The sequence below is a fragment of the Dendrobates tinctorius genome, unplaced genomic scaffold, assembly GCF_039654945.1.
Source record: "Dendrobates tinctorius isolate UK_male_01 unplaced genomic scaffold, ASM3965494v1 ptg000104l, whole genome shotgun sequence".
In the NCBI taxonomy this organism is placed as follows: domain Eukaryota; kingdom Metazoa; phylum Chordata; class Amphibia; order Anura; family Dendrobatidae; genus Dendrobates; species Dendrobates tinctorius.
The window spans coordinates 332,909-621,266 of NW_027361772.1; the positions used below are offsets into that span (position 1 = coordinate 332,909).

General features: G+C 45.8%; 3 protein-coding genes and 1 long non-coding RNA gene across 5 annotated transcripts; 2 read left to right on the top strand and 2 right to left on the bottom strand.

Annotated features, from left to right (window-relative positions):
* Window positions 1-34,223: 34,223 nt before the first annotated feature.
* On the top strand, window positions 34,224-39,933 carry MAT2A (methionine adenosyltransferase 2A). Its single transcript, XM_073588568.1, has 9 exons — window positions 34,224-34,401; window positions 36,254-36,331; window positions 36,409-36,531; window positions 36,609-36,721; window positions 36,798-36,941; window positions 37,023-37,241; window positions 37,474-37,656; window positions 37,775-37,908; window positions 38,224-39,933. Exons 1-9 carry the CDS (start codon window positions 34,308-34,310, stop codon window positions 38,324-38,326), a joined length of 1,191 nt encoding a protein of 396 aa, XP_073444669.1. The 5' UTR covers window positions 34,224-34,307; the 3' UTR covers window positions 38,327-39,933.
* Window positions 39,934-40,478: 545 nt separating this feature from the next.
* On the bottom strand, window positions 40,479-103,247 carry GGCX (gamma-glutamyl carboxylase). The gene is made up of 15 exons (XM_073588567.1): window positions 103,112-103,247; window positions 99,743-99,967; window positions 84,004-84,162; window positions 83,164-83,329; window positions 80,167-80,245; window positions 78,356-78,462; window positions 75,842-76,005; window positions 74,441-74,700; window positions 71,705-71,836; window positions 71,466-71,617; window positions 71,213-71,382; window positions 69,202-69,332; window positions 64,550-64,697; window positions 62,288-62,483; window positions 40,479-41,849 (listed from the first exon to the last, which is right to left on the bottom strand). Exons 1-15 carry the CDS (start codon window positions 103,131-103,133, stop codon window positions 41,687-41,689), a joined length of 2,274 nt encoding a protein of 757 aa, XP_073444668.1. The 5' UTR covers window positions 103,134-103,247; the 3' UTR covers window positions 40,479-41,686.
* LOC141100245 (uncharacterized) lies at window positions 58,497-61,608 on the bottom strand. The gene is made up of 2 exons (XR_012234659.1): window positions 59,248-61,608; window positions 58,497-59,205 (listed from the first exon to the last, which is right to left on the bottom strand). It is a non-coding gene; the product is annotated as an uncharacterized lncRNA (long non-coding RNA).
* A 28,975-nt stretch (window positions 103,248-132,222) lies between the features above and the next one.
* On the top strand, window positions 132,223-168,386 carry VAMP8 (vesicle associated membrane protein 8). Of its 2 annotated transcripts, none has more exons than XM_073588570.1 (3): window positions 132,223-132,418; window positions 159,951-160,115; window positions 166,161-168,386. In XM_073588570.1, the coding sequence occupies exons 1-3, from the start codon at window positions 132,404-132,406 to the stop codon at window positions 166,302-166,304; spliced, it is 324 nt and encodes a 107-aa protein (XP_073444671.1). In that variant the 5' UTR covers window positions 132,223-132,403; the 3' UTR covers window positions 166,305-168,386. The 2 variants fall into 2 exon arrangements, with proteins under 2 accessions (XP_073444671.1, XP_073444670.1); XM_073588569.1 differs by lacking the exon at window positions 132,223-132,418 and adding an exon at window positions 132,445-132,577.
* The last annotated feature ends 119,972 nt before the right edge of the window (window positions 168,387-288,358 follow it).

Genomic DNA, 288,358 nt, shown 5'->3' on the forward strand with positions numbered 1-288,358 from the left:
TCACCCAACCACTAACCATGTGTGGAGAAAAAGTTTTGGTGTTATCACTCATATTCTCTGAAAAAAGGTCAAGAAAGCAAAAATTCTGTCGGGGTATGTAAACTTTTGAGCACAACTGTATATGACTCCCATTCTTGGCCCCTTCCTGGTATATATGTCCCCCATCCTGGTATATATGTCCTAATCCTGGGCCCCTTCCTGGTACATACACTGCTCAAAAAAATAAAGGGCACACTTAAACAACAGAATATAACTCCAAGTAAATCAAACCTGTGAAATCAAACTGTTTACTTTGGAAGCAACACTGATTGAGAATCAATTTCACATGCTGTTGTGCATGGAATAGACAACAGATGGAAATTATTGGCAATTATCAAGACACCCTCAATAAAGGAGTGGTTCTGCAGGTGGGGACCACAAACCACATCTCAGTACCAATGCTTTCTGGCTGATATTTTGGTCACTTTTCAATGTTGGTTGTGCTTTCACACTCGTGGTAGCATGAGACGGACTCTACAACCCACACAAGTGGCTCAGGTAGTGCAGCTCATCCAGGATGGCACATCAATGCGAGCTGTGGCAAGGTTTGTTGTCTGTCAGCGTAGTGTCCATAGGCTGTAGGTGCTACCAGGAGACAGGACAGTACACCAGGTGACGTGGAGGCGGCCATAGGAGGGCAACAACCCAGCAGCAGAATCGCTTCCTCCACCTTTGTGCAAGGAGGAAAAGGAGGAGCACTGCCAGAGCCCTGCAAAATGACCTCCAGCAGGCCACAGATGTGCATGTGTCTGCATAAACGGTTAGAAACAGACTCCACGAGGATGATCTGAGGGCCCGACGTCCATAGATGGAGGTTATGCTCACAGTCCAACACCATGCATGATGCTTGGCATTTGCCACAGAACACCAGGATTGACAAATTCCCCACTGGCACCCTGTGCTCTTCACAGATGAAAGTAGGTTCACACTCATCACATGTGAGAGTCTGGAGACACCATGGTGAGCGATCTGCTGCCTGCAACATCCTTCAGCATGACTGGTTTGACAGTGGGTCAGTAATGGTGTAGGGTGGCATTTCTTTGGAGGGCCGCACAGCCCTCCATGTGCTCACTAGTGGTAGCCTGACTGCCATTAGGTACCAAGATGAAATCCTCAGACCCCTTATGAGACCATATGCTAGTACGGTTGGCCCTAAGGTTCCACCTAATGCAGGACATTGCCAAACCTCATGTGGTTGTTGTGTGTCAGCAGTTCCTGCAAGATGAGGGCATTGAAGCTATGGACTGGCCTGCCCATTCCCCAGACCTGAATCCGATGGAGCACATCTGGGACATCATGTCTTGCTCCATACACCGTCATGTTGCACCACAGACTGTCCAAGAGTTGGCGGATGCTTTAGTCTAGGTCTGGGAGGAGATCCTTCAGGAGACGATCCGCCGCCTCATCAGAAGCATGCCCAGATGTTGTACAGTAGGGAGGTCATACAGGCATGTGGAGGCCACACACAATACTGAGCCTCATTTTGACTTGTGTTAAGGACATTACATTCCACTTTAATTTTGTGTGTGACGCCAAATCCAGGCCTCCATTGGTTAATAACTTTGATTTCCATTGATGATTTTTGTGTGATTTTTGTTGTCAGCACATTCAACTTTGTACAGAACAAGATATTCAATGAGAACATTTCATTCATTCAGATCAAGGATGTGTTATTTGAGTGTTCCCTTTATTTTTTTGAGCAGTGTATATCCTCCTTCCTGGTTTACATGTCTACCTTCCTAGTATATACATTATGTTCCCCATACTAGTATGTATTTCCCCCATGCTGTTATATATGTCCCCATCCTGGTATACATACCCCCTTGTTGCTATATATGTCCCCCATCCGGGCACTGTGAAGTACAGTATTTAGATGTACAGGACATCTTTTAGTCAAAGACTCCATTTTTGTGCTTGCGACGCCATTTTGTTGTTCACGAGTTAAATTTTGTAACTAGGGGAAAATTCACGGCTGTAATGAAACCAGACTGTCCCAGTCCGAACAAGATATAAGATATGAGACCCTGATGAATGTGCTATTGTTCTATACTCTACGTCATGTAGCTGGGGACATATTCCGATTTTCTTGCACTACTATTGGCTTATAAAGTAAATGTGTCACGACGATGCTATTGGTAGCTGAGTACTTTGCATAATTAAGCAAAATACTATAAAAATTGTGACATAATAAACAGGGTTAGCGATCTGTCTTGATCCTCCCATACAGAGACACACATCTCCGTCTAGTCATTTTCAGTTGCTAGCAATGCCCTGTGGATTTATTTGGAAATCACTTGGTCAACCGTGAAGGGTCACTTGATCCTCCCTCAATAGCTACCTCAACAGCTGGCTGCCCAACGTGGGACCCAAATAGGGATGCCTATGCCCCCAGAGGACAACAAGACAAAGGACCCTCGGACCGGACACAGGCACTGGAAAATTGAGACTGATCATCCCCTACGACAACTACGGTAAGTTGGCAGTTATACTGTTCAGACTGACCGTTGGTGTGGTTTTCCTGTGTTTGTTGCTGCAAAGAGGATCTGAGGTTTGTCCTTGATGGTGGGGTGATTCTTGGGTGGAATCATATAGAGGTGCAGTCCCGTTGGGGGCCCAGTGTTCGAACCGTACCTCATAAGGGACGGACACCCCGGATTGACCAGTGATTGTGACTCTCTTTATAGTCAAAATATCCTGAAATCCTGATCACTGTTAGTATCAGGCGTGGTGAAGTGATCGAAGATTGGGTAGGATACGTAACGCAGATATATAATAATAATAATAATAATATTAATAAATTTTATTTCCATAGCGCCGACCTATTCCGCAGCACTTTACATTTCAGAGGGGATTTGTACAGACAATAGACATTACAGCATAACAATAATCACATAGATTATAACAAATACCAAGAGGAATGAGGGCTCTGCTCGCAAGCTTACAGTGTGAGGAAAAAGGTAGACACGAAAGGTGGGTGGTAACAATTGCCCTGATTGTTTGGACCAGCCATAATGTTAAGTGTGTAACAGTACAGACACAGATGGCTAATGGATGCATAAAGCATGTGGGAACATGATGCGGGGAACCTGGTTATGGTAAAACTTTTGACTGTGCCACCCAAAGATAGATTAGGTTAATGTGTTGAGGCGGTAGGCCAGTCTGAATAAATGCGTTTTCAGGGAACGCTTAAAATTGTGGGGATTGGGGACTAATCATATTGACCTGGGAAGTGCATTCCAAAGAATTGGTGCAGCACATGTAAAGTCTTGGAGACGGGAGTGGGAGGTTCTGATTATTGAGGATGCTAACCTCAGGTCATCAGCAGAACGGAGGGCACGGGTAGGGTGGTATACTGAAACGAGGGAGGAGATGTAGGGTGGTGCTGAGCCGTGGAGGGCTTTGTGGATGAGGGTAATAAGTTTGTACTGGATTCTGGAGTGGATGGGTAGCCAGTGTAATGACTGGCACAAGGTAGAGGCATCGGTGTGTGTGTATATCTAATATATAAAGCTCAAAGTGTGCATGTATGTATGTGTATGTCCTGGATAGGCATCCGCACCGTCACAGCTACAGCCACAAAATTTGGCACAGTCACATGTCTGGACCCCGAGAGCGTCCTGTTGTGAGGTGAAATTTTAACCCCACGCGTTCCAATTCACCAAACAATTTTGCCCCTATCTACGTAATGGGGAAAAAGTGTGTGCGCGTCAAGCCCCGCCCCTCATTATGATGTCATAATGGTTTCCATGGCGACGCTGATGTCATCATAGGTTGCAAGCCCTGCCGCTCGTTATGATGTCATAATGGTTGACTATGGGATGGAGGATGTGTGATGGGTATATGGGCACTGGATTATGGGATGGAGGATATGTATGACGGGTATATGGGCACAGGACTATGGGATGGAGGATATGTATGATGGGTATATGGGCATGGGACTATGAGATGAAGGATGTGTGATGGGTATATGGGCACTCGACTTTGGGATGGCGAATATGTATGATGGGTATATGGGCATGGGACTATGGGATGGAGGATGTGTGATGGGTATATGGGCACTCGACTATGGGATGGAGGATATGTATGATGGGTATATGGGCACGGGCCTATGGGATCGTGGATATGTATGATGGGTATATGGGCATGGGACTATGGGATGGAGGATATGTATGATGGGTATGTGGGCATGGGACTATGGGATGGAGGATGTGTGATGGGTATATGGGCACTCGACTATGGGATGGAGGATATGTATGATGGGTATATGAGCACGGGCCTATGGGATCATGGATATGTATGATGGGTATATGGGCACAGGACTATGGGATGGAGGATAATTATAATTTGCTATAACTAACCACAGTTAGTTACTATGCCCGGGCAGCGCCGGGCTCTTCAGCTAGTCTAATATATAAAGCTCAATGTGTCTATGTGTGTGTGTGTATGTCCAGGATTGGCATCCGCACCGTCGCAGCTACAGCCACAAAATTTGGCACAGTCACACGTCTGGACCCCGAGAGCGTCATAGGCTATGTTGTGAGGCGAAATTTTAACCCCGCGCGTTCCAATTCACCAAACAATTTTGCCCCTATCTACATAATGGGGAAAAAGTGTGTGCGCATCAAGCCCTGCCCCTCATTATGATGTCATATTGCCCCTATCTACATAATGGGGGAAAAAGTGTGTGCGTATCAAGCCCCGCCCCTCGTTATGATGTCATAATGGTTTCCATGATGACGCTGATTCATCATAGGTTGCAAGCCCCGCTGCTCATTATGATGTCATAATGGTTGACTATGGGATGGAGGATGTGTGATGGGTATATGGGCAATCTACTATGGGATGGAGGATGTGTGATGGGTATATATGGGCACTCTACTATGGGATGGAGGATGTGTGATGGTATATGGGCACTCTACTATGGGATGGAGGATATGTATGATGGGTATATATGGGCACAGGCCTATGGGATGGAGGATGTGTGATGGGTATATGGGCATTCTACTATGGGATGGAGGATATGTATGATGGGTATATATGGGCACTCTACTATGGGATGGAGGATGTGTGATGGGTATATGGGCACTCTACTATGGGATGGAGGATATGTATGATGGGTATATATGGGCACAGGCCTATGGGATGGAGGATGTGTGATGGGTATATGGGCACTCGACTATGGGATGGTGGCTATGTATGATGGGTATATGGGCAAGAGCCTATGGGATGGTGGATATGTATGATGGGTATATGGGCACGGGACTATGGGATGGCGGATATGTATGATGGGTATATATGGGCACTCTACTATGGGATGGAGGATGTGTGATGGGTATATGGGCACTCTACTATGGGATGGAGGATATGTATGATGGGTATATATGGGCACAGGCCTATGGGATGGAGGATGTGTGATGGGTATAAGGGCACTCGACTATGGGATGGTGGCTATGTATGATGGGTATATGGGCAAGAGCCTATGGGATGGTGGATATGTATGATGGGTATATTATAGGCACGGGACTATGGGATGGCGGATATGTATGATGGGTATGTGGGCACGGAACTATGGGATGGAGGATATGTATGATGGATATGTGGGCATGGGACTATGAGATGAAGGATGTGTGATGGGTATATGGGCACTCGACTATGGGATGGCGAATATGTATGATGGGTATATGGGCATGGGACTATGGGATGGAGAATATGTATGATGGGTATATGGGCACTCGACTATGGGATGGAGGATATGTATGATGGGTAGATGGGCACAGGCCTATGGGATGGAGGATGTGTGATGGGTATATGGGCACTCGACTATGGGATGGTGGCTATGTATGATGGGTATATGGGCAAGAGCCTATGGGATGGTGGATATGTATGATGGGTATATGGGCACGGGACTATGGGATGGCGGATATGTATGATGGGTATGTGGGCATGGGACTATGGGATGGAGAATATGTATGATGGGTATATGGGCATGGGACTATGGGATGGAGGATGTGTGATGGGTATATGGGCACTCGACTATGGGATGGTGGATATGTATGATGGGTATATGGGCACGAGCCTATGGGATGGTGGATATGGGTATATGGGCACGGGACTATGGGATGGCGGATATGTATGATGGGTATGTGGGCACGGAACTATGGGATGGAGAATATGTATGATGGGTATATGGGCATGGGACTATGGGATGGAGAATATGTATGATGGGTAGATGGGCATGGGACTATGGGATGGAGGATGTGTGATGGGTATATGGGCTCTCGACTATGGGATGGAGGATATGTATGATGGGTATATGGGCACGAGCCTATGGGATTGTGGATATGTATGATGGGTATATGGTCATGGGACTATGGGATGGAGGATTATTATAATTTGCTATAACTAACCACAGTTAGTTACTATGCCCGGGCAGCGCCGGGCTCTTCAGCTAGTGTGTGTGTGTGTATGTATGTGTGTGTGTGTATATATATATATATATATATATATATATATATATATATATATATATATATATTACACACACAGTGGGGAAAAAAAGTATTTAGTCAGTCAGCAATAGTGCAAGTTCCACCACTTAAAAAGATGAGAGGCGTCTGTAATTTATATCATAGGTAGACCTCAACTATGGGAGACAAACTGAGAAAAAAAAATCCAGAAAATCACATTGTCTGTTTTTTTTTCATTTTATTTGCATATTATGGTGGAAAATAAGTATTTGGTCAGAAACAAGCAATCAAGATTTCTGGCTCTCACAGACCTGTAACTTCTTCTTTAAGAGTCTCCTCTTTCCTCCACTCATTACCTGTAGTAATGGCACCTGTTTAAACTTGTTATCAGTATAAAAAGACACCTGTGCACACCCTCAAACAGTCTGACTCCAAACTCCACTATGGTGAAGACCAAAGAGCTGTCAAAGGACACCAGAAACAAAATTGTAGCCCTGCACCAGGCTGGGAAGACTGAATCTGCAATAGCCAACCAGCTTGGAGTGAAGAAATCAACTGTGGGAGCAATAATTAGAAAATGGAAGACATACAAGACCACTGATAATCTCCCTCGATCTGGTGCTCCACGCAAAATCCCACCCCGTGGGGTCAGAATGATCACAAGAACGGTGAGCAAAAATCCCAGAACCACGCGGGGGGACCTAGTGAATGAACTGCAGAGAGCTGGGATCAATGTAACAAGGCCTACCATAAGTAACACACTACGCCACCAGGACTCAGATCCTGCAGTGCCAGACGTGTCCCACTGCTTAAGCCTGTACATGTCCGGGCCCGTCTGAAGTTTGCTAGAGAGCATTTGGATGATCCAGAGGAGTTTTGGGAGAATGTCCTATGGTCTGATGAAACCAAACTGGAACTGTTTGGTAGAAACACAACTTGTCGTGTTTGGAGGAAAAAGAATACTGAGTTGCATCCATCAAACACCATACCTACTGTAAAGCATGGTGGTGGAAACATCATGCTTTGGGGCTGTTTCTCTGCAAAGGGGCCAGGACGACTGATCCGGGTACATGAAAGAGTGAATGGGGCCATGTATCGTGAGATTTTGAGTGCAAACCTCCTTCCATCAGCAAGGGCATTGAAGATGAAACGTGGCTGGGTCTTTCAACATGACAATGATCCAAAGCACACCGCCAGGGCAACGAAGGAGTGGCTTCGTAAGAAGCATTTCAAGGTCCTGGAGTGGCCTAGCCAGTCTCCAGATCTCAGCCCTATAGAAAACCTTTGGAAGGAGTTGAAAGTCCGTGTTGCCAAGCGAAAAGCCAAAAACATCACTGCTCTAGAGGAGATCTGCATGGAGGAATGGGCCAACATACCAACAACTGTGTGGCAACCTTGTGAAGACTTACAGAAAACGTTTGACCTCTGTCATTGCCAACAAAGGATATATCACAAAGTATTGAGATGAAATTTTGTTTCTGACCAAATACTTATTTTCCACCATAATATGCAAATAAAATGAAAAAAAAAACAGTCAATGTGATTTTCTGGATTTTTTTTTTCTCAGTTTGTCTCCCATAGTTGAGGTCTACCTATGATGTAAATTACAGACGCCTCTCATCTTTTTAAGTGGTGGAACTTGCACTATTGCTGACTGACTAAATACTTTTTTTCCCCACTGTATATATTATATATATAACCAGAGGTGTCCGGAGGGATAGTCTGAGACGTCTTCCTCCTTTCACTGAGTGCTGCGTTGGAATTTTGGGCATCCCAGAGGGGATAGACCGAGTGGAACAGACTGATCTGCCGCTCCGGTACTGTGCACAACTGAAGTAAGGATATTTAGCTCTAAAGGAGAGAATCCTGTTTCCGTGGAAGAAAAAGAAGCATTTCATGGCTGGGTACATGAATTGTGTGACGAAGGTGTTAGGAAGAACAAAGGATGTGAATTCTGATTGTTTCTGTTACTGCTATGTTGAAGAAGGAAAATTGTCTATTATTATGACAAGGACTGGATGTTTTGTGGTGCAAGAAAGTGACAGAGTAATGTGCCAGAAAGACTCCGGATGATGCATTAAAAGTATAAAAACGTTTTCAGAAGAATTAGCCGCCCGCTCTGCATTAGCAGGAAAAAAAAAATGTAAACCAGCAGCTGCTCCAGTTCCCCCTCCAATCTCAGCCCCCACCACAGCTGCAAACACAGCTTGTTCCTTATCAGTGGCACATACAGCAAACTCCAGCTCCCGCGCTCCAACCATACACAACTTCAGCTCCCTACTCCAATATCTCTCCCAATCCTATGACTGGGAATCTTACTCCCCTGATCCGCCGTGCCAATTCTTGTCTGCAATGCTGGCACTGTAGCCGACCCGGTCACTTTCAGAGAGATTGTTATACCCCCGTTGTTTTAATTGGAGTAGATGGCAGACCCAATAAACATACTCTTACAAAACCCAACCCTGTCGGACCCTTCCCAGAGGTTACTGCTCAGTTCGTAATCTCTCCCATATGTCCAGTAAATTTACTGGGGGCAGATTTATTATCACAGTTCCACTCCAGAATACAATTTCAAAATGATGGTCAGATGGTTCTTACGTTGCATAACCCCTATGCAGATGAAGACAGTGAGGAAATTTGTATTTTGCATGCCCTTCCTACGGTTATGATGGCCCTGATAGGCTCAGATCCACCCCCAATATAGCCTGAGGATCAACGACTCACCCCATACCTCTCAGAGATACCATCTAAACTTTGGTCAAAAGGGCCAAATGATATAGGGAAAATGCCTGTAGAACCAGTAAAAGTGTTTCTCAAACCTGGTGCCCCTTTTCCCAAAGTCCATCAATATCCTTTGAAACATGATCAGGAGCGGGGCCTCCAGGGACCAATATAAACGCTACTTGAGAACGGTGCTCTGGTACCCTGTGTTTCTCCATGTAATACGCCCTTGTTTCCCATTACGAAAAAGACCCCGCCTGGCCAACCCTCTGTGTACTGGCTGGTACAAGATCTACGGGCAGTTAGAGCAGCTACTGTTCTGGAAACTCCAGTGGTGCCTAATCCACATACTCTTTTGTTCCAAATACCCCAGGATGTTGCTTAGTTTACAGTCATCGACTTTGCCAATGCCTTCTTTAGCATTCCGTTACACCCAGATTGCCAGTTTCTGTTTGCATTCACTTATTAGGAACGACAGTTAAACATGGATAGTTATGCCACAAGGGGCCCAAAACAGTCCCAACCAGTTTGCAAAAAAATATGTGCGAGTGTCTCTTGCCCTGGCAGTTAAATCACCTCCAGGTCACGCTGCTTCAGTATGTGGATGATCTTTTGTTGTGTGCATGGACAGAGCAGGAAGCCATTGCTGCCACTGTTAGCCTCCTCAAGCATCTGGCAGCACTGAACTGTCGGGTTTCGGCCTCCTAACTTCAGTTCTGCCTTGGCCAAGTGATATTCTTGGGTCACTGTCTCCTTCAGGGTGTCAGACACCTCACAGAAGAAAGGAAAAATAGCTGTCAGCTCCCTTCCTTCCTGCCGGAACCCCAGTGAAAAATGCTGAAGCAGTTAAAAACTTCATGGATTCAATCAAATTACCTACTCAGGTGGCTATTATCAAAGTTAAGGCGCACGGTCCTAGGAACAGTCCACAGACTGTTGGCACCGCCTTTGCGGATATGCAAGCAAAAGCCGCTGCTCTTTTACCCGTTGAACCAACCATACCAACTATGGTGACCACACGCTCTCAGCGTAAACAGTTGCAAGAGATGCTGATTCTGCAAGAACCTGATGATCTACGACAAACTGAGATTTTCTGTCGGACCCTGCGAGACCACTTAATGACGATGCAGAGAATGTCTCCAAAGGAAGAGGTGAAGCAATGGAAGACTGATGGGGCACGTATGGATAATGGTCTCTGGAAAAAGGACCAACTCGTGTGTCTCCCTAAGTGGATGTACCCTGCTATTGCCACATGGGCCTACACATCGAAGAAAGAATCAGGCCCTCGCACTGGTGCAAAAATTCTACTGGGCCCCGGGAATTTCCACAGTTTTGACAGCGCTCAACCGTGCCTGTAATATCCGTCAGACCTGCAATCCCGGTCAACTGCAACGTGTACCCCCGAAGCATCTTGCTAAGCCCGACTATCCTTTCCAAAGGCTTCAGGTGGACCATATCACATTACCCGAGTCTGGAAGGTATGAATACTGTTTGGTTGTTGTTGACATGTTCTCCATTTGGCCGGAAGCATTCCCTGTTACCAATATGACTGCAAAAACCACAGCGAAGAAACTGGTGATGGAAGTCATATGCAGAAATGGGGTTCCAGAAGTTGTTGAAAGTGATCAAGGTCCAGCCTTTTCTTCTCATGTGTACCAAGAAGTTGTGACAATGCTTGGATCCACTGTAGCCCTCCATACTCCGTACCACCCACAATCCAGTGGGAAAGTTGAGAGGCTGAACGGCATACTGAGGGGACAATTGACCAAAATGATGCAGGAGACTACGGCTCCATGGCCAGAGCTCCTACCCATTGTACTATACCACATTCGTACTACCCCTATTGCAAAACATGGCCTGTCCCCATATGAGATATTGTTTGGTGCTAGGCCCCCCAGTTGCAAATTTCCAACCTCAGCAGTTATCAGAAGAAACTGACCGTGCTGTTCAATATGTTATTCAGCTTAGTAAAAATCTTGCTAACACCCATGCTCTAGTTTCCTCTTCTTTTCCAGATTCAGCAGAAACCAACACCTTTCATAACCTGAAGCCTGGTGATTTTGTAGTCATGAAAAGGCATGTCAGAAAGCACGGACTAGAATCCTTGTTTGACGGTCCCTATCAAGTTCTCCTCATCACCCAACAAGCCAATAGCAAATAAAGGGGGCATAATGTTTTGGTTTTTCGCATTTTCCATATTATTATTGGTAGAAGTTAAAGTTAGAAAACATTCAAAGACTCAGAGATCAATATGATAAAGACAATGATCGTAATAAGGACAGTTGGTGGTCAGACACTTTCTCCTTTCTTAATCCAGCCAATTGATTTAAGGGAATTGGGGGTTGGATAGCTGGGATCTTACAAAGCTTGTTGCATATTGCTGCCTGTATCCTTGTTGCATATGTGATACTAAAACTTGTTCTTTGGTGTATTTCTGTATGTATTAGGAAATTCTGCACTAGCACAGCTAATGATGATACCAAAGACGTAATCACCCCTGCTCTTGTCTACACCGATCTCAAAAGGTTACTTGATGAAGGTGTTGAAGCCAAGCGCATGGCTACCTTCAAAAGATCTCCACCACTGTCATCAAAAATTGTTATTCGTAAATTGTAGCATACAGGGGGATGGGTGTGCCGCAACAGCCATGACTGATAACACGGCATCAGCTATGTGAAGACCAGTACCCCTTAAGCTTATGGCTTGGGATAGCACCTCTGATGCTGCATATTAGTTAACAAAATTTATCTAGGGGGGATTGTGAAGTACAGTATTTAGATGTACGGGACATCTTGTTCTCAAAGACTCCATTTTTGTGCTTGCGACGCCATTTTGTTGTTCACGAGTTAAATTTTATTACTAGGGGAAAATTCACGGCTGTAATGAAACCAGACTGTCCCAGTCCGAACAAGATATAAGATATGAGACCCTGATGAATGTGCTATTGTTCTATACTCTACGTCACATAGCTGGGGACATATTCCGATTTTCTTGCAATACTATTGGCTTATAAAGTAAATGTGTCACGATGATGCTATTGGTAGCTGAGTACATTGCATAATTAAGCAAAATACTACAAAAATGGTGACATAATAAACAGGGTTAGCGATCTGTCTTGATCCTCCCATACAGAGACACACATCTCCGTCTAGTCATTTTCAGTTGCTAGCAACGCCATGTGGATTTATTTGGAAATCACTTGGTCAACCGTGAAGGGTCACTTGATCATCCCTCAATAGCTACCTCAACAGCACCTTTCTGGTATATATACCTCTGCATTAAAAAACAAACAAACAAAAAACATTCTACTTTCTGTTTATCTCACAAAGTGCGGCATCCTGTTTTTTTAGCCGGCCAAGAGGCAGGCACCTGACATTGTAGTGCCTGCTGTGGCAACGCATGACGTCACTGCCATGCGACGCCAATATCTATCACACTGACATCAGCTGGCGGCCTCTGATTGGCCAGCAATGTGTATTTCACTGCATTTAGCTGGAGTGTCTCTGCACTGCACTTCACTTCAGCTGAATGTGTGTCCTTGGATGCACATCCAGCTGAAGTAGGTGCACCCTCTGCGACCGTGATTGTTACCACCCTGAAGGTTTCCATTAACCCCTTTCTGACATCAGACATACTATCCCATCCATGGGACCCAGGCCCCTATGCCCATGGACGGGATAGTACGTCTAGCGCGATCAGCGGCGCTCATGTGGTGAGCGCCGCTGATCGCGGCCGGGTGTCAGCTGATTATCACAACTGACACCCGGCACAATGTGTTTGCACACCACGATCAAACACGATTGCGGTGTACCGGGGGTTAAAGGGAAGCATCGGCAGGGAGGGGGCTCCCTTCATGCTTCCCTGAGCCCCCCACAGCAGCGCAATGTGCAGCGCTGCTGCGGGGGGACTCCATCCCTGCAGGTCCCCGAATCCAAGATGGCGACGGGGGCCTGCAGGGAGCTGGCTTCCTCAGTGCCTGCAAAGCGCAGGCACGAGGAAGTCAAGTGCAGTGCCTGTGACAGATCGCTGGTCTGTTACAGTGATCTGTGATGTGACAGATCAGCGATCTGTCACAAGACAGTTATGTCCCCCCTGGGACAATGTAATAAAGTTAAAAAAAAAAAAAAAGTGTAAAAATAATTTTAAAAAAATCGCTAAATAAATTAAAAAAAAAAATAAAAAAAATCCCTAAAATTCATTTTTTGGAAATAAAAAAAAAACAATAAAAGTACACATATTTGGCATTGCCGCGTCCGTAATGACCCGCCCTATAAAACTGTCCCATTAGTTAACCCCTTTAGCGAACCCCTTAAAAAATAAAAATAAAAAACGAAGCAAAAAATGATATATTATCATACCGCCGGACAAAAAGTGCAATAACGCGCGATCAAAAAGACGCATATAAATATCCATGGTACCGCTGAAAACGACATCTTGTCCTGCAAAAAAAACAAACTGCCATACAGCAACATCAGCAAAAAAATAAAAAAGTTATAGCTCGCAGAATAAAGCGATGCAAAAATAATTATTTTTTATATAAAATTGTTTTCATTGCATAAAAGCGCCAAAACATAAAAAAAGACCTAAATGAGGTATCGCTGTAACCGTACCGACCCAAAGAATAAAACCGTCTTATGAATTTCACCGCACGCAGAACGGTGTAAACGCACCCCCCAAAAGAAATTCATGAAACGCTGGTTTTCGTTCATTCTGCGTCCCAAAAATCGGAATAAAAAGCGATCAAAAGATGTCACGTGCCCGAAAATGATACCAATAAAAACATCAACTCGTCGCGCAAAAAATAAGACCTCACATGACTCTGTGGGTCAAAATATGGAAAAATTATAGCTCTCAATATGTGGTGATGCAAAAACTATTTTTACAATCAAAAGCGTCTTTTAGCGTATGACAGCTGCCAAATATAAAAACCACCATAAATAGTAAATCACCCCCTTAGTTAGGGAAAAATAATAAAATTAAAAGAAAATGTACTTATTTCCATTTTCCCATTAGGGCTAGGGTTAGGGCTAGAGTTAGGGCTTCCTTGAGGGGTCTAGTTTCCAAAATGCGGTCACTTGTGGGGAGTTTCAATAGTTTAGGTACATCAGGGGCTCTCCAAACGCACATGACACCCACAGACCATTCCATCAAAGTCTGCTTTCCAAAACGTCACTACTTCCCTTCCGAGCCCCGACGTGTGCCCATACAGTAGTTTTCTCCCACACATGAGGTATCAGCGTACTCAGGACAAATTGGACAACAACTTTTGGAGTCCAATTTCTCCTTGTACCCTTGGGAAAATAAAAAAATGGGGACTAAAAGATCATGTTTGTTGAAAAAATGCGATTTTTTTTTTTTTAATTTTCACGCCCAGTCGTTATAAACTTCTGTGAAGCACTGGGGGGTTCAAAGTGCTCACCACACATCTAGATAAGTTCCTTGGGGGGTCTAGTTTCCAAAATGGTGTCAATTGTGGGGGGTTTTCACTGTTTTGGTACATCAGGGGCTTTCCAAACGTGACATGGTGTCCGATCTCAATTCCAGCCAAAAACGTCAAATGGCGCTGCTTTCCTTCCGAGCTCTGCCATGCGCCCAAATAGTGGTTTACCCCCACATGTAGAGTATCAGCGTACTCAGGACAAATTGCACAATAACTTTTGGGGTCCTGTTACCCTTGGAAAAATAAGAATTGAGGATGAAAAGATCATTTTTGTGGAAAAAATATGATTTTTTAATTGTACGGCTGTACGTTATAAACTTCTGTGAAGCCCTTGGGGGTTCAAAGTGCTCACCACACATCTAGATAAGTTCCTTGTGGGGTCTAGTTTCCAAAATGGGGTCACTTGTGAGGGGTTTCCACTGTTTAGGTACATCAGGGGCTCTCCAAACGTGACATGGTGTCCGATCTGAATTCCAGGCAATTTTGCATTGAAAAAGTCAAACGGCGCTCCTTCCCTTCTGAGCTCTGCCATGCGCCGAAACAGTGGTTCCCCCCCACATATCAGGTATCAGCATACTCAGGACAAATTGCACAATAATTTTTGCAGTCCAATTTCTCCTGCTACCCTTGGTAAAATAAAAAAATTGAACCTGAAGTATTTTTTTTGTGAAAAAAAGTTAAATGTTCATTTTTTTTTAAATATTCAAAAAATTCCTGTGACGCACCTGAAGGGTTAATAAACTTCTTGAATGTGGTTTTGAGCACCGTAAGGAGTGCAGTTTTTAGAATGGTGTCACTTTTGGGTATTTTCTATCATATAGACCCCTCAAAGTGGCTTCAAATGTGATGTGGTCCGTAAAAATAAAATGGTGTTGCAAAAATGAGAAATCGCTGGTCAACTTTTAACCCTTATAACTTCCTAACAAAAAAAAATTTTGGTTCCAAAATTGTGCTGACGTAAAGTAAACATGTGGGAAATGTTAGTTATCAAGTTTTTTGTGTGCCGTATCTCTGTGATTTAAGGGCATAAAAATTCAAAGTTGGAAAATGTCGAAATCTTCAAAATTTTCGCCAAATTTCCGTTTTTTTCACAAATAAACGCAAGTTATTTGAATGAAATTTTACCACTAACATGAAGTACAATATGTCACAAGAAAACAATGTCAGAATCACCAGGATCCATGGAAGCGTTCCAGATTTATTACCTCATAAAGGGAAAGTGGTCAGAATTGTAAAAATTGGCCCGGTCATGAACGTGCAAACCACCCTTGGGGGTGAAGAGGTTAAGATATACTCACAAAGAAATTAAACATGAAGTGTATGTTTGTTAGCTGGCGATATATATCAATACCGTTTTCCTCGTTAAAATGCCATAACAGGTGATAGACCAACTTGTCAAGTCCTTTCGATTCCCAGCTTTTTCATATTAGTAGTATGACCTACATGTCAGATGACCTGTTCCCACAGACCCAGAGCTCCGTGTATCTCTCACTTGGATTAAACTTGCTTAGAAAAGCTTAAAAAAAAAAAATCATAGTTTTTTTGTTTTCTAAAAATGAACTTGCGTGTCCTTGATAGATACAGGATGTAAATATACATATCCCCGTGCAGGATCATCAACCGCTGGAGATTGATTTTTCCGTGACTTTTAATAACTTTCCAATTCTGTTATCAGGACACAAGGACGGATATAAGTAGAGCAACCTTCTCGCTTCCCTGGAGAGCAATACTTTTTTTCTTTTGGGAAGGAAAGTTTTGTGATGCAATAAGAAACATAAGAGCATGAAATCCCAAGAAATATATAATCCAGTTCTCAACCTTTAATTACATTTTCGGTAGACTATCAGGATAAGTGGATAGATAGAGGCTACTTATTTCCAGGACTGATCCTGAGCAGAACTTTACCATAGCATGTGAATAAGGTTGCAGAAACACATGCATGGATATTATTGTTTTCGCACATTTCATTGCGGAATTCTCACCCTAAATCCTTGTTAAATCTGACGACACTCGTCTAAGGACCCCGCACCGAACTCTATAAATAAGATTTGGTAAAGAAGCTGATAATCTTGGCTCTAACCTCACCATTACGGGCTAATTTCTGACAATTGTCATGCACCACCACCACAGACTAAACACAGAATGTAAAAAACTAACAGCAAATATTACACACCATAAGACCCTCCTGCCACCAGTCCCTACCACTTACAACTGAACAAATACAACTCTGTGCCCCATTTTTCTTTAATGGCCTTCGGCTCGATCTCGAACCATGACGACTTTATAGATAAACAATCTCTAGGAAGATCGATCTTATGCAAGCCTAGACAGGGTCTAGGACCAGGGTGTTCTCCATTTTTATCTTGATAGTATCAAGCCGTTGGGTAGCTGGTGTTCTTCGCCTTATTCCTTCTATTTTTCTGACCATGATGTCCTTCTCCAGTGATTGCTATTTTCATATAATGTGTCCAAAGTAGGCAAGTCGTAGCTTGGTGATCCTTGCTTTGAGTGATGTCTGGCTCGATTTGTTTGTTCTTTTTGCCATCCATGGTATTGATAACATCCTTCTCCAACACCACATTTCAAAGGCGATGATTTTTCTTCTGTCATGTTTCTATCTTCCAGGTTTTGCATCTGTATGTTACCCAGAAAAGACCAAAGTTTGAAGGAGCCGTGTCTTTGACACCAGTTAAATGTTCCTTGATTTGAAGACCTTGTCAAGTGACTTAATTGTTGATTTGCCCATAGCTGTTCTAAAATACAAAGAGCATTTTTGGTTTTGATATATTATAACCAGGGGTGGGATTCAAATTTTTAACAACAGGTTCTGTGTTTATGTGTAAGAAAACCACACCCATTTTAAGCCACACCCATTTAAGCCACACCCATTTACACACACCTTTTCCTCAAACATATACAAGTAGGGGCGCAGTCAAACAGTTGAAAAAAAAATAAATAGGAATGAGATCAGAACAGTGCAGATTCTGGCCAGCGGCTCTCCTGACCCGAGTGTGACAGCTGCATATATTTCTATGCAGCTGTCTCACTTCACTGACCAGCTGGCCAGGCTGTGCACTACATTCTGATATTAACAGTTACCATCAAACACCAGATCACTCATATAACCAGCAGCTTTTGTTCTGGCCAAAATAATTTTTAAGCTGATGCCACAACACGGGAGACTCTTTCGGCCGGGCCCTACTCTGCTCTAAACTTTTAAAAATAAATATATATTTATGTATTTTTCTTTAAGGGAATGAGTCACATACATTTAAATTTTTTTTAAACCACATACAAGGGACAAATATCGTCACACCATGACCAGACCACATATTACCCCCACATAGTCACCGAATAATACCACATACAAGGCACAAATAACGCCGCACCATGACAAGACCACATATTACCACCACATAGTCACTGAATAATACCACATACAAGGAACAAATACCGCCGCACCATGACCAGACCACATATTACCACCACATAGTCACCGAATAAAACCACATACATGGAACAAATACCGCACCACCATGGCCAGACCACATATTACCACCACATAGTGACTGAATACTACAATACTGATCATTAATTAAAAACTCAATACTAAGTGCAATTGTATACAGAAACTCTGTATTTACTGTCAGTGTACAGGTAACACACTGACTCAATAGTGACGTCTCTAGCTGAAGTCCTTCATCTTTACTTTTCTTTTTCATCCAGCACCGACCGCCATCACTTCTTCCAGCCAGGACTAGTCTCTGCATGAAATAACACAGTTACCTAGAGTATGGCTTCCAGAGCACATTACCCACTTTTTCCCTTTCTTCTACACTACACATCTGAATACAGATGTGCACCCACCATTAATACATAATTGGTTATTATGCAACCGACCATTCCAAATATAAATTATAATCTACCACTGTGCACCCACTAACTATAAATGCCACTTTCCCCATTTAATATATAAATTGCACCTGTACTCTTTCCCCCAATTCATTACCAGGCACTTCAACCTCAACGCCCCCCACTATGTACTTTCCGCTCTAACACTAACCCTGATTCATTATATTTACATGCCCCTCCCGCCTCAATTCATTGTCTTGTCTTTCGCGCCCACCCTCTATTCATTATCAACTGCTCTACCCCACATTCAATACATCACTTACTCCGCCTCACTCAAAATTCTTTATTTGTTCTCCAGATACATCATTTGCTCTCCTCACCCCCACCTTCAATTCATCATTTGCTCTCCTCACCTCCACCTTCAATTCATCATTTGCTCTCCTCACCCCCTCACCTTGAATTAAATTGATGTGCCGCACGGTGGCTCAGTGGTTAGCGCTGCGGGTCCTGGGTTCGAATCCCACCAAGGACAACATCTGCAAGGAGTTTGTATGTTCTCCCCGTGTTTGCGTGGGTTTCCTCCGGGTACTCCGGTTTCCTCCCACACTCTAAAGACATACTGATAGGGAATTTAGATTGTGAGTCTCATCGGGGACAGTGATGATAATGTGTGCAAACTGTAAAGCGCTGCGGAATATGTTAGCGCTATATAAAAATAAAGATTATTTATGTGCCCCGTCACTCACACTGAATTCATCATTTGCAGTCCCCTGTCCTCTCCCCCACATCATCATTTGCAGTTCCCCCACTTTAATTTGAAGTTCCCTTACTTCATCTCATTCAGTCCCCTATCACCCCTACTTCATCTGCTGTGCCCCTTCATCATTTGCAACCCCCTAACCCCCTTCCATTTCATCATGTGCAGTCCCCCTTACCCCCCACTTCATCATGTGCAGTCTCCCTTACCCCCCACTTCATCATGTGCAGCCCCACTCCCCCATCATCATTTGCATCACTCTTACCCCCACATCATGTGCAATCCTTTACCCAATTCATGTGCAGTCCCCCTTACCCCCCAATTCATCCTGTGCAGTCCCCCATACCCCCACTTCTTCATCCTGTGCAGTCCCCCTTACCCCCCCCACTTCATCATGTGCAGTCCCCCTTCATCAGGTGCAATCCCCCTTACCCCCCATCATCAAGTGCAGCCGCACTCCATCATGTACAGCCCCACTCCCCCTTCATCATGTGCAGCCCCACTAACCCAACTCCATCATGTACAGCCCCACTCCCCCCACTGCATCATGTACAGCCCCACTCCATCATGTACAGCCCTACTCCTCCCACTCCATCATGTGCAGCCCCACTGCCCCTTCATCATGTGCAGCCCCGCTCCCCCTACTCCATCATGTACAGCCCCACTCCATCATGTACAGCCCCATTACATGTACAACCCCACTACATGTACAGCCTCACTCCCCCCACTCCATCATGTGCAGCCCCACTCACCCCCTCCATCATGTACAGACCCCCGCACCCCCTTCCATCTTGTACAGCACCATTCACCCCCTCCATCATATGCAGCCCCATTCACCCCCCTCCATCATATGCAGCCCCATTCACCCCCTCCATGTACAGCCCCATTCACCCCCCTCCATCATGTACAGCCCCATTCACCCCCTCCATCATGTGCAGCCATATTCACCCCCTCCATCATGTACAACCCCATTCACCCCCCTCCATCATGTGCAGACCCATTCACCCCCTCCATCATGTGCAGCCCCATTCACCCCCCTCCATCATGTACAGCCCCATTCACCCCCTCCATCATGTGCAGCCCCATTCACCCCCTCCATCATGTGCAGCCATATTCACCCCCTCCATCATGTGCAGCTCCATTCACCCCCCTCCATCATGTACAGCACCATTCACCCCCCTCCATCATGTGCAGCCCCATTCACCCCCCTCCATGTACAGCCCCATTCACCCCCCTCCATCATGTGCAGCCCCATTCACCCCCTCCATCATGTGCAGCCATATTCACCCCCTCCATCATGTGCAGCTCCATTCACCCCCCTCCATCATGTACAGCACCATTCACCCCCCTCCATCATGTGCAGCCCCATTCACCCCCCTCCATGTACAGCCCCATTCACCCCCTCCATCATGTACAGCCCCATTCACCCCTCCATCATGTGTAGCCATATTCACCCCCCTCCATCATGTACAACCCCATTCACCCCCCTCCATCATGTGCAGACCCATTCACCCCCCTCCATCATGTGCAGCCCCATTCACCCCCTCCATCATGTGCAGCCCCATTCACCCACCTCCATCATGTACAGCCCCATTTACCCCCCTCCATCATGTGCAGCCCCATTCACCCCCTCCATCATGTGCAGCCATATTCACCCCCCTCCATTATGTACAACACCATTCACCCCCCTCCATCATGTGCAGCCCCATTCACCCCCTCCATCATGTGCAGCCCCATTCACCCCCCTCCATCATGTGCAGCCCCATTCACCCTCTCCATCATGTACAGCCCCATTCACCCTACTCCATCATGTACATCCCCCGCACCCCCTCCATCATGTGCAGCTCCATTCACCCCCCTCCATCATGTGCAGCCCCATTCACTCCCCTCCATTATGTACATCCCCCGCACCCCCATCCATCATGTGCAGCCCCAATCACCCTCCTCCATCATGTACATCCCCCGCACTCCCCTCCAGCATATGCAGCCCCATTCACCCCCCCTCCATCATGTGCAGCCATATTCACCCCCCCTCCATCATGTACAGCCCCCGGACCCCCTCCATCATATGCAGCCCCATTCACCCCCCTCCATCATGTACAGCCCCCGGACCCCCCTCCATCATATGCAGCCCCATTCACCCCCCCATCATGTACAGCTGCCCCCTCACCCACTATATTCAGTTAAAAAAAAAAGTTTCCTATACTTACCTCACAACCGTTCCCCAGCAGCTCCTCTCTGCAGCCAGCGTCTAGGTACATGTCGGCGTCTGCGCGATGACGTCATCGCGCAGGCCCGACACCTGACCCGGAAGTAGAGGCAGCGGGAGCTGTGCAGTTGTCAGCTGTGTGACAGCCGTGCACAGCTCCCTGCCCGATACACTGTGACGCCGGCAGCTGTATTTGCTGCCGGCCGCGTCACAGAAAAGAGGGCACGGCCGCACACAGTTCCAGATCACGGTTGTGAATGTCCCCGGTTCGGAGAACCGGCTGCTTTTTTAACAACCGGTTCCACCGAACTGGGGAGAACCGGCTGAATCCCACCCCTGGTGAGGATCCCTCCTGATGGTGAAGTCAAGGTATCTGGTGAAGAGGGCATGATTCCCATCATTGTGGTTGGCTCCATGGAAAGCCTTGGGAACTTTTGGATGCTCCTGGAATATCGAGTGACATACCTGCAGGAGATGGAGCAGTTGAGACTGGACCGACTGCAGATTAATAAAGAGGTGCGGAACATCAGGTGGCGGACGCCTTCATCCCAAGATATAAAAACCTGAAGGGTTCCTCCGAATAGTGAAATGGCAGGTAGCCGAAGACTGTCAGAAAGGCAAGAAAATGAAAAATCTGCAAGTGGCTGTTCGACTGGCAGTACGAAACTGAGAGACCTTAGCTCCGGTGACAAACTAAATGGGTCAGACTCAGGCCTGACAGTTGACGCGACTGGAAGTGAGACTTCTGACTGTACCCACCGGGAAAGCCGGCCAGTGAAAGGTCGGATGACGGAGTGCACTGCAGAAATGTGGACAAAGCCGGGTCTAGTGACACAGTTGGATGGTGACTTAAGGCCCAAAGAACCGCTGGGGGCGGGGGAGGCCTACTAGTTTAACCCTGAAACAGGAAAAGACCAGGTCCGATAATGTATTGCTCGCAGAGAGGGACTACGTCTTGGGAGCTGATGCTCACAGACGACTGGTAGAGCAAGCTGACATGGGTGCCCGGTCTCGAGATCCCTGGGTGATGTCATGTGTTCAACCCCACAAGTTTGAACAGAGGGGGAGGTATGTGGTGCAGTGACCACTGTGATAGCTAGGGGGTGCTGTATGGGTCATGCACACAGGCATATCCACTGTGGTAATGGAGATAGGATGAATGGCAGGATGCTAAATGACCATTATGTATCCCGGGGGGGTGGTTCTGGGATGGAAGCTTGAACGAGTGTTGATCAGCAGAGGTACTGCTGTGGTTTTTGTTACAATGTATCAGGGAGAGCTTTCAGGTGGCTGATGAGACGGGTGGGACCAGTCACCTACAAACCCACCCAGTGGCATGTGTCTAAAAACGCCCATAGTAAGCCTGTATATGTGTGTATGCATGGGTGTCTGATATAGGACCTGCAATGAGGTCATAGCCATGTGATCCGGTGGGCGTGGGTACGGACCATATAAGGTGACCAGGGTAGGTCACATGAGGGAGTGCCTGGATCTGATTGGTCCGTGTGGAAAGGTCCCAGAAGGCTGTCATGCTAGAAGGTGTGCTGCCTTCCTGAAGTGCACATGTGGACGCCGCTGATCGTGTGTGGCCTGTGTGTAATAGCCTGTGAGTACTGGACAGTCCCCAGGAGGGAAGGGACGTCAGGACTGAGAAGCAGCTAAGAGGTAACCCGGTCAGGGGGAATTAACTGAGACTGTAAAGCCTGGTTGCTGGACAAAGCACAGCCTGTGTGACCACAGGGCTAAGGGAGGGGTGCTCCACTATGAATCTTCATTTTGTCTGATGTAAGACTGTTTCTGCTATATGGTTTATGCTGCACAATAAACGAGATGGACTGATCTATGTGAACAAGCCATGCCTGATGTGATTAATCTGCTGCGGAATGTCTCCCAACATGAACAATAGGCACTACCTTACAACAGATATGAAACATTCTAAAGAAGGAACAAAAAACATTTTTTCATTTAGGCTGGCAGGTGCCAATGTGCCTATTGTTACGATCCAGCATCATTCAAGTTGTGTATCCCCCCTCTAGAACCACATTGCAGTCTATAAATGCCACGAATCTTCAAATCATTGGGATTATAGTCATGACAAACCATAAAGTGCCTAGGAATAGTCTTAAGCATAGATAGATCATCCACCCCACATGCTGCCAAATAATCATCACACCTCACATGCTGCCTGTCGCATTCACAAGTAGGTGTATGTAGTTCCCAGAACGTGAGACCCACATAGATCATCTTACACTTACATGTGACATAGTAAATGACAAAAGTGGTGCTACAAGAGATACAATCAGTCATTATAAATTCCTTCAAACCATCAGCTGACGTAAATGATGTGACACGTAGGATATTTTTTGCAGGCCAAACAATCTCCACACGGGTATCAACCTCACTTGTGTCTACCACCATTAAACAAACTAGGGGGTTTAGCCACATAGTGGTTTCTAACCAGAACGTCCTTCAAGTGCTTGCTTCTCCTAGCAGTGACCAATGGGATATCAGGGAGCATTTTAGATAGTGTGGGTTCAGTCTTTAAAATATACCAATGTTTTTAAAGGGAATCTGTCACCTCATTTTTGGCCTATGAGATGCGGCCACCGCCATCAGGGGCTTATCTACAACATTATGTAATGCTGTAGATAAGCCCCCGATGTAACCTGAAAGAGAAGAAAAAAGAGTTAGATTATACTTACCCGGGGAACCGGTCCGGTCCGATGGGTGTCGCGGTCCGGTCCGGTGTCTCCCATCTTCTAGAGATGACGTCCTCCTCCTTGCTTCTGCCACGGCTCCTGCACAGGCGTACTTTATCTGCCCTGTTGAGGGCAGAGTAAAGTACTGCAGTGCGCAGGCGCCGGGAAAGGCGCCTGCGCACTGCAGTACTTTACTCTGCCCTCAACAGGGCAGATAAAGGAAGCCTGTGCAGGAGCCGTAGCAGAAGCGAGGAGGAAATCATTGCTAGAAGATGGGAAGCGCCGGACCGCGACACCCACCTCACCAGACCGCAGACCCTCCGGTGAGTATAATCTAACTTGTTTTTCTTATCTTTCAGGTTACATCGGGGGGGGCTTATCTACAGCATTACAGAATGCTGTAGATAAGCCCCTGATGGCTGTGGCCGCATCTCATAGGTCAAAAATGAGGTGACAGATTCCCTTTAAGGATGCACCACATGGTTTCCCATTAGTGATTATACATAGAGATGAAGCATATTGCTGGATTTCTATACCATTTGTTATGAGTGGTGATCAGTAATTGAGTGGTGGTCAGTAGATCACTAGGACGATGGTAGCCATTCTTAATACTTCTATTGCTATACCCTCTTACAATGAATCTCTCTTTAACCCCTTAACCCCCTGAGCTTTTTTCAGTTTTGCGTTTTTGTTTCTCGCTTCCCATTTTCCCAGAGCCATCATTTTTATAATTTTCCGTCAATATGGCCATGTGAAGGCTTGTTTTTTGTGGGACGAGTTGTACTTTTGAAAGACACCTTTGGTTTTACCATGTCATGTACTATAAAACAGGAAGCAAAATTCCAAGTGCAGTGAATTTGCAAAAAAAGTGCAATCCCACACTTGTTTTTTGTTCGGCTTTTTTACTAGGTTCACTAAATGCTAAAACTGACCTGCCATTATGATTCTCTAGGTCATTACGAGTTCAAACTCCAAACATGTGTAGGTTGTTTTTTATCTAAGAGATAAAAAAAATTCCAAACTTTGTTAAAAAAAGAACATTTGCATCATTTTCCGATACCCATAGCGTTTCAATTCTTCGTGATCTGGGTTTGGGTGAGGGCTTATTTTTTGTGTGCTGAGCTGACATTTTTAATGATATCATTTTGCTGCAGATACAATCTTTTGATCGCTCGTTATTGCATTTTATTGCAATGTTGCGGAGACCAAAAAACGTAATTCTGGCGTTTTGACTTTCTTGCCACGCCGTTTGGCGATCAGGTTAATCCTTTTTTTATTGAGAGATCGGGCGATTCTGAATGTGGCGATACCAAATATGTGTATGTTTGATTTTATTTTTATTGTTTTATTTTCGAATGGAGCGAAAGGGGGGTGATTTGAACTTTTATATTTTTTTATTTTGCAATATTTTTAAAAACCTTTTCTTTTTACTTTTGGCATGTTTCAATAGTCTCCATGGGAGACTAATAGCTGCCACAACCCGATCGGCTCAGCTACATACAGACGTTGATCAGTTCGCCTCTATGTAGCTGAATTACTCACTTGCTATGAGCGCTGACCACTGGATGACGCTCACAGCAAGACGGCACTGACAACTATAGAGGTCTCCAGGAAGAAGACCTTGGATTGTCATGCCAACACACCGATGAGCTGCGATCACGTGACGGGGGTCACTGGTCTGCGTATTTCCGGTGCAATTGCCGGAAGCGCTTGTTAAATGCCGCTGTCAGCGTTTGACGGCGGAATTTGACTGGTTAATAGCCGCGGGTGGATCGCAATTCCACCCATGGCTATCGCGAGCACATGTCAGCTGTTCAAATCAGCTGACATGTCCCGGGGAAGATGTGGGCTCACCGCCGGAGCCCACATCAAAGGGAGGGTGTCCGACATCAGCGTAAATATACGCCCGATGATGGAAAGAGGTTAAGGTCTGATACCTGTTTGTCAAAATATGCATCATAGGAACAAATGTGCCTCATCCATACAAGGTGGCCCACTGGGACGGCTCACATAGTGGATCCCATGTGAGCTGAAGTGGCATGCAGTAAAGCATTTACAAAGATTTCTTTACGGAACACATCTGTTTAGATTAGACCATCACGCCGAACCAATAATTTAATGTCCAGAAATTCAATTTATTGTTGATGAGTCTGATGTTTAAGTCTTATGATTCAATCCCGACATGAAGGCATGTATCGTCTTTGCCCTGCCATATAATCAAGCGGTCATCAATATATCGGTACCAACCTTGCACATGGAACATAGCATTGGAGCCACTGTGGAATATGATCCTCTCTCAGAATCCCAGGAAGAGGTAAGCATAAGAGCCTCCACACAGTCCATGACAACCCCTGAGAAAGACCATGTGAAACTCATGTCAGGGTTGCAGGCATAAGATCTGGCACACGAGGCAATAGGTATGCACTGACACTGGGGAAATTGATGTTGCAATGGAATTTCTATACTTGACATCTTACTATACTATTGAATTACCACTGATCTCCATATTTGTGCTTGACATATGCCTATTTATATAGTCCCTTATATACTTACATACTGTGGGTTTCAGGTATATCACTCACAGTCACTACGAATGTTAAATATGTATTCCCAGCTGTGCAGCCCCTCCATGTATAATGTGTCAAGACTTTGCCCATGTTAAATCTTGAGTCTTCTCCCTTGGCCTTTGTTTTTATCATAATTTGTAACATACTGTTATTTTTTATATTTAATAAACTGAATCGTTTGTACTGATGGATTTGTGACTCCATATTTTTAGGATTTATATAGTTTGAAAAGATGTCCTCGGACTAAAGGGAGAGACCTGACTAGTACGATACAGTTCCCAGCCAGGTTTTCCCTGCCCTGCTTCAGTTGCTTGACAGGTTTCTCTCTATGTACACACCTAGGAGCCTGTCAATCAACTGGAGTGGTATCGATGAAGCTGGCAGGAGATCACATTGGACTAGTCCTCAGCTGGCTTTTCAAGCTATGTTTTTCATTGCTTCATGGCTCAAATCCGGGGCTCGATCTGTTGACCTCTGGCTGTGGGTCAGTTTCCCTCTTTGACCGCACCATGTTGCATCTGTCCCACTGTTGATAACGCTCTTGTCTTTGCTGTGTTGCTTCTATGCAGGTGTTTTCCCTTCCTAGTTTTGGTTAGTCCTATCACATCTTGGGAGGGTCTGTTTATACTTTCCAGACTCATGCAGTCTTTGCTAAGTTAGATGGATTTTTGGAGTCCCGGCTCCCCAGTGAAGGATTATCTTGCTGAGGCTTTCTCTACTGCTTCTCCTGCGGTTTGTTTTTTTTCTGTTTCCCTTCTCAGCACTTTTCCAAATTTTATTACATTCAGGGTCTGGGGTTTTTCTCGTATACAGAAGGTCTTTTTGGGTTCCTTTCTTTTTCTTCTGTCCTTCATGTATGACAAATTTGTGAACATAGGCCTGTATCTCACCCTCTGTCTGTGTGCACTAGGTTCTGTTGTTATTTTGGGCTACACTCTGTGTATAGTTGAGGGTGCAGCTGAGTGGTGAGCCAACGAGTGGGGGCGCCATTGTGTAACTCAGGCAGAGGCAAATCAGGGTTAGGTTATGGATTTTCCTAGTCTGTATATTAACCTTTTGTGTGCAAATATCCCCGTTTGAGTGTTAGGGTTCAGTCCTAACACTCTAAAACACCGCAGCTGCAGAGTAAAACTTACTTAACTGCAATCGCGCGGCCCAGCTCTGATTCATTCTGCTGGTGGTTTGGGCAGCCTGAATCTAATGAAAGGTTTCATTTAGGTTGTCATACACATTCGACTCCAGACTTTCCCCAACCGCAGATGCTGTTGGGAAATAAGGAATGGGCATGTTGGGGGGGGGAGAATAAGGAATTGGCATGTTGGGGGGATAAGGAATGGGCATGTTGGGGGGCGGATAAGGAATGGGCATGTTGGGGGGGGATAAGGAATGGGCATGTTGGGGGGGGATAAGGAATGGGCATGTTGGGGGGGATAAGGAATGGGCATGTTGGGGGGGATAAGGAATGGGAATGCTGGATTTCAACATGTTTGATCTTTTGTTCCCGTAGGCGTTCTACCACTGCCAGAGGATGTATTGAGAACACCTGTACAATTGGCTGAGCATGCAAGTGTATGGCGGGGTCGGGAATAATAGCTGTAGGCAAAATCAATATTTTCCCGTCGGCTCTAGAAAATGTACAGTCAGCTTTACTTGGCTCCTCTGATCTTTCTTGATAGTTTGCTGCTGACCTTTCACTCCCTAACATAACTGGCCAGGCTTGTTCTCCATCTCATAAACTGCACTTTTAAATTGTTTTAACCTTTACCACTGTGGTGATGGTCACTTCTGCAAGATGAGCTAGCTTGTTATCTTTTAGCCCATCTTTATGTTCCTATGCACGTGTCCAAACTTAACTTTCTGCAAAAATGTCACATTGTGGACACATGTAGCATAAATAACGCCCAACAGAGTCAATTTTTGTAATCAAAGTTGATCATCTCTGGATAGCTTGAGGGAAGAGGAATGTTAAGAAGGACATATAGGATCACTTGAGCAGGTATAAAGTATTGTTGCTCTATGGAGTAATAATAATAAAAAAATTATTTTTATAGATCCAACATATTCCACAGCCCTTTACAATTAAGAGTATACAATGAATAAAAAAGCAGAAATGCTAACAAAGTACACTGACTAATGATATCACAGTTGTGTATGACACATTTAAGAGGGTTTTCAAAATCTTTATGAAAAGAGTTAATGGTGTAAAGTAACACAAATGCACATTAAACACCTTTCCAATTTCCTGTTGTTCCAATGCAGACCACTCTGTTTCCTAACAGGTCCTTACTGACATAGCTGAAGCAATGATGTGCCATACTGTCACATGACTGGAGCACCTAATCGATTGCAGTATCTATGGCTTATCACATATACAATCAGAGATTGGCTACGGTGGCCAAATATTGGGCTTGGACTGGCCCACAGGAAAACAGGAGAATCCTCCGGTGGGCCACCATCCTCTTATATGAGCAGTACTTGGCACAATATACTTTAATCACTATGTACAGACAAAGGCGGCATCTTATTCATGTAGCAATCTACCCAGTTCATTGTTATATAAATTTGTGATTGAGGATAATGTCACATTTACATTGTAGTTGGAAAGTGGGGCCCTGGAGTTGGGTACTGGTGAGCCCTTGGCACTCCAGTCACACTCTGTATGGTATGGCAAAGCACTTCTTCAGAAATGTAAATCCACCAGACTGGCTATGTAGGGGGGATGAAGAGACAGCAGGGGCGCCGGGTCCGGAACGTGAGAGGCTGCATCCACTGTTCCCGGGGGGAAGCTTGAAGGAGGCAGGCCTTCCCCTGCATCCTGGGGGAAGCCTGTGTGAGCCGGACCTTTCTCCTGACCCAGAGGGGAGAGGAGAGCCAGAAAAGCACATGCAGCAGCGGAGGAATAAAAGGAAAAAGCGCGCAAAACAGGTGAGTGTTGCACCAGCGCAGAGCAGTGAGCAGCGCGCTCCGCTTCCCCCTCCAAAGAGTGCCGGGGCTGTGACAGGCCATGCTGCAGCAGACCTGAAGAATGGGGACTGCTGCGTTGAGGGAAGTAGTGTGCCCAGTAGCAATCCGTGAGTACCGCACATGTGCTGCCCAAGAGGGACCGCATATGAGACTTACACTTGCGCCCTGAAATCGGCAGTGAGTTGCCCTGACACTTGTGACCTGACTTCACCAGTGAAGAATAGCTGTGGAGCCACGTTGGGCTCAGACAGTACCGTCACCCACGCTCTTCCGGCCACAGTAGTATATGGACTAGGGGCAGCGGAAGGTGCTGGAGACCGACAGCTGTCACCAGAAGACGGGGTTTGTTGCACACAGGACCTTCTTGGAAGATACACAGCTCCAGCCGTTGCCGGCGCTATTGAGTTTGCTGCAGGAGCTGCAGTTTAAGGACTTTCTGACACACGTGCTAACGAACCGCCATTATCTGAAACGTAGTTCTCTACTTCACCATATCTTTTGCCTTTTATTCTGTTTAATCCCGTTTAACCCTTTACCTCCCTCCATGGAGTATTCCCCTGTAAGTAAACCTGTCAGCTCTTGCTCTGCCTCCCGTCCGTCACTGCATCCCGCGTTCCTGCTTAACCTTACAGCTACGCCAAGGGAGCAGGCATTTACAAGGTGTGCATGTGCTGAGAAATATCAGCATTTCTAGATTTAAATGAGGAAAAGCCCATTAAAGCCAAGAAAAGGAAGAAAGGTCCAGCTCCAGAAATTTAAAATCCAGGATTTTTATTGTATCATATTTAAAATACATTCATGGCTGCTTCTGATCAAGTAACGGCAACAAAGTTCACCGCATGGGGATATTCTCCAGGTCTCTGTACGCGTTTCGAGCACAAGTGCTCTTAGACTCAGAATACTTTCTTGGAGTCATTATACGTCCTGGCAGAGACGTGTCCGCGCTCAGAGCTTTTCAATAGTTCTTACGAACCTACAAGAGGTGAGCTGAAATTTATCTTTTTCAGTAAAGCCCATTAAAGGTATTGGGAAGTGCAGCAGGAAAATATTCTCCTCCTGTTTTGGGTCAATTATCCAAATATTACTTTTATATTATATTTCTATGGTTTTATATAGTTTACGGTACATTATACATACACAGATACATAGAACGTGATTGTAGAAGGATCAAGTATATTGATATTACAGACTAACGGACACATTATTGTGAACAGCATCGAAATCTGGTGCAGCGTTAGAGACATACACTTATATAGCCATAGATCAGTGCAGACTGCAAAAACAGGAAAATGGCAACAAAAAATAATTTTGTTGTTCCTTATGTAATTATTTTTATGGTAGAATTTTGGGAAACCATAATGACTGATGTGTGAACGAGCCCTTACATACCCACCATTATAACACACAGTACTGTTAGCGTGCAGCCATGCGGAGCTGTACAATATGTGCAGTGTCATGGCTCTCATCTCCCTCGGTAGCTCAGGTTCCACGTGCCAGCTCTTTGTTTCATCAGCAATGATTCTGCGGAAGGAAAAATCTGCAGAGAAGGGAGGAGGGAGCAATCGTACATCTTTTACGACACAGGCCTACTGCAAAGCATGGTGTAACCCACTGCGAGATCTGCAGTGCACAGCCAGGCCGTGTAAGGATCTACACGCCATCCGTGTAGCAGAATGAAAATGTACTACATGAAGCATAATTAGTAAGGATAGCCTTAGTGTCTGCAAATCTTTCACCCCGCCATCATAAACCTGCAGCGCACAGTGTTATTCTCCCAGGACAATGACAATTCCCTACATAATCCGGAGTAATCCTCCTAGGCTGATCATGTTCCTAGACTCTTGGAAACACACAGTAATCTTACCAGAATCTTTGTAAGTACAGGACATGTCTGTGATCTTGCAGGACAAATCTAGAACTTAGATGAGCCACAAAGTATGCTAATTAAATCCCACTCTGCATTGCCGATACGACGTCATACGCCACGGTCTCCTCAAGGCTGGATCAACAAGGTGACTGAGGGTACTGAGCCAAGCAAATTGCAAAAAAATCCAACAAGGCCATTTACTTGTATCGAAAGCTGTCAAGACCAAAGTCACCGTGCAGCCGTATAAGAGCCAGTACTCAGCTCCCACAAACTATATCAGGGGACTGAATACAGACTGACGGAACAAAAGCCGCACAACCATGCTAAACAGATAACAAATTGATGAAAGTATGAAGCGGACATATTTTTCAATGTGCGGTGTCAGGATTTAGCTTTAAGATGCCCAAGAGATCTTGCACTAAATATAACTAAACTGAAATTATATCATCTGCATGGTGGGCACATGGATCACTTTTGGCAACTCCGATGCTCCCTAGCATAAGCTGAGCTATTAGCCAAAACAGAGACCACCAAGTGAAATATATACACATATATAAGTGTGGGCCTATCTTCACGGACTGATAGGATGGAGAAATTTTTTATTAGTTAATTTTCCATATCCAAGTAAATTCTGATCATACCCTGATCTTTATCTATTTACCTTAGCTTTATCAGACCAATTTTCTCCGATGGAGAACATGCGGTCATGTTACCTAGCCTTACGCTGGAAGAGGCTATAGCTGTCAATAGATACCTGATTATTAGTTGATTTTTGCTAGTTATGTAAAGTCTATACCCAAAGGATGCCGTTTTTTTTTTTCTGAGAGGATTGGACTTTAGACCATTTATGTATTTATTTTCATCCAAAGCTAACTTTCCCTTTACATGAGCAGATTTTCAGCAGCAGCTCTCCTCCTCCTTCCATTAATATAACATGCACACTCTGAGTGAAATGTGCATGTTAATAGATATGATCTGGGAGGATAACAGCCGGATAAATCATCTTTGATTAAAGTAGTCAACACTTTACAGCACATTTCTATACAACTGTTTGAATGTAACATATATCCTTTTTTTGAGGTGGGGGAATAGGGAATGCAGACTAAAGGCCCCTGTATTTTTTAACAGCCTTAGGCTGGATCTCCAGCCATGACGCCTCTGTAGGAAGATTGATCTTGTGCAAGCCTAGATAATTCCACCAGGGTCTTCTCTTCCACTATCTTGATTATATCAAGTCATCGGGTTGCTGGTCTTCCTCTTCGCCTTGTTCCTTCTACTCTTCCGACAATGACGTCCTTCACCAGTGATTGCTCTCTTCGTATGATGTGTCCAAAGTAGGCAAGTCGTAGCTTGGTGATCCTTGCTTCAAGTGACATGTCTGGCTTCATTTGTCCCAAAATTGATTTGTTTGGCTCCTATATACATATGATTAAAGTCAGCAAATACACCTATTATGTGAGGAATCGTCTGATCTACTAATATGTATGCGAGCCTCCTGAATCTGCCCTCCACAGATGATGTAGGGGGGAAAGAAGGATCAGGCTGTTGTAATTCCAACCCAGGATCTTTTGTTTTCAGGAAGGGGTAAAGTGTCGGCCGGTGGATTTCTCCTCTTGCTCTTTGAAAACACGAGCTGACCGTTCCTGTGTAGAGAGGGGGAGAGCGATAGCTGTCGGCTGAAAGAACGTAGGAAGTAGGTCGATTTCCAATTTAAGGCAGCAGAAGACGGATAAAAATGTTATAAAATATATATATATCTTAAAAAAATTATATAAATACAAAACTTCACATCAACCCCACCCCCCAATCTAAAATATACAAACGTTTGGCATCGCAGCATTCGTGATCGTCCGAAGTAGCATTTATCTTACACGATGAGAAAAGGCATCAAAACGGCAGAATCGCTGTTTTTGTGGTTATTTCGCCCCCCCCCCCCAAAAAAAAAAGTGGAATAAGATTAGAAAGTCGTACGGACGGCAACGAGAAAAACTACAGCTCGTACCGCAAAAAAAAAACCAGCCCCGATACAACTCTACGGGTCAAAAAAAGTCTCGCTCTTTGAAATCGAGATAAAATCGAAAAGCGACTGTGGAAACGTGGCGCCGGACCCCACACGAGGGCTGCACAATGCAGCATTTCCTCACTCAGTGGCCTCCTGTAATGCTAACTCGTTATCTGTCTGGCTGCGGTGCAGTGGGGTTGACATTGGTTAAATTATGACTTATCAGTACACTTGGCTCATGGTGAGGGTCACCACATGACACCACGCGGTCACACCGACCGTCCCCTCTCACGACCAAGACACAATAACTCGGCTCCTCCCACTAGCTGTAAACACTATGAATCTTGGACTGTACCAAAATGCCAGCTAATACGTTTACCGGTCCAATCTAATAAATCATGCTACATGATAAACTGCCTCCGCCTATACAGAGCCCTGACACGATTCAATATCATTTCCAAGCTTTCTTTTAGTTGCGAGGCTCCTCTCTCTACCACCGCCTCACCCCCCCCGTATGTTTGGTACATCCCACTTGCTCGCCAGTAAGACGTCAGTCTAGGCGGGGGCTGAGGACTGGCCGAGAGGCCTCGCGCGGGTTCTTTGACGTCACCACTGGAAAGCTATAAAAGCTCCATACCTGGCGCCATTCCTGCATTCCAGCCGACGAGGACCAAGCGTGAGCATCTTCTATATCGCTACGAAACGGCCTATACTGCCGCCATTATGAACGGACAGATGCTGAACGGTTTCCATGACTCCCTCATCGATGAAGGCAGCTTTCTATTTACCTCAGAGTCCGTTGGGGAGGGGCACCCCGGTGAGTATTGGCGGCAGCCGTGTGTTGTACCGTTGGTCGGGGGGGGTGACGTCGTCACGTGTTCGGCAGCGATTTTTGTTTATAAAGTTGTTTTGAAGCCGTAAGGTACGTCGGAAGGGTCTAAATTACGCCGTTGGCGTTTTGTGTAATTCTCAGAGGTTCTCGGTGTTCGAGGCGCCGCAATGCAGTCAGAGCACGTGGTCCGTCCTGGGCGGCCCCTCCTGTACTCACTGCCTGGGTGACTGATCTCCCTGCTGCATTGTCTGCCTGTGCCCCTGTACTGCAGGGCGCAGTGTACTAGGTGGGCACATGTCTACTGCAGGGTACCAGGTGGGCACATGCCTGTACTGCAGCAGGGCACAGTGTACCAGATGGGCGCATGTCCTGATCCCTGACCTATACTAACACATAAGGGTGCAGTATGTAGATTCTTGCCACTAACATGTAAATTACATACACAGTGCTAGTCCACCCTTTCCTGGCAGGATCCATTACTCTTAATCTGGTGTACCTACCAGCTAATTCATTATGTTGTGTAACCAAGAGTAAAAAATGGCTCCAGATCAGCATATAATTGGCAAGGTGCCAGCTCCATGTGACCGCACCGGAAGTCTGATGGCGGTAAGAATATTACAAGGGCTGTGGTATTAGACCGATCTCTAGCTCTGCTTTAAGTGATGGATTAGTCTGCTGCATTAATATTGCCTGCAGGTACTATGTAGACCGGCCATGATGGTATCACGAGGCAGTCAGTATTCCTGCGCCTGCCTCCCTCCTGCTCGGGTGGGTGTGGGAGGGGATGGCCCAATGGCTGCGCACTGCATCAGGTTTCAGGTCGACAGCTGCACGCTGGGGACTGCTGCATTGCACTCTTGCCTACGTGATCTATAATTGTCAATGGCGCTGGATTGCTTCCAGGTTCTGTCTAGGCTTTCAGAATGGGCAGTACTAGAGTGTGGCGTTACCGCTACAGTACTTGGATCTGTTCCTGGCTTTGTTTGGCGGCAGTAGTTTCCTGGGATAGTAAATAGAGGTGGCATATGGGATCTCTCGGGGGTCTTGCACAATATTTATCAGGGTAGATGACTCCTTCAGTGATATGCTCTCACTTCCAGGAATAAAGGGATGGGTTCTTGATGGTAAGTGGAGTTTCTAAGTGCTCAATGCCTAAATCCTTATCTATAATCTCAATAAGGATTATTGGTCAGTTGCTCTGGCTGATAACAGGGAACAATGGACTATTTCACTTCAAAGTAGGTATTTTGCTCTTGTCTATTGCCATGTCCCAAAGCCCTCTTGCTGTCCCCAAAGGGGATTTAGAATGTGCTGTAGTCAGTAGGTCTCAGCTGTCCAGGAGTGAACCAGAGCACCTGGAGGAAAGCATGGGCAGAACATGCATACTTCTGTTAGGTGGATTTTTGGTTTAGTGTCTCATTAATGGACTGACTAGAACAGATCATGTAGGGTTTGCATGTTGGTGTAACATTAGACTGGTAACATGACTCCCACCCCTGTTCGAGGGCAGCAGGTGTTGTGTGAAGCAGCCTTATATGGGAGAGACCTTTGCTCATCTTGTTCAGAATTATACAATGCTGCGCTGACCGGCTCAAGTTCTGTAAAGCTTAAAGGGGAATCCACTTAAATTAAGAGGAATAAGCTGCTGCCAAACATGGCTGTGGGAACTGTTCTGCCCTGGGAACAAAAGGGTTGGTCATGTTGAAATCAAACGGCCCATTCCTCTCCGTGATGTCTGTTGGAGAATTGGCCTGGGTAACTCTCGAATGTGAATGACTAGGTTAGTTCTGTTAATCTGCGATATCATGATTTTTCATGGCTTGTCTTGTCATTACAGACAAAATCTGTGATCAAATCAGTGATGCAGTCCTGGATGCCCATCTCAAGCAGGACCCTGATGCTAAAATTGCTTGTGGTAAGTTTTGGTGCCCTACACTTGTTACTCTTGGGTACATTTTGAGGATGGGATTTGACTGTTCCATATGCCTGCAGAAACTGTTGCAAAGACTGGCATGATTCTCCTCGCTGGTGAGATCACCTCAAGGGCAACCGTAGACTACCAGAAGGTTGTGCGGGACACAATCAAACATATCGGCTATGATGATTCCTCCAAAGGTGAGTAATGCTTGGCTTGAGTGGATTTGATCTTTACAAGGCTAGATCGGGCAATGAAATGTTATGCTCTTCATTAGGTTTTGACTACAAGACCTGCAATGTGTTGGTTGCTCTTGAACAGCAGTCTCCTGACATTGCCCAGGGTGTGCACTTGGATAGGAATGAAGAGGATGTTGGTGCTGGGGACCAGGTGAGAACTAGACTGAAGGTAACTAGAGCTGCTCATGCTTGTTAAATATAGCATACTAAACTACCCCTGTTTTCAGGGCCTCATGTTTGGCTACGCTACAGATGAGACAGAAGAGTGCATGCCTCTGACTATTGTCCTGGCACACAGACTGAATGCTAGGATGTCAGAGCTGCGTCGCAACGGCACCTTGCCCTGGCTTCGTCCTGACTCTAAGACCCAGGTGAGTAAGACTTTCTGCACATGCAGATTTTCTTCTAGGATCCCATGAAGGGGCACACTTTAATGGCCCATGCAATTTCAGGTCACCGTCCAGTACATGCAGGACCGTGGAGCAGTGATCCCTGTTAGAGTGCACACTGTTGTAGTCTCTGTACAGCATGATGAGGGAATCTGCCTGGATGAGATGCGTGATGCATTGAAGGAGAAAGTTGTTAAGGTTGTGGTTCCTGCCAACTACCTGGACGACGATACCATCTACCACCTGCAGCCCAGCGGTCGATTTGTAATCGGTGGCCCACAGGTCAGCAGATATGTTGGGATGGGTATTGGTTCTGTAGTGTTACTTGCACTGAATTTATGAACTTCTTAAACCTCAAGACCTCTGCTGATTTCTGAAAGAAGACAGTCTGAGGGAGGATTGGTAAAGGACTTGGGTCTAGACTGCTGGTCTACCAGAGAGCAGTGCTTGGCTGAGCATCCTTGGTGGGGTTCTTGGCACTTGACCATCATTCAGTCTTTAAATGTGTTTCTAGGGAGACGCTGGCTTGACTGGACGCAAGATTATTGTAGATACTTACGGTGGATGGGGTGCCCATGGTGGTGGTGCCTTCTCTGGCAAGGACTATACTAAGGTGGACAGATCTGCTGCTTATGCTGCCCGCTGGGTAGCTAAATCCCTAATTAAGGCTGGCCTTTGCCGCCGTGTGCTTGTTCAGGTAGGTAAAGCTTCTGGTAAGGGTCTTTAGTTTTCTTACACCTGTGGCTGGCCAGTAGGGGTCTTTATGCCCTTTGCCTGTGGTGATCACACACTGTAGATCTCAATCTCTTAACCAGGTCTCCTATGCAATTGGTGTTGCCCATCCTCTGTCTATTTCGATCTTCCACTATGGGACATCACAAAAGAGTGAGCGGGAACTGCTGGATATAGTGAAGAAGAACTTTGACCTTCGTCCCGGTGTTGTCGTCAGGTAAAGTCAGCAACAAACATTGCTTTGTTAACCAAGGAGGTGGGTGGGAGATGTCCTTGATAGATAGTAAAAAATCTGGTAAGGGGTATGCCCTACAATGTGCTAAGCACCATAGGCCCGATGAGAAGATTGCAAGGGGTTTCAGGCCACTGGTGATCCCTGCTGTAGGCAGTCTGTGGTGAGTTGTGTCCATGATGTCCCCCAGGGTAAGTGCCCTGTATAGGAGCAATGAGGCAGGATTCTGCCATAGCTGATGATTGCTACACATGTCTTCTCTTTACACTGTACATTAACAAGCAAACTTGTATATTCCAGGGATCTGGATCTGAAGAAGCCAATTTATCAGAGGACTGCAACCTATGGTCACTTTGGTAGGGAGTGCTTCCCCTGGGAAGTGCCTAAAAAGCTGGAGTATTGATTGTTAGGCTTTTCCCCCTCTGACCTGCTGGCGTTGTATACAGAGAAGCCTGCAGACTCCTAGGGAGGAAAAGGCCCCATATTAACCTTTCCTGTTCTGTGGGTTCACTGTGGTCTCCAATGCCATGTCCTGCTTGTGGAGACAGTACCATGTATGAGCTAGTTACTACCCCTGCATCTTTGCTGTTAATCTATTGGTGCTTCTAGCAGAAGGCTTCTTATTTTTTTTCCCAGTAGCCTTAAAGAGGTTGACCATTTTCCTCAAATATATTGGAAACCTCTCCAATGTTCAAAGACCGGCACAATGTCTTTAATTTGTAGAACACTGGTCTCTTGTCACTGACTGTACAGAGCCCACATCCCAGTATGGCTACTGGTAGAGGGGCCTACACTATTCACAGCTCTTAACATGCACAAGTTTCCCTTGCTGTGAGCAATGATCAGGATGCTGACCAGATGTGATCAGTCATGGTGCTGGGATCAGTCAGTCCATGAAGATTGCTGTAAACAAGCAAATAAAGATGCTGCTGCTGATCTAATAGGAGTGTGGGTTCCAGTACAAATGAGAATGAAATGGCTGACCTCTTAGATGGTCTCATGACCAAGTATATTGTCCCCAGGCTTCTTGGACTGCCATAGATGCCACTGTCTATATTCTCATGTCTTGTTGGGTCCTACATTGTTCCCTTACTATATGACTCTTTAGGTGACCCATCCCCCCTCATGTCCAAGCGTGCATTTAATTCCCTGTGCATACAATGCAGCACTTTGCCAAAACCATACTCATGATTCTCAATGGCTCTTAAGCAGTGCACAACTTGTCCCCCTCCAAAAAAATTGACATGGCCTTTTAGGCTGTTATTTCTTGGTGCCTGTACTCCTTTATTTCAAGAAACCTCTTTCACTAAGCCACACTGCACAAAGCTTTCCCTGTTCAGTGTCATCTTCTGTGAGCCTGTGCCATGGGTAGTATACCTTCCTCTCTGCAGCTGGCCGGTGTGGCTACAGAGAAACCAGCCCAGTGCAGAGTTGAGGCACAGGATTAGCAGCTGGCAGGGAGAGTAAAGGATCTTACTTGAAATTTTGATGTGTGTAAAACCAGTATTTCAATCTCAAGACACTTATAGCATAGGCACATATGCCATAAATGTCTGAGATGGGAATGCTCCTGAACTGCTTTATTTATTGTTGCCAGGCATGGGTGTAAGTACAGAGTAGCCCATGCTGCAGGTGACATCTTATTTTAAATTTTTTTTTTTTTACACTTTATGCTGTTAATCGGTCTTGATACACCACCTCTCCAGGACCTCTGGCATGCTATGGTGTAGTACAGAAAAACCATGGCTGTGCAATGCAGAGGGTCCTGGCTTGTGTCCATGTGTATCTCATTCAGATGGAGTGTCCCCTGCAGGAATAGGCACTCATACCAGTGTTTTACAGAGAAGCTGGTTGTTTACATGCCCATCCTGTAGGGGATTCTCTGACTGCTATAGGGTACACTAACTTTCAGCCTTTTTATTTTTTACTATTCCATGTGTCTGGTTCTGGTAAAAGCAAATAAATCACAGCAAGATTTCATGAATAAAGTATTAGGTGCTCCCTTTACAACCTGTGTTGTGTGATTTGTCTCTAGCGAAGGTTCTCTAACAGTGGTGAGCATGGAGGATCTCAACACTATGGTGGCTAGGTTCCCTGTACAGAAAGGCCTGGTGTTAGCTTCTTTCCACCACTGCCCTACCTACTGCAGGGCATGGTCCTGCACATCATCTCAGACCCAAACAAGGCTCTTAGGCCCAGTCCTCTGATACTATAGTACTTGTTCTCCATGTGGGCAATATGCACTGAAAGGGTTTTCCTAGAGTTAATTTTAGTTACTAGATTTTGGAATTATAAGCACAGGGAACATGTAATGGCTGTATCTAACTGCAAAAAACATGGTCTGATCATGGCTATTAAACTACAGCTGCACAGACTTGGCTGTGAAATACCAGTTGGATTTAGATGGTGTAAAGGAGGTACAACCTAATTCTTAATGTGAAGTGCGGAGTCCCTCTTATCTGAACCACCAGTAATATAAAGTGTAGACAGTTGCCCACTGTGGAGTAGGTTGTGTGTTGGGGGGAAGAAACAATCCAGCTTGAGATGGAGGCGGCTGCAATTTTACAAAACTTTTATTGGACAACTTAAAAATGTTTCTTTAAAAATCTCCCATAGCAAACACCAAGCACAGCAGTGAGGAGGATCAACGTGTTTCAACTAAAAAAAGTCTTAGTCATGATCTACCTGCCAATACATTGAGAAACTATATAGAGTGCACATGACATTGATTGGACAGACAATTAAAAATGCAAGAAAGCATATACAAATTGAGAAAAGAAAAACTTAGTTGAGAATCATCATGGACAACAGTGAATTAGGATAATACATTGCCTTATAAGATATTGCATAAAGAGTATTCAGTATAATTTTATTAAATCTTGTCTGGCATTGACACCACGGGGAGTACAGGTGTTGTAATATCACAGTACGGTGGGTGCTTGAGTAGAGGCCCTGATCCACACTCCTAGTCAATTCCTATATGTATAAGAGCCACAATCACAAGTCATGCAGCCATGGGGACTCAAGCATATTTGAGCATTTGCTCATCACAAATGGCTGTATTCTCGTGAGATCACACTACACAACCTGGTCTGGCATGACTTCTGACCCGAGCATGATGGCTAGCCTAACGGCACTCGCGTGTGTTGCAGCTGTCAAATGGCACTGTAAGACATGGCAGCCACAGCAACTTGTAGTAGTATTCAAGCACAATGAAGATACTGTTTCAATAAGGAGTTTACTAATTAACACCTATGGCCTCATGCTCAGAGTACAGATGGGCTGCAGATCAACCGACCTGACCACCAGTCTCGTGCCCCTGAAGCTCATGTCTAGGATGCTCATGTGCTGTCTGTATTCAGCCTGGATCCCTGTATCTGAACTTCTAATCCGGTCAATCAGATGTGCAGACTGAGGCCAGCACCATAGCTGTGTAATAAAAGCCTGTATCAGCTCCATGTTCCTGCTAAGGCCAAACAATGCAGTAATCTTCAGTGACCGGCCAGGAATAGCAGCACTGACATTCCTAGAATGGCACTGGAGGGGAATATTTACAGTCTCTATTATCTGAGGCCCCTAGTGGACAATCCCTCGAAGGAAATGTGAAAAAAGTCCATTCTGGTAAGAGGTTTGTTAAAGACTTTTTTTTTTTTTTCAAAAAACTCATGTAGCGTGAGATCACTTGTAGAAAAGTATACTGGTTGTTTGCTCTGTACAAAAACTATATAAAATAGTTCATCAACTAATAACAGGTTATGTAGGGTCACACATCTGTATGCTCTGGCTCAGGGTGGTCTTGCTGCTTGGCTTCCTGTTGTCTTGGATCTTCATACTTAATATTGGCAAACGCCACTTCTGCTGCCAGCTGCTCCAGGGGCGGTTTACCAATGAGAATATTCCGCAGAGAAATGGCCGTCATAAGGAAACTACACCAGAAAACAAAATGTAAGGCGACTTTCTATCATTTACAACTGTGGTCGTACAATATATATATAAAAGTGTGTATCACCAACCAATCACGAAGCATCTTTCATTTTACCAGCGCTGTTCAAAAGAAGCTGAGCTGTGATTGGTTTCTATGAACAAGTTTTCCCACTTGACAACACCTCAGCAGACACTGACATGGTGGGAGAAACAAGCTCCCAGCCATCGTCTGCCCCACTCCCCCCCCCCCCCCCCCCCCCCGAGAGGAGCAGAGAGCACATGACAAAAATCTCCCCCCCCCCCGCCCATATCCCCATCACATCCATCCCGTAGGCACATCTTAACTCTTAAAGGGATTGTTGGTATTGAAGTTAGGGCAAATCCATCCAGGGCTTTGGTTTTGACCCCAGACCTCTCTCAAAGAATCTGTCGCCCATTGTTCGTGATATGTAAGGATATCCTTTGATGCATAAATACCTTTTTTTATCTTGGTGGATGTATGGAAATCGCCACAGTCCGGTCCGATGGGCAGGGCTTATTCATCACCTCCGGCTTGCTGAACGTAATCTTCATCTGTGAATATCACAGATGCCGTAGCTTTCTGCGCTTGCACAGTATGCTTTGCCCAACTGTTGGCAAAGCATATAACAGGTATTTCTCAGTGAGATCTATGCCCAGAAGTGTGTCCTACATGTGAAGTCTGAAAAATCCTAGCGCATGCGCAGTACCGATTATATGCTTTGCCCACAGTTGGGCAAAGCATACTGCGCAAGCGCCAGAGGTCTTTTCAATGCGCAAGCGCGGAAAACTACAGCATCTGTGATATTCACAGATGAAGATTACGTTCAGCAAGCTGAAAGGGGGGGCGGGGGAGCCAAATAAGCCCCGCCCATTGGACCAGACCATGGCGATTTCCATATATCTCCACCAAGATAAAAAAAGGTATTTATGCATCAAAGGTATGGGGTCGGGGGGAATCAAAAGTCCTAATAGAATCCTTATGGGACGCATAATCTTTACATGATATTACTAAAAATGGGTGACAGATTCCCTTTAAAGGGATCCCTGGTATGGAAGTTAGGACCGTCCCACTCAGCTCTGTGGTTCTGACCCCAGGGTCCCTTAAAGGGATCATTGGTATTGAAGTTAGGGCAATTCCACTCCGCTTTGGTACTGACCCCAGGCCTTTCTTATAGGGATCTCCGGTATAAAAGTCAGGGCAAATCCATCCAGCGCTTTGGTTCTGAGCCCAGGCTCTCTTAAAGGGTTCTCCTGTATGGAAGTCAGGGCAAATCCCTCAATGCTCCGATTCTGACCCCAGAGTTCTATTAAAGGGATCATTGGTATGCAAGTTACGGCAAATTCACTCAGCGCTCTGGTTCTGATCCCAGTCTCTCGTAAAGGGATCCCCGGTATGGAAGTTAGTACCTTTCCACTCAGTACTCTGGTTCTGACCCCAGGCTGACGGGACGATGTGGGATATTAGGTGTAGTAGTCCAGTGGCTTTGGCTGACGGGACGATGTGGGATATTAGGTGTAGTAGTCCTGTAGCTTTGGCTGACGGGACGATGTGGGATATTAGTGGTAGTAGTCCGGTGGCTCTGGCTAGATATTGACACATAGAATACTATATATATATATATATATTCATGCAGTTCTTCATAGCAGTATAGCCACTGTAACATTTGCCGGCTTCTGTAAAATCATTCCCCTACCCGACATGAAATGACACATGGTTTACATACAGTTAAAAAAAAAAACATGAAATGGTTAACTGTATGTAAACCATGTGTCATTTCATGTCGGGTAGGGGAATGATTTTACAGAAGCCGGCAAATGTTTCAGTGGCTATTCTGCTATGAAGAACTGCATGAATTATAAATATATATATATGTATTCTATGTGTCTATATCTATTCTTTCCTTTGTGTTTGAAAACCTGTCATAGGGCTCCATTAGATGTCCATTTTGCAAGTCTGCGAGAAAATCTCGGCTTATGGATGTCAAACGGATGCTTACATGCGAATAAAATCGGTTCTACGCTGGAAAATCGGATCACAGACGGAGCCATGGTGAAGAAACCTTTGTGCGATTTCGGACTGTTAAAATTGGACCGATTTTTTAATCGTGTGTGACTCCAGCCTTATAGTGAATGTGGCGGGGTTCTACACTCAGCTATATATATATATATATATCATTATAATTTGTTATAACTAACCGTAGTTAGTTACTATGCCCGGGCAATGGCAAGCTCTTCAGCTAGTACATAATAAAGTGGAAAACATGAGTGATCGCACATGTAAAGAAATCCAGAGGCGGTGATGTGTGCAATGCTCATCCCACATCCATGAGACCTTGCAGTGCTATTGGGGTAACTCAACTTCAGCCATAAGTGTGTACAGAACCCAAAAAGTTTCATCGTATACAACCTTGCCCTATAAAACCATTCTAGCCTCCATATGAGATGCCAGAGAGGTCAGGTGCAGATGGGACCCACAGGTTCCTCCCCAATTCTTGGTGGGATAGCCGTAGGGGTGCTGTAATCAATGACACAGTTGCCTGTCCTGAAATAGGCAAAATCCTGTTTGAGACAAGTCTATTTTTTTTATTATTTAGTCCTGAGTAGTGATCAGCAAACCCCTGGCTGTTTGGGTCCAACCAAACATTTAAAAAAAAAGTACCAGAACCCCACATTCAGATAAATAGGAGCCCAAAAATCCGTTGCTTGCCACGCTGTCTTCTGCATGACAGCACAGCAAATATTGCCTCTGATTGACGGTAAGATGAGTACTGCCGGTCAGAGAGCTGTGGTTCCCACGCTGGCAGATGACTGCATGAGTCAGCAGCTGTAACTAGTGATAAAAAGTTTACCTCCGGTCACAGACGTCAGGCTGATGGGAGTATTACTCCCATTACCTACACCTGCTCACTCTGCCATCTGACAGCATGGAAACCACAGCTCTCTGACCGGCGGTAATGATCTTACCGTCAATCAGAGCTGATGGCATTTCTCACGCTGTCATGTAGATGACAGCATGGGAAACACCCGATGTTAGGCACCCCAAACACAAACAGCAGCACAGACTTCCTGCAGAAGATCATGTTTGGGGTCAGTGCCCAAACAGTAGGTGTTCGGTACAGACCCAAAACTTTACTGTTCGGGTTCGCCCAACACTAGTCCTAAGGCTATGTGCACACGCTGCGGATTCTGCTGCGGTTTTGGCTGCTGCGGATCCGCAGCAGTTCTGCAGACAATGTACGTCTATGTGATTTACAGTCCACAGTGCACATGCTGCAGATTTTCAACCACGGAAAAGCTGCGGTTTTGAATCCGCAGAAAGAATTGACATGTCAATTCTTTCTGCGGATTCTGCTGCCGTTTGTCACCTATTCCATTGTCCAGGTGTCAAACCGCAGGCCAATCCGCAGGTCATTTTAGCTGCGGTTTTACCTGCGGATCCGGAGATACAAACCCGTGGGTGAATCCGCAGCGTGTGCACATAGCCTTAGGATTGCCATTTTAATGGGTCATCATATACAGCTGGTATATTGCAGTTTTAGATTTAGTGTTATATGGCTCAGTGGATAGCACTGCAGTCTTACAGCGCTGGGATACTGGGTTCAAATCCCACCAAGGACAACAGCTGCAAGGAGTTTGCGTGGGTTTCCGCCGGGTTCTCCGGTTTCCTTCCACATTTCAAAGACAATACTGATGGGGCTCACAATCTAAATTCGCTATCGGGGACAGTGAAGATAATGTCTGTAAAGCGTTATGGAATTAATGGCGCTATATAAATGAGTAAAATAATAAAACAAAATATATATGCTTAGTACTGCTTGTATGTGCACAAAAGTAACCCATATGGACATAAGTAAAAATAGTCCCATGATATGACTGCAGATATAATTCAGAACAGGTTCTCCTTGCTCAGCCTTTATGGCTCTATAGCCAGGAATCGTTCTCTGCAGCCATGCTGAATATGACCGGTCTTATCACTCACCCCATAGTAGATGTTCTATAAGAAGTGTATTTCTTCCTTAAGTCACCCCCTAGTGGTTGTTATTGGAAACTACTGTCACTTCAAAAAGGTTTGGTAGGAAATTAACCCCTTCACCCCCAAGGGTGGTTTGCACGTTCATGACCGGGCCAATTTTTACAATTCTGACCACTGTACCTTTATGAGGTCATAACTCTCGAACGCTTCCATGGATCCCGGTGATTCTGACATTGTTTTCTCGTGACATATTGTACTTCATGTTAGTGGTAAAATTTCATTCAAATAACTTGCGTTTATTTGTGAGAAAAACGGAAATTTGGCGAAAATTTTGAAAATTTCGCAATTTTCCAACTTTGAATTTTTATGCCCTTAAATCACAGAGATACGGCACACAAAAAACTTGATAACTAACATTTCCCACATGTTTACTTTACATCAGCACAATTTTGGAACCAAAATTTTTTTTTGTTAGGAAGTTATAAGGGTTAAAAGTTGACCAGCGATTTCTCATTTTTACAACACCATTTTATTTTTAGGACCACATCACATTTGAAGCCACTTTGAGGGGTGTATATGATAGAAAATACACAAAAGTGACACCATTCTAAAAACTGCACCCCTTAAGGTGCTCAAAACCACATTCAAGAAGTTTATTAACCCTTTAGGTGCGTCACAGGAATTTTTTTGAATATTTAAAAAAAAATGAACATTTAACTTTTTTTCATAAAAAAAATACTTCAGGTTCAATTTTTTTTTATTTTACCAAGGGTAACAGGAGAAATTGAACTGCAAAAGTTATTGTGCAATTTGTCCTGAGTACGCAGATACCTGATATGTGGGGGGGAACGACTGTTTCGGCGCATGGCAGAGCTCAGAATGGAAGGAGCGCCGTTTGACTTTTTCAATGCAAAATTGGCTGGAATTCAGATTGGACGCCATGTCACGTTTGGAGAGTCCCTGATGTACCTAAACAGTGGAAACCCCCTACAAGTGACCCCATTTTGGAAACTAGACCCCCCCAAGGAACTTATCTAGATATGTGGTGAGAACTTTGAACCCACAAGGGCTTTACAGAAGTTTATAACGTACAGCAGTACAATTAAAAAATCATATTTTTTCCACAAAAATGATCTTTTCACCCTCAATTCTTATTTTTCCAAGGGTAACAGGACCCTAAAAGTTATTGTGCAATTTGTCCTGAGTACGCTGATACCCCACATGTGGGGGTAAACCACTATTTGGGCGCATGGCAGAGCTCGGAAGGGAAGCAGCGCCATTTGACGTTTTTGGCTGGAATTGAGATCGGACACCATGTCGCGTTTGGAAAACCCCTGATGTACCAAAACAGTGGAAACCCCCCACAAATGACACCATTTTGGAAACTAGACACCCTAAGGAACTTATCTAGATGTGTGGTGAGAACTTTGAACCCCCATGGGCTTCACAGAAGTTTATAACATAAAGCCATACAATTAAAAAATCATATTTTTTCCACAAAAATGATCTTTTCACCCTCAATTCTTATTTTTCCAAGGGTAACAGGACCCTAAAAGGACCCCCCCAGTGCTTCACAGAAGTTTACAACGCCCGGGCGTGAAAATAAAAAATTCGTATTTTTTCCACAAACATGATCTTTTAGTCACCATTTTTTTATTTTCCCAAGGGTACCAGGAGAAATTGGACCCCAAAAGTTGTTGTCCAATTTGTCCTGAGTATGCTGATACCCCATATGTGGGAGAAAACTACTGTATGGGCACACGTCGGGGCTCGGAAGGGAAGTAGTGACGTTTTGGAATGCAGACTTTGATGGAATGGTCTGCGGGTGTCATGTTGCCTTTGGAGAGCCCCTAATGTACCTAAACAGTGGAAACCCCCCACAAATGACACCATTTTGTAAACTAGACCCCCCAAGGAACTTATCTAGATGTGTGGTGAGCACTTTGACCCCCCCAGTGCTTCACAGAAGTTTACAACGCCCGGGCGTGAAAATAAAAAATTTGTATTTTTTCCACAAACATGATCTTTTAGTCACCATTTTTTTATTTTCCCAAGGGTACCAGGAGAAATTGGACCCCAAAAGTTGTTGTCCAATTTGTCCTGAGTATGCTGATACCCCATATGTGGGAGAAAACTACTGTATGGGCACACGTCGGGGCTCGGAAGGGAAGTAGTGACGTTTTGGAATGCAGACTTTGATGGAATGGTCTGCGGGTGTCATATTGCCTTTGGAGAGCCCCTAATGTACCTAAACAGTGGAACCCCCCCACAAATGACACCATTTTGTAAACTAGACCCCCCAAGGAACTTATCTAGATGTGTGGTGAGCACTTTGACCCCCCCAGTGCTTCACAGAAGTTTACAACGCCCGGGCGTGAAAATAAAAAATTCGTATTTTTTCCACAAACATGATCTTTTAGTCACCATTTTTTTATTTTCCCAAGGGTACCAGGATAAATTGGACCCCAAAAGTTGTTTTCCAATTTGTCCTGAGTACGCTGCTACCCCATATGTGGGAGAAAACTACTGTATGGGCACACGTCGGTGCTCGGAAGGGAAGTAGTGACGTTTTGGAATGCAGACTTTGATGGAATGGTCTGCGGGTGTCATGTTGCCTTTGGAGAGCCCCTAATGTACCTAAACAGTGGAAACCCCCCACAAATGACACCATTTTGTAAACTAGACCCCCAAAGGAACTTATCTAGATGTGTGGTGAGCACTTTGACCCCCCCAGTGCTTCACAGAAGTTTACAACGCCCGGGCGTGAAAATAAAAAATTCGTATTTTTTCCACAAACATGATCTTTTAGTCACCATTTTTTTATTTTCCCAAGGGTACCAGGAGAAATTGGACCCCAAAAGTTGTTGTCCAATTTGTCCCGAGTACGCTGACACCCCATATGTGGGAGAAAACTACTGTATGGACACACGTCGGGGCTCGGAAGGGAAGCAGTGACGTTTTGGAATGCAGACTTTGATGGAATGGTCTGCGGGTGTCATGTGCGTTTGGAGAGCCCCTGATGTACCTAAACTATTGAAACTCCCCACAAGTGACCCCATTTTGGACACTAGACCCCCCACGGAACTTATCTAGATGTGTGGTGAGCACTTTGAACCCCCAAGTGCTTCACAGAAGTTTATAACACTCGGACGTGAAAATAAAAAAATCATTTTTTTCCACAAAAATGATATTTTTGCCCCCAATTTTTTATTTTCCTAAGGGTAACAGGAGAAATTGGACCCCAAAAATTGTTTTGCAATTTGTCCTGAGTAGGCTGATACCCTACATGAGGGGGTAAAACACTGTTTGGGCGCATAGCAAAGCTTGGAAGGGAAGGAGCACCATTTGACTTTTTCAACTCAGAATTGGCTGGAATTGAGATCAGACGCCATGTTGCATTTGGAGAGCCCCTGATGTGCCCAAACAGTGGAAACCCCCAATTCTAACTCCAACCCGAACCCCAACACGCCCCTAACCCTAACCCTAGCCCTAACCCTAACCTAACCCTACCCCAACACACCCCTAGCCCTAACCCTAGCCCTAACCCTAATGGAAAAATGGAAATAAATACATTTTTTTTATTTTATTATTTTTCCCTAACTAAGGGGGTGATAACGGGGGGTTTGATTTACTATTTATGGCGGTTTTTATGTTTGGCGGCTGTCGCACGCTAAAAGACGCTTTTTATTGTAAAAATAGTTTTTGCATCACCACATATTGAGAGCTATAATTTTTGCGTATTTTGACCCACCGAGTCATGTGAGGTCTTATTTTTTGCGGGACGAGTTGACGTTTTTATTGGTACCATTTTCGGGCACGTGAAATTTTTTGATCGCTTTTTATTCCGATTTTTGGGACGCAGAATGAACAAAAACCAGCGTTTCATGAATTTCTTTTGGGGGGGTGTGTTTACACCGTTCCGCGTGCGGTAAAATTGATAAAGCGGTTTTATTCTTCGGGTCAGTACGGTTACAGCGATACCTCATTTAGGTCGTTTTTTTATGTTTTTGTCGGTTTTATGCAATGAAAACTATTTTATATAAAAAATAATTATTTTTGCATCGCTTTATTCTGCGAGTTATAACTTTTTTATTTTTTCGCTGATGATGCTGTGTGGCGGCTTGTTTTTTGCGGGACAAGATGACGTTTTCAGCGGTACCATGGATATTTATATGCGTCTTTTTGATCGCGCGTTATTGCACTTTTTGTTTGGCGGTATGATAATAAATCATTATTTTTTGCTTCGTTTTTTATTTTTATTTTTTAAGGGGTTCGCTAAAGGGGTTAACTAATGGGACAGTTTTATAGGGCAGGTCGTTACGGACGCGGCGATACCTAATATGTGTACATTTATTGTTTTTTTTTTTTATTATTTAAAAAAAATGAATTTATTGGGGAATATTTTTTTTTTTTTTACTAATTTATTTGGCGATTTTTTTAAATTTATTTTTACACTTTTTTTTTTAATTTTTTTTTACTTTATTACATAGTCCCAGGTGGGACATCACTGTCCTGTGACAGATCGCTGATCTGTCACATCACAGATCACTGTGACAGATCAGCAATCTGTCACAGGCAGTGCACAAGGCTTCCTCATGCCTGCGCTTTGCAGGCACTGAGGAAGCCAGCTTCCCCAGGCCCCCGAAGGCCCCCGTCGCCATCTTGGATTCGGGGGCCTGGAGGAAAGGAGCCCCCCGCAGCAGCGCTGCACATTGCGCTGCCGTGGGGGGCTCAGGGAAGCACGGAGGGAGCCCCCTCCCTGCCGATGATTCCCTTTAACTCCCGGTACACCGCGATCGCGTTTGATCGCGGTGTGCAAGGGGTTAACGTGTCGGGGGCGGTCCGTGACCGCCCCTGACACATTGTGCCGGGTGTCAGCTGTGATAATCAGCTGACACCCGGCCGCGATCAGCGGCGCTCACCACGTGGGCGCCGCTGATCGCGGTAGACGTACTATCCCGTCCCCGGTCATACGGGCCCGGGTACCGTGGACGGGATAGTACGTCTCATGTCAGGAAGGGGTTAAACTTCATTAAGTTACAGCATTGTCACATAAAGCTACAGTGGGTACAGAAAGTATTCAGACCCCTTTAAATTTTTCACTCTGTTTCATTGCAGCCGTTTGGTAAATTCAAAAAAGTTAAAAAAAAATTTCTCATTAATGTACACTCTGCACCCCATCTTGACTGAAAAAAAACAGATGTAGAAATTCTTGCAAATTTATTAAAAAAGAAAATCTAAAATATCACATGGTCATAAGTATTCAGAGCCTTTGCTCAGACACTCAAATTTAAGTCACATAGAATCATAGAATCGTAGAGTTGGAAGGGACCTCCTGGGCCATCTGGTCCAACCCCCTGCTCAAAGCAGGATTCGCTAAATCATCCCAGTCAGATGTCTGTCCAGCCTCTGTTTGAAGACTTCCATTGAAGGAGAACTCACCACTTCTCGTGGCAGCCTGTTCCACTCATTGATCACTCTGTCAAAAAGTTTTTCTAATATCTAATCTGTGTCTCCTCCCATTCAGTTTCATCCCATTGCTTCTAGTCTTTCCTTGTGCAAATGAGAATAAAGTTGATCCTTCTACAATGTGACAGCCCTTTAGATATTTGTAGACAGCTATTAAGTCTCCTCTCAGTCTTCTCTTTTGCAAACTAAATATTCCCAAATCCTGCAACCTTTCCTCATAAGACAGGGTTTGCAGACCGGTCACTATTCTGGTCACTCTTTTCTGAACTTGCTCCAGTTTGTTGATGTCTTTTTTAAAATGTGGTGCCCAAAACTGGACACAATATTCCAGATGAGGTCTGACCAAAGAGGAGTAGAGGGAAATAATGACTTCACGTGATCTAGACTGTATGCTTCTGTTAATACATCCTAGAATTGCATTTGCCTTTTTTGCTGCTGCATCACACTGTTGACTCATATTCAGTCTGTGATCTATTAGTATACCCAAGTCTTTTTCACATGTGCTGTCACTTAGCCCTATTCCTCCCATTCTATATATGCTTTTTTCATTTTTATTGCCCAGATGTGGTACTTTGCATTTCTCCCTGTTAAAAACCATTCTGTTAGTTGCTGCCCACTTCTCCAGTTTATTTAAATCTTTTTGAATCCTCTCTCTCTCTCTTCTCTAGTATTAGCTATCCCTCCTAGCTTTGTGTCATCAGCAAATTTAATCAGTTTACCCTCAATTCCTTCATCTAAATCGTTGATAAAGATGTTGAACAATACAGGGCCCAGGACAGAGCCCTGTGGTACCCCACTTGAGACATTCTTCCAACTGGATGTGCAGCCATTTACGACCACTCTTTGGGTCCGATCACTAAGCCAGTTATGGATCCACCTAACAGTTGCCTTGTCCATTCCATACTTAGTCATTTTTTCAATAAGGATTGTATGAGAGACTTTGTCAAATGCTTTGCTGAAGTCAAGATATACTATATCTACAGCATTTCCTTGATCCACCCAATCAGTGATACCGTCATCGAAGGAAATTAAGTTAGTCTGACATGACTTATTAGTTACAAACCCATGCTGACTCTGTTTAATCACTCCATTCTTATCCAGGTATTGACATACATGTTGTTTAATAATTTGTTCAAAGATCTTTCCTGGTATAGAAGTCAGACTCACCGGCCTATAGTTGCCTGGGTCCACCTTCTTCCCCTTTTTGAAGATAGGAACAACATTTGCTCTTCTCCAGTCTTCTGGCACTTCTCCTGTTCTCCAAGAATTTTCAAAGATTATGGAGAGGGGTTCAAAAATTTCTTCTGCTATCTCCTTCAGTACTCTGGGGTGTAATTTATCTGGACCTGGAGACTTGAATTCATTTAGGTTAGCTAAGTGTTTCCTCACTATCTTTCTGTTTATAGATATCCTGGATTCTTCTATTCCCTTAATAGGACAGTGAAGAACAGTTGATGTTACATTTCCTTTCTGAGAGAAAACAGATGCAAAATAGGAATTTAAAAGTTCAGCCTTCTCAACATCCTGTCTTACCATTTCATCATTTTCATCCTGTAAAAATCCTATAGCATCTTTGACTTTTCTTTTACTTTTGACATATCCCCAAAATCCTTTATTATTTCTTTTGACATCTCTTGCAAGCCTCAATTCATTTTCAGCTTTAGATAATCTGATTTGTGCCCTGCAAGTTCTGCAGACAGCATTATATTCTTCTTTAGATATGCCTCCCTCTTTCCATTTTATAAACATTTTTTTCTTCCTTTTTAGCATGTGCTTAAGTTCTGTGTTCATCCATCCTGGTTTCCTTAAATACTTCCTATTCTTCCCTCTTTTCGGAATTGTTAACAACTGTGCTTTGAGAATTTCATTTTTCAAGATTTCCCATCCTTCCTGGACATTTTTGTCCTTAAGGATATCCAGCCATTGGATCCCTCCAATTCTCTTTCTGAATCCCTTAAAATCTGCCTTTCTGAAATCTAACCTTGACGTCTGAGTCTTCACAGGTCTTCCTCCTCTAGTTATCCAAAATTCTAAAATAGCATGGTCGCTACCTCCTAGGGTCCCAGCCACTGTTACCTCCTCAACCATTTCCTCCCTGTTTATAAGGATCAGATCCAAGGTAGCAGTTCCCCTTGTTTTCTCCCTTACCTTTTGGAAGATAAAGTTGTCAGCAAGAGAGGATAAGAATTTCCTTGACCTGTTAGTTTTGCCTGAGAGAGATTCCCAACAAATGTCTGGATAGCTGAAATCTCCCATGACAACTATGTCATATTTTTTGGAGAACTTGGCCATTTGATGCATAAAGAGTTCATCCATATCTTCAGCTTGCACAGGCGGCCTGTAGTAAATGCCTACAATGGTGTCCTTTCCATTGTTCTGTCCTTGTATTCTTACCCAAACAGTTTCCACAGAACTCCCAGTCTCTGAAGCTTCAATCTCTGTGCAGATATACGCGTTTCTAACATACAATGCGACACCCCCTCCTCGTTTATCAAGTCTGTTTCTTGCAAATAAGTTGTATCCTTCTAGTCTTGTATTCCAATCATGTGTATTGTCCCACCAAGTTTCAGTGATTCCAATGACATCATATTTCTTTTCCTGTGTTTGTAGTTCCAATTCTCCTTGTTTGTTGCCCATGCTTTGTGCATTAGTATAGAAACATTTTAGTTTGTGATTGGTTTCTCTTTCTCCAATATTTTTATTAATTAGATTCTTTCGTCTTTGTTCTTCCTTTCCACTTCTAATAGCAGAGTTCTCAATAGCATTTGTCAGGTGTATGGCTCTTTCTGGTCTTTTGCTTCCCTTCCCATGTTGTTCTAGTTTAAAGCTCTCCTTACAAGTGTAGCAAGGCGACTTCCAAATACATGCTTTCCAGTCTTCGTAAGGTGCACCCCATCTCTAGCAAGTAGTCCAGCGTATAAGTAGTTCACTCCGTGATCCAGAAATCCAAATCGTTCCTGACGGCACCATCGACGTAGCCAGTTGTTCACCTGCAGAAACTTATTCCACCTCCTTGTTCCATGGCCATCCACTGGGAGGATGGAAGAGAAGACCACCTGCGCTCCCAGTTCTTTCACTTTCTTGCCCAAGTCTTCAAAGTCTCTGCAGATGGTTTCCAGGTCGTTTCTTGCGGTATCATTTGTCCCCACATGTAGTAGCAGGAATGGGTAGTCATCTGTAGGTCTGAAGAGTCCTGATATCCTGTCAGATACATCTTTAATTTTTGCACCTGGAAGACAGCACATTTCTCTTGAAGTTATATCCGGTCTGCAGATAGCGGCCTCTGTTCCTCTCAACAGGGAATCCCCCATGACCACCACTCTCCGTTTCTTCTTCACAACATTTTTCTTTCTCCATCCAGGAGGACTCTGAAGGCGTACAATTTGCTGTTTGTTGGCAAAGTCTTATCCTGATGTATTTCTTCATCGTTTTCCTGCGTGAGAGCCTGGTACTGGTACTGGTACTGGTTTTACATGCTGTCCATTTCCTTGTGATCCTCCTTGAGATGGTTCTACTCCTTCATTGAAGTCCAGCTATGTTCAATTAAACTGATAGGACTTGATTTGTAAAGGCACACACCTGTCTATATAAGACCTCACAGCTCACAGACCAAATGAGAATCATGAGGTCAAAGGAACTGGCCAAGGAGCTCAGAGACAGAATTGTGGCAAGGCACACATCTGGCCAAGGTTAAGAAAATTCCTGCAGTACTCAAGGTTCCTAAGAGCACAGTGGCCTCCATAATCCTTAAATGGGAGAAGTTTGGGACCACCAGAAGTCTTCCTAGACCTGGCCGTCCAGCCAAACTGAGCAATCGTGGGAGAAGAGCCTTGGAGATAGAGGTAAAGAAGAACCTGAAGATCACAGTGGCTGCAGCCCTCCACCAGTCAGGCCTTTATGGCAGAGTGGCCCGACGGAAGCCTCTCCTCAGTGCCAGACATATGAAATCCTGCATAGCGTTTGCTAAAAAAAAAAAAAACACATGAAGGACTCCCAGACTATGAGAAATAAGATTCTCTGGTCTGATGAGATGTAGATACAATTTTACTTATAATTCTAAGCGGTATGTGTAGAGAAAACAAGGCACTTGACCCCAAGTACACAGCTAAGATAACAATGGAGTGGCTTCAGAACAACTCTGTGACCATTCTTGACTGGCCCAGCCAGAGCCCTGACCTAAACCCAATTGAGCATCTCTGGAGATACCTGAAAATGGCTGTCCACCAACATTCACCATCCAACCTGACAGAACTGGAGAGGATCTGCAAGGACGAATTTATTAATTTTACTCATTTTATATAGCGCCATTAATTCCACAGCGCTTTACAGACATTATAGGCACTGTCCCTGATGTCCCCATCAGTATGTCTTTGTAATGTGGGAGGAAACCGGAGTACCCGGAGGAAACCCACACAAACACGTCCTTGGTGGGATTTGAACCCAAGAGCTACAAGGCTGCAGTGCTAACCACTGAGCCACCGTGCCGCCCAGTATGGCAGAGGATCCCCAAAAATCCAGGTGTGAAAAACTTGTTGCATCAGTCCCAAGAAGACTCATGGCTGTACTAGCTCAAAAGGGTGCTTCTACTCAATACTGAGCAAAGGGTCTGAATACTTATGACCATGTGATATTTCAGTTTTTCTTTTTTAATAAATTTGCAAAAATTTCTACATTTCTTTTTTTTTTTTTTTTTCAGTCACGATTGGGGGCAGAGTGTACATTAATGCGAAAAAAATGAACTTTTTGGAATTTACCAAATGGCTGCAATGAAACAAAGTGAAAAATTTAAAGGGGTCGGAATACTTTCCGTACCCACAGAACAAGACAAGGATGCATTTGCACATGGCACCAAGCGGGACACCAATTCTGTAATCCAAAGAGTCTGAAAATAAAGTCCATCATACACATTAAACCAAACCCGCCGAACTGAAAGTGTTCATCTATCAGTCTAATGTGTATGGAAGGCCGTTCAACTTGACAAGTGGGGGGTAAACAAACAAAAAAAAAATTGATCCGTTATGTCTGGCTTCAGACTGTCACTGGCAGTGCCTCCTAGATAAGCTGCCACCAAGCATGTCCAGAGATGGCGCTATCATAGAGAACACAGGCATGTGCCGGTATATGAGAGAGCCAGTCGGTGATGCTTGGCCACTGGAAGATGAGCCAAATTCATTAAGAGGATCTTCTTCCATCGCAGTCATTATCAGGACTCACAAAACGCCGGATGTCAAGAATTGGGGCATTGGTTTATACCAAACAAGCCTCTCATTTTTGGACATACTTGGAAAAAAATATTGCTAAAATTGGCAGCATCTCCATTTGCCATCACAATCTCTCCCAGGAATGAACGGTTTCTGGAGGCAATTGTTCTCATTTTCCTTTGCACTACGGCCGACTTACCTGCGGTTCATCCCTACATCGCTGTGCTCAGACAGGTACCTCTGCATGTCGCTGCACACCAACACTGCAGCGCCCGCTGGTTTGGGCTTTCTCCCACATGAGCCAGAGACTACAGGTAGTTTCCACACAGTAGGTGGTGGTGACACCCATTATGTACTTGTTACAGAACCACTCAGCACCCAGAATATGTTGTGCAGTTATATGTATATATAATAGGTTCCATGTGAGATGCATGTCCCTAATGTATCAGCAGTGTCCGCCCTCCCGCCACCTTTGTAATTCCCACAGTAAACATCCGCAGGCTCCGGCCACCTGCGGCTTTTGTAATGCATGCCTGGCCTGACGCTCGTCTATTGGCCGGCCCTCTGTATCTGTGTGATATATTCTGTGTCCTGTGAGTAAAGTGTTGTCAGACTGGAAATACATGAGAAGCAGTGATCTTTTATATGCGCCCATGCACTCAGAGGAATTCCAGCCAGCGTCATTCATTCAGACTCCAGCCAACGCAGAGCGGACCTCCGAAAACACGGGGTGGTAATGAAAGAGGTACCCCAGCTTGGAAGACCCCATTACACTTATATGTATATATAATAGGTTCCATGTGAGATGCATGTCCCTAATGTATATACATATAACTGCACAACATATTCTGGGTGCTGAGTGGTTCTGTAACAGTACTTTTTTCTAAAAATGCCTAAATAGACCTTTACAATTCTAGCAATGTATTCCAAGGCCGTGCAATCACAAGGATCACCCTGCAGGAGTCGTTGAGTAAGACAGGTAGGAACTAGTGATAAGCAAAGGTGCTCAGATGAGATGTCTTCCGACCATGCTCGTGTGCTAAACGGGTGTCTTTGGCGTGCTCCAATATTATGTTTGATTACCGGCAGCTGCATATCTCGTGGCTGTTTGACAGCTGCATCACATGCAGGGATTGCCTAACAGACAGACAATGGCTGTATGCGTTCCAGCCGTCTAATAGCAACAAATCATGCAGCCGCAAGGATTAGAACATACTATCCAAGCACGCCCAACATACTCCGATAACACCCGAGCACAGTGGCTCATCACTAGTAGGAATGTCTTCTAATGACATGTCCACAGTCCTGACAGTGGCCCCAGGTTATGTAGTCTGCCAGTAACCTAGAACTTCAGGGAAGCAGCACACGACGGTCTCATGATCTGAACTAACAGCGTCTTATACGCCAATGACATGCTGTGTGCTTTGGAAATAAAACACGACGATAAGTCTGGTAAACGGTCGTGTGAATCAGCGATTAAAGGGGTATTCTCGTCTCCAAGATCCTATCCCAATGTGCAACAGGTGTAATAATATTAACAAATGGCTCCAGTTAGAAACGTAGTATAGCTTTTCATATTCGCTGTGTCACTTACCCCATGTGCAGGGCATTGCAGCAGCTTATTTATCCACAGTCACAATATGAGTGATCCTAACCATGGATACCTAAGCTACCGCAATGCCCTGCACATGGGGTGAGTGACACAGCGAATCTGAAGAACTATGCTACATTTCTAACTGGAGGCATTTACTAATATAATATTATTACACCTACTACATATTGGGATAGGAGCTTGGAGATGGAAATACTCCTTTAAGACCCCTTTACATGGACTAAAGTTACCCGAACCTACCGGGTTGGTTGTTCAATGTGTATTGGAGGCCTCCCAACTTTTCCATAACAGATAATGATGGAGTAGAAAAGGATTTTAGTGGCTGACCCTTTTGTTTCATAGGAGATGTGCCAGAGGAATTTGGGTGCGGCCCTTTTGTAAAGAGCACAGGAGCGTTCGTCCGAACCAAATGGTCCAGAGTACGGGAGAGTGGGGAGAATATAGTTCCTCTGACAGCCATCTCATGTGCATATGGGGGGGGGGTCTTTAAATATTGCTCGCTGAAGAGTGCAAAGCGCCCCCTATTGGTATGTAGAAGTATTTAGTAGTTAATAGCAGCATGCTGAGCTCATCTAGCCTTTCAGTGGTCGTGTAGAGATCACCGATTCCCACCACGAGCCCACCGAAGCGCCCCTATAGGCATTAGGCTATGCTCACATATCGGGCAGTCATGTCTCTTCCAGGATCTTTTTTGGGATTACAAAAAATAATTTAAAAAATGCGTTCATTTGAATGCGGACGGAATTATCCAAAAATATCTTCCATTTTGCTGCAGTTTGTTTTCTTAGCTGGATCGATGAACACAGTCTGCACCACTTCTCTGTAAAACAGCATCTGGATCCATTTTTTTTCCCAACATTGACGTCCATAGGGAAACTAGTTATAACAGAAGTTATCCATGAACAGAGACATCGCTAATACCAACGGATCCATTACATACGGAAAAAAATGCAACCAACTTATAGATCCGATTTTGCTCCTCTTGTAACGGATGGCAACTAGACATGTGAATGGAGCCTTAAAGGGAATCTGTCACCCTATTTTTCGCCTATCAGCTGCCGGCACCGCCATCAGGGGCTTATCTACAGCATTCTGTAATGCTGTAGATAAGCCCCCGATGTAACCTGAAAGATGACAAAAAAGAGTTAGATTATACTCACCCTGGCATTCCGTCCGGTCCAATGGGTGTCGCCGTCCCGTCCAGACAAGCGCTTCCGGTCATCAGGCCGGAAATACATGCACCGCTGACCCCCGTCATGTGATCGGGGGCCATCGGTGCGTCCGCATAACAACCAGAGGTCTCCTTGAGACCTATATGATTGTTAATGCCGGATTGCTATGAGCGCCACCCGATGGTCGGCGCTCATAGCAGTGCAGTAGTTCAGCTACATAGAGGCGATCTGAGCATCGCCTGTATGTAGCAAAGCCGATCAAGCTATATCAGCTTCTAGCCTCCCATAGAGACTATTGAAGCATGCCAAAAGTAAAAAAAAAAAATACAACAGTTCAAATTACCCTTTCGCCCCATTCAAAATAAATTAAAATAAAATCACACATACTTGGTATCGCCCGATCAATAAAAAAAAAAAAAAAAAAAAAAAGGATTAACCCAATCGCTAAACGGCGTAGCAAGTAGAAAATTCAAAGCGCCAGAATTACGTTTTTTTGGTCGCCTCAACATTGCATTAAAATGCAATAACGGGCGATCAAAATAATGTATCTGCACAAAAGTCATATCAATAAAAATGTCAGCTTGGCACGCAAAAAATAAGCTCTCACCCAACCCGAGATCACGAAAAATGAAGACGCTGCGGGTATCGGAAAATGGCGCAAATTTTTTTTCCTAGAGAATCAGAATGGCAGGTCAGTTTTAGCATTTAGTGAACATGGTGAAGAAAAAAATAAAAGTGTGGGATTGCACTTTTTTTTTTGCAATTTCACCGCACTTGGAATTTTTTTTCCGGTTTTTGAGTACACGATACGGTAAAACCAATGATGTTGTTCAAAAGTACAACTTGTCCTGCAAAAAAAACAAGCCCTGACACAGCCATATTGACTGAAAATAAAAAGTTATGGCTCTGGGAAGAAGGTGAGCGAAAAACAAACGCAAAAACGAAAATGGGCTCCGGCGCGAAAGAGTTAATGATTTAGAGATGATCTGCAAAGAGGAGTGGACCAAAATTCCTCCTGACATGTGCGCAAACCTCATCATCAACTACAAAAACGCCTGACTGCTGTGCTTGCCAACAAGGGTTTTGCCACCAAGTATTAAAGCGTCCCTTTAAAGAGGTTGTGTCATCACACTATGGTGGGAAACGGCTTGTATACACCACCGATGTCCGACTGCTGTGGTCGCTGCTAGTAATCAGGAGCAGAGGCATAAGGCAATCCTCCGCGCCCCCTGCCTGCTGCACTTATTCTGAATAGTTCAGTTTTTGGTTCGGACATTGGGGCTGTACCCTAGAGCGATGCCACCAATGTCTTACCACCACTCTCTCATTTTGTGGCTGCTGCCCGTCTACTACTGGGCGCGGTTTTACTGCACAATGAGTGACGGCAGACGTGAAAACAGAACTTGCAGTTGCATTAATAGGATTCTCCGCACATGTGCTGCTGAATGAGGAAGCATTCCGCTTCCCTTTTGTCCGATACTTTGATAAGAAGTGTCCTGTCTGCTCGGTCAGCAGTGAGCACAGTTCTCCTCTATATTCCAGAGGTGGGAACCTGCCAGGAAAGACTAAACTACGTCCTATTCCCAGGCCCGGAGGAATGTTATTTACAGAGCCAGAACCGGCAGCGATAAGAGCGCTCTCCGCGTCCGGTGTTCACACCCGTCTGTTCTACATACATCATATACTCAACGCAGGACGCTGAACATGTCAGTGTTAGCACCATCCTGCATTCTGGTGTTCTCTGTTATCAGCCACCCTGTACAGGTTTATTGGAGCTGTCATCCATACTGATATAAGTTTGCCCAACTAGGGTATATGAATGTCATACAGGGGATCCGCGCTCAGCGTCAGTGCAGAGTGGCACGATATCAAAAAGTGGTTCTCTCCCAGGTGGACCGCTGCTCATCTGAACGGCCACCATGTAACACATAGAGCAGAGGTATAATGGAAACGGTCAGAGGGAACTGTAAAGCCACTCTCCTGTTAAAGCCGTTGTTCAAGACTTTTTCAGGGACAGGTCATCAATTGTAACTGGTGGGGGTCTGACGCCCGGCAGCACCGCCAACAATCAGCAGCAGCTGGATATAAGTGATGCACAGAAGATACGTCCCGGACCACCATCTTAAATAGCTTTGCTTGTTTGACAAAACAATGTGCTGTAGTTTTAGGCTGAGTCTACACTTGCAGTTTTCTTCCCATAACGAGCACAAAGGGCCCTTTACCCAGGCCCATGCAAATCACATGGGAACTCGGTGACTTTAAATACTATGGCTAGGTCCTCATACAGTTTGCATAATGTTGGCAACACGCCCCTGACCCCCCCCCCCCCCCCTCCCCTGCTGCTAACAAAAACCTTTAGGCGCATAAGACCACCTATAACATAGAGAGCCTAAGGCCGGATTCACATGTCAGAACGGCAGCCGGATTTTATGGACCGCACTACGGTTGCAACTCGCAGCCAGACCCCAAGTCTCCTGATAAGAGGCAAGCATAAGGCCGGAAGGTCGGGTAAGGACGCCCACAGTCTCCAGGAACTGGCCGCTTTATATTTTTGGGGTAAATCGAGCCTGGACTTACACATCGTGTGTCACGGTCCGGGCATGGATTGGGATGCACAGACAGGGAACGGGTCTCCAGACACAGTCGTCAGCCTCACATATATCTATGCGGCTGTCGAGTTCTGGTCGGGAGACCTGTCCTGTGGCCGGATCCGTGTGTCACGGTCTGTGACACACGGATGTGCGAGTCTAGCCTAAAGCTGTGTTAGAAACACGCAAAACAACCCGGCAAAACGGTAGTTCTTGAGGTTTCCGCTAAACATTGGCTATTACGTCGTCAATGCAGATCTGGCCTTGGTGACGTGGCTGGTCAGGACCACACTAATCAGAAGAAAATCCACAGGTGACAGCTCCAGGCCAGGCACTGGTCCGTGTTATTAGGAGTTTTCTTCTATACAGTGAGTGGGCCGAATTCATGAAGCACGGACACTTACCTTCGTCGCAGGAGATAATACTTCTTATTGAAAAACCTCTGAAATCGTTCTGTTACTGTAGCGTTTCGCCTACGTTCTGCCGCCTCTATCCTCCTCTGTCGGCGGAGGTAGGCAAGCACCAGGGGATCTGACACATTGGGGTCTTCTACTTCTCCGGAGATGAGGGGCTGTAACTCGGGTGGCAGAGGTGAAGTTTCTAAGAAACAAAAGCAAGACAGCAATGCTGCGGGCATGCTCAGAGGAGGCCGACTGACCGTACAAGTGGCTGGGAACCTGGGCACACTCCGCAGCATGCACATGGTCATGCGGAAAAGCTGCAGATTTTCACCACAGATTATAACCTTGTACAGCATGTAATCGCAGGGAATAATAATCCATCTACCTGAACTTACCCTACCAAGTATTTGCCGGTCGGTGGCGTTTATACAGTGGGGAAAAAAAGTATTTAGTCAGTCAGCAATAGTGCAAGTTCCACCACTTAAAAAGATGAGAGGCGTCTGTAATTTACATCATAGGTAGACCTCAACTATCGGAGACAAACTGAGAAAAAAAAATCCAGAAAATCACATTGTGTGTTTTTTTTTCATTTTATTTGCATATTATGGTGGAAAATAAGTATTTGGTCAGAAACAAAATTTAATCTCAATACTTTGTGATATATCCTTTGTTGGCAATGACAGAGGTCAAACGTTTTCTGTAAGTCTTCACAAGGTTGCCACACACTGTTGTTGGTATGTTGGCCCATTCCTCCATGCAGATCTCCTCTAGAGCAGTGATGTTTTTGGCTTTTCGCTTGGCAACACGGACTTTCAACTCCCTCCAAAAGTTTTCTATAGGGTTGAGATCTGGAGACTGGCTAGGCCACTCCAGGACCTTGAAATGCTTCTTACGAAGCCACTCCTTCGTTGCCCTGGCGGTGTGCTTTGGATCATTGTCATGTTGAAAGACCCAGCCACGTTTCATCTTCAATGCCCTTGCTGATGGAAGGAGGTTTGCACTCAAAATCTCACGATACATGGCCCCATTCATTCTTTCATGTACCCGGATCAGTCGTCCTGGCCCCTTTGCAGAGAAACAGCCCCAAAGCATGATGTTTCCACCACCATGCTTTACAGTAGGTATGGTGTTTGATGGATGCAACTCAGTATTCTTTTTCCTCCAAACACGACAAGTTGTGTTTCTACCAAACAGTTCCAGTTTGGTTTCATCAGACCATAGGACATTCTCCCAAAACTCCTCTGGATCATCCAAATGCTCTCTAGCAAACTTCAGACGGGCCCGGACATGTACAGGCTTAAGCAGTGGGACACGTCTGGCACTGCAGGATCTGAGTCCATGGTGGCGTAGTGTGTTACTTATGGTAGGCCTTGTTACCTTGGTCCCAGCTCTCTGCAGTTCATTCACTAGGTCCCCCCGCGTGGTTCTGGGATTTTTGCTCACCGTTCTTGTGATCATTCTGACCCCACGGGGTGGGATTTTGCGTGGAGCACCAGATCGAGGGAGATTATCAGCGGTCTTGTATGTCTTCCATTTTCTAATTATTGCTCCCACAGTTGATTTCTTCACTCCAAGCTGGTTGGCTATTGCAGATTCAGTCTTCCCAGCCTGGTGCAGGGCTACAATTTTGTTTCTGGTGTCCTTTGACAGCTCTTTGGTCTTCACCATAGTGGAGTTTGGAGTCAGACTGTTTGAGGGTGTGCACAGGTGTCTTTTTATACTGATAACAAGTTTAAACAGGTGCCATTACTACAGGTAATGAGTGGAGGAAAGAGGAGACTCTTAAAGAAGAAGTTACAGGTCTGTGAGAGCCAGAAATCTTGATTGCTTGTTTCTGAACAAATACTTATTTTCCACCATGATATGCAAATAAAATGGAAAAAAAACAGACAATGTGATTTTCTGGATTTTTTTTTCTCAGTTTGTCTCCCATAGTTGAGGTCTACCAATGATGTAAATTACAGACGCCTCTCATCTTTTTAAGTGGTGGAACTTGCACTATTGCTGACTGACTAAATACTTTTTTTCCCCCACTGTACGGCCGGAACCCACTTCATGTTCGCACTAATAGTAATATCGTTCATTGTTCTCAGCAACGCAAATCCAGTTTACACAGGATGATGTGCTGCCGAGAACAAGGTTTTTTTTGTGCCGTGAAAAAAGATTATTTTAGCTGATGAACGAGCGTTTTGCTTCTTTGGTATGATAATCAGGAGGTCCTCGGACGGCTCGCTCTCGATCACCGTAACATTCGGCATCACTCACCGCTCCCATTCTCCACCTTCTCCTTCAGCTCCTGGAGGCGGGTCAGGTTCTGTTCCAGGGTCACTGCTGTGGTATTCACATACAGGTACATGTAACATGAGGGTCCTGGGGACACGGTGAACACTTTGTGGTATTCCCCCGCTGGCAACTGGGAAAATAAATGAACAGAAATGGACAGCGGCACGTGATATTGATACTACTGCTGGTAATACAGTAGGGGCCCTTGATAAATGATTATGGGCAAAAGCCCTGAAACATAGGCGCCAAAATTTTGCTTTTTTTTTTTTAATCTATGCCAATTTTAGAAGAAAAGACAAACAGGCCGATAAATGCCTGAACACATAAGAACGCACTTTCCTGATCATTGGCTCGGCGTTAGCGGCAGGTAGACAAGGCAGCTGCCTAGGGCACCGCTTCCCCAGGGGCCCCCAGTCAGTGGCGTGCCGCTAATAGCGGCACACCACACGGCCAATATGGGGCCCGTGAATCAGGAGGGCCCGCTCAACGCACCGCATTAAGCTGTATCGGCATCACAGACGCAGATACAGGTGAAAGCAAAGATAAAGGAGAGAGCGTCATGTGACTCTCCCTCTCCCATCATTCCCCTCTGCCACTGCGGGTGCGCGATGATGTAATTTCATCGCATACCTGCTGTGTGAAGGGCAGTGCTGCTACCCAGACCGGAGCAGAGCCTGGAGCAGCGCAGGGAACAATGAGGAGGTAAGGATTTTGCTTTTTTTTTTTTTTTTTTTAAATATATCAGTGAGTGAGCACTGGACTGTGGGGCTGCATCATACTCTATGAGGGGGGCGGAATTATATTCTATGGGGGGCTGCATTATAACTTATGAGGGGGCTATATTATATTCTATTATGGGGCTGCATCATACTCTATGAGGGGGCGGAATTATATTCTATATGAAGGGGCTGCATTATATTCTATGGGGGTCTGCATTAAACGATATGAGGGGGTTACATTATATTTTATCGGGGGGCTGCATTATAGGTTATGAGAGGGCTACATTATATTTTATTATGGGGCTGCATCATACTCTGAGGGGGCTACATTATATTGTATGGGGGGCTACATTATATTCTGTGGGGTGGCTACATTATACTTGATTGGACTATGGGCAGTGCATTATACTATATGAGACCTACTTTATACTGTATCGAGGACTATGGGGAATACATTAAACTATATGAAGAACTGTGGGGTGCAGAAGTGAACTGTACAACATGAAGGACTATGGGGTGATTTATACTGTATGGTGAACTATGAGGAGTGTTTATACTATATGGAGGACTGAGGAGTGTATTTTAATATATGGAGGGCTATGAGGCGTGTATTATACTATATGGAGGACTATGGCGAGAGAATTTATTATACTATATGGAGAAGAATGGAGCACCTTATATTATATGAAGGACTATGGAGTGTGGATTATATGGAAGACTTTGGGGTGTATTATACTAAACAAGCAAAATGCTGCATATTCATCAAGTGGCTTGTTTATGCCAGAAAAAAAAATCATTGATCTCGGCAGCACATCACCTAGTGAAACTTGAGATATGCTGCTGATAACATGATACTGTATGGGGACAGATTGATCTAATAGTGATTGTTCTGTCCCCATCATTCTTTCTCAGACGGTGGAAAGAGGCCGGGAAACAAGCGCTGAACGACAATATTGTCGATCGCGCTCGTTTAGCGGCCTGAACTCAGCGCATGTAAGTACAACCAAAATGCTTCTGTGTGATGTGCAATATATGAGCATTGGGGGTCCAATTTTAAATTTTTGCCCAGGGCCCCACTTTGCCTAAAACCGACCCTGGGCCCAAGGAAACATCGCAGTGATGTTGGCAGGAAATCTCTAAGGGTAAACAGGGGATGTGCTGCCGACAATATGCAAACCATATGGGAACGGAATAATCAAGTGTACCCATAATTTGCATCGCACTATGCAGAAAGATTCTTTAAACAAGGAGCATTCGACTTGTTACACAATTGCTCGTCATGTGCAGACATCTTCGCCTTAAATGTCGATTTACCTTACAAGGAAGAGCAACTCATGGCTCGGCCTGTACAGCGTGCAGCGTCACGGTGCTCGTGGATCGGCCTGTACAGCGTGCAGCGTCACGGTGCTCGTGGATCGGCCTGTACAGCGTGCAGCGTCACGGTGCTCGTGGATCGGCCTGTACAGCGTGCAGCGTCACGGTGCTCGTGGAGCGGCCTGTACAGCGTGCAGCGTCACGGTGCTCGTGGAGCGGCCTGTACAGCGTGCAGCGTCACGGTGCTCGTGGAGCGGCCTGTACAGCGTGCAGCGTCACGGTGCTCGTGGATCGGCCTGTGCAGCGTCACGGTGCTCGTGGATCGGCCTGTGCAGCGTCACGGTGCTCGTGGATCGGCCTGTGCAGCGTCACGGTGCTCGTGGATCGGCCTGTGCAGCGTCACGGTGCTCGTGGATCGGCCTGTACAGCGTGCAGCGTCACGGTGCTCGTGGATCGGCCTATACAGCGTGCAGCGTCACGGTGCTCGTGGATCGGCCTGTACAGCGTGCAGCGTCACGGTGCTCGTGGATCGGCCTGTACAGCGTGCAGCGTCACGGTGCTCGTGGATCGGCCTGTACAGCGTCACGGTGCTCGTGGATCGGCCTGTACAGCGTGCAGCGTCACGGTGCTCGTGGATCGGCCTGTACAGCGTGCAGCGTCACGGTGCTCGTGGATCGGCCTGTACAGCGTGCAGCGTCACGGTGCTCGTGGATCGGCCTGTACAGCGTGCAGCGTCACGGTGCTCGTGGATCGGCCTGTACAGCGTCACGGTGCTCGTGGATCGGCCTGTACAGCGTGCAGCGTCACGGTGCTCGTGGATCGGCCTGTACAGCGTGCAGCGTCACGGTGCTCGTGGATCGGCCTGTACAGCGTGCAGCGTCACGGTGCTCGTGGATCGGCCTGTACAGCGTGCAGCGTCACGGTGCTCGTGGATCGGACTGTACAGCGTGCAGCGTCACGGTGCTCGTGGATCGGACTGTACAGCGTGCAGCGTCACGGTGCTCGTGGATCGGACTGTACAGCGTGCAGCGTCACGGTGCTCGTGGATCGGCCTGTACAGCGTGCAGCGTCACGGTGCTCGTGGATCGGCCTGTACAGCGTGCAGCGTCACGGTGCTCGTGGATCGGCCTGTACAGCGTGCAGCGTCACGGTGCTCGTGGATCGGCCTGTACAGCGTGCAGCGTCACGGTGCTCGTGGATCGGCCTGTACAGCGTGCAGCGTCACGGTGCTCGTGGATCGGCCTGTACAGCGTGCAGCGTCACGGTGCTCGTGGATCGGCCTGTACAGCGTGCAGCGTCACGGTGCTCGTGGATCGGCCTGTACAGCGTGCAGCGTCACGGTGCTCGAGGATCGGCCTGTACAGCGTGCAGCGTCACGGTGCTCGTGGATCGGCCTGTACAGCGTGCAGCGTCACGGTGCTCGTGGATCGGCCTGTACAGCGTGCAGCGTCACGGTGCTCGTGGATCGGCCTGTACAGCGTGCAGCGTCACGGTGCTCGTGGATCGGCCTGTACAGCGTGCAGCGTCACGGTGCTCGTGGATCGGCCTGTACAGCGTGCAGCGTCACGGTGCTCGTGGATCGGCCTGTACAGCGTGCAGCGTCACGGTGCTCGTGGATCGGCCTGTACAGCGTGCAGCGTCACGGTGCTCGTGGATCGGCCTGTACAGCGTGCAGCGTCACGGTGCTCGTGGATCGGCCTGTACAGCGTGCAGCGTCACGGTGCTCGTGGATCGGCCTGTACAGCGTGCAGCGTCACGGTGCTCGTGGATCGGCCTGTACAGCGTGCAGCGTCACGGTGCTCGTGGATCGGCCTGTACAGCGTGCAGCGTCACGGTGCTCGTGGATCGGCCTGTACAGCGTGCAGCGTCACGGTGCTCGTGGATCGGCCTGTACAGCGTGCAGCGTCACGGTGCTCGTGGATCGGCCTGTACAGCGTGCAGCGTCACGGTGCTCGTGGATCGGCCTGTACAGCGTGCAGCGTCACGGTGCTCGTGGATCGGCCTGTACAGCGTGCAGCGTCACGGTGCTCGAGGATCGGCCTGTACAGCGTGCAGCGTCACGGTGCTCGTGGATCGGCCTGTACAGCGTGCAGCGTCACGGTGCTCGAGGATCGGCCTGTACAGCGTGCAGCGTCACGGTGCTCGTGGATCGGCCTGTACAGCGTGCAGCGTCACGGTGCTCGTGGATCGGCCTGTACAGCGTGCAGCGTCACGGTGCTCGTGGATCGGCCTGTACAGCGTGCAGCGTCACGGTGCTCGTGGATCGGCCTGTACAGCATGCAGCGTCACGGTGCTCGTGGATCGGCCAGTACAGGGTGCAGCGTCACGGTGCTCGTGGATCGGCCTGTACAGCGTGCAGCGTCACGGTGCTCGTGGATCGGCCTGTACAGCGTGCAGCGTCACGGTGCTCGTGGATCGGCCTGTACAGCGTGCAGAGTCACGGTGCTCGTGGATCGGCCTGTACAGCGTGCAGCGTCACGGTGCTCATGGCTCGGCCTGTGCAGATTGCAGTGTCACGGTGCTCATGGCTTGGCCTGTACAGTGTCATGGGGCTCATGTCCCATAAAACCCTACAATCCAGGAAGCAGACTCTACCCTCACCTGCATGCGGTCGCCTTGTCTCAGGGTGAAGTTCTTTGTGTCCTTCACAATCTCCACACTGACTTCTCCTTGCAGCACTTGTATACTGGTGTTACCCAGATCATCACTCACAAAATTCTCCAAGTGAAGACCTATCATCCAGGGTAAAAAGAAAAACGATAAAATAATACACGGCAGTTAATAAACTACGGGGAAGAAAAATCCAAGTGGGGAAAAATGGTGGAAAAAATGCAATCTACTTTTATTTTTCGGGTTTCACATTTACGCAGTTTATTGTGTGGTAGAAATGACCAGGAAACAGGATTCTTCTAGTCAGTAGGATTAAGGCGATATCAAACTTGTAGTTTTTTAAATGGGTATTCCCATCAGCAAGATCCTATCCCAATATATAGTAGGTGTAATAATAATATTTGCAAATACCTACAATTAGAAATGTAGTACAGTTCTTCTAATTCGCTTACCCCATGTGCAGGGCATTGCAGTAGCTTAGGTATCCATGGCTACGGCCACTCATAGAATGACAGTTAGCTGTTAGTGGTTGTAACCATGGAAACCTAATCTACTGCAATGCCCTGCATATGGGGTAAGCAACATCGCATATCAGAAGAACTACACAAATTGTTAATTGGAGGTAATTACTAATACGCCTACTACATATTGGGATAGCATCTTTGATATGGGAAGACCCCCATAAGAGGTTTCGATTGAGGTACGCAAAAAAGCTGCTGTCAGAGGTGGACTCTGGTGTTTAAGTAGCTGAACGGCAGTGATCGGAGCAGGCTCTGATCTCTGCTGTTGGAGGCAGGTGCTGGCTGTACAACACAGGTGGCAACTTCTGTGTAAAGAGGAAGCAGCTGGTGACCATACTCCATATACCTGAGCCCATCCCAGACGTAACATCACGCCATGGATTGGGAAGAGGTTAATATAAGTTTGGTAGGGGTCTGACATTCGGCACCGCAGCTGTTTGGAAGTACTAGCTGCACACTGCTTAATTACTAGCCATGGTGCAGAGTATTGCCACCTTACTTTTCAGTGCCCCGGCCCTTTCAAGCAGCTGATCAGTGAGCCATGATCAATCCTAAGCCTAAACTGTTTTAGTAAATCCCCCAATTTCTCATTAAGTAACGCTGCAGCTTTTATCATAACTCCTCATTGTCCTAGTCCTCCTGGAAATGTCTACATAAAGTGACTATAGGGAAGTGCCCTTGGCCAAGGTCAGGCTAATTGGGGGACAAGCGCAATCGAGAAGGGGAATAGTAATGCCCAGCTGTCACTTTGTCCAGGAGGAACAACAGAGGAATGGAAGAATTAGGGTCCAGTTACACATAGCGACGTTCCAGTGATCCTGACAACGATACGACCTGGTAAGGATCGCTGATACATCGCTACATGGTCGCTAGTGAGCTGTCAAACATGCAGATCTACTCAACGACACAGCAACGATACGGTGATCCGTATAACGACCTCGGCGGTCGTTGGGACCTTGTCACACAGCAGCTATTCTGACGACTCAGACCTCGATAAGCGTGAATTCTGAGTCGCCAACGAGGTCACGCGTCCGCGTCAAACACAGCGATGCATGCTGGCCAGCAGGACGCCAACGATCAAAAAGTGGCCTAGGACAGTCGAGCACGATCAGCGATTGCCGCTATGTGTCACACGTAGCGAGATCGCTGGCGAGGTCACTGTTGCATCACAAAATCTGTGACATTTCAGCGATCTCGCTAACAATCTCGCTATGTGTGAAGTACCCCTTAGATGACGTTATGAGAAGGTGCTCCAGAATTATCTAATCAGGAATACAAACATTTAGGACATCAATGTGAATCCATACAAGCTAATTTAGTAATGTTCCTGTGGATTGTCGTCTTGGGAGACCTCCATATGCAAGAATTATGGAGAACAACTAAAAAAAAAAAAACGTTGTTTTACGATCAGATGCCCATATCATGCCAGGACGCAATCTCCTGGATGGACCATACCAATGTGCCAGTCTCTGCAACATTACCTGGGAAATCTGCAATGAAGACCACATCAGTCTGATTATCCAAACTGTCCTCCACTTCATGGAATTTCGCTCGCCAGGGTGAGAGATCTACCAACAACGGCTGAACCCAGGTCGTTTTATGGAAGGGAGACCATTCGGCTTTTACGATGTCCACTGTAGGGTCGTATAACCTGACAGAGAATACAGTCAGGGTGCATGTTCCCCGCGATCGAGTGGGACAGTCGTACGCCCGCGGCATACGCGATGCACATACCTCTGCTGGAAGCGGTCATTGATTGACACCCATACATCAAAGTAGATTTCTGGCTCGGAGATATTGTAAGCTCCCAGGAGGCCTTGTAGGCAGGTGGAATATTGCTTCAGCATGTCGGCATGATCTTTCCAGCGCCGGGTCTGTGTGAAAACCTAAGAAAGAGAAGTTTATAGCATTCTAACCAATTTTCCCCCAAAACATTTTAGATGTGGACAACCGTTTTAAAATCTGACACTTACCCCTGGGTTCAGATATCCAACATCACCAGTGACCCCATCTCTGTAGGTAATCTTCACATGCTGGTGAGAGCGCGAATGCACCATCATATCCCATGAGTAGCCATAAAGGCCGTTCGTCCAGTTATTGTAGCCCTTCAGACAGAAAGAAGACATTGGTTAGGACACAATTTCCATTTATCAAATCTCTTGAGATCACAGTTAGGCCTCAGGCAGACGTCTGTTTATTAGTGTTTCTTTTTTTTCACTGAGAGAACAAAAACCCATTATAATCCATGGACCTGTTCATGTCCAGTCATGGTCCAATTTGTGGATCAGACTTATCCATTCAAGTGAATGAGACCATATATATAAAAAAAAAACAAAATAAAAAAAAAGTGAAGAATGAACAAGCACACCCATGCCATCAAATCGCCTGTATGTAGCAAAAAATGCTCACTTGTTAGGAGCGCCAACCACCGGGTGGCGCTCATAGCATTCTGGCTATGACAACCATAGCGGTCTGTTGGAGACCTCTGGTTGTCATGCCAACCCTTCGGTGACAGGGGTCACCGATGGGCGGATTTCCATCGCCATTGCCAGAAGCGCATGTTAAATGCCGCTGTCAGCGTTTGACAGTGGTATTTAACGGGTTTCTAGCCGCAGGTGGATCGCGATTCCACCCCCGGCTGTTACGGGCACATGTCAGCTGTTCAAAACAGCTGACATGTGCTGGGAAAGATGTGGGCTCAGCGCCGGAGCCCTCATCAAAGGGAGGGAAGTCCGACATCGGCGTAAATATAAGCTGGATGTCGGAAAGGGGTTAATATTTAAAGGTTACAAATTTTTTCTTATAAAAGAAAAAAAAGAGACAACAAACAAAATTGGATCTAGCAAACTGATGAAAGACAATCCGTTTTTATTGTAAATAAAAAGAAATTACAAAAAAAATTCCAAGTGAAGCCTTGTGGTTTTACAATTATAAATCACATACTTATTAAGGCTCTGTTCACATGCAGTGGTTTTATTGCAGCTTTTTCTGCAGCGAAAACCTTCTCTCTTGGAAGTAAAAAAAAAAACCCACTGCGCTCAAAACACATTTTGCAGTATTTTCGCCACTTTTTTGTGTAGCGTTTTTTTGGTGCGGATTACAGCACATGTTTAATAAAGTTAGTTTGATTCACTTTCTCATTGCTCCTACAGGTGAAAAAAAAAATGCTGAAAGAATGGACGTACGGCGGATTTTAACAATGCTGCAGTGCTCAAAATAAAGAAAAAAAAAAGGAAAAATAATCCCAATCACGTGCATGAGATTTCTGAGATCGGAGTTTGCTGCTACTGGAAAATGCAGCTTTAAATTCACATTAAAAAAAGCAGGAAAAGAAATGCTGCATGTGAACATAGCCTAAAAGAACTGATCACCTCTCCCGACATCTGAAACAACAATCATGGAACAGCTTTTCTTACAACGCTACATAATGCTGTTCCTCCAAGAAATTTATGAACAAATTTATTTTTTATTCACATTATGGGTGCATCAATTTTTATTGTTACTTGGGAATGTGCCTGTCACTGATGGTGATGAGAGGACACGTCTGACAAGGAGATTCCTTAACTTCCAACCACCACTACAGTTCTAGTCCCCTAGAATTTGCATATTTAAACTTCCCAAATGAGCATTGCAAGGCCTTAAAGTCTCCTCACCTTGGCAGGTCAGTCTTCGCAAAGAGAAACGTTACCCCTTGGATTCCATTTGTAACTACAAACCCCAACGTTATTTCCTAATCTTTAGGCAGCATCGCCCCCATCCACCTCATGAACAAATGTCCTGCTGTAATACCTCTTGGGTTGGGCTCATCTTATTCATTTGTAAATCTGCCTGAAGGAGTCCCTGTGCCAGAAAGTTTGCAAATATATTTTTTTTTCTGGTTAGCCAATAAAGGTATCACTCTGAGAATAATTTTGTCATTTTTGAGTATTGATTTTTCTGGGTACTACAATAAAAAAAATTGTGTGGGGTGTGGGGAACGGTATGTAGACACTGTCCGATCAGAGCTGGTGGGGTAAGTACGCACCCCCTTGATAACAGAGAAGGATAACATCCAGTTGTTAAACTATTCTAATATATCTCCAGGAGGAGTAACCAATGGAAGGGAACAGCAGACTTCTGAACAAACAAGATCCAGAACGATCACATTCTGGGAGTAACTTCCGGGGGGGGGCGGCAGCTCCTCCTTGAAGAGGTTTTCCCACTATAGTAAGTGATGATGTATCACTAGCATGTGCTATCCCTTCCTGATGGTTGGGGGTAAGGTTGCCTTCACCCCCCACAATTGCAATGACACCCCCTTGTAGGGCACTGCAACGCCGCTCCAGTCACTTACAGCTGTGTTGCTGTTTCCTGCACTGTGGGGGTCTCAGAGGCCGGACCCCCAGTGATAACCATAACATTGACAGGAAGACTCTTCCATGACCTACAGTCACATTAGAATTAAGTCGGCTGGACCCGCTGATAGCAACAGATTAGGCTGACGGTCTAACGTGTATGGGGGCGCCGGCTGACACGTGGTCGGGGGAGATGTTGATCGGATGGGTTTGATTTCAGACATTGTTCTCCCAGAGATAAGCCGCCGGCCGATGTGTCAGGTTTCTTATACAGAGCACAGAAGCGCTCGGCTGAACGAGTGCGCCTGTGTATGAGAGACAGCAGGGATGGCTGCCGGCCACAGGAGACACAGGAACACGTCTGTGAGCTCTCACCTGGGTAATAAAATGTGAGTAGGGCAGGAACAGCTGCTCCACTATGTAGATAACTGTAAAGATGGCTCCCAGCTTGTGGCGTAGTCCGGTAGAGGCCTTGCCCTTCTGTCCTGGGTACACACATTCTGAGCTCTTTTGAGGGGGCTTGGTGTGAGGAAGACCCCAGTGTAAACAGCGGGGAAACTTAGACACCAGCCGACGGGGCCAATCAGGATAACAGAACAGCGGGCTGGTGGCCAGCATAGTGTAGGAGAACATGCCTGGCAGAAGGACACAAAGTCATTAACTTTTTAGGAGACAACATCAAGTTAAATAATGGACAGAAGTTCTAGAAGACGGGGGAGCGGGTAACAAGACCAAGTGCACATTTATGTTTTTTCAAAATAATTTTGTCCAGCATAGAAAGTTATAAAACTTTGCAAACAATTTTATTAGAGGATTTGTCATCATTCCTGAAAAAAAAATTGCATGTAAGTGGCTTTCTATTCCCTGCTTTTCCCAGTCTCTTTTCCTGCGTTTAGCTATATTGATATTAGAACGTAATCATTTGGCGTACAGATGATGGCAGTGATGGGTCTCATCAGCTCCTATGTCACTAACTATAGTGATCAGCTGCTGCAGAGACCATTCTGATTAGTTGAACACTCAGAAATGGAGACGTGAGCTGACTTATTACTGCCATCATATGTACTCCAAATGAGTATGTTCTGATATCTATACAGCTAAACCGATTCCTTTGGAGTACAGATGATGGCAGTGATAAGTCAGCTCATGTCTCCTCCCCTGAGTGTTCAGCTTATCAGAACAATCTGCTGCAGCAGCTGATCCCCATAGTTAGTGACACAGGGCCTGAGCTGACCCATCACTGCCATCATCTGTACTCCAGATAAGTAACATTCTGATATCATTACAGCTAAAGGCAGCGGTGTGGAAGCCACTTACATTTTATTTTTTTATTTTACAGGAGTGAAGACAAATCTAATAAAAGTGATCATAACATTTCATAACTTTCCATGCAGGACAAATTTATTTTTTAAAAAGTTTAGACATCTTTGTATTTTGGGAATCAAACCAAGTTTGCAATAAGATTTCATTAAACTTTTTTTGCACCATTTTTCTCTTTTACAGTCTGTGTCTCTGCTCACTACTGAATGAGTTAACTAATAATCGGCCAGTAGACAGTTTCCAATGATGAATTTATGACTCTTGCATTTTTCTGAGCTCCTCTCAGCTGATTTATGATCACAAAGTTCAGCTCAACTCATGTGGTCAGAGATCAGCGCAAAAAGGATAAAAGGAGTTACACACTCCCCATTGGAAAAAGCTCGCTGATGGATGCTCAGTTACCTCATTCAATAGCCAGCAATGTGCGGGGAAGCCACAATTTATACCCATTTGTACCTATGCTAAAAAGCTGAGAGTTCATGCAATGGAAGTAAGAGACGAAAAACATAGCGATGGGTCGTGTGACATCAAAGAAGAGAATGTATCCAGCCGTCAGGTCTAGGATCAGTCCTCCCCAGTGCACGACGATCAGACTCGTCATGTCCTCCGACAGAAAGAGCCTGAAAGAAAAACAGAACATAAGCAGCGACTTTCTGCTGTGGGAGAGAGGATTACATGCAGCAGCCATGGCTGCGGGGGATGGAGAGGGGGACTTTCATATATTAAAGGGGTTGTCCACTACTGCACCTTCTACTTCCTTCCTGCACTGGGGTCGTGTCCCGGGGAGTTATGTGTTGTGACCGCTGCAGCCGGTGTTGTTACAGTGGATGTCCACTCTGACGGAATTGTGAAGGCTGCAGCGGTCACGTGACACAATGGTGTGCGAGCGTCGAAGGACACAGCCCCAACATCAGAACATCAGTGCCTGTCCGATAGGAAAGTATTGCACTGGTGGACAAACCCTTTAAAATGGGGTTAGCACAAGTAAAAGGCAACTAAATAGCGCCAACTAGTGACAAACAAGTGCATGACAGGAAATGGTAACTAGAGTATTGGGTTCCTTGCCCCTTTCATGCCCAGGCCAAAAGGGGCCTTAAAGGGCTTGTCAGGTCTCAGAAGAAAAATCTGACTGCCAAATCTTAACAGCGTATGATAGGCACACTGTCACGATTTTCAGGTGTTCCCTCATAAAGGTGGGTGGTCAAGTGACCATATGTATGTGACTTGCAGACTAGTCTCACCTGACTTATCTCAATATGAGAGAGTTGCTGAAGCCTAGTCTGCATGTGACCATAACTATACGAATAGAATACATGTTATCACGTGAAAACACACCTCATGGGGGAACACCGTAAAGTAAGAGTGTGTGTGTGTGTGTGTGTGTGTGTGTGTGTGTGTGTGTGTGTATTCCCTTTCTATAGAAACTTATATAAATTGTTCTTGGTTTAAATTTTTTTTTTACTATTCATGTTTTAGCTTAACAAAGAAAAAAAAAAAGTTGAATGAATTCTTCAGGTTATAATTTGTGTTGATACCTACTATTACTACCATGTAATAAGATATATTCAAGGTTAAATAAAAACAATCTTTTGGAAGTGTTCATTTTTTCTTTGTGCTATTTTTAATTTTTTTTTTTTTTTTTTTTTTTTTAATATGCTCTCTGGAGAACATACACTACTCAAAAAAAAAAATAAAGGGAGCACTAAAATACCACATTCTAGATCACAATGAAATATTCTGGTTTCAAATCTTTATTCATTACATAGTGGAATGCGTTGAGAACAAGAAAACATAAAAATGATTAATGTAAATCACAATTAATATCCCATGGAGGTCTGCATTTGGAAGGATACTCAAATTTAAAGTGGAAAATCAAATTACAGGCTGATCCAACTTCAGTGGAAACACCTCAAGACAAGGAAATGATGCTCAGTATTGTGTGTAGCCTCCACGTGCCTATATGGCCGGCCTACAATGCCTGAGCATGCTCCTAGTGAGACCTTAATCAGCCTGTTAGGGTTGTGGCCTGTTCACTATCATCGTTAGAAAAGGCCAAGTGATGCAAATTTCCCAGCTTTATAAAAACCCAGCCTCCTCTAATCTTGTGCCAAAAAACAGCAACCATGGGTTCTTCTAAGCAGCTGCCTAGCACTCTGAAAATGGGGGAGGCTCATAAAGCAGGAGAAGACTATAAGAAGATAGCAAAGAGTTTTCAAGTTGCCCTTTCCTCAGTTTGTAATGTAATTAAGAAATGGCAGGAACAGTGGAGGTCAAGATAAGGTCTCAAAGACCAAGTAAAATTTTAGCGAGCTTCTAGTAGGATTGCTAGAGAGGCAAATCAGAACCCCCCTGCAAAAGACCTACAGAAAGATTTAGCAGGCTCTGGAGATGCTGTATATTGCTCTCCTGGTCAGAGGTACCTGCACAAATATTACCTTCATGGAAGAGTCATCAGAAGAAAACCTCTCCTGCGTCCTCACCATAAAGTTCAGCATCAGAAGTATGCAATGTTGGGCAGACACCTGGCGATCATGCGGTCACCTATGCTGCCATTCAGTACACATTGAGCGCTTTGGTGCCAGCAAATGAGAAGACAGATGTGGTAATAAATCAATTCTGTCTTCGCAAGGTCCTTGACTGTGTCTGATGGCCGGATACCCAATTTGCTCCTTCTAGATTGCTGGAGCAGAAGATTTGATCTTGTCTCATTAATTTACAAGACCCAACAACTAAGTGGCGGAAATTTAACACAAGCCAGAGACTGTACACAATATATGATGAGGTCAGACTCACAACTCCGCGTTTTGCATACGGACCAGAAACAGGTCTCCTGACCCAAACTTGACAACCTATAGGCATATAGGAGGTGGTGGATCTCAGGTCAGGAGACCGGTGGCAGTCCGTGTATCGCAGTCCATATACAAAACGCGGCAGTGTGAATCCGGCAATAGCCATACAGCATATTCTTACTTGAATGGATCAAACAGCCAATGCCGAGACAGCGAGCCCATGGAGTACCCCTCCACCCAGTCCGCGTCCAGCTTCTTGATACCAGCGATGAAATACACAATGAAGATCTGGGAGATTGATGACAAGTCTGAATGTTAGATTAGCATTGGATTATTTTTCATCATGTTCGGGTTACTGGTCGATAAAGGAGTACACACTACAAGATATCGGCCGGAAATCTTCATAGAGAACGTCCTTCCCTAGCTTGGAGATCGACGTCCAGGTTGGGCGGCCCCCGTGGGAGACCGCTGTCTTTCGGAGTCATTCTGCATACTATTTAAATCACCTATGAGTAACACATACCTGCAGGTTTAATCGGTGGGGCTAAAGGTTCTGCCACCGAGGATGATTTTTTTTCCCCTCCAATCAATCGTTGGGGGTCTCAGCACCTGAGCCCCCCCCAAATAAAACCTCCGATATCTCTCTATATACACATAAAAGTTTTGTTTGTTTTTTTGTTTTTTAAAGGTGCAGTTAAACTTTAATTTCTAACTTCCCTGGGCCAGCCGCCTTCTAACAAGAACTTAGAGGGGCTGTCTCAACATGATAAATGGTTAAAATTGTAAAGTGTCTGTAAATACAAGCAGCTTCTCATTGACTTGTCACAAAAACAAAGTAAAAAATATTCCTCCATTATTAAGAAAAGAGCGATTTTTAAAATTCTACAGTTTACTGCTCTTTGCCTACGTTAGCGGCCACCTCTGCAGTCTATCAGGGGTGGTCGGTTTCCTAGGCAAGGAGTGCAGCAGTGGAGCTGGCAGGATCCATACAGCTTCTGTCTCCCTTTGCTTCTCTGATGTTGCAGTAAAACTGTCTTTGCCTGCAGCACTGGAGAGCACGCAGGTTGGGCCAGCAGCGTGGCCAGACCGCCGGCCCGAACTATCAATCTCCGGGAGAACACTGAAGGGAAGGAATTGAATTCTGAAGACCGATCTTAGGAAGAAAAAAAAAAAAAAAAAAACCTTAAAAGGGACACTGTCCCAGTGATCGAGCTCTCAGTGTAACAAGCAGTGCACCAGCATTAGGGTCACGATTCACAATGAAGTCTCCTATTGAATGGCAGCAAGCAGAGATCTTGTAGTTTGGTAATAAAAACATATTTTATAGGGGGTTCTGCCCTCTGTTAGCCGCATGAATAAGCACAGGGTTTTTATATCAAAACAGACTAAAGCTGATTATTCATAAACTTCACAGCTCCAAAACGAAAACAGTCCTTTCTTCAGCACAAAAAAAAATAAAAAAACAGTCCTTTTCTCTGGGTAAGGCACAACTAATCAAACTCTCTCCCAAACTTGGTGTTACAGGAACCTCGTCTATAAACACAGTATTCGCCAACACCGTCTTTCTCCAGCCGCAGCACACGCCGCTCTGCTAAGTTAACCCCGCTGCCTGTTATTATATTTTTAACACCTAGACTTGAGTATGGGAGCGACCTTTCCCTACCCAGACTTTTTGGTCGTTCCTAAATCCTGGACTCAAAATGTAGTAAAAAAAATAGTTGTTAATGGTTCACTTCCTCCCAGGATTTACATCACTAAGGCAAACCATGTCGGTGACACATATCTGCCATGCTGGACCTTCCCTCCTGTTTTCTTACAATATATTGTTGGTCAAATCGCTGTGTGTGTGTGTGTGTGTGTGTGTGTATTACAAAAACAATCAAATGTATGCATGCATGCATCTTTTCCCCCTATCAGCAATTTGTCCAATCCAATGCCGAATTGCAAGCCCTCGTAACACGAGCAATGTAATTCATCTATACAAAAACTTACCTGAAAACGAAGAAGAGTATAATTCCAAAGCGGGACATGTGCATTGCGCTGGCGAGGGCTAAATAGCCCATCAATAGACCTGAGATTGGGATGAATAGTAGACAAAAAACAGATATTTAATTAAGAATATTTGCTATCAAATTTTTTTCATTTAAAGGGTGTTTTGAATTAAAAAAAATTGATGATGTATCAGTAAGAGAATGGTGGGAGTCCGACACCCCGCACCTCCACTGATCAGCAGATATCTGCTACAGTAGTCAATTTATAGAGAAGTACACAGCAGCCTCATACACTGCCTAGTGGCCGCTGCTGGTACTGCAGTTTAGCTCCCATTTACATGAGTAGGAGCCGATCTGCACTAATTGGCAGCAGCCACAAAGCATTGCATACAGTTATCATATTTTCCTCCACAAAATCATGCAGATTTCAGCCGATTGGTGGGGATACCGGGTGTCGTGCCCCCATAGGTTATCAATCGTTTAGTCCCGGCCAACCCCTTTAACAAATATATATCACAATCCTGCTACTAAACCATCTACTATATAATTGTCTAATTCTGTCTGTCTGTCTCTTTCTGTCTGTCTGTAATGGAAATCCCGCCTCGCTGATTGGTCGCGGCTTAATGTGCGGATGGTAGCCAGGGTCCGGAGGAGAGGAGACTCCTCCGGACCCTGGGTACCATTAATCTGTAAAAAATAGAATTAAAATAAAAAAAATAGTCAGATACTCACCTTCGGACGGTCCCCGGACTTCCCTTCTCTAACCACACACCCGGTATCGCGGTCCCAGTAAGGCTTTGCGCCAAAGACCGCTGATGACGTCGCGCTCTTGCGAGAGTGACGTCATCTTCGGTCCTTCGCGCTAAGCCTTATTGGGACAGGAAGATGCCGGGGCAGGAGTGCGCGTGAGAATCGTGCATGCGCATAGCGCTGTCCGGCGCCATTCTCCTGAAGACACACTGCAGATGTGTCTTCAGGAAAATGGCGCCGGACAGCGCGGTATGAGCATGCGCGTACTCCGGCGCCAGTGCCACACTCCTCCTGGCTCCCCCAGCCTCCGGCAGAACGGGACAGTGCTGGACCACAGGAAAGATGGGTGAGTATATTTGTTTTTGTCTGTGTGCAGTTTCCTAGGGGTGAGGGGGACCATGCATACCAGGAAAGGGGGGTGAGGGAGACCACGCATACCAGGAAAGGGGGGTGAGGGAGACCACGCATACCAGGAAAGGGGGGTGAGGGAGACCACGCATACCAGGAAAGGGGGGTGAGGGAGACCACGCATACCAGGAAAGGGGGGTGAGGGGGACCACGCATACCAGGAAAGGGGGGTGAGGGAGACCACGCATACCAGGAAAGGGGGGTGAGGGGGACCACGCATACCAGGAAAGGGGGGTGAGGGAGACCACGCATACCAGGAAAGGGGGGTGAGGGACCACGCATACCAGGAAAGGGGGGTGAGGGAGACCACGCATACCAGGAAAGGGGGGTGAGGGGGACCACGCATACCAGGAAAGGGGGGTGAGGGAGACCACGCATACCAGGAAAGGGGGGTGAGGGGGACCACGCATACCAGGAAAGGGGGGTGAGGGGGACCACGCATACCAGGAAAGGGGGGTGAGGGGGACCACGCATACCAGGAAAGGGGGGTGAGGGGGACCACGCATACCAGGAAAGGGGGGTGAGGGGGACCACGCATACCAGGAAAGGGGGGTGAGGGGGACCACGCATACCAGGAAAGGGGGGTGAGGGGGACCACGCATACCAGGAAAGGGGGGTGAGGGAGACCACGCATACCAGGAAAGGGGGGTGAGGGAGACCACGCATATCAGGAAAGGGGGGTGAGGGGGACCACGCATACCAGGAAAGGGGGGTGAGGGAGACCACGCATACCAGGAAAGGGGGGTGAGGGGGACCACGCATACCAGGAAAGGGGGGTGAGGGGGACCACGCATACCAGGAAAGGGGGGTGAGGGGGACCACGCATACCAGGAAAGGGGGGTGAGGGGGACCACGCATACCAGGAAAGGGGGCGAGGGTGACCATACATACCAGCAAAGGGGGGTGAGGGGGTCCATGCATACCAGCAAAGGGGGGGGGAGGGGGACTATGCATACCAGGAAGGGGGTGAGGGTGACCATACATACCAGCAAACGGGGGGGGGGGGGGGGGGGGGGCAACGCATACCAGGAAAGGGGGGTGGGGGTGACCATACATACCAGCAAAGGGGGGGGGGACAACGCATACCAGGAAAGGGGGGTGAGGGTGACCATACATACCAGCAAAGGGGGGGGGGGACAACGCATACCAGGAAAGGGGGGTGAGGGGGACCATGCTTACCAGGAAAGATTGGTGAGGGGACCATGCATTCCAGGATTGGGGGGTGAGGGGACCATGCTTACCAGGATAGGGGGGTGTAGGGTACCATGCATATCAGGATTGGGGGTGAGAGGACCATGCACATCAGGATTGGGGGGGTGCATTATTATTAAATCTTCATAAATAAACTACATACATATTCTAGAATACCCGATGCATTAGAATCGGGCCACCATCTAGTAAGTAATAATCAGGTAGAAGTACAAGATACAGCACAGAGCATGGCCAAACCAAAAGTCTAAGGGTACCGTCACATTTAGCGATGCACCAACGATCCACTCAATGATATGACCCGGTCAGGATCGCTGGTGCATCGCTCAATGGTCTCTAGTGAGCTGCCACACAGGCAGATCTCACCAGCGATGCAGCAGCGGTTGTTACTTACCTGTCAGACGCAGCGATAAAGACGTCCTCCCGCCCGCGTCCACACGTCGCTCGTCGGTGCCAGCAGGAAGCGGTCGACGAGAAACGGCCCAGGACGTTATCGTGTGATCAGCGATAACCAGCGGGGGAGCCGGTCGGCGGTAAGTATCACACTTAGCGATATCGCTAGCAAAATCGGTGACGCTTAAGCGTTATCGCTAGCAATCTCGCTTAGTGTGACGGGGCCTTTAGTGCTTACCAGTAACGATTGGCATTCATCAAGGTGAGCTGGAAGCCGATCAGTCCGTACAGATAAGAGTGGTTATTCCAAGTGGTCTTATCCAGGAAGAAGACGTACCAATATGGCAGGAGGAAGCACAGACAGCTGAGGCGGTAAAAGAGCCCAAGAGTAATACCCAGAGCACCTGGAGGAAAGATGGCAGCAGTAAGAGGGGGGCAGAATGCAAAAAGTGTTACCACCGGCCAGGCCAGGTCCACGCAGCGACTTTGGTGGTGAGAGCTTGTAATATCCCAACTAATGATTGCCAATGTGGGGCACACAACAGCCACGGCTATCAGAGCCGGCTCCAGGTTTATGGGCCCCTCTTTATTTTGGATTTTTTTCTTTTTCACCTACCACCAAGGGTTATAATTATTTCTATTTTTTGGTCGCTATGAGCTGTAGTTTATATCACTACCGCACTGGGGTCCACACTTCTTTCTGATCTTAATTACCCTGTTTTGGGAGTGACCAAAAGAAAAACGATTCTGGCATATTTTTTTATATAGTTTTGGAAATTACCATATGAGATACATATTATGATAGCTCATAGTTTGGCAAGTTATGCACATGGTGATGTCAAATATAATATACCAGGGTGAGTAAAATAAAAAAATAAAAAAAATAAAATTACCAGTCAATAGCAACCCTAAAATAGATAAGTGACTAGAGTGGTCCTAGACCCCCAGCCTTAAACTCTTGTCTCATAGCACTGGGGTCGCAAGTATGACTGACATAGGAATACTCGAAACTCTAAATCGCAGTGGAGGATGGGGAATTTATGAATCGACGGCTTCAATTCTAGGTTCGGACACTCACCCAGTAACATAATCACATAGGTCAGATACATCCAGTCCAGAGGAAGAGGTTTTAAGGAGTTGAAGAGGGGGAATCTGCAAACATCCAGTCCATCCAGATACTTGTGATCCAGGTAGCTGAGGCCACGCTCCTGGGGGATGTCCAAAACCATGAGAAGCCCTAGGAGAGACATGGGGAGGTACAGCAGCCAAAACTGGAAACAAGCAGTAGATTTAAGACCCCCCATATATTGGCCGTCCGTGAGTGAAGGTCCGGCTGACACCTATCTCTCCTGACTCTCTAATAGACAGGAACGCTCCTGCGTCCTCTACAAGACACGCCGAAATGAATGGGGGGGGGGGGGGGGGGGGGGAGGAGACAATCGTAGTCAGTATAGACAACATTGGGTTACTTCTTTCCATAGGTGGCCTCATTCAGACGTCCCTGTTGTATTTAGTTTACAAGTTCGGCACACATTCATTTTCATTATAATCTAAGGCTCCGTTCACATGTCAGTAATTTTTTTTTTCTGCAAAAAAAAAAAAAAAAAATCACTTTGACAAGTCCGTTTTTTATTGGCGTCACAGGTGAAGAATCACTTGTGCAAGTCTATAGGTCTTTGAAAGTCAAAGATGGTGTCAGTGTATTGTTGGCGTAACATCCGTAATTAAGATTGTAAAGGACAGTAATTTATTTATTGTATGTGAAAATCACTGATGAAACAGCGATGGTGAAAACGGACATACGGACCAAGCACTGATCACACTCGTGAAAAAAATCACCATCAGATCCTCATAAGTTGTGAGTGACTGGGGATGTGCACAGGAAGGGAGGAGAAGCAACAGTAAGGCTATGTGGCCACATTGCAGAAATGCTGCGGAATTGTCCACAGCATTTTCACAACTCCCCGCCGCAGGTAAAACGCATGCGGAATTCACATGCGGTTTCCCACAAAACACAAGCGTTTCTAGCTTGCAGAATGCTTGCGCTTTTCCAAGCGATTTGAAGCATCGCTTGGAAAAGTGATTGACAGGTTGGTCACACTTGTCACGCATAGTGCTTGACAAGTGTGACCAACTTTTTACTATTGATGCTGCCTAAGGCTGTGTGCCCACGTTGTGTTTTTTTTAAGCGTTTCCGCCATTAGCGGAAACGCTTAAACACTTACAAAACGCATTCCCATGCAATCCTATGGGATTCCGCAGTTGCTGTGCCCATGCTGCGGATTTTCCCACTGCGGAATCGCATAGCGGTATAATCTGCAGCATGTCCATTATTTCTGCGGAATCGCCGCGATTCTGCCACCATAGGATTGCATTGAAACGCTCACTTAACGCATGTGGCTATGCCCACCATGCGTAAAGTATGCGCTTCATGTGCGGATGGTACCCAGCGTCTGGAGGAGAGGAGACTCTCCTCCATGCCCTGGGTACCATATTCCTGTAAAAAATAGAATTAAAATAAAAAATAGGGATATACTTACCTCTGTCAGCCCCCGGAGTCCTCAGCGGTGCACGTGGCGCTGCCGGCATCTTCCGTTCCCAGGGATGCATTGCTACAATGACCTCTGGTGAGGTAGCGGTCTCGCGTGATGCTACGTCATCAGAGATCACTCGCGCAATGCATCCCCGGGAACGGAAGTTGCCACCAGCGTCAATGAGGGCCGGGACGACTCCGGGGGCTGACAGAGGGTAAGTATATCCCTATTTTCTAAATTATTTTTAACATTCTATCTTTTAGTACCTTAACAGTGAAGGCTCCACAGAGAACAATAGCAATCTTATCTTATCTAGTGACTCTGACCAGAAAGGATGGAGCTAGACACTCCAAAATGACAGGTTACATTAGAATAAATTACCATCTTATGACTCTGCTTCTTTACAGAACCCTGAGACTATATGGGAGTCTCGGGATGGTGCTGTGTAGGTGGACTGGGTGGCATTGTGAGTTGCAGTGAGTTAGCTATGGGACAGATACAGCTCTGCCTCTTGGGAAATGGAGTCTACAGGAAAAAAAAGGAGAGCTGGCAGGAAGAATAGGATGTAAATATTAACAGACCATAAGAAAGGCTTTAGGGGGCTGAAGGGGAGATAATAAAGAAAAATAAAAACAAAAAGGGGGAGTTTGGAGACTTATTACAGGGACAACCAGACTATGCTAGAAAACCTCTTTAGGATTGACTGAAAACACGACAAAAATAAGTTTGCAGATAGATATCGCATATCTATAGTCAGCTTGGCCCCTCAACGAAGAGCACAGTACACGTACAGCACTAGCCGACAGCAGATGATTGAACGGGCATGCTTAAGTCACAGAAGATGATGGTTGTGTTATTCAGACATCATCTGCCTCTAAGGCTGTGTTCACACACAGCGTTTTTTTAGCGGTTTTTACCGCGGTTTTCACTATAAAACCGCTAAAAATAAGCTTCCCAGTCATTTCTATGCATTTTGCACTTTGATGCGTTTTTTACCACGAAAAAACCGCATCGCAGTAAAAAACGCAGCATGCTCATTAATTTTGCGGATTTTTCCGCGGTTTTGGCTTCTTCCATGCGGTTTGAAACCGCTGCGGAAAAAAACGCATCAAAACCGCAAAAAAATAGGTGCGGTTTCTGGGAAGGGATTCAGGTTTTTGAGCAGAAATTTTCTGCAACGTGTGCACTTAGCCTAACAGTGACTGGAGAGAAGTACCGACCACAGCCGTTAACCTGTTCAATGCTGCTCTCAGGCTCAAATTCCATATGAGGACTAAAAAAAAAAAAAAAATATGGTAAAAAACATACATATGTTCTACAAAATATATAAAAAAAAAATTCTAAATCACTCCCCTTTGTCTCTACTTTAAAGAGAGATCCTTAAAAAATATACAGATGTGTATGTAGCATTACAGCTTCCATAAAAATCTGATCTATCAAATGTAAATTATGCAACCCAATTGGAAAAAAATAATTAAAAAAAAAAAAAAAATGTAATGAGACGCAATCAAAATTAATCTACCCCAAAGTTATATGAATAAGACCCTCATGTTGCTCTTTTAAAAAAACAAGAGATACATCTCTTTTGGGCTGCAGAAGGCAAAGTCTTTTGACCACTCAGGAGTGGCTCCAGGGGTGAACACCCACAAGACAACCACAGGAACGGCTACGTGTACCATCTGCATCGTACCACTTCTTGTCTTTGGGCTATGGTTCAACTAAACCACAGAAGAGGTTGCAAAAAACCTTGAAACGCGTAGAATAAACCACTGTCAAACCTTATTAACCTTCTGGAATTTCATCATTTGGGCAGCGCGGACGAAATCCACGTATTCCTTTGCAGAGCTATGACTTCTGATCTGAAATTCTGCCAATTTTGCATTGAAAAAGTCAAACGGCGCTCCTTCCCTTCTGAGCTCAGCCATGCGCCGAAACAGTGGTTCCCCCCCACATATCAGGTATCAGCGTACTCAGGACAAATTGCACAATAACTTTTGCAGTCCAATTTCTCCTGTTACCCTTGGTAAAATAAAAAAAATTGGACCTGAAAAATTTTTTATGTGAAAAAAAGTTAAATGTTCATTTTTTTTTAGACATTCAAAAAATTCCTGTGAAGCACCTGAATGGTTAATAAACTTCTTGAATGTGGTTTTGAGCACCTTGAGGGGTGCAGTTTTTAGAATGGTGTCACTTTTGGGTATTTTCTATCATATAGACCCCTCAAAGTGACTTCAAATGTGATGTGGTCCGTAAAAATAAAATGGTGTTGCAAAAATTAGAAATCGCTGGTCAACTTTTAACCCTTATAACTTCCTAACAAGAAAAAATTTTGGTTCCAAAATTGTGCTGATGTAAAGTAAACATGTGGGAAATGTTACTTATTAAGTTTTTTGTGTGCCATATCTCTGTGATTTAAGGGCATAAAAATTCAAAGTTAGAAAATTGCGAAATTTTCAAAATTTTCGCCAAAATTCTATTTTTTTTTTTCACAAATAAACGCAAGTTAAATCAATGAAATTTTACCACTATCATGAAGTACAATATGTCACAAAGAAAACACAAGAAAACAATGTGAGAATCACCGGGATCCATGGAAGCGTTTCAGACTTATTACCTCATAAAGGGGCAGTAGCAGAATTGTAAAAATTGGCCCAGTCATGAACGTGCAAACCACCCTTGGGGGTAAAGGGGTTAATATGCTAGGATACAGCACTCTGTGAACAGCTAGCTTCTTTAGCAATGACCTTTTGTGGCTTACCCTCCTTGTGGAGTGTGTCAATGACTACCTTCTGGACATCTGTCAAGTCAGCAGTCTTCCCCATGATTGTGAAGCCCACTGAAACAAACTTAGGAAGCCTTTGCAGGTGTTTTTTGTTAATTATTCTAATTTCCTGAGATAATGACTTTTGAGTTTTTATTGGCTGTAAGCCATAATCATCAACATTAACAGAAATAAACACTTGAAATAGATCACTCTGTGTGTAATGACTCTATATAGGAGCTACAATTTTTAGTGTTGAAGAACTGACATCAATTAACTCTTTGATGACATTCTAATTTAGTGAGAAGCACCTTTGTGGATAACCCCTTTAAAAAGTAAGGGTGGGGAAGTGATGAGAAAGCATAAAATACCGCACTATAACAATAAATAACATGCTAAAACCTCAGAACTGTGTGCTAATATACACCATGAAATAAAGGTATTCATGATAAATCTGGTGTGGGTTGAGGTCCACTGGTGAGGAGTCTAAGGACATAGAGAAGTGGCCCGGACACTGGTCAGCGGGCGATTTCTCATCAGTGACATCTGAGCTTGGCAGAACGCATACATGAGGTCACGCTGTGCAAACGGATGAAGGTCGGGTTATTATCGCTGCCCACTCTACATAAACAAGCGAGTGACCCCACCGCACACAGGACGCAGGAGGAGGATGACCCCTGATCCACTGTGTAGACAGGCCCATTTACTATTAGTGTGCAGGAACATTAATAAAAGCTCATATTGCACACTGGACATGTTTAGTAGCTTTGGGTGTAAAGTCCGGATTCTAGTCTGCCATGTATACGCTACGGCTCTCAAAAGCAGATGTATATTACAGTATATCAGAAACAGTTCTCTGCATACTAAACATTGTGAAGTCTGCTGATCCAGATTAATGGGGTTGTCCATTCAAGGAAATACTCAGGAAGAACTGGAGCTTGCTGAATCCTAAAGGTGTGTAATGTACGCACTGCTAGGATCTGACCCACCTGCCGGTAACAGCGCAAGTAAGTGATGTTCAGGGTTGCTGTCATGCGCTAGTGTCTCAGTCGCTTCTCAAAAGAAAAGTGGATGAGACTCTAGTTGACACGTGACCACATGTGGCGACCACTGGATGAGACTCTAGTTGACACGTGACCACATGTGGCGACCACTGGAACAGGAAAGCTTAGCTGAATCCTAGCGGTGTGAACAATACACACCATTAAGATGCAGATAGCTGCAAGGTTTACTGAAAGTTTTTTTAAGAGGTGGATAACCCTTTTAGCATGAGGACAAGTTATCAGTAAATAATTTAAAAAAAAAATGTCCACATGTCCACAAAGTCACAGGATTACTGCGAAGAACCTTTAAAGGGAATAAAGATATATTGGGGGGGGGGACCCGCACCAATCCCAATCCTGGGACTGTAGTTCTGAGATGTGCATCAGCATGCAACCACTGCATCTACTGTCTATAGGAGTGTTCCGACACTCAAGCATGGCCACTAATCTTCCAATCGAATGCCGTATATTTGAGACCACCTCTAAGGATCAGTGGGTGCTCAGTGCTTGGACCCCAGCAATCTATCCTGGCCAACTTAGACAATCCCTTCAATGTCCCCTAGAGGAGCGGCAGGAGGATTTCTGTATGATGTGAGGTGGATGGTAGAGACGGGAAGCAGTAGAGGAACGGCAGGAGGAGGATTTCTGTAGGATGTGCTGTGGACGGTAGAGACGGGAAGCAGTAGAGGAGCGGCAGGAGGAGGATTTCTATACGATGTACTGAAGACGGTAGAGACGGGAAGCAGTAGAGGAGCGGCAGGAGGAGGATTTCTGTAGGATGTGCTGTGCATGGTAGAGACGGGAAGCAGTAGAGGAACGGCAGGAGGAAGATTTCTGTAGGATGTGCTGTACATGGTGGAGACGGGAAGCAGCAGAGGAACGGCAGGAGGAGGATTTCTGTAGGATGTGCTGTGCACGGTACAGACGGGAAGCAGTAGAGGAACGGCAGGAGGAAGATTTCTGTAGGATGTGCTGTACATGGTGGAGACGGGAAGCAGTAGAGGAACGGCAGGAGGAGGATTTCTGTAGGATGTGCAGTGCATGGTAGAGACGGGAAGCAGTAGAGGAACGGCAGGAGGAAGATTTCTGTAGGATGTGCTGTACATGGTGGAGACGGGAAGCAGCAGAGGAACGGCAGGAGGAGGATTTCTGTAGGATGTGCTGTGCACGGTACAGACGGGAAGCAGTAGAGGAACGGCAGGAGGAAGATTTCTGTAGGATGTGCTGTACATGGTGGAGACGGGAAGCAGTAGAGGAACGGCAGGAGGAGGATTTCTGTAGGATGTGCTGTGGACGGTAGAGACGGGAAGCAGTAGAGGAACGGCAGGAGGAGGATTTCTATACGATGTACTGAAGACGGTAGAGACGGGAAGCAGTAGAGGAGCGGCAGGAGGAGGATTTCTGTAGGATGTGCTGTACATGGTGGAGACGGGAAGCAGTAGAGGAATGGCAGGAGGAGGATTTCTGTAGGATGTGCTGTGCATGGTAGAGACGGGAAGCAGCAGAGGAACGGCAGGAGGAGGATTTCTGTAGGATGTGCTGTACATGGTGGAGACGGGAAGCTTTAGAGGAACGGCAGGAGGAGGATTTCTGTAGGATGTGCTGTGGACGGTAGAGACGGGAAGCAGTAGAGGAACGGCAGGAGGAGGATTTCTGTAGGATGTGCTGTACATGGTGGAGACGGAAAGCTTTAGAGGAATGGCAGGAGGAGGATTTCTGTAGGATGTGCTGTGGACGGTAGAGACGGGAAGCAGTAGAGGAATGGCAGGATTAGGATTTCTGTAGGATGTGCTGTGGACGGTAGAGACGGGAAGCAGTAGAGGAATGGCAGGAGGAGGAATTCTGTAGGATGTGCTGTGCACGGTAGAGACGGGAAGCAGTAGAGGAACGGCAGGAGGAGGATTTCTGTAGGATGTGCTGTACATGGTGGAGATGGGAAGCTTTAGAGGACGGCAGGAGGAGGATTTCTGTAGGATGTGCTGCGGACGGTAGAGATGGAAAGCAGTAGAGGAACGGCAGGAGGAGGATTTCTGTAGGATGTGCTGTACATGGTGGAGACGGGAAGCTTTAGAGGAACGGCAGGAGGAGGATTTCTGTAGGATGTGCTGCGGACGGTAGAGAAGGGAAGCAGTAGAGGAACGGCAGGAGGAGGATTTCTGTAGGATGTGCTGTACATGGTGGAGACAGGAAGCAGTAGAGGAATGGCAGGAGGAGGATTTCTGTAGATGTGCTGTACATGGTGGAGACGGGAAGCTTTAGAGGAACGGCAGGAGGATTTCTGTAGGATGTGCTGTGCATGGTGGAGACGGGAAGCAGCAGAGGAACGGCAGGAGGATTTCTGTAGGATGTGCTGTGCATGGAGGAGACGGGAAGCAGCAGAGGAACGGCAGGAGGAGGATTTCTGTAGGATGTGCTGTGCATGGAGGAGACAGGAAGCAGCAGAGGAACGGCAGGAGGAGGATTTCTGTAGGATGTGCTGTGCATGGTAGAGACGGGAAGCAGCAGAGGAACGGCAGGAGGAGGATTTCTGTAGGATGTGCTGTACATGGTGGAGACGGGAAGCTTTAGAGGAACGGCAGGAGGATTTCTGTAGGATGTGCTGTGCATGGTGGAGATGGGAAGCAGCAGAGGAACGGCAGGAGGATTTCTGTAGGATGTGCTGTGCATGGTGGAGACGGGAAGCAGCAGAGGAACGGTAGGAGGATTTCTGTAGGATGTGCTGTGGACGGTAGAGACGGGAAGCAGTAGAGGAATGGCAGGAGGAGGATTTCTGTAGGATGTGCTGTACATGGTGGAGACGGGAAGCAGTAGAGGAATGGCAGGAGTAGGATTTCTGTAGGATGTGCTGTGGACGGTAGAGACGGGAAGCAGTAGAGGAATGGCAGGAGGAGGATTTCTGTAGGATGTGCTGTGGACGGTAGAGACGGGAAGCAGTAGAGGAACGGCAGGAGGAGGATTTCTATACGATGTGCTGTAGACGGTAGAGACGGGAAGCAGTAGAGGAACGGCAGGAGGAGGATTTCTGTAGGATGTGCTGTGCATGGTAGAGACGGGAAGCAGCAGAGGAACGGCAGGAGGAGGATTTCTGTAGGATGTGCTGTACATGGTGGAGACGGGAAGCTTTAGAGGAACGGCAGGAGGATTTCTGTAGGATGTGCTGTGCATGGTGGAGACGGGAAGCAGCAGAGGAACGGTAGGAGGATTTCTGTAGGATGTGCTGTGGACGGTAGAGACGGGAAGCAGTAGAGGAATGGCAGGAGGAGGATTTCTGTAGGATGTGCTGTACATGGTGGAGACGGGAAGCTTTAGAGGAACGGCAGGAGGATTTCTGTAGGATGTGCTGTGCATGGAGGAGACGGGAAGCAGCAGAGGAACGGCAGGAGGAGGATTTCTGTAGGATGTGCTGTGCATGGAGGAGACGGGAAGCAGCAGAGGAACGGCAGGAGGAGGATTTCTGTAGGATGTGCTGTGCATGGTAGAGACGGGAAGCAGCAGAGGAACGGCAGGAGGAGGATTTCTGTAGGATGTGCTGTGCATGGTAGAGACGGGAAGCTTTAGAGGAACGGCAGGAGGATTTCTGTAGGATGTGCTGTGCATGGTGGAGACGGGAAGCAGCAGAGGAACGGCAGGAGGAGGATTTCTGTAGGATGTGCTGTACATGGTGGAGACGGGAAGCTTTAGAGGAACGGCAGGAGGATTTATGTAGGATGTGCTGTGCATGGTGGAGACGGGAAGCAGCAGAGGAACGGCAGGAGGATTTCTGTAGGATGTGCTGTGGACGGTAGAGACGGGAAGCAGTAGAGGAACGGCAGGAGGAGGATTTCTGTAGGATGTGCTGTACATGGTGGAGACGGGAAGCAGTAGAGGAACGGCAGGAGGAGGATTTCTGTAGGATGTTCCACGCACAGTACAGAAGGGAAGCAGTAGAGGAATGGCAGGAGGAGGATTTCTGTAGGATGTGCTGTGGACGGTAGACACGGGAAGCAGTAGAGAAACGGCAGGAGGAGGATTTCTGTAGGATGTGCTGTGGACGGTAGAGACGGGAAGCAGTAGAGGAACGGCAGGAGGAGGATTTCTGTAGGATGTGCTGTGGACGGTAGAGACGGGAAGCAGTAGAGGAACGGCAGGAGGAGGATTTCTGTAGGATGTTCCACGCACAGTACAGAAGGGAAGCAGTAGAGGAATGGCAGGAGGAGGATTTCTGTAGGATGTGCTGTGGACGGTAGAGACGGGAAGCAGTAGAGAAACGGCAGGAGGAGGATTTCTGTAGGATGTGCTGTGGACGGTAGAGACGGGAAGCAGTAGAGGAACGGCAGGAGGAGGATTTCTGTAGGATGTGCTGTGGACGGTAGAGACGGGAAGCAGTAGAGGAACGGCAGGAGGAGGATTTCTGTAGGATGTGCTGTGGACGGTAGAGACGGGAAGCAGTAGAGGAATGGCAGGAGGAGGATTTCTGTAGGATGTGCTGTGCACGGTAGAGACGGGAAGCAGTAGAGGAACTGCAGGAGGAGGATTTCTGTAGGATGTGCTGTACATGGTGGAGACGGGAAGCTTTAGAGGAACGGCAGGAGGAGGATTTCTGTAGGATGTGCTGAGGACGGTAGAGATGGGAAGCAGTAGAGGAACGGCAGGAGGAGGATTTCTGTAGGATGTGCTGTACATGGTGGAGACGGGAAGCTTTAGAGGAACGGCAGGAGGAGGATTTCTGTAGGATGTGCTGCGGACGGTAGAGAAGGGAAGCAGTAGAGGAACGGCAGGAGGAGGATTTCTGTAGGATGTGCTGTACATGGTGGAGACGGGAAGCTTTAGAGGAACGGCAGGAGGAGGATTTCTGTAGGATGTGCTGCGGACGGTAGAGACGGGAAGCAGTAGAGGAACGGCAGGAGGAGGATTTCTGTAGGATGTGCTGTACATGGTGGAGACGGGAAGCAGTAGAGGAATGGCAGGAGGAGGATTTCTGTAGGATGTGCTGTAGATGGTGGAGACGGGAAGCTTTAGAGGAACGGCAGGAGGAGGATTTCTGTAGGATGTGCTGTACATGGTGGAGACGGGAAGCAGTAGAGGAATGGCAGGAGGAGGATTTCTGTAGGATGTGCTGTACATGGTGGAGACGGGAAGCTTTAGAGGAACGGCAGGAGGAGGATTTCTGTAGGATGTGCTGTACATGGTAGAGACGGGAAGCTTTAGAGGAACGGCAGGAGGATTTCTGTAGGATGTGCTGTGCATGGTGGAGACGGGAAGCAGCAGAGGAACGGCAGGAGGAGGATTTCTGTAGGATGTGCTGTACATGGTGGAGACGGGAAGCTTTAGAGGAACGGCAGGAGGATTTCTGTAGGATGTGCTGTGCATGGTGGAGACGGGAAGCAGCAGAGGAACGGCAGGAGGATTTCTGTAGGATGTGCTGTGGACGGTAGAGACGGGAAGCAGTAGAGGAACGGCAGGAGGAGGATTTCTGTAGGATGTGCTGTACATGGTGGAGACGGGAAGCAGTAGAGGAACGGCAGGAGGAGGATTTCTGTAGGATGTTCCACGCACAGTACAGAAGGGAAGCAGTAGAGGAATGGCAGGAGGAGGATTTCTGTAGGATGTGCTGTGGACGGTAGACACGGGAAGCAGTAGAGAAACGGCAGGAGGAGGATTTCTGTAGGATGTGCTGTGGACGGTAGAGACGGGAAGCAGTAGAGGAACGGCAGGAGGAGGATTTCTGTAGGATGTGCTGTGGACGGTAGAGACGGGAAGCAGTAGAGGAACGGCAGGAGGAGGATTTCTGTAGGATGTTCCACGCACAGTACAGAAGGGAAGCAGTAGAGGAATGGCAGGAGGAGGATTTCTGTAGGATGTGCTGTGGACGGTAGAGACGGGAAGCAGTAGAGAAACGGCAGGAGGAGGATTTCTGTAGGATGTGCTGTGGACGGTAGAGACGGGAAGCAGTAGAGGAACGGCAGGAGGAGGATTTCTGTAGGATGTGCTGTGGACGGTAGAGACGGGAAGCAGTAGAGGAACGGCAGGAGGAGGATTTCTGTAGGATGTGCTGTGGACGGTAGAGACGGGAAGCAGTAGAGGAATGGCAGGAGGAGGATTTCTGTAGGATGTGCTGTGCACGGTAGAGACGGGAAGCAGTAGAGGAACTGCAGGAGGAGGATTTCTGTAGGATGTGCTGTACATGGTGGAGACGGGAAGCTTTAGAGGAACGGCAGGAGGAGGATTTCTGTAGGATGTGCTGAGGACGGTAGAGATGGGAAGCAGTAGAGGAACGGCAGGAGGAGGATTTCTGTAGGATGTGCTGTACATGGTGGAGACGGGAAGCTTTAGAGGAACGGCAGGAGGAGGATTTCTGTAGGATGTGCTGCGGACGGTAGAGAAGGGAAGCAGTAGAGGAACGGCAGGAGGAGGATTTCTGTAGGATGTGCTGTACATGGTGGAGACGGGAAGCTTTAGAGGAACGGCAGGAGGAGGATTTCTGTAGGATGTGCTGCGGACGGTAGAGACGGGAAGCAGTAGAGGAACGGCAGGAGGAGGATTTCTGTAGGATGTGCTGTACATGGTGGAGACGGGAAGCAGTAGAGGAATGGCAGGAGGAGGATTTCTGTAGGATGTGCTGTAGATGGTGGAGACGGGAAGCTTTAGAGGAACGGCAGGAGGAGGATTTCTGTAGGATGTGCTGTACATGGTGGAGACGGGAAGCAGTAGAGGAATGGCAGGAGGAGGATTTCTGTAGGATGTGCTGTACATGGTGGAGACGGGAAGCTTTAGAGGAACGGCAGGAGGATTTCTGTAGGATGTGCTGTACATGGTGGAGACGGGAAGCTTTAGAGGAACGGCAGGAGGATTTCTGTAGGATGTGCTGTGCATGGAGGAGACAGGAAGCAGCAGAGGAACGGCAGGAGGAGGATTTCTGTAGGATGTGCTGTGGATGGAGGAGACGGGAAGCAGCAGAGGAACGGCAGGAGGAGGATTTCTGTAGGATGTGCTGTGCATGGTAGAGACGGGAAGCTTTAGAGGAACGGCAGGAGGATTTCTGTAGGATGTGCTGTGCATGGTGGAGACGGGAAGCAGCAGAAGAACGGCAGGAGGAGGATTTCTGTAGGATGTGCTGTACATGGTGGAGACGGGAAGCTTTAGAGGAACGGCAGGAGGATTTCTGTAGGATGTGCTGTGCATGGTGGAGACGGGAAGCAGCAGAGGAACGGCAGGAGGATTTCTGTAGGATGTGCTGTGGACGGTAGAGACGGGAAGCAGTAGGGGAACGGCAGGAGGAGGATTTCTGTAGGATGTGCTGTACATGGTGGAGACGGGAAGCAGTAGAGGAACGGCAGGAGGAGGATTTCTGTAGGATGTTCCACGCACAGTACAGAAGGGAAGCAGTAGAGGAATGGCAGGAGGAGGATTTCTGTAGGATGTGCTGTGGACGGTAGAGATGGGAAGCAGTAGAGGAACGGCAGGAGGAGGATTTCTGTAGGATGTGCTGTGCATGCCGGAGACGGGAAGCTTTAGAGGAACGGCAGGAGGAGGATTTCTGTAGGATGTGCTGCGGACGGTAGAGACGGGAAGCTTTAGAGGAATGGCAGGAGGATTTCTGTAGGATGTGCTGCGGACGGTAGAGACGGGAAGCAATAGAGGAACGGCAGGAGGAGGATTTCTGTAGGATGTGCTGTACATGGTGGAGACGGGAAGCAGTAGAGGAATGGCAGGAGGAGGATTTCTGTAGGATGTGCTGTGGACGGTAGAGACGGGAAGCAGTAGAGGAATGGCAGGAGGAGGATTTCTGTAGGATGTGCTGTGCATGGTGGAGACGGGAAGCTTTAGAGGAAGGGCAGGAGGAGGATTTCTGTAGGATGTGCTGTACATGGTGGAGACGGGAAGCTTTAGAGGAACGGCAGGAGGATTTCTGTAGGATGTGCTGTGCATGGAGGAGACGGGAAGCAGCAGAGGAACGGCAGGAGGAGGATTTCTGTAGGATGTGCTGTGCATGGTAGAGACGGGAAGCAGCAGAGGAACGGCAGGAGGAGGATTTCTGTAGGATGTGCTGTACATGGTGGAGATGGGAAGCAGTAGAGGAACGGCAGGAGGAGGATTTCTGTAGGATGTGCTGTACATGGTGGAGACGGGAAGCTTTAGAGGAACGGCAGGAGGATTTCTGTAGGATGTGCTGTGCATGGTGGAGACGGGAAGCAGCAGAGGAACGGCAGGAGGATTTCTGTAGGATGTGCTGTGGACGGTAGAGACGGGAAGCAGTAGAGGAATGGCAGGAGGAGGATTTCTGTAGGATGTGCTGTACATGGTGGAGACGGGAAGCAGTAGAGGAACGGCAGGAGGAGGATTTCTGTAGGATGTTCCGCGCACAGTACAGAAGGGAAGCAGTAGAGGAATGGCAGGAAGAGGATTTCTGTAGGATGTGCTGTGGACGGTAGAGACGGGAAGCAGTAGAGGAACGGCAGGAGGAGGATTTCTGTAGGATGTGCTGTGCATGGTGGAGACGGGAAGCAATAGAGGAACGGCAGGAGGAGGATTTCTGTAGGATGTGCTGCGGACGGTAGAGATGGGAAGCAGTAGAGGAACGGCAGGAGGAGGATTTCTGTAGGATGTGCTGCGGACGGTAGAGAAGGGAAGCAGTAGAGGAACGGCAGGAGGAGGATTTCTGTAGGATGTGCTGTACATGGTGGAGACGGGAAGCTTTAGAGGAACGGCAGGAGGAGGATTTCTGTAGGATGTGTTGCGGACGGTAGAGACGGGAAGCAGTAGAGGAACGGCAGGAGGAGGATTTCTGTAGGATGTGCTGCGGACGGTAGAGACGGGAAGCAGTAGAGGAATGGCAGGAGGAGGATTTCTGTAGGATGTGCTGCGGACGGTAGAGACGGGATGCAGTAGAGGAACGGCAGGAGGAGGATTTCTGTAGGATGTGCTGTGGACGGTAGAGACGGGAAGCAGTAGAGGAATGGCAGGAGGAGGATTTCTGTAGGATGTGCTGTGGACGGTAGAGACGGGAAGCAGTAGAGGAACGGCAGGAGGAGGATTTCTGTAGGATGTGCTGTACATGGTGGAGACGGGAAGCAGTAGAGGAACGGCAGGAGGAGGATTTCTGTAGGATGTTCCGCGCACAGTACAGAAGGGAAGCAGTAGAGGAACGGCAGGAGGAGAATTTCTGTAGGATGTGCTGTGGACGGTAGAGACGGGAAGCAGTAGAGGAACGGCAGGAGGATGATTTCTGTAGGATGTGCTGTAGATGGTAGAGACGGTAAGCAGTAGAGGAACGGCAGGAGGATGATTTCTGTAGGATGTGCTGTAGATGGTAGAGACGGGAAGCAGTAGAGGAACGGCAGGAGGAGGATTTCTGTAGGATGTGCTGTGCATGGTGGAGACGGGAAGCAATAGAGGAACGGCAGGAGGAGGATTTCTGTAGGATGTGCTGCGGACGGTAGAGATGGGAAGCAGTAGAGGAACGGCAGGAGGAGGATTTCTGTAGGATGTGCTGTACATGGTGGAGACGGGAAGTTTTAGAGGAACGGCAGGAGGAGGATTTCTGTAGGATGTGCTGCGGACGGTAGAGAAGGGAAGCAGTAGAGGAACGGCAGGAGGAGAATTTCTGTAGGATGTGCTGTGGACGGTAGAGACGGGAAGCAGTAGAGGAACGGCAGGAGGAGGATTTCTGTAGGATGTGCTGTAGATGGTAGAGACGGTAAGCAGTAGAGGAACGGCAGGAGGATGATTTCTGTAGGATGTGCTGTAGATGGTAGAGACGGGAAGCAGTAGAGGAACGGCAGGAGGAGGATTTCTGTAGGATGTGCTGTGCATGGTGGAGACGGGAAGCAATAGAGGAACGGCAGGAGGAGGATTTCTGTAGGATGTGCTGCGGACGGTAGAGATGGGAAGCAGTAGAGGAACGGCAGGAGGAGGATTTCTGTAGGATGTGCTGTACATGGTGGAGACGGGAAGTTTTAGAGGAACGGCAGGAGGAGGATTTCTGTAGGATGTGCTGCGGACGGTAGAGAAGGGAAGCAGTAGAGGAACGGCAGGAGGAGGATTTCTGTAGGATGTGCTGTACATGGTGGAGACGGGAAGCTTTAGAGGAACGGCAGGAGGAGGATTTCTGTAGGATGTGTTGCGGACGGTAGAGACGGGAAGCAGTAGAGGAACGGCAGGAGGAGGATTTCTGTAGGATGTGCTGCGGACGGTAGAGACGGGAAGCAGTAGAGGAACGGCAGGAGGAGGATTTCTGTAGGATGTGCTGTGCATGGTGGAGACGGGAAGCTTTAGAGGAACGGCAGGAGGAGGATTTCTGTAGGATGTGCTGTAGACGGTAGAGACGGGAAGCAGTAGAGGAATGGCAGGAGGAGGATTTCTAAAGGATGTTCTGTGGACGGTAGAGACGGGAAGCAGTAGAGGAGCGGCAGGGGGAGGATTTCTGTAGGATGTGCTGTGGAAAATTGGCACAGGAATGAGAAAACCACGGAGCTGGTGCAGGACTACAACCAAACTCACCAAAGAGGAAGCGGAAGACCCCCAGGCCGGCAGGGTCAGTGGGGCGGTTCATGAGACTCACAAACCGCTGCCAGCTAGATAGATCTGACCCATCAAAACCAAAGACCCGTCGTATGAATCCACCCTTCTCCTGATGTGCTGGTGGCCGGGGCTGGGCCGCTGCAGAGGTGGAAGCATTATGACTTTTACGTTGTCTCAGTTGGGAAGCCTCGGATCGCAAGCTGGCTGGAAGACAAGAAAAGAAATTCACAATTCAATATTGACGAGAAGGTCACAAAACACATCACATAAAGGACACGGTCTTCTCCATCAGTTACATCAGTCTTAGGGAAAGCTGGGTGATACGCAGCGACGTGAGGGCTCAGCATTAAAGGGAACCTGTCACCGCTTTTCTGGCCTACCAGCTAAAAATATCAGTTGAGGGTGTGTGCACACGCTGCGGATCCGCAGCAGTTTTTGTTGCGGTGTAGAGTAGCATTCTAACCTATGGAAAAAGAAAAACCGCTGTGCAGACGCATTCCTCAACGTGAATAACGCAGATCGCTTAGAGATTTCACGCGAACTTAGAAGGATTCAGACAGTCCGTTTTTAATTTAAAAAACAAAGTTGGCTTGCAGCTCCAATAACGAGCCCTTTTTTTTAATTTAATAAAGCTCCTAATAATTCTGGATTCTAGAATTTTCCGGACTATCAAATGCCAGATGAAAGAATTTCACTGAACATATAAATAAAATCCTAACTTTTAAGCCAGATGTAGCAGTTTCCCTGTGGAGGTCGATACACTTCAGCATCGTCCGCATACAGAAGCCTCTTTATTAACTGCAGAACCTGACACAAGGACTAAATAATGCCCCCAGTGTCCCTGTACCCTCCTCACTGCTACATGGGGCGGAGGACGCAGAATTTCATGAATTAGAAGGAAATCGCTGTTAAAAAGTTTCTTTTCGTGTGGTTCTTATTTTTGGAGTAAATTTAAAAATAAAAAGTAAAAAAATAAAACGGATGAGAATTTTTATTTACAAGGTGTCGATTTTCAGCTTTTTTTTTTTATTTATACATACATAAGTCAATTGTAAAAATAAGCAAAATGACCAAGAAATAAAAAAAAAAAATTAAATAAAAAAAGCACTTTCAGAACTGCACAATTTTGAAGGGTCACTAGCAGAGACAAGAAGTAAAATCCCGGTGATGATGTGGCACTGAACCTAACCACGATAACTCCCATAATTGCCATCACTCCGTGTTCCCAGACTCCTCAATCTGCCTTGTTATACAGGGATAAACCCCAAGTTCTGTATAAGGCCTCATTCAGACGTCAGTCTTTTTCACGTATGAGAAAAAAGGTACAGATTGATCTGAACAGAGTGTGATCTGAGTGTCATTCAATTTTATCGTATGTACAGAAATGGCAAAAGAATAAAAATTTTTCCACTTTCTCTTTTCTATCCATGAAAATTGGACTGCACTCTGATGTCATTCGAGTGCAGTCTGATTTTTTCACAGACCCATTGACTTGCATTGCTGATTTTGATCCAACCCTTGGGTCAAAATCGGACATTTCTCTGCGATTTTCCATGTTCTTCTAACTCCGCAAAAAAACATGGAAGTGTGAACAGTAAACCTAGACTATCACAGGATAGCACTTCTACACAAAAATCAGACGTGTGAATGAGACCTTAGGCAATGTGCACACGTAGATTTAGGTCCTGCGGATTTTTCCGCGCGGATTTGAAAACATCCGCAGGTAAATTCTCAGGTTGCAGTTTAGCCCTGCGGTTTCACACCTCTACAATGGAGAAGGTGTGAAAGCGCAGCGGAAATTGCACAAAGAATTGACATGCTGCGGATTGTAACCCGCGGAAAACGCAGCATGTGCACGGCGTTTTTCAGTTTACCATTTCAAACAATGGTACTGTACAACGCAGCTAAATCTGCTGCGGACCCGCAGCTGCAGAAACGTTGCGGATCCGCAGCAGAATCCGCACCGTGTGCACATACCCCTACTGTTCGGGGCGGAAGGCAAGCTGCAGGAGCCGTACTGACGCCATCCATATTGGTTGTCATTCTACCTGTCCCAGAATCAGAAATAAACGCTTACACAATTATGTTCACACAAGTGTACAAAAAAAAAATGTCCCATTTTCATCCATATGACATCAGCTTTTATACATCAGCAGTAAATAAAATTTACACAAGAGCAAGAACAGAACTGCAATGTATTTGCACAAATCAGATGCTATACGGATGAGAAATATTTTTTTCTAGTGTAATCATAAACTTCAAGGGAATCTGTCACGCTTTTTTTGGCCTTTCACCTGCCGGCATAGACATCGGGGGCTTATCTACAGTATTCTGTAATGCTGTAGATAAGCCCCCGATGTAACCTGAAAGAGAAGAAAAACACGTTATATTATACTCACCGAGATGGGCGGTCCGGTCCGATGGGCGTTGCGGTCCCGTCCGGCGCCTCCCTTCTTCATGCGATGACGTCCTCATCTCCCGTCCTGTAATGTCTCCGGCGCAGGCGCATTGGTCTGTTGAGGGCAGAGCAGAGTCCTGCAGTGCGTAGGCGTCGGGAGAGGTCTGGCACCTGCGCACTGCAGAATTCTGCTCTGCCCTCAACAGAGCAGTGCGCCTGCGCCAGAGCCATTACAAGACGGGAGAAGAGGACGTCATCGCATGAAGGGAGGCGCCGGACGGGACGGCGACACCCATCGGACCGGACCGCCCACCTCGGTGAGTATAATATAACGTGTTTTTCTTCTCTTTCAGGTTACATCGGGGGCTTATCTACAGCATTACAGAATACTGTAGATAAGCCCCCGATGTCTATGCCGGCAGCTAATAGGGGAAAAAAGGGTGACATCCCCTTTTAGAGGGGTTGCCCAGGTTTTTCTCTAAAGTCTGTAGCCCCTCTATGTGACTGCAGACTTGGGGATCCTCACAGCGCACACAGATAGGATTCTCTGGTGACGACAGCGAGATCGAGCGGTCATGTGACCGCAACTACGCGATTTGCTCATGCTCGGCCACATTCTGACTAGACGTTTGCAGCCTTGCAGAGCGAGGTCGCGCACGTCTAGTCGGAAGGTGTCCAGGAGTGCGCACGTCACATAGTTGGGATCACGTGATCGCCAGCTTCCGTCACTTTAATAAAACTTTATTGACAAAGTGTGCGGATTATACGCGGATCTCACGTCATTCATATGTATGGGAACATTTTTTGCGCATGAAAAAAAGCAGCGTGAAAATTAAACGAGTGCACCCCAGAGAAAGCAATGCTCCCCCCTGACCACCTCTAGCAACCACATCCTGCATCCCAGTGCCAGGGCCGCCCCAGCCTCGCCCTGTGCAGACGGACCCCCTTACCTGCTCCTCTTCCTCGCTCCATTCCTGCCAGGTTGTAACTTCTTTTTCCCCTCCAAAAAAAAAAAAAAAAGTGCCACTAAGGCACAACCGTGTCGCACTTGGCACGCATGCGCCCCTTGGCCGAATCTTTGCGGCAGCGTTCCAAGCCTCGCTAGAGATTAGAGTTTACAAGTTCTCTGATTGGTTGGTGATCTGACAAGGGCGTGGCCAACACGAAGCACTGGCTGCGGCTGGTACCTAGCAAGTATGTGATTGTGCAACACGTGTTTACCTGACAACTAGTGTCAGTGCAGGGAGGAGGGAGCAGTGCGGACTCGGAGGGGGATGTGAGCCAGACACAGGGAGATATGCTGTCTGCATCCTCTATGGTGGAGCTGCCAGCTGTCCGCAAGGTGACATTGTGACCCCCTCATTAAGAGTGGTTGCCAGATACTGCCCCCCTATAGCCAGTGCCAGCCAGAGATGGCCCCTCAGAGAGTGTCAGAGACTGCCCCTATAGCCAGTGCCAGCCAGAGATGGCACCTCAGAGAGTGTCAGACAGAGACTGCCCCCTATAGACAGTGCCAGCAGAGATGGCACCTCAGAGAGTGTCAGACAGAGACTGCCCCCTATAGACAGTGCCAGACAGAGATGGCCCCTCAGAGAGTGTCAGACAGAGACTGCCCCCTATAGACAGTGACAGCCAGAGATGGCCCCTCAGAGAGTGTCAGAGACTGCCCCTATAGCCAGTGCCAGCCAGAGATGGCACCTCAGAGAGTCAGACAGAGACTGCCCCCTATAGACAGTGCCAGCCAGAGATGGCACCTCAGAGAGTGTCAGACAGAGACTGCCCCCTATAGCCAGTGCCAGCCAGAGATGGCCCCTCAGAGAGTGTCAGACAGAGACTGCCCCTATAGACAGTGACAGCCAGAGATGGCCCCTCAGAGAGTGTCAGAGACTGCCCATATAGACAGTGACAGCCAGAGATGGCCCCTCAGAGAGTGTCAGACAGAGACTGCCCCCTATAGCCAGTGCCAGCCAGAGATGGCACCTCAGAGAGTGTCAGACAGAGACTGCACCCTATAGACAGTGACAGCCAGAGATTGCCCCTCAGAGAGTGTCAGACAGAGACTGCCCCCTACAGACTGTACCAGCAGAGATGGCACCTCAGTGTCAGACAGAGACTGCCCCTATAGACAGTGACAGCCAGAGATGGCCCCTCAGAGAGTGTCAGAGACTGCCCATATAGACAGTGACAGCCAGAGATGGCCCCTCAGAGAGTGTCAGACAGAGACTGCCCCCTATAGCCAGTGCCAGCCAGAGATGGCCCCTCAGAGAGTGTCAGACAGAGACTGCACCCTATAGACAGTGACAGCCAGAGATTGCCCCTCAGAGAGTGTCAGACAGAGACTGCCCCCTACAGACTGTACCAGCAGAGATGGCACCTCAGTGTCAGACAGAGACTGCACCCTATAGACGGTGACGGCCGCTCAGAGACTGTCAGACAGAGACTGCACCCTATAGACAGTACCAGCAGGAGATTGCCCATATAGACAGTACCAGCAGGAGATTGTCCCCTATAGACAGTACAAACCAGAGATTTTCCCCCCATAGATAGTACCAGCCAGAGACTGCACCCTAAAGATAGTACCAGCTAGAGATTGCCCCCTAAAGACAGTAACAGCCAGAGATTGCCCCTATAGACAGTACCAGCCGGAGCTTGCCCCCTATAGACAGTACCAGACAAAGTGCTCACATAGAGAGTACCAGCAGGAGATTGTCCCCTATAGACAGTACCAGGTAGAGAGTGCCCCCTAAAGCCAGTATCAGATAGAGAGTGCAACCCATAGACAGTACCAGCTGGAGATTGCCCCCTATAGACAGTAACAGCCAGAGATTTCCCCTCATAGACAGTACCAGCTGGAGATTGCCCCCTATAGACAGTACGAGGTAGAGAGTGCGCCCTATAGAGTCTATAGTATAGACAGTACCAGGTAGAGAGTGCCCCCATAGGCAGTATCAGACAGTGCAACCCATAGACAGGAGATTGCCCACCATAGATAGTAAGGTCCAGCCATCAATATAATAGGGTGTTAAAATAATGCTGCATGAACTGGTCACTGTGTGTATGTAGGGAGGGTGGACTGACGGACGGACCTGTCTGCAGTAGGAAGGCAAAGGGTGTACTGCATTGTAGGTGAGAGATGGGAAAACAGCTGGAGACAAATAGGAAGAGTGTAATATTGAAGTTTGACCATTAGAGGGCAATGGAGAGTTGTGAGGATAGGACTGAACAACAGCCATTGGCTAAAGAAACTGTCAAGTCATGGGGGGCGGGGTTACCAGAACGTGAGGGTTATAAAAGGCAGAGAGAAGGTTCTGGAAGAGTCAGTCAGTGAGAGGAGCGCAGGAGTCACAAAGGTCTGCTGAAGAGAGAGGACAGAAAAGGTCCGGAGGGGGACTGACAGCTGAAATAGGTCACGGGGGTGGCCCTGACAGGAGGGGACGCAGACAGAGACAGCCTGGGGTACCATAACACGAACGGACTTGGACTGGTGAAACGCTGTGGTGGTAGGCCTAGGGCAGCCACAGTGACAGAGCCGCGAGGGACGTTAATTAGCTAAAGGAAGAAAGTGAAGGTACCCGGGCCGGTGTACGGAGTCGAGCAGCTGCTGTGAGGAGCTGCGGGTCATGGAAAGTACGATCAATAAAGACCTGTTGGACACGATCCTGTCTCTGTCTCGAGTCTGTCTGCGGCCAGTAACGGACCACCCCCCCGGTCGGTTGCCCCTACCTACATGTAGAGTACAGCTACAGAGGCAGTAACAGTGTGAGAGTGCCCCCCCATAGACAGCAGCAAATCGCCAGTGCCCCCAGAGACAGTTGAGAGCCTGAGAATGCCCCTCATAGACAGTACCAGACAGAGATTGCCCCCATAGTCAGTATCAGCCTAGGAGTGCCCCAATAGAATCTGTATGTTCCCATACAGAATATCTAGCAGCCTGATATGGTCTGAACTTCAGACCATATCAAGCTGCTAGATATTCTGTATGGGAACATACAGATTCTATTAGGGCACTCCTAGGCTGGTACTGACTATGGGGGCAATCTCTGCTGGTACTGTCATTGGGGACAATCTGTTACAGTCTACGGGACGGTTCACGTGTCCATTTTTGCCTCGAGGCATTTTTTTTCCGTCGTTTACTGAGCGTTTTTAGAATGTTTTTTTTTTTCAAGCCTGCTTTTTTTTTTTTATATACATGGATTTCCCATGGTTTTTGTGACGTCTTTTTTACTGTCGTTTTCCGCAAGCATTTTTTTTTTTATGGTAAAGTGCAGTGTGTGAACAATAAGTCATTTTTACATACGAATGAGTATATTTATTCTTTTGAATATTTTTTTTAAGAGTTTTCAGGAGTTTTTGGCTGCAAAATTTGCTTGAAAAACACATCCTGTGCACATACTGTAGCTACCAAGCGAAAACTCTCCCAATCCTGCTCCAAGTCTCAGTTTCTGCTCCGAAAACTAAGCAAAACGCCTCCAGGTGCATATAACCTGATTGAGATTTTAAGAAATCTCACCAACACTTTCCAGAGAAAATCTGCTCCGTAAAGTGAACTGTGCTGCAGATTTGTAACTCGCTGCGTCAGTTTATACAGCAGATCTCGTGTTCTTGCTCTTCCACCTTCTCTGAAATGAAAATCGCAGCACTATCTACCTGTGTGGATTTTTCTGCAGAAGATCCACAGCAGATGTGGAAAGAGACTTTAAGGGTACTTTTTTGAGGAGTCTATAGGAGTGGGACCACTGCAAAAGAGACTTGAAAAATCACTCAAAAAATGTCTAAAAGACTCTTCCTATTAAGTTCTATTGTACCACTTTGCTTTTCGTGTGTTCCACCTTTTGAGGGTTTTTCTTCCGCTTCAGGCTTTGGTGGAAGAGAAGAGAGTGCGGGTTACGTCTCTGAAGTGTCTCCTGATGGAAGACGCTCTAAACTAGGCACTGTCCAATCAAAAGGCTGCAAAAGATGCTTTAGAAAAAAAACTCTTTAAAAATGCTTAAAAAAAAACCTTCAGGCTGTGTGCCCACGATGCGATTTTTAAGCGTTTTTACCGCGATTTTCGACGCGAAAACGTTTAAAAATCGTGTACAGAACGCCCCCCATGCATTCCTATGGCATTCCGCACATGCTGTGCTAATGCTGCGCTTTTTTCCGCGGCGGAAGCGCATCGCGGAAAAAATCGCAGCATGATCATTTTGTGCGGAATCGCAAAGAATTGCCGCGATTCCGCACCCATAGGAATGCATGAGAATCGCTTACTTCCCGCATGTGGCTATTCCCACCATGCGGGAAGTTAAGCGTCTCATGTGCGGTTGGTACCCACGGTGTGGAGGAGAGGAGACTGTCCTCCAGGCCTTGGGTAACATACCCCTGTAAAAAAAAGAAAAAATCGGGGTATATTTACCTTTCGACGTCCCGCACAGCATTCCCGGCCTAAGCATTCCCAGTAATGCCTTGCGGCAAGGTCCTGTGATGACGTGGTCTCGCGAGATCGCTATAGTAACGCGAGACCAATGTCATCACAGGTCTCGCAAGGCATCGCTGGGAACGCTGAGGCCCGGGATGGCAGCACAGGACTTCGGAAGGTAAATATACCCCAATTTTTTTTTTTTTTTTTATCATTTTTAACATTTTATCTTTTACTATTGAGGCCGCATAGGCGGCCTCAATAGTAAAAAGCTGCTCACACTTGTCAAACACTATGTTTGACGAGTGTGACCAACCTGTCAATCACTTTCCAAGCGATGCTTCAAATCGCTTGGAAAGTGCTTGAGAAAATCGCGGCAAAATCACGAACAGAATCGTGCGGAAAAAAATGCGCGATTTCTGGGAAGGAGTCCGGTTTTCAGTGTGCGCTTTAACACGCAACGTGGGCACATAGCCTCAAACTCGCTTCAGGAAACAAGAAACGTCTCTACAAATTCCCAAAAAAAGGTGTGTTTGTTAAAGCAGTTTCCACTAGAAAATTTGTAGTTTTTGACCACCTCACATAGCCATATAGTACCAGAGAGTGCTCCTTAAAGGGGCTGTGCAGGCATGAAGCTCAAATCTGCATTCAGTCTATGCAACTGCCGACTTTTTAAACCTACTGGCGCCAGGTGATCATGTGACCACAAGTATGCAATTTGCATACTTCCATCCACATTCCGACTAGACTTGTATTGAGAGAGGCCGTGCACGTCTAGTCCGCACGTGACCACATGTATGGAAATGTCATACTTGCGGTCACGCACCCAGCATCAGAGAATCTTGCTAGTGCGCACGGGTGAGAAGGAGACAACTGTTGGTGCAATAGTAAGAAAATGGAAGTACAAAATGACTGTCAATCAACATCGATCTTGGGGTACCATGCAAAATCTCACCTCGTGGTTTGTCCTTGATCATGAGGAAGGTGAAAAATCAGCATAAAACTACATGGGGGGAACTTGTTAATGATCTCAAGGCAGCTGGGACCACAGTCACTAAGAAAACCACTGGTAACACATTACGCCATAAAGGTTTAAAATCCTGCAGTGCTCACAAGGTCCCCCTGCTCAAGAAGGCACATGTTCAGGCCTGTCTGAAGTTTTCCAATGAACACTTGAATGATTCTGCGAATGACTGGGAGAAGGTGCTGTGGTCAGATGAGACAAAAATTCAGCTCTTTGGCATTAACTCAACTCGCCGTGTTTGGAGGAAAAGAAATGCTGCCTATGACCCAAAGAACACTGTCCCCACTGTCAAGCATGGAGGTGGAAACATTATGTTTTGAGGGTGTTTCTCTGCTAAGGGTACGGGACTATTTCACCGCATCAATGGGAGAGTGGATGGAGCCATGTACTGTAAAATGCTGATTGAATGTCCTGACATTCAAAATGGGTCGTGGCTGGGTCTTCTAGCAAGACAATGACCCAAAACATACAGCCATGACAAAAAAGGAGTGACTCAAAAGAAGCACATTAAGGTCTTGGAGTGGTCAAGTCAGTCTCCAGACCTTAATCCCATAGAAAACTTATGGAGGGAGTTGAAGCTCTGAGTTGCCAAGCAACAGCCTCAAACTCTTAATGATTGAGAGATGATCTGCAAAGAGGAGTGGACCAAAATTCCTCCTGACATGTGCGCAAACCTGCTGTGCTTGCCAACAAGAGTTTTGCAACCAAGTATTAAGTCTTGTTTGCCAGAGGGATCAAATACTTATTTCTCACTACAACATGCAAATAAATTTATATAATTTATACAATGTGATTTTCTGGATTTTATTTTTGATATTCCATCTCTCAATGTTAAAATTAATCTACCCTTAAAATTATAGACTGTTCATGTCTTTGTCAGTGGGAAAACTTACAAAATCAGCAAGGAATCCAATAATTATTTCCTTCACTGTATGTACATAGCATAGCATACGCTGCAACTGCTGTATACATCACATAGGATACACTGCAACAACTGTATACATCATATAGGATACACTGCTACAGCAGTATATACATCACACATGATACACTGCAACTGCTGTATACACATCACATAGGATACACTTCATCTTCTGTATACATCACATAGGATATACTGCGACTACTGTATACATCACACAGGAGACACTGCAACTACTGTATATACATTACATAGGAGACACTATGACTGCTGTAAACATAACATAGCGGATACACTGAGACTGCTGTATACTTCACATAGTGGATTTCCTCTGGGTTCTCCGGTTTCCTCCCACACTCCAAAGACATAATGGTAAATAATGTAGCTTGTGAACCTCAATGGGGACATTGATGCTGATATCTTTAAAGTGCTGCAGAATACGATGGTGTCGTATAATCAAAGCATAATAAATACGTAATAATAATACAGAGACTGCTGAATACAATACATAAAATGTGTATTTTTATTTATTATGCTTTGCTTATATAGCGCTATCGTATTCCACAGCACTATACAGACATTATCATTGCTGTCCCCACTGTGGCTCACAATCTAAATTCCCTATCAGTTTATCTTTAGAATGTGGGAGAAAACTGGAGAACCCAGAGGAATCCCACACAAACACGGGGAGAACATACAAACTGTTTGCAGATGTTGTCCTTGATGACATTTGAAATCAGAAACCCAGCGCTGCAAGCCTGCCGTGGTAACCACTGAGCCATCGTGCTGCTTATGTGTCACGCTGGTTGAAGGATATGTAAGTGCACAACAACGGGAATAGGGAGGAGGTAGCCCAAACACTAGGGAAGAGGGGAGTGGAGACCCCTAGGCAGATCTATAATCACCCTGTCTGCCCTAAACTTCCCTATATAGGTTCTTCACCTATCGCAGAGCAGGAATCTAATCCCTGCCTGACTATAGTGATAGGCTCTAAGTAAGGAGGGGACGGGGTGGGCACTAGACAGAGAGGGTAGACAAATGGGAGGAAGCACATAGTTTGATAAGACCACCGAGATGTCACGCCAGCAATCCTCCAAGGGTCCTCAGGGAAGACACTAACTGCTAGAACTTTCCAACAAGACTGAGGCAAGTATAAGCTAAAACCAGCACCATGCTGCAGCAATTAAATGTATTTAAACCTACAGCACAGATGTGTATTTAGCAGCAGAAGGTGGAGGTAACTGTTGGTTCCTAGAGGGAGAAGGATATAGCTCCATGACAGAGATGCAAAAATCAAGAAGGTGCTTGAGTTAATCACAAAGACCTTCAACAGCCGGATCCAAGATGACTGTCTGTCACACCTGACACACCCATGACACTATGTGTATAAAACATATGCATAGGTCAACACTATACACATTCGGCTCTGGCAAAAATTAAGAGACCACTGCACAGTTTTATAAATATCAGCTTCTCTACATGTCTGACAGCCATTCCATTCCAGTATCAGTTGAATTCCAACCAGAGTACACCTGATTCTACTTAATGAGCTTCATCATTAGGTGATCACCTGAACCAAATCTTATTTAATGAAGGAAAGTATAAAAAAAACCCTGCTGTGGTGTTCACAATCCTTTTGCAATAGGACAAGCTGGATGGCAAAACAAGTGCTAGTAATATCCCAAAAGTAATAGGAATTTAAAAATAACTTTTAACCATGCCAAAGGAGTTGAAAAGTCTTGAGTGAGGAAAAGAAGGGCTCAATTCTGGCTTTACTAGCAGAGGGCTACAGTGAGCGTCATGTTGCCTCCATCCTTAACATTTCTAAGACGGCAGTCCATTATAACTAGGTCAAGCAGCAGACATTGGGGACAACAAAGCTACAGATCGGCAGAGGGCGAAAATGACCACTGACCGGGATGACCGTCATCTTATTCAAAGGTCACTCAGCAACCACAGGATGACATCAAGTGACTTACAAAAGGAATGGTAAATAGCAGCTGGGGTGAAGTGCACAGCAAGAACAGTTCATAACAGGCTCCTAGAGGCAGGGCTCAAGTCATGTAAAGCTAGAAAAAAGCCATTCATCAATGAGAAGCAAAGGAGAGCCTGGCTAAAGTTTTTCCAAAGACCATAAGGATTGGACCATAGAGGACTGGAGTAAGGTAATCTTCTCTGATGAGTCTAATTTTCAGCTTTGCCCAATACCTGGTCATATAATGGTTAGACGGAGACCTGGAGAGGCGTACAAGGCACAATATCTTGCACCCACTGTGAAAATTGGTGGAGGATCGGTGATGATCTGGGGATGCTTCATCAAGGCTGGAATTGGGCAGGTTAATCTATGCGAAGGACGTATGAATCAAGCCGTATACAGGGTTATCCTGGAAAAACAGTTCATTCCTTCTGCTCAGGCATTGTTCCTCAACTCTGAGGACTGGTTTTTCCAGCAGGGCAATGCGCCATGCCACACAGCTACAGTTGTGGCCAAAAGTATTGACACCCCTGCAACTTTGACAGATAATACTCAGTTTCTTCCTGAAAATGATTGCAAACACAAATTCTTTGGTATTATTATCTTCATTTAATTTGTCTTAAATGAAAAAACACAAAAAGAATTGTCCTAAAGCCAAATTGGATATAATTCCACACCAAACATAAAAAGAGGGTGGACAAAAGTATTGGCACTGTTCGAAAAATCATGTGATGCTTCTCTAGTTTGTGTAATTAACAGCACCTGTAACTTACCTGTGGCACCTAACAGGTGTTGGCAATAACTAAATCACACTTGCAGCCTGTTGACATGGATTAAAGTTGACTCAACCTCTGTCCTGTGTCCTTGTGTGTACCACATTGAGCATGGAGAAAAGAAAAGAAGACCAAAGAACTGTCTGAGGACTTGAGAAACCAAATTGTGAGGAAGCATAAGCAATCTCAAGGCTACAAATCCATCTCCAAAGACCTGAATGTTCCTGTGTCTACCGTGCGCAGTGTCATCAAGAAGTTTAAAGCCCATGGCACTGTGGCTAACCTCCCTAGATGTGGACGGAAAAGAAAAATTGACAAGAGATTTCAACACAAGATTGTGCGGATGTTGGATAAAGAACCTCGACTAACATCCAAACAAGTTCAAGCTGCCCTGCAGTCCGAGGGTACAACAGTGTCAACCCGTACTATCCGTCGGCGTCTGAATGAAAAGGGACTGTATGATAGGAGACCCAGGAAGACCCCACTTCTTACCCCGAGACATAAAAAAGCCAGGCTGGAGTTTGCCAAAACTTACCTGAAAAAGCCTAAAACATTTTGGAAGAATGTTCTCTGGTCAGATGAGACAAAAGTAGAGCTTTTTGGGCAAAGGCATCAACATAGAGTTTACAGGAGAAAAAAAGAGGCATTCAAAGAAAAAAACACGGTCCCTACAGTCAAACATGGCGGAGGTTCCCTGATGTTTTGGGGTTGCTTTGCTGCCTCTGGCACTGGACTGCTTGACCATGTGCATGGCATTATGAAGTCAGAAGACTGCCAACAAATCTTGCAGCATAATATAGGGCCCATTGTGAGAAAGCTGGGTCTCCCTCAGAGGTCATGGGTCTTCCAGCAGGACAATGAGCCAAAACACACTTCAAAAAGCACTAGAAAATGGTTTGAGAGAAAGCACTGGAGACTTCTAAGGTGGCCAGCAATGAGTCCAGACCTGAATCCCACAGAACACCTGTGGAGAGATCTAAAAATGGCAGTTTGGAGAAGGCACCCTTCTAATATCAGGGACCTGGAGCAGTTTGCCAAAGAAGAATGGTCTAAAATTCCAGCAGAGCATTGTAAGAAACTCATTGATGGTTACCGGAAGCGGTTGGTCGCAGTTATTTTGGCTAAAGGTTGTGCAACCAAGTATTAGGCTGAGGGTGCCAATACTTTTGTCTGGCCCATTTTTGGAGTTTTGTGTGAAATGATCAATGTTTTGCTTTTTGCTTCATTCTCTTTTGTGTTTTTTCATTTAAGACAAATTAAATGAAGATAATAATACCAAAGAATTTGTGTTTGCAATCATTTTCAGGAAGAAACTGAGTATTATCTGACAGAATTGGAGGGGTGTCAATACTTTTGGCCACAACTGTAGGTCAATCAATGTGTGGCTGAAGGATCACCACAATAAATCCCAGTCATGGGCAGCCCAATCTCAAGACCTAAACCCCATTGAAAACCTCTTCTTAGGCCTCTTTCACACATCAGTTTTTCACCGTCAGGCGCGATCCGGCTTTTTTTTGTAAAACCGGATCCGGCGAAATGCAATGCCAAATCCAGTTTTTCCCCATTGACTTGCATTAGCGCCGGATCGTGCCGGATGGCATTGCGTTTCATCCGTTTTTTTGCCGGATCCGGCTACTTGTCTCATTCCGGCATCTGGAAAAAACGGCTACTGTAACGTTTTTTGTCTCCGGCGAAAAAGCCGGAAGCGCCGGATCCGACGCTTCCGGCTTTTTGCCACAATGAAAGTCTATGGACGCCGGAATGCGCCGGATCCTGAAAAAGACGGATCCAGCCACCGGATCCGTTTTTTTAAGTCTACGCATGCTCAGATCCAATTGGCCAGCCCCCAGGAAACATATAACCTGCTAGACGGATCCGGCAGAAAAACGGATCCGTTTCTACAGTTCTCCAAAATTTATGCCAGATCCGTTTTTTCTAAAAATAGCCGGATCCTGCCTGATGGCAAAAAACTAATGTGTGAAAGTAGCCTTAGCATTATTTGAGGGCTACAAGCACTGCATTTTTTTGTTATTTTGACCATTTCTCATTTTCTGAAAATAAATACAAAATTTAGTGCTTGGAAATTCGGAGACATGTTGTCAGTAGTTTATAGAATAAAAGAGCAATTTACATTTTACTCAAAACATACCTATAAAGAGAAAAATCAGACAAACTGAAAATTTTGCAGTGGTCTCTTAATTTTTGCCAGAGCTGTAAAATATATAAATAAGAACAACATCTGCAAGGAGTTTGTATGTTCTCCACGGCAGCCTTGGGCCAAGGCTGCGCTTCACATGAGGACTAAGGATGACAACCCTTCAGCAGTCACACAGCCGCCATGGTAACCCACATGATCGCATGGAGGGGTAAGATGGCAGGCTGTTTATATGCGCTGTCAGTAATTGGCAGTGGCATCGAGATGCTAAAATAGCAGCAACTGGAGCTCGCTCTGGTCACTACTGTTACAGGCAGATACTGGCTGTGTAACACAGCTGGCATCTGCCCAGTATAAATGTGACAATTGTTCCTGCACTACGTTTAGTTCTGACCTTCCTGTCTGTAGCAGCCGTGACAGGTGGGAAGTCGGTGATCCCCTGTGACACAGGACCTTTGCCATCAGGCAAGATACCAGCAGTGCTGACTAAAATCCAAGTTCTGGTGATCCTTCCATCATCCATTACACAGAGTTCGCTTATGCCGGTGCATGGAGGATGAGAGAGGGTGCTGGCAAGGAACTGTAAGAATACATATTTCTGTGAGGTTAGTCCGTGGAAGTGAAAAATAAAATCTGGGAAAATTCATACATAGATATTTGGTCACTCATATAAGGCGACTAGGCCACATAGGTAGTCACAGGGTGGCGGATACTGTATTCCATCACAAGAGAGCCTCGATAATTTGCCTCATTTGCATGAGCTGTCAGTGATTGGGGCACAAGGTTGGATTTCAGGTATATTTTTTCATTTCAAGCTGAGAGACTGGCTGAACATTGGTAAGCAGTTCGCAATCAGTACAATTTTAAAGGGCTAGAAGAAGAGCGCAGATGGCGCATTACCATAGATTTGCTGGCAGATTTGATTGATTCGTTACTTTCTGCCTGCCCCTCACCTTATGAGATGGCCCTGTGTTTAGGGCTACATTTGACTTTGCATTTATTCAGAATCAGAAAGTTTATGTCTCCATCAAAGGATCATCCATGGAGTTTCACATATGGTAACATTATTTATGATCAAGACTTTATCAGGTTAGGAATCCGGTGATCAAAAACCGATCCATCGGGCAGGGGGTACTTTGTCAAATTAAATTCAAAATATCCCCACAATAGGGTTTCAGCTGGGCAATCTTTCCTGTATGTGTTTGGATCACAGTTGACTTGGAACCAGTTTGCAGAGATGTTTAAGAATTGTTTAGCCAAGGTAGGAGCCCTCAACTACGGAACCCACTCTTTCCGTATCATTGGGGCAACAGAGGCAGCGCACAGACATTTTGGAATCACATCTGATGTGTGTTGGCAGATGGCGGTCAAATTGCTGTGCTGCATTTGTGGCATATACTTTTCAACAGGGTTTCATCTTGCAAAAGGTGCTCAGCCACGTTCACACAATCGGTATTTGGTCAATGTGTTTCATATGTATTTGTAAGCCAAAACCAGGAGTGAAACAATCAGAGGAACAGTATAATAGAAACACGTCACCACTTCTGTATTTATCACCCATTCCTAAATTTGGCTTACAAATACTGATGTAAAATACTGACCAAATACTGAACGTGTGAACCTTTTACCTTGGATTGCTCTTTTATCCCGATCCACGAATCCACATTTGTGTTCTCGGTTTTAACTTTCCATGTTACCCGGGCTGGTTTCTGGCCCAATATTATCCCATTAATGGACCGGGCTAATATCTAACGAGGAACTGATGGCAATTCCTACTGGGCTAGCCAGGTGCTGTTTCACTGGTTGTAGTGAAAGGGCCCTCTAAGCCAATCAGGATTTTGAGAGAGTGTGGTGCCACGTCAGTGACTGCGTGGACCACATCCTCTCACTCCCTGGGCCTGTGTGGACAGGGGTTGTCTGTGTAAAACTGTGGCAAGCTAACCCCTAGGGCTTGTGGAACATCACATTGGTCCAAATGAGGAGATCGTACTGTGTGCTCCCTCTAATATAATAGTGACGTCAGAAGGCGTGGTGAAGTTCGGGTTCGGTATGTGTGTTCTTCCAAGATGCTGCACGGCATGACCTCCCTTGGCAGGGATGCAGTAGAGGATTTCTTCTGGTGATTCTTCCATGAAGGCCATATTTATGCAGGTGACTTTGAACAATAGAACAATGTACCACAGCTCCAGAGTCAACAAAATCTTTCTGACGGTCTTCTGCATTCAAGCGGGGGTTCTGATTTGCCTCTCTAGCAATCCTACGAGCAGCTCTCACTGAAATTTAGCTTGGTCTTCCAGACATTATCTTGACCTCCACTGTTCCTGTTAATTACCATTTCTTAATTACATTTCAGTCCGAAGAAAGGGCAACTTGAAAGCACTTTACTATCTTCTTACAGCCTTCTCCTGCTTTGTGGGCCTCAACCATTTTCAGAGTGCTAAGTAGCTGCTTAGAAGAACCCATGGCTGCTGTTTTTTTGGCACAAGGTTAGAGGAGGCTAGGCTTTTATAAAGTTGGAAAATTTGCATTACCTGGCATTTCCTAAAGGTGATAGTGAACAAACCATAACCCTAACAGGCTAATTAAGGTCTGGAACCTTGGTCAAAGTTATTTGAGCACACAAATTCCCGTGGGAGCCCAAACTTTTGCATCTGCCCATTTTACCTTTTGTAATTTTTTAAATGTAAGAGATGAAAATGTATATATATTTCTATATTTTTTGCCTAAAATGCAAAGGAAAAGTTTCATCTTTAACTTTTAGAGATCATTTAATCTTGAACTTGCTTAACTTTTCACAATAACAGTAATTTTGATCTGGGGTTCCCAAACTTTTACATGCCACTGTATGTGTTTGTTGATGATACTGTATGGGGAGGACTGTGGGGTCCTTGGAAGAGAGTTCTAAAAGTCTTAATTAGGAACAATATTTTTGTGTAGGTATATTTAAAAAAATGGGCGAAGTTATGGTGCAGTCTTAGAGTAAAATAAAAATTTCAGTGTTTGTCTCTTTCTGGTCATTCAGAGTTGGGAGGTATGCGAACTTGCACTGTGTGCATCCAGCCTAAGACTTCATTAACACATCCAATGAACATGTCCGTGTATCGTCCGTTTTTATCTCAGTCAGCACATGTACACACAGAGCTTTTTTAATCCATACACACATAAGTTTTCAAAAACGGATCCGTGTGTCCGATCTCTAGGACTCAGGAGAGGTCATATTTTCATCAGTCTTGTGGTTCAGAGTTGTCCATTAAAGTCAATGTGGATGAAAAATGAAAGACAGAATTTTTATTTCAGAGTTTCGTTCATATTTCATCTGTTTTTGAGACAATGGATAAAAAAAATTTTGGACTACTCCCTTCAGTGTTTGAAAATGGATGAGAAAAAGCAGATATAGAGCGAAGGCAAAACAGATGACACGTGAAAACAAAAAAAAAAACAGCTTTTTCTACACTGATGTAAAAACGGAAACTGGTGTGTGAATGTAGACTAAGAAAGATACTTTGGAAATAAAATGCAGATCCTTTTTCCAATCCTGGAAATTCTTTAAAGGGTTAATTCACATGACATGAGGAATTTTCCATCATTTTTGTGGCAAATAAATTCAGCAGTGGAATACAGTAGCGGCCAAGAAAATGAGAGTTTCCCACACGCTGCAAAATGTTTAGAAATTGACCTGCGGTGTGGACTCTTACTCCGCAGATCATCAGTCTGTGCCACAGATAGAGCACGGGTTTGTTTCCGTTTTTTTCCTATTGACTTCATTGGTCATGGAAAAAAAAAAAACTATCTAATTGTAGCGTCATAGATTTTGCTGCAGATTATCTGAAGATTTGCAGAAAAATACCTAGATGTGGATAATAAAAAATGTGGTTCACAATTGTTGGTACCCCCTCGTTTAATGACAGAAAAACCCACAATGGTGACAGAAATAACTTGAATCTGACAAAAGTAATAATAAATCAAAAATCTATGAAATTGAACAAATGAAAGTCAGACATTGCTTTTCAACCATGAAAAAAATAAATAAGACTCATGAAATAGGCCTGGACAGAAATGATGGGACCCTTAACTTAATATTTTGTTGCACAACCTTTTGAGGCAATCACTGCAATCAAACGATTCCTGTAACTGTCAATGAGACTTCTGCACCTCTCGACAGGTATTTTGGCCCACTCCTCACGAGCAAACTGCCCCAGTTGTCTCATGTTTGAAGGTTGCCTTTTCCAGACGGCATGTTTCAGCTCTTTCCAAAGATGCTCAATAGGATTTAGGTCAGGGCTCATAGAAGCCACTTCCGAATATTCCAATGTTTTCCTCTTAGCCATTCTTGGGTGTTTTTAGCTTTCTGTTTTGGGTCATTATTCTGTTGCAAGACCCATGACCTGCGACTGAGACCAAGCTTTCTGACATTTCTCTCTAGAACCCTTGATAGTCTTGAGATTTCATTGCACCCTTCACAGATTCTAGACACCCTGCCAGGGTGTTGGTAGCCGTCGTTTGTGTCATTAAATGAGGGGTACCAACAATTTTGACCATGTGTGTAGCCAGAGGCGTATCTAGGCTCTCTGGCACCCGGGGCAAGAATTCGGTTCGGCGCCCCCCCCCCCCCCCAAGTGCATATGCGACTTGCACACTTAGCCATGTACCCACGAGCTGCTCCTCCTAATGCTCTCAATGTTCAGTAAAAACCTGAGAGAAGCAGGAAGAGAAGCTCGTTGCCAAGTATGAAAATCGCATATGAGTGAAGTGTCCATGTGATGACTACTGGAACCTGCAGAGCTGAATCCTGACATTGCAGCTTCTGAATTCTCACAACGAATGCACTGCACACATTTAGGATTCTCCCTTGCCGATGTACAGTCATGTCAGCACAAGTATGTGATTTGTATACTTCTGGCCACATTCCGACTAGACGTGCCCGGCCTCGCTCTGTTCACTTTCATTGAGTGAGGCCACACATGTCTAGTCAGCATGTGACCGCATGGATGTAAATTACCGGCATGAGAGAATCCTGACAGCGTTCAGTGAGCACTGTGAGAATTCAGAAGTCTGCAGTCACATAGAATGACTGCAGACTCCGTACAAACCTGGACAACCCCTATAATGTTCCTAACAAATAAAAACATGAGAGTTAGTCAGTATCACAAATAACATTTACATCCAAGTACCTTATAGATGACGACGTCTCTGCAGTCAGTCTCCTTTTCTTCTAGACCCCATGATGAGTTTTCTCATCCACAGCCGTCTCTGTAGACTTCCATCTTCTCCGGTCTTCTGCAGCAAATCTCCACACGACGCCCTTAAAGATAGAAGTGTCATTATAATGCTCCTAAATACAAATATCTGCAATATACTGTTGCCTCACACTATTCCCCTCCCTCCTCATACTGTCTCCTCTAACATCCCACCTGTTCACCATACTGTCTCCTCATATATTTACCCCCTCACTCTCTATACTGTCTGCTCACACATATCCCCGACTCCCCATACTGTGTCCACTTACATTAACCCATTCGCTCCCCATACTGTCTGCACCAATCCCCCATACTGTTTCCTCATACATACTCTTTATTTTGTGTCCTCAAATCTCCCCACACATTAAATCCCCCCATCCCCAATCCCCCACATACATTAAGTACCCCCATCCCCATTCCAAATCCCCCCACACATTAACCCAATCCCCACTCATTAACCCCCATCAGCACTCCAAATACCCCCACACATTAACCCCAACCCCACTCATTAACGCCCCCATACATTAACCCCCATCCCCATTCATTAACCCCCGCACACATTAACCCAATCCCCACTCATTAACCCCATCACCACTCCAAATCCCCCCACACATTAAATAACCATCTGCACTCCAAATACCCCCACACATTAACCCCATCCCCATTCATTAACCCCCACACACATTAACCCCCATCCCCACTCATTAACGCCCCCACACATTAATCCCCATCCCCATTCATTAACCCCCGCACACATTAACCCAATCCCCACTCATTAACCCCCATCACATTAACCCAATCCCCACTCATTAACCCCCATCACATTAAATAACCCCCATCTCCACTCCAAATCCCCCCACACATTAACCCCATGGCATCCCCACTCATTAACCCCCATCCCCACTCTAAATACCCCCACACATTAACCCCATGGCATCCCCACTCATTAACCTCCATCCCCACTCTAAATACCCCCACACATTAACCCCATGGCATCCCCACTCATTAACCCCCATCCCCACTCTAAATACCCCCACACATTAACCCCATGGCATCCCCACTCATTAACCCCCATCCCCACTCTAAATACCCCCACACATTAACCCCATGGCATCCCCACTCATTAACCCCCATCCCCACTCTAAATACCCCCACACATTAACCGCCATCCCCTCTACAAATCCCCCCCATCTCCACTCATTAACTCCCCCTCATCTCCCATCTTCGGTGGTTCTTCAGCTCCACAGTGGAGCACACTTACCACCAGCGTTTGCTTTGGGCGCCGGGGAGTGACGTCAGCAGCGTGATCACATGACCTGATCACGCTGCTGACGTCGCTCTGGCCCGGCGGTCAGAGCTTCAATTGTACAGTCGTCTGTATAGACGCCAGTACAACTGCTCCCTGGGAGCCGGCACGGCCTCCTTCTCTGCGCCGGCTGTCAGCTTGACAGCTGACACAGAGAACCGCCGACTCTCAGGCGGGGGGCGGCAGAAGGCAGCCGCCAGGGAGGACACTGCGGACCGCTGCATTAGGCGGCCCGACTGCGCCCCCCTGCTGGCTGCGCCCAGGGCAACTGCCCCGGCTGCCCCCCCCTAGATACGCCACTGTGTGTAGCACAAAAAAGTTGCATAGTTATTTATTCCATGGCAAAACGATGGCGACACTGGCCTAGTCCCCCTCTGTCTACTAGCCTCCAGGCTGCAGTGGTCACATGTGTTAACAGTTCAATAGAGGCCAATATCTACAGCCTGTGTAACCAGGCAGTGGCATAGCGTGGGTTGCCATCGTCCGGTGCAAGGCAAAGTATTTTGCATCCCCTAATTCCTAAACTATTAGATATAAAATTTTAACATTAAAGTTATATATTGTTATATTGTTATACCTTTTTCAATTATATTTCTGTGGGCTTTTTATGCAACTATTTTATGACCATAGCCATAATGGTAGCGCTAACCCTACTCCTATACCAATCATTGTCCTATTGTCCTATTGTTGAGGAGAGCCTTAAGATCAAATCCTTAATTAACCTCAAGACATAAGAGATTAAGAGGAACTACCCATGAAGTGTATTATTTCACCTTACATGAGCTTTTTCATATCAAAGTGTGACACTAAAAGATGGCTGCCATTTCCTGTTTCACCACACACCATGTGCTGGTATCCATTGACCAACCCAGCCTGATGATCTCATGGATCCGCCCACAATGACGCCCACTCTGATGACCTCATGGACCAACCCAGCCTGATGACCTCATGGATCCGCCCACGGACTAGCTTACTGCCCAACCCACTAACCAATGGAACACATCTGATCACTCCCATTTTAGAGCTAACTGAGCCCCCTTACAGGGGATATATAAATCTATGTTCAGACTGAATAAAGGCTCTTGGAGCTGTGCCATAGATTGATCAAAGAGAGGTTACATCCAACTGTGTTTCTGGTGTGATTTCTTTAGTGCGCACTGATCAATATTCATTGGGCGAGGAGCAGACAACTAGTGAACATTTCTTATTGTTCAACCTAACTGTTGTTAATTCTCTGGATCTGACTTCTGAGTCGGGGCTCCCTCTGGTGGTTATTGCAGGTAGTGGAGCTGGCCGGGTTGACAGAAGTCTGCCACCTGACGTCGATGATTGGAAATCAGGGGTTACTGAATGGGAGGATTTAAGTGAGCAGGCTTCCCTCAGTTGCTGCTGGTGATTAGTTTCTTCCTGTGCATCTTGAGGTCTGCTGTCTCCTTCATTTTTCAGTGAAGTTGTTCATTTGCTAATCCTTTGCATCTAATCTCGTTTTGCCTCTTTCTGCTTTGCTGTTAGGGTTCAGTGTGCTCTGTTATGAGTTCATTTTCTCCTTCACCTCTGATGTCTGATGAACTCCCTCTGCTGGTGAAAGGAGGTAGTGAAATTGATCTGGATGGGAAGAACCTGTCATCTGAACAGGTGGAGTGTGATTGGACATCCGGAATTTCTGAGTTGATATAAGGCAGCCGACGCCCTGCAGGGTTGCTGGTGATCCTTTCTGCTCTGAGCTCTGGCATCCAGTTTAGTTCCTGTCTACTAAAAGCTAAGTTTTTGCTCTGCTATTTTTCCATGAGATTTTGTCTGTTTACTTAGTGTTTGTGTTCAGCCTGTCCTGGTTGGGACGGGCTGAACTCCATTTTTCTGTTATGAATGAGTCACCGGAGGAGGAAAAAACAAAAACACAAGCTAAGTCCAGAAAACCGGAGAGGTTGGTAGCTAGCGGATTGCAGACCCCTGATCCTATTCACCACAACTAACAGTAGCCGTGGGGGGTTCCTACGGTGCCCTAGACCCCTCGTCACAGCCGGAGAGCTAAATAAGCCTAAAGAAAGAAAGGGGAAATCTAAACTGCCCCAGAGCAGACCCCAAAGCAATAGACAGCCCCCAACATGTATTGTCGGTGAAAAACAGATGAAAACACAAACACAGACAGAAAGACAGGCTGAGCAAACGATGGGGCCCAACTAACTAGATAGGAAAGGACAGAAAAGATGCTGGCTGCAATCACGCAAAAAACCCTGCCAAAAATAATGTCCAACACGTCTGATAGAAAAGGCCCTGAAGTCACTAGACTTCAAAATCACTATATCAGCACTCAGGTATATTCTGAAGACAGAGCAAAGAGATCAACTGATCAGAGACAAAAATGGAGTTCAGCCCGTCCCAACCAGGGCAGGCTGAACACAAACACTAAGTAAACAGACAAAATCTCATGGAAAAATAGCAGAGCAAAAACTTAGCTTTTAGTAGACAGGAACTAAACTGGATACCAGAGCTCAGAGCAGAAAGGATCACCAGCAACCCTGCAGGGCGTCGGCTGTCTTATATCCACTCAGAAATTCCGGATGTCCAATCACACTCCACCTGTTCAGATGACAGATTCTTCCCATCCAGATCAATTTCACTACCTCCTTTCACCAGCAGAGGGAGTTCATCAGACATCAGAGGTGAAGGAGAAAATGAACTTATAACAGTGCTCCCTTCTGGGGCTGTGCTGGACCCCGCTCCATATGTTACAGCTTGTGTCAGTTTGTTCAGTCCCCTGTTATATTAGTCTCATTTGCTTTGCTGCCAGTTCACACCAGAATGCTGATATAGTGGGGGCAAGGTCGTGAGACCTCAGTGTTTTTTGTACATCAGACGTGTTGGATTTTTTTAGGGTTTTTGTGTGATTGCAGACAGTGTCTTTCCTTTCCCATCCTATCTAGACAGTTTGGGCCCCATCATTTGCTCAGTCTATTTTCTGCCTGTGTTTGTACCTCCTTCCTCTTGTCTCACCGACAATATATGTTTGGGGGCTATTTCTTTGGGGTTCTACTCCGGGGCAGTTTAGATTTCCCATTTCTTGCTTTAGGCTAAATTAGTTCTCCGATTGTGCAGAGGCGTCTAGGGCATCGTAGGTACGCTCCACAGCTACTGTTAGTTGTGTTGTTAGGATTAGGGGTCTGCAATCTTCTAAGTGACCAACCTTTCTGGTTTCATGGTGGCCTAGCCTATTCCTGCCATCCTCCTCGGTGACCTATTCATAACACCTAACACTATCACTAACCCTACTCCTATACCAATTATTGTCCTATCACTATCCCTAACCCTACTCCTATAGCAATTATTGTCCTATCACTAACCTTAGTCCTATATCAATCATTGTCCTATCACTATCCCTAAACTTAGTCTTATACCAATCATTGTCCTATCACTATCCCTAAACTTAGTCCTATACCAATCGTCCTATCACTAACCTTAGTCCTATATCAATCATTGTCCTATCACTATCAGTATCCCTAAACTTAGTCCTATACTAATCGTTGTCCCATCACTAACCTTCGTCCTATACCAATCATTCTCCTATCACTATCCCTAAACTTAGTCCTATACCAATCGTCCTATCACTATCCCTAACCCTAGTCCTATACCAATCGTCCTATCACTATCCCTAACCCTAGTCCTATACCAATCGTTGTCCTATCACTATCCCTAACCCTAGTCCTAACTCTAGTCCAAACTCTAATTAAGTGTAAAAAAAAAGTATGTAAAAAAAAGTAAAGTTTATTTTATTGCAATTTTTTTTTATTTTTATTTTTTTTACAGGAGACAGAGCAGTTCTTAGTCTATCACAAAATTACAGGAGCTGCTAGGTGACAGTGCTGCTTTTATTACCTTTATCATCTCAGTGACTACTTATAGGGATCACACAGATGTCCATGCAAATCAGTCCAAACACAGCCCGCACTGCACGAACTGGCCGTAGGTCTCCCGATCCGAGTGTTATAGCTTCATGTATATCTATGAGGCTGTGACACTTGAGTAGGGAGACCTGAGGCCAGTCCTTGCATTGAGGGCTGTGTTTGGACCGATTTGCACGAACGTCTGCACGAGCCCTTATGCTGAGTCCAGCAGTCAAAATAAGATTATCATCAGCTGTGGCGCTCTACATAGCCAATAACCGAGATGACAAGGCTCACTTCATTATACTGAAAGCTTTTTTATCTCGGTTGCTGCCTATGCAGATGGCAGAGCCAATGACAAACCCCTATATGTCAATACTGCCCCTGGTTGCATTAATTATCTAGTTAGTTGGCCACTGGGCAAGTTTTCATTGTACCCCTGAAGAAGAGACAGTGAGGGCAAAATTTTGCACCCCCCCCTAGAATTTGGGAGAACAACCGCCCCTGAGGTGCCTCCTCGAGGTCACTAAAAAATCAAACATGATGAATCCCTAACAAATGTAAGTGGAGTAGAGTGGTAAGAGAAGCCATCTAGTGGTTGAGAGTGGACACACATTTTCTATGGATCTTCCCAAGAATTCATACATACTATTTGGGATCCCTCAGTAGTAGAGACCTGTTTACACAATGCAGATTACAATGGATGTGATTTTTAGGACATGCTGTGTTTTATTTGCAATTTCTGTCCTGGATTGTTGTTGTTTTTGTTAGGGACGGCGGAACGCACTAAATATTAAATAATAGAAAGTGCGTTCGCCGCCCGGGGTCCACCATGCAGTAGGTGTTAAAACCGCTGCTAGACAATGGCAGACGCGCTATATGGCGGTATAACGCGCACGGGTTCAACGTCACCCGATGTGCGCAGAGCGGACTCTGTTAACTCACAGAGGCGCTGTAAGATAAAGACCAAGCCTGTTAGACTCACAGGTCTCAGCGAAATTACACGTACGGTATCAGGTCACAGGACACGGGCCCAAGACAGGGGACGGTGTCCGTCTAGACCTACCGTGTGTGTGGCGTCGCTACTGCGGACGTCGGTAAATGCTGCTGAACACAACGCGGCGGCAGACCCAGCCGCTATGCGATTGTGCCGTGAGACGTGACACCACCGGACGCTAGTGTAGAGGTGCGGTGTGCACAGTGGCCTAAGGTTTGCCACTGACTGGCTCTGACTCTTTCTATAGTTCCGTATCCACATGCGTAATATCAGAGGGAGGGGAATCTTAATAAGTCAGTCACCAGAATCATACATCCATCACCATTCACACATCTAGCAAAAAGAGTCTATACTAGCGCTTTGGCGAGCGGCCATGCGGGCCTTGTATAGCCGTGCGCTTCCGGGACCTTCCAGATCTCTGAGATGGACCAATGAGATCAGGAGAAGGACCTGAGCACGTGACTCCCGATCTCCAATGGGAGATCGTCTCGTGAGCATGCCCAGTAGCGCGACGAGAGGACTTCGCCTCTGGAGCGTTTTGCTGCAAAGTAGCCTGCATTGCTATTGCTGGCCCAAAGGTGGCAGCAACAGCCAGACCCACAGAGCAGGTCAGGACAGAGCGTCTGGGATGCTGAGACTGCTGAGCAATCTCCTCTGCGTTCAATAGGTAATGAGAGACCGCAGAATGTGAGGCTCTGGATTTCTATTGAGCTGCTGCAGGAATCCGACGCCTAACATTTTTTCCATCGATTACAAAGCAAGTTCCACAAACGTGCATTTTTTGTTGCTTTTTTTTATGTCAGTAGTGGTATAACTTTCTACCCTAGCATCACCATTTAGGCTACATATCTGCAGTACACGTCTGTGTTCTGTCCATTTTTAAATAGACAGCACACAGATTCATAGAGTTTCAGTGATCCATGCACACGTCCATTTTAAAAACAGATCCGTGTCTGTGAAACTCAGAGTATGTCCTATACTGATATGTTTTGCTGATCAGACTCTGCCATTAAAGTCTATGGAGATCTATTAAATATGAATAAGAAATGGAAAACATCCCTATTACTTTCATGTTTCCTCCATTTTTCACTGATCCATTGCTAAGAGTCATGGTCAGTTAAAGAGGCTGTCCAGCCTTAGGCTGCAAGTCTGCAGTCACTAAAAGTGACTGCAGATTTGTGAACCCTCACAGTGTTGCACATTGCGCACTGTTAAGATTCTCCAGTGCCGGCATGTGAGCGGTGGATGTTTGAACGAAAATATGCAATTTACATATATGTGGTCACATGCCAACTAGATGGGGGCAGCCTCGCTCAATGCAAGGGTATTGAGAAAGTCTAGTCGGAATGTGGCTAGAAGTATGCAATAACATACTTGTGGACACATGACCGCCGGCTCCTGACACCGGCACCAGTGGATCCTTGAAAAAGAAATTAACATTAAAAGCATGTTATTAATAGAATAAATGTATATGATTTGAATATTATTTGAATGTTAATGACCGGTTAATTGATTGTTTTTTCTCTATACACAATCCGTATTTTGCCTCAAATAATGTACCTCAATGTCCCCCTTCCCCCCTCCCCCTCCTCCCTCTCCCTCTTTAATGTCACCACCGACATGTCTTATCAATACAAATTTGTCAAACTTAAAAGTTGAAAAATTTAAATAACATTGGAAAAGAAAAAGAAATTAGCATACGTATTCTTATGTAAAATCAACTCACTGTTTATATGTTCAGGCTTTTGAGCGTCTTTTAATCTCGGCTAAAGGAAGTGACCGCATCCTTCAAGCGTGTTCCACTATGAAGACTCTCTGCACTTTCCAAAACTGTTATGGGTTTACCACGACAGAGAGGAGCCAGAAGACCACAGTGTCTGATTTTTCCTACTCCTGCACTGATGAGGAGCACTTCACCTTTATATTAAATGGTTCAGGTTTCTTTTAGCAGTGCAGGGGTTAATCTGCTCAGTTGAGAGCTCCTTTAAGTTTTCCTGCATTAAGGTTCTCAGCTGTTCACTGTTAGCCACTCCCATTTCCTATATTATATGGGCTCTGCCAAGTCATTGCTAGCTGTATGGTTAGGAGATGGTGGTTTGTGGTTGTTGTTTGAGAAGGCGTTTCGTGGATTTATCTGAGACTGTTGCAAGGTTTTGGGTGTGTGCTAATTCCCCTCCTTCTCCTACTTTGGTTTTACCCCATCCTCCGATCCCTGGTGCATACCTCTGTGTATATTTGTATGATTGAGATTTTCTATTATCCCTGTTCATATTACCTTGTTAGTCTGGTTGGTGTAATATGGTACAATACTTCTCCCCTTTTCTCTGGGTGTGGGAAGGGTACTGACTGAGGGCAGATTCAGGAGCTAAGGCAAGGAACGTGGCCCCAGCATCTTCACCATCAGAAGTTATCTGTGGAGCACGGCGAGCTAGGGCGCCCCTAGCATTAGGGACAAGGAAGGATCCTTTGGTTCCAGGATACCCAACAATAGAGTTGTGACAAATACAAAATACCCAGAAGACACCCGGGCATCTTTTCCAGCATTTTCACTTCAGAAACCTCTAGTGGTCTCTTCAATGTTGAATGTAGAATACAAAAAGGATGGAAAAACTCTGAAAAAACCCACAGAAGATCAAAAGTGACAAAGCAAGTGCTCAGGAAATAACCAAAAGTATGCAAAAAAGACGCTTCAAGAAAAAAATGCAGACGTGAGCTGATACATCTTTCTCGTAGAAAAGTTCACCCAAGTTTAAAAGACGTTGTGTGCACATAACCTAACATAACTCTAGATTACAACTGCTTGAAAATTTGTGCTCAATGTTGTGTTTTTTGCAGCCAGCTCCGCCAAATGTATGGAAAGTAGCCAGGACTTGAGCAGGATGGGAGGTGGAGAAGCGCGGCTGACATATTCAATGAGGCATAAATTACAGCAGAAATGTACGCTCCAGGGTTTCAGAGAAAATGTAGATAGAAGATCCAGCTGGAGACCATAGGGAGAGAGGAGACTAGTCCTGTGCCACCCCTGGCCGGCTATTTTCAGCGTCTGGCTGCAATCATGTGGTCGGGCCATGTTGCCTGCGGTTCGGGCCATATGAATCAGACAGGTTCCCTTTAATCAATCAGAACCTTAGAGTTTGACAATTTAGTGAGTGTTAGTAGAAGAAGAAATGCAGATAAGGCCGGGGTCACACTCGCGAGAAACTCTGATGAGTCTCGCATCTTAATACCCGGCACTGCCGCCGGCACTCAGGAACGGATCATTCAGCTGCATAGAAATACATACAGCTGAGTGCTCCAGTCCCGCGTGCCGGCGGCAGTGCTGGGTATTGATATTTGAGATTCATGCGAGTTTCTCACAAGTGTGATCCCGGCGTAGCAGGATGGTATTTAATATTGCAATAGGGAGCATTTATTAACCCTCATTGTCATATGTTGTGTCTCTGCCTTTGGTGTGGGCTTGCACGGCGAGCTCCCATATTTCGCTGCAGATGATGGCTAACTTATACTGACAGCAGCATTTAGCACCTGCTGGCAGGGAATCACGTCATTCCACACGCCCATTTGCATGCCTGTGACATGATCGTGGGGCGCCAATGGGTTGTTATGACAGCTGGTTATGAAGACCCCCTTGACTATCATTACCATCATCCTGTGGAAGCCACACGAGCTAATAAATCGGATGAGTGCATGAGAAAACAATCGCAGCTCTCACCCATATAAGTCTATGAGTGCATGTGAAACATCACATTGCACTTGGATGTCTTCCGAGTGCAGTTTGAATAACGCAGACACCGGCAACAGAGGAGATGGAGAAATTGCTTTCTCCGTCTCCTCTGCCCCTGTGCTTCCATTCTCTCGTGCCAGAGGATCGGAGCACATTTCACGGACACAGCTCAGAAAAGTCCGCTCTATCAAAATATAAAATAAATTAAAATCGATCAGTAAGTTGCGTTACAAGAAAAAAAAAACGAAGCACTAGAATTTGGTGTCTGCCTAATCATAAAGACTTGGAGAATCATTTCTCCAGGTCAGTTTTAGTGAATATGATAAATAAAAAACCCAAAAAAACAATTGTGGAATTGTATTTTTTTTTCCGATTTCAAAGCACTTGGCGTTTTGTCTCCACTCTCCAGTGCATCACATGGTAAAATGAATGGCGTCATGTAAAAGTACAACTCGTCCCGCAAAAAAAAAAAAACCCTCGTACAATTATATGGACGGAAAAATAAAAAAGTTATGGCTCTTGGTAGACATGGAGGAAAAAAACAAACAAAAAAAAGATAAAAATGGAAAATAGCCAGGTCATGAAGGGGTTGAGGAGGATACCAAGACTTGTTTTATGGAGTGTGAAAATTTTCACGACTATGGATCTGTAAAAAATCACTGACAGCAAGCATTGCCATCGGCGTGCAGCCCGTCCGTCAACTCTCTATCTGTTAACATTGCAGTCGATAAGAGAAACTTTGCAACTGATTTAATTTTTTTTAAATGAGAAAATCACTGATGAAAATCTGATCCTACACATTGATGAAAATCGGGACTTTTTAAAAAAATGTATTTATGCAAGGAAAATCACAAAAGTCTGAGCGAGGCCGTAAAAAACAGATGCGAAAAAAGTTAAATAGGATGTTAAAAAAAGATCATAAAGTCATACCCCAAGCGTACCTCAAAAGAATACCAATAGAAGCTAGAGCTCGTCCAGCTAAAAAATGTCCTCGCCAATAAAAAGGTAACAATCTTATAGACCCTTCAGGCTGCGTTCACACATAGCCGCCATGCTGCAGTTTTAGGGTATGTGCACAGGTTGCGGATTTCTGTGCGGAATTTTCAGCGCGGAATCTGCATCTTTTGGCAGAATCCGCAGGTCAAAATTCGCACGTTTTTTATGCGGATTTGGCCTGCGTTTTTACACCTGCGGATTCCTATAATGAAATGGGTATAAAAGCGCTGTGGAATCCGCACAAAAAAATTGACATGCTGCGGAAAATAAACCTCTGCTGTTCCGCGCGGATTTTTCCGCAGCATGTGCACAGCGTTATTTTTTCCCCATAGAATAACATTGTACTGTAAATCACTAGCCAATCTGCAGCGGATCCGCAGTGTCATTTTTTGGGGTATTTTTTGTGTGTCATTTTTGTTGGTTTTTCGAGTCTCCTAAGGATACCAAGAAATACAGTAAAAAGTGGGAAAAAATGTATGTGTAAAATATGAAAAATATATATATGTAAAAGTTCAAATCCCCCCCCCATTACAAATTATACAAATAAAAACTACACATATTTGGTATCACTGTGTTCATAAAATTCCAATCTATCAAAAAAATAAAATAAATTAATCCTATCGTCATATTAAGAAAAAACCTAAAAACTTCAGAATTCCTTTTTTTGGCCAACAAAAGGCAATAAGAGACAATCAAAAGATCGTATGTACCCCAATATGGTATCAGTAAAAATGTCAGCTCAGGACGCAGAAACAAAAAAACTCTCACCCAGCCCCAGATCCCGAAATATCAAACAGGTCTTGGAAAATAGCTTTTTTTTTAATTTTTCTTCTGCGGTTTAAAGCTGGGTGTGAACACAGCCATCCAAAAACATTTTTCTTAAAGTGCAAAAGTAGTAAAAATTAAAAGAAATGTAAATTTCCAAAAAGAATTAAAACAGAATGAAATCTGAAGTAAATACGTTTGGATTTTGCTGCACCAAATTTGCTGTGGAAATTTTTGTTGTTTTTTTTTTTCTTTTAAAAAGTTCCATGAATTTCATGCATTTTTTAATTTTCTTTTTAAATTTTAGCATTTTTTATCAGTTAGGGCGGCACGGTGGCTCAGTGGTTAGCTGGGTTCAAATCCCACCAAGGGCAGCATCTGCAAGGAGTTTGTATGTTCTCCCCGTGTTTGCGTGGGTTTCCTCCCACATTCTAAAGACATACTGATAGAGAATTTAGATTGTGAGCCCCATCGGGGACAGTGATGATAATGTGTGCAAACTGTAAAGCGCTGCGGAATATGTTAGCGCTATATAAAAATAACGATTATTTATTTATTATTATCAGCTATTTTCTATAACAAAAAGCCTGTGGGGGGGGGGAGAAAAAAAAGGAGAAAAAACTATAACTAGGGCATGCTGCATGTTGGAAAATAAGCATATAGACCTCAAAATTGCACAAAAGGCCAGAAAAATGCCTAAATAGAGAGAGTATTGTTTGTAGCAAACAGCAAAAAAAAACCAACCCAAAACCGTGAAGTAACCTTTAAAAATGCAGATGTTTTCTCTGCACGCAGCATGAAAGGACCTCTATGTAGCGATGAGTTTGGGGATTTTCTCTTTGGTGCTGAGATGTTTAACATTGGGCGACTGCATTCCTGTAATAACATGGACACCAGGTGAGATGGGGTAGGAGATCTACCTGGAGGAAAGGGAACTCCTCACACCACTCCCTCCTATGAAGAAGGGTGGAGAGAAGACAAGTGCAGAACAGGAAGGTCTAGTTTCATAAGTCACACACAACAGGAAGAGACTGCTGGTGCTAAGTCACAGAGACATTCCGGGGGAGCGAAAGAGACAGAAGAATAGACATGGACAGGAGGCCGGTGAGTGCTGGACACAAACTAGGGGGGGTTGTAGACACTTGGAAAGGACTGAGAAGGTGGGTGGTGGAATGTAGGGTCTACCACAGTGGAACAGGTAGTCTACTCATGACAAAAGTTTGGGAAACCCACTTTTGGGATTACGGATTTCAGAAAAGTAAGGTAAGGAGGACAATGGAAGCACCAGGTCTAGGGTCCTACTCATGGGGACGTTTACATGCGTCTTTTTTTGTGGATTTTGAAGAGGATCCACTTAAAAAAACCTCCATGTGAACATACCTTAAGATGCAAAAAAACCTAAGAAGGATAGGTTAGGGGAACCGCATAGGAATTGTGATCCAAAATGCTGAGCCTTTTAGTTCCACTGAAGATTGAAAGCCAAGTCGACAAGCCATCTGATTGCAAGTCTGAGTATGCTAAGAACGGAGCTTGAGATTTGGGACTTATTTTTGTTTGGTCATGGTGCTTGCTCATGTAGCAGATCGGGATCTGTAATGGAGGATATTCGACAGCAGGAACTTTTGGACTTTGCCTGTTTACCCCGGGCATTGTGTATATTGCTAGGAGCAGGCTGTCGTTAGGCGCACAGCTGCTGTACACCTGCTCCTGTATATGGGATGACTTCCTGCTCGGCCCATCTCATGTCACTGAGAGTCCAGATTCCTCCACAGAAGACCGCTCTATAGAGAGTCTTATGTCACCGCCTTTATGTCTTGTCTTTGTCTCTCTATATAAAAGGTCTTAAATGTCTGGCAGTGAGAGAGTTAACTCGCCATTATGCGACGGCTAAAACACAGTAGACTTTCCAGGACACAGATTAGGTGCGTGCGTGCAATGACGTCAGGTTATTTGATGGTGACACACCAGGCAAGCCGTGCCCCGCCACCCCTTCTTGGCCAGAAATGAGACATTGGAACTTCTACTTTGTTTTTATAGAACTTCCTCGCCACTGTGCCTCGTTATTAAGAATGCCATCGTAGGTATTCCTGGGAAAGCTGGGTTTCTGCGTCCCGCAGGGGTGATGCCAATCTTTCCTATAGTTCGTAAAGGTGATCTGCCCGGTTATACAGCTAGATGTGGAAAGTTGGATCAAAGCCTGTATATATTCTGGCGTCCGTGATGGCCAAAGAGGATGAGGATTTCCGATATAAAAGAATGGCAAGATATTTGAAGCGATTTTTAGGAGGATTTTTTAGCAGAAAAAAAACTTCATGTGCGCATGTATCTCAAATGGCGCCTCTGAATTAATGATCGTAAATCCTCCTTAGGGCTCATACTCACTTGTGAGAAACTCGCACGATTCTCATGTGAGTCTCTCGCATGAAAACCTGGCACTGCCGCCGGCACTTGGACCGGAGCGTGCGGCTGCATAGAAATACATGTAGCTGCACGCTCCGGTCCCATTGCCGGCGGCAGTGCCAGGTTTTCGTGCGAGTCTCTCACAAGTGAGTTTGAGCCCTTAGACTGGGATCACACTTGCGAGAAACTCGGACGAGTCTCTCGCAATAAAACCCGGCACTGGCGTCGGCACTCGGATCGGAGCGTTCAGCTGCATAGAAATACATGGAGCCGCACGCTGTGATCCGAGTGCTGGGTATTGCGAGACTCGACCAAGTTTCTCGCAAGTCTGAACCCGGCCTTAAGGGTATGTGCACACAACGTTTTCTAGATGTAAGCATACCCGCACCCTGTTTTTGGAGCAGAAAAAAGCCGATGGCGTTTTCCCTGAAGCACCTTCTACGGCAGCCACGCCATTAGCGTTTTTCTGCCGAATTCCATATATAACATAGTAACAGCATCCAAGTGAATGGATCAGTCGCTTCTTCTTCACGGCTTTCGAAGCCTGAAGAGCGTAAAAGAAATTACAAAAGGCAAAACATTTGCACAGCAAGTCGTTTTGACATCGCTGTGAATTATATTCGTTTTTGTCAGTGATTTTGGGTTCCAGGCGGAAACTGCCTAAGGCACTGCGGGCACGTATCCTAAAAGTTGTCTTCCACAGCTGGTTTGCACAAGTATTATTAATGTACATTAAGGCTCTTTGACACATCAGGTTTTCGGTACATTTGCTATCTGTTATTTTTACCGATTGATCATGATCCCATTACAATTAATGTCCTTTTTTTTTTTTTTGTCTTGCGAACAGATTGTTTACAAAAACTGAGATATATATTTTTTGCGCAGCATGGTGGCTCAGTGGTTAGCACTGTTGTTTTGCAGCGCTGGGGTCCTGGGTTCGAATCCCACCAAGGACAACATCTGCAAGGAGTTTGTATGTTCTCCCCGTGTTTGCATGGGTTTCCTCCAGGTTCGCCAGTTTCCTCCCACACTCCAAAGACATGCTGATAGGGAGTGTAGCTTGTGAGCCCCAAAGGGGACAGTGATGATGTCTGTAAAGCGCTGTGGCCCTTTGGGGAAAAAAAAACCCCAACATATAGCACATGGATGTCATTTGTGTGCTGTTCGTATTTTATGGTTTAAGGCTACGTTCCCACGATGAGTTTTTGTTGATTTTTTTTTTTTTTTTTTTTACAAAAAAGGAAAGTACCCATTTTACTTAAGGCATCACTTCAGCATTTTTTTTTTCCAGTGCTGGAGTGTCGCTTTTAAATGTAAGCCCCAAATCCCCGTTCTTATACTCCCCTTCCGGCAGTTTCACCTTTTTATTGACGCCGCTTCGGTTCCGCGGCGTCATCTTGTTCCCGTAACTTCTGCCTGGCTGACAGTCAGAACTTATGTCACAAGAGCTCAATGGAAGTCTATGAGAGCCAGATCAAGGCTTTCGAATGCATCGAAAAGTGACCTCCACCATGCTTCATGATATGCCCGCAGGTCACTTTTTTGCCGGAGACCAACAGGAGCAACACTGGAAAACGATGAAGTTGCGGAAGGTGAGTACGAGATGTGGAAGGGGAATTACATTTAAAGCACCACTCCAGTGGTGCAATATAAAATAAAAACGCATTAATGGGTGCAGAAAATCTGCAACATCAAAACTCATTGTAGGAATGCAGCCTCATGGGTAGGAAAAGCAGATTTTTTTTTATTCATCTGAAAAAAAAAAAAATAGATGCAACAAGGATTGTAGAAACAGCCCAAAAGTTAGTCCAGTGCACTGAAAAAAAATTGACCATTTTCCATGAAAAAAAACCCCTGTATATACAACACTAATTACAGTATGTGACAAACTATTTTTTTCTGCCGCTCTTAGATAAGCTTCTACAAATGTTGGTTGACAAGTTCTAGGGCCTCCATCACTGCTAACATATCGGTTGTCACCCAGCTTTCCCAGATTCCAGAACAGAAAGTATGCGGTGTTACATGGGCGTTCATATCTCTCTGCATAGATGGGTAGATTTAGGACAGCAGGGTGATGGCATCGGTGGGAGCTGTAAATCTATCTTTTGTTCCCCCAGTAGATGATCTAGATGGTCTTAATGGTATCCCCTGAAGTGATAGACGGGGGTCCTGCGCCTATTCGCACCACCAGGAATGGTGAGGTTGACTGTCCATATATGGCTATATTCATCCACTTCTATGGGATTTAAAAAAAAAAAATGGCCAAACAAACTTGCTATAAACGTCAATGGAGAGCCCCATGCAAGCTCGGGGATCAGTCCACTGACGGTGCTGTGAGACATGTCTCGGCTCTTGAGATGGGTTTGGGGCCCACATTTATCTCCAGAGCAGGGCCCAGTATAGGGCAGTGTGTCCCACAAATTGCCACAACAGCATCATTGCTACCATGAGATGTTGCTGATCGTTGCCACGTGGCATGGGAATAATAAAAAAAAAATATAGAATTTGCACTAGAGTCCTAGATTCTCAAATTCCAGCTCTGCATTGACCCCACTGGGTGATTATCCTAAGCTACACTGATGTACATTCATAGGGTGAGATTGATGAAACTGGCTTTGTTGCCGGTCGCAACCAATCTACGGACAGCTTTCATTTTTTATTGTGAGTCATGCTCGGGTGCTGACCGAGTGTCTTTAGCGTGCTCGAAAAATATGTTTGCGTCCCCGCGGCTGCATGTGTTATGGCTGTTGAACAGTCATAAGATGCTGCCATAGGGACTCGGTTAGCACCCAAATGCCTTCACTATGCTGGTACAGTATAATCTATGACAAACACACCATGTTGGATCCTTGCCTAAGCGAATAAAAAATAATAAATAAAATCCAACTTTCATCCAGAATAAACAGATGATATTACATTTTACTTTTTACTCATAACCTATTTCTAGGAGAGTTCATCATATCAGATTAGTTGGAGTACCATACCTAGCACTGCTACCGGTCAGCTGTTCTTGGTGGCGGCAGTGACTGGAAGTGATCAGTTCTGGAGTGGAACTACACAGCTTCGTCAACTTCACAGTGGACTGGCCCACCAGAGAGCCGGAGAATCCTCCGGTGGGCCATCTCTTCTCCTTCAGGAGAGTTTTATAGTGCAAATCTTTCAGCTGCTTTGGGGCTCCTAAGGGTATGTGCACACATTGCAGATTTGGCTGCGGATTTGGCTGAATCCGCTGGTAAAATGACCTGCGGATTTAGTGCTGATTTCCTGTGGATTTTCTGCAGATTTTGTGCAGATTTCGCCTGGTTTTTTACCCCTGCGGATTCCTATAATGGAAGAGGTGTAAAAACGCTGTGGATTCCGCACAAAGAATTGACATGCTGCGGAAAATAAACCGGAATTTTCTGCATCATGTGCACAGCAGATTTGGTTTTCCATAGGTTTACATGGTACTGTACACCGCATGGAAAACTGCTGCGGATCCGCAGCCAAATCTGCAATGTGTGCACATACCCTAGGGGGTTCTCCTGAGGGAAAACTTGGCGCCATAATCTGGATTTCAACAATATCTGAAAAATCATGTGATAACCGATCGAATCAGCAACAAGAGCCAAATCCTAACATTGTGCATCTTACGGCTATACCTCTTGATACAGTGCCTGATAAAAATGAGTCTAGGTCCGAAAAACCTCTTTAATTATATTGCATTGGTTTGTATAGATGAAAGGTGGGCCCTCGGAATAGAGTCCTCTGGTGGGTGCAGTGTTCTTCTGTCAAGCACTGGGGCTGTGTACTACACGTCCGTCCCTATTCGAATGAATCGGAGTAGATCTGCAGTACCCCGCTGCGGCTGCTATACAGCTGATGGAGCTGTATAGTTATACTTCCATATGTTGATTTCCGGCTACAGTCACCGAAAACACCTGATCGGTGGCGGTGCTAGGTGTCATACTCTCAATCAGATATTGGTGACCTATTCTAAGGATAGGCTATGAATGAAACATTTCTGGACAACCCCTTTTAATAATGGCATCCATACAAAATCGGATGCTATATGGTTGATCCATATCTCTTTTTTTGCACACTCATAGAACTTGGATAGGTAAGTTTCATCTGAAATCTATAAAAGACTAGTGCATGCTGTGACTTTTTTCTTTTTTTATAAAGTCATCTGAACAGACCCATTGAATAACATAAATACAGGTGCTCTTTTGTGCTCATAATATGGGTGAAAATCTCCGCCCAGCCATGACCTGAACTAATTGGGGACCTTTAATACTGTTAGTTCGGGTTATTAAGCCGATGGGCACAAATCCTATAATATTAGTCCTGTGCAGCTGGCCTAAGAGGGTTTGTATTTTTAGGCTTTAGGGAAAATTTGGTCATGAAATTTCTATGCATGGCCTGATCAGAGGAGAACTGAAAGTCCATCAGCCCTCTTTATCAGCGATAGATCTTAAATTTTTCCTTTCATAAAATATTCAATGGCAATGATTATCCCGTGATGTGAGAATAATAAAAAAAATTATAAAAAATCCATATTTCGCCTTGCATAACACAAATATCTGTGTGTTTGCAGAGCGTCATCCCCTTATCTGCTTCCTTTGGCTTAATGCTCTTTGTGTTCTCATGTAAGTAAAGTAATTATTACTGAAGAACCTGTTTGTTGAATGAGTAAGAGGCGGTGGTGTGGCCAAGATGTCTACGTCACGTAACACATAAATCTGGTGCCCTCGTCCTATGTATACCTATAGGAATGTTATAGTGTATGTATGTATGTATGTATATATATATATATATATATATATATATATATATATATATATATATATAAAAATCCAACAGGTGTGGGTGTCAAAAATAAAATCTTCCGGAAAGAGTTTCCTGTTGTAAAACACATGTGAAACCGAAAATATATATATATGTTTTTCTACTCACTAATACGAAAAACTAAAAAAAAAAAATTAAAGACCATTACCAGTTATTTGCATGATAGTAAGTTATAAGTCAGGATCTCTGGGGCTCCGGGTTCTGCAGAATCTCATCTTGAATATATAATTGCTGCTCATTATAAAGTGACTTTATATCCAGCGTTGCTGTGTATGCGCTTCACTAGGATGCAAAATCTGTGACAAGTCCATAAAGTAGTTGTCATGTCAAGGACTCCTCATCACATCCGGTGTATGTGACAGTTTTGTCCGATCATTCCTTTGTGTCATGCTTGTTCAGGAGGACATGGCAGAAGCATGAAAATGTGTACAAGCCCTCGGGCCCAGGAACATCTCTGTGGCATTTTCTGCTACAGTACACTAGGACAGGAGCCATGCAGATAATGTGAGCAGGTTGCGGGATGCAGTGACGGACAGGAGGCAGAGCAAGGGTTAACAGATTTATTAACAGAGGTATACTCCACGCAGGGAGATAATGGGTTAAGCAGGGGGGTACAGGAAGTGGTATGGGTGTGAGGTATAATGTAAAGCAACTGATCATGAAAGGGTTAACGTATCAGTCCGCCGGCTTCCTGGCTGCAGAGCTTTAGGTTCCAACGGTGATGTCTCCATTGTCGTCCTGAAGAAGGTGGAGATCCAGTTCCCAGCGATGGCGATGAGTCCTCGTTGCCCTAAGCGGGGCCCTTGATCCACGGTTCGCCGTACAGGATGCAGCGTAGTCTGTGTTACCAACGGAGCGTGACAGCTTGGCCGTAGTATGCGGGTGAGGAATAACACAGTTCTAAATGAGTCACCTGGTCTGTCTTAGGTGGCACGCGCGTAGCTACCATCAGCTCGGAGCGTCTGCAACTTTCGGTCACAGTAGGCAATGGGCACACAGCAGATTGCTGTCCACAGTCAGTGTACCTGGACGCAGGGAATATACAGCGCGGACCTGCGCTCTCACGATGCTCGAGGGACGGAGCACCAGCCTTGCCCTGCTGCGCGCTCAGTCTTTCCGCCAAGTCTCCTCTCCCTTTCCCGCGCGTAACGACTTTTATCAAAGACCCGCCCCCTGCTGTTGAGTGCAAAGGTCAGTCCGGGTCGGAAAGCTTTCCCCCGGGCAACAATGGTGACAGCCCCGACAGTTCTGGAACCGACGCAAGAGAGACCCCCGGTCTGGTCCATCTTCTTACAATATGTTACCTTTTTAGGAATAATCTCCTATATCCCAACCACAAAGACAACAGTGCTCCCCAGATCGGGTCTCTGGATTCCAGGATGTAGGCGCTGCGGCGGCCCATCTTGACTTGAGCAGCAGAGCGCGTTCTCGACATGCTATCTATTCTTTGTGTATGGGATTTCAGGAATTAGTGGAGAGCTGTTCTCTGCTTAATTTGTCATATATGGGATTGCTGGTGAAAGCTGAGATGACACATACGCACCTCTGTCCTATTCAAAATAAGGCTCTGCAGGGCCTGGTACCTGGGATCCGGAGCCCTGTTCTTAGGACATGTGGGACCACCAACGATCAGTAAGCATTTCCCTATCCTAGAAGTCTGCATACATACCCTTATGTGTAAGGAAAAATATATAATATATTCCTGATATTACAGGGCGGTAGTACGGGAATACAGATGTCCTTCATTTGCCCCCACGAGGTGGCACCCATTTTGTTTCCTAATTTCAGCGTTTGCAGGAAGTTGCACCCATCAGATATACAAGACTAACCAACCGCAGCCTATTGAAAAGTTCTGTACTTTTCTAATCTACTTTGTGTTTCAACGTTCTGCCCATTTTTACAATCTCTTCTTGCTGTCAATGAATGGAAGCAAAACCGTGAAACTTGGATAGCAGTACGCCACTGTATAATTTTACGGTTGCATCCATCTGCCACAGACGCCCTTACAGGACACCATTTTGCATATCGTTGGGGCTTTGACATTCCTTAACCCTCAAAGTCTTTGGCCGCGTCGGCACATGGATCTAGAAATTTTCTTGCTAAAAGCCGACGTTACGCCTCATACCTGGTGTCAGCTTACCATAAGTGCCATTAGCATGTAATCCAGAACAAAAAGGATCTGACGCTGTTCTGCTCACTACCTAAGCTGATGCCCAGTAACGAGCCTTTCCTCTCACTAGCAGTTGCATGTTAGGGAACATTTCCAGCCTTTGGATGGACAAGAAAGTATCGCCATTGCCATTTTTACAAAGCCCCCATTCACAGGTGAAGTATTTTATTTATTATAGTTTTAAACATGTAGTTTATTCACCCCTCCCAGGTCCACATGTGAGTCTCTGCTGCTGCTCTTGGTGTCTTTTATTGTCAGCAGGGCTGGCGTCATTTCTACAGCGCTGCAGCTAATCAGTGGGCTCGGCGGCTGTGGGCTACTTTGGCAGAGCTCAGTTACTGACCCCTGTGCTGTCCACATGACATCAGCACTGCAGACAATCGGACACCGGGAGCAGTGGTGGAGATTCGACTCTGGACCTGGGGAGAGGGAGTAAAGAAAAGTTTTGTGTGTTTTTTTCTTGTTTTTAATAATAGTATTCTGAAACCAGGAAACGCCCTTTAAGGGAAGATCTTGTGTCCAAAGATGGTTCAGCCACCTACAGAGATCCAGCTGTTGTGCAGCTACAGCTCTCTATATGTGCTGACTGCAGACTGTTGTGACATGCTAGGGCCATGATGGCGAACCTATGACACGCGTGTCAGCACTGACACCCGTAGCCATTTTCAATGACACGCGGCCACGGACAGAGAAGAACGTTTCATCCTGGGCTCCTGCACGGCCAGATGCTGTAGCCGAGGATAGAGATGGGTGAACTCGAACATTAAAGTTCGGTGTCCGTACCAAACGCCTACTGCTCGGGCACAGACACCGAACACAGGCTTCTTCAGGAAGTCTGTGTTACTGTTTGGGTTCGGCTGCCCAAACACCGGGTGTTTGTCGCTCTGTCATGCACATGACAGCACGGCAAACGCCTTCTGATCGGCGGTGAAATCATCACCACCAGTCAGAGAGCCGCGGTTCCCACGCTGTCAAAAGACAGCGTGAGCGCTCAGCTGTGATTGGAGGTATAAAGTTTACCTTCGGTCACTGGTGTCAGCTGATGGGATTACTAATCCCATCAGCTGACACCTGCTGTTTTCTTATCAGTCTTGATAGTTTTTTGTGTGCCATATCTCTCAGATTTAAGGGCATAAAAATTCAAGGGCATAAAAATTCAAAGTTGGAAGATTGCAAAATTTTTGCCAAATTTCCGTTTTTTTTTTTTCCACAAATAAATGCAAGTTATATGAATGAAATTTTACCACTAACATGAAGTACAATATGTCACGAGAAAACAATGTCAGAATCACCGGGATCCATGGAAGCGTTCCGGAGTTATTACCTCATAATGGGACTTATTCTTGGAAAGAGACCTCAAATGGTGAGCTGACTTCTCCCGTTCCCCATTCCCCTTTTTCATATATTTTATGCGATTCATAGGGGACGTGACAAGATGGTAGAAAAAAATCCAGTTAGTTTTGACTTTTGGCGACTTGTTTGTCACCATTGTGATACACCAGAGGTCGCAATACGACCCCGTTCCCCTGCGATGTAACCGCTGCAGAGAGTGATTTTTGGCTGCTCCCCCACTGTCATGGCTGACGTCACCATGTGGACTGCGCCTTAATGTCAGTGACTACACGTTATTGCCGCCCTACAGGAGGTACAATGGTAGAATTTGCACCAGGACATTGGTGTCTGAGGGGACCCAAAGACCACATAAGCAGATACCTACCAGTATTATACCGTAGATTCAGGGCCCAGCGATCCGGATGCTTATAGTGACGCTTGTCACCCATAGTGAAATCTCTGTGGGTTGTGCCTCAAGATGTTTCGCTTAGCTCCGGCCTAATCCTAAGGGTGGGGAGCAATAGCGTCTCCCATGAAAATCAATTATGGCCAATCTAGTTGTTCTGACAGCAGACACCAGTCATTCCTTTTCCCTACAAATTAGTCCATTGATAAATCCCGTATGAAACCAAAATGTCTATGGGGCGCTTTAGGCCAGTATTCCAATAACGAATCCTTCCTGAATATCTGACGGCGACTGATGCTCGTTGGTTGTGGCAGCTTGTTATTGGCAGCACATCACCATGTGTAGCAGAGGATGTGCTGCCGAGAACATGCTGCTGTACGGGGACAGAGTGATCATATTACCCGCCATCGTTCTTTCCTCATCAGCATGTAAACAGACCAGACAACTTGAATGTAGTCTATCGGATTTATTACCGGCCAGTCTAATTGTCCTGCTGGTTAGAAAATTTTCAGTATGTCGATTCCTGCTGTGGATTTTCTCTGTGGATTCCACCTTTTACAATACACGCAGGTGCATAGTCCTCAGCCATAAAATGTCATAGATATAGAATAAGAGGCTCGGAGAACATGCACATTTACCCCCCCATGTACTCTTCCGTCCTGCCAACCCTTGCCCTGTCATGTCCCCTCCGGAGTGAGACGCTCTGATAAAACAGATCACTGTTTAACCGTCCTACAGACGGAGAGCAGGGGCGTTATCTAGATGGCGAGGAGTCTGTAGAGAGTATTGATGACTTGGTTCTCCAGGAAGCCGGCTGATCTGTTTCGTTGTGTTGGAACACTGCGTACCCGTCACGGTTGTGATGGCAGATAATGTGCTGCCGCGGTCTGTAAATTACTGTCATGTAGACGTGGGCTTACGCCTAAGTTGCTGTTGACAATCCTACTGTTTAATAGCCGCCAGGGAACTATCCGCTTGGGAGATTAGTCCGACAGGCTGGTCTTTGGCTTATATGGCTGCAATCATACCCGATCCTTCGGCAGCATATGTCAGCTGTCAGGTTCCCTTTACTTGATTTTTTTTTTTTTCTTCCTGGCACAGTTTCCCAAACTTCTTCAATAACTAATATGGAGATGCTGGAAAAACCTTGGCAGCCCTATAGACAATGAATGGAGTGGGGGGTTGAGCATGCGCACTGCCGCTCCATTCTATCAGGGATTGAAGTTTCCCGTTTTGCCGATCGGTGCTGGTTCCAGCAGTTGGACCCTCACTGATCAGCAAGCTATCACCTACCTGTGACGAGAGGTTTTGCAGGAGAACCCGTTTTAGGAGAGTCTCAACACTGCAGTCTTTGTTTCTGCATAGATTCCTGTAAAGTTGAGGACAGTACACTTTGTTTTATTGCACAATGCCATGCGGCTGGTTTGGAGTCCAGAACTAATGTCTGGTAATTTCTAACTTCTTTTACTTCCTCCAACACACTGCTTTGACACGGGCATGGTTAAGCTATAACCCATATATTGGTGTTATAGTTGCCCCAAGGCGAGTGTCAGTTTGACCTTTTAAACGTTGTCTCGATACACTTTGCATGAATTGGAGATTTAAGCTTCTTTATTTACTCCCCTCTGCTTCCTGAACTCTCCATTCCATCTGAAGAATAGCTAGCTCACTAAGGAATCAGATCACAGCTCTTATGTAATGTGTCTTGAGGGGTGAGGAGGTAGAAAAGTGAGTGGGAGGGAGTCGGGGCTGCTGCTGTCTGGTGTTTTATCACACCTGGGTGCTGGACTCGCAGCCACACTGCCCAGTAATGTCCTCCACGCTGCTGCTGGTTATAAACGTGTGCTACAGTATGTAGACACAGTCGAAACGGAATTCCTCGTGACTCTGAATGCTGTGTATAGGAGTCATCATAGATCCTAGTCGCTCTCTTCAAACAAGCCTACCACATCAACTACTCAGTAAACTAATCTTTGCCCTGTTCCCTCCTTCCAAATATTATTCTGAATCTGCACCCTACTATTCATCTGTCTCCACACCCTCCATGCACACGATAACTGCACTTGATACTTGACTATTGCACTTAAACACAAGGGCTGATGACCGGATCATGCAGCTTTATATGAAAATCCCTATTATAACTGCCAGACCTGAATTAACAAGCACTTTTCACCTACTGTGTCCCCCCCCCCCCCCCCATTTCCTTGTAGATTGTAAGGCCTCTTTCACACTTCAGTTATTTGCATCAGTTAAAATCCGCCAAAAAGGCAGACAAGCGGATCCGTTCTCAACTGATGTGAACGGATGGCACAGGATCCGTTTTTAGACGGATCCTGAAAATGAGGAAATTTAAAGGAACCGCTGGCAGAGAGAGAGAGATTTTTTTTTTTTTTTTTTTTTTTTTTTTTTGTCCGGCACCCAGACAGATTTTGGGGTTAATTCAGTGTCTGGAGGATCCGCCGGCCAAAGAAACGTTGCAAGCTCCGTTTGGAAATCTTTGAGGATGTTGACGGACACTAACATTGTGGCGGATCCTCAAAAAAACTGATGCAACGGACGGCAATCAGTCAGGATCCGCCAATAATGAAAGTCAATGGGAAGAAAAATGGCGGATCCGTTTTTTTTCAAAATTGGCAGATCTTGACTGATTGTCAAAAACGGAAGTGTGAAAGAGGCTTAAGCTTGCGAGCAGGGGCCTCACTCCTAATGTCACTGTTTAAATTGTCTTGTATTGAATTTATTGTCTGTACATGTCCCTGCTTAATTGTAAAGTGCTGCGGAATATGTTGGCGCTATATAAATAAAAATTATTTATTATTATTAACTATTTCAGATAACTGAAAAAAGTGATAAAACTGCAAAGGAGGTGTAAAATGCAGAATACTAGTTGTATATTGGGCGGAAATAATGTTATTCCTCATGTATAAATGTATGGCACAGAACTAGAGCGCAACAAGCAGGCTCTGAAGAATAGAGCCTGCAAGAAGCACATGCTCCGTGCCCATGTAAGTGGCCGCTCTGAGGCTGCAGGGTGGCCGTTGCCTTAAGCAACCAGCGATAAACTATAAGGTTAAATCTCTCAAACTATGAGGTTAAATCTCTATTTTCTTAAGAACCGAGAGTATTTTTTAATAGGAGGTAAATTGCAAAGTTGGGTGTTGACAAAATGTGCATAAAAATACCATTTTCATGCTATATGTGTACCAATGACACACCGCTGCCTATGTATATGAGGGCTCGTGCAGGCAAAGGGTGGAGCGGTTGCCCTTGGCAGATTCTGAATTTTATTTCATTTTTTAAATTGCCCTTAAATAAAAAAAAAAAAGTGGTTGCCAGAGGTGAAGGCTGTCCCTGCTTCAGGCCTCTTTCATATACTAGTTTCAGTTTTTGATCCATTCTTGGCAAAAAATGGAGCCAATAAGCGCAAGAAATTAAGAGCTTTATTGTTAAAAAATGCTTTTTCTAAAAAGACCACAGGTGTCAGAACTGTGTGTGTTTTTTCCTGCCACTTCCCACTCAAAAGTTAATATGATCCGTCCAGATATCCTATGTAAAGCACATTACCCCCTACTTTAATAAAGTTTTAAGGGCTTGTACATGTGGCCGTATTTTCAGTCAGAGTGAAATCCGATAGAACATCAGATCGCACTTGTACCAATGTTATTCTGTGGGGCTGTGCACATGTCTGTTAACTTTTTAAAAAAAAATTGTTTATTTTTTTTCCTTGGACCAAGATGGTTCTAGGAAAATATCACAGCGCGCCCAAGTTGGATCTGATTTATTGGATCGCACTCGGCCGTGCAAGTCATTGAGTTAGGGGAAAAAAAACAGACTGCACTCGAAACACATCTGAGTGCAGTCTGATTTTGGATTTGGACTGACAGAATGGAGACTTTTTTTTTTCTTTCCTGTAGATCAGTGTCCTGCATGGACAAAATTGCAGCATGTGAAGCGATGGCCAGGGGACCACCACAATGCAGGGAGACTACGGCACACAAGATGAGATGCAAACAACAAAGGGTTAATTTATTTACAGGCAAGGAATGCAGTGATAGGAAAGTGTAAACAGGGGTACGCAATGACATAAAACAATTTACAAAAGTGATATTCTCTAGCTGGGCCGTACAAATGGCACGGAGCACCAACTATTACAGATCAGTGTATCCATTCAAAAGGCAAAACAATACAATACAGTACAGTACAGTATGCTGCTGCTCTAACTATAGCCTGACTGGCCGCTGCTACCTCTGCCGCACGGCTACCGTGCTCTGTCTATTGCAGCCTATCCTAAGCCCTAAACATGTGCGCACACGGGGTTAATGGTCACGGTAAAGTTGGTGTCTCAGTTCCTTCCTGGGGGCCCCCTGCAGTACTCTGCAAGATGATGCGATGTCCTCCCTGGAAGCTCTGTGCAACGGGGTCTTGTCCTTGTGTGAAGATTCAATGATGTTCCTAGAATCAATGGATTCCTCTTCTGGGTTCCTTTTTTGTCCTTTCTTCGTGGCTTCTCACGGCAAGACAGGAAAGCCACCTGTTCATCCCCAGAATAGTTTGCAAAGTCGCAGACTAAATGTTCTTTTCCTCACAGTCACGCAGGCACACCTGCTTCCTGCAGAAAATCTCATCTCTTCTCCCCACAGAAAAGCAGCCCCTCCCCTCTCTAGTCTGGCAGATGAAACCAAACAGCCTTTACAGCAGGGAAGCGCAGAATGTCCCACTGCTCTAACCAAGTGGGTGCTGTCTCTTAAAGGGGCAGCTTGTCTCTACTGTCCATAGCAATGCCACCCCCTTACACATGCACTACTTTATTATTATTATTATTATTATTATTTATTATTACGCCATTTTTAGTATGTTTTACGGACCAGAAAAATGCAAGCAGTAAAGAGTAACTTCGCCACCAGTACGCCATGCAGACGAGCACACGGAGCCAGTCACGTCTGCAATTGTTGGTCGTGGCCGGCCCGAGTTACACTATGGCCGCCTGAGCCTGGCCTAAGGAACTTTATATTATAGCTGTTTTAGACCCCGTAAGTGCAAGTTGCTTGCAGTTATTGCCGTTGGGCCAGCAGGCATACCGTATGTGCCTCCATCGCAGTGACGTGAACTGTTGGGTAAGGTTTCAGTGTAAATTCCAGCATGGTGCAAATAACCCAGAGGTGATTTTCTGAGTAAACATGTTTTGGCTGATCAACAGAACTCTCATACCGTACAGTGATCCGATAGCAAAACAAATCTTGGCTGGAGATAGAAAAATGGATTCAATGTGTTTGTATTGTCTGCTGTTGCTGCTTGAATGAGGATGAGCTGTAATACCCAACACAGCCAGAAGATACGAGTGGCGCTATTTATGTGAAAAAGGTCAACTTTTTTTTTTTAACACTTAATGCATACATTATTCAAAGTCCTGCACAGGTTCTCACTATCCAATAGCAAAAGGGGTTTGGGACCAACCAAAACTGGCCTTTATGGTATGTTCAGCCGTGATCTGAACCGTATTGTAATTGCACATGTGTAAATGCCCATTGGTGTCTTGTTTGCAAATTTACCGTAACCGCCGTATTCCGGATCGTTGGTCCTAGAATAATGGTCCATTGTGCAATTTCTTTTTTTCCAGGATATATGACCTCGCTGTGGTATTATCTGAATGTAAAAAATGTGTTCAGACAGATGGAGCAATTACATCAGTGATGGCCGACAGGTAGATCAGGATGTACTTCGTAGTAGGAAGAAATAGGAATGTAAACATGTCCGCTCACCAACACAGAAGTGGGAAAGTGCCGCATCTAACGGGGCCGTGGAGTGTCCGAAACTGTAAATGTTCCCTACATTGATCGTTAAAAGGACACATGATTGTCTCTAAAACAACAGTTTTACCAGCAAAACCCATGTGACCAATTGTAACGGCTCCACTATAGAGCCGCTTCCACGGCACTGGCTCCACTATAGAGCCGCTTCCACGGCACTGGCTCCACTATAGAGCCGCTTCCACGGCACTGGCTCCACTATAGAGCCGCTTCCACGGCACTGGCTCCACTATAGAGCCGCTTCCACGGCACTGGCTCCACTATAGAGCCGCTTCCACGGCACTGGCTCCACTATAGAGCCGCTTCCACGGCACTGGCTCCACTATAGAGCCGCTTTCACAATATAGCTGTTGGTCGCCATGTGGTGCTCCATAAATGACAAATCTCGCAGATCTGCTCCTAAAATGTAATGCTACAATACCCACGTAATATGGAGTGCCCCCATGTATGATGGAAGGCTCATACTGTATATGGAGGTAGCGTGAGACCCTATACACAGTACTTCTTCGGAAGGAATCTGGAGCCATAATACGCCATATGCAGGAGAAGTGCGGTGTCTGCAGACATGAATATTCATGGTACGGTCACCCGACAGACGGCATCGTGACCAACGTGTCATCCTCTCGGCACACTCATGCTCAGACATTTACAGCTCAGCTACATGCACTTACTAATTACACAACTATGTAAAAACACGGGATTGCGCACTAATGACGTCCCCGAACACGTTGCTAGATCACCTTATGGTTATACATTCAAGTAAAGGATTTATCTACAGCACGCGGTGCCCTACCCTGCCATCTTGGTCTGTCTGTGGCTGGCATGAGGGACTCATGGCAGGAGCCTGGATGGGGGCGTAGTTACACCTACCCATCAAATTCTTCAAAAGTGGCCACGTTTTTGGCAGAAAAAAATGTAATTCCAGTTCTCGACTGGAGTAATCATTTCTGGCGAGGCACACACCATCGGAAGGGCAGAATTCATAAAGTTTTATCTGCCTTTTAAATGAATCGGGGCCTTTGTGCGTTATTTCTACGTAATCAGACATTTATTTCCTCTACAATCTTTTGTTGTGCAGTTTTTTTTTTTTGTTTTTCTTTATTCCCCCCCCCCCCAAGTAGTTTATCTATGTAGCATGCATTTTTTTGTTCTTTGTTTTTTATCTAACTTTCCTTGGCCTGGATGTGATTACGCCTCCGGAATGAGATTATTTTACTGCAACTGAATATTCCTCCTTGACGTCTATACAAAAGAGGATTTAGCAGATGTAGGATCCTCTGTTCAGTCACAATGGTGGCTTTGTATCAATGGTATGTGCACTTTTAAAGGGAATCTGTCACCAGGATTTTGCTGCCTCATCTGAGAGCAGCATAATATAGGGAAAGCGACCCTGATTCCAGTGATGTATCACTTAGTTTAATGGGTGCAGCAGTTGCAATAAGTTTTTATTAGATGTAACCTGTAGCAGAGCTCAGAAAGCTGCCTCCTCCCACAGCTCAGCTCTTTATGTACATTTCATATTGACAGTAAGCTGCTTATCAGTTCTGGGGGCGTGGTTGGACCGGGGCTCACATAGACCCTAGTCCGAGCAGTGATAATCCGCTGCTAAAACATTGTATTGAAACAGCACATAGCCTAATAAATGAGACATCGCTGAAATCGGTGTCTCAGCACCTACCTCATGCTGTCTTCAGATTACATAGCAAAAAGCTGCTGACAGATTCCCTTTAAGATGCTCATTTTAGAAGATTGCATTTGTGGGAGCAATGAGTTGGGACCCCCATGAGTAAACAGGAATTCTACAAAGCCATGCCCATGATTTTCCGAGCACAATTGCCTGAAGGATTTGTGATGTGGATCCCGTGTATCGTGGTAATGCATTTCTATGGAGCCTCCATACTGTTGCTTGGTGAGGATGGTATTTTGGCACTATAGATGTTCAGAATCTAGTTCTCTTATAGATGTGGAAAACGCTGATCCTAAACTCAGTCACAGCACTTATTTTTTACTTCACAGCTTTTTCTAAAAATTTATTAGAAACTAAATTTCTTAGCTTGTAAAAATATATCACCTAAGGGGGGAATGACACGATAAAAACATTTCTCAATTTAAAAAATACCCCGAAATAGAAATCAAGAGCCTAAATTCACCAGCACATAGAGTGCCCATGTATAGAAGAGGAATGTTAGATAAACCTGTCGAATTCAACAGGACTGGTCGACCACTTAAGGTGTATGATGGTGTCCTGACGCTCTCTCCTTCACACCATACTAAACCCCACACGTCAAATATTTGGGGAAAGAAGGATCCAGTTGTTGGATTGCACCATGCCCAGTCCATTGATCTCCCATGGGATAAGCCGACAACAGAGGTGACTGGAAACTGCAGACTCCTCTCTCTCTGTATTGAGAAGTCATGAAGCCCGAATATTAGGGAGTCGGGATGAACATCTTCTGGCCCAGTAAGCATTGACTGGACTGATATCTAAAGTTTACACATCGAGGTTTATAGGATTTTGTTCTTGTTTTATTCCTTTAATTATTATTAGAGGATTAGAAAAACTTTCTTCTTGAAACAGCTCCATACCTGTCAACAGGATCTGTCTGGTATTACACTTCAGTGCCATTGAATTGAATAGGGATGATCTGCAATACCAGCCACAACCTGTGAACAGGAGGGGCACTGTCCTCAGGAAGAAATCCATATGTTTTTCATTTCCTGTACAACCCTTGCGTTCTTGCTACCAAAATACCTTCACATTCCTGCTCGTGTGCTGGTTTTGTATGGTCACGCGGTCTAGAATGATGATCGGTTGATCTGATTGTAGGTTGCTGCCTTCCTGAAGGCTGTCGTCATGTTTAATGATGTTGGTGTTGGCAGTGACTCTTGGTGAAACCCCCCCATAATGTTCTCTGGAGTTTGATGGTATCATTTATGGGGCAGAACAAGTTCTCCTGCAGTCTTGTAGGAATACCATGCTGAGATGGTGGCTCTGCAATGAACTGACTAAAGAACGAGTCTGACTGCTCTTTTCTTACACTGATTATATATTACCTAAGGAATTAAGGGGAACTTGATGCATTGAAGATGGTTTCTGATCTGCCACCATTCTTTATAGGGCAGGAGGAGTACAGCAGATTCATATATAGTTTTTTGGAAAAAAAACCTAGTAATTTAAATTGTTGCTTTTTCCTCGGATGTCAGTTCTTAGACCAGGAGAAATACGAGCGAGCACTGTTTGAAAAATTGCAGAACGATGGGGAAACTCCATGCAACCACCCCATAGACCTGCAGAGGAATACTAGTGTGAGCCAGCTTGTGGGATAATTGGTTAAAATCTATTAGTCGTTGGGATAACTATCAAAATCGCAGACTTACCAGTTTCTATGGGGCCTCACAACCAATGATGGTCACCACCGCCCACCACTCATAGGTGAAGTGCTATTAGATATTATTGTGGTTAGCAGAGGCGTAGCTAGGGTTTTGGTTCAGAGGGGGCGAAACTTCTGAGTGGGCCCCTAACCAGGTAACCTTGATTACAACTCAGTGACGCACCCTAATAGTGGATGTAGGAGAATCTCAGCAGATGACCACGATGTTACTGAAAATAATCGCTATATAAAGACTAATACTGATATTACCGCCATATGGTAAGTGGTAAATACCAGTCCTACAGAACATATAAGAGATCACAGCACATGTTACAGATAGTGTCTTATCACTGACGTTCTTTCTGATGGAATTTTTCACTTTTCACGTCTTTTCCATCTGGCCCAGACCAACATGACAACTTCTCCAACCAGGACTCGGCTACAGAGATTACAAGAAAGACACGTTTCACTTCTCATATTCCAGCCCCATCGCCATCTATCCCCAACCTGCACAAACACCTCATCCTACTGATACCCCAGCTGGGCCGCTGCTGCCATACGTGTCCCTATTACTGCACCTGCTGTGTAACCTCTAAATTCTAAAGCATCCCTCTAGAATATAGTAATGCCGGGTGCAAGTGCCCTAGAAAACAGGGCCCACATTTTGTCCCCTAAAATGTAATATTGCCCTGTGTGCTCCTTTGACAGTCATAGTAACCGGAGTTCCCCTATAACAGTAAGTGCCCACTTTACATTTAATAATGTCCAGAGTCCCCCCTGTACAGCTCCCCTATACACAGTATAATGCCCCCTCACTCTATAAATACTGACCCCTTAAAATCCCCCAAACTGTTTAATGGCTCAACACTGAATGATGACCCCCGTCACTGTAATCTTCACTCTGTATGATGGCCCCCTAGATAGCCATCATATAGCATAATACACCAGATAGTCCTCAATATAATATAATGCACTCCCCATAGGCCTCCATATAGTATAATGCACTCCGTATAGACAGACTCTACAGTATAATGAATTCCCCATAGGCAGACTCTATATAATATAATGCCCTTCCCATAGACCTCCATATAGTATAATGCACTCCCCATAAGCAGATTCTATATTGTATAATGCAATCCAGTTACAGTATTGTAGCTCCGGGTGGGGCCCGGGGCGGCTGCCCCCTCTGCTGCACCAGTAGCTACGCTACTGGTGGTTAGTGGAAAAGAGGGTGAAAGGGCACTGAGGAAAACGAAATTCTGGCCAAGAAGAGACTTCAGGAAGTGGAATATTGTAGAGATTCCCTCATGTGCAGTAGCTCCCCCACTACATTGTCATACCTGTGCTATTGCTGTTATAAAATTTGCATAAATCCATTCCAGAAAGGGTCTTGTACCTCTCCAGCACCCTGTTGAGTATAAATGCAGCTAAGCCACATTCATAACTTCACTTTTTTTTTTGCACCCATACAGAAATGCTGCCGCTAGTTTCCACCTACTATGATGCCCAATTGATGGTGCCTAGCGGCGTAATGACTGGGGCCAGCAGGTGTGTGTCATCGTACACGCATCCAGCTGAAGTGTAGTGTGGCACACAGACACTTCGGGTCCGTGCACCACAATACATGCTGCTAGTCAATCGGAGGCCAGCAGCTGACGTCGGCGTGCGCATGACTGGGTGCATGGCAATGACGTCGCACGCTCCGGTTGCACGCCAAAGTCAGATGCCAGCTTCACAAGAGGACGTGCGCAGCGCAGGAGCAAAGGAAAGGTGGGTATTTAAAAAACAAAACAAAAAAAAAAACAGTGACCATACTAGTACATGGATGACTATGGGATCGATTATACTATATGGAGGTCTATGGACTGTGCATTATACTATATGGAGGTCTATGGGCTGTGCATTGTACTGTATGGATGACTATGGGGAGTGTATTATACTGTATGGATGACTATTGGATGGATTATACTATATGGAGGACTATGGGATTGATTATACTACAGTTTATGGATGACTATCGTGTGTGCATTATACTACATGGAGGCCTACTGTGGGTGTATTATACCTCTTCTGTGGGGGCCCCCTGACTTCTATGTATGCCCCTGGTGAGTATAATGGATTATTTTCTTCAATAAAGAGCAGCGGCAGAACGGGGGACATATATACCAGTATGGAGGATATGTATACTAGGATGAGGGATATAATATGTATCTCTGCAGTATAATATGCTAAGGAACCCCTAATTTGATACCACCATGGTGCCTTTCACCCACCCCCCGCACAAAGTATCTTACCCTGAAGTCCCCAGCGCATACAGTATGTTGCCATATCCAAAATGGGTGAGTCTCGGTGCGGCATGTGCCGTCTAGTCATGTCATTGCATCTCACATGGTGTGTAGATAACCACAGTCCTCCAGTAATTCAGAGCACTGATGTAATCTTTATAGCTGAATCTGTGTATGGAAAGTTCTCTGATCAGCTCACTATCTATGACTGGCTCAGACGTCAATACAAGAGTCGCCAGTCACTCCCTATTGTGGATATTGTGACCCGAACCAACAAAAACACATGGTCAAAAAACCCTTGGGGAACTAGATCCTAAACTTCATGTGGTCCACGGACAGTAAGGAGTGACTAGGCCGCCCCTAGTAGCCCCACAGACGACAGCTCAGCCAAACTGCTCTGAGTATTGATGTGGAGATGGGTTCAGTGTTTCCAGTGGCCACTGTACTGCTCGCGTGACATTGCAACTCTGGATGACACAAGTCATAAAACTAGTTTTGCCTGCATAACCGATACTGGCAGAGTCTGTGCACAGGTAGTAGATGACACTTCCAGCTCTATATATTTCTGTTGTGAAAAACAGTAGGGAAGGTACAGTATGGCAGGGCAGAAGTTACAGATTCACACGAAAGGCACTTACAGATGTCGGGGGTAGGTTAGTCTTGGTGTATTTTACATTGAGGTCCAGGAGCTTCATATTATATCTCTGGTAATGGGATAAGAACATGAATCTTCAGACATTCTGGAACTACAAGCCTTAGCATTCCATGCTTATAACCTTCGCTGGTGCTTTCTAGGATACAAGTTCATATACAATAAAATTTAACTGCCCAGCCCCCACTGACTACACACTGTCTCTGTAGTGAGAGTCCTACTAGTCAGCTATACATGTCTACAGCCAGTCCCCGGTAAGCATCGTGGTTGCCAGCTGCATTACTAATTTTCCCACCCTTACAAGGGCCACTTTTTTTAGGACCCCCCCCCCCCCCCCCGACGTAGTCTTGCATAGATACGCGCTGTAGAGACTAGCAGGAGTAATTCCAGTGTTATATAACGTCTGATATGCATGTTGTTAATTGTTCATGAATTAAAGGGAATCTGTCAGTAGGATTAATCTCCTTAAGCCGTCTATATGGGCATATAGGTCATGGGAAGCTAAATAAAATGATAGTTTGATAATTGTTATCCATTATTGTATTCTTGACATTTCCCCTTTTTTTTAAAGAGAATCTGTCACCTCATTTTTGCACTGTATGTAAATTAGTTGGGTCTGGTCCGATGGGCGGTGTTTTGCTCCTTCCCTCCACCCCCTCCTTGGCCGCTGTACGCAATATTTCAGGTAATTTCCGTAGTGCTTGTCCATATTTTGCACGTGCGCATTGCAATCTCCACTCGCACGTGCGCAGTATGCTTTGCCCAACTGCGGGCAAAGCCAGAAAAAAATAGTACTTCTGGCGTATGCAAACTATGTCCCGGAAGTATTTAGTTGACATTTATGTGTTCCGGGACATAGTTCACCGGCGCATGCGCACTAATGCTTTTCGGCTTTGCCCGCAGTTGGGCAAAGCATACTGCGCACGTGCGAGTGGAGATTGCAATGCGCACGCACAAAATATTGACGAGCGCTACGGAAATTACCTGAAATATTGCGTACAGCGGCCAAGGAGGGGTGGAGGGAAGGAGCAAAAAGACCGCCCATCGGACTGGACCCAACTAATTTACATACATCGCGAAAATGAGGTGACAGATTCCTTTTAATGTGTAAATGAGCTGTAAAGATCTATGGGCTGGACATAGATTTAACTGAGACTCTGCCTTCATAGCTTATTTGAAATGGTGAGACCTGTACCGTAGATCAGGAGAGCAAACTGTCAGTCATTACATTATTGATAACTCCCCCTTAATTTACAATAATCTCTGGAGGCAGATTTTCATGGAGATCTATGTCGAGTCCATAGATCTTTACAGCTCACTTACATATTAAGAACACCACTGATTTCTCTGAAATAAGCATTGAATCGCAGATATGAAAGTATCATTTTACTCAACCTTCTATGAAATGCAAGGCCATATAGATGGTTTAGGAGGATTGATCCTACTGACAGATTACCCTTAATCCCTACAGAGTGGTGTAATGGTGATTTTGTAGCATTTTAGTGTCTTTTCGGGGCTGGGGCCATTTTGTGGTTAGTAATGGGGATGTGAGGACACCTTTTTTGGTCAATTATATGCAGGCACCTGGGCATCATGTTTAAAAAAAATGGCTAGTAATATGGATTTGTGCAATATTTTGGGGCTACAACAGCCCCCGTGCTTCTGGGAAGGTTTTCTGCTTGCAATCTGGAGTCCGATTTATTCCAAAGGTGAATAAATGGAGTTGAGGTCAGGTCTTGGTGCCAACAGTTGGGTTCCTAAACACCAAGCCTATCTATCTATCTATCTATCTATCTATCTATCTATCTATCTATCTATCTATCTATCTATCTATCTATCTATCTATCATCATCTCTGTTGGTAAAGTAGGGTGGTCTTAAGTTTTGTCCTAGGAATGACTCAAACTAGGTAGAGACCAGCCACTTTTAGTGATGGGTCTAAACCTCCCTCCTTTTGGCCTAGGACATAACCACATATTTTTTTTCTATAAAAAAATGGAAACTGAAACTGTTGGTCAACTAGGCTTGACTAGTAGTGTCTCTGTTTTGTGCAAAGGGAGCGTCATTTATATATATATATATATATATATATATATATATAATATATTTGAAAAAAGACACGAGACCATCGAATTCAATGAGATGGGGGAGAATACAGAGAGGAGGTAATACAGCTTCCAAAACTGTTGGGACCATTCAGCTGCAGCTGTCAACTTACTCCACTTTGAGGCTACCATACCGAATTCGAACAAAGCCACTCAACTTTTTTTGATCACAGTGTTGGGGAACATTGGAGTCCATCAGATTGCCAGAAAGTGATCTGATTGCCAATAATACGCCCATATGTTAAAACTGGCATCCACATCCCTGTATCATGTAAATGTCGGGAATTTAAGTCATGAAATGACACCAAATTCCAAATATTCTGTTTTAAAGAACCCATCAGTCCGGGGTTGTGTTTTCTTCATTGCTGGCATGCCTGGGACAATAGATCTTGGCCGGTAAATGAAAAGCTTCTGTGTGGAATAAAGAATTCTGTGTGAAGGGCAGAAAATCTCTGAAGAATGAAGATTCTTTTGTTTAATTACTTGGAAAGTAAAAGACTTCTCTATGTTGCTGTTGGGCTTCCAGGCTCGGTCTCCTGCCCGCCCCTTCTTGTGATGAGAAGTGCCGCTATACAGCATCAGTGTCGCCCCCTGTCCCCAATCACGTTCCTCCTCATACAGAGGCCCCTGTACTAGTAGCCATAGGTAAAGGTTCGGGTGGTGTGTACTCTGTGATTTCCATCTTTCCTGATAATGATTTGTTTAAAGTAAATATTCCTTATACAATGAGACGTTTGGAATTCTGTTTCTGGTCATTGAATGAAAACCATTCTTGATTACAACCCGAATGCTGAAATGTGTATAACCCCCATCCACACCACTGATTGGCAGGTTTCTATGTACACTGTGCATAGGCAGAAAAGTGTTGATCCATGGTAGAGACAGGGTTTTACAGAGTTCACGAATATGTAGGACTACCTGGTGGCAAGTCTACCGGTGATCATGTCCGTATTAGGGATGGGTGGACTGGTGCACACTGACTCTTGAGTGCTGAAGTCCCCTGCGGTGTAAGGCGGCTGCTTCCATAAATGACAAGACCCCCGCTCCCTGCAATGACCTCGTGTGTATCTGCCACCTGCTTTCTGCATAACCACAATTGGCATCCTGTAGATAATGACCTTACGCCATTTGTCCCCTTAGTTTCTACACTCTTAACGACCATTTCCATTTTTTTTCTCCTTCCTCATTTTTCTGTCTGACCTCAGCCTCACTTGTATTCTGTGCTCTCTAAACGCCCCGTATATTGCTACATCCATTGAATTTTATGTGTATTTCCTTATGCGGGATTCCATACTGTTAAAGGGGCGGTGAAGCTTATGCCAGGCTTATTTACGTCTCTGTTGCAGATAGGATCACACATTCGATTTATGTTGGGATGGAAAAACAATCCAGATCCTTAAAGGTTTGTTGGCACCGCTCACTTCTGTGCTGGGAGGTGAAAGGGGTTGATGGCGCCATATTTACAGATGCCTGCGGGAAACGTACGTCATAGTTGGGTATCGATCACTATCGGGTCGGGTATTGAGTGACTTATTTGGCGCCACTTATCTTCCGATGTAGATATGAGCACTGCCGATAATAACCCTTTAAGGGAGCAGGGTATTTGCCAGAGGTGGGCGCTTACTCTTCTCTCCATGCAGTGAATGCTCCTCAGAGGCGGGGATTAGGAGGAAGACAAAAAACGTATTTTCGCTGACTTTGCTGTCCGTGTGCACCACGGACCGTACATAGCCGGCACACTGACTGGTGAGTGCGAGTGTACATGGGTGAATCGCAGCATGCACTCCTCTTGCCCAATTTGGAGACGAGATAGTGCCGATGTGACAAGCCCATGAGTTCACATGCTAATATGGCCGTCATTTATACAGTTGTCTACTTCCCCAGGTAGGACTGACCATTAGTGCAGGATTTAAAAGTCTATTACTAAATCAGATAATGGCACAGCAATAAATTGAAACTTATTTTGAGCCAGTTAGAAATGTACCTGAATTCCACAATTTCAGGGTTCATGGGATCTCCACAGTGACTGCACTAGGACAAGCAAAATGTTTTTGGATATGTTGTGGTACCTTCAGTATTGTGTACAGCTGAATTTTCAGTCTTTGTCCAGAGCTACTTTTAAAGGGTCATCCGAGTATATGATACTGATAACATTTCATAGGTCATCCGTATCTGATTGGTTGAGGTCTGAATCTTTGGGTAGGTCATCAATATCAGATTGGTGGTTGTCCAACACATGGCATCCTCACTGTAAAGCTGGTTTCGGCTCCGTCAGTGGACAGAAGTAAACAGCAACTGGAGCAGGAACAGCAGGGGCTCTGTGCCCTTTGTAGTGGCCATTGCTGAGAGCTGCAACTCATATTCTATTGAGATTTATAGGATCTGAGCTGAGGTGCCCAGGAATGGCTACTACAGAGTGTACGGAGCGATAGTGTTATGGCTCCATTCATTGTTTACATCTAGATGGCACCAGAATAGAAAGTTGATAAGTAGGATAAATATGGTTGCCGGGTGTTGGACCCCATTATTTTGATATTGATGTTCCATCCAAAGGTTCAGACCCCCAACGTTCTGAGATTGATGACTCCTCCTAAGGTCGGACCTCACCCACCTGAGATTGATGACTCCTCCTAAGGTCGGACCTCACCCACCTGAGATTGATGACTCCTCCTAAGGTCGGACCTCACCCACCTGAGATTGATGACTCCTCCTAAGGTCGGACCTCACCCACCTGAGATTGACGACATATCCTAAGGTCGGACCTCAACCACCTGAGATTGATGACCTATCCTATGTTCTTAGGGGTTTGTCCAGGCTTATGATACTAAGTGTAGTGTCTGCATTGAAAAATGCAGGTGATAAGTTTTCTTCAAATTCGTTTTATTAACGTGATGCACTATTGTTATAGTGGTTGGTGGGGAGCCCATGTCTTTTTATTTTTTGGGGTCTTCATTGTTTCATAATAAAGCATATTTATAAATCGTCTAGAAAAGCTGGTTATTGTTCTGTGAGGGATTTGTAGTGGTATCTTCAAGACTCCTCATGGGTTTCTCAGAAACGTGACCTAGAGTGAAGCTGTATGGGACGAAGATGTAAAAAATGGGACGTCAGGTCATTCCGCGTCGTGGTTGGGACCCTAGTGTTATAAATGATAGGTGGTGGGGTGTAGATTTTACATTGGGACCCAAGAGTTTCCAGTTACACCAGTAGCTATAAGGGGTTGACTTGAAGGTCGGCTCTTCGTTTTCATGATAACATTTCTTTGTATTTTTGTATTATAAGGAGACAGCGGGCCCTTCGGCCCAAGCGGGCCCAGATCGTGTGAGGGACCTGCAGAGTGAGGTGGAGGGAGTGAAGAATATCATGTCCCAAAATGTAGAGCGAATCCTAGCGCGAGGAGAAAATCTGGACCACTTGAGGAACAAGACGGAGGACCTGGAGGCCAGTGTGAGTATGCTTCTCCTAATCTGTGTCACCTGGGCGTTATGTACCTCCTCCGCCTGGCACACGGAGTTACCTGCAGGAGCCTCATAGCTGTCGGGGTTCTTTACGGATATTTTTTAGTACTGGACCGATGTCAGATCAGCATGTCATCAGCGCAGATGTAATAACTCTGTATGAAGTTGGCAGCCTACTTATTGGCTGAAGCCCAGAAGACAAGCCGTGATCGACAAGCTGTATGGTTACACATCAGTTCAGAACTGTAAAATTCACCAGTAGTAATGTCCTCCTTATGTGAAAAACAAATCAACCCCATTCTATATTTTGACACACATTTTTGCAGATTTAGTAAAACAGGTGTGTTTTTTTTCTATGTAGTATATTTCAGATTTCTGTTGGTGGCTGAAGTGTATTTTGGGGTTAAAGATAATTTTTGCAATTTGAAAACCTTAAAAATGCTTATTGCTGGCTGCAGAATGAGTTCACTGGGAATCCGTCAGTGAGTTTGTATCTGTTTTTATCTTTTTATCCTTTTGTTTTCTGAGCTCCTCTAAGATGATTTATGTGAAATGTACAGGAAAACACTGCCAATAAGCTGCCATGACAGCCGGGGGTCTGCTGATGACCCGTATGCCTGTCACTGAGATACTCCTACGAACGTCAGCTGAACGATAGCTTTCAGAGGAGATCTTGATTTTCTCTGTCTAAGGCTAGTTTCACACTTGCTTTTTTTTGCAGCGCGTTTTTCCCGCAAAAAAAACGCATTGAAAAAACGCATACAAAAGCATACAACTGCTGCGTTTTTTTCAAGCATTTTTATGAGCATGCATGAAAAAAACGCAGCGTTTTTATGCGTTTTTATGCGTTTGTATGCGTTTTTATGCGTTTGTATGCGTTTGTATGCGTTTTTAGTGCGTTTTTACCGCGTTTGCGTTTTTTTCCAACATTTTTAGGTGGCCCCTCACACTACCCAAACCATGACTTTACTAACCCTAACCCTAACCCTAACCCTGACCCTAACCCTTAACCAAATCATACTTAACCCTGACCCTAACCCTAACCCTGACCCTGACCCTAACCCTTAACCAAACCATACTTAACCCTAACCCTGACCCTAACCCTAACCCTGACCCTAACCCTTAACCAAACCATACTTAACCCTAATCCTGACCCTAACCCTGACCCCAATCCTTAACAAAACCATACTTAACCCTAACCCTAACCCTGACCCTAACCCTTAACCAAACCATACTTAACCCTAATCCTGACCCTAACCCTGACCCTAATCCTTAACAAAACCATACCTAACCCTGACCCTAACCCTAACCCTGACCCTAACCCTTAACAAAACCATACTTAACCCTAATCCTGACCCTAACCCTGACCCTAACCCTTAACCAAACCATACTTAACCCTAACTCTGACCCTAACCCCGACCCTAACCCTGACCCTGACCCTAACCCTAACCCTAAACCCCCTTAACTAACCCTAACTCTAACCCAAACCCCTAAATTCCATGGTTAAAAAAAAAAAAACGCATATGCAAAAAACCGCTCTACATGAGCATGCCAGTGCGCACATATGCGCATCCATAGGCTATAATGGCCATTTTTAGCGCAAAACGTGCGCATATGTGCGCATGCGCTTTTTTGCAGGGCCAAAAAATGCAACATGCTGCGTCTGGAAAATACAAACGCACACCCCAAAAAAACGCAGCGCATGAAAATCGCATACATGCGCTTACAAGCGCGCAGGTATGCGCACCCATGTTAAATATAGGGGAAAAAACGCATGCGCACATATGCGTTTTTTTCCAGCGCTAAAAAACGCAAATGTGAAACCAGCCTAACACAAACAATCGGAGAATCATAGCTTCAAGTCCCCTAAGGGTACTATTAAATACAGTGAAAAGTGGAAAAAAAAAAAAACTTAAACTGTCAAATCTCGCCCCCCCCCAAAAAAAAATAAAAAAAATTAACCCCTTCATGACCAAGCCTATTTTGACCTTAATGACCAGGCCATTTTTTTGCAATTCTGACCAGTGTCCCTTTTATGAGGTAATAACTCAGGAACGCTTCAACGGATCCTAGCGATTCTGAGACTGTTTTTTCGTGACATATTGGGCTTCATGTTAGTGGTAAATTTAGGTTGATAATTTTTGCGTTTATTTGTGAAAAAATCAGAAATTTGGCAAAAATTTAGAAAATTTCGCAATTTTTGAATTTTTATTCTGTTAAACCAGAGAGTTATGTGACACAAAGTGGTTACTAAATAACATTTCCCACATGTCTACTTTACATCTGCACAATTTTGGAAACAAAATAATTTTTTGTTAGGAAGTTATAAGGGTTAAAAGTTGACCAGCGATTTCTCATTTTTACAACAAAACTTACAAAACCATTTTTTTAGGGACCACCTCACATTTGAAGTCACTTTGAGGGGTCTATATGGCAGAAAATACCCAAAAGTGACACCATTCTAAAAACTGCACCCATCAAGCTACTGAAAACTACATTCAAGAAGATTATTAACCCTTCAGTTGTTTCGCAGGAACTAAAGCAACGTGGAAAGAAAAATTGACATTTTAATTTTTACAACAAAAATCTTTTAGCATCAATTTTTTTTTTCATTTTCACATGGGCAACAGGATAAAATGGATCCTAAAATTTGTTGGGCAATTTCTCCTGAGTGCACAGATACCTCATATGTGGTCATAAACCACTGTTTGGGCGCACGACAGGGCTCAGAAGGGAAGGAGCGCCATTTGACTTTTTGAATGGAAAACATGCGTAATATTTAGCGGTTGCCATGTCGCGTTTGGAGAGCCCCTGTGTGCCTAAACTTTGGAGCTCCCCCACAAGTGACCCCATTTTGGAAACTAGACCCCCCCAAGGAACTTATCTACATGCATAGTGATCACTTTGAACCCCCCAGGTGCTTCACAAATTGATCGGTAAAAAAAAAAAAGTACTTTTTTTTCACAAAAATTTTCTTTTAGCCTCAGTTTTTTCATTTTCACATGGGCAATAGGATAAAATGGATCCTAAAATTTGTTGGGCAATTTCTCCTGAGTGCACAGATACCTCATTTGTGGTCATAAACAACAGTTTGGGCGCACGGCAGGGTCCGAAAGTGAAGGAGCGCTATTTGACTTTTGGAATGGAAAATTAGCTCCAATCGTTATCGGACACCATGTCGCGTTTGGAGAGCCCCGTGCACCTAAACATTGGAGCTTCCCCACAAGTGACCCCATTTTGGAAACTAGACCCCTTATGGAACTTATCTAGATGTGTAGTGAGCACTTTGAACCCCCAGGTGCTTCACAGAAGTTTATAACGCAGAGCAGTGAAAAGAAAAAATAATTTTTTTTCCTCAAAAATGATTTTTTAGCACGCTTTTTTTCATTTTCACAAGGGTAACAGGAGAAATTGGACCACAAAAGTTGTTGTGCAGCAGTGTGTTCTGAGTACACCGATACCCCATATGTGGGGGGGGAACCGCTGTTTGGGTGCACGGCAGGGCTCAGAAGGGAAGGAGCACCATTTGACTTTTTGAAATGAAAATTACTTCTAATAGTTAGCGGACACCATTTCGTGTTTGGAGAGCCCCTGTGTGCCTAAACATTGGAGCTCCCCCACAAATAACCCCATTTTGGAAACTAGACCCCCTAAGGAACTTATCTAGATGCATAGTGAGCACTTTGAACGCCCAAGTGCTTCACAAAAGTTTATAACGCAGTGCCGTGAAAATAAAAAATATTTTTTTTTCCTCAAAAAATTATTTTTTAGTGCACAATTTATTTTCCCAAGGGTAACAGGAGAAATTAGACCACGAAAGTTGTTGTGCAATTTTTCCTGAGTACGCTGATACCCCATATGTTGGGGTAAACCACTGTTTCGGCACACGTCAGGGCTTGGAAAGGAGGGAGCACCTTTTGACTTTTTGAACGCAAAATTGGCTGGTATCAATGGTTGAACCATGTCGCGTTTGGAGACCCCCTGATGTGCCTAAACAGTGGAAACCCATCAATTCTAACTCCAACCCTAACCCCAACACATCCCTAACCCCAACCCTAACCATAACCCTAACCCCCAACACACCCCTAACCCTAATTCCAACAATAACCCTAACCCTAATTCCAACCCTAACCCTAATTCCAACCCTAACCCTCTTTCCAACCCTAACCCTAATGGAAAAATAAAAATAATTTCTTTATTTTATTAGTTGATCCTGTCTATGGGGGTGATAATCGGGGGGGTTTATTTACTTTTCATTCTATTTTGATCACTGTGAGAGTTTATCACAGTGATCAAAATGAATGAAGGGAAATTGCAGCTGGCGGGCGCACTGCGCATGCGCCCGCCATTTTCCAAGATGGGGGCGCCGATGAAGCAGGACCGCGGGACACCGGGAGGTGGAGAGGGACATCGGAGGTACCGGGGGGGTGAGGGGGGGTGAGGGGGGATTGGAAGGTGGGAGGAGCCCAGAGAAGGGGGAGCGGAGCCCAGAGAAGGGGGAGGGGAGCTGAAGATGACGGCGGCGGCACATTGCCACCATCAGTCGGTATCAGGGGCCGATCGGCCCCGTGATACGATGGGGGGAGGGTCGGATCACGGTCTCCAGCCATGTCCGATGCTACTGCAGCATCGGCCATGGCTGCATTGTAATATTTTATCAATTTTCATTGATAAAATATTACTATCGCTCTGATTGGCTGTTTTACTTTTAACAGCCAATCAGAGCGATTGTAGCCACGTGGGGGCGAAGCCACGCCCCCTGTGGTGAAAAACAAAGCCCCCTGTATCTGCGGGTCGGGTGACCTTTCAGTGATCTAGGTCACCCAATCCGCAGGGGGGCTTTAAAGTCATGATGCCACATAGGCGTCACTGGTCAGATTGGCACCAGTTTTCATGACGCCTATGTGGCGTCATTAGTCGTGAAGGGGTTAAATACATATCTGGTATCGCTGTATTTGTTAAAGTCTGATTTATCAAAATATAAAGTAAATTAGTCTGGTTGGTAAATGGTGTAATGAGAAAAAAGTCAAAACCCCGGAATTATTGTTTTTGGGTTTTTTTCGGCTGCTGCGACATTGCAATAAAACTCAATAACAGGCGATCAATACATTATAACTACCCCAAAATGGTATCCGTAAAAACGTCACCTCCGAGCACAAAAAATAAACCCTGACACAGCCCCAGATTCCGAAAAATGAAAATATTACAGGTCTTGGAAAATGGTGTCAAAATTTAAAGGTTTTTTTTTTTTTTTTTTTTTTTTACTTAATTTACAAATTTCAAAAAAATTTTTTTCATAGCTTTAAAAAAACACACAAAAAAAGATACATGTTTGGTATCTGAATAACCACACTGACCTGGAGAATCTTATTGCCAGGTCCGTTTTACCATATAGTGAACATGGTAAATAAAAAAAAAAAAAAAAAAGTTGACAAATTGCAATTTTTTTTTTTTTTTACTTTGCAAGTGGAATTTTTTTTTACCCGCTTTCTCTAGTTCATCATCTCGCAAAAAACAAGCCCTCGTACGTCTAAGGGGACGGGAAAAAAAAAAAGTTATGGCTCTGGGAACATGCATAGGAAAAATAAAACAAAAAAAAAAAGAAGTTTCCCGCGTGTGAAGAGGTTAATGGAACCCAATTGCAAATTTTTTTTTTAGCCCCAAATTCATGCATGTAAGTAAAAATAAATATATATTTTTGGGATTGTCCATTTTGTGGGACAATATTTTTAAGGGTAATCTGCCGCTCTGGGAGCTACACTGTGGCCTCCATACAAATGAATGGGGCAGGCTCCAGTTCCTTACATAGCTGGGCAGGGAGAACCAGCGAGGAGGTCCTGGTGTTGGCCCCTACGTTTTTCGGATCAGTAGGGGTCTCTGAGGTTGGTCCTCCTTCTGATCATAAATGATTACACAACTTATATGTAATGGACCATTCTGTGCAAACGTATAACATTTAGTTTTCCTCCTCTTGAGAACTTTCTGGTGACCTTCTTCATCGTCCATTAACCCCATCATTTTCTTTCTCCCCCAGTCTGAACACTTCAAGACCACATCGCAGAAAGTCGCCAGGAAATACTGGTGGAAAAATGCCAAGATGATCGCTATAATCTGCGTGATAGTTGGCATCATCGTCCTGCTCATCATCCTCTTGGCCACCGGTGTCATCCCCACATAGACGTCTTCTCTCACCATAGGGTCGTCTTCATCTCTTGCGCTGATCCTGAATGAACCCCAATATCTGATGCAGAAAACCGATCGTGTGATTGTGATGATTTCAGCCCCCGATATCTGAGGGTCTATAACATGCCTGTATGAATGGATGCTGTATGTGATGTCCCCCATGTCTGTTAGCGATTTCCGTATATGTGTACTTGGGATCTGATCTCTCTTCTTGTATGGCCGGAATGTCCGTGCACCGGTCTCCGCATTCTCCATGTTCTGAGCTTAGTGCGATTAGATCATGTACTTTTGTGTTCTTATAATGTTCCATGTTGCTGCGGCCTGGGCCTACTGGAATCCCCCTAGTGTTAGCCGAGCCCCCCCAAAATCATCAGGCCTGGTCAACAGTGTGTATGAGGGCCTCGAAACTCTCCCCCCGACAGATGATGCTGAGGGAGATAAGGATCGGGCACGTCAGTCTTCAGATCACTGATCCTTTTTTTCCTTTTTCGAGACACCGCCACAGAAGTCTGGCAGTGGTGTGCTCATAGAGAACACAGGAGCGCTCGCTCAGACGGCGCCATAAGAGCTAGCTGTCGAACGATCAGCCAAACCATGGTTCGTCCTCTAGCTATGTATTGTGTACGGGGCCCCTTTACAATGGGGGTATTTGTTTTGGGGCCATAAAGTGAAGCATTAGAGGCGTGTGACGTCGCGGCTGTGTTCTTCAGGATCTCAGCTCATGCAATAGAAGGAATTATCCAGCAACCGCAAAAATATATGCTTAAATAGGGAGGTGGTTTAAAAAGTCAAAGATGACACCGAGTCTACACTTTTCGAGCTGTCATAATGAAGTCTTGGACGAAGAGTCAGGGCTGAGACTTCTCATAACGCGTAGACTCTGCGTCACTATGACTTTTGAAACCATCTTCCCTATTCTTTTAACCATTTTTTTTTTTTTTCAATTGTTGGATAAGTCCCTCTTCTGTGGTCTCCATTGCTCTGGAGCACCGCACCAGAATCTCGGGCATTTCCCACACCAGCAGATGAAGGTTCGTCTTTTCCTAGTATTTCGTTATATAGGGTATGGGGCAAGTCATTATGGAGCCCCAAACAGGCCAAGATGACGGCATTGATAACGGGACCCCAGAGAAGTAGGAATTTAGGAGAGGACAAATATAATTTAATTAGCGGTTGCCCCATCATCTTTATCACCTATTTATAGGCTAGGTGACTAATATATGATCTCTGGGTTCTGAGGGGTCGACTACTGAGACCCCCATTAATCAGGAGTATGAGGTTCCTCAGTCTCCTGTATGCATTATTATTGCACATGTGTGACCACAGATCATTCACTGTCTATAGGACTGGGTTGCCGAGAACCGCTCAGCGATCTCCATCAGTCCCATAGACAGTGAATGTAGTGGTGGTAGATGTACACATTCACAGAGGACCTCAGAGCACGGGCGATCCCAATGGCTGGACCCCAGCGACTATACACTAATGTATAGATGATAAATGTGGATAAATATGTATGCGCGGACTTTACAAGACGATTTTCTCCGCTGCCATCTGTAACCGGTAGGAGAGAACATTCAGGTGCGGTTTGTCACTTTGTCATATATCTGTATAATAGTCAGTGTGACGGCCACTACGGCTGTAAATAAAGCTCCTAGGGGAGATGCCACACCTCTTTCCTAAACCCCTGAAAGGCAAAACTACTAAGTTGTGCAGTGAATGATAAACCTGCTGTTCATCACTCTGTATATTTGCTAGCCAAGACTCTGCTGTCTGCCCTCTGGTGGTAGCTATGGGAAATTACCATGTCATCTATTTAAGTCTGTCTATGCAGGAGATTTGGAGCTGTGTATCAGAAATCCTAATATTCAACGTCTGGAATAAAATATTAAGAATTCTATAAGCACAGAATTTTGTATCAAAGAAAAAGACGCATTCATATAAATTGATCTGATAGTCTGGGATCAGCCTGTCTCCCATTAATAGAGATGAGGACGGCGTGAGCTTGTATATACAGAATAAATGTACTACTGATATGAAAATAATGTAATTTAGTAAAGTGTATTTTAATGGCAGATAAGAGATGTCTCCTTATGTTTTCTTGCTGGTCTGATTGTACTATAAGCAGTTTTTTATTTTTGTGCTTTTTTTTAAATATACAAGGAGTAGAGTTGAGCGAAATGGGTCAGACAGATTCATAAGTCGCCGACTTTCGCTAAAGCGTGAGGATTTTGTGTGCAGCAGCGCTGGTTATTAGGCTACCTGATAGCTGCATTGCTGTGTGCACACTGCTGTGCAGACTGCTTTTTTTCAAAGCACTCCTACTTTTCTTTTTTTTTCTGCAGTTACCGAGCGTTCATTTTTTCACACACCGTATAGAGGTGTACGATCCTCACACACTACCGTGTACTGGCTAGTATCACGGACAAATACATGCTATCTGTGTGTGACTCCGTAAAAAAATAGACGGAGATTTAAATTTTTCCACACATATACCGTATAGAGCTGTCCGCTTCTCCAACAGTATTGTATATCTGCTGTTTGGATTGCGGTCAAATCTATACAGAGACAGCGTGCGTGAGTCCGTAAATACATATACGCATATTTCCATACACCGTATAGAGCTGTCCGCTTCTTAAACAGTATCGTATAGCTGCTGTTTGGATTACGGTCAAAGACATATTGGGAGAGCGTCTGTGACTAAGGAAATATATACGGAGATTTACATTTTTCCTTACACCTTATACAGCTGTACGCTCCTCATACAGTACCATATATATGCTGGTATTTTTGGTACGTTTTCCCAAACATGAAGTATGGTGGAAGAGGATGTGGGCAGGGGGGCAGCTGGTACTGATGGATGGACAGACATTTGTCTGGGATCAAAGAATCGTAGAGTTGGAAGGGACCTCCTGGGCCATCTGGTCCAACCCCCTGCTGATTTAGCGAATCCTGCTTTGAGCAGGGGGTTGGACCAGATGGCCCAGGAGGTCCCTTCCAACTCTACGATTCTATGATGGTGGTGGTGGTGCATCTGCTGGTTATGCCAAAAGCACAATAGCAGCTAAGGCCGGAGATGTTGAGCCTGCGTCATCGTCTGGCTCAAGAAGGCCTGTAAGGTTCCCTTTTCTGGTAGTAGGTAAACCGCTTTTAAAGCCGGAGCATCAGGAACAGGTTTTGGCTTACATTGCTGAAACAGCCTCCAAACTGAAGCACTGAGTCGTCAGTGCAGGCTACTGGTGAGGAACAACACCTTTCCTTGTGTCCTTCATCCCCACTACAAGAGAAGGATGCGGCAGGCCACATTTCAGTTTACTCCACGGAGCTCTTTTCACATACCATGCCTGGGTTATCAAGTCAAATCCTGAATTTCCCAGTCCAAGATGAATCTGACAATGAGTGCACTGATGCACAGCCACTGCTAGATGATTCTGCTGGTATATTGACCCAGAGCACTACATTGCCCTCGCACTGTACTGAGCCAGAATCTGACCCTGATGAAACTCAGGTGCCCCTTCCCGCATACTATACCACCTTACATGGTGACACAGAGGAAGGTGCAGATGAAATTGAAGAGGAGGTGATGAATGACCCAGTTGTTGACCCGGATTGGCATCCATTGGGGGAAGAGGGTGCTGCTGGCAATAGCTCAGAAGAGGAGAAGGATCCGCAGCAGGCATAGTCATCGCAGCAGCGGTTTTCTGGTAGGCCTGTAGATGTTCAAAAACGTGGTAAAAAAAAACCAAAGAGTTGCAGGACAGCTTGGCCAGACGGTGAAATTAGCACAGCGTGCAAGCCCTGAAAATTTATACCATAGTAGGAAGAGTGCAGTGTGGCACTTTTATGACCAAACCTTTACCTCATCAATAGGATTTATCTGTAAGAAGTGCGGAAGGACCTTTAGCTGAGGGAAAAATCTCCGAAATTTGATTACCAGTTGCATGCTTAGACATTTAACCACCATGCACTTGCAAGCGTGGATGGACTACAAAACCTCAGGTAGCACCAGTGCACCTGCTTCGACTGAAGGTAGCCAGCAGCGCTCCATTGCTTCACCCACTGTAAGCCCACCGGTAAGCACACCACCAGCAAGAAATGTTGAGGTGTCGTCACAAGGCCGAAGCAGTCAGGGAATCACAATGTTTTTGCAATGAAAGACTGAATCTAGGCCATCACCACAAACACCTTCACCAACCCCCTCTCGGTCCGTCAGGTCCACCGCTAGTTCCCCCATATGCAGCTCTCAAGTTCAGCTCACCCTACCAGACACTCTGAGTAGGACAAGAAAGTACTCATCCTCTTATCCGTGTAAACTGGCTTTGAATGCCTACATTGCCAAACTGATCTCATTAGAGGTGATGCCCTTCCGTTTGGTTGAAAGCGAAGCTGTTATGAACGGGTAGCCGAGGAGGAAATAAAAAATAATACAAGCTGAGTCTCAGAAAACCAAAGAGGTCGGTAACTATGCAGACAGCAGACCCCTGATCCTAACACGCAACTAGCAGCAGTCGTGGAGCGTTCCTACGGTGGTCCTAGATGCCTCGTCACAACCGGAGAACTAGATAAGCCTAAAGCAGGAAAAGAGGAAAACTAACTGCTCCAGAGCAGACACCAAAGGAGGTACAGCCCCCCACATGTATTGATGGTGAAAAAAGATGAAAACACAAAGGCAGGAAAATAGGCTGAGCAAACGATGGGGCCCGACTAACTAGAAAGGACAGGAAAGACACTGTCTGCAGTCTGCCAAAAAACCCTACAAAATGTCCAACACAACTGTTAGCAAAATTAACCCTGAAGTCACTAGACTTCTCCCACTATATCAGCACTCTGAAATATTCTGAGACAGAGCAAAAAGAGGCCAATCTAATAAGGGACAAAAAAAATGCAATTTGGCAAATAAGAGTGGAAATTCAGCCCAGCCGGGCTGGCTGACCACACAAAAAAATGAAAAGACCAACAAGAGCAAGTGTGAACATTAGCAAAAAACAAACTTATCTTTGAGAAGACTGGAACAGAGCTGAGTCCTAGACCTGAGAAGCAGACTGAATCACCAGCACCTGGATAGGGCGTCGGCTGTCTTATATCCAGTCTGATACTCCAAAGATCCAATCATTATCTTCCTCACCAGGTGGCTTATCACTACCACTTAAACCAACCTCACTACCTCCTGTCACCACCAGAGGGAGAATGGAAGGGGAACTCTCAACTGGTGGAGCAGAAAATGAGCTCATAACAGTACCCCCCCTTGAGGAGGGGTCACCGAACCCTCAACCATGCCACCAGGCCGATCAGGATGGGCCCGGTGAAAAGCACGAACCAATTTATTGGCATGAATATCAGAGGCAGAGACCCAAGAATTATCCTCCTTGCCATAACCCTTCCATTTGACCAAATACTGGAGTCTCCGTCTAACCAAACGAGAATCCAATATTTTCTCTACTTCATATTCCATAATGCCTTTAACCAACACAGGGTCAGGAGGTGCCGCCACAGGAACTACTGGCTCAACAAACCTCTTCAACAGTGATTTATGAAATACGCTATGGATTTTGAACGTAACTGGAAGAGCCAATCGAAAAGAAACAGGATTAAGAATCTCCAAAATCCTATAAGGTCCAATAAATCTTGGCTTAAATTTTGGAGATGCAACCTTCATAGGAATATTCTTAGATGACAACCAAACCATATCACCCACTTTAAACCGGGGACCAATGGTCCTATGCCGGTTGGAAAAACGCTGGGCCTTTTCCTGAGAGAGAGACAATTTATCCACCACTTGGTCCCATATCTGCTGCATTCTCACAACCACAGTGTCCACACATGGGCAGGACGAAGATTCTACTTGCCCTGAAGAGAATCGAGGATAAAACCCAAAATTACAGAAAAAGGGTGACATCAAGGTGGCAGAACTAGCTCTATTGTTCAGCGCAAATTCGGCCAAGGGCAAAAATGAGACCCAATCATCTTGATCAGCAGATATAAAACATCTTAAATACGACTCCAGGGTCTGGTTTGTTCTCTCAGTCTGCCCATTGGTCTGGGGATGAAACGCGGAGGTGAAGGATAACTGAATTCCCAGATTGGAACAAAAGGATTTCCAAAATCTAGAAGCAAACTGGACCCCTCTATCGGACACAATGTTCTCAGGAATCCCGTGTAACCGAACCACCTGTTGTAAAAACAAGGGTACCAACTCAGCGGAAGATGGCAACTTTGGGAGTGGTACAAGATGGACCATCTTCGGAAATCTATCACAAATTATCCAGATAACAGTCATTCTCTGAGAGACAGGAAGGTCAGAAATAAAATCCATTGAGATAAGGATCCATGGCCTCTTGGGCACCGGCAGGGGCATCAGCAACCCACTAGAACGAGAACAGGGTTTAGACCGAGAACAAGTCCCACAGGACTGTACAAAATTCCTGACATCACGAGATAAGGCAGGCCACCAAAACGACTGACTCACCAAATCTCTGGTACCAAAAATACCTGGATGACCAGCCAATGCGGAGCAATGGACTTCAGACATCACTCTCTTTCTCCACTGGTCCGGAACATACAATCTTCCCATAGAGCAACGCACAGGTTTATCCTCCTGAAATTCCTCCAGGGCGCGTCTCAAATCGGGCGAAATGGCAGAAAGAACTACCCCCTCACCTAGGATAGTAGTAGGCTCGGTCACATTAAGAGAATCAGCAAAGAAACTCCTAGAAAGGGCGTCTGCCTTAAGATTCTTAGTGCCCAGAAGAAAAGAGACCACAAAATTAAAATGCGTGAAAAATAAGGCCCATCTAGTCTGTCTAGGATTCAAGCGTTTAGCCGACTCCAGATAAGTCAGATTCTTGTGATCGGTGAGGACCACAAATTGATGTCTAGCTCCCTCCAACCAATGTCTCCACTCCTCAAATGCCCATTTCATGGCCAACAATTCCCGATTCCCTACATCATAGTTGTGTTCAGATGGGGAGAACTTTCGAGAAAAGAAGGCACGGGGATTCATCTTAGAAGTCACAGGGTCTTTTTGGGACAAAACAGCTCCTGCCCCAATCTCAGAAGCGTCTACCTCCACTTGAAATGGAAGTGAGACATCAGGTTGCCGCAAAACTGGAGCTGAAGTAAACCTCCGATTAAGCTCCTGAAATGCTGAGACAGCCTCAGGAGACCAATTCAGCACATCAGCTCCCTTCTTGGTCAGATCAGTCAGTGGTTTGACAATACTAGAAAAATTACCTATATATTTATGATAGAAATTAGGAAAACCCCAAAACTTCTGAAGAGCCTTCAAAGAAGTAGGCTGAACCCAATCATAAATGGCCTGTACCTTGGCCGGGTCCATTTCAATAGTCGATGGAGATAAGATAAATCCCAAAAATGAAATCCTCTGTACACCAAAGAGACATTTCGATCCTTTAACAAACAGGGAATTCTCCCTCAAAATCCGAAACACAGTCCGGACATGTTCCACATGAGAATCCCAATCACTAGAAAAGATCAAAATATCATCCAGATCGATGATCAAAAACTTATCCACAAAGTCTTGGAAAATATCATTCATAAAGGACTGGAAGACAGAAGGGGCATTGGAGAGCCCAAAAGGCATCACCAGGTACTCAAAATGTCCCTCCGGAGTATTAAACGCCGTCTTCCATTCATCCCCGTGCTTGATACGAATAAGATTATACGCCCCCCTGAGGTCAAGCTTAGTAAACCAGCAGGCACTCTTAACTCTGGAGAATAAATCAGACATCAGAGGTAACGGGTACTGATATTTAACCGTCATCTTGTTAAGGGAACGATAATCAATACACGGTCTTAATGAACCATCTTTCTTGGCCACAAAAAAAAACCCAGCACCTAAAGGTGACGAGGATGGTCTAATATGACCCTTCTCCAACGACTACTTAATATAGGATCGCATAGCATCATGTTCGGGTACAGATAAGTTAAACAGCCGACCCTTGGGGAAATTTACACCCAGGCATCAGCTCAATTGCACAGTCATAACTCCTATGAGGGGGCAAAGATGCAGACTTAGGCTGAGTTCACACGTGGCGTTTTTTTTCGCGTTTCCGCGGTGGTTTTAACAGCGCGATTTTCCCGCGAAAACGCGAAAAATAAGCATCCCATGCATTCCTATGGGATTCCGCAATGCTGTGCTAATCCTGCGGTTTTTACCGAGGCGGAATCGCTTTGCGGTAAAAAACGCAGCATGCTCATTAATTTGCGGAATCGTGGCGATCCCGCACCCATAGGAATGCATTGTTCCGCTTACTTCCCGCATGTGGCTGTGCACACCATGCGGAAAGTAAGCAGGACAATTGCGGATGGTACCCACGGTCCGGAGGAGAGGAGACTGTCCTCTGGGCTTTGGGTACCATATCCCTGTAAAAAATAGAATTTAAAATAAAAAATATTGTTATTCTTACCTTCCGGCGTCCCGCGCAGCCTTCCCGCCTCTCTCCACGCTCCCGGTCCCAGTAAGCCTTTGTGAAAATGCCTGCGATGGCGTCCGTTCTCGCGGGATCGTGAAGTCTCGCGGTCATTCGCGCGACGTCATCGGGAATTACTGCGAGACATCGCGATCCCGCGAGAACGGACGTCATCGCGGGCATTTTCGCAAAGGATTACTGGGAACGGATGCGCGGGACGTCGGAAGGTGAGAATAACACTACTTTTTATTTTTTTTTACATTCTATCTTTTACTACTGATGCCGCATAGGCGGCCTCAGTAGTAAAAAGTTGGTCACACTCGTCAAACACTATGTTTGACGAGTGTGGCCAACCTGTCAATCAGTTCTCCAAGCGATGCTTCAGATCGCTTGGAAAACGCTAGCATTTTGCAAGCTAAATACGATTGCAAAATGCTAGTTTTTCCACGGGAAAATCGCGGGAATTTAAAATGCGATTTTCCCGTGGAATGGAATTCCGGAATTCTCGCGGTAATTTCGGCGAGAGTTCCGGAACGTGTGCACTTAGCCTTACTTTCACTAAATACATCAGAAAAATCGGCTAGATAATCAGGAATATCATGAGGCTGAAGAGAGGTGGAGAAAACAGGAGTGTCCCTAAGAACACACTGACAACCCCAACTCACCACAGACACATATTTCCAATCCAAAACTGGGTTATGAGTTTGCAACCAGGGGAACCCCAGAACAATAGTATCATGCAAATTATGCAGCAACAAAAATGTACAATTTTCCTGGTGGTCAGGGGCAACTCGCATTATCACCTGGGTCCAAAACTGAGGTTTATTCTCCGCCAACAGAGTGGCATCAATACCCCTCAAAGGAATAGGTGTCTGCAGAGGCGTCATGGACAAACCACAACGTTTAGCAAAGTCCAAATCCATCAGATTCAGAACTGCTCCTGAATTCACAAAAGCCTCAGTGGAAAATGTGGACAAGGAGCAGATCAGAGTAATTGCCAAAAGGAACTTAGGTTGTACACTGCCCACAGCAAATGTGTGTGCAAAACGTTTCTCTCGTTTAGGGCAGACAGAAATAGTATGAGAAGCGTCTCCACAGAAAAAACACAGCATATTACGCTTTCTAAACTCCCGATGTTGCGCCCTAGACAAAACCCCATCACATTGCATAGGTTCAGACATTTGTTCAAAAGGTGGCAGCGCCTCCCGTGTATTTTTACGTTCACGTAAACGCCGATCAACTTGAATGGCTAATGCCATAGATCCATCCAGACCAGAGGGAACAGGAAATCCCACCATAACATCTTTTACGGTCTCTGATAAACCTTTCCGAAAGAGGGCTGCCAATGCACTATTATGCCATGTAGTAAGGACCGCCCACTTTTGGAATTTTTGACAATATGACTCTGCAGGATCCTGACCCTTGTTTAATGCCAACAGGGTTCTCTCAGCTTGATCAACGGAATTAGGTTCATCCTTCAACAACCCCAAGGCCTGAAAAAATGCATCCACATTAGTCAGAATAGGATTTTCAGGTGTCAGAGAAAACGCCCAGTCCTGGGGATCGCCGCGCAGCATGGAGATGACAATTTTAACCTGCTGTGCAGAGCTTCCCGATGAGTTAGGCTTCAAGGCAAGAAATAATTTACAATTATTCTTAAAATTCAAAAATTTAGACCGATCCCCAGAAAACACATCAGGAGTGGGGATTTTGGGTTCAACAGCATGCGATTGAGCGAGATAGGCGGAAATTCCCTGCACTTCAGCAGCGAGCTGCTCCACATGATCAGACAATTGCTTAATCTCCATTAAGGAAAAAATTCTCTTATGGCCCCAGAGAAAAAAAGGAAAAAATGCATATAAAAAAAAAATTCTGACAATTTTCCCTTTTTTTTTTTCCTGCTTTTGAGTACCTTAGAATCTGCGGTATGGCTGGTGATTCTGTTATGAACGGGTAGCTGAGGAGGAAATAAAAAATAATACAAGCTAAGTCTCAGAAAACCAAAGAGGTTGGTAACTGTCACGGGGTCCTTCTCTGGTATCACACAATCAACAGCAAGCGAAGAGTGAACAATTCCAAGACCTTTATTCAGGCAAAAATACAAAAAGGTCCATATTCAGTCCACCACACAAAGGATAAGATGGTCCAGAATAGGAATACAGTCCAGTAACCGGATAAAATGTCCAGGGAAACGAGATTCCAAAACTCTAGCACCAGAGGATAAAAATGGGTCCTTCTCTCTGAAATGCAGTCTTTACACGATCCTGTCCACACCGGAACTGACTTGCCCAGCTCCTGTTCTCTCTCCACCCCCTTCCTTGTCCAGGGAAAGTCAAACAAGTTGGGGCGGTTTCCAGGCCCCCCAGAGGAGAACAAAGGGCCTTAGGGATTAATGCACTACAGGGGGGTCATCAAGAGACAGATACAGTGAGGCTGTAGACTTATAATGTAATAAGAAAAACACTGTGAAAATAACTGAAAAAGAAAAATAGGAATATACAAAAAAAGACATCCACATAGCATATCACACCATCACAGTAACTATGCAGACGGCAGACCCCTGATCCTAACACGCAACTAGCAGCAGTCGTGGAGCATTCCTACGGTGGTCCTAGACGCTTTGTCACAACTGGAGAACTAGATAAGCCTAAAGCAGGAAAAGGGGAAAACTAACTGCCCCAGAGCAGACACCAAAGGAGAGACAGCCCCCCACATGTATTGATGGTGAAAAAAGATGAAAACACAAACAAAGGCAGGAAAATAGGCTGATCAAACGATGGGGCCCGACTAACTAGAAAGGACAGGAAAGGAAGGACACTGTCTGCAGTCTGCCAAAAAACCCTACAAAATGTCCAACACAACTGTTAGCAAAATTAACCCTGAAGTCACTAGACTTCTCCCACTATATCAGCACTCTGAAATATTCTGAGAGCAAAAAGAGGCCAATCTAATAAGGGACAAAAAAGAGGCAATTTGGCAAATAAGAGTGGAAATTCAGCACAGCCCAGCCGGGCTGGCTGACCACACAAAAAACTGAAAAGACCAACAAGAGCAAGTGTGAACATTAGCAAAAAACAAACTTATCTTTGAGAAGACTGGAACAGAGCTGAGTCCTAGACCTGAGAAGCAGACTGAATCACCAGCACCTGGATAGGGCATCGGCTGTCTTATGTCCAGTCTGATACTCCAAAGATCCAATCATTATCTTCCTCACCAGGTGGCTGATCACTACCACTTAAACCAACCTCACTACCTCCTGTCACCACCAGAGGGAGAACGGAAGGGGAACTCTCAACTGGTAGAGCAGAAAATGAGCTCATAACATGAAGCATTCCGAGAGCTCACGGCCTACGCAGTACCACGCTATGACCTACCCAGTCGGGACTTTTCTAGAAAAGCCATCCCTGCTCTCCACCTGCATGTGAAAGACCGCATTGTCCATGCACTCAAACAATCAGTGAGTGGAAAGGTGCACCTCACACCTGATGCATGGGCCAGTAGGCATGGCCAGGGCTGTTACGTGTCCATCACTGCGCACTGGGTTAATGTGGTGGATGCAGGGTCCACATGGGACAGCGATGGTGGGACAGTGCTGCCTAGCCCACGGTATAGGAAACAGTTGGCTGTAGGCGTTCGACCCTCCTCCTTGTCCAGAAGCGAAAGGTCGTCGACAGAGCGCAGTCGCACGAGCACTCCATCCGCAGCTGCCGATGTTGCACACGAGGTGTCCCACTATCGAACAGCTAGTGGTAAGCGTCAGTAGGCTGTTTTAAAGATGATGTCTTTTGGCGACAACAGACACACCGTGGAGGTACTGGCTGACTACTTGCAGTGAGAAACTGAGTCATGGCTGGGCAGTCTACATCTTGAGGCAGGCAAGGTAGTCAGTGATAACGGCCATAATTTTGTGGCAGCCATAGCCCTTGCAAAACTCAGACACATACCTTGCCTGGCTCACACCTTGAACCTGGTGGTGCAGTGCTTCCCAAATAATTATCCGGAGTTAATAGCCCTGCTCCATAAGGTGCAAAGACCGTGCTCGCACATCCGTAGCTCGCCCGTAGACTCAATTCGTATGCAGAGGCTGCAGCAATCGCTCCATCTCCCCAATCACCGTCTAATCATAGATGTTGCAACAAGGTGGAACTCCACCATGCACATGGTTGAGAGGCTGTGCGAACAGAGGCAGGCTGTAATGCATTTGTGGGAGGATACTCAGGCAGGCAGTTTGAGGGCAGACATGGAATTGTCAGGTGTGCAGTGGTCAAAGCTGAAAGACCTCTGTAAAGTCCTTCAGTGTTTTGAGGAATGCACACAGCTGGTAAGAGCAGACGACACCATCATGAGCATACCACTTATGCGTCTGCTCATGCAAACTTTGACGCACATTAAGGATCAGGCGTCTGCAGCAGAGGAGGAGCAAGAGGAGGAGCGAAGCCTTGATGACAGCCATTGTCAGCGAGGGCAACTGACCTGGACGAGGTGGAGGAAGAAGAGGAGGATGAGGGGGATGATTATTTTGGGGAGAAGGATGCTTCTCAGGGGGCAAGAGAAAATGTTGGCATGCCAAGGTCAGGTACAGGGTTTGTGCGTGACTGGAGGGATGTGGATATGCCAGAAAGTGCTCCTCCACCCACCACTGGCAGTGCATCATTGACACCTGGAACATTGGCCCACATGTGTGACTATGCCTTGCGGATCCTAAAAAGGGACCCCCGCATTGCCAAAATGATGAGGGATGACGACTACTGGTTGGCCAGCATCCTCGATCCACGCTATATAGGCAAATTACACAACATCATGCCACAGGAGAACCTAGAGCTAACATTGGCTAACAAACAAGCAACTCTGGTAAACAGGTTGTTTGAGGCATTCCCAGCACATAGCAGCGGAGCTGGTTCTCCCACGAGCCATAGTGGGCAAAATGGAAGAGGTGTTCGTGGTGCACACAACCAATCTTGCGTTGGAGACAGGGGTTTCCTGACCATGTTGTGGTCTGATTTCTCAAGTCCGCGCACACGACAGCTAATACAGAATCGATTGCAAGTGACAGGAGACAGCAGTTGTCAACTATGGTTACAAACTACTTCTCCCATATCGAGGTTCTCCCTCAAAGGTCATTGCCCTTTGATTATTGGGCCTCAAAACTGGACACCTCGCCTGATTACAGGAGCTCGCTTGCCCTGCTGGTAGTGTGCTATTTGAAAGAGTCTTCAGTGCTGCTGTATCAATCCTGACAGAAAAAAGGACCAGTCTGTCGACCCAAAATGTTGATGATCTAACCTTCATTAAAATGAACCATGCATGGGTTTCAAAAGATTTTGTCCCACCCTCCCCTGATAACACATAGGTTGCCAGAAAAAAAGCTTGCTTTTGTCCTCCTCTTCCTCTGACTTCTCCAATTCCTCCATTTGCAGCAGCTGAAAATCCAGACTACACTTCAACATGTCATTTTTTAAACCACCCTAAATGGGTGCCCCACCCACCCCAGGCCCGGGGTCAACACCTGCCGCACCCGGGCAAGTGCTGTTGCCCTGAACAGGTGTATGGGCCCACCCTTTGGCGACAGCACTGGCACAGGGCCTCTCATAGTACAATAAAGTGTCTCTGACGGTGGGGGGCCCACTCGCCGTCAGACACACTGGCGTACTATGAGGGGCCCTGTGCCAGTACCGGCGCCCACTAGTGGGTCCCCCCTGCTTGCTCAGGGACACAGCACTTGCAATACTTACCTCTCCCTGCTACACCGCCATGTAGTCTGGCCAGTTAAATCCGTCACAGGGACGGCCACTACAAATTTGGTGTACTGATCGATGATGGTTAAGATATAGCTATGTCCTGTCCTCCTGGCCTCTACCTTCAGATTACCAATGGCTACCATTTGTAATGGACGTCAACTCCCAATCGGATGCAGTGGTGCTTTATGATCACCTTTCACATTTTTCATAGTCACAGACGTGTGACATTCCTGCCACCATTTTGCAATGTCTCCTCTCATGGCAATCCAATAGATTCCCCTACGGCCTGTGGCTTGTGTGTTTTGCACACCAAAGTGACCACACAGATCATGATAGGCAGTGAGGACCATGTCTACAGCTCTTCCTGTGATCACAATTTGATGGAGACGAGTTACGGTGATGGGATCAACGCTACTGCGATACAGCAACCCTTTCTTCACTATTTGCGTTTTAGCTGTATCCACAGTTAAAGTTATTGAGGGTCAGCATCGCCTCTGCGAATTCTCCCGGGAGGTTTTCCTGTGATTACTAATTCAAAAATATCTAAAATCACTCGACTTTACGTCTGTACTATTATCCATCCACCATCCTCTAGCGGAGAGTCTGGACTGGCTGACTGACACTGAAATATAAATGAAGATTTCAAAGTACTCCAACACTGTATACTGGTGTACGTTTCGAATATATTTCCCTTTTTTCTCATTTTTATATTCGGGTGTAATCCATACTGAGCCAGTGAGAGTCTGTTTCTGACTCTGGAAATATCTACTGAGATTTACAATTACCCCAACACTGTATGCAGCTGTACGCTTCTGATCCATTACCCTTTTACTGCTTTTTATATTGTGTAATCCATACTGACCCTGAGAGCATCTGTGTCTGCCTCCTGAAAAAAATAAGGAGATTTATAATTTTTAAACAATACTATATATACCTTGTATCTGGTGATACAGTAACCTTTGTATACTTTTTATATTCTTGGCTAATGCATACTGGGACTGAGAGCGTCTGTGTCTGCCTCATGAAATGTCTATGGAGATTTAGAATGTTTAAACTATACTATATATACCTTGTATCTGGTCATACTGTACCCTTTTTCAACTTGTTACATTATTGTGAAATCCATGCTGAGCGTGTGAGCATATGTGTCTGCCTCCTGAACTACATACGGAGATTTTTGTGTATTTTAAGTATACTATATATACCTTGTATCTGTTGATCCAGTACCCTTTGTGCCCGAAATTCATCCTCCATCCACCACTCAAAGTGCATCATTGACACCTGGAACATTGGCCCACATGTGTGATTATTTCTTGCAGATCTTATTTTTATATTATGTGTGATCCATACTGAGCCTGTGAGAGGCTGTGTGTTACTCTTGAAATATATATGTAGATCACCAAATGACCACAACACTGTATACAGCAGTACGCTTGGGATCCATTCCCCTTTTATTGCTTTTTATATTGTTGTGTAATCCATACTGGTCATCAGAGCGTCTGTGTCTGCCTCCTGAAATAAATACAGAGATTTTGAATGTTGAAACTATACTATATATACCTTGTATATGGTAATACTGTACCCTTTTTCAACTTTTTAGATTGTTGTCGAATCCATACTGGCCCTGACAGCGTCTGAGTCTGCCTCCTCAAATATATACGTAGATTTCTAATGTTGAAACTATACAATATATCCCTGTTATCTGGTGTTAAAATGAAATGCCACGCAGGGCCGGGGGTTACTCAGTATCAGGCCTTTCAGGCTCTTGTAAGGGGGAAGTATGTCACGGTGGTGATTGGGACCCGGTCCGTGGCCCTGGGTGTCCAATAAAGAAGATTACAGTTCAGATGGGGGGGAAGATGGTATGATAATTAATTTGGAAAAGGGGGATCGTGACGCCACCCGTAGTGCTCGGCTATGGTAGCCGACGCTGCAATGCAGATCCTCTGGGCCGGTGTTAAAGCAGCCAAGATAATGAAGCTCTCCACGGGCAGAGCTGTATCCCAGGGCAGTTGAGATGGTGTTTGTGTGCCGTTGACGGTGATGGTGAGTGTAGCGTGTGTAGCAGGCGAGTTGTAAAAGACACCAAGGACACACTTGGGTGCATTTTCTGAGTTTTTCCTCAAAAGTTTTGTGCACAAGATGACCCGCTTGGTACTGTGTCATCTGAGGGAGGGGTCCGGCAAACTCCAAGGTAGATCAGGAACACCTGTTCAAGACTCTTCCTTGTGTATCCTTTCTAGGCCGTGTCTCTGCACTGATCTCTCCCTTCCTTCCTGATGTGCGCCTTCGCAAACAGTGTCCCAAGCCGGCAGCCACGGATCACACTGGGCGATGTGGGTCAGGCTCCGGGGTCCTTTATTCCAACTGCTGCCTTTTGGAGTATTGAATGCGGCTGCAACTGAGGCACTTAAAGTTACCTCAGCCTCCGTCTTTCTAGCTGAGCCCTGTATTTCTCCACTACCTTCAGGAGCCACCTTCCCCAACGAGGCCTGGTCCTTCCTTCTCCAGAAATGGGCTTCACAGGTGGCTTATTGCACTTCCCGTGCCCCAAGGACTACTTCCTTCCAGTCTAGGAGCTTGGACAAGATTTTTCTCTCTTCTCTGACCCTCAGCCCTCTCACAGCAATCCTGCTCTTACTCTGTCCTGTCACCGACTGACAAATCTCTAGCAAGATCCATTTACCTCAGACTAGCTCCACCCATCAATTGTCAGCTTGCTCTCTCTGATTGGATGTCCACAACCACTCCACTACCTAAGCTTCTCCCACTGTACCTACCTTCCACACTAACCCACAACACCTTTCCTAGTCAGTCTGGGATGAGGTCATCCTCCCGCCGAGTACACCCAGAAAGCACTGACTAACTAGTGTGTGTGTTGATTGCAGGGTTAGGAGTCCTGAGTGGTGATCCCTCCTTACCTGAGGGTGGGATACCACACCTTTGGATGAGGTGCAGTACCTCTGTGGCGACCATACCCTCAGGGGCCCCAGAGTACCCTTTCTCAACTTTCTATATTGTTGTCGGATCCATACTGGGCCTGAGAGCGTCTGTGTTTGCCTCCTGAAATGTATACGGAGATTCAGTATGTTTAAACTATACTATATATACCTTGTATCTAGTGATACTGTACCCTTTTGCAAATTTTTATATTATTGTCTAATCCATTCTCAGCCTGTGACCATCTGTGTCTGACTCATGAAATATATACGGAGATTTACAATTATCCCTAGACTGTATAGAGCTGTCCGCTTCTGAAACAGTACCATATATCTGCTGGTATTTTGAGTCCATTTTCACAAAAATGATTATGTATGGTGGAAGATGCCATGGACGTGGGTGTGGGGGGGCCAGCTGGTACTGATGATGGTGGTGGGACATCTGCTGGTAGTGCCAAAAGCACAATAGCAGCTAAGGCTGGAGGTGTTGAGCCTGCGTCATCAGCTGGCACAAGAAGGCCTTTAAAGCTTCCTTTTCTGGGAGTAGGCAAACTGCTTTTAAAGCCGGAGCATCAGGAACTGGTTTTGCCTTACATTGCCGAAAAAGCCTCCTGCTCTATCGCCTCCTCTTCTGAAGTTTAAAAAAATGCAAGCACTGAGTCGTCAGTGCAGGCTTCTTGTCAGGAACCACCCCTTTCCTTGTCTCCTTCACCCCCCACTAAAAGTGAAGGATGCGGCAGCCCACACTTCAGGTTACTCCATGGAGCTCTTTTCACAGGCCATGCCTGTGTTATCAAGTGAAATTCTGAATTCCCCAGTCCAACATGAATCAGAGATGGAGTGCACTCAGGGCCGCAGCTATAATGAGGCAGGTTGAGCCAGGTGCTGAAGCGGCAGCCAGCAGGGGGCGGCATTATGCGCTCCTCTACCCGCAGCACCTACAATTTAGCCTCTGCACGCTGGTGCTGCGGTCGTGCAAGAGGCTGTAATTGATGAGATCACAGGAGGGAAGGAGTCAGGGCCCCCTGATCATGTGACCCCTGACTCCTCCCCTCCTGTGACCTCATCACAGGTCCTGTAGTCGCTCCTCTCCTCATCTGTAGCGTCTTCAATCCGGATATCATTTGACCCTGACTCCTCCCCTCCTATGACCTCATCACAGGTGCGCATCAGCCCTTGTTTTATGCAGGACTCTGCTGTCTGTGCTGGCTGTCATCGTCCTGGATGAGGGAAGCTTATTTGTGGGGTCAGGGGGGGTTTACAGGGTGTATGTAACAGAGCCGCGAGTGTGTGAGGTGTACGGAGCAGAGCTGCAAGTGTACGAGGTGTATGGAGCAGAGATGTGTACGGAGTGGAGCTGTGTGTGTGTACTGAGCAGAGATGTGTACGGAGTGGAGCTGTGTGTGTACATGGAGTGGAGCCATGTGTGTGTACGAGGTGTACGGAGCAGAGCCGCGATTGTGTGAGGTGTAAGGAGCGGAGCTGTGTGTGTGCGAGTCGTACGGAGCAGAGATGTGTACGGAGTGGAGCTGTGTATGTACACGGAGTGGAGCCGTGTGTGTGTACGAGGTGTACGGAGCAGAGCTGCAAGTGTGCGAGGTGTACGAGGTGTAAGGAGCGGAGCCGCGTGTGTATGTGTAAGGAGCGGAGCCGCGTGTGTACGAGGTGTAAGGAGCGGAGCCGCATGTGTACGAGGTGTAAGGAGCGGAGCCGCATGTGTACGAGGTGTAAGGAGCGGAGCCGCGTGTGTACGAGGTGTAAGGAGCGGAGCCGCGTGTGTACGAGGTGTAAGGAGTGGAGCCGCGTGTGTACGAGGTGTAATGAGCAGAGCCGCGTGTGTACGAGGACCGAGGTGCACGGAGCAGAGCCGCACGTGTACGAGGTGTACGGAGTGGAGCCGTGTGTGTGTACGGAGCAGAGCCACATGTGTACGAGGTGTACGGAGTGGAGACGTGTGTGTGTACGGAGCGGAGCCACTTGTGTACGAGGTGTACGGAGCGGAGCCGCGTGTGAACAAGGTGTATGGAGCGGAGCCGCGTGTGTGCGAGGTGTACGGAGCGGAGCCGCGTGTGTGTGAGGTGTAAGGAGCGGAGCCGCATGTGTGTGAGGTGTAAGGAGCAGAGCCGCATGTGTATGGAGCAGAGATGTGTACGGAACAGAGCCGTGTGTGTGTACGGAGTGGAGCCGTGTGTACAAAGTGGAGCAGCGCGTGTGCGAGGTGTACGGAGCGGAGCAGTGCGTGTGCGAGGTGTATGGAGCGGAGCAGCGCGTGTGCAAGGTGTACAGAGCAGAGCAGCACATGTGCGAGGTGTACAGAGCAGAGCTGCACGTGTACGAGGTGTATGGAGCAAAGCCGCATGTGTACAAGGTTTACGGAGTGGAGCCATTTGTGTACAAGGTTTACAGAGCGTGGCCACATGTGTACAAGGTGTACGGAGCAGAGCAGCATGTGTACGAGGTTTACGGAGTGGAGCCGTGTGTGTGCGAGGTATAAAAAGCGGAACCGTGTGTGTATGATGTATGCGGAGCCATACGTGTACAAGGTGTATGGTGCATTCATACCTCCCAGCGGCACAGTCCCGATTTTGAGAGAAATTCTGCCCCACTGCCCCGGCTGGGAGCATACTTTTCCTGCGGACACAGGAGTACACGGCGGAGCCCCGAGGAGCACTTTAAAATTCGCACGTGACGTTCCACCGGAAGTGACGTGCTAGAAGCTGACTGGAAATGAGGTAATTTCGGGAGGAGATTGTGACGGAACCATGGAGGCACTTCAGGGAATGCTTCAGATACATCATCGTATCCTCCCCCAACAGCGCGGACAGCAGGATCGCCATGGACTTGGGATGCCGGCCATGTGAGCGGATCATGATATGTCCTGCATCGGGAGGCTCAGGTGGGCACTACAGTGGGAGCCGGGCTGCTGTAGTATCTTTATAGAATCTTTCTTTCTCTCTCTGTTTCTTTCCTTCTTCTTTCTTTCTTTCTTTCTTTCTTTCTTTCTTTCTTTCTTTCTTTCTTTCTTTCTTTCTCTGTTATTTCTTTCTTTCTCCTCTTTCTCTCTCTCTTTCTTTCCCCTCTTTCTTTCTCTCTCTGTTCTTTCTTTCTTTCTTTCTTTCTTTCCTTCTCTCTCTGTTTTCTTTTTCTCTCTGTTCTTTCTTTTCCTCAGTACCAGTCAGTGTGCCCATAGTACCAGTCGAATAAGAGGGGTAGGAAACTAGATGGCACTGGTCACATTGAGCCTCTCATACATTTTACTGGTGTATAATCATATGCCCTGAGCACCCCCTTAAAGTGGGCCAGCGCCAGACAACAGGGTACAAACAAATCACTATTACTATCAGTCCAAGTGGACAATTATATAGGTAAAGTTAGTGATGTCCCTGTGCCAAGCACTGCGGAGGATCAGAATACACTGAGGAGACTAGAACAGCGGGGTTTGGGTAGAAGAATTATATGGGGCCCCATTACACTGTATGAAGTAATATATGGGGCCCATTATACTGTATGAAGCAATATATGGGGCCCATTATGCTGTATGAAGCAATATATGGTACCCATTATACTGTATGAAGTGATATATGGGACCCATTATACTTTATGAAGTAATATATGGGACCCATTATGCTGTATGAAGTAATATATGGGGCCCATTATGCTGTATGAAATAATATTTGGGGCCCATTATACTGTATGAAGTAATATATGGTGCCCACTATACTGTATGCAGTAATATATGGTGCTCATAATACTGTATGAAGTAATATATGGGGCCCATTATGCTGTATGAAATAATATTTGGGGCCCATTATACTGTATGAAGTAATATATGGTGCCCACTATACTGTATGCAGTAATATATGGTGCTCATAATACTGTATGAAGTAATATATGGTGCCCATTTTGCTGTATGAAGTAATATATGGGGCCCATTATACTGTAGGAAGTCATATATGGGGCCCATTATACTGTATTAAGTAATATATGGTGCCTATTATGCTGTATGAAGTAATATATGGGGCCCATTATACTGTATGAAGTAATATATTGGGCCCATTATACTGCATGAAGTCATATATGGGGCCCATTATACTGTATGAAGTAATATATTGGGCCCATTATACTGTATGAAATAATATATGGGGCCCATTATACTGTATGAAGTAATATATGGTGCCCACTTTACTGTATGCAGTAATATATGGTGCTCATAATACTGTATGAAGTAATATATGGGGCCCATTATGCTGTATGAAATAATATTTGGGGCCCATTATACTGTATGAAGTAATATATGGTGCCCATTTTGCTGTATGAAGTAATATATGGGGCCCATTATACTGTATGAAGTCATATATGGGGCCCATTATACTGTATTAAGTAATATATGGTGCCTATTATGCTGTATGAAGTAATATATGGGGCCCATTATACTGTATGAAGTAATATATTGGGCCCATTATACTGTATGAAGTCATATATGGGGCCCATTATACTGTATGAAGTAATATATTGGGCCCATTATACTGTATGAAATAATATATGGGGCCCATTATACTGTATGAAATAATATTTGGGGACCAATATACTGTATGCAGTAATATTTGGGGCCTATAATACTGTATGGAGCATTATGTGGGGATAGGGGATGACTTTCTGTTTGTTGTGGATCTGACCGCTGGGACCCCCATGATCCTGGGAAACGTACCTTTGAAGAGCACCATGTAAATGGAGCTGTGGTCAGTCATGCGCACTGTGGCGTCATTCACATGTGGCTCTTCAAATAACTCCTTCACGACCAATGACGCCACATAGGCGTCATGAAAACTGGTACCAATCTGACCAGTGACGCCTATGTGGCGTCATGACTTTAAAGCCCCCCTGTGGGTCGGGTGACCTAAGTCACTGAAAGGTCACCCGACCCGCAGATACAGGGGGCTTTGTACTTCACCACGGGGGGTGTGGCTTCCCCCCACGTGGCTACGATCGCTATGATTGGCTGTTAAAAGTGAAACAGCCAATCAGAGCGATAGTAATATTTCATCAATGAAAATTGATGAAATATTACAATCCAGCCATGTCCGACGCTGCTGTAGCATCGGACATGGCTGGTGACACCAATCCAACCCCCCCACCGGTTAACGGGGGCGATCTGCCCCCTGCCACTGAATGACAGCGGCGAAGTGCCGCCTCTGTCATCATCTGCCCTCCCGCCTTCCCTCCCTTCAAATAACTCCTTCACCTCCCTTCACGACCAATGACGCCACATAGGCGTCATGAAAACTGGTACCAATCTGACCAGTGACGTCTATGTGGCGTCATGACTTTAAAGCCCCCCTGCGGGTCGGGTGACCTAGGTCACTGAAAGGTCACCCGACCCGCAGATACAGGGGACTTTGTACTTCACCATGGGGGGCGTGGTTTCGCCCCCACGGGGCTACGATCGCTCTGATTGGCTGTTAAAAGTGAAACAGCCCTAAATTACTAACAGAGATTGAAAAATTTGGAGAATTCTCGGACTTCCGGTTAAATAAGAGTAAATGTGAGATTTTGTTTATGAGAAATGCTGAGAAACGAAGCCAGGGAAATAACATAATGGGTATCCCGAAAGCGACAACATCTATAAAATACTTGGGAATAAATTTGGGAAAATCGCCAAAACAGATATATGATCTAAATTATAAACCAATTATCGATAAAATAGAGAAAGAACTAGAAAGATGGGGGAGTTTACCCCTCTCACTAGTAGGACGATGCCACCTAATCAAAATGACAAGTTTTGCAAGACTATTGTACCCATTGCAGACTATTCCAATGCTGATTCGGCACGTGGATGTTCTAAGACTGAATAAGGCCTTTTCTAAGTTCATATGGAGAAGGGCGAGACTTGCTTTGAGAACTTTAATGCGTTCAAAAGAGGGGGGTAGGATTTCCAAACATTAGAGGCTATAATCTCTCATGCTTAGGCTATGTGCACACGCTGCGGTTTTTGCTGCGGTTCCGCTGCGGTTTTGGCCCTGCGGAACCGCAGCAGTTCCGCAGACATGGTACTTTACCATGTTAGTCTATGGGTTTTCAAAACCGCAGTGCTCACGCTGCGTTTTTTTCTGCGCGGTTCTGCTGCGGGGTTTTTTCCGCAGCATGTCAATTGTTTCTGCGGATTCTGCTGCGGTTTCACACCTTTAACATAGTAGAGGTTTCCGTTTCCGCGCGGAAAAAACGCAGCGGAATCCGCAGCGTGTGCACATAGCCTTAATGAGAAATGTAATTGATTGGGTTAAAAAGACGGGGCGTTATACCGATTATACGCTAGAATCGGAATTTTGTAGTCCATGGGACCTGACGGCATTGCTTCACACACCATTATCACATATTCCGCCAGATATTAAACACTCGGTAATCTGTAAGGACACCATTGCCACATGGAAGGCAGTAAGGAAAAAACTGAAAATGTCATGGAAGGTATCAAAACATCTTAATCTCTGGGCGTTCCCAGCTTTTAAATTAGGTAGAGAAAATAAATTATATACGGCATGGATACAAAAAGGTATACAGACGTTAGTTGACTTAATACACGTTCACGTTGGTTGACGGGACCAGAGGTGTTAGAGAAGCATAAATTGCCACGATTCCATCTGATGCTCTATAGTCAATTAAAGCACTATGTATTAGATAATCTACAGGACGTGAGGCGGGAGATCAACTCTGAGGTATGGGGCGACATGGTTGCCAGGGACATCGGGGATGTATCAATCTCCTCAATATATGGGGAACTGAGGGACACACTGCGTCCATCAGGAACAGACAGAGTTTTTCACAAATGAGAAAAACACATACAAGATGGAGATCTTGATCATAAAATACTACAAGGTTGGGAACTGGTAAGGAAACATTTCATCAATGAACAGTGGAGGGACAGCCAATTCAGGATAATGCACAAAATAATATGCGGATTTAATATACAAATTATCTCAATGTGAGAGAAAGCGGACGGCACCGCTGTTACCGTGTGTAGGCTGGATGTATGGCAAGCAGAAGGAATTCACCGTGGTTCCCGGGTGCTTGGAATTGCTTGAAGAAGAAAAAGGTCGCACTCGTCGGGATAAATTATTGCTGCTTTATTGACACATGAATACCATGTCAAGTCGGGTAGTGACAACAAACAGTGCGAATAGGCTGACAACGGCCGTTTCGCGCTGTTAGAGCGATCCGTAGAAGCGCTCTAACAGCGCGAAACGGCCGTTGTCAGCCTATTCGCACTCTTTGTTGTCACTACCCGACTTGACATGGTATTCATGTGTCAATAAAGCAGCAATAATTTATCCCGACGAGTGCGACCTTTTTCTTCTTCAAGCAATTCAGGATTTAATATACAGCCAACTCCACAAAAACCTGACAGGCAAACGAGTTGCCCTAAATGTAGCACACCTAAAACAGACATGGAACATGGAATATGGTTGTGCCCTAAAACACAAGAACTCTGGGTAAAGACACAAGACATGTATTTTAAGATGTGAGGGATTTGGGTGGACATCGACCCACTGAGCTGGTTGTTCCACTATACGACAGGCAAAACAAGAGGTGGAAAATTGCATGATTTGTTTCACACCGTGACACAACAAAACGTTCAATTTTGCAAAATTGGCTTGCCAAAACATTTCCAGTTATGAGGAGATAGGGACAGGGCTGCTTTCTGTCTTGAATTTGGAAAAAAAAGAGGCAGAAAGATAAAATGATGGAAAAGTTTTTCAAAAAGTGGAGAGTGTCCATGGAATCGTTTCTGTCTACTGGAGAAATACAGGAGATAATGGTGTCTTTTATTAACTCAGATTGGTACATGTTAGAAGATTTAAGTGGTAATTTGGGTAAACTTAAATGTGTCATTTAGCAAATATATCAGAAAGGATAGATACAGAAATTGGCTGGTCAGAGTATAGCCACTTTGAGCGAGTAGATTTGTGGACATATGGGGTTAAGTTATTGTTGTTTGAGCAATATTGTTTTTGATTGACCAAATCTTATATATACGCTTAGATTGTATAAGGTGTCTTTTATCCTATGGCACTGTATACATTGGTCAATATGCTGTATTTGTAAAAAATCCAATAAAAAAGATGTTTTAAAAAAAAAAGTGAAACAGCCAATCAGAGCGATAGTAATATTTCATCAATGAAAATTCATGAAATATTACAATCCAGCCATGTCCGACGCTGCTGTAGCATCGGACATGGATGGTGACACCGATCCGACCCCCCCACGGTTAACGGGGGCGATCTGCCCCCCTCCACTGAATGACAGCAGCGATGTGCCGCCGCTGTCATCATCTGCCCCCCGCCTTCCCTCCGCTCCCCCGCCTTCCGATCGCCCTCCCTCCCACCCCCGGTACTCACCGAGTGCCGCTATGGCTCCCGATGTCCCGTGGTCCCGGACCATGGGCGCCGCCATATTGGAAAATAGCGGGCGCATGCGCAGTGCCCCCGCCGGCTGCAATTTATTTTCATTCATTTTGATCACTGTGATAAACTTTCACAGTGATCAAAATAGAATGAAAAGTAAATAAACCCCCCGTGTATCATCCCCATAGGCAGGAACAACTAATAAAATAAAGAAATTATTTTTATTTTTATTTTTCCATTAGGGTTAGGGTTAGGGTTGGAAAGAGGGTTAGGGTTAGGATTGGAAATAGGGTTAGGGTTGGATATAGGGTTAGGGTTAGGGTTGGGGTTAGGGTTGGAATTAGGGTTAGGGTTGGAATTAGTGTTGGAATTAGGGTTAGGGGTGGAATTAGGGTTCGGTTTGGAATTAGGGTTAGGGTTGGAATTAGGGCTAGGGTTGGAATTAGGGTTAGGCTTGTGGTTAGGGTTATGGTTAGGGTTGGGATTAGGGTTAGGGGTGTGTTGAGGTTAGGGTTATGGTTAGGGTTGGGATTAGGGTTAGGGATGTGTTCGGGATAGGGGTGTGTTGGGGTTAGGGTTGAAGTTAGAATTGAGGGGTTTCCACTGTTTAGGCACATCACGGGGGTCTCCAAACGCGACATGGTGCAACCATTGATTCCAGCCAATTTTTCGTTCAAAAAGTCAAACTGTGCTCCCTCCCTTCCAAGCCCTGACGTGTTCCCAAACAGTGGTTTACCCCAACATATGAGGTATCAGCATACTCAGGAAAAAATTGCACAACAACTTTGGGGGTCTAATTTCTCCTGTTACCCTTGGGAAAATAAAAAATTGGGGGCTAAAATATTATTTTTGTGGAATTGTTTTTTTTTATTTTCACGTCTCTGCGTTATAAACTTCTGTAAAGCACTTGGGGGTTCAAAGTGCTCACCAGGCATCTAGATAAGTTCCTTGGGGGGGTCTAGTTTCCAAAATGGGGTCACTTGGGGGGTGGTTTCTTTTGTTTTGGCACATCAGGGGCTCTGCAAACGTAACGATGACCGCAGAGCATTCCATCAAAGTCTGCATTTCAAAACGTCACTACTTCCATTCCGAGCCCTTACGTGTACCCAAACAATGGTTTCCCCCTGATATATGGGGTACCAGCATACTCAGGACAAACTGGACAACAGCTTTTGGGGTCCAATTTATCCTGGTACCCTTGTGAAAAAAAAATTGCTGGCTAAAAATCATTTTTTTGAGGAAAAAAAATATTTTTTATTTTCACGGCTCTGCGTTATAAACTTCTGTGAAGCACTTGGGGGTTCAAGGTGCTCACCACACATCTAGATAAGTTCCTTGGGGGGTCTAGTTTCCAAAATGGGGTCACTTGTGGGGGGTTCCACAGTTTAGGTACATCAGGGGCTCTGCAAATGTAACATGATGCCCGCAGACCATTCCATCAAAGTCAGCATTTCATAATGTCACTACTTCCCTTCCGAGCACCGACGTGTACCCAAACAGTGGTCCTCACCCACATATGTGGTACCAGCGTACTCAGGACAAACTGGACAACAACTTTTGGGGTCCAATTTATCCTGCTACCCTTGTGAAAAATAATTGCTGGCTAAAAATCATTCTTTTTAGGAAAAAAAATATTTTTTATTTTCACGGCTCCGCGTTACAAACTTTTGTGAAGCACTTGAGGCTAAAAGAAAATTTTTGTGAAAAAAAGGTACTTTTTTTTTTTACAGATTAATTTGTGAAGCACCTGGGGGTTCAAAGTGATCATTATGCATCTAGATAAGTTCCTTGGGGGGTCTAGTTTCCAAAATGGGGTCACTTGTGGGGGAGCTCCAATGTTTAGGCACATAGGGGCTCTCCAAACGCGACATGGCAACCGCTAAATATTCCAGCATATTTTCCATTCAAAAAGTCAAATGGCGCTCCTTCCCTTTTGAGCCCTGCCGTGCGCCCAAACAGTGGTTTATGACCACATATGAGGTATCAGTGTACTCATTTTATCCTGTTGCCCACGTGAAAATGAAAAAATTGATGCTAAAAGAAAATTTTTGTTGGAAAAATTAAAATGTCCATTTTTTCTTTCCACGTTGCTTTAGTTCCTGTGAAACACCTGAAGGGTTAATAATCTTCTTGAATGTAGTTTTGAGTAGCTTGAGGGGTGCAGTTTTTCGAATGGTGTCACTTTTGGGTATTTTCTGCCATATAGACCCCTCCAAAGTGACGTCAAGTGTGGGGTGGTCCCTAAAAAAATGGTTTTGTAAATTTTGTTGTAAAAATAAGAAATCGCTGGTCAACTTTTAACCCTTATAACTTCCTAACAAAAAAATATTTTGTTTCCAAAATTGTGCTGATGTAAAGTAGAGATGTGTAAAATGTTATTTAGTAACTATTTTGTGCCACATAGCTCTCTGGTTTAACAGAATAAAAATTCAAAATTTGAAAATTGCGAAATTTTCGCCAAATTTCTGATTTTTTCACAAATAAACGCAAAAATTATCGACCTAAATTTACCACTAGCATGATGCCCAATATGTCACGAAAAAGCATTCTCAGAATCGCTAGTATCCGTTGAAGCGTTCCAGAGTTATTACCTCATAAAGGGACACTGGTCAGAATTGCAAAAAAATGGCCTGATCATTAAGGTCAAAATAGGCTTTGTCATAAAGGGGTTAAAGAGAGTGATGAGGGGACGACAAAGTATAGCAAAAATTCACTGATCGGGGTGATGAGTGTTATAGTTTGTGGGCTGGTGGGATTTGTGTGGCAGAGCTGCATTTTTGTCCCAGTCCGGCCCTGTGCCAGGCCTACCATTGCCATTATTGACCCTTGTTCTGGATACTTACGTGTTGTTCTAGTTTGTGCGTGTGATGGCGCTGACATCCTTGTGTTTGGACACTTTTTTTTCTATTTATCTAAATCAAAATTCCCACTATTGTAAATAAAAATTTACTTTGTGCACGGGGGGGGCGGGGGGGGAGTCTTTTTGCTGTTCGCCTCAGGCAGCAGATAGGCTAGGTTCACCCGAGTGCACTGATGCACAGCCACTGCTAGATGATTCTGCTGGTACATTGACCCACAGCACTACATTCCCCTCGCACTCTACAGAGCCAGAATGTGACACTGATGGAACTCAGGTACCCCTTCCCGCATACTATACCACCTTACATGGTGAAACAGAGGAAGGTGCAGATGAAAGTGCTGGTTCCCTGAGCAGGTGCGGGGGTCCTACTCGTGGGCGACGGCAGTGGCACAGGGCCCCTCATAGTACGCAAAAGTGTCTCTGCCGGTGGGAGGGCCCACTCGCCGTCAGACATACCGTGGTACTATGAGGGGCCCTGTGCCAGGGCCGTCGCCCACGAGTGGGCCCCCCCATGCTTGCTCAGGGCCACAGCACTTGCAATACTTACCTCTCCCTGCTCCACCGCCGTGATGTCTTCCGCCTTTCCTGACAGTGACATTCAGGTTACAGAGCGCGATGACAGCACATCTGTATGCCCTCTACCGAAACAGTACAAGTGCAGAGAGCTTTAAAATGGCAATGCTGAGGAGTCCAGAGTAGAGCAGTGCCCAACGAGGAGAGGTATTTAATTTTTTTAAATGTTGGGAGCATTTTTTTGGGAGCAATATACACTGGAGAATGATATATGGGGCCCATCATACACTGGAGCATCATCCATTTGGCCCATCAGATACTGGAGCACTCCACATAGGGGACATCAGACACTGGAGCAGCATTTACGGGCCCCATTATACACTGGAGCATTAGAAATGGGGCCCATTATATATGGAGCATAATTTGGGCCCATAACACACTGGAGCATCGTCCATGGGGACCAACATATACTGGAGCATTCCAAATGGGGGACATCAGACACTGGAGCAGCATTTACAGGGCCCATTATACACTGAAGCATTAGAAATGGGGCCCATTATATATGGAGCATTATTTGGGCCCATAAGACAGTGGAGCATCATCCATGGGGACCAACATATACTGGAGCATTCCAAATGGGGGACATCAGACACTGGAGCAGCATTTACAGGGCCCATTATACACTGAAGCATTAGAAATGGGGCCCATTATATATGGAGCATTATTTGGGCCCATAAGACAGTGGAGCATCATCCATGGGGACCAACATATACTGGAGCATTCCAAATGGGGGACATCAGACACTGGAGCAGCATTTACAGGGCCCATTATACACTGAAGCATTAGAAATGGGGCCCATTATATATGGAGCATTATTTGGGCCCATAAGACAGTGGAGCTTCATCCATGGGGACCAACATATACTGTAGCATTATGTGGAGCTCATCATATACTGTATGGAACATTATATGGGGTCAATTATTCTGTATGGAGAAATATATAGGGCTCATTATTCTGTATGGCGCACTAGGTGGTGGCCATAATACTGTATGGAGTAATATACTGTCCGTTTTTTTAGCTATTGCAGAATTTAAAATAGATATCAGTCATGTCATGTAAGCAGTGAAGTATTTTTCATTGTACTATACCTATATTTCTGTGCCGTATCGGAGCATTATGAATTGAGGTATGTGTTAAAAGGGCGCATTGACACTCTTTGGCCCAGGGCACACAAAAACCTGACGCCAGCCCTACCCCCCCACAACTTGAGCCAAATAACCCCCAGTTTTCAATGCGTAACTATTATTATAAAGTAAATTAAGGTTGGCAAGCTTAAGTAATAAGAATTGATGTTGTTGGCATTGAAATGCGCACTGTAGGTGTGTTTACTGTCCTCCACTCCTTGACGACTTTGCTTCCCCATTGACTTGCATTGGGTTTCGTGTTTCAGTCGGACCCAACTTTTCCCTATAGTTGGCCGATTTCATTCGACCCGACTTTTAAGAAAGTCGGGTTTCATGAAACCCAACTCGACCCGAAAAAAGGCAAAGTCGCTCATCTCTACTTCAGACAGTATAATGGGCCCCATATATTACTTTATACAGTATAATGGGCCCCATATATTACTTCATACAGCATAATGGGCCCCATATAATACTTCTCCCTGTCCCCACTGCTCTGGTCTCCTCAGTGTATTCTGATCCTCTGCACTACTTGGCACAGACGATTCGCTGTAGTGATGTCATTGCACCTTCTGCACTAAGACGTCACAGAGCTCAGACGCAGAGGGGGAATGATGAGAGAGGGAGCATCAGCAGATGGCTCCCTCACTCATCATTGTTTTCAACTGTGTCGGCGCTGGCAACGGAGCCCCACTATTTACGAACCCCATAGCATGCCAAGTCCCCGACGGCACTTGCAAGCTTTTGGCGGGTGATGATGTCAGCCTTGATATGTGTCATAATTGAGCACCACCAAATATTAAGCAGTGGGTGAAATGCTTTTAGGACACACACCCTTAAATCAAAGGCATTTATAAAAAGAAAATAATCAGCACACCGATTAAATGATTAAATAAGAGAAAAGTGGGGGATTCTTTATTAGCCCATGTGGTAATATTTCAATTCCATTGCAGAAAAATGATCTGTTATAGATCCAAAACTTTGTCACATGGGCTAATAAAGAGTCCGACACTTTCCACAATTCATCGGAGCGCTTTTTATTTTCATAGATACACACACTTAGAGCAGATACTTATATTTACACCACGTATACAGGACAGGAGGAGTATACACAATATACACAGCTCTACACTATATACTGTAGTAATAAATATAGAGTGGAGCTGTGTATATACTGTATAGTGTAAGGATGGGCCAGTGTATATAGTGAGGATTCTACACTATATACTATATACACAGCAACATACTATATGAACAGCTCTACACTATATACACAAAACTCTACATTATAATTGACAGTATTATACTATATTATGTTACATACTGCTGAATATATATCACATTGAGACTACTGTATATACGGATGCTGGGGCTGGTGAATATACAGGTGCTGGGGCTGATGTATATACGGGTGCTGGGGCTGATGTATATACAGGTGCTGTGGCTGATGTATATATAGGTGCTGACTCGAGGCTGATGTATATACAGTTTATATACATCAGCCATTTTGGGCACAGTGGCTGGTACTGAGGAAAAGAAAGAATGAACAGAGAGAGAGAGAAAGAAAAAAGAAAGATTAGAGAGAGAAAAAAGGAAAGAATAGAGGGAGAAAGAAATATTCTATAAAGATACTATAGCAGCCCGGCTCCCATTGTAGTGCAAACCTGAGTCTCCCGGTGCAGGACATATCATGATCCACTCAGATGGCTGCCATCCCCGATTCCAAGGCAATCCCGCTGTCCGCGCTGTCGGAGGAGGACACGGTGATCTGAAGCATTCCCTGAAGTGCCTCTATGGTTCCGTCACAATCTCTTCCCGAAATTACCTCATTTCCAGCCAGCTTCTAGCACGTCACTTCCGGTAGAACATCACGTGCGAGTTTTAAAGTGCTCCTCGGGGCTCCGCTGTGTACTCCTATGTCCACGGGAAAAGTAAGCTCCCAGCTGGGGCAGTCTCTCTCAAAATCGGGACTGTCCCATTGGATACGGAACGGTTGGGAGGTATGAATGCTCCCCACCATACACCTCATACACACATGGTTCAGCTTTGTATGCCTCGTACACACACGGATCCGCTCCATACACCTCGCGCACACATGGCTCCAGTCAGTACACACATGGCTCCGCTCCATAAAACTCGTACACATGCGACTCTGCTCCGTACGCCTTGTACACACGCTGCCACGCTCTGTACACCTTGTACACACATGGCTCCACTCCGTAAACCTTGTACACATGCGGCTTTGATCCATACACCTCGTACACATGCAGCTCCGCTCCATACACACGCAGCTCCACTCCGCTCCGTAAACCCCGCACACACGCGGCTTCATTCCGTACACACCCAGATCTGCTCCGCTCCGTAAACACAAGGCTCAGATCCGTACACTTTGTACACACAGGGCTCCATTCCATACACCTCATACACACACGGCTCCGCTCTGTAGACCTTGTACATACCTTCACTCCGTACACCTCGTACACACACGGCTTTGCTCCGTAGACCTTGTACACACCTCCGCTCCGTACACCTCATACACACGCGGCTCTGCTCCGTACACACCCGGCTCTGCTCCACTCCGTACACCTCGTACACCTCCAGCTCCGCTCCGTACACCTTGTACACACGGCTCCGCTCTGTACACCCAGTACACACCCGGCTCTCCTCCGCTCCGTACACCTCGCACACACACGGCTCCGCTCCGTACACCTCCGGCTCCGCTCCTTACACCTCGTACACACACGGCTCCGCTCCGACCACCTCATACACATGCGGCTCTGCTCCGTACACCTCGTACACACGCGGCTCCGCACCATACACCTCGTACACACATGGCTCTGCTATGTACATCTCGTACACACATGGCTCCACTCCGTACAACTCGTTCACACAGCTCCGCTTCGTACACCTCGTACACACGCGGCTCCGCTCTGTACACCTTGTACACACATAGCTCCGCTCTGTACACCTCGTACACACGCGGCTCCGCTTCGTACACCTCATACACACGCGGCTCCGCTCCGTACACCTCGTACACACAGCTCTCCTACATCCACCCTGTAAACCCCTCCTGACCCCACAAAAACTTCCCTCATCCAGCACCATGACAACCAGCACAGCAGACTCATGCAGACACAAAGAGGCAGGGATGTGCACACAGGACCTGTGATGAGGTCACGGAGTGGAGGAGTCAGAGGTTACATGATCAGGGGTCGACAGAGGCCCCTGATCATGGATCCTCTTGACTCCTCCCCTCCTGTGACCTCATCACAGGTCCTGTTTGCAGAGAATAGAGCAGCCAAACGATGCTGTGAGAGGCTGCGGAGGGGGGGTCTCTGGAGGGCGAGGATGGGGTGTGTGGAGGGGAGTGGTGGCTTATCTCCCTGCTATTACCGCCATGCCCACAGAGGGACGGCGGCATGAAGAGAACAGCCAGGCAAGTGGCCGCATCAGCTGTCAAGAGGCCAGATGAACGGGAGCTGCCAGTCCGCGGCCCCTCTCTTTTTCCTGCAACCCCGTCAGGACTGCTTCATCCCTGTGCCAGACACTACACCCTCTTCCTCAACACCTATCCTCACTGCCCTGGGATTACTGCCCTACCTGAGGAGGACCACAACATCATAGCTGCACCACACCATCTGTCCCAGAGGATCTGTCTGCAACGTCCGCTTAACATCTTTATTGCCGAACACCACCGGTGGCGTCACGAATCATTCACTCATAAACTTTATTCCGGGGGCGTGGCCTGGTCATGGAGCAGGGCAGACACACATAGAGAGAGCTCTTGCTTCCCAGAGCCCTTGCAGTAAAGATTTAGCAAGCACAGGCAGTCCCCTGGCCTCTACATGAGAGATAAAGCCGGTCTTCGCTCTCAGGCACCACAGGAGCCTTCCTCCAGACCTGCTGACCCTGGAATTACTCGGTATCTAACAGCCCCAAGCAGCGCAGGAAAACAGACCATACGTGCAGCTATGGCAGCCGCTGAAGAGATCTGATGTGCGAGGCCCGAAGGGTGCACGCTTGTCTGCTTCTGCTGCAGCCGGATCATCACATGGAGGACACACACAGGGAAAACAAACACACAGAAAGTGTGAAGCTGGACAGAACAAAACTGGAGATAAGGTCTGTAGCATTACAGGCATCCAGAGAGTGGAAGACTCCCTGTCCCTCCCCTCCCCCTCCAGGCCAGCTCCTGCTGCTAAACAATTAACTCATTCCTCTGCTCCAGACGAATCTCTGAGGAGAGCAGGGACTGCAGACAGCACACTTAATGGATCCTTTACATTTGACACTGGCATAGTGGTGATCAGCGCTGAGGCTACCCAGGACGGTCCTGAGACCCTTACGGGTTCTGGGGATTCCTCGTCCCTGACTATGAATGTAGGGGAACTACGTGCCCACTTAAGTGCCATCCCCACCAAGACTGACATGAAAGGCTACATCCAGCGTTTGGAGGCAGTCTGCAAGGGGGAAATTGGCTCCCTCAAAGAGGACGTTTCCAACATAAATTCTGCCATCACTGTGTTAGAGGCTAAAGTAGATGAGCTATCTTCCCAGCTTCATACTCAGCAGCAACTCTTAGATCAGCATTCACAGAATTTTGATCTAGTTATGGACATGCTAGAAGACTCTGAAAACAGAAATAGGAGAAACAACATTAGACTGCGTGGTCTCCCAGAGTCGATGGCCCCACGGGACCTGAATTCAGCATGTTTTTAATTCATTGCTGAGTAGATCCATGGATGATTGTATTGAATTGGACAGAGCTCATCGATCCCTGGGCCCAAGGCACCCTGACCCATCTAGATCGAGAGATGTAATTTGCAGGATCCATTTTTTTCCAAATTAAGGAGGATATTATGCGTAAAGCTAGGGAGAAAGACTCTATAGACTTTCATGGCATAAATATTAAACTTCTAGCGGACCTCACCCCTATAACTCTGGCTAAGAGAAGGGCCCTGTGACCTCTCCTGGAGGCTCTGCGTGCAAAAAACATTGCCTATACATGGGGATACCCTTTTCAGCTACAAGTTCGGGGGGACAGTGGCACGGTGATCCTGAGATCCCCGTCGGATCTCCTGGATTTCTCATCGGCTCTGGGGTTGCCACCGGTCACCCTGGGGGAGTGGCCCTGTTTTTTCTCTTTTGGGTTCGGGGGAGTTCGAGGAGGTGGGAGAGTACCATCGGAACGTGGGAAGAAGAGGAGAAGAAATCTACACCGTGATTCCGGTGGTCCCTCGGGTGACGCCTGAGCACTGAGGAATTTGTCCTATATTAATCACTTGCTCTCTCCTCTGTCCTTTTCCTTGAGTCGGGGAATATTGGTGGTTTTCTAATGGGGGGGGCCTTGTGTCCCCGGGGTGGAGCCTTATTATGCATTATAGTGGTTTACTATAACTAGAAAAATAGTCTGCAGGGATCCTCATCACCCCCGAGTTGCCTCTGGTATTATGTTGTGTTTGTGGGGTATTTGTTTGGATCTAATACATAGTCAGTATAGCCTTGAGGCCTGGGGCACTGAATCTGTTTGGTTGTTTATCATGTATAATTACTGTAACTTGCTCTGGGGGCCTGGTGGTTCGCTCTGTTTTAGAGTCCAGTCACCTCCCAAGTTAGGGTGTGTGTTTGACACTTTCTTCAGAGAATTTCTCTGCTTAATTCTTAGCCCATAGAAGTAGCTACCTGTGGTCTAATAAGACGGAATATTCTGCTCCGTCTGAAATTTTTGTTTATATTTCTTCATACATTTTATTCTGCTCTCTTCTATTCTTCCCTCAGAACTTCCTTCTATATCCTTTTTCTTAAGTGCTTTCTCTTCTTTACCCAACACCTCTTCCCCCCTACCACCACCTAGTCCCACTACTGATACTTGTACTAGTTTACGATGGCCACCTTGAACCTTTGTTCCTTGAACATCAGAGGGTTTAGTACTCCTGAAAAACGCTCGCAGGTTCTTTATCACATGCACAAGAAACTGGTTCATGTGCTGCTTCTGCAGGAGACCCACTTTAGATCAGTTCGGATACCTTCACTTAACCATAAATTTTACACACACTGGTACCATAGCGGCAACCCAGACTCAAAATCCAAAGGAGTTAATATTGCCTTACTCAAGTCGCTACAGGCTCAAGTAATTGCCTCTAAATCGGATACGCAAGGAAGATATATGTTTTTAAAGATTAAAATTATCAGAGATGTATTTACCATTGCTAATTTTTATCTCCCTAACCAGGATCAGATCAGAACTTGTAAAGCTTACCTACGCGACCTCTCGGCATTCGCAGAGGGTGCGGTAATTGTCGGAGGAGACTTCAATTTTACATTGGATCGAGTCCTGGACTCATCGTCGGGTAGGTCATCCGTCTCCCCCTCCCAGTTGGAGAGTCTGAAATCTAAAACGGAATATAGACTAGTTGACGTTTGGAGACTGATCCACCCAACTACACGTGACTATACTTTCTATTCTGCGGTACATGATTCGTATAGTAGGATAGATTATTTTTTAATTAGTCACGGGCTGCTCTCGTTTCACCCGACGACACAAATTGACACGATGATTTGGTTGGACCATGCCCCAGTCTTACTATCCTTGACGGTTCCAGAACTCACATCGAACGAATGGACTTGGTCCTTACACCCGGGGCTTCTCAAAAATCCCTCTTGTCAGGATGGCAATCACAGATTTTTTCAATATTCACAAAGATGACCCCACAGCTTTGTCATATCAGTGGGAGGCCTTAAAAGGAGTTATAAGGGGAGTATTCATCCAACAGGGGGCCCGATTAAAGAGAGAAAGGGCTTTTGCCATTCCTAATTTGTTGACGCACATCCAAGCTTTAGAGTTGCAACACAAAAGGTCTCAAAATCCACAAGTCATGACTGACCTGTTGAAAGCTAGAACCGACTTAAGCTTATTGCTAGATACAGTAACAGCAAGACAGAGAGACCGCTTCCGCAGATACCTATACGAATACTCTGACAAGCCTGGTAGGGCCTTAGCGCGATTTTTACACCCACGAATTCCTACTACCTATATACCTACCATTAAGTCTGGGTCAGGTAAATCCCTCCACTCTCCCTTGGAGATTGCAGACTCATTTAGGAGTTATTACAACTCCCTTTACAACCTTAGAGGACCTTTGGCAGACGTGGCTGTGTCCGACTTCCAGGAAAGAGTGGATAACTATGTAAATAGCACTCCGATTCCTCCTCTTCCATTTGAGGACGTAATGGCCCTTGAGACCCCGTTCTCGGAACAGGAGATACTGGATACAGTCAGGTCTCTGGCAAATGGTAAAAGCCCCGGTCCGGATGGATTCCCGGCTAACTTTTATAAGATATTTGCATCAAATTTAATTCCATTTATGATGAAACTCTTCAACTCTATTTCTGAGAACTGCCCTTTTGCCCCCCAAACGTTAGCTGCCACGATTGTCGCTATTCCCAAGCCAGGAAAGGACCCCTTAACATGCGCTAATTAGCGGCCTATCTCCCTAATTAATGTTGATGTAAAAGTAATCGCCAAAGCAATTGCAAAAAGACTAAGCCCCCTACTCCCTGGCTCCATTCACACGGATCAGGCTGGTTTTGTACAACGCAGGGAGGCTAGAGATAATACTGTGAAAACATTGCTCCTTGCCTCTCATATGCGTAAACAGAAAATTCCAGCATGTCTATTGTCCATTGATGCGGAAAAGGCGTTTGATCATCTAGGATGGACCTTTGTGAGATCTGCCTTGACACAGCTTGGTTTGGGACCTGACATGCAGGGTAGGATTTTGGCACTATATCAAGGCCCCACAGCCTGACTTAGAGTTAATGGTACTTTGTCATCCCCCTTACAAATAGCTAATGGCTATATTATTGCAATGGAGCATCTTGCAATCGCACTGAGGAATGCTCCTGATATCAAGGGCCTCCAGGTTGATCGGAATCATGTTAAATTGTCTATCTATGCAGATGACCTATTGATCTATATCACTAACCTGACCATTGCCTTCCCAGTGCTGATGAGAGAGTTCCAACGGTTTGGAGAAGTATCTAACTTTAAAGTTAATTATTCAAAGACAGAGGCCCTTAATATATCTCTCCCTGATGACCTGGTCCAGAGACTCCGGGCTTCATTCCCTTTTAAATGGAAAGATAAAGCTATAAAATACTTGGGAGTTTGGATCCCCAGAAACGAAGTGGATCTTTTTTCCCTAAACTATGTCCCACTTTTACACAAAACTCTATCGGATCTTAAAAAATACAATAGATCTCAGCTCTCATGGTTTGGTCGTATAAACGTCATCAAAATGGACATTCTCCCCCGCTTTCTCATCTTTTTCAAACAGTCCCAATAGCAATTCCTGACTATTTCTTTAGTCGGTTACAATCTGCTATTAATAATTTTGTCTGGGGAGCTCGTAGACCCCGAATTAGGCTCTCGGTTTTGACCAGACCCAAGACTCAGGGGGGCACAGGTCTTCCTAGCTTCAAAAGATATTATCATGCCATTCTCCTGACTAGAATAGTTGACTGGAGATACAGCAACTTACATAAACAGTGGGTGATTTTAGAAAAACTCCTCTCTTATTGCTCTCTATACTGAATACCATGGTGTGGTGCCAATTTTAGGCCCCCGATCTCGGACTTTCCACCTCTTATGCAGATAGTGTTGAGATTTTGGGATGGAAATTGGGGAGACAGAGACTTTGTAACATTCCGAGTAGACTGGGCCCCCTCTTTGACAACATTGCTTTCCCTCCAGCAGTGGACAGGACTGTGTTTCTATGCTGGAGATCTGTCGATCGGGTGAGACTGGGCCAGGTGGCGGACAGACTCTCTGGGCTCTCCACTGTGGGGGGGTTGCGGGACACCTGCCACAGCAAATCGCTATCTTGGCTTGAGTTCGCTCAGTTGAAGGACTTCCTTTCGGGTTTTTCCTTTAACACATCGACCCGATTTGAGTCCTTGATGCTGGCCGCGGAGGGTCCTACCCACACAGTCTCCTTGCTTTACAGTTTGATCCTGGAAACGTTATCTATTGACACCCCCAGTTTTATTACAGCTTGGGAGAGAGATCTGCGGATCACCCTCTCTGAGGCAGACCGTCTGAAGATCTTTACCCTTACCCACAGGACCTCTATATCTTGCAGATCACAAGAGAAAAATTATAAAATCTTAACGCGTTGGTATAGGTGTCCTGTGCTCCTCCGTAAAATAAATCCTACAATTTCAAACATGCTGGAGATGTGACAACGAGGAGGGGTCTATGCTTCATATATGGTCGTCTTGCAGTCTTCTACGTCCATTTTGGGAAGCTGTTTATGGAGCCTTTGACTTGATGACGGGCGTTCGCTGTGAGCCATCCCCTCAAATAGCTCTCCTTTCATTGATTCCTGGGTCTATAACAACCATAAAGAAAGGAATTATGAGGTTCTGCTTAATAGTGGCCAGAACAATTATTCCCCGTTACTGGAGAGCGACAAGGGTTCCGTCTGCGGTGGAGTGGGTGACCGAGATGGATAGAGTGAACCGAATGGAGTCGCTGATGGCTCAAGATGATGAATCTGTGACCGAGCAGGGACAAATGTGGTTCCTCTGGGAGACATTCAAGGAGAGTTCGGAGTTTCCGGGCTGGTTAACTGAGTTTCCATAGTTTTCGTAGGGTAGCTGGGACCGAGGTTGGTTTATTTCCCCCTCCCCTTCCCCCATTTCTTACCCACTTTCTCTAATCTCTTTCCCTCTTCTTGACTTTATTTCTCTATATCTGCCTTTTTCCTACACAATCTCAGAATGATTAGTCCAAAGGTTACTAAAATGTGAATGGACATGACGTGTCTGATTTGCGATATCTAGGATTACAAGCTTGTTTTGTCCCTCACAATGTTGTATCTTACCTGTCTGTATATTCTGATGTATTCATATGTATATCATCTTTCTGGATTGCTGTACCTTATTTTGAAAAGTCTAATAAACACATTTATGGAAAAAAAAAAAACTTTATTCCATCACTTAACCCCTTTTACATGGGCACCCAGGGCCACGGACCGGGTCACCGCTGCTGTGACATTCCCCTTTGAGAAAAATAAGGATGAATGAACTCATGGAGATCAACATCCAACACTGCGGAGGCACCATCACATGTTTCTCAACGCAGTGATTCTAGAGCAATGCCCCCATCCCTTATGGGAAATATGCAAAAACATGCAAAACGCAAGCCGTGGAGACACCATCACATGTTTCTCAATGCAAGCAAGGGGGGGCATTGCTCTAGAATCACTGTGTTGAGAAACATGTGATGGTGTCTCCGCAGTGTTGGATGTTGATCTCCATGAGTTCATTCATCCTTATTTTTCACAGTCTTTTACTAGGCATTGCTCCTACTAGTCAGTTTCCTACTCCACACTGATGAGGGGCAATACCCCAAAACAGCTGTCTGTGGATGGATACCATGTTTTGGCATAAGTGGTTTCCTTCATTGAAGACTGCCCTTCCAGTGATTCCTTCCCGGGGAAAGACCTGGCTAGTCATTGCTTGCGTTGAGAAACATGTGATGGCTTGTGTTTTGCATTTCCCTTTGAGAGACCGGCCCGGTACCGAGTACCCCACTGACCTGGGAGGGCGGCCCATTTTGGCGTCACAAACAGGATTTACGGAGCCCGGTGCCCCCGGGTCCTGTGTGCCAGAGACTGTGTTGTGTGCCATAGACTATCTGTGCAATTGCCGCCATTACCCCGCGGCTTGGCGCGCGCGGGAAGCAAAAGGGGCGGGCTATCGTGGGCGGAGCCAGCCGAAGAGCGCCAAAAAAGTGAAGCGCTGCGCGGGAAGAGACCAGCACGCAGGAAGTGAGAAGCAGAGGCCTGCAGTACCGACGTCCCCCCGATCATCCAGCCTGCAAAGTGGCAACCGGTAAGCCAGCGCAACCCAGGACCTGGCCAAGGTTAACTAGGGGGGAGGAGAATGTCTGAGGCAAGAGCAGATGCAGCAGTGGACGCCACCACCGCACCCCCCACAGCGCCGCAAGATGCAGGGGCCAGCGCAGCTGCGGCTCCAATGGCACCGCAGAATCCAGCAGCCAGTGCTGCCTCCAGAGCACCGCAAGAATCAACGCCCACCGCAGCAGTCCCCATAATGCCACTGTCCATGCCCTATATACCGGGAGCAGCCTGGCTACCACAGTACCCAGGGGAGTCACATACCCTGAGTGAATTTAAAGAGAGACTGTGCAGTTTGTTTGAGATGTATCCTCTGTCTGAAAACCAAAAAGTGGACATCCTTATTGGGCAGCTAACTGGTGCAGCACAAAGGGAAGTAAAAGCCTGGCAGGACACTGATAAAGAGACTTTTAAAAAGATTCTGGCCAAGCTAAAAAGCACCTTTGACACCCGCACTGCAGCTGAAATAAAGAGGAGATTCTTTGGGTGTAAGCAGAGAGTGCAGGACAGTATACGGGACTATGCACTTAACCTACAGGAGGCGCTGCGAGCAATAAAGCAGATTGACCCAGACAGTGTGAAAGATGGAGACAGACTGTTAAAGGAGCAATTTATTGAGGGACTCCTATCCAGTACCCACAGAGCAAAGCTGCGCATCATAGCCCTACAAAACCCTGACCTAGACTTTGCAGACTTCAAAGACAGGGCTATTCGGGTGCTGCATGAACCAAATGTCAGCCATCCAGCGCCCCCTAGGCGCCCAGCGATCACATACCACCAAGAAGCAGCATCTGTCCCTCCCAGCCCTGTGGGGGCTGATGCACAGACTCTGGATAATGATCCAACTACAGAACTGCGCCTTCAGGTCCAAGAGCTGGCCAAAAGTATGGCTGCACTTGCCAAAACTGTGCAGTCCATGCAGGTGTCATCAAAGGAGAAGATCCAGCTGGCCTCCAGTCCAAAGGATGTCCCATGGCTACGGAAGAAGAGGATACCGCCACGCCGAGGGAGAGACAACGATCGCTATGACCAGAACGGACGTCCCATCTGTCGTCACTGCCACAAGGCAGGCCACGTTGCAAGGTTCTGTTATTTAAACGAGCAACCCCTGGGGCAGAGGGCCAACCCCCAGGAGTAGGACCACAAGGCCAAAGAACTGGCGAGCCAAGTATTTCGGAAGGCGACCGGTCCTCCCAGTGGTGATTGAAGGCATCCCCATGAACGCTTTGCTGGACACTGGCTCTCAGGTGACAACTACAGTTGTGGCAAAAAGTATTGACACCCCTGCAATTCTGTCAGATAATACTCAGTTTCTTCCTGAAAATGATTGCAAACACAAATTCTTTGGTATTATAATCTTCATTTAATTTATCTTAAATGAAAAAACACAAAAGAGAATGAAGCAAAAAGCAAAACATTGATCATTTCACACAAAACTCCAAAAATGGGCCAGACAAAAGTATTGGCACCCTCAGCCTAATACTTGGTTGCACAACCTTTAGCCAAAATAACTGTGACCAACCGCTTCCGGTAACCATCAATGAGTTTCTTACAATGCTCTGCTGGAATTTTAGACCATTCTTCTTTGGCAAACTGCTCCAGGTCCCTGATATTTGAAGGGTGTCTTCTCCAAACTGCCATTTTTAGATCTCTCCACAGGTGTTCTATGGGATTCAGGTCTGGACTCATTGCTGGCCACCTTAGAAGTCTCCAGTGCTTTCTCTCAAACCATTTTCTAGTGCTTTTGAAGTGTGTTTTGGGTCATTGTCCTGCTGGAAGACCCATGACCTCTGAGGGAGACCCAGCTTTCTCACACTGGGCCCTACATTATGCTGCAAAATTTGGTGGTAGTCTTCAGACTTCATAATGCCATGCACACGGTCAAAACAGTCCAGTGAAGGAGGCAGCAAAGCAACCCCAAAACATCAGGGAACCTCTGCCATGTTTGACTGTAGGGACCGTGTTCTTTTCTTTGAATGCCTCTTTTTTTCTCCTGTAAACTCTATGTTGATGCCTTTGCCCAAAAAGCTCTACTTTTGTCTCATCTAACCAGAGAACATTCTTCCAAAACGTTTTAGGCTTTTTCAGTTAAGTTTTGGCAAACTCCAGCCTTGCTTTTTTATGTCTTGGGGTAAGAAGTGGGGTCTTACTGGGTCTCATACCATACAGTCCCTTTTCATTCAGATGCCGACGGATAGTACGGATTGACACTGTTGTACCCTCGGACTGCAGGGCAGCTTGAACTTGTTTGGATGTTAGTCGAGGTTCTTTATCCAACATCTGCACAATCTTGCGTTGAATTCTCTTGTCAATTTTTCTTTTCCATCCACATCTAGGGAGGTTAGCCACAGTGCCATGGGCTTTAAACTTCTTGATGACAAAGTGCACAGTAGACACAGGAACATTCAGGTCTTTGGAGATGGAATTGTAGCCTTGAGATTGCTCATGCTTCCTCACAATTTGGTTTCTCAAGTCCTCAGACAGTTCTTTGGTCTTCTTTCTTTTCTCCATGCTCAATGTGGTACACACAAGGACACAGGACAGAGGTTGAGTCAACTTTAATCCATGCCAACTGGCTGCAAGTGTGATTTAGCTATTGCCAACACTTGTTAGGTGCCACAGGTAAGTTACAGGTGCTGTTAATTACACAAATTAGAGAAGCATCATGTCATGATCTCAGTGCGGGTTTGACTCGCACACGTGGGGTTAATGTTTGGAACCAGTGCTGATGACTGGCATTTCTGGGGTTAAAGGTTGTGATCCCGGTGCAGGCTTACCTGCACACCTGGGGCTATGATTGTGGCCTCTCCCTGGTTCTGGGGGAGGCTTCTTATAGCCTCAGGACGCTCCCATCCCTGTCAGTTATACTTTCGCCCTTGGCATTGTGTGGTGACCCCTGAGTGTGTTTGTGCTGTGTTCTGGTTACTTGATTCTCTGTGTATGACTCGGTCTGTTCCCTAGATATCGCTTTGGATTCTGCCTGGTACCTCCTATGTCTGTTTGGTTTAGATCTCTGCTTGGCCCTGATTATCCGCTCTGTCTCCTCCCTGGTACTGTACTGTGATCCTGTGTATGACCTTTGGCTTTGTCTGACCTCCCATCTGTTTATCTCTCCTGTACCTCCCTGGTCTGTACTGTGCATAACCTCTGCTTTGCTTGGACTCTGAGTTCTCTTCCTTCTCTGTGTGCAGGACGCTAAGCCCCGCCCCCTTGCAGTCACATGACCATTCACATGACCATAGGTCCTATGCTGGCTTCCTAAACTTCAGCATCCACAGGTCCTGTGCATCGGTACTTTCTGGCTGTACCTGACCCCGGTACCCCTACATTGCGGGTGAGTCACTGCTCAGCGGAGGCTGCACGCCGGCGCTGACACTCAGGACACGCGCACTGGCTCAGTGAGCAAGTACAGTGTGGTGTTCCTGACATTATAACTGACCATTTCAGTTTTTTTTTTTTTTCTTCAGAAAAAAAAAAAAAAGGTGTGTGTTATCCTCATGGATCCCATACAAGCCTTGGCTGATCAGGTCAAGCACCTGACCCAAATGTTCCATAAGCTCAATGTGGAACAACGCACGATGGCCCAGACCCAGCAACAGTTGGTAGTTACTGTGCAGGAGGCTGTCGATGCAGGGGCTTCTAGTTCTGGGGGTAGGGATGTGTCATTAGCGTCCCCCGAATCTCCGGTCAAATTGCCAGACTTTTTCTCAGGGGACAAAAAGGAGTTCAGGTCTTTCAGAGAAGGATGCAAGCTTTTTTTTTCTCTAAGGCCCCTCTCCTCCGGGGATGAGTTCCAGAGGGTGGGGGTCATTATTTCCCTACTTCGGGGGGCTCCGCAAGCATGGGCTTTCTCTCTGTCTTCCTCTGCTCCTGAACGTATGTCAGTGAACGCATTCTTTGAGGCCCTCGGGCACATTTATGATGAACCTGACCGAGTGCGATTGGCAGAGGATATGTTGATGAGTGTCTGTCAGGGGAAACATTCAGCTGAGTGGTTTTGTTCTGAGTTCCGCCGCTGGGCGGCAGAGGTCTCTTGGAGCGACGCCGCACTCCGAGGACTCTTTCGCAGAGGCTTGTCTGAGCGACTGCAGGATGCCTTGGCGTTACATCCCCCACCTAACTCTCTCGAGGACGCCATGACCCAGGCCGTCCGGATGGACCGCAGGCTGCGGGCCAGAGGGGTGATGCAGGTGGATACTCCATTATTCCCCAGTGGAAAAGAGACTGCCCCTGAGCCCATGGATGTAGGCGCCCTCTCCCTGAAGGATACGGAGAGGAAACGCCGGAAGGACAAGCAGTTATGCTTTTACTGCGGTAAAACGGGACATTGGAAAAGGGAGTGCCCGAATTGCCCGTCTTCAAACCCGGTCGGCGGGAAACGACTAGGTCTGGGTAGTCAACGGGGAGGCTGCTCAGACCCTCAGGTACCATTTTCCTCGTTTTCTAAAGTATTACTGCCTGTGGAACTATTTGTGGACGGTAGTTCTTTTTCCTCTACAGCCTTCGTCGACTGCGGATCATCTATTAACCTCATTGACTCCCAATTGGTCACACACTGCAAGATAGGGACAGTTAGGCTCAAGGTTCCGATCAAGGTGATGGCCATTGACTCATCTCCCCTCACTAAGGAGGGAATTCGCTTTATGTCTGGTGTGTTTTCGCTCAGAGTGGGCGCTATTCATGTGGAAAACATAAGTTGTTTTGTGCTGGACAATCTACCTGCAGGGTTGGTGTTGGGCATGCCCTGGTTACAACGCCATAACCCAGTTTTTAACTGGAAAACAGGGGAGATTGTTCAATGGGGGTTTAATGATTTTGAGTTATGTGATAAATCCGCACTGCTGGTTGAACCAGTTAAATCTGTGTCTGTATCTGTCGAGCTGGAAGGTATTCCGGAATGCCTGAAGGACTTCGAAGATGTATTCTCCGAAAGCGAGGCCGAGATGTTACCGCCACATAGACCCTTTGACTGCGCTATTGAGCTGGTCCCGGGGGCTAAATTACCCAAAGCCCGTCTGTTTAATTTGTCTGGTCCTGAGCGCTTGGCTATGAAGGATTACATTACTGAAAGTCTGCGCAAAGGACACATACGTCCTTCAGTCTCACCTGTAGCGGCAGGTTTCTTTTTTGTAAAGAAAAAAGATGGCGGGTTACGTCCCTGTCTCGACTTCCGAGAGCTTAATCAAATTACTGTACGGAATACGTACCCCCTTCCGTTGATTCCCGATTTATGTAACCAGCTATCAGGGGCAAAGTGGTTTTCTAAACTTGACCTTCGGGGGACATATAATTTGATAAGGGTCCGGGAGGGGGATGAATGGAAAACCGCGTTCCTCACGACCGAGGGACTATTTGAAAATTTAGTCATGCCGTTTGGTCTTACCAACGCCCCTGCCATATTTCAGAATTTCATCAACGTGGTATTCTCGGATCTCATTGGTCGTTTTGTCGTTATCTACTTAGATGATATTTTGATATATTCCCCCGACAAGTATTCTCATTTGGAACATGTACGAACTGTGCTCCAAAGGCTTAGAGAAAATCATTTGTATGCCAAATTGGAGAAATGTGTATTCTGTGTACAAGAGTTGTCCTTTTTGGGGTTAATTGTATCCGGTGAGGGTTTTCGCATGGACCCCAAGAAGGTGCAGGCCATTGCGGATTGGGTGCAACCCCGAGATCTTAAGGGTCTTCAGCGCTTCTTGGGGTTCGCCAATTATTACCGCAAATTTATCCGGGGGTTTTCGCAAGTGGTCAAACCTCTCACGGATCTAACATGCAAAGGTGCGGATGTGAGAAATTGGTCCTCGCTCGCAAAAGAGGCCTTTGCAACGCTGAAAAAATGTTTTATGTCTGCTCGTGTTAGTGCAGCCAGATCCGTCCAAACCATTCGTCGTGGAAGTGGACGCCTCTGAGGTGGGGGTGGGGGCGGTGTTGTCCCAAGGGCCTGCCACTCTAACCAACCTCAGGCCATGTGCTTTCTTTTCCAAGAAGTTCTCTGCTGCGGAAAGAAATTACGACGTAGGCAATAGAGAGCTTCTTGCGGTCAAATTGGCGTTTGAAGAATGGAGGCACTTTTTGGAGGGGGCCAGTCACCCGGTTACGGTGATCACGGATCACAAAAATCTGTCGTACATTGAGTCTGCTAAAAGACTAACGCCCAGACAGGCCCGTTGGTCACTTTTTTTTTCCCGTTTTCAGTTTACGATTACATTTCGTCCAGGGTCTAAGAATGTCAAGGCTGACGCCTTATCACGCAGTTTTCAGCCGGTGTCGCCCCCTGAGCCACCGTCCTCCATTCTTCACCCTGGGGTTGTGATAGCAGAGGTCTCATCTGAATTGGAACGGGAGATTCTGGGGGCCCAGTCGCAGGCCTCGGCGGCCAAGCCGGAGGGGAAGTTGTTTGTCCCAGAGCAACTTCGCCTGAAACTCTTGCAGGAGTTCCATGAATCCAAGCTGAGTGCTCACCCTGGTATTTCAGCCACACGTCTGGCGGTGGCTAGGATCTTTTGGTGGCCTACCCTTGGTTCAGACATAAAAAAATTCATTGCTGGTTGTGGGGTCTGCGCTCGTTCTAAAAGCTCTCATAGCCGGCCGGCAGGGGAGCTGATACCCTTGGCAGTGCCCGAAAGGCCATGGACTCATTTATCCATGGATTTTGTTACCAATCTCCCTCCATCTAAGGGTAATACAGTGGTATGGGTAGTGGTGGACAGGTTTTCTAAGCAGGCTCATTTCGTACCCCTGTCCGCACTACCGTCAGCTGAGACGTTGTCCAGGTTGTTTGTGCAGCATGTGATCCGGTTGCATGGGGTACCCCTGAATGTGGTGTCTGATCGTGGTGTGCAGTTTGTGGCTAAGTTTTGGCGTGCTTTCTGCAAAAAATTAGGTATGTCTCTGTCCTTTTCGTCTGCATACCATCCTGAGAGCAATGGGCAGACGGAGCGCACTAACCAGTCCCTGGAACAGATCCTCAGGTGTCTAACCTCTGCTAGACAGAATGACTGGTGCGATGCACTGCCGTTGGCTGAATTTGCCTTCAATAGTCGGGTGAGTCAATCCACTGGTAGGTCCCCTTTCTTGATTAACTATGGGTTCAGTCCTCATTTTGGTGAGTTTTCTCGTCTGGATTCGGGGTGTCCCGGGGCTGAGGATTCTGTTCAGCGGTTAAAAGATACATGGGCAGAAGTCAAGCGGCGTATATCTAGGTCTCAAGGCAGGTATAAGTTTTTCGCGGACAGGAAACGAACACCTGGTCCCATGTTTCGGGTGGGAGAGAAAGTTTGGCTCTCCACGCGAAACATTAAGTTAAAGATTCCGTCAGCCAAGTTGGGACCCAAATTCATTAGCCCGTACAAGATTGTGGAAAAAATCAATCCAGTGGCGTATAGGCTGTGCCTTCCACCCTCTTTCAAGATCCCTAACGTCTTCCACAAATCTCTACTGAAACCTTTTGAAGCAGTACGGGGAGACTCCGATTCTGCTGCTCCTCCGGTTTTGGTCGAGGGGCAGGTGGAGTACGAGGTTGGTCATATCGTAGATTCCAGGTTGGTACGGCGGTCGGTACAGTACCTGGTTCATTGGAAGGGGTATGGACCGGAGGACAGGTCCTGGGTACCAGCCCGGTTGATGCATGCTGATCGCCTGGTGCGGGCTTTCCATGCTAAGTACCCGGGCAAGCCTGGGGGTCCAGAGGCCCCCCGTTGAGAGGGGGGTACTGTCATGATCTCAGTGCGGGTTTGACTCGCACACGTGGGGTTAATGTTTGGAACCAGTGCTGATGACTGGCATTTCTGGGGTTAAAGGTTGTGATCCCGGTGCAGGCTTACCTGCACACCTGGGGCTATGATTGTGGCCTCTCCCTGGTTCTGGGGGAGGCTTCTTATAGCCTCAGGACGCTCCCATCCCTGTCAGTTATACTTTCACCCTTGGCATTGTGTGGTGACCCCTGAGTGTGTTTGTGCTGTGTTCTGGTTACTTGATTCTCTGTGTATGACTCGGTCTGTTCCCTGGATATCGCTTTGGATTCTGCCTGGTACCTTATATGTCTGTTTGGTTTTGATCTCTGCTTGGCCCTGATTATCCGCTCTGTCTCCTCCCTGGTACTGTACTGTGATCCTGTGTATGACCTTTGGCTTTGTCTGACCTCCCATCTGTTTATCTCTCCTGTACCTCGCTGGTCTGTACTGTGCATAACCTCTGCTTTGCTTGGACTCTGAGTTCTCTTCCTTCTCTGTGTGCAGGATGCTAAGCCCCACCCCCTTGCAGTCACATGACCATTCACATGACCATAGGTCCTATGCTGGCTTCCTAAACTTCAGCATCCACAGGTCCTGTGCATCGGTACTTTCTGGCTGTACCTGACCCCGGTACCCCTACATTGCGGGTGAGTCACTGCTCAGCGGAGGCTGCACGCCGGCGCTGACACTCAGGACACGCGCACTGGCTCAGTGAGCAAGTACAGTGCGGTGTTCCTGACACATCACATGATTTTTCGAACAGTGCCAATACTTTTGTCCACCCTCTTTTTTTTTTTTTTTTTTTTTTTTTATGTTTGGTGTGGAATTATATCCATTTTGGCTTTATAACAATTCTTTTTGTGTTTTTTCATTTAAGACAAATTAAATGAAGATAATAATACCAAAGAATTTGTGTTTGCAATAATTTTCAGGAAGAAACTGAGTATTATCTGACAGAATTGCAGGGGTGTCAATGCTTTTGGCCACAACTGTATGCCATATATCCTTTACAAGCGGTATTGGGCTGACTCTGAACTTACCCGTGGCCCAAGTGATGAACTGACAGTAGTTGTCAGCAATGGTCAGTCTTTACCGCAAGTAGGATGTAAAGAGATTACTATTAAAGTGGGGCGAGTAGAGTTAAAGTCTCAAGGTTTGATAGTTGTAGACATTGATAGACGAGAATGTAACCCAATGATGACCTTAGGTACTAATGTGATTGAAAATTGTCTTGCCGAGGTTATTGTTTTGCTGCAACAGGTAGCTGAGACTGCTGGTTTCAGTTAACGAGTCCTGCAGAAGGAGATCAAGGCCCTGATGCAAAGACAGCAGGTAGAACTCTCTGGTGGAGAAATTGGCAGCGTCAGAGTGAGTTATTCTTTCCCCATTGCGATACCCCCCCAGATGTGAAATGTTAATTTGGTGTCGGGCAGCCATAGGCCTCCGAGGAAAAGATTACCAAGCATTGGTAGAGCCAGTGAACTCTGATAGCCGGCCCACTGTCCTGACCGCCAGAGGGGTAGTTGATGTCCGCAAAGGGAGAGTACCTGTACGCCTCTTGAATTGTGGGGAAGAGGACGCCACAATACCTCGGTATGCCACAGTTGCTAAGCTGCTTACTGTCAGTAACAATGCAATACGGGCAGCAGAGCCCTTGGTCTCATCCGACCAGGTGGAGGACAATGGCTCTGTAAAGCAGCTGGAGGAGTGGTGTCAGCAGCTGCATGTGGGAACTGACTCCACCCCTTCATACTAAAAGAATGGGATTTACCTAGTGGCTCAAGAGTATGATCGGGTATTCAGTAAACACCCTCTAGACTTTGGGAAGGCAAAAGGGGTTCAACACCATATCCCCACTGGAGATCTTCCCCCCCATTAAAAAAAGGTACCGGCCTATACCCCCAACACAATATCAATGTGCCAAAAGTATGTTGCGGGAAATGAAGGAGGCTGGGGTGATCAGAGACAGTTGTAGCCCCTGGGCAGCCCTAATAGTCTTTGTGAAAAAGAAAGATGGTGCCATGAGAATGTGTGTTGATTACAGAAAAATTAACAGCATTACACATAAGGATGCCTACCCATTACCCAGAATTGAAGAGTCATTAGCTGCACTAAAAACTGCTAACTATTTTTTCCACCTTAGATCTCACTAGTGGGTATTGGCAGGTTCCCGTGGCAGAGGCAGACAAGGAGAAAACAGCGTATACTACACCAATGGGTCTCTGCGAGTTCAACTGCATGCCATTCGGGCTCTGCACCACCCGAGGGACATTTCAACGGCTAATAGAGTGCTGTCTTGGACACAAGAACTTTGAGACAGTCCTGTTGTACCTTGATGATGTAATTGTTTTCTCCAAGACTTATGAAGACCATCTGAAGCACCTGGCTGAGGTGTTTGAAGCCTTGTCCAACTTTGGCCTGAAAGTGAAGCCTTCCAAATGCCACCTCCTGAAGCTCAAGGTGCAGTACCTCGGTCATGTAGTGAGTGCAGAAGGTGTGGCATCGGATCCTGACAAAGTCACTGTCATCCAGGACTGGCAGAAGCCCAGCAACCTCCATGAAGTACGTGAATTCCTCGGGTTGGTAGGCTACTACCGAAGGTTCATCAAAGGCTTCACAGAGATAGCCCCGCCTATGCAAAATCTTCTGGTGGGCCAGCCCAAGAAAGCCAGAAAGAAGAGTCCTACATTTGAATGGAATGAGGAACTGGAGAGGTCCTTCACTCGACTGAAGATGGCTCTCACAGGAGATGAAGTTCTGGCCTACCCAGATTATGACCAACCATTTGTTTTGTATACTGATGCCAGCAAAGTGGGACTGGGAGCAGTACTGTCATAGGTACAGAATGGCAAAGAAAGAGTGATCTCCTACGCCAGCAGGAAGCTTCGTCCCACTGAAAGGAACCCTGACAACTACAGTTCCTTCAAACTGGAGTTCCTCGCCATAGTCTGGGCTGTGACTGAACGATTCAAGCATTACCTAGCTTCAGCCAAGTTTACCATCTTCATGGACAACAACCCGCTGACTTACTTGGAAACTGCCAAACTATGTGCACTGGAGCAGCGATGGATGGCCCGGCTGTCTAACTATGAATTTACCATCAAGTACCGAGCGGGGCACAAGAATGCCAATGCTGATGCGCTGTCCAGAATGCCCAATCTGCCAGATGCAGGAAAAGACCCTGAGGCACTTGAAGAAATAGAGTTACCTGCCTTCCACTGGCCAATTGAGGCCCAATGTGCCCAAGGAGTGAGAAACAGATGATCTATCGTAAAAGAGGCCACCCTAAATCCATTGCCTCATCATGACTGGGCAGAAACGCAAGATAGCGACCCTGCAGTCCGCCTGGTAAAGTAGCTACTGTCACAAGCTGACTCACGCCCAGGTCCAGATGCTCCTGAAGAAACCCAGCAGTTATGGACGGAAAGAGGCAGGCTGTTCATCTATGAAGGAAAGCTGTGTCGGAGTATCAACGCCCGCACTCATGAGTTGGTCTGGCAGGCGGTAGTCCCAAAGAGGGAGGCATCAATGGTCTTAGAAGCCTATCACAATGGAGCTGGACACTTCGGATGGAAGAAGTTGGAGGCCTTGCTCCGGGAAAGATTCTACTGGGCTGGTATGAGGAAGGCCATTGAAAATTGATGCTGGGAGTGTGGACAATGCAACCTGCACAGAAAGGACCGTAAGAGCCAGCAAGCTCCTTTGCAGCCAATAATAACCAAACAGCCACTTGAGTTGGTCGCCCTGGACCATGTGAAGCTGGTCCCAAGCTGTTCAAGCTACGTTTATGCTCTTACCATCGTTGACCACTACTCGAGATTCCTGGTAGTCGTGCCTGTCAAGGATCAGCCAGGACAGCAGCCAGAGCATTCCAACAGCACTTTTGTCGACCACACGGATATCCCGAGCGAGTGCTTACAGATCAAAGTCCAGCCTTTGAGGCAGAAGTGTTCCAGGAATTCTGTAACTTGTACGGTTGCAAGAAGATCAGGACGACACCGCACCATCCACAGACCAATGGCATGTGTGAAAAGATGAATCAGGTGGTGATCGATCTGAAGACCTTGCCTTTGGAAGAGAGGAATCTGTGGCCAGAGAAGTTGCCAGATCTGGTAGACCTCTACAATCACATTCCTGTGAATTCCACCAACTGCACTCCAGCCTACCTAATGAGAGCGAGGCCTGGCAAGCTGCCTATTGATTTGGATATGGGAGTCCTTAGACCTGAGGTAACATCACCAGATGCTGACTGGGATACAGAACGGCAGCAGCAGTACCGTAGAGTACAAGAGTGTGTAGAAAAGAGTCTAGCTCAGGCGAGACAAAACGGGAGAAGAACTACAATCAACATGCACCTGCAGTCCCCTTGTCGCCAGGAGAACAAGTCCTAAAGAGGAAAAGGAGGATGCATAAATTGGATGACCAATGGGAAGCTGAACCCTATACCGTCTTACCATCAAACTTCGACAACACCAAGGTGTGCCTTATCAGTAAGGATGGAGGAGAAACATCATCAGCAGTATCGAGGGATCATGTGAAACTGTGCCATGACCAGTTAAAGGAAAGGATGGGAGAACAAAACAACCTTCAACCCATAGAAGAAGAAAAGGTCAGCACTGTACTAGGAGAATTTCCTGCAAACTTGACAAGAATGGATCAAGCCATCGTAGTTCCTGTCCTAATCTTTCCCCAGCCTACTGCAACTGAAGTAGCAGAGACTCAAGACAACTCTGGAAATCAGGAAGTTCAGGCAGTGGATGTTACACCAGCAGTGGAGTCAGAGAACCTTTGCCCTGCCAGTGGTGAATCTGTCATGTCATGCCCACAGTGAGTCTAAGAGTTTGCAGACGGCTACTACCCAGTTTACCTACACCAGTGCTACGTAGGTCTGTCCATAGTATCCAAGGTATTCCACCCCTAAGGTTCCGCATATAGATAAGTTTTGTAAATGTTAATCTGTAAATATGCAACGTTTCAAGTTTTGTGCCTACAGAGACTCTGTAAGACCTTTTGGATATTTTATTTTGTTTCAGTGGACAATTGGACCACATGACTATGTGTGGTCAAAACTCTACCTGTAAACAGTTTACCAACTTGCTCAGGAATTGGACCATGGTCATTGACGATTGGACTAATCATAATCAGGACTATTTTTGAGCTTTGGGTCTTTCTTTTTTGCGTTTTTGTATTTTTTCACTTTTGGAAATCTTGTTATATTTATAATTGTTTATAAATTTACATGTTTTCTCTTCAGTCCGGGAGTACTAAATTGCACTAGGGGGGAATGTGGTGCCCCAGGAGTATGGTCGCCATAGTGGCATTGCCTTCCTCCTAGGGAGTGTGATGTCATGCTTGAAAGCAATAAAGGATCTTTCTAGCAGTTAACCACAACACACAACACAGTTTCCATTCCAGGTCAGCAGAGGGAGCTCTGAACCAAACGTGGGGGAGGAGCTACTCTCTGGGGGCCAGGAAGGAAAATTAGAGGGAGTTCGTGTGAGGAGGGCAACGTGTGTGGACGTGGAGGAGAAGAGCTGAGAGATTGAGCAGAGAGTTCAGGCTCATTCCCAGCTATAGCGCATGATCGGGAGCCAGGTCTCCAAGGCTGTACGGACACTGATGGTCCTGCAACAGAAACCGGAGGAATAGGAAGCTGTAAATGCTCTATTCCCACATAAGACTCGGAGGCACAACAGCGACGTGTGAGCCAGAAGAGGAAGGCTACAGCGGTCTCTCATACGAGGGAGTTTTAAAGAGAATAAGCAAGTGGAACTTCAGTGTAACACAGTACTGCAAGTACCTAAAAATAAGCGCTAGGAAGGAGACTACACAACCCATCTGCATAGAGAGATTCCTAAGTTGCTTCCAGGCCGGCCAGCTCCTGTGCCATCTGTAATCTGGACCCTGGACTGCATTTGCCAAGCAAAGTAAAGGTAAAGAAACTGCACCCTGTTGTGTCCTTGCCTTCTTCCTGCAACCCTGTCAGCACTGCTTCATCCCTGTGCCAGACACTGCACCCTCTTCCTTGTGATACAAATGGGATATGCATGAGTGAGAGACTGGTATAGATAGGCATCCAGTCAATAAGGTAGTGATTGCAGTACATTGAAACATCCATTTGGATACTATGGATTGTGACCGGAATCTGAACTTTTCCTACCATGAGGAGAGCACACACTCAGGAATGTGAAAAGCAACCACCTGCTCAGGCATTGTTGTGGGAGTTGGAAGGGAGGAATGTGAGAACCAAACCAACTGAGATAAAGGAGGAATGTGAAAAAGAAACAAGTTACTGCGCATGTCAGTGCGTGATCATTCCAATTAATATTATAAAAAGTGCTGACCTCCTCAGCGGGTAGGGACTTTCCAGACGATTCAAGTGGACGCACTTAGTCTGTGATGCTGACCGAGGAAAACCCCTTCCCGCTGATCGAGGTCCCCCGATGCGAAGGGTGATGCTACAATAACTCGGTAATTATTATTGATGCTGAAATCTTTCATGTCATAACTGTCATTTTTTTAAAATCTTGAGACTATTCATGTGCTATGTAAAACAAAATGATTGCTTGCTGAAATAAAAGATTGTCAATAATCTTTGCCTGGTTGGGATGCCAGTGAGCGCTACGAAAGTTAAGGTAAATAACCTAATTTGGGAGAAAATTTAGCAAGACATAAATTGGCGTAGTCGGCAGGATCTTTTTTTTTTTTTCAATATGTTTAAGAAACGAAAGGAAAAGCAGGAGGATGTTGTGGATGTGCCCGGTTGGACTGAGGCACCGTATAATGTATTGGCACATGAGTTGAGCAGTTCTGGACTGGCGGAACAGTGGTCTAGTAAGCTTAAAGGTAGTGAACCCACTGATGTTGTTAAAGTACTCAGGGGTGATGTAGAGTCTTTAGGACGGCGTATGTTGATTTGTTTTCCCTGCAAAGGCAGGTGATGCAGTTAACCCATGATGTTGTTGGTTTACTCATGGGGATCCCTGCAAAGGCAGGTGATGCAGATAACCCCTCGATGTTGTTTAGTTAAGGCCCTTTTACATTTAGCGATGCACCAGCGATCCCACCCGGTCAGGATCGCTGATGCATCGCTAAATGATCGCTAGTGAGCTTTCATACAGAAAAACCTCACAGCGATTCAGCAGCGACGCAGCGCACGATACTTACCATTCACACACAGCGATCCAGACGTCCTCCCGCCCGCCTCCACGCGTCGCTGGACGTCACAGCAGGAAGTCTCAGCAGGAAGCGCCCGACGAGAAATGGAGCTGGACATTCTCGCGCGATCAGCGATGGACAGCGGGGGAGCCGGTCGCTGGTAAGTATCACACATAGCGATATTGCTAGCAATATCGCTATTACATCACAAAACCAGTGACGTTTTAGCGATATTGCTAGCGATATCGCTTAGTGTAAAACCCCCTTTACTCGAGGTTTTCCCTGCAAAGGCAGGTGATGCAGTCAACCCATGATGTTGTTGGTTTACTCATGGGGATCCCTGCAAAGGCAGGTGATGCAGATAACCCCTCAATGTTGTTTAGTTACTCGAGGTTTTCCCTGCAAAGGCAGGTGATGCAGTCAACCCAGGATGTTGTTAATGTACTCAGGGGTGTCCCCGCCAAGGCGGGTGATGTTGTGTCGCTTGGGCGACGAACTTGGATTCTGCTCAGTGCATATCACGCGATGCATGAGCGGAATCAACAAATGCAGAGGAAGTGCTCTCAATTGGAACAAAAAGTTGCAGAGCTAGGAGGGCAGAAAGTGGTGCTGGATTGCAATACCCATCTGCTCAAAGATAAGTTGGAACATTACCAGAGTGTAGCAGAGAAAGATGCTATCATAGTTGCTCAAAATAAATATCGCAAGAGAAGAGGAAAAATTAATAAAGAAAAAGTATTCCCACAAAATTCAAAGGTCCAAAAATTAAAATTGCCGGACTAGGAGGACAGGTAATCACCGGAGTACAAACACAAGTTGCTTTGAAAATAGGAAACTTACCGATAAGAAATTACCGTGTTTTAGTAGTACCCATTCCAGAATATATATTGGGAATTGATGTTTTAAAAGGAATGACTTTAAATTTATCGGCTGGAAAATTCTCCTTTGGAGTAAAAAGGGCAGAAATACAAATGAGACCTGTAATGGTAGGAAAAGTAAAAATGCCCCCTGTACATATCCCTCCTGCTACTAAAATGGTGGCAATGAAACAGTATCGAATACCAGGGGGACACAAAGAGATTACTGAAACAATTAAAAATCTGGTGGACGCAGGAGTCATGCGTACCACTACTACTGCATGGAATAATCCAGTCTGGCCAGTTAAAAAGAGTGATGGCTCCTGGCGTATGACAGTGGATTACAGGGAATTGAACAAATGTACCCCTCCATTAACAGCTGCAGTGCCAGATACTATCACTATAATAGAAAATATACAGAGTCATAATGGAACTTGGTATGCAGTGATTGGTTTGGCTAATGCCTTCTTTACAATTCCAATAGAGGAAAAGGCGCAGGATCAATTTGCTTTTACCTGGTTAGGTCGACAGTATACCATGACCAGATTGCCTCAAGGATGGCTTCATAGCCCTACTATTTGTCACCGGACGGTGGCAGAACATCTAGATCAGTTCTCCTTGCCCTCAGATATGCAAATTTCACACTATATTGATGATATAATGATACAAGGAAATGAGGAGCAGGCAGTGAAATCACAATTGGAAAAACTTTTGGTGCATATGAGGAGCAAAGGATGGGAAATAAATGAAGCAAAGGTCCAAGGACCGGCTCAAGTTGTAAAATTTCTTGGAATACAATGGAATAAAGGACATAGGGAAATTTTACCAAAAGTAAAACAGAAGATTATTAATTTCCCTACTCCCAAGTCTAAGCAAGAGACTCAATCTTATATTGGGCTATTTGGATTTTGGAGACAGCATATACCTCATTTAGGACAGATGCTGTCCCCTTTGAATAAAGTTACGAGGAAGAAATATGAATTTCATTGGGGGGAAGAACAACAAACCGCCTTTGAAATGGTAAAAGAGGCCATACAGCAAGCTGTAGAGTTATGGCCAATGACAGCGGGGAGTGTAGAATTGCATGTATCAGTATAAAATATGTATGCAAATTGGTCATTATGGCAACAACAAGGGGGAAAAAGAGTCCCCTTAGGATTTTGGAATCGAAAACTCCCTGATGCTGGAGAAAAGTATACTCCATTAGAACAACAATTGCTAGCTTGTTATTGGGCATTGGTAGAAACAGAACAGCTAACTTTAGGAGATGAAGTCTTATTAAGACCAGCAATACCTATAATGCAATGGGTATTGTCTAACCCTAAAACCAATAGGGTAGGACATGCACAGGAACAAAGTATCATAAAATGGAAATGGTACATTTCTGAAAGAGCAAAAAGGAGAAGGCGGGATCGCCTCCCTCCATGAGAAAATAGCTGAAATAGGGGAAGAAATCAAATCCCCTGGGAAACCATCTGTCCTGGAAGAGTCCCCTGTAAAATGGGGAAAATCTTATGAAGATTTAACAGAACAACAACAGCAACATGCTTGGTTCACTGATGGGTCAGCTCGATATGTCAATGGAAAGCGACACTGGAAAAGTGTGGCTTATAACCCGAAACTGGAAAAACATTTGATTATGGAAGGTCACGGTAAAAGTAGCCAATATGCAGAATTATATGCTATCTTTCTGGCATTGAGTTTTGAACAAGGGAAGGAGTGTCACCTTTTCACAGACTCGTGGTCTGTGGCTAATGGTCTTGCAACTTGGATGATGGGATGGAAGAAATATGGTTGGTTAATACATGGTAAGGAAGTGTGGGGAAAAGAGGTGTGGGAATTTATAGAAGAAATGGTTCAAATCATACTTACTACTGTTTTTCATGTTGATGCACATATGCCTGCTGACTCACTTGATCGTTTGTTCAATTCTGAAGCAGATAAAGCCGCCGCCATTAGACAGACTTCTGAAGTCGATCAAGAAAAAGAAAACTGGCTGCAAGGTACAGCCGTTTGGGCGCACAACAAGAGTGGACACCTTGGAGAAAGAGCCACTTACAGGTGGGCCTAAGAAAGAGGTGTTCCACTAACTATGGACATAATAAAACAAGTCATTGCACAGTGTCCAGTATGCCAGCATTCACAAAAAAAGGGAAGTTCCACACACAGTAATGGGACACATAGCTCGAGGACAATTACCAGCTCAAATTTGGCAGATGGATTTCATTGGTCCACTCACTGAGAGTAGGGGATGTAAATATGTCTGCACAGCAGTAGATACCTACTCAGGACTTATGATAGGATTCCCTTGCAAAGCAGCCACACAATGGAGCACATTACGTACATTAGAGATTATTACACAATACTATGGTGTTCCACTGCAGATACAGACTGACAATGGGTCACACTCCACTGGTCAACAGATAAAGGATTATGCTAATGAGCATAATGTCCAATGGGTATATCATATGCCCTACTATCCCCAAGCTGCAGGGTTGGTGGAAAGGATGAATGGACTCTTGAAGTCCACTCTGAAAAAGATACACAATAAGGAAGGAGAATATGGCCAGTGGAGAGACAATTTGAGTGAGGCTTTACAAATTATCAACAATAGGCCTATAACTGATTCCATGACACCACTGATGAGAATGCTGACACCCAATCTTACCATACACGAAACTCATATTGTACATACAATCACTTGGTGGAGGATGAATCAAGAGGCTAAAATTCCTGAAAGAGCAACTCCCCTGTCTGCGGGATTGGATCTCAGCGCAATAGAGGTGACTATTGTGCCGCCAGGTAAGACTGTTCCTATACCGACGGGATTGGGATGTCAAATGCCTAAAGGACATTATGGTCAGTTGGCAACTCGGTCTAGTTTTGCTTTAAGACGGGCCATAGTGGTGGGAGGAGTAATTGATGCTGATCATCAAGGAGAAATTAAAGTTATGTCCAATTTAGGACAAGAGCCGCTAGTTATTTCCAAAGGACAAAAGATGGCTCAAATGTTGGTAATACCTATTAGTTTAGATCAAGCCATCGAAGGACAAGCTCCACTAGAACTCTCCTTACGGGGGGATAAAGCATTTGGGTCATCAGATGTGACCAATGTAGGAGCTAGAATTTGGGTACAGAGTCCTCAAGGACCGCCATCAGCGGCTGAAGTTATTGCTGTGGGCAAGGCTCATACTTTGCTAATCATGAGACCAGGAGTGGAGAAATGGGAATATGTTCCCCAGGAAAAATGTTATTTGCGTGAATAAAATCATGCTTTGTTTTTTTTTTTTCCCTAACAGATATTTCTCGGAATATGTGGAATTATTGGAAGCCTTGGAAGCGAGTGTTTGGTGAAAGTTGAAGGATGAACACCGGGTACTCAAATCCAAAGTCAAAACACCAGTCGGATAAGGTGGTTGTGGAAGGAAAGCGCAAAAGAACGAAAACAAGATGACTTTATTTGCCCAGAAGGACAGAGCTGTAACATAGCTAATGTAACAGTGGAAGGATATGTATGGATAGGCCCCCGTGGGGCCACCTCACTTCAAGTAGCATATATGTTACACAATATGCACGGAACTGCGAATATTACCGCTAAGGTGAATTTAACATGTTGTAATGCCGGTGAGGGTTTTGAGTCTTTGTATCCAACTCAACAAATACGGATCTATAAGAATTGCACCCCCACCATTGGAAGTGGAACAGAATTAGTATTCAGTATTAATGTCCTACAGACTTTACTTTGTCATAATGCTACTAGTATAACGAATAGAAGCTCCTAAGATGGTTTGCAACGACACTTTGTGTTCAGGACTATTGATTGTTTATAATGTAACCAATCAACAAGTAATGTGTAGATTTGTAGTGATGCCATTATTATTAGGTATTCCTGGACAACAGTGGTTATGGATGCCCAAGTTTAATGGGTTATATATTGATAAAAATAATCGTACTCATGATTTAAGTTTATGTGAGGATACTTTAGAGGGGAAAATTTGCAGGTTACAATCAGCCGTATATGAACCATGTTTGTTACAAAATACCATGAATGTATGTGAATTCATCATTTTGCCAACCTCATATAGAATGTTGATTGAAATAGCCCCACGAGAGGTATGTGTAATAACGGATGTTCCAATAATCTCTGGAATGATAGTACCTTATGTGGGATGCCTAAGAAATGTAACCGCACTACAATGGGAAAATCGAACTTTTCTGTTAAGCTCAGATGTAACAACTGCTGCCACTATTGAGTGGGAACCAACAACATTAGAAATCAATAATTGGGAGGTAAATTTAACGAAATTGAAACATATAATTGAACAATCAGAAGAAGGAAAATATATGATTACTCAATTAAATAGAACTATACAAATGCATGTGATAAGCACCACTATTATAGCAGATAAGATTGTAAAAATGGGATCGATTATTGCTGATGCTACCTCTCATCATTGGTATGATATTTTTCTAGGGTATTCGCCCTCAGCTACCAAATTATTGAATTGGCTGATTCATCCCGTGTTGGTGATGGCTATTGTAGTGATTCTATTATCCATATGGAATTGCTATATAGCTTATAAAATGTGTTGCAAGAAACCACAAGTGCTCATGGTGTCCTATAAAGATGGTGTTTAAAAGACTGCAATCAAGGACCGATTGTGATACAAATGGGATATGCATGAGTGAGAGACTGGTATAGATAGGCATCCAGTCAATAAGGTAGTAATTGCAGTACATTGAAACATCCATTTGGATACTATGGATTGTGACCGGAATCTGAACTTTTCCTACCATGAGGAGAGCACACACTCAGGAATGTGAAAAGCAACCACCTGCTCAGGCATTGTTGTGGGAGTTGGAAGGGAGGAATGTGAGAACCAAACCAACTGAGATAAAGGAGGAATGTGAAAAAGAAACAAGTTACTGCGCATGTCAGTGCGTGATCATTCCAATTAATATTATAAAAAGTACTGACCTCCTCAGCGGGTAGGGACTTTCCAGACGATTCAAGTGGACGCACTTAGTCTGTGATGCTGACCGAGGAAAACCCCTTTCCGCTGATCGAGGTCCCCCGATGCGAAGGGTGATGCTACAATAACTCGGTAATTATTATTGATGCTGAAATCTTTCATGTCATAACTGTCATTTTTTTAAAACACCTATCCTCCCTGCCCTGGGATTACTGCCCTACCTGTGGAGGGCCACAACATCATATCTGCACCACACCATCTGTCCCAGAGGATCTGTCTGCAGCATCGGCTTAACATCTTCATTGCTGAACACCACAGGTGGCGTCACGAATCATTCACTCATAAACTTTATTCCATCACTTAACCCCTTTTACATGAGTGCCCAGGGCCACGGACCGGGTCGCCGCTGCTGTGACATTCCCCTTTGAGAGACCGGCCCGGTAACAAGTACCCGAGTACCCCACTGCCCTGGGAGGGCGGCCCAACTGCAAATGGTGAGCTGACTTCTCCCGTTCCCCATTCCCCTTTTTCATATATTTTATGCGATTCATAGGGGACGCGACAAGATGGTAGAAAAAAATCCAATTAGTTTTGACTTTTAGCGACTTGTTTGTCACCGTTGTGATACACCAGAGGTCGCAATAGGACCCCGTTCCCCTGCGATGTAACCGCTGCAGAGAGTGATTTTTGGCTGCTCCTCCACTGTCATGGCTGACGTCACCATGTGGACTGCGCCTTAATGTCAGTGACTAGACATTATTGTCGCCCTACAGGAGGTACAATGGTAGAATTTGTACCAGGACATTGGTGTCTGAGGGGACCCAAAGACCACATAAGCAGATACCAGTATTATACCGTAGATTCAGGGCCCAGCGATCCGGATGCTTATAGTGACGCTTGTCACCCATAGTGAAACCTCTGATGGGTTCATTATTGCATGATAAAGCAGATTTGCTTATAAATTGTCTAGAAAAGCTGGTTATTGTTCTGTGAGGGATTTGTAGTGGTATCTTCAAGACTCCTCGTGGGTTTCTCAGAAACGTGACCTAGAGTGAAGCTGTATGGGAAGAAGATGTAAAAAATGGGACGTCAGGTCATTCCGCGTCGTGGTTGGGACCCTAGTGTTATAAATGATAGGTGGTGGGGTGTAGATTTTACATTGGGACCCAAGAGTTTCCAGTTACACCAGTAGCTATAAGGGGTTGACTGGAAGGTCGGCTCTTCGTTTTCATGATAACATTTCTTTGTATTTTTGTATTATCAGGAGACAGCGGGCCCTTCGGCTCAAGCGGGCCCAGATCATGTGAGGGAACTGCAGAGTGAGGTGGAGGGAGTGATGATTATCATGTCCCAAAATATAGAACGTGTGACAACCAGGAAGGTAACGTCCGAGAGTGGACCCTCTGGATCGCAGCACTGGAGCGCCCGGGGGTGAGCGAGCAAGGTGGTGCCGACCCCTATACAGGGACCGTTAGGGGCAGACCCTCGGAAGACAGATACCGCGACTGCTTGAACCAAGTGGAGCGGCTCTAGGGACTAGACAGGAGCTGGCAGAGTTTTGGACTGAATGCAGGGTACCGGACAGAGAATGGAGTCCCGGACCGAGGCACGGAGTACAGGACTAAGGTACAGAATACAGGACTGAGGTACGAAGTACAGGACTGAGGTAGAGTTGCAGGGAGAGCCCCTACAACTTGTCCAGAATACTGCAGGAAAGGCACACGATAATCGGGCATCTCCTCCATCGTGGAGACGCCTGATATAGCACGTGCAGCGGTCTGATTGGTGGCCAGAGCTCTGGGCGGGCGCTGCAGGGTTAAGGAACCTGCAGAGCGGGCGCCCGTGCCCTAGAGCGAGCGCACGTGGCCCACAGGCACCGGGGGGACGGGAGCGAGAAGGAGGCAGCCATAGTGCAGCGAGGCAAGGCCAGGTGAGTATCGGCAGCAGCGGACCCCGCCGCTGCTGGAACGGAGGCGGCTACCGTCGCAGCCGTGACAGAGCGATTCCTAGCTTGAGCAGAGAACCTGGACACCTTGATGAAAATGGCTGAGGACCTGGAGGCCAGTGTGAGTATGCTTCTCCTAATCTGTAAGTGTCACCTGGGCGTTATTTACCTCCTCCGCCTGACACACGGAGTTACCTGCAGGAGCCTCATAGCTGTCGGGGTTCTTTATGGATATTTTTTAGTACTGGACCGATGTCAGATCAGCATGTCATCAGCGCAGATGTAATAACTCTGTATGAAGTTGGCAGCCTACTTATTGGCTGAAGCCCAGAAGACAAGCCGTGATCGACAAGCTGTATGGTTACACATCAGTTCAGAACTGTAAAATTCACCAGTAGTAATGTCCTCCTTATGTGAAAAACAAATCAACCCCATTCTATATTTTGACACACATTTTTGCAGATTTAGTAAAACAGGTGTGTTTTTTTCTATGTAGTATATTTCAGATTTCTGTTGGTGGCTGAAGTGTATTTTGGGGCTAAAGATAATTTTTGCAATTGGAAAACCTTAAAAATTGTGCACCGTTTGCCTTTCATAGTCTCTGCGTTGCATTGTTTATTGCTGGCTGCAGAATGAGTTCACTGGGAATCCGTCAGTGAGTTTGTATCTGTTTTTATCTTTCTATCCTTTTGTTTTCTGAGCTTCTCTAAGATGATTTATGTGAAATGTACAGGAAAACACTGCCAATAAGCTGCCATGACAGCTGGGGGTCTGCTGATGACCCGTATGCCTGTCACTGAGATACTCCCACGAACGCCAGCCGAACGCTTAAGCTGTCAAATCTCGCCCCCCCCAAAAAAAAAAAATTAAATACACGTCTGGTATCGCTGCATTCGTAAGGCTAAGTGCACACGTTGCAGAAAATTTCTGCACAAAAACCTGAATCCCTTCCCAGAAACCGCACCTATTTTTCCGTGGCGGTTTTTGCTCAGTTTTGATGCGGTTTTTACCGCAGCGATTTCTAAATGCATGGAAGAAGCCAAAACCGCGGAAAAATCCACAAAATTAATGTGCATGCTGCGTTTTTTACCGCAATGCGGTTTTTTCTCGGTAAAAAACGCATCAATGTGCACAAAAAGTGAAAAATGCATAGAAAAGACTGTGCAGCTTATTTTTAGTGGTTTTATAGTGAAAACCACGGTAAAAACCGCTAAAATAACGCTGTGTGTGAACACAGCCTTATAGTCCGATCTATCAAAACATAAAGTAAATTAGTCTGGTTGGTAAATGGTGAAATGAGAAAAAAAATCAAAACCCCAGAATTATTGTTTTTGGTTTTTTTTTCGTCTGCTGCGACATTGCAATAAAACTCAATAAGAGGCGATCAATACATTATAACTACCCCAAAATGGTATCCGTAAAAACGTCACCTCCGAGCACAAAAAATAAACCCTGACACAGCCCCAGACCCCGAAAAATGAAAATATTACAGGTCTTGGAAAATGGTGACAAACTGTAAAGTTTTTTCTTAAACTTACTTTTTTCCCTAAATTATAAATTTCCAATTTATTTTTTTTCACGGCTTAAAAAAAAAAACCAAACATTTTCGATATCTGAAAAACCATACTGACCTGGAGAATCTTATTGCCAGGTCCGTTTTACCATATAGTGAACATGTAAAAAAAATAAACAGTTGCGGAATTGCACTTTTTTTTTTATTTGCAATTTCAACGCAATTGGAATTTTATTTTCCCGCTTTCTAGTGCATCACAAGATAAGAATTGGTGGTGTCATTCAAAAGTCCAACTCATCCCGCAAAAAACAAGCCCTCGTACGGCTAAGGGGACGGAAAAATAACAAAAGTTATAGCTCTGGGAATAAGTGTAGAAAAAGAGGAAAACAAAACCAAAAAAAGCAAAGTTTCCCGGGTGTGAAGAGGTTAATGGAACCCAGTTGCAAAAAGTTTTTAGCCCTAAATACATGCATGTAAGTATGTAGAAATAAATATATATTTTTGGGATTGTCCATTTTGAGGGACAACATTTCCAAGGGTTCTTCCGATGTTATAAACTGATGGTGCATCACTTGAGAACTTTCTGGTGACCTTCTTCATCGTCCATTAACCCCATCATTTTCTTTCTCCCCCAGTCTAAACACTTCAAGAAAATATTGCAGAAAGTGGCCAGGAAATACTGGTGGAAAAATGCCAAGATGATCGCTATAATCTGCGTGATAGTTGGCATCATCGTCCTGCTCATCATCCTCTTGGCCACCGGTGTCATCCCCACATAGACGTCTTCTCTCACCATAGGGTCGTCTTCATCTCTTGCGCTGATCCTGAATAAACCCCAATACCTGATGCAGAAAACCGATCGTGTGATTGTGATGATTTCAACCCCCGATATCTGAGGGTCTATAACATGCCTGTATGAATGGATGCTGTATGTGATGTCCCCATGTCTGTTCGCGATTTCCGCATATGTGTACTTGGGATCTGATCTCTCTTCTTGTATGGCCGGAATGTCCGTGCACCGGTCTCCGCATTCTCCATGTTCTGAGCTTAGTGCGATTAGATCATATACTTTTGTGTTCTTATAATGTTCCATTTTGCTCTGGCCTGGGCCTACTGGAAGCCCCCTAGTGTTAGCCGAGCCCCCCAAAATCATCAGGCCTGGTCAACAGTGTGTATGAGGGCCTCGAAACTCTCCCCCCGACAGATGATGCTGGGGGAGAGAAGGATCGGGCACGTCAGTCTTCAGATCACTGATCCTTGTTTTCTTTTTCGAGACACCGCCACAGAAATCTGGCAGTGGTGCGCTCATAGAGAACACAGGAGCGCTCGCTCAGACGGTGCCGTAAGACCTTATAACACAAAACCGTTTAGCACAGCTATAAAGTGGTGGTGCAACAAGTAGGATCCTAGTCCGTAAGACCTAGCTGTCTGACTAACGATCAGCCAAACCACGGTTCGTCCTCTAGCTATGTATTGTGTACGGGGCCCCTTTACAATGGGGGTATTTGTTTTGGGGCCATAAAGTGAAGCATTAGAGGCGTGTGACGTCGCGGCTGTGTTCTTCAGGATCTCAGCTCATCCAATAGAGGGAATTATCCAGCAACTGCAAAGATATATGCTTAAATAGGGAAAGTGGTTTAAAAAGTCAAAGTTGACGCCGAGTCTATGCGTTTCGAGTCATCGTAACGAAGTCCTGGACGAAGAGCCAGAACTGAGACATCTGGAAACGCGTAGACTCCGCGTCACTATGGCTTTTGAAGCCATCTTCCCTATTTTTTTAACCATGTTTTGTTTTTCAATTGTTGGATAAATCCCTCTTCTGTGGTCTCCATTGCTCTGGAGCACCGCACCCGAATCTCGGGCATTTCCCACACCAGCAGATGAAGGTTCGTCTTTTCCTAGTATTTCGTTATATAGGGTGTGGGGCAAGTCATTATGGAGCCCCAAACAGGCCAAGATGACATCCAGGATAACGGGACCCCAGAGAAGTAGGAATTTAGGAGGGGACAAATATAATACATAGATCTCAAACACTTAATTAGTGGTTGCTCCATCATCTGTATCACCTATTTATAGGCTAGGTGACTAATATATGATCCCTGGGTTGTGAGGGGTCGACTACTGAGACCCCCATTGATCAGGAGTATGGGGTTCCTCAGTCTCCTGTATGCATTAGTATTGCGCATGTGTGACCACAGATCATTCACTGTCTATAGGACTGGGATGGCCGAGAACCGCTGAGCGATCTCCATCAGTCCCATAGACAGTGAATGTAGTAGTGGTAGTAGATGTACACATTCAGAGGACCTCAGAGCACGGGCGATCCCAATGGCCGGACCCCAGCGGCTATACACTAATGTATAGATGATGAATGTAGATAAATACGTATGCGTGGACTTTACAAGACGATTTTCTCCGCTGCGATCTGTAACCGGTAGAATAGGAGAGAACATTCGGGTGCGGTTTGTCACTTTGTCATATATCTGTATAATAGTCAGTGTGATGGCCACTACGGCTGTAAATAAAGCTTCTAGGGGAGATGCCACACATCTTTCCTAAACCCCTGAAAGGCAAACTACTAAGTTGTGCAGTGAATGATAAACCTGCTGCTCATCACTCTGTATATTTGCTAGCCAAGATTCTTGGTTGTCTCCCATTTTTACCCAAACAAAACTTCTGATTTAAACAACTGGACAATTCATAGTTATATTGAGGGGTTTTTTTCTGTCTTTTATGTTTTTCTTTAATGGATCCATCCTTGAATAACAATTTTTACTTTCTAAATCCATCCACAATTTTGTGCAGAATAGTTTGTTTGCAGTGGCCACTAGAGGGAGCACACTGCAGATTGCTTATATATTGATCTGCTGTCTGCCCTCTGGTGGTAGCTATGGGAAATTACCATGTCATCTATTTACGTCTGTCTATGCAGGAGATTTGGAGCTGTGTATCAGAAATCCTAATATTCAACGTCTGGAATAAAATATTAAGAATTCTATAAGCACAGAATTTTGTATCAAAGAAAAAGAAACATTCATATAAATTGATCTGATAATTGGGGGACAGGCTGATCCCAGTCTAATAGAGATGGGGACGGCGTGAGCTTGTATATACAGAATAAATGCACTACTGATATGAAAATAATGTAATTTAGTAAAGTGTATTGTAATGGCAGATAAGAGATATGTCTCCTTATCTTTTCTTGCTGGTCTGATCGTACTATAAGCAGTTTTTTATTTTTGTGCTTTTGTTTTTAATATACAAGGAGTAATTTTTTTCCCCTGTAAATGCAGGCATTTTGGGCTAAAAATCAATTTTGCATTAGGGTTTTACAAAAAAAAAATTGCCCCATTTGTCTTCTACAGCCTCAGCGTTGCACTGTCTTGTTGGTTTCAAAATGAGTCACCTGAGAGTCTGTCAGTGAGCTCATTCACATTGAATGCCTCGATAGCTTGTAACTCTTCTCTTTTTCTAAACTTTTGAATGAAATCCGATTTGAAATAATGATTTTTAACCCTAAATACGTGAATTTAGGTAAAAATGTCCCTAAAGATGGACAAGCCCTCACGGCAGCTCAATTACATGGTCTTGCACCCATAATGTGGTGTTACCCTTCCTTTGGTGAAGAATTGGAAGCTGTTTGTGACAATATAGATACATTTTCAGTAGTATATCTACCGGTCACATGTAGATTTATGTTCTGCCACTTTAATGCTTCATATATAGTTTTTTTCCTCCCTAAAGCTGGGCCAGACACTGAATGAGGCACATGTGACAGCCTGGGCGCGAATGTACAAGATATTAAAATGGTCACGGTTTCAGTAATCTCGGGCTCCTCTGATGGCCGATGCAATAACTAACAAACTTGTAAAGTCCGTCTATTTACCAAAGATAATTTTTTTTTTTTGTTTGAAAATCAGTCCTAAAATGTCATGGTCTCCCTTCCTCTGACTTGGTGTCCACTGCTTGAAAAGATTGACATATGGGTTTGTGGGGAACAGATTCAGCCAAGCTTGGAATTTATTCTTTAACCTTCCTTCTGGGCTAAGGAGTCCAGTGGGCGGTCCTAATTAGTGATTGACAGCGCTCTCTATATGGTTATACAGGGAAGGCTGTCAGTGCTGATTTGTGATGGGCGAACATGCTCGGATAACGTCTTATGTTGTAGATTTTTGATTGATATATATCTCTGTGTGTGCTGCGGCCTGTCCTAATTAGACAGTCTTATTGAGCGCTCAAAGGAAAAGAAGCTACACTTTGTTAGCAACATCTCATTCCAGGAGAACTCTGGAAGCTTTATTCACATTCATACTGCCAGAGAATATGGGAAGCAAGGTGTACCACAGTCCGCGCTGCTGAGTCCACAAAATCACCTGGGATGCAAGATGTTGTAACACAGTACTTCTTTATTCCTTCCTACGCGTTTCGGCGCCCTTCCTGGCACCTTCCTCAGGTATATCCATCTTGCATCCCAGGTGATTTTGTGGACTCAGCAGCGCGCACTGTGGCACACCTTGCTTCCCATATTCTCTGGCAGTTTTTCCACGTTGGAGTGGTCGGTGGAGGTCCTGCAGCAGCTGATACTGTGTTATGTCTTCAAGCCAGTTGTGGGTCACACAACTGGAATAGGTGAGTGGAACTGCATTACACCACTCACATCGTAGTGTCACTAGTGATAGGGCACTATTGCGCCTCTTGTTCCCCCACCCTTTTTGTATTTATTCACATTCATGGTTTTTTATCAGTTCATACAGAAAGGAGTGGTTATTCATTAACATAAAGGCTTTACTTCTTTTCTAATTGGTCAGTTTAAATACATGAACATATATGGGCATCCGACCTAAGGTGACTTAAGAATCAGATGATATACTGCCCCTTGTATTCCAATGTCAGCAAGACTCCAGTATCGGCTTGGACAATCTGGCCTAACTTCCTCTTCTGTGTGTCTGGGACAAATGTCACAAGACAATGCTATCATAAGATCACATCAGCTCCCCAGACTCTCTCATGGGGGGCGGGACGTCATTTCCACCTAGTTATAGAGTTCAAACAGTAAATATGTATCTGTGCGCAGTATGTATGAGTATATAAGAGTACATAGGTATATAGCATATAGCCGGCAAGTGAGATCTATATGAAATACATATACATATATATTTCCATAACAATCCCCCCTTAGATATCACTTGCCCTAAAATCCTGCTTCTGGCCCAAAGCGCTGCAACTCTTTTATGCTGCCAGTGGACTGACATATGCCTAGTGCATACATCCTCCTCTGTACAGACTTTCCGCAAATGGGCGGTCAGGAGATCTGTCCCTAAAGGGGGTGTGGTGCAATGTGATCAAAGTCTCTTAGTTAGCAGTCTATGCAGTCAGTGCATGTGTATTCTCTGTCAGGTAGGTAATTTATTCAGTCAGGTAAGTCATCGACAGCATCATTCCAGCTCAGGTGTGTCCTCTGGTATGAAGGCTTTTTCCTGCAATGCGGTGCGTGGATCCAGGTGGTGGGTTTTCCTCCAGGTTGGTGGCGTCAGCACTTGGAGAAGGGCCATCAAATCTGGGATTGAGTGCTTCTTCTTATGGACTTTTTACACACACTCAGGCTCCAGACTACAGGACGTGCATACCAGGCACCGAATCTGGACCTGGCAATGAGGGAGAAAAACTCGAGAATGGACATTAGCAAGATTCTTGATGAATTCAATTACACATGCAGACAAAGTATCATATTGCATGGTCAACTGCTAAGTAAAGAATACCCCTAAACTGGGTTTTTTGACCCAAATAAAGTTTCATATTGGTGACAGCTTTTTCTGAGCCTACGGGAGTGTCTAATGCCAGGGTTTGTCTGTCTCTTGGGCAAATTTTTTAGCATGCTGCTCTTAAGTGTCCCACCTAGTCTATGGTGTGGGATGGTGGGTAGTGTGCAGGCCTAAGTCTGACCCTACAGCTAATCAGGTCTCTTGTGTCAGGTTTGCTGTGTATGTGGGTCCCTGATCACTTGCTATTGCTTCTGGAACCCCCATATCTGCACACTATTTTTGAGAGCAGCTTCTTTGCAGTAGTCTTCGCCAACCGGTTCCTTACTGGGAAGTATTCAGGCCAGATGATGTGGGGGAACTTTTCCCGCTTGTCCGATGTTGAATTTTGTCGGAGGCCAAACAGCTGCTGGGAATTTGGCTGTTAAGGTGGGAGTCCAGTCTAATCAAGGTCATTCATCTGTGTCTTCAATTCTGTGTGGGGGCCATGTGCCCATTGAACCACCGTAGGGTACACACTTTGAGGTAGACTGGGTATGTCTTAAGGTAGACGTTTTGAGGTAGACAAGTTTCTTGGAGCCCAGTGCTTTTGCCCTTCAGCATCCAGCTTTCCTTCTCCTCCTTCCAAGTCTGATCCTGCTACTTCTTGTACAGGTTTCGGGAAGTCCTTTTGTCAGGTTTTCTCGTCTTCAGTCGTCTAGTAGTAGCCATCCGGCTCTACGACCTCTCCCATTTTCCATATTGTCTTCCTCTTGGCTGCTTCTTTGGCTGCATCTGTTGTTGATGCCCCGTGTCTCTACTGTGTTCAGTTTTCCGTGTGCCTTGACCTTCAAGCCTGCCACCACTTTTAGTAGTTGAAGAGCGTCCAGCAGGTCTCTAATGGCTCCATGGTACTTCACGGTCGATCCGCTTGCTGTGATGAAGTTTCTTGCAGCCCAGATGGGTCTGAAGTCAGGTGCCATGTCATGGGAGTACCTGGAAGTTTTTGTTCTTCACAATCTGGCAGGTCTTTCGTCAGCTCTATCAGCTCCGTTTCTTGGACTCTTGGGCTGACAAACTTCTGGACCATAGGATGTCTTGATTGCTGGTCACTGCACATCCCGTGTGGACCCTTCCTTCATCATCTGCAAAATTGGAGCCATCTACGGTATCTTGCACATTTTTCATCTGAGGGTCCTTATCCACATCCCCCCTTGGGAGTGGGAGTAGAGACAGGTAACGGCTGAGAGGTAACGGCTGAGAGCACTGAAGAGTGGTGGAGAGCAGCCTTGTCAGGAGGGCGTGTGCTGCGGGTATTGTTTTCATGCAGGAGGGCCCCCCCCTTGCAACTAGATCCAGGCCGGCTGAGAGGTAGTCTAGAGACCTCTGGTTTTCCTCTGTGGGTCTGTTTTAAGACACCAGTAGCATGACCTTCTCCATCTTTGTCCTTCTTTTTCCATTCGGTCAGGACAGGATGGCTTCTCGTAGTCAGGGAGGCCTAGAGTTGGCGCAGAGACTATGAAGTCTTTCAGTTTCCTGTACGAGATGAAGGCTTCAAAGCATGGATGCAATTGTACAGAGGCTGCATTAAGCATGGAGCACCAGGGATACAAGTTCTGCAGTACGAGACTAGACTAAGGAAGGCCTGCATCTTCGGAGTTGTTGAGGGAGCCATCTTCTCCTCCGCGGTCCTCCGGTCATCTGTCAAGTGTTTCGTCTAGTGGGCGATACGATGTCTTCAGGAACTTGCTTTTAACACCACTGGACTCTGTTTTGCAGAACTTACGTTGCTGCTCCGTCAGGCAGAGTAGAGGAGACATGGAAAGCGCTGTGCAGGTAGCAATGTCGATGACTTCTGCATGCTCTGCAATCCAGTTGATGGGGATGGAGGGCAATGCTCTGGCGAGCTGTGAAAGGCTGTTCTGGGCCCTCTTGGGCATCACTGTCCATTTGTTCTGCACCCCCTTGTGCGTTTTCAGGAACTGGTTGTCCAGGTGAGGGGGAACATTGAGGGGAGCTTCGGACAGATCCATTGCCGTGAGCTCCGTTGCTGTGGCTGGCACATTTGTCAGCAGAGTGTGCAGATCTGGCACAACTGGGGTTTCAAACACGGTTGCTTCGCTCACAGCCCTCAAGTTATGCATCATTCAATCCAGTCTGGTTCTCCTTTCACAGTCTTCCTCTTGATCGAGAAAAGCTGGGACTGCATGATGATTCCCATGGGTGAGGCGGCTCAATCTGGCCTTGCTCTTCACAGTGCCGTGAGTGACTCCCATCTTCTGGCACAGGGCCAGCAGGAAAACAAGCCGTTTTCTGGGGTCCTCTTCATTGGAGATGATGTCTGGCTGAGCTTTCTTGCTCTCACAGGGGGTCTTTTTGCTGGGGCATCTTCTTTACCAGCCAGCAGCAGTTCCTTTCACCCAGCTTGATCTCAGGTCAGCATCTTGTTAACCAGTTTGAGGAGCTGAGTGGCTGGCTTCTGGTCCAGGGCCTGGATTAACTTCAGGGAACACCTTCAGAATCTTGTCCAAGATGATCCTCTGGCGCTGGAGCCGGAAGCAGTGCAGCCTTTTCATGAAGCGGGTATGGTCCCTCTGGGTCGAGAGTTTCCTGGCCCATGCCAAAGTTCTTAGGCCGTTTCTTGAACAGCAATTCCACTTAGACCTCTAGTTGGTCAGAGACAGTTCGGCTCTGGGTGATGAGCAGCGGATGCTGGGCCTTCTGAGCGTTCGGGGTTCCAGACTTGAGTGAAATCCACACTGGCGCAACTTGAAGTCTCCCTTGGGCCATAGGCTTCTGGGTGCTATGTCCAGCACCTCCTTGGGTAGGCTTGCACTGGTTGTTCGAGGCTCTTGTAGGGCCACCAGCATGGGCATGATTGATTCTTCTTGGGTCTGGGGTGGAGAAGAGGTCAAGGTCACATCTTCATGGGACACTTTGGTCACCTTCAGTTCCTGCAGTAGGTCTGCGCTCTCCAGGTTTGGTGGGCAAGTCTCCACTATAAACTGGAAGAGGATGGAGTATCCTGGCTGTGTCCACATGCTCAGGGGCTTGCAAGCTGGGGGACGTCTGTCTTGATCTTTAATCCCCATACAAGACACAGGGTGTTCTGATAGACTGGTGGGGTCGGGGATTTTCACTTCTGACTGCACCAGTGTCCACAAGGAAAGATATGACAGCCCCCAGTGATTTGAGGTATTGGGTCCGCTAATGGGGTTCACATGTCAGGGGTGTGACGTCTGGCGGACCTGGTTTGTCTCTGTCCTATGGACAGGGTTCTTCATTGTCTTCTGGGTTTCTTTCTTGGCCTATTCCTCTGCAGGATGACCTGGGTTGCCGGGGTGCTGTGCACTGGTTCCGGAAATGGCCAAGGTTGCCACAGCTGAAACACTTGACAGGTCTCCTGTCCCTGCAGGGTGGTTGCTCCTCCTTGTCAGTGGCCACCACAGGAGGGCCTGTCCTCCGCACCCCTGGGAGGGATTCAATTCTTCTGGCTACTGCGAGCAGGTCATCTACTGCTATTGTCCTGTACTCAAGCCTGGCCACTATCAGCAGTTTCTTGATTGGTTCTCTTAGTCCATGCACAAAGGCCTGTGCCAACTTTTGTCCGTGTATCTGATCATGAATGGTGAAGCCTAAAACTTGGAATGCTTGCCTCACTCTGCCATGAAACTTGTCTACAGACTCTGTCTCTGCTTGGCTCATGTTATGCAGGCTGAGTGCTTGTCTGGTGTTGGCCCACTCTCTAAGTTGTTCAATTAGCTTTGATCCTGATGCCCAGGAATGCACATCTAATTCTGATGGAAGCTTGAAGTGTTCCTTCATGATTGGCCAGAGTGTTTCACCTGCTTTTACCTCCATTATGGACCAGAGATCACTCCAGGTTGCGGCATATGTCTGCTGGCTCTGCTGCATTCTTCGGTAAAATGGCATGGGGTCCATATCTGGGTCTGGCAGATTTCTTAGAATACTGAACACCTGACTAGGGGTGAAAGGCACATAGTGTAAGAGTTCTGGCTCTATCTGCCCCTGCCTTCTTGGTGTCTGTGAGTTTCCCCTAGTACTATGCAGCATGTCTGTCCCTCCTTCATTTTCATCAGAGGGGGAACTGTGCCATTGTGTGATTGTCTTTCTGTGTGTGGGTACTTCCCCCCCCCCCCGAGACTGTAGCTCCGTGTGGCACATAGGATCTTCAGTCTCAGACTTAGCAGGTGCAGTGTCTGATGGCACCCACCTCCCTTCTGCTAGCTGTTGTATCGGGAGGGCACCTGTGTTGTTATGGGTGGGGAGTGATTAATTTTCTTCTCCCGATGTCATAATTGTCTTTAGAGAGGGTGCCTTGTGGAAATAGGGACACCTCATTGTCTGGATCTGGCACTGGGCCAGCTGGTGACGATAAACGGAGAGGTGGGAGGGTAGAAGAGCGAGAGAAGCAGGGAAGGGTGGAGGAGAGATTGGGAATAGGAGAAGAAGTGAGAGAGAGTGGAGGAGAGTGGGGAGGAGACAGAAGAGGGGGAGAGAGTGAAGACAAGGGCGATGACGAGGGAGGAGAAATGTGAGAGTGAAGGTGGAGAGATGGGTGTTGGAGAGGGAGGAGAGATGAGAGAGAGAGAGAAGGGGGATAGATGGGTGTTGGAGAGGGAGGAGAGATGAGAGAGAGAGAAGGGGGAGAGATAGGCGGAGGTGAAGAAGATAGAGGAGGGAGAGGGAGAGATGGTGGGAGCAACCTGCTTCCCCCCTTCTGCCGTCACAGAAGGCATTCTTAGACCTGTGGTCCTTCTCAGGCGGCACAGATTAGTATGCCGCTGAAAACACTTTTTCTACACGTAAAAAAAACCCAATCCTTTCCCGTTCACACTATCTGTTAGCACTTTCTACGCTGTAAAATCCTCTGTCACTTTAAGAAATGCAGACGGCAATTACTAGCTACTTCCCTTTTCTTTTCAATACATCATACCATGCTGCAGCATATGGAGCTGCCCTTTGAAAAAACACGTACTTGACTTTCTAAATAACACCTACTGTGTCTATTCCAAAAACTTCAAAAAAGGTGATTAAAACTTAAAAAAAAAAACTTCACAACCCTTTTGTAAAACTTGCTTAAAAAGGAAGGAAAAAAAACCAAAACCGAGATATTTAATAAAAAACTTCTAGAGCAGAGGAAATAAACTGGAAAATCAAAAATTGACAAGATAAAAAAGAACCAGAAGCAGGTAAAAATTCTCTTTTTTTTTTTTAACAAAAACTGAAAGAAGTGAAAACTAAAAAAAACTGACAAAATGTCACAAAAAGTGGAGAAAACCTAAAAGAAATAAAAAGGGAAAATGATTTTATAAAAGATTTTAAAAGGATAAAAACCAAAAAAGTTGATAAAATCAAAAAGTATATAAATTTTAAAAGAACCACTTAGAAAAATAAAAAAAAACAATAAATTCAGGGAAAATGGAGGGGAAAAAAAACAAAAGGTACAATCAAGAAGTTGGTAAACCTTGGAAAAACACTCCAAAAAGAAAATAAAAAACAGTAAAACTTCCAACAATAAAAGGGTTAATGCAGAATGCAGGCACCCCAACTTCCTTTTTCTATGCCTGCGTCTCTCAGTGACATGAAGAGGGAAAAAAAAGCAACAAACAAACAAACAGTGATATGCTCAAAAGACCCAGCTTTCCCGAAAATTCTCACACTACAGTAACAAGAATAAAAATCTCCACCAAAAATGCAAAATAAAACATAATTCAGGGAAAAGCAGAGTACAAATATGACAATATGAAGAATATATATATATCTCAGGGGCACACCCTGTAGGCAAAAGAGGAAGTGCACAAGACAAAAGGGAAAAAAAAAACTTTCTCTGCTTCAAATCTTCGCGGAAACCTGCAATGAATTCACATATAGACATCCGGGGAGAGAGATCGAAAGCCCTTGTCTTGTGATGCGTATGTGAAACAGCTGCTGGTAACCGATAACTGCCAACCACACTGGGTGCACTGCGCTGGTGACCTGGGAATGTTAACACGCTGTACCGGACGTCCTGCCTGGCTCGTCGGTATCAGTAATGTGATAACTCCCATAATGTTGCCACCACCTGATACCTGGGCCGGCTTCTCCTGTCCTTCCCTGTGACCAGGTGTGTTGGTGGCAACCTGTCAAGTGGTTTGGCTTGCAATATCTCCCCTAAGCTAACACCACCGCATGGCCTGGCGTGGGCGCTGTTGTCCCTTCCTGTGCACGGGTGTTTGTTGTGATAGCTTGATGTGAGATTCGCCTTGTGATAACTCCGTAAGGCCCCACCACCTGTCCCTGGGCAAGGCTTCTCCTGTCCTCCCCCTGTGTCCAGGTGTATTTGTGAGGACCTATCTGAGTGGGTCAAACTCCCCTGTTATCGGTTTTCCAGCACCCACAAACACAAATCTCACAATTTTCCACCAACTCTCTCACCTGGATCTTAGACACACAGGACCACAGCAGACACTTAGCTTATCCCAGGGTTTGGATAAGAGCGTGGACTTTTTTTACACTACCTGGGTTTGGTGACCACACTGACCGGCTAGAGTTGCTGACCCGGACTGGGCACAGGGAACATTCAGGTAAGATAACTAGATTTTCTTACCTTACTTATGGAGTTGTGCAAATCTCCGTTCCCATGAGCCAAGACCTTGACCGGCACCTCTGTCCTCTCCGGTCAGCAGGATCCCCGTGCGTTTTCGTCCACAGCCTCGAGTTGGGGTCACTTGTAGATTTTTGATTGATATATATCTCTGTGTGTGCTGCGGCCTGTCCTAATTAGACAGAGTCTTATTGAGCGCTCAAAGAAAAAGAGGAAGCTACACTTGGTTAGCAACAACTCATTCCAGCAGAACTCAGGAAGCTTTATTCACAATCATGGTTTTTTATCAGTTCATACAGAAAGGAGTGGTTATTCATTAACATAAAGGCTTTACTTCTTTTCTAATTGGTCAGTTTAAATACATGAACATATATGGGCATCCGACCTAAGGTGACTTAAGAATCAGATGATATACTGCCCCTTGTATTCCAATGTCAGAAAGACTCCAGTATCGGCTTGGACCATCTGGCCTAACTTCCTCTTCTGTGTGTCTGGGACAAATGTCACAAGATAATGCTATCATGAGATCACATCAGCTCCCCAGACTCTCTCATGGGGGGGCGGGAGGTCATTTCCACCAACTAGTTATAGAGTTCAAACTGTAAATATGTATCTGTGTGCAGTATATATGAGTATGTAAGAGTACATAGGTATATAGCATATAGCCTATAGCCGGCAAGTGAGATCTATATGAAATACATATATATTTCCATAACACTTATCCGACCATACTCGGGTGTTATCAGAGCATCTGGGCGTGCTCGTATATTATGTTCCGCTCCCTGCAGCTGCATGATTTGTGGCTGTTAGATAGCCTGAGCACAGTGGGGATTGCCTGTTTGTTAGGGAATCCCCACATGTGTTGCAGCTGTCTAACAGCACATATATACACACAAAGGTAAACGGGCCGGCCCGTACACATACACCTATGCAGGCAGGCGCACACAGAGGCACCTATAAGTCTAGGGCGACTTAGAGAAACCGTTGGGTCCTGCCTTCTGGCCTAGTCACCGTGTCCCGGTGTAACAGGCCAGATTAAACCCCCGACAGGGCCGGGGACTGGGGCAAAAAAGCAGCCCTGCCACACAAACCCCACCACAAACTATAACACTCATCAGCCCCGATCAGTGAATTTTTGCTATACTTTGTCGTCCCCTCATCACTCTATTAAAGGGGTTATTTAAAGAGCCACATGTTAATGGCATCACAGAGCATATGATTGGACCACAGCTCCATTTACATGGTGCTCTTCAAAGCTACGTTTCCTAGGATCATGGGGGTCCCAGCAGTCAGATCCACAACAAACAGAAAGTCATCCCCTATCCAAAGATAGGGGAGAACTTCCAAATTTGGATTGTGAAGGGTTAATACTAAAATCAGAGCTGAAGTTTCACTTCTCCATTTTTCCTGAAGGTTTCGTTTCTCCGTTTTTATTGCTGTAAGATAAATTTTGTAATTAGGTAAATGTTCAAACTGTCATGAAACCAGACTGTTCCCATCAGGTGCAAGATAAGGGGACCGGGGGTGTAAAACTCTGAAAAATATGCCATTATACTACTTTCTATTTGGATACGGACATATATGTAGTTTCTGGTTTTCTTGCAATATTATTGGCTTATAAAGTGAAATGATGTTATTGGTAGTTGAGAACTTTGCATAATTAAGCGAAATGTTATAAAAGAAGTGACTAAAATAAAGGAGCTTAGTGATCTGTCTCGATCCTCCCGTACAGAGAAACCCATCTCCGTGTGGTCATTTGAGTTGCTAGCAACACTCTGTGGAATAATTTGGAAATCACTGGCTCAACCGTGAAGGGTTAATTTAGCCCTCCCTAAATAGCTACCCCGACAGCTGGCGCCCAACGTGGGGCCCCCAAATAGGGACGCCTCTGCCCCCGGAGGACAAGACAAAGGACCCTCAGAGCGGACACAGGTGCTGGAAAATTGGGACTGATCATCCCCCACAACAACCACGGTAAGTTGGCAGTTATACTGTTCAGACTGACCGTTGGTGTGGTTTTCCTGTGCTTGTTGCTGCAAAGAGGATCTGAGGTTTGTCCTCGTGGTGGGGTGATTCATGGGTAGAATCATATAGAGGTGCAGTCCTGTTGGGGGCCCAGTGCTCAAACCGTACCTCATAAGGGACGGACACCCCGGATTGACCAGTGATTGTGACTCTCTTTATAGTCAAAATATCCTGAAGTCCTGAATTCACTATTAGAGTCAGGCGTGGTGAAGTGATCGAAGACTGGGTAGGATACATAACTCAGGTATATATAGATAGATATATATAACCAGTGGTGTCCGGAGGGATAGTCTGAGACGCCCTCCTCCTTTCACTGAGTACCGCGAATTTTGGGCAATCCCAGAGGGGGATTATTGACCCGGTGGAACAGACTGATATGGCCGCTCCAGATCTGTGCACAACTAAAGTAAGGATATTTAGCTCTAAATGAGAGAATCCGTGGAAGGAAAAGAAGAATTTTGTGACTTGGCACATGAATTGTGTGACGAAGGTGTTAGGAAGAACAGAGGAAGTGAATTCTGATTGTTTCTGTTACTGCTATGTTGAAGAAGGAAAAATTGTCTATTATTATGGCAAGGACTGGATGTACTGTGGTTCAAGAAAATTGACTGTGGTGTGAGAAAGTGATTGATTAAGAAGGAACTGAGGTTGATACTAATGTGTCAGGCAGACAAATAGTTAAAAGTGATGATTTGAAAGAAGAGGTCTCCCTGATAGATGACAATTGTACAAGGAGACCGAGAGTCGCAGCCCCCACCTTTTCTTTGTTAAACGCTCACGGTATCTATTATCAGCCACCGCCGCCAGCCTTCGTCCCCGTTATGCCTAATATTGCTAGTGGTTATGAGTATCCACCCCCTTCCATTTACCAGATTCAGAGAAAAAAAAAGTTTTCAGAAGACTTTAACCCGCTTTGTTCAGCAGAGAGAGAGAAAAAGAAAAAAAAAAACAAGCTAGCAGCAGTAGCTGCTCCAGTCCCCTCCCACATCACCCCCACCGCAGCTCGTTCAGTTTGTAATCTCTCCCATATGTCCAGTAAATTTACTAGGGGCAGATTTATTATCACAGTTCCGCTCCAGAATACAATTCCAAGATGATGGTCAGATGGTTCTTACGTTATATAATCCCTATGTAGATGAAGACAGTGAGGAAATCTGTATTTTTCATGCCTTTCCCACAGTTATGCCACAAGGGGCCCAAAACAGTCCCAACCAGTTTGCAAAAAAAATGAGCAGGTGTCTTTTGCCATTGCTGCCACTGTTAGCCTCCTTAAGTATCTGGCAGCACTGAACTGTCGGGTTTCGGCCTCGAGACTTCAGTTCTGCCTTGGTCAAGTGATATTCTTGAGTCACTGTCTCCTTCAGAGTGCCAGACACCTCGCAGAAAAAAAGAAAAATAGCTGTCAGCTCCCTTCCTTTCCCAAAAGATGAAGCTGAACTCCAGTGTTTACTTGAACTATGCACTTTTTTTGTCAGTGGATACCGGATGCATCCCGCATAATGCAACCCCTTTACAATGCCTTGAAAGACGGTATAATGAACTATAAGGGAAGATGGCAGTGATGAGGATTACCTCCAACATGATTGTTCCCAACTTCTGACTGAAGAAACAGCTACTCCACCAAATGTCAGTGAGAATCCACTCCCAAATCCTGATCTGGTATTATACACGGATGGTTCAAGATATGCTGACGAGTTTGGTGGATTCCACATGGGATATGCTGTTACCATAGAGGACACTGTAGTGCACGCAGCTGCGCTCCCGCCCTCACAGTCAGCACAAGAAGCAGAACTCCAGGCTCTGTCTACTGCATGTACTTTGGCCAAGAACAGACGGGCTAATATATACACGGACTCACGGTATGCATTTGGTATTGCTCACGATTTTGGGGCTCTATGGGCCAATCGAGGGTTTATTACTACTGCCGGAACCCCAGTGAAAAATGCTGAAGCTGTTAAAACCCTCATGGACTCGATCAAATTACCTACTCAGGTGGCCATTATCAAAGTTAAGGCGCACGGTCCAAGGAACAGTCCACAGACTGTTGGCAACACATTTGTGGATATGCAAGCAAAAGTCACCGCTCTCTTACCCGTTGAACCAACCATACCAACTATGGTGACCACACGCTCTCAGCGTAAACAGTTACAAGAAGCATTGACCCTACAAGACCCTGAGGATCTACAACAAACTGAAGTTTTCTGTCGGACCCCGTGAGACCGCTTAATGACAACGCAGAGAATGTCTCCAAAGGAAGAGGTGAAGCAATGGAGGACTGATGGGACACAAATGGATAATGGTCTCTGGAAAAAGGACCAACTTGTGTGTCTCCCTAAGCGGATTTACTCTGCTATTGCCACATGGGCACATGGGCCTACACATCGAGGAAAGAATCAGGCCCTCGCCCTGGTGCAAAAATTCTACTGGGCCCCGGTTCTCCAGTTGGCCGGAAGCATTCCCTGTTACCAACATGACTGCGAAGACCACAGCGAAGAAACTGGGGATGGAAGTCATATGCAGATATGGGGTTCCAGAAGTTGTTGAAAGTGATCAAGGCCCGGCCTTTTCTTTTCATGTGTACCAAGTTCTGACAATGCTTGGATCCACTGTAGCCCTCCATACTCCGTACCACCCACAATCCAGTGGGAAAGTTGAGAGGTTGAACGGCACACTGAAGGGACAATTGACCAAAATGATGCAGGAGACTACGGCTCCATGGCCAGAGCTCCTACCCATTGTACTATACCACATCCATTCTACCCCTATTGCAAAACATGGCCTGTCCCCATATGAGATATTGTTTGGTACTAGGCCCCCAGTTGCAAATTTCCAGCCTCAGCAGTTATCAGAAGAAACTGACCGTGCTGTTCAATATGTTATTCAGCTTAGTAAAAATCTTGCCAACACCTATGCTCTAGTTTCCTCTTCTTTTCCAGATTCAGCAGAAACTGACACCTGTTATAACCTGAAGCCTGGTGATTTGGTAGTCGTGAAGAGGCATGTCAGGAAGCACGAACTAGAACCCTTGTATGATGGTCCCGATCAAGTTCTCCTTATCACCCCTATATCAGTTAAACTAGAAGGAAGACCGACTTGGATTCACGCATTGCACTGCAAGCTGGTTAAACAAGCCAATATCAAATGAAGGGGACATAATGTTTTAGTTTTTCGCGTTTTTCATATTATTATTGGTAGAAGTTAAAAGTTAAAGTTAGAAGATATTCAAAGACTCAGAGATCAATACGATAAAGACAATGATCGTAATAAGGACAGTTGTGGTCAGACACCTTCTCCTTTCTCAATCCAGCCAATTGATTTAAGGGAATTGGGGGTTGGATAGCTGGGATCTTACAAAGCTTGTTACATGTTGCTGCCTGTATCCTTGTTGTATATGTGATACTAAAACTTGTTCTTTGGTGTATTTCTGTATGTATTAGGAAATTCTGCACTAAGACAGCTAATGATGATACCAAAGACGCTGTCACCCCTGCTCTCTGCACCGATCTCAAAAGGCTACATGATGAAGATGTTGAAGCCAAGCACATGGCTAGCTACAAAAGATCTCCACCACCGTCATCAAAAATTGTTATTTGTGAACTGCAGTATACAGGGGGGACGGGTGCGCCGTGACAGCCATGACTGTTAACACGGCATCAGTCATGTGAAGACCAGTACCCCTCAAGCTGTTAGCTTGGGATAGCACCTCTGATACTGCATATGTGTTAACAAAATTTATCTAGGGGGAATGTGAAGGGTTAATACTAAAATCAGAGCTGAAATTTCACTTCTCCATTTTTCCTGAAGGTTTCGTTTCTCCGTTTTTGTTGCTGTAAGATAAATTTTGCAATTAGGTAAAAGTTCAAACTGTCATCAAACCAGACTGTTTCCATCAGGTGCAAGATAAGGGAACTGGGGGTGTAAAACTCTGAAGAATATGCCATTATACTACTTTCTATTTGGATACGGACATATATGTAGTTTCCGGTTTTCTTGCAATATTATTGGCTTATAAAGTGCAATGATGCTATTGGTAGTTGAGAACTTTGCATAATTAAGCGAAATGTGATAAAAGAAGTGACTAAAATAAAGGGGCTTGGTGATCTGTCTTGATCCTCCCGTACAGAGACCCCCGTCTCCGTGTGGTCATTTGAGTTGCTAGCAACACTCTGTGGATTAATTTGGAAATCACTGGCTCAACCGTGAAGGGTTAATTTAGCCCTCCCTAAATAGCTAGCCCGACAGGATAACCCTCCATACAGTATTATGGGCACCACATAGTCCTCCATACATGTGCACAATTTAGTCCTCCATACATTGTTATTGGTACCACATAGTCCTCTTTACAGTATTATGGGCACCATATAGTCCTTTATAGAGTATTATAGGCACCATATAGTCCTCCATACAGTATTATGGGCCCCACATAGTCCTCCATATAGTATTATAGGCACCTCATAGACCTCCATACAGTTTTATGGGCACCATATAGTCCTCCCTAGAGTATTATGGGCACCACATAGTCTTCCATACAGTATTATGGGCACAAAATAGTCCTTCACAGTATTATGGGCACAACATAGTCCTACATACAGTATTATGGGCATCACATAGTCCTCCATACAGTATTATGGGCACCACATAGTCCTCCATACAGTATTATGGGCACCACATAGTCCTCCATACAGTATTATGGGCAACACATAATGCTCCATACAGTATAATGGCCCATATAGTGCTCCATACAGTACAATGAGCCCATATGATGCTCCATACACTATTATGGGCCCCATACATTACTGCATACAGTTTTATGGGCCCCATATAATGGTCCATACAGTAAAATGGGCCCTCATACTGTATATTACTTCAAACAGTATAATGGGACCCATATATTACTTTATACAGTATAATGTTCCCCATATATTACTTTATACAGTATAATGGACCCCATATATTACTTCATACAGTATAATGGACCCCATATATTACTTCATACAATATAATGGGCCCCATATATTACTTCATACAGTATAATGGGCCCCATATAATACTTCATACAGTATAATGGGCCCCATATAATTCTTCTCCCTGTCCCCACTGCTCTGGTCTCCTCAGTGTATTTTGATCCTCTGCACTACTTGGTACAGACGATTCGCTGTAGTGATGCCATTGCACCCTCTGCACTAAGACGTCACAGAGCTCAGACGTAGAGGGGGAATGATGAGAGAGGGAGCATCAGCAGATGGCTCCCTCACTCATCATTGTTTTCAACTGTGTCAGCGCTGGCACCGGAGCCCCACAACTTACGAGCCCCATAGCATGCCAAGTCCCCGACGGCACTTGCAAGCTTTTGCCGGGTGGTGATGTCAGCCTTGATATGTGTCATAATTGAGCACCACCAAATATTAAGCAGTGGGTGAAATGCTTTTAGGACACACACCCTTAAATCAAAGGCATTTATAAAAAGAAAATAATCAGCACACCGATTAAATTATTAAATAAGAGAAAAGTGGAGGACTCTTTATTAGCCCATGTGGTAATATTTCAATTCCATAGCAGAGAAATGATCTGTTATAGATCCAAAACTTTGTCACATGGGCTAATAAAGAGTCCGCCACTTTCCACAATTCATCGGAGCGCTTTTTATTTTCATAGATACACACACTTAGAGCAGATACTTTTATTTACACCACGTATACAGGACAGGAGGAGTATACACAATATACACAGCTCCACAATATATACTGTGGTACGAAATATAGAGTGGAGCTGTGTATATACTATATAGTGTAGAGATGGGCCAGTGTATATAGTGATGATTCCAGACTATATACTATATACACAGCAACATACTATATGAACAGCTCTACACTATATACACACAACTCTACATTATAATTGACAGTATTATACTATATTATGTTACATACTGCTGAATATATATCACATTGAGACTACTGTATATACATCTGTATATACGGGTGCTGGGGCTGAAGTATATACGGGTGCTGGGGCTGAAGTATATACAGGTGAAGGGGCTGATGTATATATGGTGCAGGGGCGGATGTATATATGGGTGCAAGGGCTGGTGTAAATACAGGTGCTGATGTACATATAGATGCTGACTAGAGGATGGTCAGAGATGTATATACATATAGCCCATATATACATCAGCCTCAAGTCAGCACCAGTATATACATCACCCCTGCCAGCACCTGAATATACATCAGCCCCAGCAAAGAAAAAAAGAAAGATTAGAGAGAGAAAGAAGCAAAGAACAGAGAGAGAAAGAAACAGAGAGATAAAGAAATATTCTATAAAGATACTATAGCAGCCCGGCTCCCATTGTAGTGCCCACCTGAGTCTCCCGGTGCAGGACATATCATGATCCACTCACATGGCCCGCATCCCCTATTCCAAGGCAATCCCGCTGTTCGCGCTGTCGGAGGACGTCATGGTGATCTGAAGCATTCTCTGAAGTGCCTCCATGGTTCCGTCACAATCTCTTCCCGAAATTACATCATTTCCGGCTGGGCCGGACTGGGACTAAAATTCAGCCCTGGCATATGAAGTTACACAGGCCCAGTAGTCACTTGGTGACTATATAATATCTTTGTACACTTGTAGTTTACAAGAAGTGAGAGGAGATTAACACAACTATATAACATGTAGTCATAGCTGTGCCCAGTATTTCAGCTCAGTCCTATTTATTGCTTTTAGGTACAGTACTCCTCCCAAATCTCTGTCCCCTTTTGTATGCATGATTACAGAATTCCTGGCAGAACTGCTCTCTATTGGGCAACCAGACCCCCTGGTCATAGCCGCCCCTATCATACCTCCCAACTTTTGAAGAAGGGAAAGATGGACAAAGACTGCGGCACGCATAGCGCGCCGCTGCAAATTTTGGCCACGCCCAGCCACACCCATTTCACAACTAGTCACACCTATGTCCACACCTAATCGCACCCATTTAGCACTGCTGATCACACTGACTGGTAATGAGGGCACAGTGGCTGGCATTATGGGCACACTGACTGGCACTAAGGAAGAGAGAAAACAGAGAGAGAGAGAAAAAAGAAAACAGAGAGAGCGAGAAAGAAAGGGGAAAGAAAGAACAGTGAGAGACAAAGAAAGAACAGTGAGAGACAGAGAAAGAACAGAGAGACAAAGAAAGAGGGGAAAGAAAGAAACAGAGAGACAGAGAAAGAACAGAGAGAGAAAGAAAGAAGTAAAGAAAAGAAAGAACAGAGAGAAAGAGAGGAAAGAAAAAGAAAGAGGGGAAGAAAGAACAGAGAGAGAAAAAAGAAAGAACAGAGAGAGAAAGAAAGAACAGAGAGAGAAAGAAAGAACAGAGAGAGAAAGAAAATGAGGGAAAGACAGAACAGAGAATGAAAGAACAGAGAAAGAAAGAAAAAGAGAGAAAGAAATAAAGAAAGATTCTACAAAGATACTATAGAAGCCCGGCTCCCATTGTAGTGCCCACCTGAGCCTCCCGGTGCAGGACCTATCATGATCCGCTCACATGGCCGGCATCCCCGATTCCAAGGCGATCCTGCTGTCTGCGCTGTCGGAGGAGGACACGGTGATGGATCTGAAGCATTCCTGGTTCCGTCACAATCTCCTCAAGAAATTCTCATTTCCGGTCAGCTTCCAGCACATCACTTCCAGTGGAACGTCATGTGTGTGTTTTAAAATGCTCCTCGGGGCTCCGCCGTGTACTCCTGTGTCCGTGGGAAAAGCCCGCTTTGTATGCTTTGTACACACTTGGCTCCGCTCCGTACATCCCGTACACATATGGCTCCACTCCATACACACGGCTCCACTCCGTCCACCTCGTACACGCGTGGCTCCTCTCCGTACACCTCGTACACGCGCGGCTCCGCTCCGTACACCTCGTACACACGCGGCTCCGCTCCGTACACCTCGTACACACGCGGCTCCTCTCCGTACACCTCGTACACACGGCTCCTCTCCGTACACCTCGTACACACGGCTCCTCTCCGTACACCTCGTACACACGGCTCCTCTCCGTACACCTCGTACACAAGGCTCTGCTCCGTACACCTCGTACACACACGGCTCCGCTCCGTACACCTCGTACACGCGCGGCTCCTCTCCGTACACCTCGTACACACGGCTCCTCTCCGTACACCTCGTACACACGGCTCCTCTCCGTACACCTCGTACACACGGCTCCTCTCCGTCCACCTCGTACACGCGTGGCTCCTCTCCGTACACCTCGTACACGCGCGGCTCCTCTCCGTCCACCTCGTACACGCGTGGCTCCTCTCCGTACACCTCGTACACGCGCGGCTCCGCTCCGTACACCTCGTACACACGCGGCTCCGCTCCGTACACCTCGTACACACGCGGCTCCGCTCCGTACACCTCGTACACACACGACTCCGCTCCGTACACCTCGTACACACACGACTCCGCTCCGTACATCTCGTACACACGGCTCCTCTCCGTACACCTCGTACACACGGCTCCTCTCCGTACACCTCGTACACACGGCTCCTCTCCGTACACCTCGTACACACGGCTCCTCTCCGTCCACCTCGTACACGCGTGGCTCCTCTCCGTACACCTCGTACACGCGCGGCTCCGCTCCGTACACCTCGTACACACGCGGCTCCGCTCCGTACACCTCGTACACACGCGGCTCCTCTCCGTACACCTCGTACACACGGCTCCTCTCCGTACACCTCGTACACACGGCTCCTCTCCGTACACCTCGTACCCACGGCTCCTCTCCGTACACCTCGTACACAAGGCTCTGCTCCGTACACCTCGTACACACGGCTCCTCTCCGTACACCTCGTACACACGGCTCCTCTCCGTACACCTCGTACACGCGCGGCTCCACTCCGTACACCTCGTACACGCGCGGCTCCTCTCCGTACACCTCGTACACACGGCTCCTCTCCGTACACCTCGTACACACACACGGCTCCGCTCCGTACATCTCGTACACACGGCTCCTCTCCGTACACCTCGTACACACGGCTCCTCTCCGTACACCTCGTACACACGGCTCCTCTCCGTACACCTCGTACACACGGCTCCTCTCCGTACACCTCGTACACACGGCTCCTCTCCGTACACCTCGTACACACGGCTCCTCTCCGTACACCTCGTACACACGGCTCCTCTCCGTACACCTCGTACACGCGCGGCTCCTCTCCGTACACCTCGTACACGCGCGGCTCCTCTCCGTACACCTCGTACACACGGCTCCTCTCCGTACACCTCATACACACGGCTCCTCTCCGTACACCTCGTACATGCGCGGCTCCTCTCCGTACACCTCGTACACGCGCGGCTCCTCTCCGTACACCTCGTACACGCGCGGCTCCTCTCCGTACACCTCGTACACACGGCTCCTCTCCGTACACCTCGTACACACACACGGCTCCGCTCCGTACATCTCGTACACACGGCTCCTCTCCGTACACCTCGTACACGCGCGGCTCCTCTCCGTACACCTCGTACACGCGCGGCTCCTCTCTGTACACCTCGTACACGCGCGGCTCCTCTCTGTACACCTCGTACACGCGCGGCTCCTCTCTGTACACCTCGTACACGCGCGGCTCCTCTCCGTACACCTCGTACACACGCGGCTCCGCTCCGTACATCTCGTACACACGGCTCCTCTGCGTACACCTCGCACACATGCGGCTCCTCTCCGTACACCTCGTACACGCGCGGCTCCTCTCCGTACACCTCATACACGCGCGACTCCTCTCTGTACACCTCGTACACGTGCGGCTCCTCTCTGTACACCTCGTACACGCGCGGCTCCTCTCTGTACACCTCGTACACGCGCGGCTCCGCTCCGTACATCTCGTACACACGGCTCCTCTCCGTACACCTCGTACACGCGCGGCTCCTCTCCGTACACCTCGTACACACTGCTCCGCTTCGTACACACTGCTCTGCTCCGTACACCTCGTACACACTGCTCCGCTCTGTACACCTCATACACACTGCTCCGCTCCGTACACCTCGTACACACTGCTCTGCTTCGTACACACTGCTCCGCTCCGTACACCTCGTACACACTGCTCCGCTCCGTACACTCACGGCTCCGCTCCGTACACCTCGTACACACACAGCTCTGCTACATCCACACTGTAAATCCTGACACCACACATACATACCTCAACCAGCACCATGACAACAGCAAAGCAGAGTCTTGCAGACGGTAGAGGCAAGGCTGAGCGCACAGGACCTGTGATGAGGTCACAGGAGGGGCGGAGTCAGGGGTGACATGATCGGGGGTCTGGACAAAGGCTCCTGCTGATCATGTGACCCCCCTGACTCCTCCCCTCCTGTGACCTCATCACAGGTCCTGCGAACAGAGCGAGCAGGCAAGCGAGTGCGACGCTGTGAGTGGCTGCGAGTGGCAGGGGGTCTCATGCTAAGGCGAGGATGGGGTGCGTGGGGGGGGCGTGGCGACTTATCTCCCTGCAGTGCGGGAGGAACTTGAAACTATCACCGCCGTGCCCGCAGAGGGCCGGCGGCAGGAGCAACAGTGGCCGCAGCAGCTGGCAAGCGGCCATGTCGCCCGCGGCCCACGTGACAGCGGCCCAGCGGGAAAATGCCCGGTTAGTTATATTGCCAATCCGGGCCTGATTTCCAGTCAGCTTCTAGCACGTCACTTCCGGTAGAACGTCACGTGCGAGTTTTAAAGTGCTCCTTGGGGCTCCGCCATGTACTCCTATGTCAACGGGAAAGGTAAGCTCCCAACTAGGGCAGTCTCTCTCAAAATCGGGACTGTCCCATTGGATACGGCACGGTTGGGAGGTATGAATGCTCCCCACCATACACCTCGTACACGCATGGCTCCGCACGCCTCATACACACATGGTTCAGCTCTGTATGCCTCGTACACACACGGCTCCGCTCCGTACACCTTGCGCACACATGGCTCCAGTCAGTACACACATGGCTCCGCTCTGTAAAACTCGTACACATGCGACTCTGCTCCATACGCCTTGTACACATGCGGCCATGCTCTGTACACCTTGTACACACATGGCTCCACTCCGTAAACCTTGTACACATGCGGCTTTGCTCCATACACCTCGCACACACGCAGCTCCGCTCCATACACACGCAGCTCCACTCTGCTCCGTAAACCCCGCATACACGCGGCTTCATTCCGTACACACCCGGATCTGTTCCGCTCCGTAAACACAAGGCTCAGATCCATACACTTTGTACACACAGGGCTCCATTCCATACACCTCGTACACACTCGGCCACGCTCCGTAGACCTTGTACATACCTCCACTCCGTACACACGGCTCTGCTCCGTACACCTTGTACACACCTCCGCTCCATACACACCCGGCTCTGCTCCACTCCGTACACCTCGTACACACACGGATCCGCTCCGTACACCCAGTACACACCCGGCTCTCCTCCACTCCGCACATCTCGTACACACACGGCTCCACTCCGTACACCTCGTACACACATGCGGCTCCGTTCCCTACACCTCGTACACACATGGCTCCGCTCCGACCACCTCATACACACGCAGCACTGCTTCGTACACCTCGTACACACACGGCTCCGCACCGTACACCTCGTACACACACAGCTCCGCACCGTACACCTCGTACACACACGGCTCCGCTCCGTACACACATGGCTCCGCTCCGTACACCTCCGGCTCCCCTCCTTACACCTCGTACACACACGGCTCCGCACCGTACACCTATGGCTCCCCTATGTACATCTCATACATACACGGCACCGCACTGTACACCTCGTACACCTATGGCTCCCCTATGTACATCTCATACATACACGGCACCGCACCGTACATCTCGTACACACATGGCTCCGCTCCATACAACTCGTTCACAAAGCTCTGCTTCGTACACATGCGGCTCCGCTCTGTACACCTCGTACACACAGCTCCGCTCCGTACACCTCGTACACACAGCTCTGCTACATCCACCCTGTAAACAGCTCCTGACCCCAGAAAAACTTCCCTAATCCAGCACCATGACAACCAGCACAGCAGACTCATGCAGACACAAAAAGGCAGGGATGTGCGCACAGGACCTGTGATGAGGTCACAGGAAGGGAGGAGTCAGGGGTCACATGATCAGGGGTTGACAGACCCCTGATCATGGAACCCCCTGACTCCTCCCCTCCTGTGACCTCATCACAGGTCCTGTTCACAGAGAGGAGAGCAGCCAAGCGACGCTGTGAGAGACAGCGGAGGGGGGGTCTCTGGAGGGCGAGGATGGGGTGCGGTGGCTTATCTCCCTGCTATAACTGCCGTGCCCGCAGAGGGCCGGCGGCATGAAGAGAACAGCCGGGCCAGTGGCCGCATCAGCTGGCAAGAGGCCAGATGAGCGGGCACTGCCAGTCCGCGGCCCACATGACAGCGGCACAGCAGGAAAATGCCCGGTTGGGCACATTATCAATCCGGGCCTGACCCCCGCCCAGAATATACCCGGGGTTAAAGTGGCCTAGGCCAGATTACACCCCTCCGGGTCAGAATATACCCCAGCTGCTGTAGATCAGCGTTTTCACACTTTTGAGAATCATCAAAAACGTGGCCCCAGGCAGTGCACGAGGCCCCAGGCAGCACACGGGGCGGCAGAGACAGCGAGCGGGGTCCCAGGCACCACACAGGGGCCCCAGGCACCGCACAGGGCCCCTCGCAGCACACAGTACCCCAAGCAGAGCACAGGGGCCACAGGCAGTACACAGGCCCCAGTCAGAGCACAGGGGCCACAGGCAGCAAACGGGGCCCCAGGCAGAGTACAGGGGCCCCATATAGCACATGTGCCCCAGGCAGCACATGGGGGACTCTGAAAGCGCACGGGGGCCCCAAACAGCACACAGGGGCCCCAGGCAGCACACAAGGGGCAGAGACAGCACACGGGGCCCCGGGCAGTGCACAGAGCCCCCGCAGCACACAGAACCCCAGACAGAGCTCAGGGGCGACAGGCAGCACACTGCACCCCAGGCAGAGCACAGGAGCCACAGACAGTCAACGGGGCCCCAGTCAACACACGGAGCCCCAGGCAGCGCACAGGGCTCCTGGAAGCACAAGGGGGCCCTAGGCAAAGTACAGGGGCCACTGGAAGCACACAGGGGCCCCAGGCAGAGAACAGGGGCCCCGGGCAGAGTTTAATGGCCCCAGGAAGTACACAAGGGGCAGAGACAGCACACGGGGCCACAGGCAGCACACAGGGGCCCCAGGCAGCACACAAGGGGCAGAGACAGCACACGGGGCCCCAGGCAGCACACGGGGCCCCAGGCAGCACACGGGGTCCCACACAGCACACAGAGCCCCCCACAGCACACGGAGCCCCAGACAGAGCACAGAGGCTCCAGGCAGCGCAGAGGGCCCCTGGTAGCACACATCCCAGACATCGCACATGGGGTCCTAAACATCGCACAGGGGGTCCCAAATATTGCACAGGGGGTCCCAGACAGCACACAGGGGGAAGAAACAGTCTCTTCCCCCCTTGCGATCTGTTTCTGACGCCCTGTGTGCTGCCAGCGACTCTGTTCTCTGTGTCTGCCCCTGTGCGCTGCCTGGGGCCCCGTGCGCTGCCTGGGGCCCCGTGCACTGCCTGGGGCCTCGTGTGCTGTCTTTGCCCCTTGTGTGCTGCCTGGGGCCTCTGTGTGCTGTCTCTGCCCCTTTTTTGCTGCCTGTGGCCCCGTGTGCTGCCTGTGGCTCCTGTGCTCTGTCTGTGGCTCTGTGTGCTGCGGGGGGTCCTGTGCGCTACCTGGGGCCCTGTGCGCTACCTGGGGCCCTGTGTGCTGTCTTTGCCCCTTGTATGCTGCCTGGGGCCCCTATACTCTGCCTGGGGCCCACGTGTGCTGCCTGGGGCCCCTTGTGTGCTGCCTGGGGCCCTATGTGCTGCCTGGGACTTGCTGCACTGCCTGGGACCCCGTGCACTGCCTGGGGACCCCATGTGCTGCCTGGGGCCCCATGTGCTACCTGGGGCCTTGTGTGCTGTCTTTGCCCCTTGTGTGCTGCCTAGGGCCCCTGTACTCTGCCTGTGGCCCCCATGCACTGCCTGGGGCCCCGTGTGTGCTGTCTGGGGCCCCTTGTGTGCTGCCTGGGGCCCTGTGTGCTGCCTGTGGCCCCTGTGCTCTGCCTGGGGCTCCGTGTGCTGTGGGGGCCCTGAGCGCTGCCTGAGGCCCCCATGTGCTGACTCTGCCCCTTGTGTCCTGCGTGCTGCCTTGAGACCCCTTGTGCTGCCTGGGTCCCCGTGTGCTGCCTGGGGCCCTGTGCGCTGCCTTGGGACCCCTTGTGCTGCCTTGGTCCCCGTGTGCTGCCTGTGGCTCCTGTGTTCTCCTTGGGGCCCCGTGTGCTGCCTGGGGCCCTGTGCGGTGCCTGGGGCCCCATTTTTAATGGTTCTCAAAAGTGAAAAATCTGATCTACAGCAGCTGGGGTATAATCTGGCCTAGGCCACTTTAACCCCGGGTATATTCTGGACGGGGAGTTATTCTGGCCTGTTACACCGGCCCTCACTCTCATCTATGGTTTTCCTCTGACTCCCTGTGGAGCACTTCGGATCCCATCATTGATCTTTGGAGCACAGACGAGGGGTCGGAGGAGCATGAATCTGTTTTTCGATTACTTTCTAAAGCCTATTAGACCATACAGTTGGGTGCGATGGCTGCCGAGCTCCTCGTCCCTTTCTAAAGTCTGAGCCAAACAGCCAAGTCGATCTCAGGTCTTCAGCAACACGAGAAATCTGCGCTGAGGGCAGAACAAGAACACTCGGATTACTGCGAAGAATTAACTACAGGAGCTTTATAAAGGGACCGGTCAGTTCTGGTAAAAATGTACTTTTGCAGTCCAATTTCTCCTGTTACCCTTGGTAAAATAAAAAAACTGGACCTGAAGTAATTCTTTTGTGAAAAGTAAAATGTTCATTTTTTTTAAACATCCAAAAATTCCTGTGAAGCACCTGAAGGGTTAATAAACTTCTTGAATGTGGTTTTGATCACCTTAAGGCTACTTTCACACATCAGGTTTTCGGCGTCAGGCGCGATCCGGCGTCGTGCCGGAGCGCCAGATCCGGCAAATATTTCATAAAACCGGATGTGACGGATCCGGTTTTCTGCCGGATCCGTCTTGTTCTTGACAGACAAAACCGGATCCGTCTCATCCGGTTCATCCGTTTTTCAATTTGTTTTTTGACGGATTACGCCGGATCCGGTTTTTAAAAACACCCCTTGTGGCCTTCCGAACGGGATTGGCTACTGGAAAACTATATATAGCGTGTTCCTACAGCCCTTCTTTGACAGGTTGTAGAGGAGAAAGTGCAGGTTGGAGAGAAGAGCAAGTTACTGGCGAAGATGGATGTTGTCATTGGAAATATTTTGAAGAATTTGGCGGATTTTACAGCGGAGGCGAATCGTTTGAGGGTGATTGTTCTGGAGAAGGAGAGAGCGAGACAGCAGCACATCAGGCATCGTAGACGACGTTTGTGGATCCACCCCATCACAGCCAAGAGAATGACGCGTGGGGTCTATTCTACACTCTGCATGGACCTTCGACGAAACCCGGATAAATTTTTTGGATATGTTCGGATGAAAATGGAGAATTTTGATTACTTGGTGGAGCGCATTGCACACCTCATAAGAAAAGCAGACACCTATTGCCGCTTCTCTGTTTCACCCGCAGAGCGTCTGATGGTGACTTTAAGGTAAGCCACATTTATTGGATGTGCTCGCATCAGAGCACACTTTCACTGCAATCTTGTTGGTGGTAGTTTGTATCTCCAAGTGTTATAGCTGAGTTTTGGTATGTAATGCTGTGATTTAAAACTAATTGATTGTTTTTAATTCCCCACAGATTTCTTGCAACTGGAGAATCCCTTTCGTCACTGCATTTCCAGTACAGACTTGGGATTTCCACCATATCTGGAATAGTGAAGTACACATGCCGTGCACTGTGGGACTCCTTAGCTGAAGAGTTTTTACCAGAGCCCACAACAGAGAGGTGGATTGAAATTTCAGAAAAGTTTCAACAGATATGTCAGTTTCCCAACTGCTTGGGCGCTGTGGACGGGAAAGATATCCACATTGTAAAGCCAGCCGGATCGGGATCGGAATATTTCAATTACAAGAAATATTTTTCAATTGTCCTCATGGCCATCGCTGACGCGGAATACAAATTTATTGCTGTTGATATTGGGGCCTATGGCCGCTCCAATGACTCTCAAGTTTTCAAACTGTCTGCCATGGGGCGTAAACTGTATGGAAACACCTTCCAGTTCCCACCCCCTAGACCGCTGCCGCAAACATCTGGTCCACCTATGCCATTTGTCTGTGTAGGGGATGAAGCCTTCCAGCTGTCAGAACACCTTTTGAAACCGTACGGTAGCAGAGGATTGTCAAGAACAAAACGCATTTTTAATTACCGCCTCACAAGAGCAAGAAGAATGGTTGATTGTACCTTTGGTATTCTGACAGCCAAATGGCGGGTCCTATTGACTGCGATCAACCTCAAGACAGAAACTGTGGATGAGGTGATCAAAGCGTGCGTGGTACTCCACAATTTTGTTATCTGCAAGGAACCCATTTCCATTGAGGGCACCTCTGAATAAACCACCTTGCAAGATTACCATGACATTACCACTAGAAGTTCTGTGACGGTTTCAGTAATGAGGGACAATTTTGCACTATACTTTATGTCACCTCAAGGCAGAGTACACTGGCAGGATGACAGAGTGTGAAAGATTTGTGCCCTTAACCAAAATTGTGTACCTTCTGTACCAACAGTATATACCTTTGCCAACCAAAGTTGGCTATCTTGTCATGGTCTCTATTTTTAGCTTTAGGCCACAGGTGTGTACCTGGTTGTGTTTTATGCAAAGTATTTCACCTTTTAACAAAAGTTGTGTACATTGTTAGGAAATCACCAACAATAAACACAACTTTTTAGGTGAAATACTTTGCTTCAAACACAACCAGGAACACAACTGTGGCAAAAAGCTAAAATTTACCCACAGTTATATACCTAGTTTTGAATACCATTTTACCTTTTAAATACCCTGTATTTAACCTTTTTGGCCGCAGAAAGAAATGACAGACAACCAGTGTAAAATAATTTAACTTTTATTGAAAAATGTTTTTTTTAGTAAACTGTTTTTAAATTTTAATAAACTTTTTTAATAAAGCTTTGAAACCATAAAACTGGTCATTTTTATTAAAATACACACATATTATAAATCTGTGTAGTGTGGGGTGGAAATACTGCTGGAGGGGCTGCGGGACACTTCGACACTGGGAGTGTGGAGAGAGGACTGGGATCGTGGTGGGGAAGGAACAGTTAGAGGTGAAGGTGTGGAAAAAGCTACAGAATGGGTGGACATGTGGGAGGCAGAAGAGTTGGTGGGCGGTGGAGTGGAGGGTTGGGCAGGGACTGTAGGAGCAGATGATGTTGATGGCAAGTTGTATTGGGAAGGAGTTTGGTATGGGGCAGGTTGCTGGAAGTGGGGAGGTTGCTTGTACTGGGGAGGTTGCTGGTACTGGGGAGGTGGATGGTATGTAAGAGGAGGGGGAGGATGGAAAGTGGCTGGAGGGGGTGCAGGTGGAGGAACTACTGGGGTGGGAAGAGGAGGTTGGGAGGTAACCTGCTGTAGAGCACCGTGGCACGAATGCATTACGTGCATCTGCTGGGTAGGAGATAGTGTTGCCATGCGCTCCACAACAGACCTGAAAAAGGTGTGGTTTGGCGAAGATCTTGCTTCTGAATGCATGGTTTGCAGAAGTGTCTTCACCTCCAGAATGCTGGAATTGATCTGCTGAAAGCCTGCAGAGATTTGCTCTGACAAGACTTTTAGACAGTTCTGGAAAGATGCATTCAGATGCAAGAACTCTGGCGCATAAGTCTTTTCCTGACCCCTCTGCCGCTGCCGCCCAGTACCCGCAGGTGTACTAGAGGTGGCAGGGGCAGAAGGGTGGGGTAAAGGGAAAGCGATCTCCTCACCAGCAGCTTCATGTAATGTAGGCGGCCACGATGCTCCTGTGCTGGTGGATGGGACAGAGGGGTCGAATGTGTGGGAAGGCTGTGAAGGTGCAGATGTACCGGGGCGGTCGAAGCGTCCCTCGGTGCCGGTCTCCTCAGGGATCGCCTCAGAAGGGTCCAACCGTGCAGGCTCCCGAGTGCTGCTCACCGTGCTGTGGAATAAAGAGAAAAAAAAACAATTAAAATACTGACATGGTATGGCCCTGGCTGAAAAAAAATTGTTACATCTAAACATTTTTTTTTCACATGTGGTGTGTAATATTTACCTTCTGGTGACCATTGTATCCCGGAGGAACGACAGGGCTTGTGCGTACTTGTACTTGCTCCTGCGTCCTCCAGATCCACTCGGGGCCCGCATCTCTTTATTGAACTCCTTCTTGAAACGATCCCTCACAGACCGCCACCGATTCACAATTCTGTCCCCTGAAACGAGAAAGGAGTGGTTAGTATACAACATCAGTGTTTCACAAACTCCAGTCCTCATGGTCCCCAGGGGTCATGTTTTCAGGATTTCCATAGTAAATAGAAATCCTGAACACATGATCCGTGGGGACCACGAGGACTGTTGTTCGGGAAACACTGGTTTACATCAAGCAACCGGTACTGTATATACTTACGCTCTTTAATCTAGCATTGAGGTCCTCCCAGCGGTCCACAAGGAGCGAACAGATTTCCTCCCAGAGTCGTCGGGTAACGATCAGGTCAGCGTGGCGGCGGTCAGCCATATTCCAGAGCGGCTCCCTTTCTCTGACGAGATCGATGAGGCGGTCCACATCGAGTCCTCCATCCTCACCGTCAGAGTCGGGAGCACGCTGTGAAGGCTGTTAAAGAAAAAGAAAAAAAAATAACATAATTAGCCTCCACAAAAGAAATGAAATAAAAAGTGCAAAAAAACAAAGCAAAAATATTTATACTTACACGCTGGTGACCGCCGCGTTGCTGTCGCCGACGACCCTGGGAGGCACTGCGAGGACCTCTTGGCCGAGCACCAGATTGGGAAGACTAGAGAAGAAAACAAAAAATGTTATGTCTTTGGATGTAGGCATTTGTTTGCTGTGTGTGGTCTGCAGAACATTGTTTTCTATGTGTTCTGTGTAGTGTGATGTTGTGTTTCTGCGTTTGATGCCAAAAACTTACCAATTGTGAGCCCACTCCAGGTGTCTGTCCACCCCTTCCTTCTTCTTCTGGGAGCTCCTCTTCATCTTGTGATTCCTGCTTTGAAATAAAAGGCAATGAATAGACATATACAGTGGGGCAAAAAAGTATTTAGTCAGTCAGCAATAGTGCAAGTTCCACCACTTAAAAAGATGAGAGGCGTCTGTAATTTACATCATAGGTAGACCTCAACTATGGGAGACAAACTGAGAAAAAAAAATCCAGAAAATCACATTGTCTGTTTTTTTTTCATTTTATTTGCATATTATGGTGGAAAATAAGTATTTGGTCAGAAACAAGCAATCAAGATTTCTGGCTCTCACAGACCTGTAACTTCTTCTTTAAGAGTCTCCTCTTTCCTCCACTCATTACCTGTAGTAATGGCACCTGTTTAAACTTGTTATCAGTATAAAAAGACACCTGTGCACACCCTCAAACAGTCTGACTCCAAACTCCACTATGGTGAAGACCAAAGAGCTGTCAAAGGACACCAGAAACAAAATTGTAGCCCTGCACCAGGCTGGGAAGACTGAATCTGCAATAGCCAACCAGCTTGGAGTGAAGAAATCAACTGTGGGAGCAATAATTAGAAAATGGAAGACATACAAGACCACTGATAATCTCCCTCGATCTGGTGCTCCACGCAAAATCCCACCCCGTGGGGTCAGAATGATCACAAGAACGGTGAGCAAAAATCCCAGAACCACACGGGGGGACCTAGTGAATGAACTGCAGAGAGCTGGGACCAATGTAACAAGGCCTACCATTAGTAACACACTACGCCACCATGGACTCAGATCCTGCAGTGCCAGACGTGTCCCACTGCTTAAGCCTGTACATGTCCGGGCCCGTCTGAAGTTTGCTAGAGAGCATTTGGATGATCCAGAGGAGTTTTGGGAGAATGTCCTATGGTCTGATGAAACCAAACTGGAACTGTTTGGTAGAAACACAACTTGTCGTGTTTGGAGGAAAAAGAATACTGAGTTGCATCCATCAAACACCATACCTACTGTAAAGCATGGTTGTGGAAACATCATGCTTTGGGGCTGTTTCTCTGCAAAGGTGCCAGGACGACTGATCCGGGTACATGAAAGAATGAATGGGGCCATGTATCGTGAGATTTTGAGTGCAAACCTCCTTCCATCAGCAACAGCATTGAAGATGAAACGTGGCTGGGTCTTTCAACATGACAATGATCCAAAGCACACCGCCAGGGCAACGAAGGAGTGGCTTCGTAAGAAGCATTTCAAGGTCCTGGAGTGGCCTAGCCAGTCTCCAGATCTCAACCCTATAGAAAACCTTTGGAGGGAGTTGAAAGTCCGTATTGCCAAGCGAAAAGCCAAAAACATCACTGCTCTAGAGGAGATCTGCATCGAGGAATGGGCCAACATACCAACAACAGTGTGTGGCAACCTTGTGAAGACTTACAGAAAACGTTTGACCTCTGTCATTGCCAACAAAGGATATATCACAAAGTATTGAGATGATATTTTGTTTCTGACCAAATACTTATTTTCCACCATAATATGCAAATAAAATGAAAAAAAAACAGTCAATGTGATTTTCTGGATTTTTTTTTCTCAGTTTGTCTCCCATAGTTGAGGTCTACCTATGATGTAAATTACAGACACCTCTCATCTTTTTAAGTGGTGGAACTTGCACTATTGCTGACTGACTAAATACTTTTTTGCCCCACTGTATTACAGAGATGATGGATTTTGGAAATAAAAACTTACCGTCAAACGCTGACGATGTGAGGGAGGGCTCCCAGAAGAAGATGTGCTGTCTTCCTGCTGGCCAGACTCCATGCCTGTGGGTGGTGTTACTGCTGCTGCCAGTGCTGCCAGTGCTGCTGCTGCATCTCTTGGGCGGCTGTTGAATAAAGAGAAACAAAGGGCCAATGAATATTTTGATATTCCATGGCCCTAGTTTGGAGGAATGGGGGATTTGATAATTACCGTCTCTCATCTGCTGCTGGACTCCCCTCCTCAGCATGTTCCATTTGCTGCTCCATTTGGGGTGGTGGTGGTGCTGATGGTGCTGCAGTGGTCTCCTGCCTTCTCCTGCGCCTGGTTCCTGTCTTGGGTGGCATGTTGGGTGTGGCTGAGGGTCCCACTGTCTTGCTTTTATATATGTGTCTTGTGGGCAGAGCTACTGAGCATGCTCAGACCAAAAAAACCGGATCTGGCCACCGGATCCGGATGTCGCCGGATCCGGCGCATTGCGGCGCTCATAGGCTTTCATTGTGTGAAAGCCGGACGCACCGGATCCGGCGTGTCCGGATTTTTCGCCGGAGACAAAAAACGTTACAGTAGCCGTTTTTTCCAGACGCCGGACTGCGACACATTGCCGGGTCCGGCGAAAACCGGATGAAACGCATGACCATCCGGCGCAAATGCAAGTCAATGGGGGGGAAACCGGATCCGGCATTGCATTTCGCCAGATCCGGTTTTTGTCAAAAGCGCCAGATCGCACCTGACGGCGAAAACCTGATGTGTGAAAGAGGCCTAAGGGGTGCAGTTTTTAGAATGGTGTCACTTTTGGGTATTTTCCATCATATATGCAAAACACAAGCCGCGGAGACACCATCACAAGTTTCTCAACGCAAGCAATGACTAGCCAGGTCTTTCCCCGGGAAGGAACAACCACGGGAAGGGGGAAAGACCTGGCTAGTTATTGCTTGCGTTGAGAAACATGTGATGGTGTCTCCGCGACTTGTGTTCTGCATGTTTTTGCATATTTCCCATAAGGGATGGGGGCATTGCTCTAGAATCACTGCATTGAGAAACGTGATGGTGTCTCCGCAGTGTTGGATGTTGATCTCCATGAGTTCATTCATCCTCATTTTTCACAGTTTTCCATCACATAGACCCCTCAAAGTGACTTCAAATGTGATATGGTCCCTAAAATTAAAATGGTGTTGTAAAATGAGAAATCGCTGGTCAACTTTTAACCCTTATAACTTCCTAACAAAAAAAAATTTTGGTTCCCAAATTGTGCTGATGTGAAGTAAACATGTGGGAAATGTTATTTATTAAGTTATTTTGTGTGCCATATTTGTGATTTAAGGGCATGAAAATTCAAAATTTTCACCAAATTTCTGTTTTTTTAAAAAATAAACGCAAGTTATATCAAAGAAATGTTCCCACTAACATGAAGTAAAATATGTCATGAGAAAACCCTGTCAGAATCACCGGGATCCATGGAAGCGTTCCGGAGTCATTATGACCTCATAATGGGACAATGGTCAGAACGGTAATAACTGGCCCGGTCATGAGCGTGCAAACCATTCTTGGCTGTAAACGTGCTAAAGACGAAGTATTATCTTTTTCTTCTCTGGAGGACCTTATTCTCTTAATTTTTTGGAGCTTGCACATCCAAGCCCAGGCGGCTCCGTGCGTGGAACGCCTTCTTGGAAAGAGACTGCAAATGGTGAGCTGACTTCTCCCGTTCCCCATTCCCCTTTTTCATATATTTTGTGTGATTCATAGGGGACGTGACAAGATGGTAGAAAAAAATCCAATTACTTTTGACTTTTGGCGACTTGTTTGTCACCGTTGTGATACACCAGAGGTCGCAATACGACCCCGTTCCCCTGCGATGTAACCGCTGCAGAGAGTGATTTTTGGCTGCTCCCCCACTGTCATGGCTGACGTCACCATGTGGGCTGCGCCTTAATGTCAGTGACTAGACGTTATTGCCGCCCTACAGGAGGTACAATGGTAGAATTTGCACCAGGACATTGGTGTCTGAGGGGACCCAAAGACCACATAAGCAGATACCAGTATTATACCGTAGATTCAGGGCCCAGCGATCCGGATGCTTATAGTGACGCTTGTCACCCATAGTGAAACCTCTGATGGGTTCATTATTGCATGATAAAGCAGATTTGCTTATAAATCGTCTAGAAAAGCTGGTTATTGTTCTGTGAGGGATTTGTAGTGGTATCTTCAAGACTCCTCATGGGTTTCTCAGAAACGTGACCTAGAGTGAAGCTGTATGGGACGAAGATGTAAAAAATGGGACGTCAGGTCATTCCGCGTCGTGGTTGGGACCCTAGTGTTATAAATGATAGGTGGTGGGGTGTAGATTTTACATTGGGACCCAAGAGTTTCCAGTTATACCAGTAGCTATAAGGGGTTGACTTGAAGGTCGGCTCTTCGTTTTCACGATAACATTTCTTTGTATTTTAGTATTATCAGGAGACAGCGGGCCCTTCGGCCCAAGCGGGCCCAGATCGTGTGAGGGAACTGCAGAGTGAGGTGGAGGGAGTGATGATTATCATGTCCCAAAATGTAGAGCGAATCCTAGCTTGAGGAGAGAACCTGGACACCTTGATGAAAATGGCTGAGGACCTGGAGGCCAGTGTGAGTATGCTTCTCCTAATCTGTAAGTGTCACCTGGGCGTTATGTACCTCCTCCGCCTGGCACACGGAGTTACCTGCAGGAGCCTCATAGCTGTCGGGGTTCTTTATGGATATTTTTTAGTACTGGACCGATGTCAGATCAGCATGTCATCAGCGCAGATGTAATAACTCTGTATGAAGTTGGCAGCCTACTTATTGGCTGAAGCCCAGAAGACAAGCCGTGATCGACAAGCTGTATGGTTACACATCAGTTCAGAACTGTAAAATTCACCAGTAGTAATGTCCTCCTTATGTGAAAAACAAATCAACCCCATTCTATATTTTGACACACATTTTTGCAGATTTAGTAAAACAGGTATGTTTTTTTCTATGTAGTATATTTCAGATTTCTGTTGGTGGCTGAAGTGTATTTTGGGGCTAAGGATAATTTTTGCAATTGGAAAACCTTAAAAATTGTGCACCGTTTGCCTTTCATAGTCTCTGGGTTGCATTGTTTATTGCTGGCTGCAGAATGAGTTCACTGGGAATCCGTCAGTGAGTTTGTATCTGTTTTTATCTTTTTGTTTTCTGAGCTTCTCTAAGATGATTTATGTGAAATGTACAGGAAAACACTGCCAATAAGCTGCCATGACAGCCGGGGGTCTGCTGATGACCCATATGCCTGTCACTGAGATACTCCTACGAACGCCAGCTGAACGCTTAAACTGTCAAATCTCGCCCCCCTCAAAAAAAATTAAATACACATCTGGTATCGCTGCATTCGTTATAGTCCGATCTATCAAAATATAAAGTAAATTAGTCTGGTTGGTAAATGGTGTAATGAGAAAAAAAATCAAAACCCCAGAATTATTGTTTTTGTTTTTTGTTTTCATCTGCTGCGACATTGCAATAAAACTCAATAAGAGGCGATCAATACATTATAACTACCCCAAAATGGTATCCGTAAAAACGTCACCTCCGAGCACAAAAAATAAACCCTGACACAGCCCCAGACCCCGAAAAATGAAAATATTACAGGTCTTGGAAAATGGTGACAAACTGTAAAGTTTTTTCTTAAACTTACTTTTTTCCCTAAATTATAAATTTCCAATTTATTTTTTTTCACAGCTTAAAAAAAACCTAAACATATTCGATATCTGAAAAACCATACTGACTTGGAGAATCTTATTGCCAGGTCCGTTTTACCATATAGTGAACATGTAAAAAAGAAAAATAAACAGTTGAGGAATTGAACTTTTTTTTTTTTTTGCAATTTCAACGCAATTGGAATTTTATTTTCCCGCTTTCTAGTGCATCACAAGATAAGAATTGGTGGTGTCATTCAAAAGTCCAACTCATCCCGCAAAAAACAAGCCCTCGTACGGCTAAGGGGACGGAAAAATAACAAAAGTTATAGCTCTGGGAATAAGTGTAGGAAAAAAGGAAAACAAAACCAAAAAAAGGAAAGTTTCCCGGGTGTGAAGAGGTTAATGGAACCCAGTTGCAAAAAGTTTTTAGCCCTAAATACATGCATGTAAGTATGTAGAAATAAATATATATTTTTGGGATTGTCCATTTTGAGGGACAACATTTTCAAGGGTTCTTCCGATGTTATAAACTGATGGTGCATCACTTGAGAACTTTCTGGTGACCTTCTTCATCGTCCATTAACCCCATCATTTTCTTTCTCCCCCAGTCTAAACTCTTCAAGAAAACATCACAGAAAGTGGCCAGGAAATACTGGTGGAAAAATGCCAAGATGATCGCTATAATCTGCGTGATAATTGGCATCATCGTCCTGCTCATCATCCTCTTGGCCACCGGTGTCATCCCCACATAGACGTCTTCTCTCACCATAGGGTCGTCTTCATCTCTTGCGCTGATCCTGAATAAACCCCAATACCTGATGCAGAAAACCGATCGTGTGATTTTGATGATTTCAACCCCCGATATCAGAGGGTCTATAACATGCCTGTATGAATGGATGCTGTATGTGATGTCCCCCATGTCTGTTAGCGATTTCCGTATATGTGTACTTGGGATCTGATCTCTCTTCTTGTATGGCCGGAATGTCCGTGCACCGGTCTCCGCATTCTCCATGTTCTGAGCTTAGTGCAATTAGATCATGTACTTTTGTGTTCTTATAATGTACTTCTTATAAGGTGGACCCAGGCAACTATAGGCCGGTGAGTCTGACTTCTATACCAGGAAAGATCTTTGAACAAATTATTAAACAACATGTAAGTCAATACCTGGATAAGAATGAAGTGATCAAACAGAGTCAGCATGGGTTTGTAACTAATAAGTCATGTCAGACTAACTTAATTTCCTTCTATGACGGTATCACTGATTGGGTGGATCAAGGAAATGCTGTAGATATAGTATATCTTGACTTCAGCAAAGCATTTGACAAAGTCTCTCATACAATCCTTATTGAAAAAATGACTAAGTATGGAATGGACAAGGCAACTGTTAGGTGGATTCATAGCTGGCTTAGTGATCGGACCCAAAGAGTGGTCGTAAATGGCTGCACATCCAGTTGGAAGAATGTCTCAAGTGGGGTACCACAGGGCTCTGTCCTGGGCCCTGTATTGTTCAACATCTTTATCAACGATTTAGATGAAGGAATTGAGGGTAAACTGATTAAATTTGCTGATGACACAAAGCTAGGAGGGATAGCTAATACTAGAGAAGAGAGAGAGAGGATTCAAAAAGATTTAAATAAACTGGAGAAGTGGGCAGTAACTAACAGAATGGTTTTTAACAGGGAGAAATGCAAAGTACTACATCTGGGCAATAAAAATGAAAAAAGCATATATAGAATGGGAGGAATAGGGCTAAGTGACAGCACATGTGAAAAAGACTTGGGTATACTAATAGATCACAGACTGAATATGAGTCAACAGTGTGATGCAGCAGCAAAAAAGGCAAATGCAGTTCTAGGATGTATTAACAGAAGCATACAGTCTAGATCACGTGAAGTCATTATTTCCCTCTACTCCTCTTTGGTCAGACCTCATCTGGAATATTGTGTCCAGTTTTGGGCACCACATTTTAAAAAAGACATCAACAAACTGGAGCAAGTTCAGAAAAGAGCGACCAGAATGGTGACCGGTCTGCAAACCCTGTCTTATGAGGAAAGGTTGCAGGATTTGGGAATGTTTAGTTTGCAAAAGAGAAGACTGAGAGGAGACTTAATTGCTGTCTACAAATATCTAAAGGGCTGTCACATTGTAGAAGGATCAACTTTATTCTCATTTGCACAAGGAAAGACTAGAAGCAATGGGATGAAACTGAATGGGAGGAGACACAGATTAGATATTAGAAAAAACTTTTTGACAGTTAGAGTGATCAATGAGTGGAACAGGCTGCCACGAGAAGTGGTGAGTTCTCCTTCAATGGAAGTCTTCAAACAGAGGCTGGACAGACATCTAACTGGGATGATTTAGCGAATCCTGCTTTGAGCAGGGGGTTGGACCAGATGGCCCAGGAGGTCCCTTCCAACTCTACGATTCTATGATTCTATGAGGTCTGGGGACACGAGATGAAAACATAATTCTCCCTCTGTACAAATCACTCGTCAGACCACACTTGGAGTATTGTGTGCAATTTTGGACGCCGGTGCTCAAGAAAGACATTACTGAACTTGAAAGGGATCAAAGGCGGGCTACTAAAATGATAAATGGAGTTGGTTCACTACAATACCCAGAAAGGTTATCAAAATTAGGTCTATTTACTCTAGAAAAGAGAAGACTTAGGGGAGACTTAATATATATGTACAAGTATATCAGAGGGCAATACAGAGATCTCTCCAATGAACTGTTTGTACCAAGGACTGTGACAAGAGCAAGGGGGCATTCTCTTCGTTTGGAGGAAAGACAATTTCTGCACCAGCATAGAAGAGGGTTCTTCACGGTAAGAGCAGTGAGGCTCTGGAATTCTCTTCCTGAGGAAGTGGTGATGGCCAACTCACTGAATGAATGTAAGAAAGGAATGGATGCTTTTCTTGTAACAGTATAGAAGGTTACGAATAACAGAATATTATAGGTAGATGGTTGACCCAGCTTAGGGGAAGGAATTTTTTTCCCTATGGAGAAAATTGGCTTCTACTCTGTGAGTTTTTTGCCTTCCCCAGGATCAACAATGCAGAACAGCTGCACTAAAAATAGGCTGAACTAGATGGACATAAGGTCTTCCTTCAGCCTTCAAAACTATGTTACTATGTTACTATGCATGTGTGACCACAGATCATTCACTGTCTATAGGACTGGGATGGCCGAGAACCGCTCAGCGATCCCCATCAGTCCCATAGACAGTGAATGTAGTGGTGGTAGTAGATGTACACATTCACAGAGGACCTCAGAGCATGGGCGATCCCAATGGCCGGACCCCAGCGACTATACACTAATGTATAGATGATAAATGTGGATAAATACGTATGCGCGGACTTTACAAGACGATTTTTCCCACTGCCATCTGTAGCCGGTAGAATAGGAGAGAACATTCGGGTGCGGTTTGTCACTTTGTCATACAGTTGTGGCCAAAATTATTGACATCCCTGCAATTCTGTCAGATAATACTCAGTTTCTTCCTGAAAATGATTGCAAACACAAATTCTTTGGTATTATTATCTTCATTTAATTTGTCTTAAATGAAAAAACACAAAAAGAATTGTCCTAAAGCCAAAATGGATATAATTCCGCACTAAACATAATAAAGAGGGTGGACAAAAGAATTGGCACTGTACAAAAGATCATGTGATGCTTCTCTAATTTGTGTAATTAACAGCACCTGTAACTTACCTGTGGCACCTAACAGGTGTTGGCAATAACTAAATCACACTTGCAGCCAGTTGACATGGATTAAAGTTGACTCAACCTCTGTCCTGTGTCCTTGTGTGCACCACATTGAGCATGGAGAAAAGAAAGAAGACCAAAGAACTGTCTGAGGACTTGAGAAACCAAATTGTGAGGAAGCATGAGCAATCTCAAGGCCACAAGTCCATCTCCAAAGACCTGAATGTTCCTGTGTCTACCATGCGCAGTGTCATCAAGAAGTTTAAAGCCCATGGCACTGTGGCTAACCTCCCTAGATGTGGACGGAAAAGAAAAATTGACAAGAGATTTCAACGCAAGATTGTGCGGATGTTGGATAAAGAACCTCGACTAACATCGAAACAAGTTCAAGCTGCCCTGCAGTCCGAGGGTACAACAGTGTCAAACCGTACTATCCGTCGGCGTCTGAATGAAAAGGGACTGTATGGTAGGAGACCCAGGAAGACCCCACTTCATACCCCGAGACATAAAAAAGCAAGGCTGGAGTTTGCCAAAACTTACCTGAAAAAGCCTAAAAATTTTTGCAAGAATGTTCTCTGGTCAGATGAGACAAAAGTAGAGCTTTTTGGGCAAAGGCATCAACATAGGGTTTACAGGAGAAAAAAGAGGCATTCAAAGAAAAGAGCACGGTCCCTACAGTCAAACATGGTGGAGGTTCCCTGATGTTTTGGGGTTGCTTTGCTGCCTCTGGCACTGGACTGCTTGACCGTGTGCATGGCATTATGAAGTCTGAAGACTACCAACAAATTTTACAGCATAATGTAGGGCCCAGTGTGAGAAAGCTGGGTCTCACTCAGAGGTCATGGGTCTTCCAGCAGGACAATGACCCAAAACACACTTCAAAAAGCACTAGAAAATGGTTTGAGAGAAAGCACTGGAGACTTCTAAGGTGGCCAGCAATGAGTCCAGACCTGAATCCCATAGAACACCTGTGGAGAGATCTAAAAATGGCAGTTTGGAGAAGGCACCCTTCAAATATCAGGGACCTGGAGCAGTTTGCCAAAGAAGAATGGTCTAAAATTCCAGCAGAGCATTGTAAGAAACTCATTGATGGTTACTGGAAGCGGTTGGTCGCAGTTATTTTGGCTAAAGGTTGTGCAACCAAGTATTAGGCTGAGGGTGTCAATACTTTTGTCTGGTCCATTTTTGCTTTTTGCTTCATTCTCTTTTGTGTTTTTTCATTTAAGACAAATTAAATGAAGATAATCATACCAAATAATTTGTGTTTGCAATCATTTTCAGGAAGAAACTGAGTATTATCTGACAGAATTGCAGGGGTGTCAATACTTTTGGCCACAACTGTAAATCTGTATAATAGTCAGTGTGACGGCCACTACGGCTGTAAATAAAGCTCCTAGGGGAGATGCCACACATCTTTCCTAAACCCCTGAAAGGCAAACTACTAAGTTGTGCAGTGAATGATAAACCTGCTGCTCATCACTCTGTATATTTGCTAGCCAAGACTCTTGGTTGTCTCCCATTTTAACCCAGACAAACACAACTTCTGATTTAAACAACTGGACAATTCATAGTTATATTAAGGGTTTATTTCTGTCTTTTATGTTTTTCTTTAATGGATCCATCCTTGAATACCAATTTTTATTTTCTAAATCCATCCACAATTTTGTGCAGAATAGTTTGTTTGCAGTGGCCACTAGAGGGAGCACACTGCAGATTGTTTATACATTGATCTGCTGTCTGCCCTCTGGTGGTAGGGGAGAACTTCCAAATTTGGATAACCCTCCATACAGTATTATGGGCACCACATAGTCCTCCATACAGTATTATGTGCACAATTTAGTCCTCCATACGTTGTTATTGGTACCACATAGTCCTCTTTACAGTATTATGGGCACCATATAGTCCTCTATAGAGTATTATAGGCACCATATAGTCCTCCATACAGTATTATGGGCCCCACATAGTCCTCCATATAGTATTATAGGCACCTCATAGACCTCCATACAGTTTTATGGGTACGATATAGTCCTCCACAGAGTATTATGGGCACCACATAGTCCTCCATACAGTATTATGGGCACAAAATAGTCCTTCATAGTATTATAGGCTCAGCATAGTCCTACATACAGTATTATGGGCATCACATAGTCCTCCATACACATTATGCTCCATACAGTATAATGGCCCCATATAGTGCTGCATACAGTACAATAGACCCCACATATTCCTCCATACGGTAAAATGAGGCCATATAATGCTCCATACACTATTATGGGCCCCATACATTACTACATACAGTTTTATGGGCCCCATATAATGGTCCTTACAGTATAATGGGCCCCCATACTGTATATTACTTCAAACAGCATAATGGGACCCATATATTACTTTATACAGTATAATGGACCCCATATATTACTTCAGACAATATAATGGGCACCATATAATACTTCATACAGTATAATGGGCCCCATATAATACTTCATACAGTATAATGGGCCCCATATAATACTTCTCCCTGTCCCCACTGCTCTGGTCTCCTCATTGTATTCTGATCCTCTGCACTACTTGTCACAGACGATTCGCTGTAGTGATGTCATTGAACCCTCTGCACTAAGATGTCACAGAACTCAGACGTAGAGGGGGAATGATGAGAGAGGGAGCATCAGCCCCGACGTGTGCCCAAACAGTGGTTTACCCCAACAAATGGGGTATCAGCGTACTCAGGAAAATTACACAACAACTCTGGGGGTCTAATTTCTCCTCGTGCCCTTGGGAAAATAAAAAATTGGGGGCTAAAATATTATTTTTGTGGAAAAATTTTTTCTTTTATTTTCACGTCTCTGCGTTATAAACTTCTGTGAAACACTTGGGGGTTCAAGGTGCTCACTACACATCTAGATAAGTTCCTTGGGGGGTCTAGTTTCCAAAATGGGGTCACTTGTGGGGGGGGTTCCACAGTTTAGGTACATCAGGGGCTCTGCAAATGTAACATGATGCCCGCAGACCATTCCATCAAAGTCACCATTTCATAATGTCACTACTTCCCTTCTGAGCCCCGACGCGTACCCAAACAGTGGTCCCCACCCACATATGGGGTACCAGCGTACTCAGGACAAACTGGAAAACAACTTTTGGGGTCCAATTTCTCCTGCTGCCCTTGAGAAAAAAAAAATGCTGGCTAAAAATCATTTTTTTTTTAGGAAAAAAAATTATTTTTTATTTTCACGGCTCTGCATTATAAACTTCTGTGAAGCGCTAGGGGGTTCAAGGTGCTCACCACACATCTAGATAAGTTCCTTGGGGGGTCTAGTTTCCAAAATGGGGTCACTTGTGGGGGTTTCCACAGTTTAGGTACATCAGTGGCTCTGCAAACGCAACATGATGCCTGCAGACCATTCCATCAAAGTCAGCATTTCATAATGTCACTACTTCCCTTCCGAGCCCCGACGTGTACCCAAACAGTGGTCCCCACCCATATATGGGGTACGAGCGTACTCAGGACAAACTGGACAACAAATTTTGTGGTCCAATTTCTCCTGTTAGCTTTGTGAAAATTAAAAATAGCGTGCTAAAAAATCATTTTAGAGGAAAGAAAAATATTTTTTATTCTCACTGCTCTGTGTTATAAACTTTTGTGAAGCACTTGGGGGTTCAAAGTGCTCACTACACATCTAGATAAGTTCCATAAGGGGTCTAGTTTCCAAAATGGGGTCACTTGTGGGGGAGCTCCAATGTTTAGGTGCACAGGGGCTCTCCATACGCGACATGGTGTCCGATAACGATTGGAGCTAATTTTCCATTCAAAAAGTCAAATGGTGCTCCTTCCCTTCCGGACCCTGCCGTGGTTTATGACCACACATGAGGTGTACTCAGGAGAAATTGCTCAACAAATTTTAGGATCCATTTTATCCTGTTGCCCATGTGAAAATGAAAAAACTGAGGCTAAAAGAAAATGTTTGTGAAAAAAAAGGACTTTTTTTTTTACAGATCAATTTGTGAAGCACCTGGGGGTTCAAAGTGATCATTATGCATCTAGATACGCTCCTTGGGGGGTCTAGTTTCCAAAATGGGGTCACTTGTGGGGGAGCTCTAATGTTTAGGCACACAGGGGCTCTCCAAACGCGACATAGCAACCGCTAAATATTCCAGCATGTTTTCCATTCAAAAAGTCAAATGGCGCTCCTTCCCTTCTGAGCCCTGCCGTGCGCCCAAACAGTGGTTTATGACCACATATGAGGTATCGGTGAACTCAGGAGAAATTGCCCAACAAATTTTAGGATCCATTTTATCCTGTTGCCCATGTGAAAATGAAAAAATTGATGCTAAAAGAAAATAATTTTTGTTGGAAAAATTAAAATGTCCATTTTTTCTTTCCACGTTGCTTTAGTTCCTGTGAAACAACTGAAGGGTTAATAATCTTCTTGAATGTAGTTTTCAGTAGCTTGAGGGGAGCAGTTTTTAGAATGGTGTCATTTTTGGGTATTTTCAGCCATATAGACCCCTCAAAGTGACTTCAAATGTGAGGTGGTCCCAAAAAAATGGTTTTGTAAATTTTGTTGTAAAAATGAGAAATCGCTGGTCAACTTTTAACCCTTATAACTTCCTAACAAAAAATTATTTTGTTTCCAAAATTGTGCTGATGTAAAGTAGACATGAGGGAAATGAAATGTTCCCACTAACATGAAGTACAATATGTCATGAGAAAACCCTGTCAGAATCACCGGGATCCATGGAAGCGTTCCGGAGTCATTATGACCTCATAATGGGACAATGGTCAGAACGGTAATAACTGGCCCGGTCATGAGCGTGCAAACCATTCTTGACTGTAAACGTGCTAAAGACGAAGTATTATCTTTTTCTTCTCTGGAGGACCTTATTCTCTTAATTTTTTGGAGCTTGCACATCCAAGCCCAGGCGGCTCCGTGCGTGGAACGCCTTCTTGGAAAGAGACTGCAAATGGTGAGCTGACTTCTCCCGTTCCCCATTCCCCTTTTTCATATATTTTGTGCGATTCATAGGGGACGTGACAAGATGGTAGAAAAAAATCCAATTACTTTAGACTTTTGGCGACTTGTTTGTCACCGTTGTGATACACCAGAGGTCGCAATACGACCCTGTTCCCCTGCGATGTAACTGCTGCAGAGAGTGATTTTTGGCTGCTCCCCCACTGTCATGGCTGACGTCACCATGTGGACTGCGCCTTAATGTCAGTGACTAGACGTTATTGCCGCCCTACAGGAGGTACAATGGTAGAATTTGCACCAGGACATTGGTGTCTGAGGGGACCCAAAGACCACATAAGCAGATACCAGTATTATACCGTAGTTTCAGGGCCCAGCGATCCGGATGCTTATAGTGACACTTGTCACCCATAGTGAAACCTCTGATGGGTTCATTATTGCATGATAAAGCAGATTTGCTTATAAATCGTCTAGAAAAGCTGGTTATTGTGCTGTGAGGGATTTGTAGTGGTATCTTCAAGACTCCTCATGGGTTTCTCAGAAACGTGACCTAGAGTGAAGCTGTATGGGACGAAGATGTAAAAAATGGGACGTCAGGTCATTCCGCGTCGTGGTTGGGACCCTAGTGTTATAAATGATAGGTGGTAGGGTGTAGATTTTACATTGGGACCCAAGAGTTTCCAGTTACACCAGTAGCTATAAGGGGTTGACTTGAAGGTCGGCTCTTCGTTTTCATGATAACATTTCTTTGTATTTTAGTATTATCAGGAGACAGCGGGCCCTTCGGCCCAAGCGGGCCCAGATCGTGTGAGGGACCTGCAGAGTGAGGTGGAGGGAGTGATGATTATCATGTCCCAAAATGTAGAGCGAATCCTAGCTCGAGGAGAGAACCTGGACACCTTGATGAAAATGGCTGAGGACCTGGAGGCCAGTGTGAGTATGCTTCTCCTAATCTGTAAGTGTCACCTGGGCGTTATGTACCTCCTCCGCCTGGCACACGGAGTTACCTGCAGGAGCCTCATAGCTGTCGGGGTTCTTTATGAATATTTTTTAGTACTGGACCGATGTCAGATCAGCATGTCATCAGCGCAGATGTAATAACTCTGTATGAAGTTGGCAGCCTACTTATTGGCTGAAGCCCAGAAGACAAGCCGTGATCGACAAGCTGTATGGTTACACATCAGTTCAGAACTGTAAAATTCAACAGTAGTAATGTCCTCCTTATGTGAAAAACAAATCAACCCCATTCTATATTTTGACACACATTTTTGCAGATTTAGTAAAACAGGTGTGTTTTTTTCTATGTAGTATATTTCAGATTTCTGTTGGTGGCTGAAGTGTATTTTGGGGCTAAAGATAATTTTTGCAATTGGAAAACCTTAAAAATTGTGCACCGTTTGCCTTTCATAGTCTCTGGGTTGCATTGTTTATTGCTGGCTGCAGAATGAGTTCACTGGGAATCCGTCAGTGAGTTTGTATCTGTTTTTATCTTTTTATCCTTTTGTATTCTGAGCTTCTCTAAGATGATTTATGTGAAATGTACAGGAAAACACTGCCAATAAGCTGCCATGACAGCCGGGGGTCTGCTGATGACCCATATGCCTGTCACTGAGATACTCCTACGAACGCCAGCTGAACGCTTAAACTGTCAAATCTCGCCCCCCTCAAAAAAAATTAAATACACATCTGGTATCGCTGCATTCGTTATAGTCCGATCTATCAAAATATAAAGTAAATTAGTCTGGTTGGTAAATGGTGTAATGAGAAAAAAAATCAAAACCCCAGAATTATTGTTTTTGTTTTTTGTTTTCGTCTGCTGCGACATTGCAATAAAACTCAATAAGAGGCGATCAATACATTATAACTACCCCAAAATGGTATCCGTAAAAACGTCACCTCCAAGCACAAAAAATAAACCCTGACACAGCCCCAGACCCCGAAAAATGAAAATATTACAGGTCTTGGAAAATGGTGACAAACTGTAAAGTTTTTTCTTAAACTTACTTTTTTCCCTAAATTATAAATTTCCAATTTATTTTTTTTCACGGCTTAAAAAAAACCTAAACATATTCGATATCTGAAAAACCATACTGACCTGGAGAATCTTATTGCCAGGTCCGTTTTACCATATAGTGAACATGTAAAAAAGAAAAATAAACAGTTGAGGAATTGAACTTTTTTTTTTTTTTGCAATTTCAACGCAATTGGAATTTTATTTTCCCGCTTTCTAGTGCATCACAAGATAAGAATTGGTCGTGTCATTCAAAAGTCCAACTCATCCCGCAAAAAACAAGCCCTCGTATGGCTAAGGGGACGGAAAAATAACAAAAGTTATAGCTCTGGGAATAAGTGTAGGAAAAGAGGAAAACAAAACCAAAAAAAGGAAAGTTTCCCGGGTGTGAAGAGGTTAATGGAACCCAGTTGCAAAAAGTTTTTAGCCCTAAATACATGCATGTAAGTATGTAGAAATAAATATATATTTTTGGGATTGTCCATTTTGAGGGACAACATTTTCAAGGGTTCTTCCGATGTTATAAACTGATGGTGCATCACTTGAGAACTTTCTGGTGACCTTCTTCATCGTCCATTAACCCCATCATTTTCTTTCTCCCCCAGTCTAAACTCTTCAAGAAAACATCGCAGAAAGTGGCCAGGAAATACTGGTGGAAAAATGCCAAGATGATCGCTATAATCTGCGTGATAATTGGCATCATCGTCCTGCTCATCATCCTCTTGGCCACCGGTGTCATCCCCACATAGACGTCTTCTCTCACCATAGGGTCGTCTTCATCTCTTGCGCTGATCCTGAATAAACCCCAATACCTGATGCAGAAAACCGATCGTGTGATTTTGATGATTTCAACCCCCGATATCAGAGGGTCTATAACATGCCTGTAAGAATGGATGCTGTATGTGATGTCCCCCATGTCTGTTAGCGATTTCCGTATATGTGTACTTGGGATCTGATCTCTCTTCTTGTATGGCCGGAATGTCCGTGCACCGGTCTCCGCATTCTCCATGTTCTGAGCTTAGTGCAATTAGATCATGTACTTTTGTGTTCTTATAATGTTCCATTTTGCTCCGGCCTGGGCCTACTGGAAGCCCCCTAGTGTTAGCCGAGCCCCCAAAAAACATCAGGCCTGGTCAACAGTGTGTATGAGGGCCTCGAAACTCTCCCCCCGACAGATGATGCTGGGGGAGAGAAGGATCGGGTACGTCAGTCTTCAGATCACTGTTCCTTTTTTTCTTTTTTGAAACGCCGCCACAGAAATCTGGCAGTGGTGCGCTCATAGAGAACACAGGAGCGCTCGCTCAGACGGTGCCGTAAGACCTTATAACACAAAACCGTTTAGCACAGCTATAAAGTGGTGGTGCAACAAGTAGGATCCTAGTCCGTAAGACCTAGCTGTCTGACTAACGATCAGCCAAACCACGGTTCGTCCTCTAGCTATGTATTGTGTACGGGGCCCCTTTACAATGGGGGTATTTGTTTTGGGGCCATAAAGTGAAGCATTAGAGGCGTGTGACGTCGCGGCTGTGTTCTTCAGGATCTCAGCTCATGCAATAGAGGGAATTATACAGCAACCACAAAAATATATGCTTAAAAATAGGGAAGGTGGTTTATAAAGGCAAAGATGACGCCGAGGCTACGAATTTCGCGCCGTCGTAACGAAGTCCTGGACGAAGAGTCAGGGCTGAGACCTCTGGAAACGCGTAGAATCGGCGTCACTATGACTTTTGAAACCATCTTCCCTATTTTTTTAACCATGGTTTTTTTTTTTCAATTGTTGGATAAGTCCCTCTTCTTCTGTGGTCTCCATTGCTCTGGAGCACCGCACCAGAATCTCGGGCATTTCCCACACCAGCAGATGAAGGTTCGTCTTTTCCTAGTATTTCGTTATATAGGGTATGGGGCAAGTCATTATGGAGCCCCAAACAGGCCAAGATGACGGCATTGATAACGGGACCCCAGAGAAGTAGGAATTTAGGAGGGGACAAATATAATATATACATAGATCTCAAACATTCAATTAGTGGTTGTCCCCATCATCTTTATCACCTATTTATAGGCTAGGTGACTAATATATGATCTCTGGGTTGTGAGGGTTCGACTACTGAGACCCCCATTGATCATGAGTATGGGGTTCCTCAGTCTCCTGTATGCATTAGTATTAGGTAGTTAACACAAAGGAGGACAGTTTGCAACTAAAGACAGATTTGAGTAAATTGGAGAATTGGGCTGAAAAATGGCAAATGAGGTTTAACACAGATAAGTGTAAGGTTATGCACATGGGAAGGAGAAACAGATGCTACAATTACTTACTAAATGGGAAACTGCTGGGGAAATCAGACATGGAAAAAGACTTAGGCATCTTAGTCAATAAGAAGCTAAATCGGAGTGCCCAGTGTCAGGCAGCTGCCACCAAAGCAAATAGGGTCATGGGATGCATTAGAAGAGGTCTGGGGACACGAGATGAAAACATAATTTTCCCTCTGTACAAATCACTCGTCAGACCACACTTGGAGTATTGTGTGCAATTTTGGACGCCGGTGCTCAAGAAAGACATTACTGAACTTGAAAGGGATCAAAGGCGGGCTACTAAAATGATAAATGGAGTTGGTTCACTACAATACCCAGAAAGGTTATCAAAATTAGGTCTATTTACTCTAGAAAAGAGAAGACTTAGGGGAGACAATATATATGTACAAGTATATCAGAGGGCAATACAGAGATCTCTCCAATGAACTTGAACTGTTTGTACCAAGGACTGTGACAAGAGCAAGGGGGCATTCTCTTCGTTTGGAGGAAAGACAATTTCTGCACAAGCATAGAAGAGGGTTCTTCACGGTAAGAGCAGTGAGGCTCTGGAATTCTCTTCCTGAGGAAGTGGTGATGGCCAACTCACTGAATGAATGTAAGAAAGGAATGGATGCTTTTCTTGTAACAGTATAGAAGGTTACGAATAACAGAATATTATAGGTAGATGGTTGACCCAGCTTAGGGGAAGGAATTTTTTTCCCTATGGAGAAAATTGGCTTCTACTCTGTGAGTTTTTTGCCTTCCCCAGGATCAACAATGCAGAACAGCTGCACTAAAAATAGGCTGAACTAGATGGACATAAGGTCTTCCTTCAGCCTTCAAAACTATGTTACTATGTTACTATGCATGTGTGACCACAGATCATTCAATGTCTATAGGACTGGGATGGCCGAGAACCGCTCAGCGATCCCCATCAGTCCCATAGACAGTGAATGTAGTGGTGGTAGTAGATGTACACATTCACAGAGGACCTCAGAGCACGGGCGATCCCAATGGCCGGACCCCAGCGACTATACACTAATGTATAGATGATAAATGTGGATAAATACGTATGCGCGGACTTTACAAGACGATTTTTCCCACTGCCATCTGTAGCCGGTAGAATAGGAGAGAACATTCGGGTGCGGTTTGTCACTTTGTCATACAGTTGTGGCCAAAAGTATTGACATCCCTGCAATTCTGTCAGATAATACTCAGTTTCTTCCTGAAAATGATTGCAAACACAAATTCTTTGGTATTATTATCTTCATTTAATTTGTCTTAAATGAAAAAACACAAAAAGAATTGTCCTAAAGCCAAAATGGATATAATTCCACACTAAACATAATAAAGAGGGTGGACAAAAGTATTGGCACTGTACGAAAGATCATGTGATGCTTCTCTAATTTGTGTAATTAACAGCACCTGTAACTTACCTGTGGCACCTAACAGGTGTTGGCAATAACTAAATCACACTTGCAGCCAGTTGACATGGATTAAAGTTGACTCAACCTCTGTCCTGTGTCCTTGTGTGCACCACATTGAGCATGGAGAAAAGAAAGAACACCAAAGAACTGTCTGAGGACTTGAGAAACCAAATTGTGAGGAAGCATGAGCAATCTCAAGGCCACAAGTCCATCTCCAAAGACCTGAATGTTCCTGTGTCTACCGTGCGCAGTGTCATCAAGAAGTTTAAAGCCCATGGCACTGTGGCTAACCTCCCTAGATGTGGACGGAAAAGAAAAATTGACAAGAGATTTCAACGCAAGATTGTGCGGATGTTGGATAAAGAACCTCGACTAACATCGAAACAAGTTCAAGCTGCCCTGCAGTCCGAGGGTACAACAGTGTCAAACCGTACTATCCGTCGGCGTCTGAATGAAAAGGGACTGTATGGTAGGAGACCCAGGAAGACCCCACTTCATACCCCGAGACATAAAAAAGCCAGGCTGGAGTTTGCCAAAACTTACCTGAAAAAGCCTAAAAATTTTTGCAAGAATGTTCTCTGGTCAGATGAGACAAAAGTAGAGCTTTTTGGGCAAAGGCATCAACATAGGGTTTACAGGAGAAAAAAGAGGCATTCAAAGAAAAGAGCACGGTCCCTACAGTCAAACATGGTGGAGGTTCCCTGATGTTTTGGGGTTGCTTTGCTGCCTCTGGCACTGGACTGCTTGACCGTGTGCATGGCATTGTGAAGTCTGAAGACTACCAACAAATTTTACAACATAATGTAGGGCCCAGTGTGAGAAAACTGGGTCTCCCTCAGAGGTCATGGGTCTTCCAGCAGGACAATGACCCAAAACACACTTCAAAAAGCACTAGAAAATGGTTTGAGAGAAAGCACTGGAGACTTCTAAGGTGGCCAGCAATGAGTCCAGACCTGAATCCCATAGAACACCTGTGGAGAGATCTAAAAATGGCAGTTTGGAGAAGGCACCCTTCAAATATCAGGGACCTGGAGCAGTTTGCCAAAGAAGAATGGTCTAAAATTCCAGCAGAGCATTGTAAGAAACTCATTGATGGTTACTGGAAGCGGTTGGTCGCAGTTATTTTGGCTAAAGGTTGTGCAACCAAGTATTAGGCTGAGGGTGCCAATACTTTTGTCTGGTCCATTTTTGCTTTTTGCTTCATTCTCTTTTGTGTTTTTTCATTTAAGACAAATTAAATGAAGATAATCATACCAAATAATTTGTGTTTGCAATCATTTTCAGGAAGAAACTGAGTATTATCTGACAGAATTGCAGGGGTGTCAATACTTTTGGCCACAACTGTAAATCTGTATAATAGTCAGTGTGACGGCCACTACGGCTGTAAATAAAGCTCCTAGGGGAGATGCCACACATCTTTCCTAAACCCCTGAAAGGCAAACTACTAAGTTGTGCAGTGAATGATAAACCTGCTGCTCATCACTCTGTATATTTGCTAGCCAAGACTCTTGGTTGTCTCCCATTTTTACCCAGACAAACACAACTTCTGATTTAAACAACTGGACAATTCATAGTTATATTAAGGGTTTATTTCTGTCTTTTATGTTTTTCTTTAATGGATCCATCCTTGAATACCAATTTTTATTTTCTAAATCCATCCACAATTTTGTGCAGAATAGTTTGTTTGCAGTGGCCACTAGAGGGAGCACACTGCAGATTGTTTACACATTGATCTGCTGTCTGCCCTCTGGTGGTAGGGGAGAACTTCCAAATTTGGATAACCCTCCATACAGTATTATGGGCACCACATAGTCCTCCATACAGTATTATGTGCACAATTTAGTCCTCCATACATTGTTATTGGTACCACATAGTCCTCTTTACAGTATTATGGGCACCATATAGTCCTCTATAGAGTATTATAGGCACCATATAGTCCTCCATACAGTATTATGGGCCCCACATAGTCCTCCATATAGTATTATAGGCACCTCATAGACCTCCATACAGTTTTATGGGTACGATATAGTCCTCCATAGAGTATTATGGGCACCACATAGTCCTCCATACAGTATTATGGGCACAAAATAGTCCTTCATAGTATTATAGGCTCAGCATAGTCCTACATACAGTATTATGGGCATCACATAGTCCTCCATACACATTATGCTCCATACAGTATAATGGCCCCATATAGTGCTGCATACAGTACAATAGACCCCACATATTCCTCCATACGGTAAAATGAGGCCATATAATGCTCCATACACTATTATGGGCCCCATACATTACTACATACAGTTTTATGGGCCCCATATAATGGTCCTTACAGTATAATGGGCCCCCATACTGTATATTACTTCAAACAGCATAATGGGACCCATATATTACTTTATACAGTATAATGGACCCCATATATTACTTCAGACAATATAATGGGCACCATATAATACTTCATACAGTATAATGGGCACCATATAATACTTCATACAGTATAATGGGCCCCATATAATACTTCATACAGTATAATGGGCCCCATATAATACTTCTCCCTATCCCCACTGCTCTGGTCTCCTCATTGTATTCTGGTCCTCTGCACTACTTGTCACAGACGATTCGCTGTAGTGATGTCATTGAACCCTCTGCACTAAAATGTCACAGAACTCAGACGTAGAGGGGGAATGATGAGAGAGGGAGCATCAGCCCCGACGTGTGCCCAAACAGTGGTTTACCCCAACAAATGGGGTATCAGCGTACTCAGGAAAATTACACAACAACTCTGGGGGTCTAATTTCTCCTCGTGCCCTTGGGAAAATAAAAAATTGGGGGCTAAAATATTATTTTTGTGGAAAAAATTTTTCTTTTATTTTCACGTCTCTGCGTTATAAACTTCTGTGAAACACTTGGGGGTTCAAGGTGCTCACTACACATCTAGATAAGTTCCTTGGGGGGTCTAGTTTCCAAAATGGGGTCACTTGTGGGGGGGGGTTCCACAGTTTAGGTACATCAGGGGCTCTGCAAATGTAACATGATGCCCGCAGACCATTCCATCAAAGTCACCATTTCATAATGTCACTACTTCCCTTCCGAGCCCCGACGCGTACCCAAACAGTGGTCCCCACCCACATATGGGGTACCAGCGTACTCAGGACAAACTGGAAAACAACTTTTGGGGTCCAATTTCTCCTGCTGCCCTTGTGAAAAAAAAAATGCTGGCTAAAAATCATTTTTTTTTTAGGAAAAAAAATTATTTTTTATTTTCACGGCTCTGCATTATAAACTTCTGTGAAGCGCTAGGGGGTTCAAGGTGCTCACCACACATCTAGATAAGTTCCATGGGGGGTCTAGTTTCCAAAATGGGGTCACTTGTGGGGGTTTCCACAGTTTAGGTACATCAGTGGCTCTGCAAACGCAACATGATGCCTGCAGACCATTCCATCAAAGTCAGCATTTCATAATGTCACTACCTCCCTTCCGAGCCCCGACGTGTACCCAAACAGTGG

What these genes read in the sequence shown, in the direction of transcription:
- MAT2A (XM_073588568.1), top strand. Translation starts at nt 34,308, where the DNA reads ATGAACGGACAGATGCTGAACGGTTTCCATGACTCCCTCATCGATGAA. An exon ending in GTCCTGACTCTAAGACCCAG is followed by an intron (nt 36,942 to 37,022) that starts GTGAGTAAGACT and finishes ATGCAATTTCAG; the next exon opens with GTCACCGTCCAGTACATGCA. An exon ending in GCCGCCGTGTGCTTGTTCAG is followed by an intron (nt 37,657 to 37,774) that starts GTAGGTAAAGCT and finishes TCTCTTAACCAG; the next exon opens with GTCTCCTATGCAATTGGTGT.
- GGCX (XM_073588567.1), bottom strand. Translation starts at nt 103,133, where the DNA reads ATGGAGCGAGGAAGAGGAGCAG. An exon ending in ACTCACATTTTATTACCCAG is followed by an intron (nt 71,837 to 74,440) that starts GTGAGAGCTCAC and finishes TTCTGTCTGAAG; the next exon opens with GGCTACAATAACTGGACGAA. An exon ending in AATGACCGCTTCCAGCAGAG is followed by an intron (nt 71,383 to 71,465) that starts GTATGTGCATCG and finishes ATTCTCTGTCAG; the next exon opens with GTTATACGACCCTACAGTGG.
- VAMP8 (XM_073588569.1), top strand. Translation starts at nt 132,524, where the DNA reads ATGACAAAAGTTTGGGAAACCCACTTTTGGGATTACGGATTTCAGAAA. An exon ending in ACGGATTTCAGAAAAGTAAG is followed by an intron (nt 132,578 to 159,950) that starts GTAAGGAGGACA and finishes TTGTATTATAAG; the next exon opens with GAGACAGCGGGCCCTTCGGC. An exon ending in CGGAGGACCTGGAGGCCAGT is followed by an intron (nt 160,116 to 166,160) that starts GTGAGTATGCTT and finishes TTTCTCCCCCAG; the next exon opens with TCTGAACACTTCAAGACCAC.